The sequence below is a fragment of the Peromyscus californicus genome, unplaced genomic scaffold (assembly GCF_007827085.1).
Source record: "Peromyscus californicus insignis strain IS unplaced genomic scaffold, ASM782708v3 Scaffold_20__1_contigs__length_68692818, whole genome shotgun sequence".
In the NCBI taxonomy this organism is placed as follows: Eukaryota; Metazoa; Chordata; class Mammalia; order Rodentia; family Cricetidae; genus Peromyscus; species Peromyscus californicus.
In genome coordinates this window covers 64799557-65038043 of record NW_026294503.1, presented here as the reverse complement: position 1 = coordinate 65038043, position 238487 = coordinate 64799557, and the positions used below count along the sequence as shown (strand labels likewise).

General features: G+C 46.4%; 2 protein-coding genes across 7 annotated transcripts; one reads left to right on the top strand and one right to left on the bottom strand.

Annotated features, from left to right (window-relative positions):
* Positions 1-10252: 10252 nt before the first annotated feature.
* Dip2b (disco interacting protein 2 homolog B) lies at positions 10253-216173 on the bottom strand. Of its 6 annotated transcripts, none has more exons than XM_052748954.1 (39): positions 215925-216173; positions 131057-131128; positions 112446-112571; positions 103197-103322; positions 90691-90903; positions 87282-87434; positions 86551-86673; positions 83468-83665; positions 82657-82748; positions 80119-80229; positions 77770-77893; positions 76956-77065; positions 72520-72622; positions 71165-71229; positions 68992-69085; positions 68473-68592; positions 66877-66991; positions 63372-63511; positions 62614-62750; positions 56936-57016; positions 54525-54652; positions 53255-53389; positions 52752-52866; positions 49782-49983; positions 42254-42363; positions 42056-42136; positions 40836-40959; positions 35281-35402; positions 33326-33437; positions 29636-29745; positions 29076-29206; positions 26730-26898; positions 25592-25762; positions 24449-24510; positions 23348-23405; positions 21862-21936; positions 20214-20391; positions 17111-17234; positions 10253-14460 (listed from the first exon to the last, which is right to left on the bottom strand). In XM_052748954.1, exons 1-39 carry the CDS (start codon positions 216022-216024, stop codon positions 14208-14210), a joined length of 4863 nt encoding a protein of 1620 aa, XP_052604914.1. In that variant the 5' UTR covers positions 216025-216173; the 3' UTR covers positions 10253-14207. The 6 variants fall into 6 exon arrangements, with proteins under 6 accessions (XP_052604914.1, XP_052604915.1, XP_052604916.1 ...); XM_052748955.1 differs by having other exon boundaries at positions 86554-86673; XM_052748956.1 differs by lacking the exon at positions 215925-216173 and adding an exon at positions 135058-135147.
* Positions 216174-223988: 7815 nt separating this feature from the next.
* Positions 223989-224630, top strand: LOC128116344 (high mobility group protein B1-like). The gene has a single exon (XM_052747521.1). The coding sequence runs from the start codon at positions 223989-223991 to the stop codon at positions 224628-224630; it is 642 nt and encodes a 213-aa protein (XP_052603481.1).
* The last annotated feature ends 13857 nt before the right edge of the window (positions 224631-238487 follow it).

Genomic DNA, 238487 nt, shown 5'->3' with positions numbered 1-238487 from the left:
GTGTCTGTATGCCACGTGTTTGCCTGGTATCCCAGGATGGCAGAAGAGGGTACTGGATTCCTGGGACTGGAGTTACAGATGGTTGTGAGCTCCATGTGGGTGCTGGGAATTAAACCAGTTGCTGGAAAGAGCTCTTAAACACCAACCCATCTCTCCAGTCTTAAAAACTTTAGTCACGGAGCTGGAGAGATGGCTCAGAGGTTTTTTGTATCTGTTAAATAACTGTCCTTTTCCTCCTTTCCTCCACGAGCCCTAGCAACTACTGTTCCTCTTAGTGACTACTACTCTAGACACTTCCACAGGAAAATCAGTGTGTCTTTACTCCATTTGGCACAAGGAGCCCAATCCATCCACACCTAGCTCATGTCAGGATTTTCACGGTTTCAATCTGGGTAACACTCCCTGGAATGTACACCCCACACTGTTTATCCCTCCATCTGCTGGTCAACACTTGGGTCGCTTTAGCCTCCTGACTGCTGTGAATAGCTCTGTTTTAAACATGAATTCACAACTACCTCTTTAAGACCTGCTTTGGCCAGGCATGGGCCTCAAAGGTGGATTCTAGAGTTTGAAGCTAGCCTGGTCTACATAGTAAGTTCCAGGACAGCCAAGACTACATAGAAACCCTGTCTTGGGCTGGAGAGATGACTCAGAGGTTAAGAGCACTGGCTGCTTTTCCAACAGGTCCTAAATTCAATTCCTAGCAACCACATGGTAGCTCACAACCATCTATAATGAGATATGGCGCCCTCTTCTGGCCTGCAGGTATACATGCAGGCAGAACACTGTACAAATAAGAAGTAAATAAATCTTTAAAAAAACAAAAAACAAAACAAAACAAAACCCTGTCTTGAAAGAACAAAACAAAACGCGCTTTTCACTCTTGTTATGTGTTCCACAAGGGAACACTAGATCACTTGGCTGTTCTGTTGACACCCTGGGTACTGTAGCAACACTGATTTTTTTTTTTCCTTCTTCACAACAGGGTTTCTCCGTGTAGCTCTGGCTTCTTGGAACTAGCTCTGTAGACCAGGCTGGCCTCAAACTCAGAAACCCTCCTGCCTCTGCCTCCCAAGTGCTGGGATTAAAGGTGTGCACTACCACTTCCCAGCTTGGCAACACAAATCATAATCATTCCTACCAGAACATTAGAACTTAAGCTACAGTAATAACAAGGTGGTCTCTTACTGTGTTTTGGTTTTCATCTCTCACTGATTAATGATGTTGAACATCTCTCCATATTCATGCTAGCCAGCTTTTTTTTTTTTTTTTTGGTCTCTAACCTGGCCCTAGTGTGCTGAGTGCTGCGATTAAAGAAATGTACCACCATGCCTGTCTCAGAAAACAAATTCATGCTTACTCTCTAGGTGTAAACTATTGTTAGTCATTGAAAAACCTCCTATTTGAATGATTTTAATTTTTTTCTCCTCTTAAGTACGACATTAGCTCCTTTCCCCCCACAGCACCAAAAATATATAAGGAAGCAAAAGGTTAAGAAATCTTAACCACAGGCTAAAGGGATGACTCAGTGGGTTAAGAACACTGGCAGCTCTTCCAGAGGACCTGAGTTCAATTCCCAACACCCATTCACAACCATGTGAAAACTCCAGTCCCAGGGCATCTGAGGCTCTCTTCTGGTCTCCACAGGCACACATGCAGGCAGAACATCCACGTTTTTGTTAAAAGAGAAAAGGCCAGGCATGGTGGTGTCTACCTTTAGTCAAGGCAGAGGCAATCAGATCTTTTAGTTCGAGGCCACCCACTGAGTTCCAGGCCAGCTAGGCCTGCGTAGTAAGACCCTGTCTCAACAGACAATAAAAGGAAACATACATGCAGGAAATACACTCATAAATTAAAAATAAAATTAAAATTTTTTAAATAAGTTTATAGTTTGTAACTATAAGCAGTAAGTAACTATAAACATTGTAAGCCATAATCAGTACCTGCTCTGTTTTAATGACATTATCAACTGCAAATACACTAAAAAAAAAAAAGATTTATTTTCTGTGCATTGGTGTTTTTGCCTGCATGTATATCTGTGCGAGGGTGTTAGATCCCCTGGAACTAGAGTTACAGATGGTTGTGAGCTGCCATGTGGGCTCTGGGAACTGAACCGAGTCCTCTGGAAGAGCAGTCAGTGCTCTGAACTGCTGAGCCATCCCTCCAGGCCCAGCAATATTCTTTGTTCACCTTTTCTTGGCTGTTCCTAAAAATTAAGTCTGGTTGGCTTTGTTGTGGTATCTTTGTTTTTGAGGCAAGTCCTAAAGCCCAGGCTGGCTAAAAAGCAATCCTTCTACCATGATTGGCTCAAATTCTGCTTTCTAAAATAACATTTTAAAACACGATAAATGTTATATATACATTTTGTATAAAAATAAATTAAGCTCCAAGCAGCAGCTGTCATGAGATAATAGCAAGTAGGGCACAATCACAAAGGATCTATGAAAAGTAGTTTCAAACGCATCATCAATAAGAAAAAACACGATAAGGAACACGCACATCATACTTCTGGGAACTGAGAGGTCACAGCAGGCTATGAATTGCTGGCACGGAAAAGGCAAGGTACTTTCCCTTATGACAGGATCTCCTGTAGCCCAGGTTGGCCTCAAACTTGCTATCTAAGAGAGGATGACCTTTCTGGAGCTTCTGATCATCCCGTCTCCACCCCGCCCCCAGCAGCTTTATACAGAAATTGCCATCACACCCAGGGCCTTGAAGGAGTAGGGAACTATCTAAGCTACACCCCTAGCCCAAGGCAAGGTGGGTTAACAAAATCTGCAGAGACTTCCTAAGTGAGATTCCAAGATAAGAACTTTGGTTTTTTGTGGTGCTGCTGGAGGCCACAGCTAGGGTCATCCAAGCACCGTACAACTGAGCTCCCCCCAGCTCCTAAGAGCACGTCACATGCCACCTCATGGATGCCCTATTTTACTTAGACTGTTATTTACTGTGGCTCTTACAGTACTATTCGAAAGACCTGAAGCTAGGGCTGTTTTAACCAAAGCCTTGTTCTTTTATTTCACATGCCTCTGTTCCAACAACACCCTCCTGTTACCATCCCTATCTATCTTAATAGGGTTCCCTTGTCTGGCACATCTCTCTAGATTATTTAACAATGAGCTGTGTTTACCAGCCTGCCTGTTTCTCCCAGTTTTAAGCTTAGGCTAATGTGTGCTCAGTGGCCAGCAGAGACTGACCGTCATGAGTGAACAGTAACTATGTGGTGAGTTTGGGGTCAGGGAGCCCCCTTACCCATCATTTCCACAACTGTCAGTCACACTGAATCTTCCAGATCCTCAGATGTGGCTGGCTTGCTTCACCTCAGCTTGAGGCTTGCATACATGCTATTTCCTATGCTACAAACACTATTTCCCCTTCCTCCTCCTAGACTGGCTTCTATAATTTCCTCTCCAGGCAAACCTACATGAAGACCTCCCCTAGACTAGTCGAGAGGCTGACTGTGCACCCCAGTAGTTTTTTCCTTTTTTCAAGACAGGATTTCTGTGTAGCTTTGGTTGTCCTAGAACTCGCTCTATAGATCAAGCTGGCCTTCTTGCAACACCTACCACAGTAATGTAATTGCTGTTTTTCTGTCTTTCCACCAGAACGTAAGTCCCAGGAAGTCCAGCACATCCCTTCCCTACACAGGGCCATGTCTTCACATTTAACACTGTAACAAAACCACCTGCTTATTTAGATGTATCTAATTAGAACTGATGAAATAATGGCTAAAGAAATACCCTCAGAGAATCACTCCACCTCAGCTACAGAAACAGGGTTAACAGGGGCACAGGAAAACTGGAGGTATCATCCTATGTGAGAATTGGAAATTCACTGACATCATGCCAGGGTTTTTGTTTTGTTTTCTGACTTGACTACCATCTGCTGGTGATATGTACTATCACAGTCCTGTAGACCAAGCAATCAAGAACTGCAAACACTATTCAGGAGCTGTCACATTCAACTTTGGGATGTCCAGTTGTTTCCAAGAGCTGAGTATGAAGCATGCTAGGCAAACACTCTCCCACTTAGCTACATTATAATGGAGATAAAATGGTAAGTGTACGCTGTAAAGCAGGGGAGGGGGCAACTGGCATTTTAAACAAAATATCTATTGGCAACAAAATCTTGGGATAAACGAATTTTGTGAACATAAATAGTATACAAACTCTTATCACAGGTGAGGCCAGTTTTACAAAGATTCCTACCACATCTATGCTGAAATGGCCTGAGATGTCAAGTGGCCCTTGAAGACTTGTGGCTCAATTGTTTTCAAGGCTACAGTACTGCTGATTCTAGGCCAAACTGAACCACATACAGTTTAAGACCAGTTGGGAATAAAGTATGAGCCTTTCTCAAACAAGCAAACACCCTCAAAAGCTAACGCTAGGCTGGAGAGATGGCTGAGCGGTTAAGAGCCCCTCCGGCTCTTTCATAGGACACAGGGCCAGTTCCTGGCACCCGCAACAGCCTCTAACTGCAGTTCCAGATCTGACCCCTCTGGCCTCTTCAAGCACCTGCACGCAGATGGTGAACATAACCTTCCAGAGGCACACATACATAAATAAAAACAATAATGTCTCACTATTGGGACTTGCTGGCCGGGAACTCGCTGTGTAGATAGCAGAGAGAGATCGACCTGCTTCTGCCTCCCGAGAGAGTAGCTGGGATTAAAGGTGTGTAACTACCATACCCCGCAATCAATAGGTCTTTTTGTTCGTTTTTTTTTTTTTTTCTCCCTCGAGACAGGGTTTTTCTTTGAGTAGCCTTGGCTGTCCTGGAACTCGCTCTGGCCTTGAATTCAGAGATCCACCTGCCTCTGCCGCCCAAGCGCTGGGCTCAAATGCGTGCCCCTCCACCGCATGGCGAACAGACCAAACAACCAACACCAAGTTCCTGGACAGCCAAGGCTATGCAGAGAAATCCTGTCTCGAAAAACCAAACCACACAGAAAAAGGCCACTAACACAAGCCGTGTTCGAAGCCAGCCTCGACCATAAAGGCCAGGTTGGGAGGCCCTGTCTCGGGCAAAACTAAGGCGGCCAGCACGCAGGCGACCACGTCTAGAAGCCCTGCCACCAGAAACCTGCCTCCTTAACAAACGCCGCCTGAAAAAGCAAGCGCGACTACCGAAGACACTGGGTTTTCTACTCTAACGCAAGCGGCCGGCTGGGAGACACCCGGAAGAAGAGCAAAGCACCGACCGCCGCGCCGCACGGCGGGGTTGCCTTGGTTTCCCCCGCCCCGTCCCCGGGGCGGGCGGGAGCCTGAGGACCCGGTGCCTGCAGCCTGGTGGCGGGCCGTCCCGGGCTCTTCCCGCTCCGCCGCCGCCGCCGCCGCCGCCGCGCGCCTCGCCTCGCCTCCCCTCCCGCCTGCAGGCCCCAAGCCGCGGCGTGGGCCGAGGGAGCGAGCGCGCCCGCAGGACCGGAGCCCAACAACGCCCCGGGGGCGCTCGGGGAGGCGCGCGCGCGGCCGGAAGCGCGCGCGGCCGGCCCCACCCCCGCGCCCCTCCCCCACCGCCGCGCCGCGCGCGAACCCCCCCACCCGCCCCGCTCGGGCCGGCGCGTGCCCGCCACGGCGTCCCCGCCGCACTCCCGCCCGGGCCGCCCCGAAACCGTGGTCCCCCCGCCGCCGCCGCCGCCCCCACTTACCCGCGGCGGGAGCCGCCTGGCCGCTGCCCGGGGCGGGAACTTCCACTCCCCCGTCCCAGGCGGCGCCGACGTCGCTGCTCACTTCCCAGCCGCAGGCCGCGCGGGGCGGGGAGGCGCTCCTGCCTGGGGCGGGCGGGCGGGCGGGCGGGGACGGGCAGAAGCGGCGTGACTCGGGCGCCAACCGTCCCGGGCTACCGTCTCCCCGCCGCGAGGGGCGTCTCTGGCGGCATGACCCGCCGCCGCCGCCACCGCAGGCCGGGGGCTGGGGAGGGGCGGGGCCTGCGCCGGCCGGCCGGCCTGCGTGCTGCGTCACCGCGTGCTCACGTGGCGCGCCGCCATCTTGGCGAGCCCCGGCGCGCGCGGGGAGGTGGGCCCGCCGCGGGCTTGCTCGGCTCGCCCGGTGCGCTCTGGCTGCCTGCCTGCCTGCCTGCCTGCCTGCCTGCCGTCCAGCGCGGGGCGGGCCTCCTCCTGCTCCCCGGTGTGGAGCTCGGCCGCGCTGAGGTCCCTGACCTTGACCGGCACCGCTCGGTGCGCTGCGAGACGAACGGGTGTTGGGAGGCTTTCTTTTAATTCCTTTTTTTTTTCAGTGTCCCGCCTCGGGATAGCATCTGAGGAGCGGGGTGTTAGCTACAATCCCGGGACGGGGAGGCAGAGGGGTCAAGGGAAGGGGGTCAAGGGAAGGGTTGGGCCTGGGAAGGTCAATAGCAAAGCGCTTACCTAGTGTGGACCAGGGCCTGGGTTTGGTTCCCTAACAGTTGAAAGCTGTCCTCCTAAGACACGGTCAGGCTGGGCGGTAGTGCACTGCTCACGGAGGATCTGGGCTCAGTTCCCAGCACTCAGCACGGAAGGTGGCTTACTCCAGCTCCAGGGAATCTGACATCTTTGGCCTCCAGAGGTACCTTGTAACTCACATGCACGTAGCACCCCCCCCCCCACACACACACACACTTAGAAACAATAAAATAGATTTTAAAAAATAGTCTGGCCTAAGTGAATGGACTTACAGAAGGAACTTTCCAGACTCTCGCACCTGTAAACAATGTGATCCAGTAAAAGTCCCACACTAGGAACCTGCTGTAAACACACTTGGCCACGGCCTACACTGCCCTCAACTGTCATAGTAGTGACTAGGTCCCCAATGCCACTACTACCGCTCCCAGCCTTTTATTAGACAGGGTTTCACTATGTTACCAGGACTAGATTCGAACTCCTGGTCTCAGGTGATTGTCCGGCTTCAGTCTTCCAGGTGACAGTGGATAAAAGCCATGTGCTACCATGCGCAGCTGGAGTAGTTAGCTCCTTTCTGTTGAAGCTAGCTTACTTTGGTTGTCGGGATATAGGGAAAACAATTTCTGCTTGTGACTCCCCTTTTTTTTTTATAATTTTTTTTAAGTTTTATGTGCACTGGTGTTTTGTCTGCATGTCTGTCTGTGTGAGGGTGTCGGATCCCCTGGAATTGACAGTGTGAGCTGCCATGTGGGTCTGGGAACTGGACCCGGGTCCTCTGGAAGAGTCTCTCCAGCCCCATGACTCCCTCTTCTCTATACACCAAGCCATCATCCTCTCTCACACTGTAATCTTAGCTTCCTTTCTGGCTCCATTAATGCCTCCTAATGGAGGACAATTATTGATTATTGTGTTTGTGAATTATATAAGTATCACATGCCCACAAAAGCTCCCAGGACAGAAGAGTCAAATGCTCACATCCAGAACAGGTGTTTACATGAGTATTGGCCTTTCTAGGGTTACCATTGCCACCTGGCTACCAAGTGGCTGATAAATCTGGAGGAACACAACCTCAGGAACTTACTGTTGGAGTCCTTCAATGACTAAAATCAGCCTATAGGTGGGAATCCATGCCACTGGCCACTCCAGTGTTCACGAGACAATCCTGAGATGGTCAGTACATACAAAATTTAAAGGTTCACATATCCACATCATAGTAATTTTCTAAAAAGATTTGGTTGTTTGCCTGCATGTCTGTGTGAGGGTGTTGGATCCCATGGAGGTAGAGTTATAGACAATTGTGAGCTGCCATGTGGATGCTGGAAACTGAACCCAGTCTTTTGCAAGAACAGCCAGTGCTCTTAACCACTGAGCCATCTCTCTAGTCCCACATCATAGCAATTCTAATGACTCGGTTCCCAAAATATATCTTGTTGAGACAGGATCCCATGTAGCCCAGGCTGGCTTTGAACTGGATATGTAGCTGAGGACAAACTTGAACTCCTGACCCTCCTGCTTCTGCTTCCCTGGCACTGGATGACAAGTCTGCCTCACCATGCCTGCTGCTTTCCCTACTTGTTTTTCTTACCTGTGTCATCTTCCAAAACTCAAGTTCAGGTCAGACATGGTAACTCTCATCCTCTAATCCCAGAACTCCAAAGGCTGAGGCAGGAGGATTATGATGGGTTTTGAGACCAGCCTGAGCTAGAGACCATGACTTAAAAAAGCAAAAAATCAACCACTGTTCCGATGCCATCCTCCAGCTAGTCCTTCCCGTCCTCCTTGCCTGTCTCGGTGGCTCTCACCTGCTCCTAACTGTCCTTACATGTCATGACTGCTCCCTGCATTTCCCTGAAGGCACAGACTTCTTCGTATTTTCCTTGACCATCAGCTCTTTTTTTTTTTTTTTTTTTTTTTTTTTAAAGATTTATTTATTATGTATACAGTGCTCTGCTTGCATGAATCCCTGCAGGCCAGAAGAGGGCACTAGATCTCATTACAGATGGCTGTGAGCCACCATGTGGTTGCTGGGAATTGAACTCAGGACCTCTGGAAGAGCAGCCAGTGATCTTAACCGCTGAGCCATCTCTCCAGTCCGACCATCAGCTCTTAACACAATGTCTGTACTTGGTGGGCAGCATTTGATAACTGTTAAGCCGGGGAGGGGGGTCCTCAATGCCAAAATAGCTTGGACCATACTGCAAAGACGAGCTTCAATGTCTGCGAACAATCTGAAGGGCTCCCTTCACGTTTCCTGAGACCAGGACGTGCTAGAGCAAACGAATCCTCACATCCAAAAGGCTGGAACTCAGCCCAGCTCAAGGCAGAAGACACTGCAATCCAGGTGTTACAACCACACATGCTGCAGGCTCAGAGGGAAGAAATCCTGACAGCTGGGCCAAGTGGTCAAGGGTGCTTGCAGCCAAGCCTGAGGGCCTGTGTGCAAAGACTCCTGTAAGTTATCCTCTGGCATCCACACAGGTACCATAGCAAGCTCCCCTTACCCCCAACAAAATGAATACAAATGTAGTAACATTCAGGGGGAAAAAAAAAAAGCAAGGGGCTAGAGGCAGATGGCTTGTCAGCTAGGAACACTGTTGCTCTTACAGAGGACTCGGGTTTGGTTCCCAGTACCCACAGGGTGGCTCACAGTCATCTTTAACTCCACTTTCCATGGGATTCAGTGTCTGCCTTCTGGCCGCCTCAGGCATGCACTCAGTGCACATACATCAGGCAAACACTCACACAAAGATAAAAAAAAAATAGTGAAAAAAACATTTAAGAAAAAAAATACAAGGGCTAGAGAGATGGCTCAGAGGTTAAGAGCACTGGCTGCTCTTGTAGAGGTCCTCAGTTCAGTTCCCAGCACCCACATGGTGGTTCACAACCATCTATGAGATCTGGTGCCCTCTTCTGACCTGCAGGCATACATGTAGGCAGAACAGTGTATACATAATAAATGAATCTTTTTTTTTTTTTTTTTTTTTTTTTTTTTTGGTTTTTCGAGACAGGGTTTCTCTGTGTAGCTTTGCGCCTTTCCTGGAACTCGCTTTGGAGACCAGGCTGGCCTCGAACTCACAGAGATCCGCCTGGCTCTGCCTCCCGAGTGCTGGGATTAAAGGCGTGCGCCACCACCGCCCGGCTATAAATGAATCTTAAAAAAAAGAAAGCCGGGCGGTGGTGGCGCACGCCTTTGATCCCAGCACTTGGGAGGCAGAGCCAGGCGGATCTCTGTGAGTTCGAGGCCAGCCTGGTCTACAGAGCGAGATCCAGGACAGGCACCAAAACTACACAAAGAAACCTTGTCTCGAAAAACCAAAAAAAAGAAAAAAAGAAAGAAAGAAAAAGAAAGTCCAAGCTGGGCTGGTGGTGGCGCATGCCTTTGAACCCAGCACTCAGGAGGCAGAGGCAGGTGGATCTCTGAGTTGGTGGTCTGCCTGGTCTACAAAGAGAGTTCCAAGACTGCCAGAAGGAAGAGGGAGGGAGGGAAGGAAGGAAGGTAGGAAGGAAAAAAGGGAGAGAAAGAAAGAAACCCAATTATTTTTTAAAAGCAATGAAATTTGGAAAAAGATTCCCAAGTTTAAAAAGAAAATGTCTGCCCGCCGCCTTCTTGGTTTGCAGAGTGACAGTGCTGTCCTCTCCCCTGCCTCCGTGAACGGTGGCAGTGGCACAGCGATCTCCTTGAACCACTGCAGCCACCTCCCCATCTTACTGTCAGAAGCCCTGGAAAGGGGGTGTGGCTGAGTGCTGGAGTGAATGCTCGCTCAGCCTGCAGGAGACCTGGGGTTCAATCCCACCACACACACACACACACACACACACACACACACACACACACACACACACACCACCCAATATGTGAAGGATTAAACACAATCAAGCATCAAAATTTATTAACACAAGACAAAGGAAACACATTCAATGAGTTAATAGAACACTGTCCAGCCAGATGTTAAATTTAAAAATGTATACCTAATCTAATTTCAAATAAATAAAAAAAACCTTTATACATAATTACACAGTACGATAGTTTGAATTTGACAGGGGTAAATATCATCTTGACAGAAAGTAAACAAAACAGCACTTAGGACTAAAAACTTCATGTGTCTTTAAGTCTCTTCCTCGGGGCAAATCTCATGGTTCATCTACGCATGCCTAAGTCAGGACTGCTGAGTGACAGCAAAGGCCTGCCGCGGCCTCTGGCTCCAGACACTCTGGGTTTGACATCAAAGCAGAGGACGCAGGGAACACTAAGGCAGTCAGCTATACTGGAGTTCCAGGGTAAGGTGACTAGTCTCCACTGCTTTAGTTTAAAATTCCTGGATATTCAAGGAAAGTAACTTATTTGGCCGAGATATTGAGCACCATGCCTGGGGCAGAGACCGTAGCAGAGCCTAAGGCCTCAGGCCCTTGGGATTCCAGGAGAGCATTAAGCAAGCACGGCCCAGGACTAAAGTGAGGAGACAGGCTATGGTCCCCAGCAGCCCAGCCAACACAACCGCACACTGAGAGGACTGGTACTGGGAGAACAGGGCCTCTGTGTGCACGGTGGGCATTCTGAGGGCTCAGGTGCATGGGATGGCATGTGTGCAGCTAGAACTCCCTGATCCACCTCAGTCCCTCTCCTGAGGGCCAAAGGTTCACAGATTTCCAGATTAGAAGATTTCTCTTGCCAGGTGCGGCTGGTTGCACAAACCTGTAATTTCAGCACTGGAAGGCTGAGCAAGAGCATCAAGTTTGAGGCCAGCACAGGCTATACAGTAAGACCCTACTACACACACAACACACAAAATTAAAAAAAAAAAAGAGGAGTTTTGTGTAACTAGATAGTTTACTGGGCCCTGCCTCCCTGTTCAGTGGTCAGGAAGGGCTGCAGGCCGATTCTGGTTTTTGTTTTGGTAATGATGGACTTCACTTGAGGGCGGCTTTCACCGTCAGTTCAACCAGGAAGTTTCCATTGAATGTGGAAAGGGCCAGAGTGACGCCATCAACAGAAACTCTTCTTAAGAAAAAAGTTGGAGATTAAGGTCTGCTTCAGGGGTCTATCACAAACCCTGTCAAGGAGGGAGCCTGGACTGATGAGGCTCTCCAGGGACAGCGCTCAGCTTTTGTCCTACCAGTATAATCTGGTTTTAGGGGATGGACCCAAAGCAAAGCCATGGGGGTGGGGGTGGGAGAAGTAATCATTGTCAGGAAGGGGTAAAAGGCCAGAGGCCTGAGGCCAGGTGTGGAGGCATCTGCTACAAACTCAGCACTGACCGAAGAAGGAAGAAAGCAGAGGTTCTGGGCCAGCCTGGGCTACGTGGGATGAGCTCAGTGGCAGAGTGTTCTACCCCAGTATTGTTTTAAAACAGAGGACCCGGGAATGACAACTAGATCATTGCCCTAAGCGCTGGGAGCTGGCCACAGTGAGATGACCTGGCTACAGTTCTGTGCTTGAAGGAGTGGCAGGGCGGCACTCTCCAACATGACAACTGAAACCTGAAGTGGCCAGTCTGAACTAAACGTGTTTAATATGCACATAGGTTTTCCAAAACTTTAAAAAAAATCAATAATTTTATATCAAAGTAATAGTACTTTTGGCAAATATATTAAAATCAATATCATATGCTTTAAAAATGTTTAAAAGATGTGTTCAGCTGGGTACAGTGCACACATTTGATCCCAGCACTCAGGAGGCAGAGGCAGGAAGATCTGTGAGTTTATCACCAGCCTGGTCTACAGAGAGAGTAAGCAGCTAGGGTTACACAATGAAACCTCTTTTTAAAAAGTGGTTATTAGGAAAGTTTAAATTACAGATGTGGCTCACATTATTCAGACAATGTGTCCCTGGCTGGTGAAAACAAGTTAATAATTTGCATTCATAAGAGTTACCATTCAAGATGGATTGGTCTACAGTTTTTTTCTTAGACCTTGCAGATTGTTGACATAGAATGTTTAATACCCAGGCACCTGCTTTGCTTGGTAAAGAATCACAAACTGTTTTAAGAGTTTACATATGCCTGTAATCTCAGCAATGGGGTGGTGGAGTTCCAGGCCAGCTTGGGCTACGTGGAAAGACCCTGTCTCAAAATACAAAGGAAACAAAACTAAACAAAAAAATAAAGAAACAAAGCAAAACAGTTTTAAGACTTCTAAAATAAGCAGGCTGTTTCCTTTGTAGATGAAGCGATCCCTGGATGGGATGTTACTCTGCCCAGGAGGCAGCACCCCTTTCCTGTACACCCCAACCTCCCTCATCACATGCAAACCAATCCTACCCAAAACACAAATGAAGTGGAGGCTCTGGAGGGCTTCCTTCTGGGGAACAGGAGCTGGGAGGGGGACGATATGGAGAAGGGGCCATAGAGGCTGAGTCATGAGATTGAAGGTGGCCCAGGAGCGCTGCCTGGTGAAGAGTCTGGTCTTTGCTTAATAAACCATATTTTTAGGGTAATTACAAGTCTTACAAATTGCTTAAAAACACATTTAGTTTACAGGATGTTACAGTGGGGTAAATAATATGTATTATCAAAATAGTCTAAATAAATATTTACACAATAGACCAGAACAGGTCAAAGAGAACCATTCTGATTTAACAGGTTAATTCTTTTTCACTTGAAGTTTTCTTTAATTTTTAAAAATATTTCTGTAAGAAAAAAATAATAAAATTTAACTATATTCAAATACATGAAGTTTCAGACCAAAGAAAGGAAACTGAGCCAGAGGCCAAACTCAGTCCCACACTGAGTGTGGCCCAGGCACCAGTTATTTCAAAAGAGTTTCTTGCATACATCAGACTTCCCTGTTTCCTAGGAGCCTGGCTATCCTGGCAGCCCGGGCTGGTTAGTGTCGGGATGTGCGCATGTGGCCTACAGTTCAAGAGCTGGCTGACCTCACTGCCTCCCAGCCCGGCGATCGCCCTCAGACTTCGGAGGACAGAGCGTACTCCTCAGTTTTCAGGGGTGGGGGAAGCTCTACACCTGCAGACACAGAGCATGGAAAAAGCGGAACTTCGCAATTCTCTGCGGTCACTCTAAATGCGAAAACAGTTTCAACACTGGCCCGAGTGAACTACTGCAGTTCCGCAGCGGGTTAGGAATCTTAGCTACCTCGAAAATTCCGACATGAGATTTTTTTTTCAGCTCAGAGGAATGGGTTGAAGAATCCTTAGAAGCTCAAGCTAATTCTGGGGATACAAGCTTTAAAAACAGACACAGGCAGCTCTAGTGCACCTCCACACGCCCACCGACAGGAGGCGCTGCGCTGCTGCCGGGCAAGCTGGTCTCGCCACACCAGGTCCTCGGCGGGAGCCCAGCTACGCCAGCTGCAGCTAGGCAAGCTGATTGCTCGATTCCTTAGCTAAGTTAGTTATGCGCACTCTTATTTACACGATTAAACACTGGTCAGGTGTTTATAATTGAGAATTAGACATATAAAGCGGCTCTCACACGGGTTATTTGATTTGCTTATGGGCCGACTCAAGCTTGGTAGTTTCATATTAAGAAACCCCGCAGAACACCTGACTACGGGAAAATGGCAAAATACAGTACAGAGCGGGGAACTGTGGGACTCAGATACCCCTTCATGTGAATTCATTGAACTCCCTTACAAAAGTCTAAACATTCGGTAAAAATACAGGTATGTATACCAGATGGGGAAAATGCAACATGCATGGAACTGTGTTAGTACGCGCTGTGGCAGAATTCCCCTTTCCTGGGTGTTCTGGGACTGCAGAATTGCACAGGATGAGATGAAGGCTACTCTGGAGCCATCTTCATGTCAGCTGCAAGCCTGCCCTAGCCTCGGGTCTTGGGTCTCTCTGAGCCTTAGGATGGCCCCACAGGCCCGGCTACATGTTATAGGCCACATAGATAGGGTCTAACTGATCAGCCAGGAAACTGTCTCGGAGGTGCATCCTCTGCTTTTCTCCTCTGGAGTTGATGGGGATGACCCCCGGGTCCACCACAACCACAACACCAACGATGAGGTAATGCTCTTCTAGAACCACATTGGTCACCAGAGGAACCAGGTCCAGGGCCTCCTGCTCAGAGCCACACAGCTCCACAACCACCACCAGCAAGTTGGTCCATGTGAACACGGCACTGAAATCCAAAGACACTCAGTTAATATTCATCCTTTAAAAGTACTTATTATTTTAATTTTATGATTATGGGTGCTCACCTGCACGTATGTAAGTGCACCACATGCATGCAGGGCCCGAGGAGGCCAGAGGTCAGAATAGAATGTTGGGTCCCCCGGAACTAGAGTTCCAGCTGGTTGTAAGTGACCACGTGGGTGCTGAGAACAGAACCTGCATCCTCTGCAGGAGCAGCAAATGCTCCTAATAAGCCCTCTCTCCAGCATCCTCATCTTTAAAACATTTCTTTCTAATTCATGGTGGGGAGGATAACTCGGGTGTCAGTTCTCGCCTTCCCCATTTGGGTTCTGGGGATTCCACTCGGGTCATCAGGCTTGGCACCAAGTGCCCGGCCCTGGTCTTTTGTGCTACCTTCTGAGATGCACGCCCCCCCCCCCCCCCCCCCCCCCCAGAATAGTCTTTTCTGCTAGATGTCGGCCGGAGGTCAGCAGCCATGTCTGTGACCAGCTGGCTAGCTGAACCTTCCAGCATTTTCTGAGCATCTGAGGGTGGGCCTGCCTGAACTGAGGACACACATGTCTGAGAGTTTGGGACTGGGTGGAAGGGCAAGGCAGCTGTTCAGGGAAGAAGGACTGCATACAGGTGCTCACGCTGTAGAGATAGGAGAGGCAGTGACTCCTGATTGTCCGTCCACCTGTCCCTTTTTCTGAGACTCAGAGTCTTTACAGAAGGGCAGCCAGCCAGGTGTTCTTCCCATTTACTCTTCAACTCAAGTGTTGTTTATTTGTCTGAGATGGTCTCTCTCGCTCAGGAGAGCCAATATGTCTGACTTCACTTACGCTCCCCTGCCCCATGAGACAGGGTTTCTTTGTGTACCCCTGGGCTGTCGTGGAACTACCTCTGTAGACCAGGCTGGCCTCAAACTCACAGAGATCCGCCTGCCTCTGCCTCCTGAGTGCTGGGATTGAAGGTGTGCGCCACCACACCCGGCCACTTAAACTTTCTTGAACACAATTTCTGTCGCTCGCAAGGTGTCACACATTGTGTGAAAGTACTGTGAGGCCGACACACTTTCCACTGGGCAGTTACTGTATCAGAAGGTATGAGCTGGCTTTCGATATACAACGCTAATGGATTTTTAAAATGATTCCAAATATTAAAGGTAGATACAAGTAATATTTGGTTATACTAAAGTCGAATATTTAAAATCAGTTATGGCACCAACTTCCCTACATGCTTTTATACAAGTTTCTTCATGTAAAGATGTTCTTGCCTTGATCAATACGGTTTTAGGTCTGGAGAGAGATTCTGACCCAGGCAGTACAGAAGACTCCTTTTGTGTGTGTGTGTTTTGAGGCAGGCTTTCTTCCTTGGACAGCCCCGGCTCGTCTGCAACTCCAGATGTTCCTGTGTCTGTCCCTCAGTGCTGGCATACAGGTAAACATGTGCAGCGAGGACATCTTAGACAAAGGGGTATTTGGAAAGCACGAGCAGCTATCACAGAACTGTGGTCATGCAACAAGGGGCAAGCTGGAGAAGGACGCAGGAGCTAAACAGAGAGGGAACCGCAGGCACTGAGAACCCAGAACAACACTCAGGAGGCAGAGGCAGGCGGATCTCTGTGATTTTGAGACTAGCCTGATCTACAAAGGCAAGTCCAGGACAGTTAGGGCTACAGAGGGAGAGACCCCATCTCAAAACAAACCAACAAACAAAACCAAGAATGAAGTGCTGGAGATGGCTCATCAGTTAAGAGCACTGGCTGCTCTTACAGAAGATAGGAGCTCTGATTCCAGTATCTATGTCGCGCAGCTTATAACCACATGTAACTCCAGCTGTAGGTGGACCCAGCATCCTCTTCTGGATTCCATGGGTACTCTTATACATGTGGCATATACTCACACAAACACACAAGTTAAAAACAAACAAACAAACAAACAAAAAACCCCAGAATGAAAACCAGTAGGTGAAACTCAGTTTTAATTTTAGTGAACTTCCCATCAGTATGAGGTTGGCTAATCCCTGGATGAGGGAAATGCAGGCAAGTTCCTGCGATGCGCAAACCAGCTGAAATGGTAACCCTATCCTTTCCACCTGCTTCCCACTGACACTTTAAAAAGCACATGCTGATTTGATCAGCACAAGAAAGTATGGCAAGGCAAGCCTTTATCATCAGCCATCTTTTTATCATCTATTTGTCATCCCCGGGAGAGGGAGCGTCTGTGTGCACTACAGCCATACAGGGAGGTCAGAGGACACCTGTGGGCGTTGGTTCTTGCCTTCTACCAAGTGAGTTCTGGAAACCAGGCCACCTACCAGGCCCAAGGTGAGCCTCTAAATGAGTGTTTTGAGTCTACAGACAGTCGTTAATATCACATTATACTGACTTCTTAGAGGCAGGTGACCTGCTAATTCTTCTACCTATGAGAGTCTGCTCTTACAAAGTGACTCAGTCCATAGTGTCCCACCATGTTCCGTGGTGGCTCCAAGACCTTTTTGGCTCTGGTGAACAGGCTTTGATGGCCACAGTGGACCATGCAACCAAGATGGAAAGTGATCTACATATTCCTTAGCTTGGGACAAATGACTGATTAGCCAGATCAATTTTCCTCATTACTAAAGCTAAAGTGGGAATAGTTGTATGGGGAAATTACCATTCAGCAATGCTCCTGTGGACTCGGGACACGGAGGTCTCTATGTCAATCGGATGGTATCGTAGTCCTCTCAGCTCCAGTGTCTCATCCAGCGCACCCACCACATACAAGGCATCGTGACGCTCTGAAAGAAGGAAGAGAAGTGTGTTTCAGACGCCACCAAGTACCATTCATGCTGGCATTAAGAGCGCAGGGTTGACGTTGCCAGTCATCGGACTGTGACTCGGCCAATTCCATAAGGTCTTGAGTCCTGCTACTTGCTCTGTGAGACAGAAATAAGGTTAAAACGCTGCTGTGAGGAACATATTTAGTTTGGATTGGAGAGATGGCTCGGTAGGTGTGTGCCACATAAAAGTGGAAAGAAAGAACTGACTCAGAGTTTCCCTCTGACCTCCACATCTGTGTGGTGGTGTGCACGAACACACACAATTTTTTTTTAAGATTTTTTTTTTTTGAGGGTTTTTTTGAGACAGGGTTTCTCTGTGTAGCCCTGGCTGCCCTGGAACTTGCTTTGTAGACCGGGCTGGCCTCGAACTCATAGAGATCCATCTGCCTCTGCCTCCCCTGGGATTAAAGTCATGAGCCATCACCACTCAGCAAGATTTTACTTTTTAATTGCGTGTATATGTGTATCTGTATGTCTGTACATGCCCTAAGGGTCCAGAAGAAGGTTCTGGATCCCCAGAGCTGGAGCTACAGGCTAAGCCATTTCACCAGTCCCAAATTAAAAAAATAAATTAGGGCTGGAGAGATGGCTCAGAGGTTAAGAGCACTGACTGCTCTTCCAGAGGTCCTGAGTTCAATTCCCAGCAACCACATGGTGGCTCACAACCATCTGTAATGAGATCTGGTGCCCTCTTCTGTATACATAATAAATAAATAAATTTAAAAAAAATAAAATAAATTAAGGGGCTGGAGAGATGGCTCAGAGGTTAAGAGCACTGGCTGCTCTTCCAAAGGTTCTGAGTTCAGTTCCCAGCAACCACATGGTGGCTCACAACCATCTAATGAGATCTGGTGCCCTCTTCTGGACTGTAGGCACACATGCAGGCAGAACATTGTATACATAATAAATAAATCCTTAAAAACAAACAAGCAAACAAATAAATAAAATGATTTTGTAAGGTAGTTGACATGGTGCATGGTACATTGTTCCGTGCTCAAATGTAGCCATTCTTATTACTGTTAGTGACAGGAATTGTGCTAAGTGCTAGAGAGCCACAAATGACAACAGGTGGGTTTTGCTCTGAAGCCCTAAACAGGGGCTGGTGAGGCGGCTGAGCAGATGGGGGACTGTCAATAGGACACACACAGTGGAAGGAGTCCCCAATCCTGTAAACTGTCCTCTAGTCTATACACACACTCTCTCCCCCTCCCCCATCTTATGCCTGAGCATATACACATACAGTAATTAGGTTAATAATTGAAAATATCCTCTTTAAAAAGACCTAGCTGGGGGAGACACAAACAGGAATTCTCCTGTAGCAAGTTAAGAGAAAGACAGGCATGGGTAGGCATGAACTCTGAGGAGTTGGGGATACAAATGAGCTCTAATCAAGGATTTGAAGAGAGCTTCTAGAAATAAATGTTGATGCCATGGCTGAGCTTTGACAAATGAACAAGAATTAGTCAGATACGGCTGGAGGAGGGGAGAGGGAGGAAAGGACCTGAGACTGGGGCAGCGGTCATGCACCAGTTTACAGACTGCGGAGCATGGAGATCAGTCCACCAGGTTCAACCCAGCAAGCACACAGAAGGAAGGTGGCTTTTGCAGTATTTTTCTGGTAAGAGTAGATTTCTTTTCTTTTCTTTTTTAAGATTTATTTATTTATTATGAATACAGTGTTCTGCCTGCATGTATCCCTGCACACCAGAAGAGAGCACCAGATCTCATTACAGATGGTTGTGAGCCACCATGTGGGTGCTTGGAATCGAACTCAGGACCTCTGGAAGAGCAGACAATGCTCTCAACCCCTGAGCCACCTCTCCAGCCTGGTAAGAGTAAATTTCTGATGATGAAATAATAGCAGAAACACGGCAGCAATGGAGTAATAATGTTTCCTATGTGACAGCACTGGATGTACCACATCACTTAATCACACATCATTTCCGATGCTCTGGACACCGTGCTCTGACTCTTGAGTAGAGCAGGTAGAATGTCTGCTCTCAGTCACCTGACTAGGGACCACATCCCTCATCTCCCTGGTGACAGCGGCTTCCCCATGAAATATGGAGAAATGGGGTTGGGGATTTAGCTCAGTGGTAGAGTGTTTGCCTAGCAAGTGCAAAGCCCTGGGTTCGGTCTTCAGTTCAGGAAAAAAAAAAAAAAAAGAAATATGGAGAAATGACACACACTGCTTGGCTAGGGAGAAATGCTCTCACTGAGGCCTTTCAGCCCATGGTGTTTTCAGGATCAGTCCTTCTGTGTGCAAATGAAGCTGGTGTTGAGAAGTCTGCAGTGGCTGCCAATGCCAGTGAGCAGGGAAGTGTGAGGGGGCAGCAGAGGAGCTGTGATGATCGGCTGGGCAGAGATGATGTTAGGGAACCCTCCGAGACAGCACTGTCAAAAAGCGGGTTTGGGTCCACTTCAGAAACAATTCCCAGGCCAAGCATGGAAGCACACACCTTTAACCCCAGCACTACAGAGGCAGAGGCAGGTGGTTCTCTGTGAGTTTGAGGCCAGCCTGGGCTATGTAGTAACACCATTAGAAACAAAAACAAAGAACCAACTCCCCCTCAGTGATAGAGGATGTTTGTTTCTCCTGGATTCAGAACAGCGTGCCAGGGCAGAGGAGAGGAAGGAGGAAGGGTTGTCGTCCCACTTGCTCAGCGCTGGTGTCAGCTCTGAGAGAGCTCTACTCTGCCTGGAGTAGCCATTCCAGGAGCATTGCTAGGGTTACAAGCTGCTTCAACACCCTGTTCCTGAGGGCTTCTGTTCCAGACAGTCCTCAGAGGGCAAAGGTTCCTACTTCAAGTGAATGTGACTCCATTACGTGTTTGAAGGGTGCAGAGGGGATTCTATACTCCTCCGCAGGTGGGTGCAATAGGCTAGCCAGTGTTACGTAAACAAGGCAGCTGGGAAGAGAACAGGGGTGGAAGATACCTCCAGTGGCTGCCGTGAGCTCGGTCCTGCGGACGAACCCAAGGTACCCTGTCCGGGCCCAGAGAGTCTGAGCAGCATCTCCGAAGCTCAGGCGGGTGTTGAAATGATCAGCTTGAAGAGTCTCGCTATCGTAGATGGTGTAGTAGCCACTGGCTGTATGGGGGCTATTTACCCAGATCTACAAGAAAAGAAAGACGACGACAGCAGTTTATGATGTTTTTAAAGTCTCATTTTCCGATGAACAGCACAACCACAACAGTGTGTAGCTGACACTGACCTCATCGGCTCTGACACACGGACACCCACAGAGCCGCATCATTGTTATTCTCACTCTACAGGTAGAAAGAAAAGTCTAAAAAGTCTCTAAGATGCAGGACTAGAAAGAAGCCCCACCCCGGTGGTTAGCACCAGAGGCTGTGCTCTTAACCACTAGGCTGCACTGCCTCCCTGGGTTCATTTCTCACAGACTTCCAGATTCCCACAAAAGCACCAAGGCACAATTACTACACTTGTGTGTAACCAAGGCACAAGGCTCTTGAGTTTACAATGTAAACAGGGCAAGAGCTGACAACCGATAGTATCAGCCACCCCTTGATCTGTTGACAACTTGACAGACGGCCTGTTGTTGTGCATCGCAGATACAGGTATAGTGCACACGACTACGAGACTACGACAAAGTCTCTGTTCCTTCTGTGAGGAGATGTCATCGTTATCAGAGCCGAGGACACATGTCTGGTGAGGAGGGCAGCCTGCCCATCCTGGACAGCTGGTAACTGGCTGTGGTGGTGTGAATGAGAACGGCCCCCACAGGCTCACACATTTGAACTCTTATCACCAGGGAACGGCACTATTTAAAAGGATTACAAGGATTAGGAGGTGTGGCTTTGTTGGAGGAAGTGTGTCACTGGGGGTGGACTCTGCCAAGCCCAGAGTCTGTGACTGACTGTCTGTCTGTCTGTCTCTGCCTACAGATCAGGCAGCTCCTGTTCCAGTGCCTGCCTGTATGTCTCCATACGCCTATCACGACAATAATGGACTAAACTTCTAAAACTGTAAGCCAGGCCCGATTAAATGTTTTTTCTTATAATATATAGTTGCTGTGGTCACGGTGTCTCTGCACAGGAAGAGAACAATGACTAAGATGGTGGCAGAGGCTGCTCTCTGGCCCACACTGCCAAGACTCCTCCCACTAAGCTGTGGGTCCATCAGCAGTCCTCAGAGATCTGGGGGAAGGGAGAATAGAGGAAAGCCTGAAGAGGATTTTCATATTAAAGCAAATACATACATAAATAAATTTTGGGCTATAACACTCATGTGAGTTGAAAAATGTAGACATGTGGCTCCTCCTGGTTCCAGCTCTTCACACCTGGCTGGCTTGCTTTCAGCTAAGGGGAAGGCAGTGAACTACTCTGAGAAAATTTCTACCCAGTCTTGATTTCACTATCAGCCTCCTCCCTTTCCATAACAGCTTTCCAGAAAGAAACAGATATTCCCAATGGAGGGAATGGAGTTCAGTCTAGTTCTGTTGGCTTGTTAGTGTGTGGTCCTTAAAATCTTGGCTAGTGATTTCAGAGTGAACATGAGATTCATGCCTCTCTCACCCAGATGAGAGTCCTGATTTCAGAGTGAGCGTGAGATTCACACCTACCTCACCCAGGTGAGAGTCTCCCACAGGCCCTTTGGTCTCAGGATTAACGATAACCACTTTTACTCCAGGTAAGATCTAAGGATCAAAAGGGAAATACAAATGTTCAGCTCAGTCAAAGCTCCTGGCTCTGGCTTTAGCTTTGCTTACTGGCAGAGGCCTATTTAGCATGCTGGAGGCCTGGCTTCAAACCCCAACCCTGCAAAACAACCAATGAACTCTAGGAACTGGACTTTCACTGCTAGGGACTAGAAATGGCAGGAGCTGCTTCACTCAGGGCCCTGACGCACTTTTCTGTTTGTTCCTGGTCTACCTTTCTCTTCTTGGTTGAGACCCAACGACCAGTAAGTTCCAACTAAAGCAGACTCGGGATGCCATCTCTTCAGAGGATGAGAAACTTCTGCCCAGGGCCACAACAGTGAGACTCTGGTACCCTTTTGGGTAAACTCTTTCCAAAGTCACAACAGCAGGGGAGAGCACCGGAGACCACACCATAGGCTGTAACTGGGGAACTGCAGCAGTGAGAACAGAGGGAGACATCATGGCCCTGGCGTCTCGAGAGACTCACACTTCCATCTTCAGGAGAGGAAAGAAATCGGGTGCTGGCTGAGCGGAAGATCTATCCTGGGCCAGGAGTGTAGCTCAGCAGTTAGCTGCCTGCCCAATATGTGCAAGGACCTTTCTGGGCAAAAAGACAGGTGGGCTGGCCAGTCATTCTGGTCACCTGTCATGCCCTGTTGAAATTGTTGGCTTGGGTCTCTAAAGCTGAGACCTACCGACTATCAGGGCTTAAATAGCTAAAACCTGGACGAAGGGAATGAAAGATAGTTCCCTGGAGCCTCAGCTTGCCCTCATGACATGGCATTCCTGAGCCCGTGTGCACCCAAGTGCAGACATGAGGCAGTTAATGCACAGTCCACACAACAAAAACAGTCGGCTCCCTCTGGGTGACATCTGCTGGATAGATTAAGTGAGATTCCTTTGATTTTCTCTTCTCTGTGCCTCAGGATTCCTAGAGGAACTGAAATATCGTCACAATCCTGTCCTCTGTCTGGCCAGTGCAGGGAGGAGGGACAGTACGGGTTGGGGAGATGCTGAGGATGGAGGGATGGGGATGAAGTGATGCTCAGAGCAGCGGCTCCCTGCACAGGCACAGCTGCTCTGCTCCCCGGGGTGCTAGCTCCCCCATACCCAGCCAGCACCTCTTCTCCATCAGTGTTTAGACAGAACCAACTGGCCCTTTTGAGGTGCTGCTTATCTACGCACTTGTGTGCACTGAATATTACATTCTGCTGGTTTCTCAGTAAGAATGGCATGCCATGGGGTTTAAATAATATGGAAATAAGTCCACATCTATCTTTATCCTTAGTGAGACCATCCACTAGGGTGAGACTGTGAAGTTAACCTTAGGGTTCACTGAACTTCCAACCTCAGGCTCCGGCCTCTTCCTCCAGCCTACCCTCCCCCAGCAGCTGGCAGAAGAGAGTACCTTTCCAGACTCAGAGAGGAGGAGGCTCTGGGGGGCACCCCGTTCCACAAGACGGACCCTGCAGAGGAACAGCAGTTAATGCATACAGTCTTTCTAAAACTGGGTTCACCACTACACCTGTCTCTCCAAGGCCTCTAACTGGTATCTTCTGTTCCTGCAGAGCAAGGCTCTTTTACACTCTGCACTCTTGATGCCATAGGTCAGACAGATTTTGTGGAAGGTGTTAGCAACATCTTTGCCCTATTTGCTAGATTTCATTTTGGTGACAACCAAAAATGTTCCAGGCATGGTGAAATCTTTGGGGAAGAGAGGCAAATCTCTCCAGGGCAGGAGGATACAAGGACCATCCTCAGCATCATGTCAGAAGCCAACTGGGCTGGCACACGCCTATGGTCCCAGTGCCGGGAGGTGGAGACCAGTGCGTCCACGAAACTAGCCAGCTCAGCAGAACTGGTAAGCCACAGGTCTCACAGAGAGAGCTTTGTCTCACAAAACAAGGTGCATGGTTCCTGAGGAACTGAGTAACAAAACCTGGGGTTGTCTTCTGGCCTACAAAACACACACACACACACACACACACACACACACACACACACACACACACACATACACACACACACAAAAGAAACCAACCACCACCACGGTGCAGCCTGGAGTCTATGTGGGTACACTAGGGACTAGCCACCAGCCTGGTGTGCAGAGGGCTCAGTATCTCAGCAGTGCACACTGTGGGGCAGGCGGCTTCACAAACTCTGGAGTAGATAACGGTGCTGTTTCAAAGACCCTGTCCTGCCTCATTTATCTTGACTGTCACAGAGCAAAGAAACCATTCTTTTTCTTTGTTTTAAGACAAGGACTTCCTGTATAGCTCTGGCTTTCCTGGAACTCGCCACGTAGACCAGGCTGGACTGAAACTCACAGAGATCCACCTGCCTCTGCCTCCCGAGTGCTGGGATTAAAGGTGTGCACCACCACCACCTGGCTAAGCTTTCTTTTTATAAGCAAAACTTCTATCACTTTTAATAATGGACATGAATCCTTCCCTTCCTGTATCTCCCCTCAAAATCTAAACACGAAGAGGATGAGGGGTGCTCACTGTACCTGTCATGTCTCAGCGACTTCAGGTCTACATACACAGTCGTGGGATCAGGCCCCGAGGTTCCCTGAAGAAGAAGAAAGCAGCACAGTGTTTATTTCAAATGGACCGCCCCTGTGGACCACATCCACAGATGCAAATGGACCGCCCCTGTGGACCACATCCACAGATGCAGGCGTCCACTGAAATCTTCACTCTCGCTTTCTCTTCTACTAAGGGAGACGGCAAAGCCAGCAGGTAGGGAGCCCTGGGCCTGGTGTCTTCTTAGATGTCTCTGAAGCAATGAAGCAGTACCAAATGCAGGGCCTTTCCTGCACAGGGCTCAGAGCAGGGACGAGAGAAGCTACCATGCCAAAACGGATGAGAGCAAGGGGCACAATGAGACTTCACAGGGAAGTATCACAACACTTCCTGCAAGCCATGTGACCACGGTCATAGGAGACCCAATGTCTTGGCCACCTTTCACTCTTGCCCATGTACTCATGAGCCTTCAAGCAGCATAAAATCAGACTGTTCTAGACCCACCAAGAACAACATGGCAAAAAAGGAGAGGTACAGGTGTATTTTAAAAAGGCAAAAATAAGTAGGAGATAGGAAAAAAAGAAGGCTGTATATTAGCCAGGTGGTGGTGGCACACACCTTTAATCCAGCACTCGGGAGGCAGAGGCAGGTGGATCTCTGTGAGTTCAAGTCCAGCCTGGGCTACAGAGTGAGATGCAGGACAGCCAGGTCAATACAGAGAAACCCTGTCTAAGAGAGAGAAAAAAAAAAAGAGGAGTCTGTCTATTGTATATTGATTAATAAAATGCAAGCAGGTCTCAGCGAGGAGGAAGCATTCCACTGGAGGCACTGGCTTGCCTCTGTCTCAGGGCTTCCCTAGTAACTGCAGGCCTGCAGCCAGCCCTGGGGCAAGCAGAAGCATCACGGTGTAGACTACATAAGGAGACACAGAGAAGCCAAATGAAAAGCCTAAATCCCACAGGAAGTAAGCAGAGCAGTGTGGCCTTCAAGTCCCCACTGCAGAAGCTCACAGTCCACTGTGGCTCTCAGAAGACCAAGGCAGGAAGACTGCCTTGAGTTTGAGGTCAGGAAACACAAGGAGACTGTCTCAAAGAACCACTAACGCAAGGACCATCTCTTGGTGTTACCTGTAAACAGATTGCCACATTGACTCTGGATCCGAACGTGGTGCTGACAGCACGAGGGGACAGACCAATGTCTTTAAAGAGCTTGGAGAAGGACTGCTGGAGGGTGATGCGGGGCCGCTCCTCTGCTACCACCACACAGGTCCTGATGCAGGAGAGGTTGATCCCTCGGGTCTGGAAGACATTCGTGCCAGAGACGTAGTTAGGAAGACCCCTTCTTGTTCAGGAAAAGCCAAGAGCTACTTTCTCCGTCCAGACACGGAGCAAAGCAGCTTCAGAAAGGAAATGCTCAGACCTGTCAGTACAATCGCCCACGGGGAGATCTTCTCTGCTCTGTGTCTTCCTTGTTTAATCTAAATTCTTAAGGTATGGCTGTGGCTGTGGCTGTGTCTGGTCTGGTCTGTGTCTGTGTCTGGTCTGGTCTGTGACTGTGTCTGGTCTGGTCTGTGACTGTGTCTGGTCTGGTCTGTGACTGTGGCTGGTCTGGTCTGTGACTGTGGCTGGTCTGTGGCTGGTCTGTGACTGTGGCTGGTCTGGTCTGTGGCTGTAGCTGGTCTGTGACTGTGGCTGGTCTGTGGCTGGTCTGTGACTGTGGCTGGTCTGGTCTGTGGCTGGTCTGTGGCTGTAGCTGGTCTGGTCTGTGGCTGGGCTGTGACTAGATGGGAAAGCACTAGTCTAGGATGCACAGGGCCCTGGGTTTCATTGCCACCACCACAAAGAGTTCACCCTAAACTCTGAACTCTTTGGCTTTTCTTTCTTCGGCAATGTATTTCTGTTCCTGCCCACTTTCCCTCAGATTTCTCCTCATTTATTAGGACTAGTAGAAAAACAAGCCCAGAATGTGGGCAGCTAACTTTCCACCTTTTGTTTTGGTTGGCCCTACTTCTCTGTTGAAGAGAATTCAGTACTTGACATCTTCATATGTAGACACTGGATACACGCCTAAGTGAGGACCTTTTCTTTAGGGGTGTTCTGAGGTCTTCATTTACTGGGGAATGCACTAAATTAGGAAGAGCAAGTTAAACTCTCCGATCGAGGGCAGACAAGCACGTCTACCACCCCCTGCTCCAGCTTCCTCAAGTCCTGGCCATGTCGTCGAACCTCTTAGGATGGTCACTTGCTGTGACCTTTAGCTCCTCACCTTCAGCACCTCCACCTGGCTCCCCAGGCCTTTAGTGCAGAGTTCCATCACTGAGTAGGAGCAGAAGGTGTCCCTTATCTTGTACTGGTTGACGGTGGCCAGCCAGAGGAAGAGGTTGTTCTCCAGCTCCAGAGGAGGAATCAAGACGGACTGGTGACCGGAATAGACGCTGCAAAGAAGAAGAGGAGGCTGACACTCGCTGACTCAGCATCTTAGAGCACAGCAGGGGAGGGCGGCAGGGGCCACGGAGGTCCAAGGCTGCCCATTCATCCTACTGCTGCAGGACTCACAAGACACATGACCACAAAACAAAGCAGGCCCTGGTAGGTGTGGTAACAAACTCACAGAACCAGCCAAGAGCACAGGAGAAAGACAATCCACTCAAACTGAGAAAGTGGGGGTGGGGGTGCTTCACTAAGTGGGGAGCACTCCAGAAGAGTGTCTAGAAGTCGGGGGAGGGAGGGAAGGCAGAGAGCAGCATACAGGCAGAGAAGTATGGAGCGTGCACAACATTCCTGGAACAGAGTGCAGAGGGAGTGAGGCCAGGGGCTGGGGCAACTGTGGAAGGTGTCGGCTGTCACATGAAGTGTGGCCGTAGGTTGTCATAAACCACCATGGAGCAGGAACTGGAGCTGGAGCCACTGATGGCTGGGAGATGGTCAGAAGGAACTACAGAGTTCGGGTGAGGGGTGGTGAGGGTTGGGTTCCAGCAGTGCAGGAGGACAAAACTGAAGGAATGTGGAGTCACCTAGAAGATCTACAGCCACGAAGTCTAACCCTCTAAACCCAGGAGTCCAGTAACACTGGAGCCGGGGTTTCGGTCCATCCAGTCCAGAGAAGGCCTCATTAGCTTTTTTTTTGTTTTGGTTTTCCGAGACAGGGTTTCTCTGTGTAAGCTTTGTGCCTGTCCTGGACTCACTCTGTAGCCCAGGCTGGCCTCAAACTCACAGAGATCCACCTGCCTCTGCCTCCCGAGTTCTGGGATTAAAGGTGTGCGCCACCACTGCCCGGCCTCATTAGCTTTGTTCTTTCATGTAAAATGGAAGGGTATAAAAATTCAATAATCCCACTAGCGCACAGCGGGAGACTTGGACTCATGGTCAACCTTCCGTTGTAGTCTCCCAAGCACTGGCTCAGGGACGAGCGGTCACCCGTTCTGTTGCTTTGTTTTCCTTTTAAAGAAGACTTTGTTTGTTTATTTATTTCAGTTTTTTGGGACAGTTTCTCTGTTTAACAGGCTGTCCTGGAACTTGATTTGCAGACCAGGCCAGGCTGGCCTCGAACTCACAGAGATCTGCCTGCTTCTGCCTCCTGAGTGCTGGGATTAAAGGTGTGCGCCACTGCTACCTGACTACTTGTATTTTATGTATATGAGTATTTTGCTTGATGTATGTAAGTGTATCACGTGTGTGCTTGTGGAAGTCAGAAGGGAGCATCAGGTCTCTTGGAACTGGAGCCACAGACAGCTGTGGTGCCATGTGGGTGCTGGGAACTGGACATGAGTTCTTCACAAGAGTAGCAAGTGCTCTTAGCCACTGAACCATCTTCCCAGCCACTCCTTTCCCTCTTTGAGAGGTGGTCTTGTTATACAACCATGCTTGCCTATCCTCTCAGATTTCTAGGATTACAGGTACACATTTCCATTCTTGGTCTTGTTTAATTTTTTCCAAGACCCAGAAGTGTCTTTAACACATAGGCAGGTAATGGGAACAACGGAACCAGTGAACACTGCATGTAACTGGCATAGGGTGTTGAAGATAACAGTTACATTCTACTTTGGACTCCGTGGACAGCCCTACCCCAGTGAAGACAGGGACACAGAAGGAAGATGCTGGAGGAGCCGCAGGGACTTGTGAAACCTTCATAGCGTTTGTACAGGAAGTGAAAGTTCAGGCCTGAGATACCATTTCCTGGCAGGCAGTGGAAAGAGCAGGGACTTGCCAGTCCTCAGGAAGCAATCTGGTCAGGGCAGACTGCTGCGTTCCAGCCTCATGATGTCACTCCATCCCACCATGCCTTCCTGCCAAGCCTAGGGGGACATCCTGGCTGTCAAACATGCCAGACTTCACCTGAGAATCATCCTTCTACTTGGCTCTGCTTCTAAAACTAGGATTACAGGATGGAAGAGAAAGCAGGTAACAGGAACAGTGCCACGTTATAGGAGGCATAAAACTAAGTGAGGAGAATAAGAAAAGCAATACACATAAAACTAAACAAACATCAGAAAGACATAAAGTGCTTATATTTGGGGAACAGCAGGGCTTTACTAAAGTTAACCAAACCAAGAAAGCAAAGGGGAGGATGATGGCCACAGCCCCAAACCCCAGTCGGGTGTCTCCATCCTACCTGCAGAGACACCAGAGTGCAAAGCCAAGACCACAGTACGGGTCCAGGCAGATGGCGATCTGCCGCGAGGAGTACAGCTCACACTGGAGCTTGATGGCTCTGCAGAGCGCATTGACCGCAGAGTGGGACATCTGCAAAGCAAGGGACACACAGGATGGAGCTGGCACAGTACAGACACTGCTCTGACAGGCTCCGGCCCCCCGACGTTCTGTATGACATATGCATTTCACTGCTTCACAGCCTGGCCTAAGCGTAAACTAAGCAGACAGGCTTCCCCCTGCAGCTGACTGTCTCACAGGGTCTGAGCTGATGGCTGCACACTGACCTGACCTAGAGCTCTTACTATGGGGAGCACGTGTATGAGGCCACAGCACTTCACAGTGCAAATCCTTTGGGATAACTTTCTCCGGAAGAGCCAGTGCTCAGATTTAAATATAGCTAGGACACTTGACCCTTCCACCCACTGGCCTCTGGTACAGCCAGCTGGCCTCCTTGGAACAGCGGGCATGTCTGTTCACTGCGGCCTGGCATCTCACCAGAACAGAGTGAGATGGCTTTACCTTCACCCCTGTAAGCATGCCGGTTGTGGAGACACTAAAATCAAGATACGCCAGCATCTCAGGAGTGGGCGGTTTATACAGCTGAGGTAACCGTTTCCTGGGTAAATCATCTGCAATGCAAAGAAGAGACTCGATGTAAAGCTGAAACATGCTGGAACACAGAAACCACTGATGGTTCACTGCCTCCACGGCTGTGCTACAGTCAAACCCAGCTCTGGGACGTGTGAAGGCCTGAGCTTCTCGTGTCCCACCCCGCAGCTCACCACTGTCATCCTCAAATGCAAGGTAGGGCTGTGACGCCGCTAGGCAAAGGATACCTGCAACGCCATACCAGATGGATTCATTTGCAAACGGCTCGATGGATAACATCTTGGTGAAAAGCAAAATGCTGGCGTCAATCCCAGAGGTAAACTGTGTCACCAGCTCTGTGGTCGATATATTGTGCACCCCAATAAACTTATCTGGGGGTCAGAGACAGAACAGCCACTAGATATAGAGGCCAGAAAATGGTGACACACACACCTTTAATCCTAGCATTCCAGAGGCAGAGATCCATCCGGATCTCTGTGAGTTCAAAGCCACACTGGAAAGAGCCAGGCATGGTGACACATGCCTTTAATCCCAGGAAGTGAAGGCAGGAAGCAGAAAGGTATATAAGGCGTGAGGACCAGGAACTAGGGTCAGTTAAGCTTTTTTAGGCTTTTAGCAGCAGTTCAGCTGAGATCCATTCCGGATGAGAACTCAGAGGCTTCCAGTTTGAGGAAATAGGATCAGCTGAGAAGTTTGCGAGGTGAGGTTAGCTGTGGCCTGTTCTCTCTGATCTTTCAGTGTACACCCCAATAACTGGCTCCAGGATTGTTTTTATTAATAAGACCTTTTAAGATTTGTGCTACAGCTCTGTGTCCTGGAATTACTTTTCCTCGACATTTCTTTCACTTTATTCTAAAACACATCTCTAAAATACCTACCTTCCTAGGGTTACTGGAAAGTTAGTTCACATGAAACACTTAAAACTGTATTTGCTATTTTACTTTATGTGTGAGCCTAAGTGTATGTATGTGCAACACACGCATGCAGGAGCCTCTTGAAGAAGTCAGAAGAGGCCCGGATCCCATTGGAACAGGTGGCTATGAGCTGCCATGTGAGTGCTAGGAACTGAACCTGTGTTCTCTGCAAGAGCAGCCAGTACTCTTAACCTCTAAGCCATCTCTCTAGCTCCCACATGAAGCACTTTTAAAATAACAATTGTGTATATGCTCAAAATGCATTAATTATTGTTATGCTGTTTCTCATTAAAGCACATCATTTACAGAGTAGTATGCTGTATTAATGACACATGGTATGACAGTGTTGACTTTTAATCTGACAGGATCTGGAATCCCCTGGGGGACAGCCTCCAGGCAAATGTATGGGGGCATTATTTGGATCACGTTAGCTTCTGGCCATACTTATGAGGGATAATCTTGATTAGGGTATTTGAGCTCAGATATAATACCTAGTGGAGCATGGCACCGTACCGTGAGCTTGGTTCCTGAACCACATAAAAACGAAAAGGCTAGACACACAAGAGCATTGGATGCTCTCTTCCTCCTGACTGCAGTCAGTGTGAGCAGCTGCAGCTCCAAGCCTCTGCTGCCTTGGCTCTCCCATGATGCACTGCACCTTCAACTGTGAGCAGAACCAACCTGTCCTTCCTTGCTTTCGAACATTTTACCACAGCTACTTTAAAGTTAGACAGCTCCCTCCTCTAGAATTTGGAATTACTTTCTTTCACTCATTTAAAATAGTCTTTCTGTGCTGGGGACACAGAGTGATTGCCTAACATGCACCGAGTCCTGAGTAGGGCTCACTTCTGGCCCTGCAGAGAACTGGACAAGGTAGGATAGTTTGCCCTTATCCCAGATTTTCTTCTTAAGTCAAAACAAAGACTATCAAGATGTCTCTAGCCCAACCATGCCCTATGACGGTCCTTTGGTTTCTGAGTTCAGAAACAACTGTGGTTAAGATCTCCCTGTCACTGGGTGGCCACTGCTGGTTGTGTGGCACCCCGAGGCAGCACACTCCAGTGGTACATTCTGCTGGTTGTGTGGCACCCCGAGGCAGCACACTCCGGTGGTACATTCTGCTGGTTGTGTGGCACCCCGAGGCAGCACACTCCAGTGGTACATTCTGCTGGTTGTGTGGCACCCCGAGGCAGCACACTCCAGTGGTACATTCTGCTGGTTGTGTGGCACCCCGAGGCAGCACACTCCAGTGGTACATTCTGCTGGTTGTGTGGCACCCCGAGGCAGCACACTCCAGTGGTACATTCTGCTGGTTGTGTGGCACCCCGAGGCAGCACACTCCAGTGGTACATTCTGCTGGTTGTGTGGCACCCCGAGGCAGCACACTCCGGTGGTACATTCTACCGAGCTCTACAAGCCTCACTTTACACACAGTTTCATCCACGCTAGGGAGGATACTCAGGAGCAGCAGAGGTGTCAGGATTTAGGTCCCAAGTGCAGAACCCCAAAGCTTCCTGTTCCCCCAATCCTCCAGCTAGTCCCATGTCTGAATATCACCTAAAATTCATATACATCCTGGTTCGTTCTTTCTTTCTCTCTCTCTCTCTTTCTCTCTCTCTTCTTTTTTTTTGTTTTTCAAGACAGGTTTTTTTCTGTGTAACAGTCCTGGCTGTGTAGACCAATCTGGTCTGGAACTCACAGAAATCCACCTGACTCTGTCCCCCACCCCCCTATTAAAGGCGTGCGCCACTACCACCCAGTTAAATAAATCTTTTTTTTTTTTTTATATTTTGGTCTTCATATGGCATCACATTTGATAATTTAGTATTTGGAGTACAGCAACAGTATTTTAGGGGGTTACATAGCAGTTAATGAATCTCAAGCTATCACACCTACAAGTCAAGGGTCAGATATTGTGTGTGTGTGTGTGTGTGTGTGTGTGTGTGTGTGTGTGTGTGTGTGTGTGTGTATACATGTTTAGGTGTAACTAGGTGCATGTGTATCTGCAGGTCTGCATGTATGTGTGTATGTGTCTATGTGCCAGTGGAGGCCAGAGGTCAACTTAGGGTGTCGTTTCTCAGGAGTCATCCACCTTGTTTTTTTGAGACAGGATCTCTCACTGGGACCTGGGGCTCACCAGTTAGGCTAGATTGGCCAGCAAGCTCGAGGGACCCATCACCACACCTCCAGGTCCAGCTGTTTATGTGCTTCCTGGAGATCAAAGGGAGCTCCTCACTCTTTCTTACACAGCTACCAACTGAGCTACCTCTCCAGCCCCGTCTCAGTATTTTATATGGACCTACATGTATCTGGCCATAAAACATAAGCACCTTGGGGATGATGCTAAAAGCATCACCAAAACACTATTTGCCTTTTTTTTCCTTTTCTGAGACAGGGTCTCACACTATGGCTTGAACTAACAATCCTCCTGCCTCAGACTCTAGAGTCCTGAGATTATAGATGTGAGCAATCACATCCAGCAAGATACTCCATTTAAAGAGCACTTGGCGTATTACGGCCGGCTCTTGGACGCGGCTTTACTGTGCCAGCAGGTTGGTAGCACACTTTGGGTGTCTGGCAAGTCGGCAGACAGTGAAAGGTGTCAGAATACAAAGCTGTGCAGACGTGAGACTCCAGGAAACCTCTGGTAGCGAACGGTGGCAGCTCCGGGGCAATCCCCCTTCACCTGTGTCAATGATGGTTGGCCAGGTTTTCACATCCACAGCTGCCGCCGCCTCTCGAGACTTGAGCAACCTCATGAGCGTCTGGGTGGTGAGAATGCACGCTGCTTTACTGACCTAGAAACACAGGGACGCAGCAAACATCAGAGGACAGCACTGGCCGCTGCTAAAAGTAGCTTGCTCACCATGCTGGCCAGGATTGTTTCATTCTCGTCCCCTTTCGTTTTATTTCTGAAAATGTGTCATGCTTAATTCTCCAGGATATCAGACACTTTAACACTGGGGCTGCTGCTTACAATGGTGATACTCTCAGGAAGGGCCCTGTGATCCTAATCTTTGGAAAGACCTAATAAACCAAGACATGGATTCTGTAGTGAGAAGGGAAAGGGAGGAGGTGGTGGGCACGGCCAGAATTGGTGTGTGCAATCCAGACCTACAATGCACACCACTCTGAGACCAGGGAGCCAGACAGAAGCGCCCACACAATGGGCTGCTCAGCTCTGCAGGGAAAGGCAAGGTGACCTACTTTCACACACAGAGTGCGTCAACAGAAATAAACTCTCAGTGCTTCCCCAGGCCTCTCCGTAGGAGCTAACAAGGACATTTTTGCTAAATTAAACTGTAATGAAGTCATCTGTGATGAGCATGGCTTTATGCTGCAGCCAAAGCTGCTGACACAGCAGCAGCCCTTGGAGAAACAAATGTCCCATCACCTAGAAGTGTGTAGCCCAACATGCACTGGCCCAGGCTGATCTTCTGTCCCAGGTCTCAGGATATGATACAATATAGATTCATTCAATTTCAATTCTCACATACTGTAAAAACTTCGATCTCTCCCAGGACAAAATTCAGGGGCCGTGTTTGTTTTGGCATTGCTGAGGATAAACAAGTGCTCAGACACTGAGCCATATCCCAGCCCTGCACAGGTTTTCTAAAAGGTTTAATTGTATTTCTTCTTTGAAAACTTCATCTACATGTGCAATGTATCACGATTATATTCACCCCCACCACCTCCTCCAAGTCCCTTCATCTCATCTCCCTCTTTGCTTCATGTCCCTCTTTTATAATTTTGAATTCATTTATTTTTAAGCTACTGAGTCCAGCTAGTGCTGCCCATCAGCACACAGGCATGGGCTCAACCACTGGGACATGGGGACTCTCAGTCACCACCCTCCTAAAGAAAGTAACTTCCATTCCTCTGGTAGCCATCAACTTCTCAGCTGGGGATGGGGGTCTAAGGAGTCCCTCCCCCTACACACCTTTTTTTTTTTTTTTTTTTTGGTTTTTCGAGACAGGGTTTCTCTGTGTAGCTTTGTGCCTTTTCCTGGAACTCACTTGGTAGCCCAGGCTGGCCTCGAACTCACAGAGATCCGCCTGGCTCTGCCTCCCGAGTGCTGGGATTAAAGGCGTGTGCCACCACCGCCCGGCCTCCTACACACCTTTTAATGCTAAATATACAAAATTAACCTAAACGAAAGTGGCCTGACTGGAGAACTTGACGTGAAAAATTATACTGGTTCTTGTGCAGGAAAAAAAGTCAGACAGGTTTTAAGAACAGACAGGGGCCAGCTTTATGGAAAATTACTAAGCACAGCTCTACTCTCAGTGTTTGGGATTAACATGTACGGTCCCTGCCTCTCCAATCATCGTCCTCCTATTCACTGGATGATGATTGCCACGATGGCCAGATAAGAGGAGACAACTGTTTGTCTGTGTTTGTTTGCCTGTTTGTTTTTGACACAGACTCTTTCTACATATCCCAGGCTGGCCTCGAACTCACAGTTGTGCATCTGCCTCCTGAGTGCTGGGGTCACAGGCACACACCACCACACCAAACTGGGAGAGTTTTTAGGAGAAAAATGTGAGACTTGGCACTACAGAACCGGGAAGTTATTAGGGTTCTTAGTTGTCTGATGTGATTCTGTGAAATGGATCAGACACAGATAGGGAAGGTACTTACGTCAACGATCATGCGCACCGTGGGCAATGTGGCTGTGAGGTTCTGAGCATGGGGGGGCCTCACAGTCACAGGTATACACCCTGCATACAGGCAGCCATAGAATGCAGCGATTAACTCGATGCCTGCAAGACAGAGGGCACTGTCAGGGGAGTCATTTGGCCGCTGCTACCACAAGGAACTGAACTCAGAGCCTCCAATCATGTGACTGACAGGTGGGCTACTTATTCATTTGGTGTTGATTTTGTTTTGGTTTTGTGAGACAGGGTTTCTCTGTGAAACAGTCCTGGCTGTCCTGTAACTCTCTATGTAGACCACTGAGATCTGCCTGCCTCTTTCCCAAGTGCTGGGATTAAAGGTATGAGCCACCACTGCCCGGCTTCATTTGATGTTGAGACAGAGTCTCTCAAGTATTGGGATTACAAGTGTGCATCACCATACCTGGCTCCTATGGATTATCTGACCACAATTCAAAGAAGACACTGACAGAATAAATGTTAACAACTAATAAGGATAGAAAGTCTGGCATGGTGGCTCACACTTGGTAACCAAGGGTTCAAGATCAGCCTGGACTACATAGTGATAGTTAAAGGCCAGCCTGACCATCTTTAAAACAAAACAAAAACAAATACATAAAAAATTAAGAAGGAAGATTATGAAACAATTTAAAATATACAAAGAGGCCCAGGAAACTAGGAAGGAATATGTGTGTGTGTTTATGTGCATATATATATATATATATATATATATATATATATATATATATATATATATATATATATATATTCCTATGTGTATTATGTGTATGTGTGCATGCGCGCGCGCGCACACACACACACACACACACACACACACACACACACACACACACACAATTTGGGTGGTACCAGCGATTGAACCCAGAGCTTTGTGTATGGCTAGCAAGTGTCATGTCTCTGAGCTATATCCTCAAGCCTAGAAGTGAGCTCTTGAAAAATGCTTGAAGGCAGGTTGCTGTTATTTTGATGACTTGGGAAAAATAACTGCAGGAATCAAGGGTATTTAACTAAGGCAATAAGGACAGGGAGGGGAACAAGGCCTGCTGTGCTTTCCTTGCACAAGGGCTGCTGCAGGAAAAGCAATGGACTTCTCGGATGCTGTGGGTCAATGAGTGCAGCTCAGGGCCTCAGCTCTGCTGTCGACAGCCACTACCTTCCTGACAGACGGAAGACAACTTCATGCAAACACACAGGACACATCCCTCCTGGAGCAGGCGACCGTCTAGGCAGTCTCTGTGTTCACAGATGAACAGCAGAGAAAGCAGAGCAGAGAGAGTGGAGGAGAGGGCTAAGACCAGGAGAGAGTGAAACGGAGCACCGGGGACAGTACCAGAGACAAGTCTAGGCACACCAGTCAGGGGACAGGAGGGAATGCAAATGGCTTTGTTCTTCTTGTGCTTGTCTTTTTTATTTTTATTTTTATTTTAAGTATATGAGTACTCTGTCTTCTCGTACGCCAGAAGAGGGCATCAGATCCCATTACAGATGGTTGTGAGCCACCATGTGGTTGCTGGGAATTGAACTCAGGACCTCTGGAAGAGCAGTCAGTGCACTTAACCTCTGAACCATCACTCCAGTCCCATGCTTGTCTTTCAATTCAAATGTTTCAGTAGAATCCTGAACACTGGGCTAGTGAGATGACTCAGCAGGTAGAAGCACATGCTGTGCACACCTCTGACCTGAGTTTAACTTCTGGATCCCACAGTGGAAAGAGAGAACCAATTCCAATTCCTAAACGTTGTCTTCCGATCTTCCATGTGCCCCCCTCCCCATACCACATAATAAAGAATAAATAAATTCTAAGAATGACTATTTACAAAAGACCTTCTTTCTTCTTCTTTTTTTTTTTTTGAGACAGGGTTTCTCTGTGTAGTTTTGGTGCCTGTCCTGGATCTCACTCTGTAGACCAGGCTGGCCTCGAACTCACAGAGATCTACCTGGCTCTGCCTCCTGAGTGCTAGGATTAAAGGCGTGTGCCACCACCACCTGGCACAAAACTTTCACAAAATAAACTCTACATTCCTCTTCTTGCGCAGAGAAGGTTGTATCTGAGCTGAGTCCATGAAAGAGGAAAGCAGCAGCCGAGATCCAAACGCCACTCATGCTAGGAGCGGTGTCAAGCCGACAGAGCCCATAAAGTAAGTATTCTTTGGGAGACACTGGGGAAAAGGGTTCTACTCCTGAACACTCTACAAACCAATCCTCTTTTTGGTTTTCATGCTGAACTGAACCCAGAGCCTCGGCATGGGCTTCATCTCCAGTCCCTTCACCCCTTTTTTAAAGGATGGGGTCTCACTATGTTGCCCAGGTTGACCTTGGCTCTCAGGGATCTGGAAAAGCAGGTGAACACCAACATGCCTTACTTAGAGGATTTCCAAAAGTCAAGTAGTCAAAGTCTTTCCTCACACTTTAATTAATGTACTGTGTGTGTGTGCGCGCGCATGTGTGTGTGCACATGTGCACCAGTGTGTGCATACACAAGTGGAGGTCAGAGATTGGTGTTGGGTGTCTTCCTCCATGGTGCTCTACCTTTTAAATATTTGTATGTATGCGTGTGTGTTGGTTAAGAGCCGTATGTGCTGATTGCTCCGAGACCACCAATAGAGCCTGACCTCTGTTTGCAGAGCAGAGTCCACATTCATCTGGCTGAGATGGACCAAAGAGTTTCCTGGAGGACTCAGAGGGAGATAGGAGGACATGGGGGAGGAAGGAGCTGAGGGGTTGCACGGCCCTTCCAGGAAGTGGAGAGGGGGAGAATCGTGTTTCAGCTACTCTGTGGATCTCTCAGGTTTACTCCCTAATGTTTATCCCCAAGTTTTATTTTTTAATAAAATAATAAAAAGAATCCCAAAATCGCTGGGTGGTGGTGGCGCACACCTTTAATTCCAGCACTCGGGAGGCAGAGCCAGGCAGATCTCTGCTGTGGGATGTTCTGTATGGCAAATGTGTTGCTAATTAGTCAATAAATAAAACACTGATTGGCCACTGGCTAGGCAGGAAGTATAGGCGGGACAAGGAGGAGAATGAAGCTGGGAAGTGGAAGGCTGAGTCAGAGAGACACTGCCAGCCGCCATGATGAGAAACAGCATGTGAAGATGCCGGTAAGCTACGAGCCATGTGGCAAGGTATAGATTAATGGAAATGAATTAATTTAAGCTGTAAGAACAGTCAGCAAGAAGCCTGCCTTGGCCATACAGTTTGTAACCAATATAAGTCTCTGTGTTTACTTGGTTGGGTCTGACGGCTGTGGGAGAGAGATTTGTCCTGACTGTGGGCCAGACAGGAAAACTCGAGCTACAGATCTCTGTGAGTTCGAGGCCAGCCTGGTCTACAGAGCGAGATCTAGGACAGGCACCAAAACTACACGGAGAACCCTGCCTCGAAAAACCAACCAACCAACCAAACAAACAAAACAACAAAAAAAGAACTCCCCACCAAAAATCTGGTGTCCCACGTTGGGCGCCATATGTAGTAGGCTTTCTTGGACTGCCAGCCCCCAAATCACAACACAGAGACTCACTATTATTTATGAAAGCTGAGCCTTAGTGTAGGCTTGTTTCTAACTAGCTCTTATAACTTAAATTAATCCATTTCCATTAATCTATGTACTGCCACGTGGCTTGTGGCTTTTACTTATCCTCCTGCATGTCCTGCTTCCTCTCTGTGTCCTCTGGATTCATCTCCTCTTCTTTTCTCTCTGTCTGGAAGTCCCACCTAACCTCTTCCTGCCTAGCTATTGGTCATTCAGCTCTTTATTAAAACAATCAGAGGGCCTTTTGGCAAAGATACATCTTCACAGTGTACAAAAAGATTATTCTACAACACACGAGTCTGTGTCTAAGCATGTACCTATGTATATGTGTGTCTGTGCCTAAGCATGTACCTGTGTGTGTGTGCCTAAGCATGTACTTGTGCATGTGTGTGTGTGTGCCTAAGCATGTACCTGTGTGTGTGTGTGCCTAAGCATGTACTTGTGTATGTGTGTGTGTGTGTGCCTAAGCATGTACTTGTGTGTGTGGGTATCTGTGTCTAAGTAGGTATCTGTGTATGTGTGTATCAGTGTCTAAGCACATACTTGTATATGTGTGTGTCTAAGCAGGTACCCATGTATGTGTGTGTGTTTTAGCATGTACTTGTGTATGTGGATGTCTACAGAAGCCAGAACAGAGCACCAGACCTGGAGTAACGGGTGGCTGTTGGATTCTGGTCCCCTGGAAAAGTAGCAAGAACTCAATTCTGACCCACTCTCCTGCCTCATCACCTTGTTGTGTGAGATGGGTTCTCTCACTGAACCTGGAACTCACCAATCTGCCTAGACCAGCTGGCCACCTGTCTGCCTCTGCAGCACCAGGACTGCTGGTGCACACCATCGTGCTGGCGTGTGTGTGTGTGTGTGTGTGTGTGTGTGTGTGTGTGTGTGTGTTATGCATGTGTACATGTAGAGGTCAGAGAACTTTAGGAAGTTGGTTTTCTCCTTTTCCTGTGAGTTCCTGGGGTCAACATCACTTTTACCCACAAGCTCTTCATGCCCAAAGCCTCGCCTTGTATGTGGTGCTGGATCCAAACTCAGGTCCTCGTGCTTCCGTAGCAACCGCTTAACCGGCTGAGCTTTCTCCTCAGTTAGTTTTGTCTTTAGCTGAGGCTGGCCATGAACTCCTGATCCTTTTGCCGCTACTTCCCAAGGGTGGGATTAGTAGGTGTGTGCTCCCTCACCTGGCTATCTTGTGTTGTTGTTTGGCTCTGGCTGTCCTGGAACTCACTCTGTAGACTAGGCTGGCCTTGACTCACAGAGATCGATTTACATCAACCTCCTGAGTACTGGGATTAAAGGTGTGAGTTACCACAGCTGGCTACTTATAAGTCTTGTTATATAGCTCAGACTGGATATGTAACTTGTTACATAACTTTTTTTTTTTTTTAATGTGTGTGTGTGTGGTGTATGTGTCTGTGATCACATGTACACGTGCATGCAGAGGCCAGATATCAACACTGGGTGTATTCCTCTAGCACTTTTAAAGATTTAATTATTTATGTGTGTGAGTGTTCTGTCTTCCTGTACATCTTCATGACAGAAGAGGGCACCAGATCTCATTACAGATGGTTGTGAGCCACCATGTGGTTGCTGGGAATTGAACTCAGAACCTCTGGAAGAGCAACCAGTGCTCTTAACCACTGAGCCATCTCTCCAACCCTGTTACATAACTCTTACTGGCCTTGAATATCTAATTCTCCTGCTACCACACGAGGACTGGAATTACAGCCGTGTGCTGCCATGTGTGGCTTTTATTAAGTAGGCACTGATGGAAACAGAGGGAATGCAAAACAGACAGAGCTCATTCACACCGCTCAACTCAGGGATGCAGCCTGGATCACACCTTAGCAAGTGTGCCTGAAGTGCCTTGGGGTTGGGAAGCACCAGGCCTCTGTGGTTGTAGATGGTGGCCCTGAGTTCCCATCTTCTCCTGGTATGTGTGACCTAATAACACAGTTCAGAGTCCAGTTTACCAATGCAACCCTTACCAGGAGGGTAGAGCAACACCACATTGTCCCCTGCATTTAGATGTCCCTTGTCACCAAGCACTGATGCGATCCTCTCTGCTCGCTTATGAAGCTGAAGGCAGCTGGCTGTGCACACAGTGGTTCCCTTTCAACAGAAGGAGGAAAAGTGGTTGCAGCTCAGTACAGTTGTGAGACAAGCACAAACAAGCAGACGTTACCCTCCACAGGCCTCTGGACATCACCTTGGGTGAATTATCAACTGGAGAACACTGCCCCCCCAACCCCCGTAACAAAAGACAGGTGTGGGATTTCTTTTCTTTCCCAATGTCCTAGGTACTCAGGGTTGTTAGCACTGACGTAAACCAAACATACAGTCTTTCTTAATTCCTACAGTCTTTCTTTCTTAATTCCTTCCTTCCCTTTTTTTTCAAGACAGGTTTCTCTGTGTAACAGCCTTGGCTGTCCTGGAACTCGCTCTGTAGACTAGACCTGCCTCTGCCTCCCAAGTGCTGGGATTAAAGGTGTGCGCCACCACCGCCCGGCCCGGCCTAATTTCTTAATGTTTCTTTCTTAGTGCACATTCTGTTCATGTGTTTGTTTGTTCTGAGACAGTATCTTATGTAACCTAGGCTGGTCTGTAGTAGTTTGAGGATGATCTTTAACTCCAAATTTTTCTACTTCTAAGTGCAGTGGATATCTATATGCTACGAATGTGTTGCTCTGATTAGTTAATAAATGAAGTTCTGATTGGCCAGTAGCCAGGCAGGAAGTCTAGGTGGGACAAAGAGTGAGGAGAATTCTGGGAACAGGAAGGCTGAGTGAGGAGACGCTGCCAGCTGCCGCCATGAGAAGTAAGATGTAAAGTACCAGTAAGCCACAAGCCACGTGGCAACTTACAGATTAATAGAAATGGGTTAATTTAAGATATAAGAACTAAATAGCAAGAAGTCTGAGCCATTAGGCCAAACAGTTTAAATAATAAATATTTATTTCCAAAAGCATCTGTGTATTTATTTGGGTCTGAGTGGCTGCAGGCTGGGCAGAACTGGAGGTAACTCCAGTTAAACTATGCTATGTAGTTTGAGGATGATCTTTAACTCCAAATTCTTCTACTTCTGCCTCCCAGGGCTGGGATTATAGGCATGCATCATCATGCCCAGGTATGTAGTATTGGGGATTGAATCCAGGGCCTTGTCCATGCTAGGCAAACACTCCCCAACCCTGCAGTGATATTTTAATACCTTGGCATTTAATAGCATGAAGAGCACATGGTCAGGAGTTGCCTGGGCTCGCCACTGCAGAATCTCTGCCAGGAACTGGTGCTAAAGTCACAAAGGAGAGAAAAGGACTTGATGTCAGCAAGTTCCGAAGACTCCTGAAGCAAGCCCACACCTGCACTCTGGCCTGAGCTGACAGAAGCTGGACACATCTGAACTTACCTTCCTCACCAGATCGTTCTCTTCAATCTGCCCCAGGTCCCTTCCGGCAGCTTGTGCTATACGTTTGCCGGCAACCAGATTCCCGACCATCACAGAGGCGGGGCCGACACCTGTGGACAGAAGCAAAACCAACCCTGAAGACAGCAACTCAAGTCACACGCTCCCAAACCATTTCGAGACTGGCCCAAGTTCACGCAGCAGTGTAGGGGAAGCACATGGTCTTTCAGGCATGGGGCAAAGAGCCTGCATTCCAGTGAAAACGGCAACCAAAAGTATACACAGTATGGACATGGCTGGCAGTGGGAAGTGCTGAAGATGATAAAACAGACCCAGGAGACCCAGGGAGATGGGACAAGGGGCACAGGTGGCTCCTGAGTTAGGTCCACAGGGAGAATTTTACTCCAGAGTCCGCAGTTCCACTGGTTCCCACAAACAGTCCTAAAAAGAGTGCTTACAGTAACTGCTATCAGGTCTGCAAAAACCCTGTCACCTCTCAGGATATGGACTAAGATCACTAGAAATATGACCAGTGCTGGGCCAGCTAGATGGCTTAGTGGGCAAAGGTGTTTGCCACCAAGTCCGATGGTATGAGTTCCACCTCTAGAACCATATGGCAGAAGAAGAAAACCAAGGCCTGCATCTTGTCCTCTGATTTTCATATGTATGCAAAATGCACACACACATACACATTCTCTCTCTCTCTGTATATATATAAACATCTATATAAAACTTTTATATAAAAAATTCTCGTATTTCCTATTTAAAAAATTATATATAGAATAAAAATTATATATAGAGAGAATAAAATTATATAAAATAATTAAAAAGGGAATATGAGAATTTTTTTTATTAAAAGTAAATGATGAAATGCAAATTGCAGGCCTCAAACTCATGGTTCTCCTCTCTCAGCTTCCTGTCTATGGGTACCATCATACCCAGAATCATCTATGAGTTAAAGACAAAATAAGGCAGTCAAATGCACAACCTTGACATACTACTGGATTGAAAAAAATCAGCTAAAATAAACAAGTGGAGAGTTCTGTGCTGTAGGATGGTCTTTCTGTACGCTGTGAATATGTGTTGCTACGATTGGTTAATAAAGAAGCTGTTCTTGCCTATGGTAAGGCAGGATAAGAGCCAGGTGGGATATCCAGGCAAAGACACGGGATGAAGGAGGGCAGAGTCAGAGCAGATGCCAGCCTGCTGCCCAAGGAGCAATAAGATGCCAGCAGACCAGTAATGCCATGGCCACGTGGCAATATATAAATAGATATATAAATAGAAATGGGTTAATTTAATTTGAAAGAGCTAGCTAGCAAGAAGCCTGAGCCATAGACCAAACAGTCTGTAATTAATATAAGCATTTGTGTGTTTACTTAGGACAGAGCAGCTGTGGGACACAGGAAAACTTCTGGCTACAGTTCTGTGCTTCTTTGGAAAAAGTGTCAAATAGTACAGGTAGAGAGGATCATGATGTCTGCAATCTACTTTAGAGTCAATGGGGAACAAGCCCCCACGAAGCCACCACTGCCAGCTAGGTTCTGAACAATGATGATGCCTAACATGCAATGTCTTTTATTCTCAGCATTTATATGCTCTTAAATATACTGAAATAGGTGATAAAAACATGTAACTCAGCTCACCTTTTAAAAAGTAAATATCCAGGCATGGTGGCACAGACCTCTGTGGTTAACATGGAGGTTAGCTGGGCTATATAGTGAGACCTCCAGGAAAAAAAAAGTTATGTGTGTGTGTGTAAATATTTAGGGAACTTGCATAAGGAACATCCAGTAACATTTTTTTGTAAGTCTGCAATTACTTCTGAAGTTAAAAAAAAAAATGAAAGGGGGCCAGCAAGAAGGCTCAACAAGCCCCTACCACCAAGCCTGAAGACCTGAGTTCAACCCCCAGGATCAACATGGTGCAAGGAAAAAACTGACTCCTACAAGTCGTCCTTTGATGAGTGCGTGCTCCTCAAATCACACACAATGTAATTCTAAACTGTTTTTCATGAAATATAAAAAATTGAGAATGGGAGGTTGTTCCTACACTCTGATGTCAGAATAGCTTGTCTGCAAAGTGTCCAAAGCAATTTGAGAATAAGGACCATCCTTTCCTATGATAAATGATACGCATTCTCAAAACAGTTCTTCACATAGGAAGGACCCAGAGTGCACCTGTGAAAATGATCTGAATTAGCTTTACAGTTTACAATGAACAGATTTTCTAAAGATTTATTTTATTATTTATGTGTATGCATATGTGTGTGCATATTCTTGCAGAAGCCAGAAGAGGGGGTCAGATCCCCTGGAACTAAAGTTATAGGTGATTGTGAGCCCCCCAATGTGGGTGCAGGAAACTGAACTCGATTTTTCTTGTAAGAGCACCACGTGCCCTCAACCTCTGAGCATCTCTCTAGCCCCAGAAGCGACATTTTAAAAAGTAGACGCTGCTCAGCAGTAACATCTGGAGGACTGTGGTGGAGGACTGTGGTGGAATAGCAACTTTGGCCTTACAGACTCGTGTGTCTGAATGCTTGGCACATAGGAAGTGGCAATAATAGGAGTTGAAGCCTTGTTGGAGGAAGTATGTCACTGTGGGGGTACACCCATTGTGGGACAGAGTTCACTTCTTGTTGCCTGAGGATCAAAATGTAGAACTCTCAGCTACCTCTCCAGCACCATGTCTGCCTGCATGCTGCCATGCTTCCTGCCATGATGACAATGGACTAAACCTCTGAACTGTAAGCCAGCCCAATTAAATGTTTCCTTTATAACTCTTCACAGCAATAGAACACTGACTAATTCAAGGGTCTTCTGGGTGCAGTTCTTGAGTGTACAGGTCAGAGTGAACAGAGAAGTGGGAGGCAGTTCCTGGGAGCTACTGTACACAGCTCTACCTGGAAATCCCTCCCCTTTCCCATGAAGTCCTGAAAGTTTCCTGAGGCCAACGCCATGCTTTATTACTATTCCCTTCCTCAATAACACATCCCAGTTTTCTTTTCTGTTTCTTCTTTTTCTTAGACAGGTTTCCACTGTACCAACCCAGCTGGCCTGGAACTCTCTGTAGACCATGCTGGCCTGGAACTCAGACACCTGCCACTACTGTCTACAAGCTGATAACCAGTTTATCTGTAAACATCCCTGGAACAAAGGCTGCATCCTTTAGTTTGAGACAAGGGAGAGCAGGTCACATGTGATTTCCACACACCTGTTTGGAGAAGGAATTCTCCTCTCTACAGCTTTCTCCTCTCCGCTAGCTGGGGTGTAGAACCACTGGCCAGAGGTCAGGCAGTCCACGGATCCAAGACAATCTGTTACAGAGGCGCGTGGCCACAGTCTCATTTTGTCAGAACCTCCCTTCCTGTGTTAGCTCACTCACACTGGACTCTACTCGGCCACACTGACTTGCGGGCTTGGTCTGACTTGCTCTGGACAAGAAACAGTAGCAGGTGGTAACAAAGAGAGACACCCTAACCACACTTGTGTGGGGGGCTGGACATCCTGCTTCAGTCATGTTTCCTGAGAAAAGGACAGCCATACTGGGCATGGTGGCTCACACCGGCAAATCCAGTAGTAAGGAGGCTGAGGCTGGGGTTTGAGGCCAAAGCCCATTCCAGAGAGGAGAACATGGGCAAACTCTGAATAGGACCTGCAGCTTATGCATACTCCATGAGTGAAAAGCAAATGTCTGCTATCTGAAGGCACTGAGTTTTAGGGTTATTGTCATGTAGCACACCTATAACAATAGCGCAGTGACAAGTCACCAGAGCAAAAAGATTCTGAAGGAATGGCTGTTCCTGCAGGGACCAGGTTCAGTTCTCAGCACCTATACAGCCATCTAACAACCACCTATAACCCAGCTCCAGGGACTCTGACGCCCTCTTCTGGCCTCTGCACACACACAGCACACAGGCATAAATGCAGGAAAACACCCATACACATTAAAAAATAGTAAGTCCTAAAAAAAAAAAAGACAGGAGGCAGAAGCAGCAGAGCACACCTGAAGAACGATCATCCTCGTCAGGCCTGCCTTGCTCTGACTCTTTCACCTGAAGAGAAACAGACTTGACTCTGCTTCCAGGTTTCTGACTTGAGCCAGGACCACACTGACACACTTCCACATGCCAACAGCATCTCAGTGAGACTCACTCTACATCCATCATCTTTCTCTTCTCAATTCCCTACTTTTCTGAATTAAATATTTATCAATCTGGATTTTTAGTGTATGGGTGTTCTGTCTGTCTGTACATGATGTCTGTACATCTTACCTGAGGGGGTAAGAAGAGGGAGTCAGATCCCCTGGAACTGGAGTTACAGATGTGTGAGCTGTCACATAGGGGCTAGGAATTGAACCCAGGTCCTCTGAGAGAGGCCAGTGTTCTAAACTGCTGAGCCATCTCCCCAGCTGCTACTTTTCTGAATTTTTACCAAGTCTCAAACTCCCACACTATTCCCTCACCACCTCCACTCCTCAGTGCCAGATTCTCAAACTCCACTGGTCTTCTTCACAGCCGTGTATGTGGCCGTAGAAGGTGGTCATAGTAAAAGCAGATTTGGAGGCTGGAGAGCTGGCTCAGTGGCTGTACCCACACGGTGGCTCACAACCATATGTAACCCAGTTCCAGGGGATCCTACACACTCTTCTGGCTGCCTTGGGCACTGTACTCATGTGACACACAGTCATACATGCAGACAAAATACTGATACACGCCGGGCGGTGGTGGCGCACGCCTTTAATCCCAGCACTCGGGAGGCAGAGGCAGGCGGATCTCTGTGAGTTCGAGGCCAGCCTGGTCTACAGCGCGAGATCCAGGAAAGGCGCAAAGCTACACAGAGAAACCCTGTCTCGAAAAACCGAAAAAAAAAAAAAATACTGATACACATAAATATAAATTCAAAAGGCTGGGCAGTGTTGGCACATGCCTTTGATCCCAGCACTCAGAAGGCAGAGGCAGGTGGATCTCTGTGAGTTTGAGGCCAGCCTGGTCTACAGAGTGAGTTCTAGGACAGCCAGGACTACTACACAGAGAAACCCTGTCTTGAAAAACCAAAAAAAGAAAAAAGAAAGAAAGATTTAACGACTACTGTACCTCCAAGAATATTTTAAAAGCATCTACTCTAACATGAATGTTTTCATTAAAAACTCCTGTGCTTACCAGGGGAATGGTGGCGCACATATGAAATCCAGCACCTGGGAGGCTGAAGCAGGGCGATCGTGAATTTAAGGCCCCCCAAGGTGACATAGCTAGATCCTGTCTCAAAAAACAAAACATCCTCTATGTTACTTAAAATAGGATTTTATTCACAAAAGGTAACAAGATTTAAGACGGAGAAGCACTTGCACCTGTCTGTTTCTTCAGTGCTGGGGACCAAAGGAATCCAGGAGTTTGCACACACTAACCACACACTCTCCCAGTTAGCCCCACTGCTGCATGAGGTGCATCGGTCGTAGCTGCCATGTGTCTATGTGTAGCTAGAGTTTTCCTGCCTGGTCCACAGTCAGGACAAATCTCTCTCACCCGCCAGTCCCACAGCCCCTCAGACCCAACCAAGTAAACACAGAGACCTACACTGGCCGCAAACTGTATGGCTGTGGCAGGCTTCTTGCTAACTGCTCTTACAGCTTAAATTAATCCATTTCCATCAATCCACACCTTGCCACGTGGCTCGTGGCTTACCGGCATCTTCACATGCTGTTTCTCATCGTGGCGGCTGGCAGTGTCTCTCTGACTCAGCCTTCCACTTCCCAGCTTCATTCTCCTCCTTGTCCCGCCTATACTTCCTGCCTAGCCAATGGCCAATCAGTGTTCCATTCATCGACCAATCAGCAACACATTCGCCATACAGAACGTCCCACAGCATCTATGCAGGACTGTTTGAAGACACTCCTTTTGTGTTCTGTTTCATGTGTGTGTGTGTGTGTGTGTGTGTGTGTGTGTGTGTGTGTGTTTGTGTGTGTGTGTGCATGCATGTGCCGTGTGTGTGTGAGTACCTAACAGAGGCCCGAAGAGGGTGTCTGATCCTCTAGGGCTGGAGTTACAGACGGTTGTGAGCCACCTGGTCTGGATGGACTCTCAGACCTGAACTCAGATCCTCCAGCAGAGCAGCACAGACTCCTAAGCGCTCAGCCATCTCCCAGTTCCCTTTAACATTTTCTGAGTAATCACATGGACGGCTTGATTCAGACTTTCTCACTACAGGACAGCAGCCTCAACAACGAAGCCCAACGAGCAAACACACACAGTAGAGTGCTAGCCTCCACAAACCCTTCATTCCCCTCGCAGAACCACTGTCATGAACGCACGCTAGTTCCAACAGTCTGGCCAAGGGCATGATAGGACCACAGCGAGCTTCACACCAGCAACAGTGTGGGGTCCCGGGGACACCCCTACTTCACTGTGAGCGCACATGCTGCTCACCTTCCAGCACAGGTCACACAAAGTCCATTCAGATGCCACTCTGCTTCTGACCCTTCCATTTCCATCTCCTTTTCCTCGGCTCGGGGTGTGGGGGTGGGGTGTGGGGGTGGGTGGGGTGGGGGGGATAGGGCCAGGGGTAACTGGAGAGGCCCGGTTTCTGCTTTGATGTTTCCAGGACGACAGGAAGCTCATTGGGCTTCTCACCCTTCTTTTCTAACACAGAGGGGTTGGTACAATGTAGTAAGGCCGTGCCAGTTTAAGTCCCTCCTCATCTCTCATTGAGACAAGACTCACTGTGCAGCCCTAGATGGCCTGGAACTGACCATGTAGACCAGACTCGTCTTGAACTCAGAGATTGCCTGTCTCAGTGTATGCCACCACACCCTGCCATCTTTCCTTTTGTGAGACAGGCTCTCAACTGGACTTGACACATGTCTGAAGAGACTGCCTGTCAATCAGTCACAAGCAGTGCCTTAGCTTTCTACCTGGGCCTGTGACATTTCTCTGCTCAGAAATCAGGCAAGAAGGTGGAACTGGTTTGTGTTTTTTCTCTTCTCCATGTGGCAATTCATATTCTTTTGGTTTGTACCTTGAAAATGGCCAACAATGCTGTTTATCTTCTACTTATAATTCAGAAAATGCCTGTAACCCAGAGGTAGGATAGGCCCGCACCCAACTTCAGCAGCTAGGAGGAGGGAGAGGTCATTCCAGGCATGAGACTCCCACGGAAAGCCAGTATGCCGCAATGACACTACGAGTGATTCTCAGCTCGGCACTAACAAGCCACGTGACTTTACGGACTCACATTTACGATCACACATGTAACATGCATAGCCAGCACGTGGCATTTAGTGAGTACTCACTGAATACCAGCTGCTCTTATCAACAGGGGATGAGCTTTACCCTTTCTCCCTCTCTCAATCACTGTGGCAAACTCAGCCAAGAGAAGCAGCAGCATGTCCCGCAGGGCAGCAGTCTTCCTGGCTGGTGGTCAGCACATGCGGTCCTTATGTTATCTCTGGAGAGTCTAAGCCCATGCAGCACTGCGCTGAAAGTCTAGCTTCTAGAAGCTGCCTGTAATGTCATGGCTAGAAGCCAGATTATTACCTGGTTGCTTTTGTCGGGGTTTGGGCAAGTTCGTCACACACGTATGTGGGCACATGAGGATATTACATGGGTGCAGAGATCCCTCCAGAAAGAGCTGTTTCGTCTGAGATATATGGATCCCTCCTAGTGGAGTTTTTGGTAATGTGTTGGCAGGCACCAGAGCAAGACAGTAAACGCCTACTTGATGGATGCTATCGATTGCCTGGAAAAACACAAAGGAAAACATTCAGGGAGATGACTCGGATGCCATGGGATACATCCTGAGAGAGCGCACTATTTCACTGCAGGGTGTTCCTCCATCCATCCCAGGATGGAAGTCTGGTAGATCATTAAGTTCCTGAACATGCCTAGCCACACCTCCACTCTCCATGTCCCTGTGACCTGGAAGTTATACCTTCTTCCCACAATCCTTTGAGCCCTTCCTTTCCAACTTGGACCTGGCAGAACGGCTCCAGTAAAGGAAAGCGGCAAGAAGAAGGGCAGTTCCGCCATCAACAAAGAGGTGATCTGAGAATACACCATCAACATTCATTGGAACACCGTGGAGTGGGCTTCAGAAGCATGCCCCTCAGGCCCTCCAAGAAATCCAGAAATGTGTGATGAAGCAGAGGGACTTCAGGTGTGCACACCAACACCAAGCTCAAGAAACCATCCGGTCCAAAGGAACAAAGAGCGTCCCATACTATATCCTGCATGCTTGTTGGAAAAACGGAACGAGGACTCGGACTCACCAGACAAGCTCTTGACGTTGGCGGCTTGTGTCCTGTTACCACGTTAAAAACTCTACAATCAATTTGGATGAGAACTAACTCGATGAATAGCAAATAAAGTTACAAAATTGGAAAAAATGAAAAAAACCAAGATCTCATATGTGGGTGAGTATGGTGGTGCCACTACAATTGTGTGTGTGTGCGCGCGCGCGCGTGCACGCACACACATGCATGCTGCAGTGTTCCTGTGGAGGTCAGAGGGCAGCCTTGTGGGGTCCGTTCTCTCTCCACCTTCAGATGGGTCCCACGGACTGAAATGAGGTCATCAGACTTGCACTGCAGGCGCCTTTATCAGCAGAGCCGTCTTGTCAGACCCTTATTACTCTTTTGTATTTAATTAACTTCATTTTATGGCATGAATGTTTGCCTGTATGCATGCCTGTGCACCAAGTAGATGACTGGTGCCCACAGGAGCATGGGGGTTACAGACAGTTGTCAGCGTGGGGCCTGGGAATCCGACCCAGGTCTCTGGAAGAGCAGCCTCTTACCCATGAGCCCCTCTCCAGCCCTTCCTATTGTTTCTTTGTGACGGGTTTTACTCTGCGCTCCACAGTGCTCGTTTGGACTCTAATTCTCCAGCCTCTGCCTTCCAAGTGCTGGGTTTACAGCACGTACTGCCACACCGACTAAAATGAATCTTTGCATGTCTGCCCCTTAGCTATCTTTCAGATAAACAGGTATCAGCCCATTCCTACAGTCTTCACCGTATTTTCAGCCTCGTTTATATTCAGATTATGTCCTGTGATTTTTTTTTTTTCTTTTTGAGACAGGGTCTCTTTATGTAGCCCTCCCTGTCCTGGAACTCAGCTCTCAGAGATCCTCCTGTCTCTGCCTCCAGAGTGCATCGATGAAAGGCGTGCGCCATCACACCTAGTCCCTTTCTTTCCTTCTTTTTTGAGACTGCTGTTCTGGAACTCTGCAGCCCAGGCTGTTCTGGAACTCTGTAGACCAGGCTGGCCTCGAACTCACAGAGATCCACTTGGCTCTGCCTCCCGAGTGCTGGGATTAAAGGTGTGCACCACCACACCTGGCAGTCCCTTTCAGTTTCGTTCTACAAACAGTCCACCTGTGGACTAGCTAATAATTCAGAATAATGTGTTCTGAGAACAGAAAGAAATCTGAAGTCACCTGGTGCTGTCTCTCACGTTGTGTCTACGTCATTTCTGTTACTAAGTGACTGTTACAAAGGCCAAGTGCCCTGGGCAGAGAAGTCACAGGCCCTGGAAACACTTCCGGTAACGTGAGTTATCACTGGGAAGGCAGGCCAGCTTGCTCTGGACCGTGCATTTACTTTTGGGTCCTACTATGCGGCATGCGAGTACAGCTCTCAGGCTCTGGAGGTGAGTGGAGAACAATAAGGGCTGAGAAGTCCCAGCCTGCATGGGACTCACAGTGGGTGATGTCATTCTATATTGATCAGGTCACCGCTGTCTACTGAGTGCAGACCTCACGCATCGACTCATTCTGGAGAGACTCTGTCTCCCTTTCACAGGTCTGGAACAAGCTCTGAAGTCTAGTCACCTGCTTACATTCATGGTGCTGGTAAAGAGACTGACAGTCGTGACTCTAGATGGAGCCTTGGCGGCTTCCCCCTTTAGCCAGTTTCCACCAGAGACACAGTCTCAGCACCGAGCCCTAGTCTTCCTCCTGCCCTCCCAGCTCCCCTCCCGGCTCCTCTGACTCCCCAGAACAGCTCCCTTGCATAAGGAGGAAAGTTCTTGGACCCTCCAAGAGGTATGGTAAGACCGAGGCTAACCTCTGACACATGGTTACCTTCAGAGATGCATGCCACACATAGGCAGTCAAAACCTTCATGGGTAGCCAACACTTGGGCATGAAAGAAATAAGGTATCTGGGGAGATACGGAGAAAGTGGGAGGCCGGGGAAAGGAGAGTGGGTAGGAACATATTGCACTGTCTATGTGTATGAAATTCTTAAACATCATTTTTTGGTTTTGGTTGTTTTTTGTTTTTGTTTTTGTTTTTGTGTTTTGAGACAGGGTTTCTCTGTGAGGCCCTGGCTGCCCTAGAACTGGTTCTGTAGACCAGGCTGGCTTTGAACGCACAGAGACCCACCCGCCTCTGCCTTCCGAGTGCGCCACCATACCCGGCTCAAACATGATCTTTAAAGACAGCGTATCTGGCAGGCAGGCAGGCAGGCAGCAGTCCCCGCCTCTGCCCCGGCATGGCCCAGCGCTCACCTGCAGCACGCGGCTCATCCATTGGAAGCTGTCTTCCTCGGAGGCATCAGGCCTTTGCTCTGCTACCACCACAATGCGCTCGTCATAAAACACAGACACAGAAAACACAGCAATTCTAAGAGAGACAGATCAGACACGTCAGTCGCCCTCCAGAACCATCCTATTTGCTTCTCTGAGTTGGAATCACAGAGGAGCCATCCCGACACACCACCCAGACACGAGCAGTAGAGAGAAATGTGCCATCATCACCAAACCAGCGTCGAGTGGTTCACTTACAACGTAACGAAAACAGCGTGGATTAAGCACCACAGAGTGTGACAAGACACAATCCCTGTCTTTGTGGTGCTTACGTGTCCGAGACAGAACCAATCAACACACAGATAACGAAGCCATGTTGTGATGCACCAGGAAGAGCCTGGGGCAGCAGAGTGGGGTGCCCAGTGGAGTGGGATATGGGTGCTTGGGGGAGCGCCTCCCTGGGGAGCGGACACTGGAGCAGAGACCTGAATGAGGTGAGGACGCGAGCCACGCGAAGATCTGGAGGAAGAGGATTCCGGGCAGAAGGAACGGAAAGCGGAAAGGTGCTGAGGTAGGCACGAGCTTGGCAGGTTTGAGGAACAGCAAGAAGGCCAGTGTGCCTGGAGCAGAGTAGTGAAGCAGAGAGTGGAGCGAAGGTCAGACACAGGCGAGGGAGACCGAGGGAGACCGAGGGAGACCGAGGCTGAGAGGGGAGGGAGGATGGAGTTAGATCTAAGGAGGTCTCCGCTCAAATGTCCCCTTACTAGTGAGGCGTTCCCAGATCACCTTGTGTTCACACCACAGCACTCACGGCCCTCTCACGTGACATCTATGCTGCCATTTGCCTGGCTCCTGTGTTTGTCATGAGCATGTGTGGGCACACACCCAGAAAAGCAGCGTGTAGTTGGCACCCGGTGAGGATTTGTTGAAGCGTGCAGGGAGGATGGGAAGTGACTGGAGAGCCAATGACGCCGGCTGATCTGCCCGAATCCCTTCCTTCCACCCTCGGCAGGGATGGAGTGCTAACTATGTGTCAGGAACACAACTGTGACCACAGACAGTGGGTCCAGGGCCCAGGAAGTTCCATTCCTAAGAGCCACACTTACAGAAAACCATACAGTTCAGGACTGGTTCTTTTTCGATGTGGTCAAATTTTCTTACTTCTTATGTAAGGAAGGCTAGGAGGAATAAGGAGGCACATGCTCCAAGCATACCATACATGTGTACATGTGTATGGAAATGTTTTTGTGTAAAAACAAAACAAAAATAACCCTAACAGATACCTGTCTGAGACTGTGAACTGCTGGAATACCTCTTCTTGCATTAGTAAGCAAAAGAAAAGGCCTGACTTTGTCCACAGAACTTGGAATTCTCAACACTAAACTGACATGTCAATCTCCACATGGAAAACACCACAATTGGGTTAGAAACGAGAGGAAGAATTCTCAGGTGTGTATTTGTACAGAGTGGCACCTCGCTACACTAGCCTGGACAGCACCATCTTGGCACTGAAGAACTATGGAACATGCAGTGTTTTGTCTTCAATTCTCCTCAGTCTTCAGAACTCAACAAGGAGTAACAGACTCTGAGACACGCCTCATTCCTCTCCGTCACTCAGAGCCGAATAGGGTGGGATACACACCTAAAGCCAGGCTTCTGTTACTTTAACCCAAGCCAACCTAGTAATTTGGAAAAGCATCTACAGAATGCAGTTCAGACCGCCCCAACGCGGTGACACTGCCCTGCAGCACTCACCGTCCTCGATAGACAGTCTTGATGGACTCCACCGCCAGGCCAGTAGCCACAATGTCGTCAGCGTTATGTCTGCGACCACTAACCATGAGCAAGCCATCCATCTTTCCAACCACGAACACCAAGCTCCCCTGAAAGTTAACAATGATTTATCTACCTTCATTTCCATGGTTAAAAGGGTAAAGACAGATACTGTACATTTCCTACTCTGAAGTAAATCTCATAAAAAAAAAAGCTAAGAAAAATACCTGTAAGGCATGTACACAGTTCAATCCCCAACACTGTGTGTGTTTATATCAAAGAAAGCAATGTCATAGTTTATGGATTTATTTTTATTTTATTTTAGTTTTGCTTTTTTTCAAGACAGGGTTTCTCTGTGTAGCCCTGGCCGTACTGGAACTCAGTCTGTAGACCAGGCTGGCTTCGAACTCACAGAGATCTGCCTGCCTCTGCCTCCTGAGTGCTGGGATTAAACATGTGTACCACCACTGCCCCCACTCGAATTTTTTTTTTCTCCAAAGAATCCCTCTGGAATTAGTGAGAAACTAGTACCTAGAGTCAATGAGGTCTTTTTGAAAACCACATTAGTTATCTTGTGAGGGTGTATGTGTGGGTGGGCACAGGCATGCCACTGCATGCTTGTGGAGGTGGAGGACAACCTGAAGGAGCCAGTTCTCTCCTCCATGTGTGTCCTAGGGACTGAACTCAGGTCATTAGGTTTGGCTGAACCACTAACCAGCACCCACTGAGGTCTTACTGAATTCATTCATATTCCTAGGGGGAAATTTCAAAGGGAAAAGATTATGACCACATATCGTTTACTTTCTCCGCCACGGATATGTGTTAGTTCATGTTAATTCATTTACTACTGAATTAGAGGGAAGTCAAACAGCTTTAATATGTAAATAGTTGCCTAGAGCATGTAAGGGTAACACCGTTTCCATTAGGCAGGAGCAGAAACAGATAATAGAAAAAAGTCTAAGAATGCTGGAGATTTTCTTCCCAGGACAACAAGCACAGGCAGCTGGGACCCAGGCCCTAAAGCATTACTCCCTGCAGTAAGTCAGTGCCAGGTTCTGGCCTACTTTCATGCACTCAATGAGCCAGTGGTTTTCTCCATGTAAATGTCACTCATTAACTTTCTGAGCACAGTGTTGGGCCAACACAGTGACTGGGCTAAGACAGAAAAGCAGAATCCCTGCATAGGAAGCTATTGGTTCACCCACAATGCCAGAGGGGAGCCAGCCATTTCCAACTGTGTTAAGAGCTGTGTGAGTCAGAGAAGAAGGGCTAGAGATGCGGCTCAGTGGTTAGGGGAGGCACTGGTCTTCCAGAGGACTTGAGTGTGATTTGCAGCACCCATGTCACAGGCTCACAACTCCTGTAACTCCAACATATAATTAAAATCATAAAAACAATCTTAAAGAAAAATAGAGATGCCTGCTTCTCCAAATCTTTCAGAGTGAGGCTGTTTGGCTGGCATCGCCTTTCTGGCTTCATCCTTCTTACAGCTAGGTCTGACCATGGGACCAGTTCAGACCAGACATAACCTAGTCTCCCTACAGAGCAGGACTATAGTCTGTCCATTTCAGAGACCGCTGAAGCTCCATCCCAGACCCCAACAGCAGAGCAGCAAGCAGAGTTGGGCACCTGAGACTTCTCTGGTGCTGGCAAGAGGTCAATAGAGCCAAGGCTACACTTAGTGTGTACGGTTTCTAAGAGGGCGACCCCTGCCGCACCCAAACCCCAGAGGTGGGAAGGAGAAGCAGGAGAGGGGGAGGAGGAAGCTAGTGATCGGTAAGTTTACAGGATAGTGACCACCCATCACTGCGCACGGCCCTCTGCCATCCTCACGGATTCCTGAAGCTCACCATGAGCTCTTTGAGAATAGGCTTTTCGGGTCCTAGTCATCTCTAGACCCAGTACCTGTAAATACCATTTGCTAAGTAACAAGTTCTTTTCTTTCTTTTTCTCTCCCCCCCCCCCCCCCCCCCTCTCTCTTGAGACATGGTTTCTATGTAGTCCTGGCTGTCCTGGAACTCACTTTGGACACCAGGCTGGCCTCGAACTCACAGAAATCCACCCGCCTCTGCCTCCCAAGTGCTGGGATTAAAGGTGTGGGCCACCACTGCCTGGCTCCTATGACATTCTTACACAATCTTCTAATAGAACTGAAGTGCCTGGGGTGCACATTTTTAACCCCAGCACTTGGGAGGCAGAGGCAGGGTCTCTGTGAGTTCCAGGTCAGCAGGACTATGTAGTGAGACGCTGTCTGAAGACAGGAAAAGGAGGAACTGTGACTGTTAATAAGAGGCACTGTGACACCTTCAATACTCAGAATTTGTTCAGTTCTGTGAATTAAGTTCAAATGTTTAGATCATATGGAGAAAAATCAACAGGAAACCGTCACCTACCGGCCCTACAAAGCCCAGCAGCCCTGATCGGATGAAGGGCACGTCTCCCACAGGAGAGCCTGAAGAGGCCACTGGAATAACCTAAAAGACAAAAGGGAAAGGTGAACAGCTAGCTAGTCTCCCTAAAATTTATCTGATTTTTACAGTCTTACTTAAGAGAAAAATCACAAGTAGTATGTGCTAACTGAGCAGGCGTGATGGCTCGCACCCGTAACCCTGGCACTCAGGAGACAGAGGCAACATCTCAGCGAGTGATCTCCAGGCTGGCCAAGGCTGCATAGTGAGACCCTGTCTCTAAAAACAAACAAACAACACCCCAAATGTGTGTGTGTGTAATATGCTTACTGGAAGCCATATGCAGCGACAAAGTTCTTCTCCCTGGAGTTTTAAGAAAGACACATATACACACTTAAATGTTTTATTACGTTGATTTATTTTCCGTGTTTGTGCACACACCCACGTGTCACTGCATGCATATGTGGGTCAGAGGACAACTGCAGGAGTTCAGCCTGTCCTCTCCTTGTGTGGACTGTGGCACACGACCCATCGGGCAGCATGAGCATGCCCATGCCCACTGTGCCGTCTCACAGACCCACAGCTCAGGACGTCAGAACGGGCCATGGGGTAGGGAGGCAGCTCACTGGGTAAAGTGCAGCTGTGCAGACACAAGGACCACAGTTCGGATCCCTGTGCCATGCGGAGAGCTGGGGGAGGGTGTGAGCAAGGAGCTCCAGGTTTCCTAGCCAGTACTAAAACCTAAACGACAAACCATCACGAACGACATGGAGTAGGGCAGAGGAAGATGCCCAGGGGAACTGTTCCACATGAACACACACACACACACACACACACACACACACACACACACACAGGCATATATCACATATACATAAATTAAGGAAAATATTAAAAAATAAGGATATATACATATATGTATATATATGCAACACACATACACACACAATTGCTAACAGACCTTTCACAATATATCTTAGATATACTATGTGTTAGCATTGTGTGCTGGGATGTATTGTGTACCATATGTATGTCAATGCCCGCAGAGGCCAAAAGAGGGCACTGGATCTGCTGGAACTCAAGTTACAGGTGACAGAGAGCTGCTATGGGGCATTGGGAACCAAACTCATATCTTCTACAAGTGCAGCCAGTGTTCTTAACCACCAAGCCATCTCCACCACCACCGCCAGCACCGCCAGCACCGCCAGCACCACCACCAGCAACAGCAGCAGCAGCAGCAGCAGCAGCAGCAGCAGCAGCAGCAGCAGCAGCGAGCTTCTCTGTGTAGCCCTGGCTGCCCTGAAACTCAGAGAGATTCACCTGCCTCTGCCTCATGAGTACTGGGATCAAAGGTGTGCGCCACCACTGCCTGACTCTTAGTTTATTTATTTGTTTCTTTATTTTGTGGTTTTTCGAGACAGGGTTTTGCTGTGGGATGTTCTGTATGGCAAATGTGTTGCTCTGATTGGTCAATAAATAAAACACTGATTGGCCGGTGGCTAGGCAGGAAGTATAGGCGGGACTAACAGAGAGGAGAAAAGAAAGAACAGGAAGGCAGAAGGAGACACTGCCAGCCGCCACGATGACAAACAGCATGTGAAGATGCCGGTAAGCCACAAGCCATGTGGCAAGGTATAGATTTATAGAAATAGATTAATTTAAGCTGTAAGAACAGTTAGCAAGAAGCCTGCCACGGCCATACAGTTTGTAACCAATGTAAGTCTCTGTGTTTACTTGGTTGGGTCTGAGCGGCTGTGGGACTGGCGGGTGAGAGAGATTTGTCCTGACTGTGGGCCAGGCAGGAAAACTCTAGCTACAGGGTTTCTCAGTATAGCCTTGGCTGTCCCAGAATTTGCTCTATACACCAGGCTGGCCTCGAACCCACAAAGATCTGCCTGCCTCTCCTTCCTGAGTGTCATGATTAAAGGTGTGTGCTAACACTGTCTGGCTCAGTGTATTTTTTAAATACATTCATTAATTTTCTGGTTTATCATTACCATAGTCTTGTCCTAGTAAAATGTTAACTATGGAAAATTCTCAGAATTTAAATATCTGACTTTAGTAAAATACTAATTACATTTACAAAACAAAGGAAGTAGTTTTTACCCTTTAGAAATATTTTTATTACTTTATTGTGAGTATATGTGTACATGTGTGTATGGGTGCATGTGTGCAACAGTACTCCTATAAAGGTTGGAAGACAACTTGTGAGAGGTTCTCTTCATCCACTGTGATTTCTAGGGATTGAAGTCTGTTCATCAGGGTTGGCAGCAGGTACCTTTATCTGCTAAGCCATCTCACCTGCCTACTGGCCCCCTCCCCCTTTTGTTTTTGAGACAGGGTTTCTCCTTGTAGCCTTGGCTATCCTGGATCTTGCTCTGTAAACCAGGCTGGCCTCGAACTCACAGAGATCCGCCTGCCTCTGCCTCCGGAGTGCTGGGATTAAAGGCGTGCACCGCCGCCACCACTATTTTCTCGTTTTTCAGGTGAGGATTCATTCTACTTTGCTATCACTCTATTTAGACTGGAGATCAAAACGTGTTCATGGGCTGGGGATGCATCTCAGCAGTACTGCACTTGGCCGGTCCTGCACGCACCACCAAAAGCGTGTAAGAACTCTAGGCACACAGCTGCCTGTACTATCTCCAAACACTGCCGGAAGGCCTGCACGATGGCTCAGGAGGCCAAGGTACTGCAAGCCTGACAACCTGAGTCTGTCTCGGACCCTACATCAAGAGCCAGATGCAGCCTTACACATCTGTAATTCCAGAGCTGCTGCAGGAAGGTAGGAGAGTGAGGCAGGGCCACAGAGTCCACGTGGCCAGCTAGCCTGAAATACACATTGCAGCAGGAACAAGAGAGGCCCTGCTACGCAAAGGGGAGCAGGGGCTGGTTAAGAGCACTGGTTCATCCTGCAGAGGACCTGGGCTTGACTCCCCGCACCTACATGGTAGCTCCCAGGAACTCCAGTCCTGAGGTTCCAACTCTCTCTTCCGGCCTCCAAAGGCACCAAACATGTACCTGGTACATGGACACACATTCAGGCAAAATACCTATACACGTATACATAATTTTTTAAATTAACAACAACATGGAAGGAGAGAACTGACCGCCAAGTTGTCTGTCCTCTAACCTCCACACACACGCAGCTGTAGCAATCTCTTATGCCCCCATTTCTCTCCCTTTCTCTCATATACATACAATAATACAATTCTGCTTGAAGCAGAGGCATGTGCCTATAACGCCAGCTTCTCAAGAGACTGAGGCAGGGGGATGACAAGTCTGAGGCTAGTCAGACTACTCATGAGACACCGTCTCAAACAGCAAGGATCTTATTTTCCGTGAGAAAGAGTCAATGACAAGCCACGCAAGCACGAGACAGATCTAGTCAAGCACTTAAGAACAAGCCAGGCTGGCGAGGGTTCAGTGGGTTGACCCGAGTCAAGCAGTGGGTCTGATGACCTGAGCTGGGTCCCCAGAACCCACATGGTAGAAGAGAACAAACTACTGCAAGCTGTCTTCTGACCTCCACACGCACACACGTGCTCCTGCACACAGACACACAACAAACAAACAAGCAAACGTTTTTAAAAACTCTTTAGAAACAGAATCTGGGTATGGTGGGTCACACCTATAATCCCAGCAACTCAGAAGGCTGAGGCAGGAGAATCTCCAAGAGTTTGGGGCCAATCTGGGATACAAGGGGAGATACTGTCTAAAAACAAATTTTAAAGAAGGAAAAACTGGGACTGAGAAGGCAGCTCAGTAGCAGAGTGTGTGCTTAGCACGCACAAGGACTTGTGCTGAATGCCCGACCTGGGAAGAAGGGGAAGAATGAATGGAGAGACTTAGGAAAAGAAAACGTACATATACTGAAGACGACAGTGAGTAACCGAGGGACTGGTGCTGAACACACCCGGGAACCTACCAGCTTCCACTCCTGCGGAGTGAATGGGGACACCTCTGAGGGCACAAGAGCGAAGGTGCTGGGGACAGTGACAGGTCTACACTGTGCTGCTCCAGGCCTGTGAACACGATGGTCAGCCCTGTTCTCAACCCCCATCCGGCAGCACATGACAGACAGCACAGATGCACTGTCACACGGGAGAAGGCACGCTCACCAGTGACAGCTAGTGTACAATCGTATGCACCCGTTTCCAGATAGTGTGGAAATGCAGCTTCCGATGTTTGCAGACTCCCTACCAAAGGGAGGCTGTTACAGAACGGGCAATTCAGAGCTGGCAGTCAGCAGGACTCCTGCTTGTGGTGACATATTGTGTACCCTAATAAACTTCCCTGAGGATCAGAGGACAGAGCCAGCCACTGGGGGCGGGAGGGGGGGGGGGCAGAGATCCTCTGGATCTCTGTGAGTTCAAAGCCACACTGGAAACAGAGCCAGGCAATGGTGGTACACACCTTTAATTCCAGTACTGGGAAGCACACACGCCTTTAATCCCAGGAAGTAATGTCTGGGCAGAGAAAGGTATATAAGGTGTGAGGAAACTAGAACTCACTCTCTTTAGGCTGAGGATTTTTTAGAGGTAGGAACTAGTGGCTGGCTGTTCTGCTTCTCTGATCTTTCAGCTTTCACCCTGATATCTGGCTCTGGGCTTTTTTTATTAAAGACCATTTAAGATTTGAACAATACCTGCTGGCCCTGACTAGTATAAGGGAGCCACAATCCATCAACAAAATTTCTCCGGTCCCTAAAAGGTATCCCAGACAATTAACCACTTGTTCTAATGTGCAGGCTCACCAGGGCAACTTCTCATTACAACTTAGCCCTGCAGGCAGAGTGCCTACAGGAAGGCCATGAACTGTCTCCTTGGAAAATGCCGCCTCCTCTAGAGGCACTGCATTTTCCAGCAGCTCCACTTGTCCTGATAGAGCCCCAGCACCCAGAGCAGTGCAGGTACAAGAGAGGAATCAGTAAGCAGCTGCTTGAGGAGCGGTGACCCTGTAACAAGTCAAGTCTTTCTGTATGTGCACAAGTGCACACACATGTGACCGTCTTCCTCACTCAGGTACATTTTCTGCTGAATGCACACCGCCGAGACTGCCAGTCTGGCTGAGCAGCTTGCCTGGGGATTAGGGCAGCTGCCACGCATGCGGGGCTTCTGGGGATCTCAACCTGGGCTCTCGTGCTTCCATGGCAGGTGCTCTCAGTGATGTGACGCAGCAAGTACAATTGTCACAGCACTCTCAGAGTCAAAATCTTGAACTCACAGACACACCACACCACTGCCTCTGTGCCAGAAGCTGACCCAATCCATGAGTAAATATCAATTCATTTAGTGTTCCAAACAGGTGACTCTGTGACTATTCACATTTTGTTCTGCTTTTGCGTGTTTTGAAACAAGGTCCCGTTATACAGTCCAGGTTGGTCTTGACAGTCCCCTGACCCCAGGTTCCCAAGTGCTGTGACTGCAAGTGCTAGCCACCATGTCTGGTTGTCACTCATATCTTAAGATAAAGGAACAGGGCACTCAGAAGGCTAAGTGCCTCCCAAAGCAGCAGTGAGTGGTGGAGACAACCTGACCTTAGGCACTGGGCCCCAGAAGACTTGATCTCAACCACTAAACCATTCTGTGCCGTCAGCTAGCAGGGCTCCCCAGTAACAGCTGACCTCACCCAACATCTCCCCGTGAAATAACATCATGTACCTCAAATGTATTTTTGGTCACACCAGCAAGTCCAAAGTACATCATTCCTCCAGTCCTGGAGCTGACACAAATCTCCCCAATTTCATCGGTCTTGCAGAGCTGAGGAAGTCCGTCTGGTTTCACAATGCACATCATGCCTAATGCACAGAAAACACAAAAACCATAGAGTCTAGAAACCTGCAAAGTAACAACTTTGTTTTCAAACCCAGGAGTGGCACACTCACTGAAGTAGCATTAAGAAGTGCCACAGAGAACCATAAACCTGCGAAGTCGACCTGGTACCGACAGCCCTGAGTCACTGGTACACCGAGGAGGGACTGCAGCAGCCTCGTGATGAAGTGGGTGCTGGCCTTCCGAAGGGTTGGTGTGGCACCCACCAGGGCAGCACGCTCTGCCTTCCTGGGTTGGCAACTGAGTGGCATCCCTTTCCACGTGAAGAGCGTAATCAGGCGTGTTTGAGACTGGAAACTCACACAGCATCAGTGCAGGGCCGGCATAACGACCCCCTCCCCCGCTGCGGAGGCTCGAGGAGGAGAGGGTGTGACTAAGCAGCGAACTGGGACTTCCAGATTTGGCCTCTCATTCATCTGTCTCTCCTCTAGTTCTCCCTCGTTACGTGGTGCTGGGCACGGAAGCCAGGGCTCTGGGCGTACGTGCCAGGCAGGCATCCCACCACAAGCTGCCTTCCTTCCTGGTGCAGCGCCACTATTTCTGATGACAAATCTTAGGAAATCCCAATGACGCCCCTCACAACTCACCCCCAGGCATCACATGTCCCACATCCTGGACTGTCAGTGCTGAATTTTTATCTTCAGTGTTGACCCGTATGACCCCATAGCTCAATCCATTCATTGAGAGAATGGCTCTTCCTGGTAAGGGAGCCCCCGGAACTCCAGGCCTAAATGTGAACAAAGCAACAATAAACTATCGAGCCAGGTGTACACACACACACACACACACACACACACACACACCAGCAAACAGGAAAGAACACGAGGGGCTGACCAGATAGCTCAGTGGGTAGAGACACCTGCTATGCATGCTTGATGACTGGAGTTTGATCCCCAGGTCCACATGTAGAAGGAGAGAATCGACTCCACCAGGTTGTCCTCTGACCACACACACCTGCTGTGGTATGTGTGCACAAACACGTGCATATACACGCACACATGCACACAGGTAAATAAATAATTTTTGAGGAAATTAAAAACAAAAAGCCAGGCATGGTGGCTCATGCTGCAGTTCAGTACTTGAGAGGCTGAGGCAGGTGGATCACTGCAAGTTCTAGGACAGCCTGGGCTACACAGTGAGAGTCTGTCTCCAAAAAAAAAGAAAAAAAAAAAGGAAGAGAAAAGGGTGGAGAGAGAGATGGAGAGGTGATCTGCTGTGGGATGTTCTGTATGGCAAATGTGTTGCTAATTAGTCAATAAATAAAACACTGATTGGCCAGTGGCTAGGCAGGAAGTGTAGGCGGGACAAGGAGGAGACTAAAGCTGGGAAGTGGAAGGCTGAGTCAGAGAGACACTGCCAGCCACCACGATGACAAACAGCATGTGAAGATGCCGGTAAGCCACGAGCCATGTGGCAAGGTATAGATTTATAGAAATGGATTAATTTAAGCTGTAAGAACAGTTAGCAAGAAGCCTGCCATGGCCATACAGTTTGTAACCAATATAAGTCTCTGTGTTTACTTGATCGGATTTGAGCGGCTTGGGACTGGCAGGTGAGAGAGATTTGTCCTGAGTGTGGGCCAGGCAGGAAAACTCTAGCTACAAATGGCGTCCAACGTGGGGCAAGAGTTTCCACCTAAAAACTGAGAAAAAAGATTCTAAAACGGAGCTAAAAACAGTTCCTAATTGTCTCTCTCAAATGAGTGGCAGCTGCTGGTTTGAGATCCTTGTGGGTTTCTGGTGTGCATGCTTGACCTGCAGTATGGCGGGAATGAGGCCTCTGCAAGTGGCACATTAAGCTGCATGGTGGATTTAGCCTTTGCTGGTACAAAACAAAAAAAGAGGTTTCTGGACTACATGCTGCTTGGATAAAAGCATAGACCCACGATAGCTCCCAGAGCTCGTGGTAAACCACCGCCGTGCTGGGAAGCTGAGGTGGGCGGAGCCAGCAGCCACAGCTGCTGCAGTTTAAAGCAATAGATTCACAATAAGACAGATTCAGATGTAATAGTTTACAATGTGTGTAAAATATACGTAGGCTTGAAAGAGACAAAAACGGTGATATATAAAGTTATATAAACAAATACATAGCTTTAAAAAATAAAGTCTTTAAAGAGACAGTAAAATTAATATAAAAAATAAGCCACGTAAAGATGAGTATTACACAGAGAATCTGGATTGTGTTGTCTTTGGGATTTTTAACTGCAGAAAAACATTTGATTGTAAAAGCTGTTGAGTTATGCCAAAATGTACATTTTAAAGATACCTTGACTTCAAAATTTGGATATAAGGATATGTTGCTTTGGAAAAGAGCCTCTTTTGTTCCCACAGAAAGTGAGAGGCTATGGATTTGTTCAAGATTAAGATACATCAGGTTTGACCAGCCAAGACCCCCTGAAAGGTCTCCGATGACACCATGGCCCAGATGATCCAACATCCAGAATGGTTTCAAGGCAACTGGCTCAGACGATACAGCCTCATGGACTATTCCATAATCCTAAAATTTTCTTTGTATCCCCATAAGATACAGCGCCCCCCTCCAGCAGGAAGTAGTAAGAGAGGCTACGCCCAAATTCCCAAATTATATGTAATTTTACTTTGTTAAGGTTAAAACCTTCCTTTCGGGAAAAAAAAGGGGGGGGGGAAGTGCTGTGGGATGTTCTGTATGGCAAATGTGTTGCTCTGATTGGTCAATAAATAAAACACTGATTGGCCATTGGCTAGGCAGGAAGTGTAGGCGGGACAAGGAGGAGAATAAAGCTGGGAAGTAGAAGGCTGAGTCAGAGAGACACTGCCAGCCGCCACGATGAGAAACAGCATGTGAAGATGCCGGTAAGCCACGAGCCATGTGGCAAGGTATAGATTTATAGAAATGGATTAATTTAAGCTGTAAGAACAGTTAGCAAGAAGCCTGCCACGGCCATACAGTTTGTAAGCAATATAAGTCTCTGTGTTTACTTGGTTGGGTCTGAGTGGCTGTGGGACTGGCAGGTGAGAGAGACTTGTCCTGACTGTGGGCCAGGCAGGAAAACTCTAGCTACAGTATAGATTAATGGAAATGGATTAATTTAAGCTATAAGAACAGTTAGCAAGAAGCCTGCCACGGCCATACAGTTTGTAAGCAATATAAGTCTTTGTTTTTACTTGGTTGGGTCTGAGCGGCTGTGGGACTTGCGGGTATCAGAGATTTGTCCTGACTGTGGGCCAGGCAGGAAAACTCTAGCTATAGTGATCAGCATGAGGAGAGCAGAGTTTGGGTCCCAGCATGCCATGTAACAAGCCGGGATCCCCAAACGCCTACAAACCCAGGTCAAGGGCGCAAAGGCCAGAGGGTCACTGGGGCCTGTCAGCTGGCAGCCTAGCCAAGATGCGAGCCTCAGGGGGACCCCGCCCAGGAGGAACAGGCAGGGAGTGATCGGACCCTGACACCTTCTTCTGGTATCTGCTCATAAGCACCCTGCCCACCTCGATTCAGGTGTCTGCAGATACACACACACACACACACACACACTTTTCTTTAAAGAGAAAAGACTATGCTGGTGTGGAATGTATATACTATAAGGCATATTTCCCATGTCTGAGGTACAATCAGAACAAGAACAGACTACTTCTACTTACTACTCAAGGGATTCTGAAGAGTAAACAACACAGAAAAATAACTCACAAATATGACATAGAATAATTAAAATAAAATTTCAGCTTCTAGGTATACTTCTGGCAAGAAGAAAAAAATAATGAGATGTCTGAAATGACTTTACTAGGGAAATTTTACTTTTAGGTATTTTTTTAATAATTTATTTTTATTTTATGTTCACTGGTGTTTTGCCTGCATGTATGTCTGTGTGACGGGGTCAGAAGCCCTGGAACTGGAGTTACAGACAGGTGTGAGCTGCCATGTGGGTACTGGGAATTGAACCCAGGTCCCCTGGAACAGTAGACAGTGCTCTTAAACTGCTGAGCCATCTCTCCAGCCCCAACTTTTAGGTTTATGAAGCAGAAAATCATTTAACTCCTTTCTCATCATCTGGAAAAAAGCACACATCTCATACAGGCTGTGCCAGACACCAAGAGCACCCGACCTCATGAACGGTACCTGCGGATGGCTACAGTCATGGCCTCGGCAGACGTGGCACATGGGCAGATGGCCTCAGGTCTCAGTCCGTGGCTTTGGAACAGACTCAGGAAAGCATCACAAGATGACACAGACCCTAAGGCGTGGGAAAGGATCAGTTTAATAGCTGAAACCACCATTCCCTTGCTTCAGGAATCTAATGGGTGTGTGAGACACAAACTAATGGGTGTGTGAGACACACAAACCAACGGTGTGTGGGTGTGTGTGACACACGGACTAACGGGTGTGTGTGGCACACAGACTAACGGGTGTGTGAGACACATGGACTAATGGGTGTGTGTGGCACAGCTGTCTGTCAGAACTCACACTGTACGTCACTCATCGTGTGCAAAAGGTTTACTGTGCCTGTGAGGGGCTTGAGACACATTCATCCAACACATGACAGGTCCCTGACAGTACTTAGAGTCAGTCTGGAAAGACTACACCCACCAACGTGACAGGGCAAGCTCAGAGAAAACGCTGTGGCTGACATGCAGCCAGGCGGGCTCTAGCCACCCTCCTAAGTATCTACTGCAGCCAGAGCAACGCAGCCGTGCGGCCCCATCCGCTCTCGGTGATGTTCTCTGACTCTTCCTGTATACATTCTCCATGTGCTTGAGGGCAGGATGACGAGTAAATTCACTTAGGAGAAAGAGTTCAGCTTCCAGTGCTCCCTCAAGTACCCAGTGGAGGACCAGCTTATCCAGAAAAACAGATAGCACACTAAGGTCTCTACAAGTTCTTGCAAATTCCCTTTATTTGCTGCATGGAAGAATTTACACCAAGTTCATATACATATCAAGTCAAGTCCAAACCTCTCCTTTCACCTAAGAGCCTCCCATGGAGGATTCAAATGAGTAAGGCGTGGTTTCAAAGAGCTTATAAGTCCATCAAGAGATGAATGGATAAACAAATGTGGTGTGTCTATGATGCTCTACATGCTAATGTAAAGGATTCTGACAAATGCAAAACACACCACTGAGAGAAGCCTCTCGCCACACACGAGGCCGCCTCACACCGAGTGTGTAGAGCAGGCGGACTACAGACCGTGTGGGGGCTGGAGGTGTGAGAGCAGCTCAAGAGCGCTTGCTGCTCTTCCTCAGGACCCAAGTCCTGCTGCCAGCCCCAGTGTCACAACCAGAGGGTCGGACACCCTCTTCTGGGCTCTGAAGGAACCTGAACACATGGGGCATGTGCGCATACACACACACACACACACACACACACACACACACACACACACAAACATACACAATCATTTTTTAAATCTGTTTTTTTTTTTTTCCTTAGAGGAAGGAAATTCATGACTGTCTGTGGCTGAAGGACACTGGAGAGGATGAACAGCAACAGTGAGTGTGTGGTTTCTCTTAGGTTAACACAAGTATTTGAAACTTCAGTCATGGTGATAACCGCACAGCCACAAACACACCGCACCACTGAATCAGACCCTTGAAACGGACAAGTGCCGTCACTTGTAAATGACATCTCAACACAGATGCTGAAAACAGAAAAGCTTATAGAAAAGGAGCAGATCATGCTGCTTGTCAGATGTTCTGGGACTTCTACCCCAGCACTCACAGGGATTGGCGCCATCGGTGACAATCAGCATCCGGAGAGAGCTCAGGCTCACGTCCCTCTGGTCCCGATGGGCCATCATGGCCCAGTGTAAGTCCCGACACTTCACGAGAGCCACTTTGGCTATAGATCAAAGGGGAAGAGTTACGACACACAGACACGCTAAGTGTGGGCACAGAATCAATATGTTACAGTAAGAACATTTTTACTTATTTAGTAATAGTTCTCAGTTGGAGAAAATTTTTAAAGTTTAAAAAAGACTGTGTGAACCTCTGGGTAAGCAAGCATCATATTCAGCCACTGCACAGTCAAGGAAACTCGGACAACACAGCATTCAATAGAGCTAACTATGGCTCAAATTCCAGAGAATTCAATTTGTAAGAAAGAATACAGGGAGATAAAGCAAACAGCTTACCTACAATAACAACTCCAAAATTTGGAGAGCCACCAAGGCAAAGAACTGTTTCTCTACAGGGGCATACTTCCACCAGTCTCAATTAGCATGTGGATGTGTGTGATTACCTTTGTGGGCATGGACTCTTTGGACCCAAGAGAGAGGACAGGTCTTCATAACCGAGTAGGGCACACTAATTGTATGCATCTTATTCATTACATTCTGAAAAGCAAAGAGACATCGAAGCGGTTAACACAAAACATGTGTTTAGCACCTTTTGTTGTGCTGACATTCTGCTAACAATGTTATAGAGGTATTACTCAAGTCCACCCTTTCCAAAACGACGAGATACCAGCAATAGTGCTAAAGCACCTCTAAGAGCTGCTCTAACCCTGGTTCTCTCCTCTCTCTCCCAGGGCATCACAATGATGATACCTATCCCTCCAGTCCTTTGTCCACGCATGTGCATACACAAGTGACTTTAGAAACACAAAGTATTTAAATGCAAGCCACCACAAGATACATGTATTAACCACTTGCTGCTTTTCACTTCTACTGTTTCATATATAAGTCTATGCACCTCAGAATCAGGGGGCTACCAGTTCCCTTTGTACGGCTGCACATGTCATAACCAGTGTGGAATCAAGGCATCTGGATTCACATCCACTAGCATGTGCACAACTGTTTCCTTAAGGTAGACATAGAAGAGAAGCCCTGCTGGGTCACAAAGTTGCTGCTTTCAGAGAGTTAGCAGGCACTACCCGGTGCTCTATGGCAGTCCTGCTTACCACACACCACAGGCTGAGGGAAGGACTGACAATGGAGCAGCACTATAAAGCACAAGATTAGCTCCCCAGTTCCTAACAGGTCAAGTGTTTGTACAGAGAAAGCTGACAGAACTGAGGGTCAGGCAGGTCGCTGTCCTCCTGCCCATCCACATCAAGGATGTGAGATCCCCAGAGACGTAGTGCAACAGAGTAATCAAGCCAGTGTTGGTAATGGATGCGGTGTGTGTGTGTGCGTCTGTGTGTGCATGTGCGTGTGTGTTTAAGATGGTTCTACCTGGCTTGGAATTGGAGTATCCCAGACTAGCTTTGAACTCCTGGCGATTCTTCTGCTCAGTCACCCAAGTGCTAGGATTATAAATATCAGCCACCATCCCCAACTAAGCCTGAGATCAACCACACTGCCACCACTTACATGCCCTTCCATACAAGGTACCATCCCCTGCCCTCAAGTCCTAGTGCTGGCACAGACTCAGTGTCAGGAAAACAATGTTCTATCTGCACTGGATTACAGAAGATCCCTTCTCAGAACATAGTTTTTATTTGTTTTGTTAACTTCTAATTAAAAACAAAAAAAAGAGTAAACAGACTGAAGTCCTTTTCAACTTCATGGTCCCATACTTTTCTTTCCACCTAAATGGCATCTTATATATGTAGTTTTCCCAAAGAAATAAACCCTTCCAATTCTACCCACCAAAAATCTCTACCTAGGTCAACTTAGCTATTTCCAAAGTCCACCTTGGCTGTCACCTCCTCATGGACACTCCCGGATGACGGGATGAGAAAGACGCCATCCTTCTGACACCCACAGCGCGCTCCCTCCTCCTATTACAGGAAGCACCCCCCCTTGTTACTCTCTTCCGTGCTCGAAGCATGTAGTTTTGTCTTTTTTCTTACTGTGTGTATACATGATGTGTGTCCATGAGTGTTCATGTATGGCTGTGGACCCGTGTGCCATGCTGTGAGTGTGAAGGTCAGATGACAACCTTGGGCATTGGTCCTTGAATCCGGCAGGGCCTCTTTTATTCAATTTAAATTAATTTACCCCCGCTTCTCCTTCTCTGGAATCACAGGTGGTTGTAATCGACCTGATGTAGGTACAAGAAACTGAATTCAGGTCCTCTGCAAGAGCACCCAGTGCTCTTAACCACTGAGCCACCTCTCCAGCCCAAGGCAGGGTCTCTTGCTATTCACCACTCACTACTACATCAGACTCCTGGGATAAGTTTTAGGGGATTCTCCTGCCTCTGCCTCCAATCATCTCACACTGGAATCACAGATGTGCACTACTGTATCCTCTGCCTCCAATCATCTCACACTGGAATCACAGATGTGCACTACTGTACCTGTTTTTCATGGATCCTGGGGATCTAAGCTCAGGTCCCCACGCTTACGTGTCCTCTAGAAAATGTCACTGACATTTATGAGCTTCAGTTGCAACCCCAAGAGATGCACTTGTCACAGAGCCTCGGCCTCAGGCACATCTTAATATAAAGGCCCCACCCCTACAGCTTACCGCAAACATGCCATGCCACAGCCCAGCATCCTTCTTGAAGTCTAAAACATTTACTACGGCCTCTCCTAGAAAAGAGAAGATGGAGGGAAACAAGAGGAGGTCATGCTGAGCAGGAAATGACAACCACATTCATGCTCCTTTTGAAAAACAATTAGGAGATCAGAGTCTCTGGTTGCTGAGACCCCTACAAACTGGCTGGAGGAAGGTGACAGGGTGATGTGGCCATTACAGAGACACTAAGGCAGAAACTCTTTAGCATTTAGGGGCATCATTCAAGAGTTTTTTCCTAGTGAAATAAGGAACAAGTATTGGCTTAAGAAACTTGAATTTTCACAAATATATGTAAAAATTATACTTCTTTGAAAAACATGAAATATTGTTCTATATAAAACCCCATGTATACAGATGCCCATTTCTAGGTGTATCTATAGATAGGTTAACAACAAAATAAAACAGGTACACATAAGGCTGCATTTAATTGTTTTCACTCTAGGATAAATTTCTCTATATTTCTAATACTCAGGAGCTTGAGTCTCAGTACCCCAGGGCAGACCCTTTGAATGAACGTACTGGAACTGGACCCTGTCTGTGGCATTATGATTCTTCTCATACATGCATATGCACATACTTAAAATCAGATAAAAATGTTGCTTTGAAATGCACACAGTCACCCTTCACTCTACAAAGGGAAATAAAATACTGAAAAATGAATGTTACCAAGAACATCTGGAAGTACATGCTGAAGCCAGATCTGGCAGCCCAGGCCCATGATTTGGGCACAAAGGGGCTTGAGGTGGAGGCCAGCCTGCTTTGACTGTAATTACGCAATATATATTTATATACCAAAAGGTTTACACTCTTTTTTCTTTTTGAGACAGGGTCTCATCTCATACCATAGCTCAGGCTGGCCTGGAACTCACTATGTATCCCAGGTTGGCCTCAAACTGACACTGTTCCTGCCTGTGTCAGTGTGTCGGGACTACAGCTGTGGACCACATCATCTAGTTCAGAAGGTTTTCTGTTTTAATTTGCACCTTTGGACCAATACTTAGTTGGAAGCTCCACATGGGAAGATGGCGACATCTAAGCCCCACAGAACAAAACACATGGTTAATGGAGGTTTTCTATTTCTGCACTTCAGAAATCAGACTTCATAGATCTGGTTTGTCCAGAAGTTTATTTAAATTACAGATTTTTTTTTTTTTTCTTAAAGAAGGCAAAAGCAAGCCAAGAATGTGTTCTGGAACATTTCCACCTGAATTTGGTCATTAAATGGAGTCCAGTCACCAAGTGGGCGCTCACAGGCACACGAATGTGGAGCTAACAATGAGAGCAGTCACGGGCTGAGGTCTGACCTTCCGAGTAATTGCAGGCCTGGGACAGAGCTTGGCAGTGAGACAGCATGGCGAGCCGGGACACTGTGACCCCCATCACACTCCCCTCCTTGCTTGTTTTATACTAGAGAGAGAGAAAACAAACTTAGAAGCACGGTAAGATGGGTTGTCATAACCGACAAAACTCAGAGCCGAACCGAAACCCACATAAACCAAGACGGTGGGCTTAACTTTACATGCTGAATAGGAACATTTAAGGCTTTGCACTTGGATCCCAAACTCCAGCTAAACAGCCAAGACTGGGGGACAATGAAGCCTGGCTGGAGCGTGCACAAAATGACTCCAAAGTTTAGTTGTTCATCAATATGACGTAGTCACCAAAACCACTGAGGCCAAGTGACTGAGCTGTGTGAACAGAAGCATGATGCCCAGTACAGCTGTTCCTCGGGGGCTGCTCAGTGGTAGAGTGCCCACCGAGCTGTGTAAGACACTGGTTTGATCCCCTAGTCCCACAGGAATACCAAACCAAGAAGACATGGGACCTCAGCTGGCAGCAGGCCCCCCCTCACTCCTGTAGACGGTGTCCCTGCTTTTGTCATCAGTGCCATCCAGGCTGCAGCCTTCGGACGTCACATCACAGAGGTGGCTGTACAAGTTACCCGACAGGTCTTTGCCCATCTAACTTCCTTCGCTCCCGTGGCTCCTGGTCTCTCCTTCTCATCACTCTGACCATCTCGGAGTTGTTTTTCTCTCCCTTTCTCAGACAAGGTGTCTCACAATGTAGCCCAGGCTTGCCTGCAACTTGTGGCAATGCTCCTGTCTCAGACTCTCGGGAGCTATCTTACCCACAATCATCTCTGACTATGCCTTCAATGCTGGCACTCGTGAGAATCCCCCTCCTTCCTCTCCTCATGCCATCAGGTGTTTCATCTCGGCTTGACTCCTGGCTCTGTGTCCACCCAGCCTCTCCTTCAGAGACCCGGACCCCAGCACCCTGCTGGAGTGCCTCCTGTCACTGGGAAGCATGCTGCCACCAACGCTCCATCCCATCCCCCACCTCCACCCAGGAGAACTCTCTCTGTGTTTTCTTCCTTTCTTTCTGAGACAGGGTCTCACTAGGAAGCCCTAGCTATCCTAGAACTCACTAGGTAGACCAGGCTGTCCTGGAACTCACAGAGATTTGCTTTCCTCTACTTCCTGAGTGCTGGGATTAAAGGCGTGCACCACACACTGCCTGACTCTTCCTGTATTTTCTATTTAACTGAAGGATTCGGTTTCATCCGGTGCCCCAATTCATCCAGGTGCCCAAATCAGGAATCTAAGTGTTTCTTGCCTTCTCTCTCTTCGGGATCAGTAGCTAAATCTGGCGTATTCAACTCCCCTATGGTGTTCTAACCCTACCCATCTCCATGAGCTCTGGCTCACTCCAATAACTTTTTAAAAAAAGATTTATTTTTATTTTATGTGCATTGGTGTTTTGCCTGCATGTATGTCTGTGTGAGGGTGCCAGATCACCTAGAACTGGAGTTAGACCGTTGTGAGCCACCATGTGAATTAAGACTGTTCATCGGCCGGGCGGTGGTGGCGCACGCCTTTAATCCCAGCACTCGGGAGGCAGAGCCAGGTGGATCTCTGTGAGTTCGAGGCCAGCCTGGGCTACCAAGTGAGTTCCAGGAAAGGTGCAAAGCTACACAGAGAAACCCTGTCTCAAGAAAACCAAAAAAAAAACAACAAAAAAAAAACAAACAAAAAAACAAAACAAAACAAAAAAAAAAAACCAACAACAACTTGAACTCTTCCTCTGGAAGAGCAGCTAGTGTTCTTAACCACTGAGCCATCTCTCCAGCTCAGAAGCTTTTGTTTAAGCAGGTCAGGGCTGGGGAGATGGCTCATCAGAGCACTGGCTGCTCTTACAGAGGACCCAGTTCAGTGCCCAGCACCTCCATAGCAGTTCACAACTGTCTAGAACTTCGGTTCCGGGGATCTAATGCCCTCTTCTGGACTCTGTAGGAACTGCATGCACACGGTCCACTTAGGGACACTGGTGAAACATTCACACATAAAATTTAGAGGAAAAAACAACAAAACCCTAAAACCTACTGCTCCCTTTATAACCCAGCCAGTCGACATAAATCTGCGTTTTTAACGCTATTATGTTTGTATGGTGTGGGGGAGCACACATACATGCCGCAGCACACGTGTAAGGTTGGGGGACAGCGCTGTGGCGTTGGTTCTCTCCTCCCGACTTTATGCGAATGTTGTGGTCAAACTTGTCAGGCCCCAGCGGCGAGGTCTTACCTGCCGAGCCGTCCAGCTGCCCCATAAACCTTTTTATATAATAAAGCCGTTCTTACTTCCCGCCTACTGACAGCCCTTTAATCGTTTCCAACACAATCGGAGAATCTGTGGGAACACGGGGCTCTCACGCAAGTGGATCCTACATGAGGCCAGGGTGCTACGGAGGGCTGCGTGGTAAAGGGCCGACCTCGGCCGGCAGCTCCAGTGTCCGGAGGGGAGTGAGGTGAGAAGCCTCACCAGTGAACGGTCTCTCTCCTCTCGACTGTCTTTCAGACACACTCCGCTCTCTCCTCTCTGCAGTCAACAGTTTCTCCACCCTGTTCTTTCGTGGCCAAAGCTATCTCAAATTTTATTCATACTTGTTATTACAAAAGATTTCAGTATTACCATACCCCAAGCCTTTTAAAAAGTTTAATGGATGTGCTTACTAATTAATCTAGCAAATAGCTGGTGAGCAAGTCTTAAGAGGCCACAGAGGTGAAGGGCACAGCATCAGTCACAGGATTTCAGTCATGTGACCTTTGGACAGTTACCGAAGGTTGTAGTTCCGTCTCCTTGTCCATAGAGCAGGGTTTTTTTTTTATATTATTTATTTATTGGAGGGGCACCTCCATGATATGTCATGATACACATGTGGGGTTAGAGGACAACTTGTGGAAATCAGTTCTCTCCTATCTCGAAAGTTTTGGGAACAGAACTCAGGTCCTTGGGCTTGGTGGCAAGCACCTTTACCGACTAAGCCAACTCCCTGACCCCGTAGGGCAGGTTTACAAGTTGAAATCTAGTAACTTATTGTCACATTCACAGCTTCTCATCGCAGCACATGGGGATTAACACAAAGATTCACACAAAATTGTCAAGGTGCAGAGAAGGGGAGACGCAGAATACTCAGCCTAACCGGCACCTCCTCCCAAGCCTCAGGGTCATGCCGAAGAGGAGGTGGGTGCGAAGACAGTAAGAATCAGAGCTAGTGGGTGACAATGTGGAAACTGTTTTCTGGACACACAGGGCAGTTGCCCACGTGAACTTACAGTGTGAGCAAGATCTGCTCAAGCTCAAGCCCGACAAAATCCCAGCATGGAGAGGCAAGGTGGGCATCAAGTCCCACGCCCAGCTCAGGAGCTATTGGCAATTGATGGTTCGGTGAAAGGGAGTGTCTTCTTAAAGGTGTGCCCCCAACTCCCCATAGGTTGGCCACATTCCAGTGGAAGGCCACACATCCAAGAGTATGTGCATGTACTTTTTGAGTTTTTTAAAAAAAGACACAAATTTGGGTGGGTAGGGAAGTGGGTACATCTGGGAAGACAGGGGAGATGATGAACGTGAATCAAAAATACTGTACAGAACTGACAACGCTAATTTTATAATAAAAGTAAATCACTAATAAAAGTATAAGAAAGGGCCGGGCGGTGGTGGCGCACGCCTTTAATCCCAGCACTCGGGAGGCAGAGCCAGGCGGATCTCTGTGAGTTCGAGGCCAGCCTGGGCTACCAAGTGAGTTCCAGGAGAGGCGCAAAGCTACACAGAGAAACTCTGTCTCGAAAAAAAAAAAAAAAAAAAGTATAAGAAAGGAAAATAAATAAATAATAAATTAACAAAAAAGCTGAGATCTCCCTGGGCATTGACAGGAATGAAGAAATGACTGGGAAGTCCTTAGCCCCGAGAGCTATGCAAGCAGACAGGAGTCCCGCTGTCAGCCAGGCACGGTCCCCTAACCTCCAAGCCCTCAGTTATCTGTGTTTCAGAACTTTCCTTTCTGTCTGCTGAACTCATTGCTTCCCCTCATTTCTCCACTTCTTTGCCTCTGCCAGTCGGCCACCTCTCACATCTGTGCTTCTCCCAAGACTTCTGCAGCTCCCTTCTCCTGACTGAGCGGTTAGGATGACAGTGACCAGCACAGGGGACAGACCACGCCCACGCCCTTGGTTGTGTCTTAACTTTCTTCCTGGATACCTCTTTTCCTCTTAACTCTTATGCTTCAAATCTTTACTAAAATCTCTCTTAATAAACTCCGACTCTGCCTCAAAAGTTAATGGCAACAGAAGGTCCACTATAAGGCGTTTACAAGGCTACAAAATGGAAATGTCTCTCTTAGCATTCATTAACATGTATCTGAAACTAAAGGAAAGTCAGGAAACACACACAGCCCCCAGACTTACCTCAATGTACGCTGGTTCTGTACCAGCGGGGGCGATGTGGGGCTGCCAGTCTTTGGGAGGCTTTGAAAGGTACTTGGAATCTGTTACAACCCACTTGAGGCGAGGCCAACCTAAATCAAACCCAGAGTGAAAATTGAGTTGCCTAAGCCACGAATGAAAGACTTCACACTGAACTAGTCATCTTAAATGTCTAGAGCATATTAAGATCATTTCATCATCAATAAAATACTTAATTTTTATTAGGTGTTAGTGAAAAATCACCAATTATAGCTTCTTTCAAGAGAGCACTTGTTACACATGACAAACGCAGGCCTTGGCGCTCCTCAACAATGGGGAGACTAGTCTGTCAACAGAAGCCTGCGGAGCCTTGGGTCCTGCTGTCCCGGCTTTAACATACACACTGGAGTAGCCAGTCTTTCCGGCCAGTAGCCCAAAGGTTATGAGTGTGGCTACAGAATCAGACAGACTGGTTCAATCCACTGCTTGGCCATTTATTAGCTGGGATTTGAGGATTCTGTTTCTCAATTTCCTACCTGAAAAACAGGGTAATTACTGTACCTATTTCTAATGACTAAGAACTAAAAACAAACAAAAAACCACACAGGAAGCCCTTAGCTGTTACTCTATTAAAATCCTAACTAGTTGGGACTCAGGAGGCAGAGGCAGGTGAATGTCTGTGGGTTCGCGGACAGATTGGGTTACACAGAGAAACCCTGTCTTGAAAAAAGCAGTAAAAAAGAAAGAAAAAGAAAAAGAAAACTAAAGTATTTAGGTTTGACTTTCAGTTGGTAATTTGGGTATGCATATTACTCACCTTTAAACTGAACAATTTCTCCATTCTGAGTTTTTGGCAGGCCCTTCAGACAAATCTCACTGGTGAGAGCTAAGGCAATCCCACAGCTCCCTAGCAAGAAGCCAATCTGTTGACCTCCGGCATCCTGTGGAGGAAAATGAGCGAGCACAGTGAGAGTGTGAGCATGAGTGAGCATGAATGAGCACAGTGAGGGTGTGAGCGTGAGTGAGCATGAATGAGCACAGTGAGGATGCGAGCATGAATGAGCAAGAGCACACCATGCTTAGCAACAGCACCCAGAGATGCTCCAGCATAGCCACTGTGCCGTGGAGCCCAGGCAGCCCAGACAACACGCTCCACATAATTTCTGGGGTGGTTTCCTGAGTACGAGCAGACACTGCTCTGACCTGACATTGTAGAGTACACACCTAAGCCACTGTACCTGCTCTGGCTCTCAGCAAGGGGGACAAACTCTACCACTTTTCTTCTCCCAGTCCTACCCTCGGATCTAAGAGGACAGCTACCCAGGCCGGAACAACATGAATAACGCAGATGGATATCAAAGGCCTATTTCCAGACAATTACACCAAATCTTATCTTCCTTTATTCTTCTACTTTAAAGGAAATAGATTTAACTTTAAATAGCAGCAAAAGCAACCAAAGGCAAAGTCTGAAGTGTTCACACACCACCTTCGAAGTAACATTAGGAAACTATACAAGTACTCTCAACTTAAGAAGAACCTTATGACTTCCTCAGTAATAAAACAACAGACTCTATTCATCAACTAAAACTTTAGCAATGCCACCAAGTTGTTGATTACTTAAAAAAAAATTGCTTTCTTATAAATCAACATTCTCCATCGTATTAGCTTCTAACATCAATTCTCAGTAACAAACAGCTCAGGGAGAAACCAACCTAAGTGGAAATCTGCACTGTCATTTTTACTATCAGGGCTGACATGGTCCGAACAAAACTCTCCATTCCGGATCAGTCACCTCTACCACTGCACCATCACCTTCCCTCACCTCTACCACTGCACCATCACCTTCCCTCACCTCCACCACTGCACCATCACCTTCCCTCACCTCCACCACTGCACCATCTTCCCTCACCTCCACCACTGCGTCATCACCTTCCCTCACCTCCACCACTGCACCATCTTCCCTCACCTCCACCACTGCGTCATCACCTTCCCTCACCTCTACCACTGCACCATCTTCCCTCACCTCCACCACTGCACCATCACCTTCCCTCACCTCCACCACTGCACCATCTTCCCTCACCTCCAACACTGCGTCATCACCTTCCCTCACCTCCACCACTGCACCATCTTCCCTCACCTCCAACACTGCACCATCTTCCCTCACCTCCACCACTGCACCATCACCTTCCCTCACCTCCACCACTGCATCATCACCTTCCCTCACCTCCACCACTGCACCATCACCTTCCCTCACCTCCACCACTGCACCATCACCTTCCCTCACCTCCACCACTGCACCATCACCTTCCCTCACCTCCACCACTGCACCATCACCTTCCCTCACCTCCACCACTGCACCATCTTCCCTCACCTCCACCACTGCATCAGCACCTTCCCTCACCTCCACCACTGCGTCATCACCTTCCCTCACCTCCACCACTGCACCATCTTCCCTCACCTCCACCACTGCACCATCTTCCCTCACCTCCACCACTGCATCATCACCTTCCCTCACCTCCACCACTGCGTCATCACCTTCCCTCACCTCCACCACTGCACCATCTTCCCTCACCTCCAACACTGCATCAGCACCTTCCCTCACCTCCACCACTGTGTCATCACCTACCCTCACCTCCACCACTGCGTCATGACCTTTCCACTCAGCCATTCTGGGTTATGTGAAATGGTTAAAGGAAATTCCTTGATAAAATGAGTCTGAAGGAATGGTACACCCTATGAATGGTAACCACTGTACACTCAATATATGCCTCCTATGGTTTTTAAAATGGTAACGTTATAAAAATTCTTTCATAGATGAAATGTGTTATCTACCTGACACTCTTATTTACATAATTTTTGACGACTTTCATGTTTTTGGAAAGTAGAGTATTTAAAAATATGATCATGTTGCTTCTTTTTTCTTTCTTTCTTTCTTTTTTTTTTTTTTTTGAGACAGTATCTATCTGTGTAGCTCTGGCTGTCCTGGATCTCGCTCTGTAGACCAGGCTGGCCTCGAACTCACAGAGATCCACCTGCCTCTGCCTCCTGAGTGCTGGGATTAAAGGTGTGCACCACCATAGCCCAGCAATCACATTGCTTCTAGTGTCACTGAGTCAGTCCAGTGCCTACTGTATCACAGCAAAGGACATTAACACAGTGATATTACCTTTCTGGTCAGTGGTACTTCTATGGGTACTGGAATCACCTCTGCCAGGAGACATCCATAAAAAGCCACCATAAACATTACTGGATCATTGTTGGGGTAAACCAAGGCAACCTAAAATCCCAAAAGACATTCAACAACAGTGGAGAACAGACTGGTTAACTCTATGCACATAGAACATCTCCCATGAACACAATAAGTCAAATATTTAATAGTCATTCCTTCTGAAGGAAATTAAGGGACTGAGAAGGACAAAAGCATCTGATGGAGCACCAGCATCCCCATGGTTATACCATATATTCCGGGGGTTGGTGAGGTAGCTCAGAGAATATTTGCCCCACATAGGTCCCATTTGCAATTCCTAGCAACACCAAAAAGCAAAGCCAAATCATAAAACTTACACATTTTGAGAAATAAAAATGCAATTCACTATCATTACAGTAAAATGTTTCATTTAATCTTAGTTGTGACTTAGTAGCAAACAGCTTGCCTAATATGTTAGTTACTCAGGCAGTCTGAGGCAATTTACATTAGCGCAGGGTTAAAGGCATAAACGTGGTGGCTATCTCAAGACAGAGCAGCCTCTACTTTAAAGCTATGCATCTCCCAGGGATGCACATTGGGACCACAGAGGCCTGCTCTTAACTACTTAATCCCATCACTCCCTAGTCACTCAACATGCAGTGTTTCAGCATGATGGCATCTGGTAACATGAACAACTGTAAATACAGTCGACCCACTACCAAGAGGTGAGCAAGGAAAACACTGAAAGCCCTGTGTGTTCAGGTCTGCAGTTTCTTCTGCTAAGTCACAGGGATAACTCACCTCCCTACTTTACTCAAGGATGCAAAAACATACATTTCACTATACTTCGACGCTTGTTTTGTGCTTGGATATTCACAGATTACCATTTGAGATCTAATCATACCACTGGATTCTTTTTAATTTTTAAAAATTTCCTTTTATTTAGTATTACTGTTTGTGTATGGTGTGTATGTGAGCACAGGGTGTATGTCATGGTGCATGTGTGCTTAGAGGTCAACTTCCAGGTCTCCCTCCACAGCGAGGTTTGGACAGCAAGCCCTTCAGCCAGTGAGCCTTTCCTCCGGCCCCTCAGTCACTAGATTCCTGCTTCTTCTCCATTTGCAATCAAGTCTTTAAACTCACTCCAAAGGTGAGTTCAGTCTACACCTTTAAACTGCCCTAGAGGTCTAAAAATGACTAATTCCACAGAACCATTTCTTTACTGCTCACAAATGGCCATCTTGACACTTGGGTAGACACAACATCACCTGCTTAAGATTTAGTGAGCCATGGAAAATCCCCAGTGTCCATTTGTATAAGTAAAAGCCATACTTTAAGTACTTCTGACATCTTGCAAAAGCATGTTTAAAGAGTTACTTGAGGGTCCAGGAGATAGTCTAAAAGTGCTTGCCACCAAGCCCGATGACCTGAGTTTAATCCCTAGGATTTACGTAGTGGAAGGAGAGAGCCAGCTCCCACAAGCTATCCTCTGACCTCCACATGAACACTCATGTTCACACACATACACATACACACACACACACACACACACACACACACACACACACACACACACACACACACAAATAAATGTAAAAAAGTTAGTTTAAGAGATTCTGTGATCGTTAGCCTACTGAAAAGAAAGCTGGGGCCAGTGAGGTGGCTGAGTGGACAAGGGGCTTGCCGTGCGGTCTGGATAGTCTGAGTCAATAGAAATCCAGAACCAATTCCCAAGAGTCATCTCAAGACCTCCTTAAGACCCCACCCCCGACAAGTCAACAGATGTAAGTAAGTTAATTCATAAAAACTGCTGTGGAGTAGCTGGTTTTTCATTCTACAAATAAACAGTAATGTTGAATGGTAGGGAGTAATCATACTCAGTACATTACTAACAGGAAAAGAAAAAAATTGAAAATTAAACAGCTCTAATGTCACTTCCAATTAAGAACTAAACGAACAGTGTCAACTTGCCTTTAACAATTTTAAGAGCCAGTTTTATAAAGACAAAGATTGGATTCAACATCAAAGTATTTACCTTCAGAAAGACTTAATTTCCCTTTTTATTACCTCAGTTTACCAATAAGCAGCTCCAGAAAGGGGCCCGAAGCCTCTCAACCACAAACCAGCGCCTAGCACTGAGCTAGACCACTGGGACTCTGAATTAAACTGTTTTTTTTTATTTTCTCAGGGTAAGAGCGACACTAGGGCCGCCAAGATGCTCAGGGCTAAACGCACTGGCTGGCCTTCCAGAGGACCCTTCCAGCACACGTGGGCGCTCACAAGCACTTTGTAACTCTAGTTCTAGGCAATCTGATGCCCTCTTCTGACATCCTTAGGCACCAGCACATGGTACAGATAGATGTACATGCAGGCAGCAGCACACCCACACACATAACACAAACAAATCAGCATCTTAAAAAGAAGTTATGTAAATCTTACTATTGTACAACAAAAGCCCAGAGTGCATGTATCAGAAACAAAAGAACATCACCTTCTAAACAAAAGAAAACAAATTACCCTGTCTCCAGGTTTTAACACAGGTTCATTTTTGGTCCCCAATTTATTAAGCAGCGTGTAGGCCAACTTTAAACTTCTGCTCCACAACTTTCCTGGGAAAAGAAAACAATCAGACAGAAAATAATTATAAGCCTATTCCAGCGAGCGAGCGCGCTAAGACAAAGGCCAGTCAGGAGCGGTTGCGGTGGTCAGTACCACCCTCCCCACCACAGCAAGCAGCCTCTCATGAACCACTCTTGTCCCGGGACAAAGAGAACGTCACCCTGCCTGACTTAATATTTCAGGTCTTTTCTGTGGCTTTTTTTTTTTTCCTTTCTCTTTTTGAGACAGGGTCTCACCATGTAGTCCTGGCTGTCCTGGAACTTTCTATGTAGACCAGACCGGCCTCAAACTCACAGACATCTGTCCACCTCTGCCTCCCAAGTGCTGAGAATAAGGGTGAGTGCCACCGATACATGGTTCATCTCAAAATATTATTTTATGATGTAACAAGAGTATCCTTAAGTATCCCTTTAAAGAGAGGGCACCATTTTTTGTTTGTTTTACAACACAAGACTCAAAAGCAGGAGGCTGAGAGCATCAAGAGTTCAAGGCCATCCTTGGCTACAAGTTTGAGGCCATCCTGGGCTACATGGACTTTGTCTCAAAAACACAACACGAAACAAAAACAAATCCTCTCTAAAGAAAATGTTTAGCAATAGCTCCACTTGGAACATAGGGTCTAATTAATAACTGAGACATATCCAACTGCGAAACACCAAGAGAAACACTGCCCCCAATCCCTGAGAATGCTTAGCGCAGTGGGACCCACCGTATGTGAGGGTGTAGACTGGTTTCCCGGACATGTCCAGCCCGGTCAGGCAGGGGCACTTGGCTTGGGTAGAGCCCCAGCGCTGCAGGGCGGATTCCAGTGCAGGCGGCCAGTTACAGATGACTCCGAGGGGCTCGCCCTTCACTGGCGTCATCTGCCGGCCCTCAGGCTTCGGCTGGTTGGGATCTGGCTGAGGTACTGTAGCAAACAGGCAAGAAGACGAAGTAAGTTCATGTGCCTCTAACACAACTCTAACCTCAAACACATTTCCTCCTCTGCGTCTCTGGCTTATTCTTGAACAGAAAGGAAGACCTTAGGGCTTCCATCATCCTCCAGAGGAGTCACGGCGTCCAGGGCAGGGGTGGCTCTTACTCCCATCACGGCTTACAGTGCCCCCAATGCAGGGGCTGCTTAGCAGTGTTAGCTGAGCAGAGCTGTGAGCGACAGAGAAGAACACCTGCGCCAAGACGCAGAGGGACTGTTAATACTCATTTATACACCGTAGGGTTTGCTACAGTGAACGAGGATTATTCACATCATTCTTTAACTCCTATATTTTTTTTGTTTGTTTATTGTTGGTTTTGGTTGTTTGTTTTTGTTTTAAGACAGGGTCTCCCTAAGTAGGCTTGGTTGGCTTGGATCTCCATCTGTAGACCAGGCTGGCCTTGAACTCATAGAGAGTCACCTGCCTCTGTCTCCCACTGTGCTCAGGCTTAAATTATACATTCTCATAGAAGGAAAGATGATTTACATATAGACTAAACAGTCACGTATTTACTGTGTGCATTATGTGCACAGACTATGGTAAACTGAGAAGGTGAACAAGCAGGGGGGAGCCTTTGCCCACAGTCTCTGAGTTCAGGAGGCTGAAGCAAGGACAAGTACAAACTGAAGGCCTGCCAAGGAACACCGTAGCCAAGGCTCTTGTCTCCACAAGCACCTGGAGAGAACAAACACCGCACAGACAGCTACAGGGCGCACTAGGGGCACACAGACAGCAGTGAGGATAATCCTTCAACTCAGGTGTGACTCGCCCGGGGGTGATGCTCTCGCTCCTCTCCCCAAGTCTGTAGTCACCCACTGCCCAGCTTGTCCTGCTTTTGCTGTGTGCATGCTCCTAGTGCATGCTGTAGCTGTATGTGAGCCAGGGAGATGGCTCCACAGTTAGGAGCACTGGCAGCTCTGCCAGAGGACCCAGGTTCAATTCCCAGCACCTACATGTCAGCTCACAACTGTCTGTAACTCCAGTACCAGGGGATCTGATGCCCTCGTCTGACCTCTGTGGGCACTAAGAATGAAAGTATTACACATACATGCACGAGGGAAAATACCCATCCATGCAAAATAAATCAGTATAGACAACTAAAAATAAGAAGAAAGCTGTTCTTTGTAACTCCCTATTATGATAGATTTGTAGGAATTTGTTTTGACTCCTTCTTTTTCCGGAGTTAGTATATAAAGTGACGGGTTTCCTAACAGCATTTTTGTATGTCTGATTCATGACACTTCCTTCTTGCTCATCCCCACTCCCAGCTCTCCTACCCCCTCCTGCTGGCCTCCCTCTCCCTAGACAGTTCTCATTTCTGCCTCTTAGGCCCACCTCTGCTAAGACTTCCTTCTCCTCTCTCACAGTCCCCCCTTTTCAGGACCTGCACACACACATTTAAATCTAGGTTCTGCAAGAAAAAACATGCTGTCTTTATGTTTCTGAGTCTGGCTTATTTACTTAGTGTAATGATCTCTACTTGCATCCATTTCTTAGAATTCATTCTTCTACTGACAAAATATTCATTTCACTCCTTATTTTGCATAATTTTCAGACCATTACAGACCCTTAAAGGTAGTCTACATTTAACAGGACTACCCAGGAGTGACTGCTAATAAACTGTCTCGTCTCTACAGAGACTTTACACCTGGTAGGCACAGTTTTCCACTAGGGCTTCATGCACACTTTTTCATGCTTCCAAAAGATACTGGTGTTTTCTTTTCCAAAAATGACTATTAGTCAAAGAAATCTATTTACAATTAGTAAAACGTTGTTAGAACCTGACAAAGATCAAAACTAGTCTCCAATATGCCAAATTCCATTACTATTCTGATATTATACTCTACATTTAGACTCAGGACAAATAAACAAACAAACCCCACAAAAACAAGCACAAACTGGTAGGGCTTACTGGTAGCTCCTTACACAGTAAGAGTCAGCCCGTCTGCCCCCCCCCCCCCACCTCACCTTTTTTATGGAGGTCTATCCATCAGCTTCAGTCATAGAGAATGGCTGCCCTTTACCCACACTCACACCCATTCCATTCCCTTTTCAAGTTTTCTGATGAAATCCAGGATATCATGATTTCATCAGTGAATGTATTTAACTGTTGCACAAATAAATTCTGATGATTGATGGACTGATGACCTGTCTTCAACCTCACACACAGAACCAACCTCTTACCTCCCTACTGGCTAACCTGTCTCCCTGCTGACTCATTTTAGAACCGACTGGTCTAAGTCACACAGCATGAGGAAGGAAGTGCGTCTGCATGTCTTTACCATCCACCACTCTGTCCTCTAGAAAGTCGAGTGTGTGCACTGATTAGCAGATCCAGTGAAAGGCCCATCTGTATTATAAGAAAGAGTAGGCAAAGCCTTGAGGCTGGATTTGTTACCTACACTCTCAGAAAATACAAAGTGCAAATAACTTTACGAATGATGTATTTCTAGGTCAATGAGATGGTTCATCAAATAAAGGTGTTTGCCATCAAGGCTGCTGACCTGAGTTTGGTCCCGACATAGTGAGAGAGAAGGAACTTTCAGAAGTGACTTCTGACCTCCACACATGCGCGTGTACTCCCCCCCACCACCACCACCACACACACTGCATTATGCACTTGTGACTCGTGACCAAGTTCAGACTACACTAACAAGGACAACTCTAAGCTCCTGGTCCTCCTTGACCATCTCCCGACACCTAACACACAAAAGCTCCTTAGGGAAGAGCACAGCCTTGAGTAAAAGCCATGCCACGTTCAGCCCTGACCGTACACACCCAGCTGCTAGTGAGTGTGTGCTTCTGGCACTTTTACTACTACCTTCCACAATTTCTTCAGAGTCGTCCACAAAAAATTCCTTTAAGGGGGGCCTTTTGGGTCGTTTCAGAGTGCTGAGAAGCTGCTGGATTTTTGTAGATACTCTGCTATTGACAGGAACACCTGTAAGGGGAAAAAAATGGTAAATTCAGTTAAAATCATTGAGTTTAATAAATATATTTTATTTCCTCAACTACCTCAAAAGACTTCTTCTTTTGAAAAACTTAACTATTAAGTTTTTTATTACCAATGAGACTTCTAAGGAATTAAATGCCTTGTTTATTAACACTTTGTGCTTTCTCTTTCTTACTCTTCTTCCCCTTCCTCTTTCCTCCCAGATTTGACTTCTAATGATGTTTGGCCCTGGCCCATCTTCTTCTATTCGGAAGGGACCAAACTTTCTGACAACAGGAGACCCATGCAGCGCCGCCGCCGCCATGCCGAGCACACGGCTGAGCACACGGCTGAGCACACGGCTGAGCACACGGCTGAGCACACGGCTGAGCACACGGCTGGCAGGTCCCCAGGCTTCCTCTTCTCCTGTACAGCTCTTTCTCTTCCGCACTTGGTTCTCAGTTCCTTTTACAGACACCAAGTGTGAAAAAGTGACAAGGGGGACTCTGCATGGTGACTGTGAGTGAGCCAGTGGCAGTGTGTCTCTGCAGCTAGGACAACGGGGAGGAGCTGCCAGGCAGATCTGAATCTTCCCAGTTTAACGGAGGGACTCATACCATCAGCCGTATCCATAAGGCTGGACCTGTTGGATCCTTTGTGCATGCCTTTAACTATGCCGGAAGGGGGCAGGTCAATGTTTGCTGGGCGAAGTGAGGAGGAGGAGGAGGAAGAGGTAGTTGCAGTGACGTCAGGAGGAGCTGAGACATTCTCTGAGAGGAAAAGACAAAACTTAGAATCATATTGTATTAACAGTCTTTTACTTTAGAAGGAATAAAAATCATTAGCTCCTTTAAAACAAACTTTAAGAAATATTTACTTATTTATTTCTTATTATTATCGTGCATTGTGAGTTAGTCCTCTCCTTCCGTTGCAGTGCCAAGGATGATGGAACGTGTGTCGTGAGGCTTGCCTCCAAGCGCTCTTACCTGCTAAACCATCTCACCAGCCCTAAAACAAACTCTTTAATCAAAGTCTACTAGCAACTTACTGGAGGAAAATTAAGGTAAACCAGAGTTTATCAGCTTTCCAAAATGGTAATTTTCAAGATTTGAGTAGCTTTAGTTATTAGGTCAAATCACATAGCCAATGTTTCTCAAAAACATTATTTTCTATACAGAGAGGATACTAGGAATCCAATGTTGTAAAAGTCACTTCAAAGCAGAACCAACGTGAGTAAATGCCCAACTTGCCGCTAGTTCTCTAGTTCCGTGGACATTTCCTTATGTCATGCTGTATCTAGGACGTTTCCCCTTCTACCAAAGCCCAAACAGTGCCTTAGAGTGGCTCAGAGACCCACGTTCTCAAAGGAAAGAAAACGAGACAAAGTCTACTTCTACTTTTGATAAAATGACCCACAGTTAAGTTGGATCCACTTTCAGGCAAGGCTCTTTCTTGCTCTAAGCAGAGATTAACCCACATATGCTATTTCACGGAAAAGTTCTTTTGAATTTTATTTTTTGAGACAGGATCTCATCAGCCAGGTCAGCTGATCCTCCTGCTTCTACCTTCCAAGCGCTGGGATCACAGTGTGCACCATCTTGCTCAGTGCCGACAGACAGTGAACTGATGTGAGAAAGTGAGTGACATCATGGGGAGAAAGCTACGCCACACCAAAAAATAAAATAAAATAAAATAAATCAGAAAATATCTTCTGAAGAAGGCAATTCGAGGATGCAAACCATATGACAGAAAATTAATGAAAACCCACCAAAAGGCATTAAAGGGGGAGATGTAATTTCCAAGATCAATTTAAGAGAAAGGTTTCTGCACCTCGAAGGTCTATGAATATTACTTTTATAAGTAATACTTTTTGAAGTTTGAAAAATAACTGGTATGAGTCCAATGTGGTAAAATGTGGCAAAAAAAAAAAGCATTAAGTGTTTTCTTTTTCTGATTTTCCTGTTCGGGCCTCGTGGGACGTCAGGTGTGTACCAGCACACTCAGCTGTTTCCTGTGTCGTTTTGTTTTCAAGAAAGGATCCTGCTATGTCGCTCAGGTTGACCTTAATTCTGTCTCAACCTTCCACACGCGGGGTTACAGGTGTGTGCCACCACACCCAATTAGAAACGTATATTTTATTTGATCCAGTATGTCCACCTGAGCCATTTTGTAAGAGGACAGCACTGGACACTATTTCATTGTCCAAACTCAGGGAGTGGCGATGTAAACTAAGGCACAGAAAAGCAGTGGTGTACTTTAAAATCACAATAATAGCATAATCGTAAATATACAAAAGATGTTCAGGATAAACTGCTAAGAAAAGCAGCTAGGGGCTGGAGATGGCTCAGAGGTTAAGAACACTGACTGTTCTTCCAGAGGTCCTGAGTTCAATTCCCAGCAACCACATGGTGGCTCACAACCTTCTGTAATGAGATCTGGCTCCCTCTTCTGGCCTGCAGGGACACATGCAAACCGAACACTGTAAATGTAATAAATAAATAAATCTTTAAAAAAAGAAAGAAAGAAAAGAAAAGCAGCTAGTGACTTAATTACATCTAGGACAGTTTACTCTTTACAAAATCCAAGTCGAATCTCTACGTGCTCCTAACTAGATCTAGGCTGCACATCAAGATGCGATACCAACATGGGATCCATACGACTAGTGTCTTCTCCTTCTTTTGAGGCAGGGTCTCTCTGCATAGCCCTGGCTATCCCGGAACTCATTATGGGACCAGGCTGGCCTTGAACTCACAGAGAACTGCTTTCCTCTGCCTCCTGAATGCTGGGATTAAAGGCCTGAGCCACCACACCCTGTAGATTACAGTCTCTTCTAAAGAACAGGAATTACTTCCATAGGAGCTAATATCCAAAAGCAATATTACTGTAACTCAACTAAAAAAAGTAACAGAAAAATAGGAAGTCACATGAAATCATCTTAATAAAATCCAGACAATGTAAAGTGGGTATCTGGATTTCTTTCTCAAGTGGAACAGCGTTGTTTGTTTGTAAAGACATACTCATCAATAAATCCTCCCGGCCACAGCTCAGCTGCTTGTTCTCTGGGACAGAGTGGTGGGAAACACGCCGGCCTGTGTACGGCTGCGCTGGGAGGCTCAGTGACACCGAGTAGAGCAAAGCGTGCAGGGAGGGTCACCATGGTGACGTGTGGCTTTGAATGTGGAACTTTATCCACAAGGTAGCTAGCTTCTGAAAAGTATAACCCTACACTGTAATCTTCCCATCTTTTCTTTTCAGAAATCCAATTGAGATATCATCTAAAGCGATACAGGAGTTACTGAGACGACAATTAGACAAGGGAAGGTGACTGGTGGTCAAGAAGGAAGAGTAAGACACCAGACATGGCTCGAGGGCACGGCTCAGTGCGATCGGTGCCGCCAAGTAAGGAAGTCAGAGACCTGAGAAAAAACAAAAACAAACTCACAAATACATAAAGCAGAGCCAAGCGACAGCTGTACACACAACAGCAGCAGCAGCAGCCGCAGCAGCCAGAGCTCGGGGTGCCAACCCTCGGCCGCACACTTCTCATGCAGCAACATTACCGCAGCAAGCAACATAAACCCAGTCTTTAGGCAGGACCAGAAGGCCTTGCTGACCACGGCTTAGTGTAGAATTTGCTCAGATTAAGTATGTTGTGTTTTATGCAATATAGATGATATTCCTGGGAAATCTGAGGTGCTACATATTTTAGTAGCTCTTGATATAGGGACTACTTCTTTTCTGGGATAAACCCATACTCAGACTGGTTTTATATTTTGCAGCTTCAGTATTGCTTATGGAAATAGACATGGCTTCAGGTGAGCAACATTTCACTCAATAATGCTGAGGATACCTATTACTCCTGCAACAGACATACTGCTGGTGTTTCCTCCTCTGCCTCATGAACTCTTCTCTGTGATCATATTTTTTAGGCCCCATTGAAAACCTAATACAACCATAAACTGTTTCCAGGATACTAGGTGCCAAATGGAACATGAGGTGGGCTTCTTGGGTAGATCCAACTCCTACCTATTCGGGTATTGGCAAATACATCAGCTAGAGACCCACTGGTTCCTTTGACCTCTCCGTGGGACAGCGTGGAAGATGCAGATGAAGAGGTGGACGATCCCTGAATGGAGCGGTTGATCCAGGACTCGGCATTCTGCAAGCTCTGTTGCAAGGCAGCAGAGAGCGCGGCCTGGCGTCTCAGAGAGCCCTCATCCTCAGAGGCCGAAGACGTGTCTGTGTGGAATTAGAAAAAAAGAAGTCTCGATCCTGCCTTGAGCACAGACTGTCCAGTTCTTGCTCACGGACTGCACACCCAATGTTGACGAACCCAGCAAAACACTAGCATTCTCAGGTTAGATTAACAGGGGACATTTCTTAAGACGTTGAGGAGAGATCTGTGGGCCGTAACTCGGAAAACAGAATGCTGACCTTAGAAGACCATGTTAAACTTTGAGAAAATCTTTTAAGAATTTAACTATTTTCCTATCCTGAGATTGACTGATGTCTAAATTCTTCTGGTTTGCCTGCTTATTAGAGACCTTGTGACAGGCGGTCATACGGGATTATGGGTATTTGTCTCTGGAATCTACTTCTGTTGAGAGAAGTTAGCTGAGAGCAGGGTGATGGGAACTCAAGTGTGGTGAGAAACTGTCTTAGCCTGGAGGCGCTGCGCTCTACGGGACGGGACGAGCTAGCTGGTTGGTCACAGGGCACAGGGGAGGTTCCCAAATGTGACAGAGTCAGTCACAGAAGACTAAGAATTGCCTGGTGCCTTGACTGAGCCTGGCTCTGACTTTAGGAAGTAGGCCTAAATTAGAACAGCTTGCTGAAAAAATGAAAGTGCACACAGGAGGTCAAAGCTGGGGAGAAGCTAGAGTTATCTCAGGCTAGAGTCTACAAGGCATTCAAGAGTCAGCGGGATGACCTGAGAAAAACTTCTAAATGACACTGGCTGGCTCGAATTAGTGATCTGGGGGTTGAATGAATTTCTTGACTTTGTTCGTGTTTGTGTAGTGCTAGGAATGGCGGCCAGGGCCTCACACGTGCTGTAAAGGTAACCACCAGATTCTGCCCAGTCCCATTCAGTTTGTTTTTTAATGAAAAATGTCACGCTCAGTTCTGCAGAAATTTTTTGCCTAATTCAGATGAATTAGTAGGCCCAAGACATGGAGTGGTTTAAAGAGCCAGAGAAATAAACAAGAGGGCAGGAAAATTGCTAACACTCCACAATAGGAAATTGAACTACAAACAACACAAATAAAAACCCTATGGTCATTCAGAACCCAGAAGTCTAATCTATAAACAATGGTCACAACCCTTGTTTCTTGTTCAGGATGACCAGCAAGGCGTCACCTCACATTAAAGGAGACCCACAGCCCAAGAACTGTGATGGTTTCTAATGCACTAATGCTGGAAACTGTGTCAGGTCCTAGGGATGCTGAGACACACGCATGCCTATGAGATAGTATATACCACTAAAAAGCCATACGGTATGGTACCATCGATATACAACCCCGCACAAGAACACAACATGCCGTGAGAAATGGTACAAGCCGAGACTCTGGGAGGAGGACTGAGCTCAGCAGGGTTAAGTACTGCAGTGTAAGGAGAGCACCTTATAAGGAGGTGTGAGATGGGGATGTGGGGTGTGGATAGACAGAGACAGACAGATGGAGACCCGAGACTTCAGTGATACAGCAATAAGGCTCCCTAAAGGAAAGAGTGCACAGTATAGCAGGGAAGAGCCGAAGGAGAACACAAAGAGAGCGGTACTTAACAGAAGTAAGTACCACTCTAGTTTTCTATAATTTCTAGAAAAAACTCTAAAATGTCAATCCTGTAACAAGCAGAAAGTAGGGAGCAGGGAGGCAATGCGATGTGTGACCCTCGCCGTGAAAATCAAGTATCTCTGGGTGACATCTCATAATCCCACAAAGTCCTCTGGATTTACAAGCTGCCTCCACGGTGTCACTTTAATTTGTGTAAGTCTAAAACTCGAATAAATCAGTTTTTACAGAGAGTAACACCAGTATTGTCATTATTGGATTTATGGAAAACTGACTGTATTATGTTCCTGTATTTGCTCAATGATGTACTTAGGTGTAGCGTTTCAATTCAATTACCTGCTTTGCCTGCCAGCCCTCCCCTGGGTGTTTAACGGCTTACAGCTGGGGAACTGTTCAGGCCAGGGGAAAACACGGATGGCTTTGGTGTCCCTCTTCCATCTGAACTCTGAGGCCTACCACTTTATTTGTAACTTGGGGTTAAAATGACTCATTGTGAAGCCTGTTTATCCATTCGACAAATATGCCTGTGCACTGTACCAGTGGGTGGGAATGAGATGCCGAGAAGACACAGCCCTGCTTTCACAGGCCTTGAAGCCCTGTGAGTTCATGCTCCTCTGCCCTGCCGGGTAACCGGGAACAAGCTGAGAGGTGCAGGGCAGCATCAGGTACAGCAAGTGAGCAAGGGCAGCAGGGACAGAGAACAAGGCATTTGAAGGTACTGACCAGACGGAACGCAGCTGAGGCACACAGAGCAAAGCAGACAGCAATGAGGGAACAATCTGGAGCACAGGCATGCAGGAACCACGCCTTCCGAAGGCCGCTGTGGGGCGGGCCAGCAGGCTGCTCACAGCTACCGGTCGAGATCAGTCCCCTCTCATGCCCCGGAGTACTGATAAAAAGGTGTTTCTGTCTTTCTGATCTGCTGTGGTGTCTGGTGTTTTCCTTAGTAACAACTTAAATAAGGCACTGAAGAGATGGCTCAGCAGTTAAGAGCACTTACTTCTGTGTCAGAGGACCCGAGTTTGGATCCCAGCACCCTGTCAGTGGATCACAAACACCTGCAACTCTAACTCCACAGGATCTGACAGCACTTTCTGGACTCTGTGGGCATGGCACACACAAATAAACAAAAGGAATCTGTTTTTAGAAAGACAGAATAACTTAAATAGCCTACTCCTTCCTTTACACTGAAAGCAGGGAGCAGAGAGACAGCTCAGCAGTTAGGAGCATTTTGCTCTCAACTCTTCCAGGAGACCCGGGTTTGATTCCCAGCACTGATCTGCCAGCTCACAAATGCGGCTAACTCCAGTTCCTGGAGCTCCGGTGCCCTTTTCTGGCTTCCATCAATGCTGAACATATATGGTGCATACATATACATGCAGACAAAACATCCATATACATAAAAATAATAAATGAGAGCAAAGAGAACGGAAACCTGAAAGTTGGTAGAAAAAGAGAAAAACATCTGCTCTGACCCTCACACAACCCAAGGAATGTGGCTGCTACAGGTCACAATTCCTGTAGAATTCTCAGGAAATGTGCGCTGCTCAGCGCTGCTCTGGGCCTGCTGCGCTTTTTCTTTTCTGTTCTCTTTTTTGAGAGCAAGTTTTGCTATGCAGCTGAGGCTCACATGTACTAGTGGTCTTCCCGATCCTGTCTCCTGGGGAATGGGTTTACAGGCATGGGCCACAATACTTGCCTGAGCCTACAACTTTAAAAAAACAAAATAAAAATGAGCTCTTTTTAATATTATTATTTTGTAGCATAATAAAAAATTGTCAACTAGGAATATCTGTAGAAATTTGGGCAAGATTAAAATATTTCTTTGGTTTTTATTTGGTTGCTGGGGAGTGTGTACTTATGGAGATTGGAGGACAATGTGCAGGAGCTGGTTGGTTCCTCCTCCCATCGTGAGTCCTGGATGTCAAACTCAGGTCGTCAGGCTTGGCAGCCAGCGCCGTTACCTGCTGAGCCATTTCGCTGACTCAGGTTTTTTGAGACAGGGTCATGTTATGTAGTCCTGGATAGCTTGGCCTTGAACTCATGACCATCAGTCCTCCTGCCGCTACCTCCTGAGTGCTGTGATTAGTCATGAGTCCCACATAGCGCTCCCGACATTTGCTTTGGTTGGTGGTTGGGTCTAGGGGTTGCACCGAAGACTTCACGTATGCTAAGCAAACACATTGCTACTGAGCTATGTCCCCAGTCCAGGAACAATTTCCACAGCATGGTTTGCTCTTTGTGCTGTGATGTGATTTAACAGAACACCATTTGATACTGTGCATCAGAAGCCTAGCATCTATTTCAGTGGTTCTCAACCCGGGGGTCATGCCCCTAACAGTGCATATCAGATATTTACATTACGATTCATAACAGTAGCAAAATTACAGTTATGAAGTAACAACAAAATAATTTTTTTTTTCCAAGACAAGGTCTCTCTGTGTAAACAGTCCTGGCTGTCTTGGATCTCACTCTGTAGACTAGGCTGGCCTGAACTCACAGAGATCCACCTGCCTCTGCCTCCCAAGGGTTGGGATTAAAGGCGTGCCTGCCACCACTGCCCCACAAAACAAAATAATTTTATGGTTTGGGGAGTCACCACCAAATGAAGAACTGTATTAAGAGGTCTCAGCATTGGGAAGGTTGAGAATCACTGCTCTATTTGGGTTTTTTGTTTTGTTTGGTTTGGTTTGGTTTTGGTTTTTCGAGACAGGGTTTCTCTGTGTAGTCCTTGCTATCCTGGAACTAACTCTGTAGACCAGGATGGCCTGGAACTCACAGAGATCTGCCTGCCTCTGCCTCCTGAATGCTGGGATTAAAGGCGTGTGTCACCTCCACTGATCTATTTGTAACCAATCAGAACACATATAAATGATTAGCTTATTGTTTTTAAGGGGAAAAAATGTCCAAAGTTTACTGTTCTTAACTGCTATGACTTTAGTCATGTGTGAACATTATATTTAAAATGTTTATCTAAAAAATAAACACTTGGAGCTGAAGAGTTGGCTCAACAGTTAAGGGCACTGGCTGTTCTTCCAAAGGACCAGGTTGGACTCTCAGCACCCACATGGCGGACCACAGCTGTTTGTAACTCCAAGCTCCAGGCATCCACATGACCACACAGGAAAAACATCCACACACACAAAAATTCTGAACATGTGTTGCATTGGCTATTCATCGCACTCCTGGGTACTTTTCCAAGAAAAGCCAAAGCATGTATTTATACAAAGACTTATACATGAATGTTTCTTGTAATAGCTTAAAATGGGAAACACCCCAAACGTACAAATACAGATAGGTAAACTAGTCTCCCCATGTCATGGAGTCTGACTCAGCCAAGAGTGATTTGCTGATTGTAACATTGAAGAATCTCAAAATACCTAGGCTGAAAAAAAAAAAAAAAAGCCAGTCCTTTCCTCTAGCTGTGAAAAAGAAAACAGAGCTGTATGGCTGTTATATAAGCATCAAGAAAAACGCAAATTAATGTATAGAGATGGAGAGTAATCAGTGGTTATCAGGGGCAGGGAGGATCATGAGGAATTCAGGAGAATGCAGAGATGGTTATAATCTTAACTGTGTTTCTATGTCAAAACATGGCAAAGTTCACTCCCTAAATTATGTGCTGTCAGGCTGTAGCTATTTCATAAAGACAGAGTGCATGCTGGGGGTGTGCAGGGATCTGGGCTCAAACCCTCGCACTAACCCCCACCCCAGCTATTTATTTTGTAAACAATTCAATAAAACTGTTTTCTAAAAAAACTAATTTTAAAAGACTTACAAGGATGAAAATGATACGCGAAATACATAACACCTGAAAGTCAGTGACATACTGAGGGACAATATAAATAAGCCAGACAGTTCCTGGAAATAGTTCCTCTCAGAGCTGGAGAGATGGTTCAGCAGTTAAGAGCACTTGCTGCTCTCTCAGAGGACCCAGGTTCAGTTCTCAGCACCCATATGGCAGCTCACAACTGTCTGTAACACCAGTTCTAGATCACATCGTGTGTGTGTGTGCGCGCGCACGCGCGCGCGCACACACATACACACACACACAGGTAAAACCTTCAGGTGCACAAAATAAAAAAGATTTTAAAAAGAAGAAGAAGAAAGAAAATACATCCTGCCATTCAGCACATTCATAGATGCCAAAATTAGGTCTAGACCCGGGCTCAGGTGAGCGGTAACAACAGTTCACCAAGATGACAGGTGACGTGTACCACCCTAACAACAACTCAAGATAACATGTCATCTAGACTGGGCACGGAACAGGCGACTTCAAGCAAGCGCTTCAGAGAACAGATGAGCAAACCCATCAAGGGAACAGTTAAGGCTTGATCTTCTGGAGAAGGAGAAAGGGTGGACAGGGTTCCGGCACACAGAAGGGTCCAGGGACTTCAGCTCTTCCAGAAAGACTCTGAGGAGAGATGGTTTTTACATAGGCAAGGGAAAATTTAAAACTTACAGGGTAAAAGGGGGATCTAGTAGAAAGCATATGCATATAAGGAAGACTACTTAGTTCTGGGCAGCCTGAGAGCTCAGAGCTGAAGGTGATTGCTGCTCACCGGACAAGCTGAGAGTTTGATTCCCAGGACTCACACGGTGCACGGAGAGAACTGACTCCTGCAGGTGGTCCTCAGACCTCACCACATCCCTTCCCTGTGCGCACACAAATAAACAAATAAACACTTTTATTTTTCAAAAAGGTTTATTCTGGAGGTAGGGGCTGAGTCTACTTTAGGCTACAAACTCTGAGCCATTTAAACTAACACTAAACCCACAACCGTGGACACTCATTCGTCATGCAGGTCTTAGGGAGAACAAAAACTACCAAGAGGACTTTCAGACTCCACAACAATCCTTGTGTGCAGAAGGCTGGCTAGGGAGTGAAAAACTGGTCAGAGACTCGAAGGGCAGGACCGTGAGCTGCCTGACAAAGCGGAAAAAAGGAATATTCACGAATTACTCAGGGTCTCTAATCTCTATGTATCACGAGCAGTTTTTCCTGGGTACTGCTGTGGGATGTCTTTCTGTAGGCTCTGAACATATGCTGCTCTGATTGGTTGATAAATACAGCTGCACTGGCCTATGGCAGAGCAGGATAAAGTTAGGCGGTGCATTCAAACTAAAGACGAGAGGAAGGAGGGTGGAGTGGGGGAAGACGTCAGCCCACTGCCCAAGGAGCAACAAGATTTCAGCAGACCATACTTCCTGCGTCTATTGAAAATCTGCTCAGAAAAAGAAATGCTATGAATATACTGGGAGACAAGACAGCATTTATGTTGTTTGTTTTGGTTCTTTTAAGACAGGGCTCATGCAGGCCAGGCTGGCTCAGTGACTCAGGGGGACCCTCAACTCCTCTGGTGCCCCTGCCTCCACTTCCCAGGTGATGAGTTACAGGCCTGCACTGTGACACCTAGGTTACTGCCCATTTGAATGCCAGACTGAATACATAACAACCCTTAGTGCTCGTCACTTTCTTTTTTTTTTTTTTTCTGGAGCTGAGGACCGAACCCAGGGCCTTGTGCTTGCTAGGCAAGCGCTCTACTACTGAGCTAAATCCCCAACCCCGTGTTCGTCACTTTCAAGAAAGCACATACTCAACATAAAACCGTCCAGAATGAGAGGCAAAGGTGCTAACTGGCTTCAGGTGTGACTTTCTGGATCAGTCCACTCTGGGAACTGCTCTATGGCTTAGTGGGTAAAGGTGCTTGTTACCAAGGCTGGCAACTCAGATTGAATTCCTGGGGCCCACATGATAGAAGGAGAGAACCAAACACCTCTCTCTCTCTCTCTCTCTCTCTCTCTCTCTCTCTCTCTCTCTCTCTCACCCACATTCACACTCACTAGTTAACTAGTCAACTAGTCACGACTGCTCTGGACTTGGGTCTTAGTTCTGACACAACAATCAGATCTTAGGCATCTTCATCCTCTCTGTTGTTTTCTTTGTATTCATCTGTGTGCGAAGGATACTAGGGATCCATGCCAGGGCCTTGTGCAAGCTACACACACATGCATCCCGGGACTGAAGGACATTCTAGCCCTGCGCCCTGCTAGAGTTGGTTAATGTTCCTCCAGTGTCTTCTTTACTAGCTCCCAAAGGTGATTTACCTTGATATCATCTCTGGACAAGTGAATTTTCTCTAGTTCAGCCCTGTGCCTGCAGTCCTCCGTCCCTACTTTCCTCTGAGTAGTATATGAAATGTATGCAATAATGTTAAGTATGAGATTACTTTCATTAGCAAACCTTAAATTTTACAAAAAGCTATTGAAAAACACAAATTTGACCTGATGACATGGTGGGTTGTGTATTATCCACTGTCCTAAAGAACACTGAATATTCATGAATTACTCCTCAAGTCTACAGCTCATAACCCCTTTGAACAATGAAAGTACGCTGCCTAAACAACCCAGACCCAACCCTCACGACCCACTGGGGTCTAGTCTATCCACTGCTTACTTTGTGGTTCTAAATAAACTGCAATCCTTAGGGAATTCTGCCAGCTGGTAGTCGATCAGATTTCTCTTTTACCAATCTTTTTCATGGGGGGGGGGGCAGGATCTATGTACCCTAAGCTGGCCTTATACTTAGAATGTAACTAAGGAGGACCTTGCACCTTCTTCGTGTGCTACCAAACCTGTCATGTGGTGCTAGGGATTGAACCCAGGAATTCCAGCATGCTGAGCCTCATTCCCAGCCCAGGTACTCCCTTTCAAGAAACATTTAACTGACTGAACAGTGTTTTGGTCTGTAGATCTCAGGAGGCAATGGCTATTTAATGTACACTATTCTAGTACTGTACATACACAGGCAGCTGTTAGGTAAAAGAATTTCCTACCTGTGACAGTTGGTAGATTGATGCACTCGGGAAGAAGACTGAATCTGACCGCTACGATTTTACAATGAGCAAGTCACTCGGTGACCGTGAACATGTTGTTGTCTTGTGTCTACAGAAGGTCTGCTCTTCCTACTTTCCAAAGCACTTATGAGAAACACAAGTTTGGCAGGGCAGTCTTTGTTATGTGAAAGTCCTTGGCACAGTGCAAGGAGCCATAATTCTGCAAGGCATCCTTGAGGTAGATGAAAAACTAACAATATCCCAATGTGTACCAGGACATCAATTTAATATACAGAAATATAGAGAATGAGGTAAATAGTGTAGTAAAAGTTTAAAAACAAACTATGGAGAGGAAAGTTTATCCTTGTCTTCCATCCGCAAGAATAACCATAGCCACTGACAAACAAGCCCCTGCATGGGACTCCCACACATCCACACCCAGCTTCCCTCCACTAGCGCCAGTCTTGAGGTCACGGTGCTGGAGGTCATCTGGTCACCTGCCCACTCTTGCAGAAGGAAACAATAAAAGCCCACACAGCTGCAGAAAGAGCTCAGAAGCAGAGATAAGTAAATAAATGCTGTGGGTTTGCATTGTTTTTCTGTGTGAATGAGCAATGGTGCTACACAAAGACTCTACAGAGAAAGCTGAGGTAACTGCCTCATGACATCAGTAAATGATCTCAGCACATAGGAGAACTGGGCGATAGGAATTCAAGCAGTCTAAAAGATGGGGAAAGGCTACAGGCATTAAAACTAGAAATCACTATACACTTAGAGAACGTAAATTTTCAAATCCATGGCAGTTTAGTGTAGGCACCAATAGTCACATTTTACACTGACTGGTATCTTATTTGAAAGTTATGAAAAAAAGACAAATCATTTCCCATGCCAACTATTCACCATTCTTCCAAACTGCGTGATGTCATAAGTGAAGCCAAAGTTTCTGGGGTTTTCTGCCTTACACCCTTTTCATCAGGTTAGGAATCCAGGTGGCTGTACATCTCCCAAAGGGAAAGCAGCTCAGTGGTCAGTGCTCCGGAAGTGAGGTTCCCACAACACAACACAAAGAGGAAGAGCCTTCAAACCTGATGTGTGGAGTGACAGCTCAGTGCACAAAGAACAAGGTTAAAATATTGTAAAATGTGCAAATGTGGCCCATGGTTTTTGGGTTATTTGTGTGTATGCGTGAGGTAGGATGTGTGTGGGTGCACCTGCAGGGTGAGCCTATGGAGGCCAGAGGCTGACTCAAGGTGTCTTCCTCAATAGATTTCTACCATATTTTTCAGACAGGGTTTACCCCTGAACAAGGGCATGCCATTTCCGCTAGGCTGACTGGCTGGCTGGTGAACCCCAGGAATCCATCTGCATCCTCCCCGTGTAGTGCTGGAGTTAGAGAAGACAGTGTGGGCATCCAGAGCCCACCGAGACTTCTCTCCAGCTGTCCACCTTTTGATCATTTTTATAACTGGCCAGACGCTGATTTTAAAAACATTCAATGATGAGCAATCATGTCATTTCTCTTCCTCCTTCTCACCTCTATGACACAGCCTCTTAACTTGGGTACTTGGGGCTAGCAAAAGTAGATGAGCCAGATAAAACGGTAATATCTGAGTTAGTGGTCACAGGTCCTGGGACAGACACTTAGTGTCTTAAATTGCAACATGGCAGGCATAGTCATGCTCTTTTGTCTTGTTTTCTGAGACAGGGTTTCCCTGTGTAGCCCTGGCCATCCTGGAACTCACTCTGGAGCAGGTTGGCCTTGGACTCAGAGATCTGCCTGCCTCTGCTCCACTCCCCCCCCCACACCCTGCTACCCCTCCACCCTCCACCCCTCCACCCCTCCCCCAGCCCCAAGTGCTGGGATTAAAGGTATGTGCTATCACCACCCAAGAATGGCAAATTCTACTGCTAACATGAAAGGTGCTAGCAGACCCCCAAGGACACAGGCCCCCCACCTGCCCTCTCTGCAGCAAAATCCTCATGCTTGGTGTGTGCTGAACTGTTGGGTGAGAGCAGGAAGATCCACCTCCCTGGGACTGTGTGAGGCTGCTGTGCCGAGGCCTCAACATCTTCTCTTGGGAAACACAGATGTCCTAAATAGCATATGGAGGTGTCTCAATTCCTATTCAGAAACTTCTAGAATGGAAGATAAATGAACAGGAAGCCTAATCACCCTGTTCTACTGAACTTGGGCCTTAGGAGAGAGGACTATGTCTTTGTTACGAAATTATCAACATGTGTAATGTGATCAAGAACATTACGCTACATCTTGAAGATCCTACACAGAACAGAGCATGCAGACTTAGAAATTCAGAGGCTTGCAGTAGACGGCGGACAACTGTGCTTCCATTCATCAGGGACAGCTGTGACTAAGTTCCCCTCTGGCAGTGATTCTTATGAAAAGACTGATAAAAAGGGTTCCACTCCTTGTGAATCCTTTCCCAATCTTTGGGGCACTCTCACTTTTAACCCAGAGCATGAGAGCAGCCATTTACTCTGAACCCGCACTGCCTTGACAGAGGCCAGGAGAGGGCTGCTTCTGAGAACTGCATGTCACGTTGTTCCCTACCCTTTGCCATTTACTGAAACTGAACCTTCAGCCATGCTGCAGGGGATCTGCCAACATGGACGGCTACTGGACTGAGAGCCCCCTTTGTGCCCAACTTGTATACTCTACGAATGTGGAAGGGAACCCATCCAAGATTCTGAATGAGTGGGACTGAAGTATGCACCATTATGGACACAAAATGCCTCATTGTGTTAGTCTGCTAGAGGTATCCTGTGTTCCATTTTGAGAAACACTTGAAGCCACAGAGCTATTTCTCTTTCAAACATATTGACACCACAAATGTGAAGGGAGAAAAGCACACACAGCTAAGGAGCCCAAGCAAACCCAAGTGCTCTGAGAAGTTAGTTCAAACCTAGAAGAAAACTGTTAACAAGAGCCTGGATCCATAAGCACAGCTCAGCACGGCGGCTGTGAATGAAAACCAAGCCCACAGTGCAGCCCTTCAGGGAAGCTCTGCAAAGCCATGGCAAGGTCGGGGTGGGGGTGGGGCTGAGAGCACTGGCTGCTCCTGCAGGACCCAGGTTCAGTTCCCAGCACTGTAACAGTGTGTAACTCTGGTTCTAGGGGACCTGTTACCTTCTTATGGCCTCCGAGGGCACCAGGCACATACACAGTACACATACACACATGCAAGCAAGACATTCGTACACATAAAATAAAAATAAACAAATCATTAAAAATATTATCTGGCATTTGATCTAAGAAAAAAATAAGGTTTTTATAAGTTTGGTGAAACGTTCTGAACAGGAAAGAAATTTGAGATCTGTCTAGTCGGTCCCAGGATATGAAGTTCTAACTCCTAAATTCACACTGGAAGGAATAAAGGATGGAAGGGATATATCTATTTCCCACTTATCTCTGGAACTCACAATAAAAAGGAAAACTTTAAAGATATAAAAATATATTAACAAATGTCTACTTTTTCCAGATCTATTTCAAATTTGTACTAATGTACTCCTAAAATCTTTAATGATTTTACACACAAAACTCCATCCCAAGTCTACCCACTCCTAGGACGGCTGTTGAACTGAGAAGAAGCATCAATTGAGGAGACTAATGGGTTAAATCGATGGCTACGGATCTCATCTGGAGAGACAGCAAACAGCCCTGTCCTCACAGAAGGGCCTGGCCTGTGTTCACAGATGACATGAGTATGGAGAGTCAGAAGGAAGCTGTCTGTCTGTCCAGGTCTGAGAATGCCCTGTTACATGCTGTGCACAAAGTGGCAACATCCACCACCTTCAGAGTGCACGCCGTAAGTTCATCTGATGATGTGCGAAGGCTTCCAGGTCTCACCTCAGTAACTGTCAGGGAGAGGAGTTCGGAGAGACCTACCTGGAGGAGTGCAAGCGTCCGCAGGAGACTGGACAAACGTGGACCGTCGTTTGGTGGGCATGGGCAAAGCCATCTTCTGCTCCTTGTGCTTTGCCAGGGCAGCCTGAACCGCTTCTGTGTGGATATCTGAAAAGTTAAGCGGACAGAGTTATTTGCACTTGTGCTGGATGGTAACCTCTGAAGGATGAACTATTGGTACTTAGGTTGTCAAAAACACCGGGGGGGCTGGGCGGTGGTGTCACACACCTGTAATCCTAGCACTTGGGAGGCAGAGGCAGGCAGATCTCTGTGAGTTCGAGGCCAACCTGGTCTACAAAGCAAGTTCCAGGACAGCCAGAGCTACACAGAGAAACCCTGTCTCGAAAAACCATACACACACAAAAAATAAATTAAATTAAAAAAAATAGGCAAGGGAGAGGTTTAGGTGGTTTTATTTATCTTTTGAGTCAGATCAATTAAGATAAAAAGCAAAGATAGAAAGAGAAGAAGTCAAGAACAATGTCACAGAGAACAGTGAAGACTGATTACCCAACTGTGGGACACAGGTAAGGGGCCAGGGGGCGGGAGTCTAGTGAGCACCTGTGCCCGAGGGAGCCCTCCTTTAAGTGAACTGAAGTCAATTCTAGGGAAATGTTTACTGGGTCCTAATCTGAAAATGTTGATCAGAACATGTCCAACCAAGTAGTTTAGGGTGTACTTGGCTATCAGGAAGAACTCAGCTGAGACCCTTCGGGTCTGTGCCACAGGAACAGAAGGGATGATTCTGGTCTAGAAAGTCACAGGGGCACATGTTACTCCTTTTCCAGTCTGCACACAGCTCTGCCCTCTTGCACACATCCTAGGAACCTGAAAATTAACATATTCCAAACAGAACTCTGGCCTCTCCACCCCACTACAACCCCCTACCTCCCACCACTCTGCATACAGTACGACGCATTCTGCCGCTGCTCTGTGAATGACCCTCTTACAAGACATTCAACTTGGACTTCCAGCCTGCACACACACGCACACACGAGTACACAGCCAGTCACACCAACACAAACGTGCATACACAAACATGTACACCTGCCCCTTCACACACAAAGACTAAAGGGAAGTAAGGGGGCTCTTACAGATCCTACTGAGGTAGAGCAAACCCAGGGTACTTCCCACTTGATGGTCTCTCCTCACCCAGCAATGGCTCCAGCCACATCCGTCCAGGCTTCTCTGCTCTTAAGTGTGACCTCACATGAGCTCGTCCAGGCAGACCCTTCTTTGGGGGGATTTAAACTCTGAACCAGAAAGCGTAGGTCCTAGAGCACATGGAGCTAATGACAACGACCCAGAAAGGAGAGATTCTGAACTTCAAGTGAGATCCCCGGAGTTCTCTCCCATTCTAGGGGTTTCTCGGCCATTTCCTTCTGTGACCTACACCAGCTATTTAAGGTAGCCCAAGTCGGCAGCTGCTAGTGCTCCCCAACAGTGCTGCTAACACAAATAAAACTCTAACCTATAAACAGCTCCACAGCGGAAGTTCAAGGGCTCCAGAGTGTTTCACTGAGTTAACAGAGCCCAACTTAAGCAACCCTCTAATATCAAATATTAAGTTGTTTATATTTTTCTTACTACTGTCCACAATAAGAGTAATTTTCACTTAGGACACATCTAATTATTTCCTTAGCATTAACTCCAAGGAAAGGGGTGAAATCAATGAGTATGCACTTCTTACTAATGCTTCCTTAGAGTAAGAATTTTTCTCTTATATAACCACTGTTGAGTTGTGAAATCTGGAAATCTAGCCAGGTGTGCTCTAGCAAGCACTCAGGAGGCAGGGACAAGTGGATCTCTGTGAAGTAGAAGCCACTCAAGGCTACACAGTGAGATCTTGTTTTTTTAATCTGGAACCTCAACACTGATGCACTCATCCTACATCGGATTCACAATCCACATTTCAGTTCAGTTAGCTGTCCCAATAATGCCATGGTTTCCTGCGAGCTTCTCCTGATCTGGACACACGTTTCCTTTAGTCATCCTGATTCTTTATCCTCTTATAATCTGGGACAGTGTCTTAGTCTTCCTGTCCTGTATTACTGTGACATTGTTGTATAGCCTATTTTCAGAAAATATCCCCTAATGTTGGCAGCTTTGATATATTCTTATAACTAGATTCAGGTTATATATTCTGACAGGGATACCAAAAGAACGTGCCATTCTAAAATGATGACAGTAATTTTGAATATTCTGTTAGATAGCGTCTGTTAAATTAATCCATGTGGTGATGGTGGAGGTGCTGCTTCCTCCTCCTCCTCCTCCTTCTCCTTCTCCTCCTCCTTTTTTTTTCCCCCCGGAGACAGGGTTTCTCTCTGTAGTCCTGGCTGTCCTGGAACTCCCTCTGTAGCCCAGGCTGGCCTCGAACTCACAGAGATCCACCTGCCTCTTCCTCCCGAGTGCTGGGATTAAAGGTGTGCGCCACCTCCGCCCGGCTGGTTTGTCTGTTCTGAGACAGGGTCTTACTATGTAGCCCTGGTTGTCTGGAATTCATAATGTAGATCAAGGCGGACCTTCACTCAGAGATCCGCCTGTCTCTGTCTCCTGAGTGCTGGGATTAAAGGTGTGTGCCACTGCACCTGGCATGTTTTGTGTGAGGTTTTGTTTTGGTTAAAACAACAACAACAACAAACAGCCGGCTCTCCTGATAAATGTTTTCTTGTACAAGTTCCCTTGGTCATGGCCTCTCATCACAGTACTAAGACAGTACTGGTGGCCAGGTGCTCATGTAGAGGTCAGAGCCCGTTCATTTCTTCCGCTATGTGAGTTCCAAGAAGTGAACTAAGTCATCAGGCTTGGCAGCAAGTGCCTGTGCCGCTGAGGTAAAACAAACGTTCATGTCATCGGACCATTTTCCCCACCAACTTCTGGCTTTGTCTTCCCTTAATTTCTCTTCCTGTGTTAGAGATACTAGATACAAACTGCCAAGAGGTAAACTTCTGCTGTTTTCCCACCACCATAAACAATTTTATGTGGCCTTTACTGCATCAGAAAGTCTTTCTATATATAAAGTCCAAGTGATAGAAGAATCCACTGGGGGTTGGAGACTTAGCTCAGTGGTGCGCAAGGCCCTGGGTTTGGTCCTCAGCTCCAAAAAGGAAAAAAAAAAAAAAAGAAGACTCCACTGGTTTCCTTTGGTACGTGTATCCTTGTATCATTCAGATCTCTAACCCAGAGAGGTGAAGTGGGAGACAGGTGTGCTCTCCACCGTCTTCCACCTGTGTGAAGTGAACACCAGTATTTCAACAGTACCTGTGTGCCCTGGTGATCTGCAATGCCAGCTACAGATCCCACAGTAAAGACTCTCAGAAGTACACTGGTCTACAGCTGAACTCGCTACTCTATCTTAATAGTGTGTGCGCCACACAAACCGTCCTAACTATGAGTCACTGTGACAGAGCTGATTTCTGGCTATTCCTCACCCTTCTCTGTGTTTTCTAAGCCATTCTTCATTTCTCCAAACGAACCTCAAAAGTAAGTTCTCTGGCCCTGCAAATTCTTTGACAACCCAGTTCTATGTACTAAGTAGGGCGGGAAGATAGAATTTCAACCCCATATTTCACATTATCTGCTTTGATAAATCATGTTCTTTTACACAGAGTAAACAAGCTATTTATCCTTCAGAATGGCTAAGACAGCACCAGCATGCAGCCTGCCCTGGGCAGCACACCCTGCCCAGCCCCGCCCCTCCTTTAGATGGACAGCACCAGCATGCAGCCTGCCCTGGGCAGCACACCCTGCCCGGCCCCACCCCTCCTTTAGATGGACAACACCAGCATGCAGCCTGCCCTGGGCAGCACACCCCGCCCCTCCTTTAGATGGACAGCACCAGCAATGCAGCCTGCCCTGGGCAGCACACCCCGCCCGGCCCCGCCCCTCCTTTAGATGCTGCCTTTGTACCCTGGACTGTGTGAAGGATTTGTGTGTTTTCATCTGTGTTTCCCCAGAACGTCATGCTGTGCTCAGACCACAGGAAGAGCTCACAGGAAGTGCTCCATTACTGCTGGCTAAACTCAAGTCCATACCTTCTGTAGTATGAAATGTATTAATACAGAAAGACATGACCTGGACCACCTGCGGCAGCCGCCTTCCACAAACAGAACAGATTTGGACAAAGACAAGAGAAGCTCTCATCCAGATGAAAGAGGGAGGTATTGCAGCATTCCCCAACACAAACTCGGAAGACTCCAAACTAACGGTGAGCGTGTGTAGTAAGACATGGAGTGACTCACATGGACTGTCATAGGCCAGTTTGCTGTCCTGCTTGCAAATACACCCCAGGGAGGCTTTTATGGGTCATTTTGTCAACAATAAGAAAAATGAGCAGTGGGGAGCATGCAGTGGCCAAGCACTTGACTGGAGTGTGTGAGGCCCTAGTCCAATCCTACTTCAATCCCTAGAACCACCAAAAAGAAAAAAATTAGCAATTCTATGTCATGAAAACAATCTGAACACAGACAACACTAAGTAAGAACTTTGCAAGATCCACCAGCTCATTAGGAGGGTATGTTTTCCTCTCATGTCTCTGTGCCTATGAACGTTAACTAATGTTCAGACCCCTGCGTGCTGGGATTATAGGTGTACACTAACTACCACGTCCAGTTCCAGCTATTACTTTTAAAACCATAGCACCAAATTACTTTACTTTGGGTTCTCAAATGAAATAATTTTACGTGCATTTATATCTATCATACTATTTTAGTGTTCCCTAAGTCTACTCAAATCCAGATTGCCATATCTTATTGAAATCTTGACACTGTCTTATAAAATAGACATATTAAAATGTTTTTAAAGCCGGGCGGTGGTGGCACACACCTTTAATCCCAGCACTTGGGAGGCAGAGGCAAGTGGATCTCTATGAGTTCGAGGCCAGCCTAGTCTACAGAGCGAGATCTAGGAAAGGCGCAAAGCTACACAGAAAAACCCTGTCTCGAAAAAATAAAAAAATAAAATAAAATAAAATAAAAAAATAAATAAATAAAATGTTTTTTAAAAAGGGTCCTTGTATTAGAAGAAATACGGTTTGCCACTGTCTTGGAAAATAAGAAAGCATTTCCAATGAGATAAAGTCCTTTCTCAATGACAGAACAGGAGCAAGCCAGTGCTCTCTCACTGGTTCTTTATCTCCCCAAGTATGTCTACAAGTGATAGGAAATGTGAGAGCAATGCGCTAAAGACAGGCATCGTCCCTGCTGATAAGTCTTTGGGAGGCCTAAACCATCTGTGTCACTAAGAACCGCACGGTAGGAGTCAGAGCATCAGGTCCAAGAATACCGGGCCACCCTACTGTCCCTGCAGGAAAACCCTGGCCCAGACTCTGTGTCAAAGGAGGCAGACCAGTTATTCTAGCCAAGCTTCCCGCTGATGAGAACGCAGCAGCCGTCCTAACAGACTGTGACGGTTCAACGGTGCAGGATTCATCTTGATCGCTGATAAGGAAATCACTTCCGATGTTCAGTCCCTGGACAAAGCTGACTTTGGATTTCTCTGCCAGAAGCCATGGAAGCTGAGGATTGTTCTCCAGCTTAACAGGGTGATGCTAACACACCTTGAATGTCCTTTCTCATTTTATTGTTTTATTAGGGGTGGCTAATTTCTCAAAAGATCAACATCAAAGGTGTTGTTAGATGGACTCACTTTCTGCTATAAGCATTAACTGTGTGTTTTCTACACTTGGAAACAAACCACACTGTGTAGAAAGCTGTACCACTCCTAACAGTCAGGAAGAAGAGGTACTAACTACATCAGCAGCATATTCAAGGTCCTCTGGCTAAGCACCAATAGCAGGTCACAGGAGCTAAACTAACTCCTAAAAGCAGGGGCTGGAGAGACGGCTCACCAAATAAGGGCACTGGCTGCTCTTCCAGGGGACCCAGGTTCCATTTCCAGCACCCACATGTCGACTCACAAAAGTCTGTAACTCCAGTTCCAGGGGATCCAACAGCCTCTTCTGACCTCCATGGACACTCGGCACACACATGATACACAGACATACACGCAGGCAAAACAGCCACACACATAAAATAAACAAACTCTGAAAACATAAGCTCTTACAATTATATCTGAAACATTAAGCACAAAGGCTATTTAGAGTCAACTGTGACTGAAACGTCACAGGTGCCGATAAACAAGAGTTTTTTTCAGTCGCACTTACCAGCATTAAAGTACCAAGCCTTTCTGTGTACATACCACCTCACTCTGAATTGCAAGTTTTACTAAACATCCCTTATGCTCTTGAGCTACTTTGTGTGTGGCATCTTGTACAGCCCTCCTCATGACTAGAGATCCAGAGGTGGAAGCTCCCTTCCCTCATCTCTGCAGTTGCTACTGATTTCAGGAATGCCAGAACTCTGAGACCATTACATTCTCCAATGTGCTGAGAGTCTCCGTGGCTATTCAACTGAACAGGTCCCAGTACACTGAAAGCCACAGTGTTTGTCTATCTATACTTACCTGACTTTTATGTTCCCCTTATGACAACGCTGCAATTCTCATAGCTCTTCATATGTTTGGAGATTTCTTTTTAATGTCAGGGAGGTGCTTTTTAAAGAGTCATATCATTATTTATTTTATGTGTATGGGTATTTTGCCACATTCTCGTGTGTGTGTGTGTGTGTGTGTGTGTGTGTATACATGTGCTCACGCCACTGGATGCCAGATGAGGGCATTAGATGCCCTGGAACTGGAGTTACAGACAGATGCATATGGGTGCTGGGGATTGAAACTGGATCCTCTGGAAGAGCAACAAGTACTCTTTTTGTTTGTTTGTTTGTTTTTTCGAGACAGGGTTTCTCTGTGTTTTTTGGAGCCTGTCCTAGAACTCACTCTGTAGACCAGGCTGGCCTCGAACTCACAGAGATCCGCCTGGCTCTGCCTCCCAAATGCTGGGATTAAAGGCGTGCGCCACCACTGACCAGCGATACAAGTACTTTTAACCACTGAGCCATCTCTCCATCCCTTCAGAGATTAAAAAAAAAAAAGGATTTATTTTATTTTCATTTTTGTTTCTGTGTTGTGTGTTTGCATACATACTTGTGGGTGCCCTTGGAGGCCAGTAAATGATATCAGATCCTCTGAAGCTAGACTTAGAGACTGTTGTGAGCCACTCGATGTGAGTGCTGAGACCCAAACGAGATCCTCTGCCAGAGCAGCAAGTACTCTCAGCCACTGAGCCGCAGAGATGATTTTTGTGACTCACCCTTTCTTCCCTACTTACTGCTCCCTCCTGGCCTGTCTCTGGCTGGTTTCCTCCCTCCCACAAATTCCAGAAAGATAAATACCACCCTGACCACCACTGAAGTCTTATCACTGTCCTTGTACTTACCAAACACCTGGCTCACAGACTACACTTCCTATCAGCTGGGGAATTCTAAAAGTGGTTCAAAATGGCAGGGGCTCGAGATCACAACTAGGTTTCTGGAAGAGAGCATCACAAACTTCACATCAGCCAGTGAGCTCACAAAGCCTTTTTGATCTACAATCGTTTTGGACACAGAATTCAGGAAATAATTTTCTTGGTCCCTTAAATTAAGTCTTTTATCATAATCCATTAACACATCAAGAAAGAAAGATAAACCAGGGGAGAAATCAAAATCTCCCAGAAGGCTCAAAATGAGAATTCTAAGTGCCCAATCCCTTCTTCTCTGGTTAGAGCACACCACTGACTGTGAGTCGGCCTCCAAAGGTGACAGTGGTACCTAGGAAACCAGGTTGGATGCTTGGCAACAAAAAAGAAGTCTGGATATGCTCTACTGCTTCCAGAGTAAGTTACCTCCTTCTGATCCACCCTTAAATGCAGCTGCGTTTAACTGGGAGTGGTGGTGTACACCTGTAATCCTAGCACTTGGGAGGCTGAGGAAGGAGGACTCGTGCATCGAAGGGCAGTCTGGGCCATATCATAATCCAGTAGCCAAACAAGCAATCCTACTTTACTTGCTTCGTGTCCCCAAAGGACCTCTTCAGCACTGGAGTACAGCTGTGTACAGCAGTGTGCACTGGAGTGAGCTGCCAGAACAAATAAAATCGGAACAGATTTCCGCTCTGCTAATCTCTTAGTACACTTACGAATGCTCAAGATTCGGCCTCTGGAAACCTCCCCTAGCCTGTCTTCACTCCTGCTGGTCCCTGCACTCTAAGTTCCAGCTAAAATGAACTACTTTTGGGCCTACCATCTGGTGCCACTTCCCTGACTAATTCTTGTCTCTCTGCCATGACTCTCCTATTACCTGACTCCTCAGGACAAGTAAGTTTCGAGGGAAATTGGTCTGATGTGAAGTAGTTTTGTGGTGGTGACTGAATATCTCTCATCTTCATCATCCCATATTTAAAAATATGTGTCTAATAAAATCCATTCACAGAAGGGATTGGTGGGCTCTGTAAGCATGTCCTTTTAAATGCTGTTTCCGAGAGGATATTTTTCAATTCGAGAAAAGGTCATGGGAACTTTGGCTGGTAAAAGGGGGCAAAATCTAGAGTTCAGTTTTCCAGCCTAGTTCTGTTCCCTAAGTCGCAGGATGTGCTGCACAGCGGACAGACAGCACACGGGTGTCACAGAGACGTGCTGGGATTTGCTCTTCTGCGCACCACTGCCCCGCAGAGCACAGTGCTCTGTCCTGCTCCCTGCCTGTAGCACCTTCTGGTTAGAGGATGTCAAGCTGGAGCTCACTCTGGGAAGTTCCACTGCGCTTTGTCAGGCCTGAGAGCCGTGGACTGTTCAGCAACTCTGCACGCACCGAAGAGCGGCCTCCTCCTCCCACGGGACTGAACTCCCTCCCACCTTCTTTCGACTTATTTACTCACAGTGATGTTGTGCTTGTCTGGATCCTTTTCTGAAACTGAAATTTCTTGAGGGCAGAAATGGTCTCATTTGCTGCTGTCTGGTCAGAAAACTTGAGAATCTATAGCTGACACTCAGTACATGCTGGACACACCACTGAGTGAAGGAACACAACCTCCTAGCTCACGTGCTCAGGACACAGTTCACACTGCCCGGGACACACAGTTCACACTGCCCAGGACACACAGTTCACACTGCCCCGGACACACAGTTCACACTGCCCGGGACACACAGTTCACACTGCCCAGGACACACAGTTCACACTGCCTGGGAAACATAGTTCACATTACTCGGTACAAACAGTTCACATTGCTCAGAACACAGTTCATACAGCTCGAGACACAGTTCACACTACAGGCAGGAAAACTACTGCAATTCCTTTTCACCTGATCGGTAGCGCTCATCTCTGGCCCCTCCAGATCGAGTTCGATGGTACTTGGAAGGAGCGGAAGTCTGAGCCGCAGTGGGAGCAGGAGTCTGGTTTCTGTCTTTTTGTCCTGTTGAATCAGTTTCTAAAAGGAAGTTTGAAGATGGTTACCCAATGGCAACGGGGGAAGTGGTGTCTTCTGAGCACTCGGCTCAGTCCTGCAGCAGCGGCAGGCAGTTAGCCTCCATCTACAGTAAAGGGCTAACAGTTAAGGTAGGCCTCAAGCTAAAAACTTACCTGACAGCTGTGACCGTCATGGTCTGATGGGAAAGGAATAGCCGGACAATAAACGCTGTGTGAAAGGCATCCTAAGACTGGCCTGTAAACGGCTAAATCACAAGGTCACGGCTGTTACCACTTGGTTTGTGTTTTCTGCAGTGATGAGGAACAACCCAGGCCTCATGGGAGACAGGGATGGCTTCACCCCTGAGTGACACCCCGCGTCTAGAGTATCTTTTTTTTTTTTTTTTTTTTTTTTTTTTTGGTTTTTCGAGACAGGGTTTCTCTGTGTAGCTTTGCGCCTTTCCTGGAACTCACTTGGTAGTCCAGGCTGGCCTCGAACTCACAGAGATCCGCCTGGCTCTGCCTCCCGAGTGCTGGGATTAAAGGCGTGCGCCACCACCGCCCGGCTTAGAGTATCTTTTAATATACTGTATTTGAGAGAACAAGGAGAGATGTGTTTGAGGATGCTCTCCATCTGTATGAGTCCATAGATCTAGAGATGTTCTTCACGGCTCCTATTGCTGGAATTTTCACTTAAGTTTGTTAACTGAGCAGAGTATGACAGCGGTGGAGCTTTTAAACCTGTCCTGTCTCATATGATGTGAGTGTCGCATCACACGGCACTGGGGAGGTCATAACAAGACAGCCCTCAGTCCAGTTCAGGTGAGCTGGAACCTCATGCCGGCTCACTCTGGTCTCCCCGCCCTGACTCCAGTTGTCCCCTCTACTCCCTTTAACATGTCGTCAGACACAGACTTTAATGTCTGAGTTTGCAGACCAGCCTTTAAGTCACCCTCAGTTCTCAACAGTCCACTTCAAGTAAGAGCTGCACAGAATTCACTTTACTCTCTGTCTCTTCTTCATTTGTTACTTTTATTAGTCTTAGACAACGGTCAACAGACTATGGCCCATCTCCTGGATTTTTGTTTCATTTTGAGACAGGGTCTTTATGTAGCCCAGACTCGCCTAGAACCTGGAACCCTCCTGTCTCAGCCTCTTCAGTGCTGAGATTACAAGTGTGTACCACCAAACCAAGCTACATGATTTTACGTTTCTTTTGCTTTTGCTTGAGACAGGGTCTCACATCTTCCGAGCCAGCTGGGAACTTGGTATGCAGGTGAAGCTGGCCTTGAACTCCTGATCCTCCTGAGTGCTAGGATTACAAGTGTGCCATCATGTTGAAAGGCTTAAGTCTGTTTTTACAAACAAATGTATTGGGACATAGCCAGGAACAGTCACGTCCAGTGTCTGTGGCTGCGTCCATGCCGTCTGGGCAGAAGTGAGTAGCTATGACAAGCACCTTTCAAACCTAAAATACCATCTGGCCCTTTACAGAAAGCCGTTACCAACCGACCCACAATAATCACATCCTCCTAGTTTCCATTCTGCACAATAAGCCTGCAAAGTCGGGCCCCCGCCACCCTTAGTAGGAAGAGAGACAGGGCTGGCTGGCTGGAAGCTGCAGAGCCAGCGCACAGATCCAGGCTTGTCTAGCCCTGCCGCCTCCCAAACAAAAGGCTCTAAAGAGGGCGAAGGAAATCTCCAGGACTTTAAAAAGGAAAGTGATGGGGATTAATGACTCAGGCTGGGAGCATCAGTGCTTTGGGATTTAGGAGTTAGGTAAAGAGGGAGAAGCATCCGACCAACCAACCAAAACCCCACAACACCACACCACTGTAGGCCACAGAAAAGATTCTGCAGAAAGCCACTTGTTAGAGAAAGTACTTGAAGTCCAGTCCAACTAACTTTAAATAGAGAACAAAACCAGAAAGGAGCTATTTTTATTTCTACAGTCAGATGACATATACAGGAAGGAAACCACATTAGCACACATGAGCTACTTTGTAAATATGCACAGGGAAAATGGTTTGAGATGGCACACTCATCCTCAAAACATGTTCCTATTGGTTTGGAAGATTTTTTTGTTTATTTAAGTAGGTTTTTTGAGGGGGTGGAGGGGCCATAAAAAACTACAATTGTTATTATCTACCACTGGTTATTTTGCTAATCAAACAACATAGCAAATTACTCTAAGAATCAATCCAGATTGTATAGTTAATAATTTAAATGTTAAAAAGAATGAACGTAAATTCTTAAAGGGGGAGACACAAAGATTTAAGTATTTTTACTATCTTTCTCAGACATGCTTCTGCTTTATGTTTTTCAACATAAAAATAGAGAAAGATAATGTAAGCTAAAGAATGAAAACCACCACGGAGACACGACAGGTACACATCTGGGAACGACGTGGAGCGAGCACACGTTTCCACTCAGGATGAGCTACAGGTTATCACAGGTCAAGCAAGGGCATATGCACAGAGAAAGTCTTCTAATGAAAATGGGGTCAGCTGACGCACAGCCAAGCGACAGCCGAATGGACACCAAAACAAAGCCCACACAGATCTCTACCAAGTAACCAAGTAATGGGAGCTCTGTGGCGTCTGTCTCTGTTTCCTCAGAAATCCATTCATCTAAGCCAACCCGTTTTCTCTGGGGTCTAAAACCATGACAATAAACTTGGCTCAATTGTGTAACACATCTGCTTCAACTTGACAAGAGGCTATCTTCAAAGGATGTAAAAACAGCCAGACAAGTTGGCCCACACCCATCACTTCAGCATTCCGGAGGCTGAGGCAGGAGAACTACTCAGAGTTTGAGATCATCCTGGGTTACTCAGTGAGACTCTGTTGCAAAGACAACAAACAAAGCCAGCAAGATGGCTCTGTGGCCAAAAGTGCTGTAACCAAGTCTCCCAATCTCACAACCAGAGCTCAATCCCCAAGACCCACACGGCAGAGGAGAGAACTGACTCCTGCAAGTTGTCCTCTGACCTCCACATACTCCACAGTGCAGACGTTCAGGGACACACACACACACACACACACACACACACACACACACACACACACACACACACTGAATGAATGAATGAACGAACGAACAAGTAAACATAAAAAGAAATTGTGAAATAAAAACAGAGTCGCACAGAAGCGCGGAGTCCACCAGGAGAACATCACAGCTCGGTGGCTCATCTTCTTGAAACAGAACAGTCACTCTCTATGAACTTTTACTTCTAGCTACTGCTTTGAGACAGGCTGGTTCCAGAGAGCTGTGTATACCTGTGTACCGCTAAAGAGCTTTTGCTGAACATAAAACCAGATGTTCAAGACAGAACATTTAGGGAATACCTAAGTGTAAAGAAGAAAATAAAAGTGATACTGAGAGCTGGGCGGTGGTGGCACATGCTTTTAATCCCAGCACTCAGGAGGCAGAGCCAGGTGGATCTCTGTGAGTTCGAGGCCAGCCTGGGCTACAGAGTGAGTTCCAGGAAAGGCGCCAAAGCTACACAGAGAAACCCTGTCTCGAAAAACCAAGGGGGGCGGGGGGAGTGATACTGATTCTCTTAAACTAAAAGTTATGACCTTTTGAAATAAAACAATATTCAGTTTTCATGTTCCTAGATAAAAAGTGACTCTTTGAGCAGACTTCTCCAACACTAAGCTTAGTTATCTTTCCGGGAACTGGCAGATCAGTGTGTACTTCAGAGACAGAGGGTAGCACAGTGTCCTGGGTAGGTTGCAGAGATGCTGGAGGGTTAGTACACCCTACTTGCAAACGCACTGGTTTATGGATGAAACTGGAAACAATACACTCCAGGCCTCATCAAGGATGGAGGTTTCTGAGGGCACAGGAGGACACTGAGGGCACAGGAGGGCAGAGACCATTATCTAACACTCTACAAGCCACTGATGTGCAGGTAAGATGTTGACCAAAGGTGAATCATCCCTGTCCAGTCAGATCTCAGAAATTACTTGGGGAGCTACAACACAAGTTTCCATGTTTGGGATAAGTGTGTAACTTTACTGCCATGGTAAGGAAAAGTTAAAAGCAAAGGGGGGATTCAGTATATGTTGCAACATAATCAGATAATCTATGAATTAAAATGAAAAAATTCAGACCCTTCAGTCTGAAAAATATCACTTTATATATAAGGATTAGATGAGACTTACAAGTCCCCTGTGTAATGGAATGAAGCACTGATGAGATACACCAGAATTCTTTACCCTTTCACTGTTTAGTTTATAGAAATAAAGGTATCCATAAAGTCAAAGTACTCTGAAAGGCATTAAGTCTATATAAGAGCTGGGACAGAAGCCTCAGCCTCACAGTGAAGTCTCCAATCCCAGTGTGAACTCAACAGAAATCACAACAGGACTATGCTTCAGCCCTTCAGTCACAGTCAGCTATGCGGAGCAGCCACTAGGGGTCACCAACACGTTTAAAGGTGATGGTAGGTTTGGTTATGGGTTTGTTTGTGTTGTTGCTGTTGTTTTTAAATAGGTTTTAAATTCTTCAAAACATTCCTTTTCAACAATCAACATGTATATAACTTATTACTCTTTTCAGAAAGGTGGTGTGTCTCCTGTCTGCTGCTTGAACATAGTGGCAATGACAGGTCATAAAGGAACAGGTATATTTACTGGTGGAAAACAGTACACAGCTTTCCCACCCAGGAAAACTGGGGAAAGCCAATTCGGTTCTTACCCTCTGGCTTGGCCTATGATTTTGGAGAGAGTCATGTGTATAGGAGTAATAGAGTGAAACAAGAGAGCTCTGAGGAACCATGGAATCAAACACTTGCATTTTTAAAGGTGATTAGAGTGGACGTGCTCTCCAGTCTTGTGGTGCTAGTGTCCATACAGGAGCGCCAGCTAATGATCATTAATGTTTCATGTTTTCAACTGGCATATTTCCTATTAACTTCATACATGTACACAATGCATGTATTCTGGCTACTGTCTCCTCTTACCCTCACTGACCTCCCTCCCACCCCCACAACCCCACCTCGAGTCTTCACATTGTGGTGTGAGCTATAAAGCTCTCTGGGTCCACAGAACAGGGAATTACACTTGCATGAGTTTCCGGAAAGACGTGTGACAATTAAAGGGGTACTGAGGCAGGACCCGGCTGGGCACAGAGAAGGGAAAGTCACCTCATTCCCCAGTGTGACGTTTGCGGCAGCCAGGGAGGGACAAGGGAGCCTGGCGGAGCCAGCACAGCTCTGCACAGGAAACGAAACGCTCTGGGAAAGGAAGGCAGGCTCAGGCCGGCTGCTCGAAGTCCACCGAAGTCCACTGGTGCCGTGAAAGGTTCAAACGGGAATGACGGGGAACAGCGAAGTTAACAGTGCAACTCTTCAACTTCCTCTTCTCTCCTTCTCCTTCCCTCATCTCCGCCTCCTCCGTACGAGACAAGATCGAGGCTATACACAGAAGAGGCTAGCCTTGGTCACTACACAGCCCTCCAACTCAGGGTCCCGTCTCAGCCTTCCAAGTGCAGGCGTCACAGGCTCCTTAACACGCAGCACTGTATCCCACAGAAACAGCATCTGGCAGATGTGTTAGCAAAGCAGGAGGTCCATACAGAGCTGCCTTCGGAACAACAACTGTCACCCAAGCCTTACGAGGGCCACTGCCCTCTTTCTCACCCTGTTCAAGGATGGATGAAGGTGCAGAGGAGCTAAGGCACTGGCACTGGCTGAGATCCTTCCATCTGGGGAAAAGCCTGTGATGGTGGGTTCCAAGCCTGGGAAGCAGGTGGATTCTGGGAAGGAAGGGGATCAGCAGTCCTTCTACAGAGAGTTAGTGTCTGGACTGACCCCGACCCACAGATGTTCTGGGCCACAGGACACCAGGAAAGAGGCTGTGCCAGAGACTAAGGGGACCCTTCTGGGAACTCCAGCCTGGGAATTCAAGAGGAGCATGTCAGTCAAGAGGAATGGGCTCCACCTTCAGGATGCATCATGGACCGCACAATCAGACTGGCTTTCAGTAACACCCAGTGAGGCTCTTCGCTTTCGGATGCGGAGGCTGGACCGCTTCTACTGCTGTTCAAGTCCCTCTTTCGGATGCGGAGGCTGGACCGCTTCTACTGCTGTCCAAGTCCCTCTTTCGGATGCGGAGGCTGGACCGCTTCTACTGCTATCCAAGTCCCCGGGGCTCCTGGACAATTCAGGGGAAAAGAAGCCCCAAGAGGAAGGGTCTGGACTTCCTTCTGATAAGATATATGGGGCAGATACAATGACATGTGCCCCAGCCATGGCAACTCCCAACCTACCCACACCCACACAAAGAGCACAGGCCTGGGGCTGGACCTGAAGCTGCAGTCTCTCCCTGATACAGGAAGCCTTCCCTGCAAAGGAGCTTCTAAAACAAAATGAGATAGACAGAATGATTCCACAGCAGGTAGCTCTCACCTCTCAGAGGCACACACGGGCCTACTTAACCACACTCCAAAACATTGCTCCTGTCCAGTAACTGGAGTCAACTGGCCCCTCTGGGTTTCTCCAGGACTCTGTTAGGAACTCTCACACAGTGCTTGTTTTGATCTTTGGCACCCTGTCCCTGTAACAGCCTTCCCGTGCCCTCAACGGTCAGAGTCTGTGGTGGGAGCGGCTCCCCTCCTGTGCTCCTGAAGTGACTGGCTTGGGTCGCTTACACCAAGGCTCCTAACAATTTGATCTCACTGGTCTCCTCACATCTACCGATGACAGTGGGTAGCATTTAAAGATCAGAACATTGATGGAAGGTCATGACTAAAACTCCTGCTTAGCGGGGCTGGGGTGTGTCAACGAGTGAAGCTCCTGTGGATGATCCCAGTGCAGTCCTACAGAGAGATGGGCAGTGGAGGGTGCCGGGTGGGGTCCTTAGACACCGTGGGCCAGCTAGCTCGGTGGGAGCGGTGGCAAAAAGACAGCAAAGGGAGATCAGATCCTGTCTGGAGGTGGAAGGGGACACCCAAGGCTGTCCTCTGATCTTATGTGGGCACCCATTCACACACACGTGTGCGTGCGTGCGTGTGTGCATGCATGTGTGTGTTTCACATATACTCCAATCTACCAATATATACAAAGTTACATGTTTTATAAAAAATAAACAGTGATTCTGCTTTCCTATTCTTACAAGAAACTGTTGAGGAAAATAGTATTCCAGACTCGTCTGGGGCGGTGGGGGCTAAACCACAAGCTTTTCCTTTGTTCCTTTAACACAGCCTTGAGGCAGGATGGAATGTAGAAGACCTGTGATGAAAGGATGGAGAGCCAGAGCACAACAGCCTGTGGACGGGGCACTCGAGAGCAACTCAACACCCCAACCACCCAACAGAACCCACCCAAGCTGGACAAAGAACTTTGCTCCTATGACTTCTTACTGGTATATGTTAGAGAACATCATCGCACAACCACATTCACAATTATGTCTTATCCCTAAGAAGGTGGGGTGTGTGTGTGTGTGTGTGTGTGTGTGTGTGTGTGTGTGTGTGTTGATCTACAGGCCGAGGAGTGTGTAAAAAGTGAGCTCAGTCTGATCCACACAGTGAGTTCCAGGCCAGCCACAGCTATCTAGTGAGACCCTGTCTCAAGGGGGGGAGGGGGGGACTAGGACACAGACACAATGAAATGGAGTTGACAGGAGAAGAAATCAAATGAAGGAAAAACAAATACCTAGCGGTCGGAAACAACATCAGCACAGAACAGCAGAGGAAGCCCTCGTCCAAAGCCGTCCAAAGCAGCTATGGAGACACTTGAACACAAAAGGTCTGGGATCCGCGGGAAGGAACCACAGGAGGACTTCAAGAGCAGTTTCTAATTGATTAACTTTGACAGTGCTGGGAACTGAACTTACGGCCCCATACATATGAAGCAAGCAAGCACTCTACTACTAACCCACACCCTTTTATTTCAAGGCAAAGCTGCCTTAAGTTGCCCAGGCTGATCTTGAAGTTACGCTAATGCCCAAGGAGGCTTTCAATTCACCATCCTCCTGCCTCAAGCTCTCAGGTAGGAATAACAAGGCTGTTTCACCAGGCTAGACTTGGTCTCAGGGGCCATTTTAAACAGCAATGAGCTGCCAAAGCAAGGAGGCAGCAGACAGCTCTTCTCAGGCCTGAGGGAGGCTGTCAGCTTGCTGGTGAACAGCTAAGCTGAGGAACTAAGCGAGGAGACCATGTCTTCTGCTGTAAGGACCTCTCACTCACTATGTGGATGATGACCACCTCAAACTCCTGGTCTACCTGCCTTTACCTCCCATGTTGGGGTTACAGGCATGTGCCAAAATATCCCCAGCTCTGAGATCTTTTAAATCAATACAAGTATCTTTGTGAAAAGCTAGAACAATCCTAACGGAAGTGCTGGGGTGAGAGGCTGGAGATGACTTAGTGGTTAAGAGTCCGGTGCTGCACTTGACCTCTGACCTAAGTTTGATTCCCAACAACCATGTCTAGTGGTTTTACCACTGACTGTGACTCCAGTTCTAGGGGACCTGATTTCTTTTTCTCGCCTTTCTGGACGGACACACACACACACACACACACACACACACACTAAAAATTAAATGCGTTTTTAAAAGAAAGAAAAAATGTTGGGATGAAGAATTCAGATACAACACGGCAGAACGAACACTCCCATTTATGCCCACTCCTTTCCAAAATGCCTACTACAGGACAAGGGATCAACCTAGTTCAGAAGACAGAAAGAGCAGACAAGAGCTGACTACAAAAAATACAAACAGGACTGATGTATTAACCTGAACAAAAGCAAAAAGTTGTCTAAGAAGGGGCATGTAATCACAGTAAACCACACGCTTAGCTGTGCTGGCTACATTATTTACAAACACCTCGCTAACACACGCACGCACGCACGCGCGCACACACACACACACACGCACACACGCACACACGCCCCTCCCTAACACTAAGCATAGCCTAGGGTATGTGTAGAGGGAGATGTCTACGGGAAGGGAAGGGGTGTGGTAAGTCTGTGGTCAGAGAGGGAAGGGGACAGACACGATCTTTGTTTCCCTGCACAGAAGACTGACCTTGGCTTGGCTCTATCACTGAGCTGTATCTCTAGCTCACGGTTTTTGTTTTTGTTTTTTTTTAACACTTTATTTTTGAAACAGGGTCTTGGTAAACTGCCCAACTATGTACTGTATAGACCTTGAACTTGTAATCCTCCTGCCTCAGCCTCCTGGGTATCTGGAATTCCAGGTTTGTATCACCAGACTGAAACTAATCTTTTACAGAAGGAAATGAATAAATAATACTTCAAGTTGTTTAAAGTTGAGGAAAAGTAAAACAACAATAACAACAACTATTTAGAATACAGAGTAATTATCAAAAACAATAAAAAAGACTGAAAGACATTTGTCCCTACAGAAGAAGAGGCGGGGCACTGTGCATCTTGCTGGAAGCCTGTAATATCCAACTATTTAAAAGAGATACGTTAATTTCATTTAAAATAAAACTTGATGGGTATGCATCTCAGTACAGGGCACTTGTGTGGCATGTCCCATGACTTCAGTTTCACCCTTAGCATTATCATGGAGAAAAGGAGGAGGAAGGAGGGCATTCAGCACTCAGGACTGAAGGAGGACGGTGAGTGGGAGACAAGCCTGGGACACAGCAAGACCCTGTGCCAACAAGTGACCAGAAAAATTAACTGAAAACCGAAGTGCTCCAGACTCAGGTGAGAGTGAGCACACTCTGGACAGTGTCAGCAGATCTGAATGACAAGGTCACTAAGCATGGAGACAAGCTGCCAGGAGATCTAGAAAAGATCCCTCCAGTGTATAGAACAACCACTGATTCTGATCCAACAATTTTTGCTGAGGAAACGCTTTCTGTTCAGCTCTGCCGATATCTGTACATGTACTCAATGTGAGGCACAAAAGCAGTAAGAGTGTTCCTGAGAGACCTTCAGAGCCAGAAGTTCAATCAGACACAAAGAGACCAACAAGCTAAGGACAGCACAGCGAACTTCCTTAAAATGCAGCTCGGGAGCTGGAGAGACGGTAAAGGTGTCTATCTATCTGCTGTACAGACCTGGAGAGACGGCTCCGTGGTAAAGGTGTCTGTCTATCTGCTGTATAGACCTGGAGAGATGGCTCCGTGTTAAAGGTGTCTGTCTATCTGCTGTATAGACCTGGAGAGACGGCTCCATGGTAAAGGTGTCTGTCTATCTGCTGTACAGACCTGGAGAGACGGCTCCATGGTAAAGGTGTCTGTCTATCTACTGTATAGACCTGGAGAGATGGCTCCGTGGTAAAGGTGTCTATCTGCTATGTAGACCTGGTGACCTGGGTTTGGGCTTTGAAACCCATATAAAGGCAGAAGGAGAGAACCAACTCCATGAAGCTGACCTCTGACCTCCATATGTGTGCTGAGGAATATGCATCCACTCATATACAAATAGTAACAATAAATTACGTCTAGAAGAATGCAATCCAGACAAGGGAAATGGACTGTCTAGAACTTCTGTCATTCAGCAAACTCCTGTGGAGAGTGAGAGTACAAGCCACAGCAAGTCGGTGGGCTCTAGGCAGAAGCAACAGAGACTCACGAAGGCGGGCCACACAGGTTGGCTTTGTCCAGCGCTGCCACCATGGTGTCCCAACAGCTCTTAGAACACTGCCATTCCTCAATAAACATGTGCTGTTGGTCTGTCAGCAACACCTGTGTATTTAAAATCAACTCTTTTCTCTTAAAGCTATCTATCTGAACTATTAGATATCTGTGTAGAGCTCAAAGATGAGAGACAGGATGGGCAGAGTGAAGTGTCCCACACCAAACCTCCCATTTTCTTGTCACTCCAAAGACAGTCACACTTGGCCAAGAGAGAACGATTTAGAGGAGTCAGAATACATGCAGTTTGAAAAATCAGTTCTTTGGGCCATGTCAGAAGGAGAGTTAAGCTGCTGGTCCCTCCTGGAAGTGTGCTAACTGAGGCACGAGGGAAGCTTTGTTCTGGACTTCAGATACTTTTCAGCATGGCTCAGTAAGCCACTGGTGGCCAGAGCACACGGCTCTCTCTGGGTAGGAGCTGAGAGCTACCAGGGACCATGCCCTCATTTCTTACGCTGTTGAAAGTGAAAGTGTTCAGGACTCTTCATCAAGATGGGTCTGCCTCTTTCAGACACCCTGACATTCAATATATGGTAGTTTGGGTTTTATTCCTTAAATGACACTGTAATCTTCATCAAGATGTAGCCGCCTCTTTAAAGAAAGCATGACACTTAATATCAGGGAGAGTTTGGGTTTTATTTAAAGGAGCAGCAGTTAGCTTGAATGTTGGGGTTTAAAAGTGATTTTCCAGGATAATTTGGACAGGTCACCTTCCTGCCATATAGTGACTGTACAAATTTATCCCCAAGATGCTACTGAAGTAAATCAAATTAACCCAAATTGTCAGCACTTGATTTCCATGACTTATCTTCTGAACATGTTCTTTAGTCTTCTGTTATCTGCTATATTTAGACTGCTGAATTTTCCAATTTTAAAGATCATGTAGCATTTGAGAAAAGACACACGCACACGCACACCACACACACGCACACACACACACACACACGACTAGGGGTGTAACTTGCTGGTAAAGTGTGTAGAAAGGGTGGATGAGAGCCTGGGAACTGAACTCAGGTAATGAGTACATGCATGGAAGTTCTCACAATACGATGTTGCAGTATTAACTTCTTATTCTAAAAGGTATTAGTGGCAGACGTTGTTTCCACTTGCACTGAAGCAGTCACCTTCATAAGAAGCCTCTTGGCATGGAGAGACGGCTCAGTGGTTAAGAGCACTGGCTACTCTCTCAGATTTGGTTTGATTTGTGCTGGGTTTGATTCCCAGCACCCAAAAGCCAGCTCACAACCATCTGTAACTTCCAACTTCCAGTTTATATGCACAGACATATAAACACAGGCAAAACTCACATAAACATAGAAAAAATAAATTTAACAGCAACAACAAAAGCAGCAGCAGCAGCATCTTCTAGGAGTAAAGGGGAGGCAAAAAAAGAGTCTGGGAGAAGTGGACACATTTGGAAGGAGGAGGAGGCGCCTACCAAGATCCTTACAATGCCACTTTAGTGCTAATATGTCATTTTCAAAATCTACAGCTCTATGGGGTAAAATTCACAAAGAGGTAATGTCTTCTTTTGATACAGAATTTATATTACATAGTCCGTCCAACTCTCAACCTATTCCTTCTGAGAAAGACAGATTCAAGAACAAAGGAGGACACACAGAAACTGAGAGAAAGTACTAGCACTTTCCTTACCGAGCACCCGATGCTAACAATGTACCCAAGAAGAAAGTTGATCCGAGAGGGTAAGTACTGAAAGGACCAGTGAATAAAGATCAGTAAGTTCACAAAATGGTAACAGCAGATACTAAAATGTAAGATGGGAGTTGGTGGTAACCAACACCAAAGTACTCTAAAGTTCTTAGATGAGGAAAATTAAGATACTTAAAAATTAAGTTTGTATGTATTTTCAAACTCCCTTCGTTAGGTCTTGCTGAGGCAGGGAAGTGCTCTAACAGGAGCTCCCTCCGAGCCCTAGAAGACAGTAACAGCTTTTAAAGACAGAAAATCAAAGCTTGACGGAATGACAGCGAAGTGATGCTGCCAAAGTGACTGGTGCTTCCTCACATGTGCCACGAGACGCAGGTCCCTGAACACACTTCCTGCCAACACTGACAGTCCAGTGGACAGAGGAGAGCGAAAACCAGACCTGCACACAATACGGCGTGTGAGCCAAGGGGCCATCACAGCACTGAACACCAACACGAGTTAGAGAGCGACGGAGTTCTAGGCACGTCTTTGCAGCTTCCCTTGGTACAGGCATGTTCTCTGAGCACAGTGAAGTTAAGAACCACTTACCTTAGGAAATAAGGCAGACAATCCGGGTGTACAACCCAGGAAATTCTGTCAAAGTTCATGAACCAACTTAACATAAACAAAAAAATTACAAAAGGAACCTGCAAACAATAAACCAGAAAATAAGCGAGTTCTTTAAAGAGACAAACACAGGGGAAGACCGGTGGGGGTGACAATGGCAACAAGACAGACAGACAGACAGACAGACAAGCAGAGACTTCAGAGAATGCTGTGATAGCGCAATAAATCTGAAAACTTAAATACAAGTAGTTTCCTAGAAAAAGTAAGCATACCAATTGGCTCACAAGGAAACTGGAAACCGATGACGTGGTAACTTAAGGTGGAGATGGAGGCCGGAGGACAACATGCAAGAACCAGTTTTCTTCTTCCAGGATTTGGGTGCAGGGACTCAAACTCAGGTTGCCAGCCCTGAGGGTAAGCACCTCTGCTCCCTGGGCCATCCTGACAACCCTAGGTGAAGCTTCTAAGGATGAGCTGCTGGACGCTGTTGTACTCGGGACTTGAGGGAAGGGGGACCTAGATTTGTTGTCTGTCTGTCCTGTGATACAACACCCTGACAAGCTCAGAGAGCAGGTTATTGAAGCTCACAGCTCCAGGGTATAGTCCATCATTGTGGGGAAGGAAATGAAGGAAGGAATGTGAGATAGCTAATCACGTCCACAGTCAACAGCAGAGAGAGAATGAACGCATGAAAGTGTCTAACATTTAGCTCAAGTTTCCTACCCTTGTATAGCCAGGACCAAACACAAGGAATGGTGTCGTCCACAGGGGTTGGCTCCTCCCTCATCAATGAACACAATCAAGATAATCCCCACAGACTTGCCCACACGGCCAACCTGATGCAGACAATTTGTCAAATTAACAAAACCAGTGTATGTGTGTGGGGGGGGGGGGTTGAATTGGTGGTATTGTAAGGGTAATATTCGGAAGTCATCAATTTAATTAATTTGAAAAAGTTGAAATAGAAGTGACTTTAAGTGGATTATATATATAAAGAGACAGAGGCAGGGGAATCTCTATGAGTTCGAGGCTGGCCTGGTCTACATAGTGAATTCCAGTCTCAAAAAGAGGAGGAAGAGGAACACAAGAGTACACAGTTGGGTCTATGGACCAGGGCTACTGGAAGGCTCTGGGTTGTAGATCTGCATGTAGGAGTTGCCAGTATTCCAATGATGAAGCCACAGTAAGAGTCCATTGTTCTCAAAATCTGGTTGCTGGACCAGCAACCTAAGCATTAGCTGGAAATCTAATGCAAACTTTCAGATTCCATCCTAAACCTATTAAATCAGAAATCCAGACTGGGCCTGCAATTTATGTACCTCCAACCTACTGACTGGAAGAAGTTAAGGTGTGGGGCCTTATTGTAAGTATCCAACGTTTGCCAGCTGTGACGGTATACAACTTTAATCCCAGCACTGGGGAGGCAGAGGCATCCTGTGAGTTTAGGCCAGCTTGGTCTACATATCAAGTTCCAGAACAGCCAGAGCTACCCAGAGAGACCTTGTCTCAAAAAGGAGGGAAAAAACAATATTTAATGCAAGATTAAGTTAGCAAGAATATCAATGAGGAGCAACAAGAAATTAGTATTTTTAAGTAGTCAATCCTCCACAGACATGCCCACAGGCCAGCCTGATCTAGACAATCCCTCGAGACCTTCTTTCTAGGTGAGTCTAGACTGTCAACAAGAAGAGTTTAGAGCCGGGTGGTGGTGGCGCACGCCTTTAATCCCAGCACTCGGGAGGCAGAGTCAGGCGGATCTCCGTGAGTTCGAGGCCAGCCTGGGCTACCAAGTGAGTCCCAGGAGAGGCACAAAGCTACACAGAGAAACCCTGTCTCGAAAAACCAAAAAAAAAAAAAAAAGAAGAGTTTAGAAGACTGCAGGCACACCTTCAGTCCCAGAGCTCCAGACACAGGTGGATCTCTCTGAGTTCCAGGCTAGCCTGTCTACAGAGCTACACAGAGAGACTCAGGAGAGGAGAGGAGAGAGAGACTGAGAAGTGAGTGCGAACACTAATCAGTTTGGTGGTGGGAGCTTCAGGTGCTGGTGTGGGCTGAGGAGTGCCCTGAGGGCAGAGGGGGGGAGGTGGGTGTGGCTAGTGCAAAGGGAAGGCGGCTGCTGCCTTTTTTTTTTGGTTTTTCAAGACAGGGTTTCTCTGTGCAGCTTTGCGCCTTTCCTGGATCTCGCTTTGGAGACCAGGCTGGCCTCGAACTCACAGAGATCCGCCTGGCTCTGCCTCCCAAGTGCTGGGATTAAAGGCGTGTGCCACCACTGCCCGGCCAGCAGGGCTGCTTTTTAACAGGACAGCAGTGTGCATGATGAAGGGCTCCAGAAGAACCGGCTGGGAGGGAGGCGCCTGCAGAGGTGCTTGGGCAGCACAGCTGTCAGCCTCTGCAGGGGCAGCACTGTGCCACCGTCAGTCAGAACTGCTCCACAAGGTGGTAGGAAGAAGCGGGCCCACTTTCTCTCAGTGTTACTGCTTTGTCAACTTTTCTTCTCTTTAAAATTAATTTTTGTGTGTGTAGAGGTGTTTTGCCTGCTTGTATGTTTGTACACCATGTCCATTCAGCGCCCACAGAGGCCAGAAGAGGGTGTTGGATACCCTGGCACTGGAGTTACAGAGCACTGTGAGCTGTCATGTGGGTGCTGGGAATCGAACCTGGGTCCTATGAAAGAGCGGCCACTTAACTGCTGAGCCACCTCCCCCATACTCTAAAACTTCCACAGACACTGCACCCTCCCTGTATGGACTCAGCACGCACCACTCACAGTGCCTCGTCCCCAGTTTCAGAAAGGGGAGGAGCATTTGGGATCCAGAGCACTTCTACCTGGACAGATAACTAACTCTGTTCAGCAAAATGAAGGACTAAAAGTGAGTGGGCACAGATGGAGGAAATTGAAATCTTTAGGCAGGAAGCTAACAGAGGTGTAATGGAATGGCTCCTAGCTCCTTCATGGGGTCATCTGCACGGGCAATTCTACTGGAAGATGTGCACACTGTCTTGGTCTACTGAAAATAAACACTCACTAAGCAGTCATCCACTTAGGATTTGGGTCCCCATATAGGTCTGCCCACAGGGCAAGAAGGTGCTGACAATACAGGGCTCTCACCGTGAACTCACAGACTGGATTTCAAAAACTATGACTCGGGGGACCTCATCTCGGCATCACAGTCCCTGGACTCAGTGGACGCTGGAGGGAAACTAAACTCCTGCCCTGAAGCTTGAATGCCAAGCACTCTGTCCACTGAGCTGCTCCCCAGTCTCTCTTTCTATTGTTAGGTTTCTGGGCTTTCAGGTTATAGGCCAGGTTCTCAACTAAATAACAAATCACAATAACATTCCCACCTTCCTACTCCATCATACATCAGAGCAAACGATGGCTTTTCATTAGCTGCCATTGATCAATTCCTACTCTTCTCTCTCAATTTATTTCTACACCCATCTGTTCATAAGTTATTTTTAAATCGACTAGCTTTTGTAGGAAGAGTACCATTGGGCCTCTGTTTCTGTACATTCCACATCCATGGATTCATCTAGACTTGGACGGCAAATATTTTGGGGAAGAGGCTGTCCGCACAAATATGTGCAGACTCTTCCCTCCTGCCATGACTCTAAGCAACACGGTACAGCAACGATTTAGCCAGCACGCACATCATGGTCAGCATCAGAAGTAAGCGAGAGATGATTGAAAACATATGGCAAGATGTGTACAGATTACAGTCAGACACAAACAGAAGGAATACGGCATTTTCTGGGAGAACCTTGAGCAGATGCAGATTTGGTAACTACAAGGGATCCTAGAACCAGCTCCCTGCAGATGCTGTGGGACAATGAAGAAAATGTTTATTTATTCTATTATTCATTCAACAAATATTCACAAACCCTGTGCCACATTTAGTCTGACATGAGAGAGACAAAACTTCATGGTATTTATAACTGAGCAATTGGCTTTATAAAGAACAGACTTACAGAAACAGATTTTGATTATAAAGGGAAATTAAAAATAAAAAATGTTTTTAGTAATTATGATTAAGGCAGCACCTAGCTATCAAAAGAAATGCTGAGGGGAATGGGTGGTTGGTATGTAAAATGAACAAAATTTCTTTACAAAAGAAGAAGAAGAAGGAGAAGGAGAAGGAGAAGGAGAAGGAGAAGGAGAAGGAGAAGGAGAAGGAAAAAGAAGAAGAAGAAGAAGAAGAAGAAGAAGAAGAAGAAGAAGAAGAAGAAGAAGAAGAAGAAGAAGAAGAAGAAGAAGAAGTAGTAGTAGTAGTAGTAGTAGTAGTAGTAGTAGTAGTAGTAGTGGTGGTGCCCAGGCCAGCCAAGGCCACTTAGTGAGTCCTTGACTTAAAAAAAAAAAAAACAACAACCACCTCTTGGGGCTGGAGGGCTGGATCTGAGGCTAAGGGAGCATGTGGATCTTGCACTCTTACAGAGGACCTGGATGTGATTTCCAGCACCCACATGGTGGCTCGCAAGAGTTTGTAACTCAGGGGATCTGAAGCCCTCTGCTGACTTCCCTGGGCACCAGGCACATGTGGTGGTGCACACACACTCAAGCACACAAAACATTCATGCACACAGAATGACTGAATGAGTAAACTGCTTTGGAAAAATCAAATATAAACCTGATGCTGGGATGGCATGACGGCCGCCAAGTGAAAGCGCTCGCCATCCACACTGACAGCCGAGTTCAACCCTCAGGAAGGAGGGCACCAGCTCCCACCAGCTGCTCTCCGACCATAATATACAGACAGACATCTGACACCTCGGAGGCAAGGACAGGCAGCCGGAGGGAAGCTCAAAGGGGCTCTGAACTTTCTGATGGTAAGGAACCTGGCAGTTTCTTACAGAAGTAGAAACGAGGAAGACTGACCTCAGGAGTTTGGGGTCGTGCCTCCACATCTTCTGTCCCCCAGCAGTGGCACACCCTGTAATAGGCATCTGTCTTCTCTCCCTGCCTTGCTTTCCGTGTCCTTCTCTATCACTACCAAAATCTGCATCTGCTCAAACTGCTTTTATATACACATACATCCGTATGTGTGCATATATAAAATGCAGTTTTCCACAGCCTGGAATTTCCTGTCATTGAATCGTCTCAGTCACTCACACCCCACCATCCAAACTCTAAGCCGTGGTGATATTTTGTTTGTGCTCTAACAAAACAAAGCTTGCCTGGAGATCAGAGTTCAGAGCTAGTAGCCACTAGAGGCCAGGCAGTGGTGGCACACACCTTTAATCCCAGCACTTGGGAGGAGGAAACAGGAAGTGATATGGCTGGGCGGAGAGAGGAAGTGATAAGGCGGGGTAGAGACAGGAGCTTGGCCCTTTCTAGAGGTAAGAAGTCTCTAGTGGCTGCTGCTCTGCTTCTCTGATCTTTCAGCCTTCACCCTGATATCTGACTCTGGGTTTTCATTATTAAGACCAATTAGAATTTGCACTACACTAGGCAAATTATGTAGTGACCTCAGGTGTCTTTAAAGTGCCCAGCTGAGAAGCTTTCCTCTGCTCCTGCCTGTTTCTCTTCCCTCACGAGAAGGCGGAGGCAGGGCAAACAGATGACAGCCATCTCCTACGACAGTATGTCTTTGGCATAAGAATACTGAAAGCACTTCTCACCTTGGGTCTGTGGGCTGTACGGAGATAGGAGTCTGGCCCTCTTCTTTTCATATCCTTTCTGGGTGATGTCCCCTAAAACAGCAAGAAACAGAAATAGGTTATGCATTCTCCTTATTTTGTGGTTGTTCTCTGTAAAAAGAAAATTAATTACAGAGTGCTGCAGAGTCCCACATACAGAATGGAGTTTAAAACCTCTGGTTCTTTGACAAGCCTTTGTAAAATGTGACTTCCCACAGGCTTGTCCCTCGTCAGCCTTGCACAGCACCTTGCTACGTACAGTGACAGAGACTCCTGGCATCCCTCAGCACCCTCACTCCAAATGGAATGGCACACAGGCACCTGACATGCAAAAGGGGATTTACAAGGCCCTTCTGCTAACACTTGGGTCGGAACCTGCGGCTGGAACTCCCACACACCCTCTCCTTGGTTCACTAATTTGTTATTTATATACATGGTTGTTCTTTTCTACAAGGTTAAATAAAACATACAAATGAAGTACACACACATACAGATACAATAGAAGGAGCTGATAAATACAAATACTGCTTGCACTCCAAAGAACAGGAGGATGGGCAGTGAGCAGGCTGAGAGGGAGAGGGACCACACAGGCCCCAAAGGCATTCCAGGGAAGATAAATGCTTAAAAGCTGTGGCAAGAAATACAGGTAGTGAAAACACACAGCACAAGAGAGTTTTCTAAAAAAATTAATACAGTGAATTTTTTAATCAGAGAAAGATTTATTTAAAATGAAGTTTTACATATAACTCAATGCATAAAAACAGAAAGAAGTCTTTAAGTAGCATAAAAGGTAATTTGAGCATACAACTTTCTAGTATTTTTCTAAAGACTTATATTTTATTCGTGTGTGCACACAGAAGCCAGGAAGCTGTTGGATCCCGAAGGCTCTGGGCATTTACAGGAATGAGCATCAGGATAGGACCCCAGTTCCCATGTTGCATAGCCAGAGCTCCTAACCACAGAGCATTCTCTCCAGCCCTGGGTTGTTTTCAACTTTGAGACAGACGCTTGCTATATGACATGGGCTAGCTTCAAATTCACAATCTTCCTGCCTCAGCCTCCTGAGTGCTCACATACTAGATGGGCACCACCACACGTGGCTCTAAGCATTCGTGTTTTTAACATTTACTGTTTATACACCAACGGATGAGGGAGAGATTGATGACAGAAAGCTGAAATCCAGGGTGATGCACGTCTGCTGCAGCTGGCTAGCGTCAGTGTACTAGACTGGACAAATGGGGAGGGGAAGGAAGCTTCCTGAAGACCGACAGCAAGGCTAGCTGCCCCAGCCCACTACAGGGATAAAGGTTTGAAAAGAAACAAATGGATTAGAGAGAATGTGAGGATGAGCCACGAGAGAGGAGGAAGACTGGGTTAGATTCCTTAGCAACCAGATGAATACCTGCTGACAGTGAAATAGTAGCTACATTTCTGACGGGACAAAGACACAGGAGCTGAATCGTGCGTGTCTGTGGGACACACGGAGATGCCCATCAACAGGGTGCATACAGACCTAGAATTCAAAACCATGGATTTGGAATGATCAGGATACTGATAAAACTAAGTTACATTTTCTAAGTTATCTGACAACTTCTATAAAAATTCTGATTTAACAACTTCACTTCTATGAATGTATCCAATATTGTATTTATATGTGTACAAACAAAAAAAAAACAGGGAAAGAGTGCCCCATTCTTGTGGTGAGAAACCTGCAAACAAGCCAGCTGCTTCTCAGTGACTTTCAGTCAGCAGCAGCGAGGCCCTGAGGTGGAGGTGGGGCGTTTTTGTCTCAGGTGGAGAATGAGAAGCTGTGAGCACGTGGGAACAAGCGACTGGTACACACGCATGGACAGGACAGCCACACAACACAGGCCTCTCTAGACAACTGGTATACTCTGCATGAACAGGCCTCTCTAGACAACTGGTATACTCTGCAATGAACAGGACAGCCACACAACACAGGCCTCTCTAGACAACTGGTATACTCTGCAATGGACAGGATTTTGATTTATACCATCTCATTTCCCCCATAAGCCAGATACAGCAGTGCACACCTATCATCTAAGTACTGGGAGGCAGAGGTAGAGGATTACTGCAAGTTCAAAGCCAGCCTGATCTACTTGCTGAGTTTTAAGCTGGCAAGGGCTATATATCAAGTTCCCATCTCAAAAACAAACAAATCTTTTTTCCACTAATAAAGAATGAGGCGGGCTGGAGAGACAGCTCAATCATTAAGTTTTCTACTCTTGTAGATAACTGTAGAGCTCTCAAAATCCATATGCATGTAACTCCAGCTCCAGGGGAATCCTATGCCCCTGGGGTATGTGCACACATGTGTGCACACCCACACAGACACAGAATTTTAAAATCTTGATTTATTTATATTTTGAAGATGGAGTGAGGACTAGTGAGATAGCTCAGGGGATAAAGCACCTGCTGTCAAACTGATGACCCCAATTCAATCCCTGGTGCTCACAGGAGGAGGACAAACACCCGCATGCTGCCCTCTGACCTGCGCGCGCGCGCGCACACACACACACACACACACACACACACACACACCATTTTTTAAATGACAAAAACAGGAACAACCATATATGTATATTTGCTAGTATGAAACAGCCAAATTATCTAATGGGAAAAGAACAAGCTGTATTACACTTTGCACAGTGTAGTCAACTGTTGGAACAACAATGTCTTTAAGCACACATGTGTATACTGAAACTGTGACTGTCTCTCTTCTGTGTTCATCTCTGCAGAGCTGGGACTGGACCCCAGGGCCTCATGCACACTGCCAGTGCTCTGCCTCAAACTAACGCAGCAGTTTCATGTCCTAATCTTCTACAACAAACCCATTATTTCAAGAAATTTTAAATTTTCATTTGAAGTACACACTGAACTGTGCAAACTAAATCACAAGATTCATCCACTTCTCTAATAAAACAGTAAAAGTCAAAACCAAAAACCAAGACTCTTCCCATTGGCCAATTCAAGAATTCAGGTAAGCTCAAAGAATTCGCACAGTGAACAGAGGAAGAGGATCCTGCTACACAGGAAACCTTCACTGCAAACAGGAAACTGTTTTCACTGTAAAGTAAGAGACCACTCAGTTCCTTCCCACTCACAACCTCCTCTGGTGTAGGGGTGGGGCACTGCCAACAGCCATCCCTGCTAGTGACTGGCCTCTAAAGGGCTTTCTTCCATACTCACAGTCTCCATCACTCATGGTCAGTAAATAATCTGGGACAAACTTGGATTCGGCAGCTGGACATCCATCAACACTGATTGTCTCAGGTTTTGAAAGGGTCAATCAAGAGAGTCTAATGCTGCCATGCCAATGAGCTCTGTTAGATTTAGAATTGAGCAAAGACATTAAGGAGACCCGGAAGAAACAAGAGTGGCCATAAGCATGTGAAGACTGTGATGTTGGCTCCTAAAAATCTCTTTTCTGACTGTAAAGTTCTTTACAACCGGCTCCTCTGAGGCTTGTCTTCTACCACGGTTCCTGTTCCTCCTCGGGCTCATCTCCTGCAACCCTGTGCACACTTGTGTGGGAGCACTTAGCACACACTGGTGTTTCAATGACCTGTTTACACCTCTGGCTCCCACTAGACTGCACTTGAAGGCAGGGATTGTCTTGTTCAACAAGTGGCCCGCCCGCAGCCTGGTACAATGCGCACTTGCTGAACCAGAGACTGGAGGAATTGGTGAAACAGAAGCAGCGAGGACAATAAATCAGAGACATGTGCAGTTGGGTGGAGAGCTGGAAGGGAAGAGAAAGAAGTCTTTACTTCAGCAGGAGCTGAAAGGCCTCAGGAAAGGAACCCAAAGAAGTTTACAGCCACGCCTGTAATCCCAGCACTCAGGAGGCAGAGGCAGGCGGGCCTCTGTGAGTTCAAGGCCAGCCTGGTCTACAGAGTGAGACTTTGTCTAAAACAACAAAACAACAACAATAAAAGTGACCAGAAAAGCACTTGTACAACCTGGGGAGGAAGGGACAGACGCACACCATGGAGCCTCGGCTGTGGAGGAAGCCAGGGAGATGCAGACGCACATGCCACTCCATCATGCCCGTCCTTCCACGTCTGTGTCCTGCCCAGCAGGCTCAGAACTCTCCCCTCACTCTCCCCTGACGAGGTGCTCAGACTGCGCTGCTGCCGCACTACAGGAGCGCTTTTTTCCTACAGCAGCGGCAGGCTTTTCCTACAGCAGCGGCAGGCTTTTCCGACTTGACCGCCTTTCACTGCCCGCTGCACAGTTGTCCCTCAGGCCGCTGCAGGTGCCGCAGACCAGTGAAGGGCTCCACGCATGCTAGGCAAACACTCTACCACTGCCCTACAATCCCAGCCTTGATGATTTGTTTTCTTAAAGATTTATTCTCTTTTTAATCCTCTCTCTGCCCCTCCCCTGTGTGTGTGGTGGGAGGGAGAGAAACCAGCTTTGTGGAATCATTCTCCCCACCCTCATGCTGGGTTCCAGGGATGGAGCTCAGGCCATCAGGCTTGGGGCGAGCACCTTTACTCACTGAGCCGTCTCTCCAGCGTGGAGTTTTTGAGAACTAAGCAAATACAGAGATGGGCTTCTCCCTGCCACTAAGATAACGCGTTTTCCACCCACACGTATGCTTATCAGAGAACACCTGTCCAAAGGTCTGCAGCAGCTGGCTACGGAAGGAAGTCCAGGGTCATAAAAACAACCAGTCGGCCAGGAGCAGGCTGAGACCCATGTAACTTAAACAGTCTAGTCACCTTCAAAATTCTGCCTCAGCGAGGTGGAGAAGACACTCTGATGCTGCTGTGAAGTTGAGTTGACACCCTCACACAGACATGCATGCAGACAAGACACCAATGCACACTAAATTAAAAAAAATCATTAAAAATAAATAAAAATGAAAAATTGCTAGAGGTGGTAGCAAGATGGCAGCAGCCACTTCAAGTTCAGCATTGGGGCAAAACTCAGCCTGTGTTAGTTTCATGCCCACTTACTGCCAAACCTAAAAAAAGAAAAGTTATAAGAAAAAAAAGTTATCTTCAAACTGATACCTTTTCCCCACTTATTCAACCCGTTACAGGGAGATTTTAGGTCGGGAAGGACTTTAGGACGTTAGGACGGCTGCGGAGTCCAACATAAGTTGTAACAATTCAGACACAAAGAAATGTTCACAAATCCACACAGAGGAAAAGAGAGAAATACCACTGAGAATGCCAATGAGGCCCATCCGGAAGCTGACCTGAAAAAGGCAGAAAAGCTACGTGATACCTAAGAAATTATTTTTATTAAGTTTTATGTTTCCTTCGAATGAAGATTCTTTAGTTAACTGTACATGCATTTAGTGTGTGTGTGCTTGTGTGTGGCATACGCACATGTGAGAGCTTATAAGGGAGTATGCACACCATGGCATGCACCTAAAGATAGGGGACAGCTCTCCCTCTTACCCTGTGGGTCCCGGGAATCAAACTTAGGTCATCAAGTATTGTGGCAGTTACCCACCCAGCCATCTCACAGTCCTAAAATGAAAACAGATACTCAGTGTATTCCGTACAGCAGCCAAACATCTTCAAACATCCTCTGTCCTGAGACAGGCTCACGAGAATACAAACCAACTTTGGCTTTGCCCCTCAAACCTAAAGCCTTTCCCTGCTGTTTCTTGGTGCATATGAACTGTGAATGTCTATGAGGATTCTAATGAACTAAATACACTGTTTGGGGCAGCACAGTGGCTCACCAGGCCAGGCATTGCTGTGGAAGCCTGAGTTAGTGCCCAGGAACCCAGATAAAGGTGGAGGGCAGAAGTGACCGTGCTCACAATACACACAATTGTTTTAAAACCTTAAAATTACTGATTTACTTCTAACACTTTTTGTGTCTCTTTCTACATGTAAGTGAAATAAATTTGTGTTGAAAAGGCAAAGTTTTCATAATTAAGAAAGAAATGAAGTTCTTTCTTAATTATGAAGCTATTATAATCTGTAGTGAATTCCAAGCCAGCTTGAGCTAGCGTGAGATCTTGTCTAACAAAAGTTAGAAGATGAGAATCTTCACTTATCTAATAATTTTCAAATCAGTTTGTTTTTTTGTTGTTATTGTTTTTTGGGTTTCTGTTTGGTTGGGTGGTTGGTTGTTGGTTGGTTTTTTGAGAGAGGGTTTCTTTGTGCACCATTGATGGCTGTCCTTAGAACTTATTATGGTAACTAATTTCTTTTTTTTAAATCAACCTTGTTAACTTTACACAACAATTTTTGAAAGAAATGAAGATGTTCAACTTTCCATTCTCAGTGGATGTCCTCTCACCTCATTAGAAGAGGGACTAGACATTTCTGTGTAAGAACTAGAAGTAAGCCCCACTGCACTCTCCTAAAACTCCAATCATAGGACAGTTTTGGCTCCACAGCTCAGCTTTCTAGGTCAAATATATGACTTCTTACAAATGGTATTTTACTAAAGGCATCATACAAGTTCAAACAAATGAAAGGCAACCAAGTGAAACACTTAAGACACTGAGAAGCTGAACTAACTCTACGTGTGATTACATCATTATGCAGCTGGCTAAATTAATCTCGCTGATGCAAAGGGTATGTATGTTCCTTTGTCCACTTAGACAAACTGCCTGCACAGAATTGTGCTCTACAAATGGCCGACTGTGAAAAGGAGCAGGAGGAATGGCGGGCAGAGGAGAAAGCACAGGCTGTGGAGAAGCAGCCCCCCCCACACACACACACCCCTTAGACTCTTGCCATTCACCTGCTCCTAAGGCCACTGAGCAAACAGGCTGCAGAGGGAGTAAAACCGAATAGCTCCTCCCCGGGTGCTTCTGGTGGGACTTTAAGAGAATGATACGAAAGTCACTGGCACTTAGCATACACTCAATTAGTTTTAGTTGACACACCCCAGCCCTACCCCACCCAGAAGTCCTAATATACCTTTATATTTAAAGGTTCATTTAGAAAATTCTAGGTTGACTGGATCTTTTTAGGCACCTGCTCTACAGTTGAGCATTGTGGCTCCACAGTTCTCTGGCTCCATCTTTTTGAAAGAAGAGGGGCTGGTGAGAACGCTTAGCAGGTAACAGTACCTCATGCACAAGCCTGCAACATGAGTTCCATCCCTGCAATCCAGTGTAGAAGGAGAGATCGGACTTCTGAACATGACCTCTGACCTCCAAGTGCTGCTGTTGGCACACCCATCCCCCCAATGACTATAGTAAAACGTTTGAAAACAATATTAGGCCGGGCGGTGGTGGCGCACGCCTTTAATCCCAGCACCCAGGAGGCAGAGGCAGGCGGATCTCTGTGAATTCAAGGCCAGCCTGGCCTACAGAGTGAGTTCCAGGACAGCCAGGACTGTTTCACAGAGAAACCCTGTCTTGAAAAACCAAACCAAACCAAACCAACAAAAAAAGAAAAAAGAAAGAAAAGAAAACATTAGAAGAGGAAAGAGGGTGCCTGGTGTCTGCGAGGTGCTACTCTGGCCACTGAAAGTCAACAAAATCAGTAGCTTCAGATGCTGGCAGACGACGAGAGGAAACCAGCTTCTCACAGAAGAGGGAAGTGAGGGAGATCTGTCAGCATGTGCACATGTGAATGTACACGGTGCCATCATACACGGCACAGAGGACTCGATGCACATAACTGTGGATGTCAAGATAAAGGGTCATTTTCTCTATGGCTGCCTCATCTCTCAGACAGTCATCTTTAATTTTCTCAGAAAGTGGGAAAACCATTTCACTGCAGTGATCCATGCAGTGTAGGCGAGTGCTCTGCTTTTACTCCCCATCCACTGGCACAGTTTTTAAAGATCTGTAACAACCAACAAAGCCACACTAAGCAATGCATGCATCAACAGGCATGCTGCATCAACAGGCGAGATGAAATGAGCTGATCAAAACCAAGCATGTCCTCTGAAGTACAGACACAAAGGAGGAGCTTCTGTAAAGAGCTGAAGAACGTCGCCAACTCACACCTCTGAAGACCAAGGTGCAGAGAGAGGGAAGACACCACCGGAGGAGAGCACCGCACGCACCGCACGCACCGCCAGCACATGCGAGAGCGGAGATAAGGGCCGTCTCAGGGCGGGAAAGGCTTGCCAATGCCACAGGAAGCCCATTTCAGTGTTTGGCAGGGTTTGTAGTGTGGGGATCCACGCATCAGGAGACTTAGGTTTTCATTTCAGTTCTGATATAAACTAGTTCTTTTGATCCTAGGCTATACTCTGCCTCAGTTCCCTCATTGGAAGGGAGGAAGATCACATGATCATTGTCTGGCATTGCTAGCATGTAGCAAGTCAAAGGCAAAAGAGGATATCCAGTGGGCAGCAGATGAGAGCCAGCATGAATATAGAGATTTTAGCAACCATCAGCGTAGGAGGTGGCAGCTGAAGTGTGGTGTGAATGATATCACCCAGAAAGAATTCTGTGTGAGAGGAGAGGAGGGAAGAAATCCTGGGGTAAACTGGAGTGGGGGAAGATGGACTCAGAAGCAAGGAAGCCAGGAAAGGACAGAAGGAAAGGAGAGGAGAAAGAATGACGGATGCAGCCCCAAGTGTAAAGCAAGTGCTGAAATATGAACGTTGCCAGCTCCATCGCCAGTGGCCCAGTTAACAGTTTACAGGAAGAGTGCGGGCAGAGGCAGGCTGTCAGAAGGGAAGAATGAGTCTCCTCAGTCCTTCAGTAAGTCTCCACAGGAATGAGGAGTCTATGGGCTACGGGGGGTGGGGTGTCCCCTAAAGATGGACAAATGCATATCTTAACTAGAAAGCACTATGAAATAGAGGTTGAAACGCTGACTAATACAGCCTGCAAATACTAAGAACCTCCTAAGTGCCAAGTATTACTTTAGCTGGGGACATTGCCCCAGAATTTAATCACACTCACGAAGTTTACAGTCTCTTCCAGAATAGAGACATCAAGAAATTCTATAATTAATGATGTAATAACACACTGGATGAGGTGCGCTAAGAACTTTGAGACTCCGATAGGGTCATCCCAATGAAGCACGTGGTTCAATGGTTAGTCCAGGGGCCTCCCAGCCTCTGCTGGATTGGTGGTATATACCCTAGATCTGTGAGTCCTTAATGGCGTGTAAATGTCCTAAGGGAGCTGGCAGCCTTGGGCCAGTCACCTCTGAGAAGCCACAGTCTTTTTAGCTCACTGTATGAAACAAATGTAGTACTTTCTGTGTTTGTCCAGGCGTTTAAAAGGCTGAAACACTGGGGGACTTTAATGGTACTTCTTCCTCTGACGAGCAACAAAGAGCGGGTAGAGAGAACAGCACAGGTCATGCAGATGACCTGTTACCTGTACATGGACTGTAAGAGAGCTGACAGCCACTGGGGTCTAAATCGACAACCACTGTCTAATATTCTGCTAAGAGGACAGGACAAGAAGGGGGGCATTTTGTTTGGTTTTGAATTGTGTGTGCATGTGTATGTGAGAATACAGGAGTGCAGGTGTACACACATGCCATGTCTTGTGTGTGGGTCTCTGCCTCTCTAAGCTTCAGTTTCTCCAGCTGCAAAATGTGTTAAGAGAATCCACACACTATTAAAAGAGCTAATTCATATAGAGGGCCTTCCTTCATGGATTCCTAGCACAGAGTAAACACACTAAAGGCAAAAGAAGTTAACTCAAGAAATGCACTGAGTAGGGTGTGATGCCGGTACTAAACATTTGGGAGCTGCACATGTACAATCAGGATCAAATCCAATAACAAGGGCAGCATCATGGGACTTAACATGGCTGTGGCAGCTACTGCATTTCTTACAAGGAACTCAAACATGGGTGGCGATTTAAGTGCTACTGAAGAGGGTCAGTATGAAGGACACTGCATGTATGAGCATAAATGCCTACCCAGCTCCAACTCAGGAAGAATTTGCCTATATCTGAATCTTCATACCCTACGAATCAATGTCCAATAAAAGGTGAATGGCTTATATAAAAAATATGAAAGAGAAAAAAAGAAATATAACTAAGCTGTCTTGGAATTATAACAAATGACTCATAATTTAGATACTTATGTGCCATCATTAAGCAAATACAATTTTGGATTAGCTGCTAGATCAGTAGTTCTCAACCTTACTAATGCTGCAACCATTTTGTTGTGGAATATTAGTTGAAGATGTGTTACATTCATTTATGCTGTGGAATATTTGTTTAATGGTACAAAGATGTGTTGCATTTGTTTAACTCTGTGAAGCTGTTACTTTGCCTGCCCAAAGCACCTGTGCTGTGGGATAATGCTTTTGTGCACCGGTTTAATAAAACACTGATTGGCCAGTTGCCAGGCAGGAAGTATAGGCGGGATAAGCAGACAAGGAGAATTCTGGGAATAGGAAGGCTGAGTCAGGAGATGCCAGCCTGCCGTCCAGGGAGCAGCATGTAATGGCACGGAACACGTGGCGACATACAGATTATCAGAAATGGGCTGAGTTTAAGTGTAAGAGCTAGTCAGTAGTGAGCCTGAGCTAATGGCCAAGCAGTTTTAATCAATATAAGCCTCTGTGTGTTCACTTGGGGGACGAGAGTGGAAAAGACTTGTCCCAAACACAGGCCAGGAGGGACCTGAGAAATTCCTGACTACACACCTGATTGGTCTAATAAAGAGCTGAATGGCAAATAGCTAGGCAGGAGAGGAGTAGACGAGGCTGCCAGGCAGAGAGAATAAATAGAAGGAGAAAAAGAAGAGACAGAGAGGAGCGAGAAGAGGAGGAGAAGAGGACACCAGGGGCCAGCCACTCAGCCACACAACCAGCTATGGAGTAAGAAGTAAAGAAAAATATACAGAATAGAGAAAGATAAAAGCCCAGAGGCAAGAGGTAGATGGGATAATTTAAGAAAAGCTGGCTAGAAATAAGCCAAGCTAAGGTCAGGCATTCATGAGAGAGAATAAGTCTCTGTGTAGTTATTTGGGAGCTGGGTGGCAGGCCCCCAAAGAGCAAAGAGAAAAAAAAAATACACCCTTAAATACAGTACCTCATGTTGTGGTGACCTCCAACCATAAAATTATTTTGCTACTAGTTCCTAAATGTAATTTTATTACTGTTATGAATCATAATGTAAGTATCTGATGTGCAGGATATCTGATATGTGACCCCTGTGAAAGGGTTGTTCAGTCCCCCAAAGAGTCGCAACCCCCAGGCTGAGAACCACTGTGCTAGAGGGCGTTCTGCATATTTCTACAACTGGAATGCCTACTGTCACCTGCAGGGGTTCAAATCTCTAATAACCAGAGACATCTACTGCTTTCCTACAATTTCACTTGAGGGAACACACACGCACACATATAAACACACACGTGCGCGCGTGTGCACACACACACACACACACACACACACACACACACACACACACACACACTCCTTATCCTACAATAGCAAAGATAACAATGCAAGCAACAACTCTGAGGTTCTGACGGGTGTTTCCTGTACTTCATTCAGGTGCTGATCATAACCAAGCCAAAGATGCGAAGGAAAATATTACGACTCACACAGTGACCAGGCTCCTGCCAACAGCCCCACCTGTAACACACCACCAACAGAAGCTCCTGCCGACTTCCCCACACATGACACAATATACTACTCATGTGATAATGGAAAAGTATGCTTTCAAGACTACTGACACGGAACTGTGAATATTAAGCAATCTAAGTATTCCACATAACAACTGTGATGCTGACAGTTAAGATCACCATTCTAGAATAAACACTGACATAATCAAATGCTAAGTCTGTTAAAAACAACTTAGATTTTATAGCTATGTTCTTGAAAATCTCAAAATTATTAAAATTATTACATGAAAAATACTATTGTTGCTGGGCATGGTAATACTTAATCTCAGCACTTGGGAGATAGGCAGGCATATCTCAGTGAGTTAGAGGCTAGCCTGAGACTCCCCACAACCCCTTTTTTTTTTCTTCCTGCCACTGCCTCCTGCATGCTGAGGTTAAAGGGTGGTGGCACATGCCTTTAGTCCGAGCACTTGGGAGGCAGAAGCAGGTGAATTTGAAGCCAACCTAGTCTACAAAACAAGTTCCAGAACAGCCAAGGCTACACAAAGAAACCCTGTCTCCAAAAATGGACAAACAGAATGTATCATCATACCCAGTTTTTTTTCTTTCCTCATTTGAAACGAATACTATTTCACATATCACTTTTTTCCAGAACAAAACTTGTTTTGTTAAGGCAGAGTCTCCTGTACAGCCCAGGCTGGCCTCTAATTCATGATTCTCCTGCCTTAGTGTAGGGTGAAAAGTTCCCCCAATTATGTATATATGGGATGAGAGGCCTACAAAGGCCAGAGGTGATGGAGCCCCTCTGAGTTGGAGTTAACAGGCAGTGTGAGCCACCTGATGTGGGTGCTGGGAACGTAAGTCAGGTCCTCTGCAAGAGCAGCATGAACTCCTTAACTGCTGAGCCGTCTCTCCAGCCCCACTATTGTGTGTTTTGTTTGTGTTCTGACAAATAAGCTTGCCTGGAGATCAGAGGGCGGAGCCAGCCATTAGTTAACCATAGAGGCCAAGAAGTGGTGGCATACACCTTTAATCCCAGCACTTGGGAGGAGGAAGCAGGAAGATCAGGAGTTCAAGGTCAGCCTGGGCTACACGAGATTGATCCAGTCTCAAAGAGAAACAGACGGGCAGTGGAGGCTCAAACCTTTGCTCCCAGCACTTGGGAGTCACACATCTTTAATCTCAGCACTAGGTAGGTGGAGACAGGAATATAAGGCAGGGATAGACAGGAGCTCATGCCCATTCAGTGTGAGGATTCACATAGGTAAGAAGTCTCTGGTGACTGACTGCTCTGCTTCTCTGATCTATCAGCTTTCACCCTAACATCTGACTCCAGGTTTTTACTGTTAGGATCATGCTTCACCCCACACATTTTTTAAGAATGTAATCATGGGGCCAGTGAAATGGCTTGTCAGGTTGAGAGGTCCCTGCCTCCATACCCGATGACCCAAGTTCAATCATCAGAACCCACACAGTGGAAGGAGAGGACTGACTCCCACAGGCTGACCTCTTACCTCCACACATGCATGCACAGCACACACAAGAGCAACACATATATACTAAGTAAACAAATGTAAAAAAAAATTAAAGGCAATCATAATATTTTAATATAATATGAAAAAGGAGACATCATTATAATCACCAAAGGACAAACATCTAAAAACCTGCCAAATAAGCACAGACTGTGAGTGGCAGCCCAGTGACTGTAGCAGCCCAGCGACTGTCTGTCTTCCATGGAGCAACTGTAGCAGCCCAGTGACTGTCTCTGTCTTCCATAGAGCAACTGTAGCAGACCAGCAACTGTCTCTGTCCTTCATAGGGCAACTGTAGCAGCCCAGCAACTGTCTGTCTTCCATAGAACAACTGTAGAAGCCCAGTGACTGTCTCTGTCTTCCATAGAGCAACTGTAGAAGCCCAGTGACTGTCTCTGTCTTCCATAGAGCAACTGTAGAAGCCCAGTGACTGTCTCTGTCTTCCATAGAGCAACTGTAGAAGCCCAGCGACTGTCTCTGTCTTTCATAGAGCAACTATAGCAGCCCAATGACTTCTCTGTTTTTCATAGAGACTGTAGCAGCCCAGTGACTTCTCCGTCTTCCACAGAGAGACTGTAGCAGCCCAGTGACTGTGTCTGTCTTCCATATCAGTGTTCTTAGCTGGGTAAACAACCACCCAGAAACACCCAGATCACCTTTCCCACTGAGGTCATAACAGTGTGCTCATAACAGACATTCTTGCTGTGGATATCGATCACTCTGTATGCTGTGAATGTGTTGCTCTGATTTGGTTGATAAATAAAATGCTGCCAGTAGCCAGGTAGGAAGTATAGTATAGGCGGGACAAGCAGAGAGGAGAATTCTGGGGACAGGAAGGCTGAGTCAGGAGACACTGTCAGCCGCCACCACCATGAGAAGTAAGATAGTAAGATGTAAAGTACTGGTAAGCCACAAGGCACATGGCAATTTATAGGTTAATAGAAATGGGTTAATTTAAGATATAAGAACTAGACAGCAAGAAGCCTGCCACAGCCATACAGTTTATAAGTAATATAAGTGTCTGTTTGTTTACTTGGGTCTGAGCAGCTGCGGGCCCGGGCAGGACTGGAGAAAACTCTAGCTACACAATCTGTCCATCTTTCAGGTACTGGACCTAAATGGAAAGTTCGTGTCCTCCGTTCCTCTCCTCTCCTGTTGATGTCTGAAACAGGGCTGTGGTGAACAACCATCTTGGACCACCAGTTGTGAGCCAGATGCAAGGACTGGGAAGGAACATGCCAGCCAAGAGCCTAGCATTTGCACTTCATGAAGGACAGCTATACTAGTTCAGACCATCTTAAATGCCTGTTGTCTGCCACATGAACCCATAATGTAGGAACTATTCGGTAAATAAGATATTTTCAGTCAGTGGCAAATAACTGCTGCTACAGGGTTCTCCAGCAGAGCCACAAACTGTTACTGAGACATTTAAAAGCTATTTTAACTGTTATTTAGGTAAGACACATCTCTAACAAACTTCACAGCTAATCAGTTTATACAAATGGAATCATGAACTGGGCTGAAATTTTACAAGGCAAATATGGTTTACTTACCTGTAATTAGAGCATGGGGAGGGGCGGAGCACACAACACATGCTTAACTCCACACACATTAAGAGGACCAGTGAAACGTTCAGAAGGTAAAGGCACTTGTTGCCAAGCTGATGACCTGGGTTCAGTCTTCAGGATCTCCATGGTAGAAGGCGAGACCTTCCACAGGATCCCACAACATGTGCATGCATGCATGCATACAAACACACGCACACACACACACACACACACACGCATGCACACGCACACACGCGCACACACACACGCCCTCTAAATAAATAAACATGTAGTAAAGATTTTTCAAAAGTCTTTGAGTTAGTGGATCAATAAAGTATGTTGCTAATATTTCTGATCAATGCTATTTCTAGAGAGACTGACAAGCACATGGGCCACGGCAGGCACGTAGAGGTGAGAAGACAATTTTGTGGAGCTGGTTCCCTCCTTCCACCTTTACTTGGGTTCTAAGACTCAAAGTCGGGTTGTCAGGCTTGCGAGGCACCTGCTCAGCCACCTCACAACCCACCAAATGGCTTTTCTAAACTGCACTTGTGTTACTTTTCACTATTAGAGTAAAACCAGCAAGCATGTGATATGCTGCTCTTGTCTCAAATATCATCAAAACAAACGATAGTAAAAACAGACGCGTGACACAATTTCTAACTTCTGATAGTAACATGCTGAAGGGTGCAGCCTGAAAAAAAGCAAAGTGTGTGAGTGAAGAACCATGCTTTCCCCGGGTTCAGATTAAGAGCCTGCCATACCAGAACAATCGGGAATTCCCAGAAATGCCCCAAATGTGAGCCAAATTAACTCTGATAGTAAAGGCATATGCTTAGTCACACTTCAGTACGAGGCTTTTCCTTAAAACTACTAAGGTAGGGCTGGGCTGACAGCTCACTGGTTAAGAGCACCGTCTGCTCCTGGAGAGGACCTGGGTTTGATTCCTGGCAGCTAACACCCTTCTCACTCCTCCTTCAAAAGCTATTCTGCATTTAGCACAGTATTCAAGGCACATCACTGGCTGGGAAAAAACAATCCATCAGGAGTCTACCTGACATTCAAAACAATGCAAAGAAAAGAATTTAGTGGTCGAGTCAGTGCCAAGGTCAGTATCTCCCCATTGTTCTAAATCAGCAAGCCAAGGTCTGGAATCAGGCCAGGCTTAATCATCAGTTTGAATTTATCCTTGAGCAGCAGGTCCTCAGGAAAAAACCTCCAATAGATCTAGTAGCATCAAAAAGTGAATTTAAATTGCCTACGGCAACCAAAGAGCTTAAAATTCCAAGAGACAAGGGCTGGGGCTGTAGCTCAAATGACAGGGTGCCCGTCTAGCTCACACGTCTAGCTTGGTCTCCAGCACCACACAGAATTGGGCCTGGTGACACACACCTGTAATTCCATGCTTAGGAGGCAGAGGCAGGAGAATCCGAAGTTCAAGATCACTCTGAATTACACAAGTCCAGTCTAGGCTGACGTGAAAGTCTGAAAAAGTGGAAAAAAAAAAAAAAAACAACGGAACAGCCAATCATTTTCCCCACTACTAAAGCTGCACATCAGCCACTACCTCTCCCCTACTTCCCGGGGTAAGCGTGGTGAAATGATCCAAACCTTTTCTAAAGGATGCAATCCCAAATACCTGGCCGGTGAGTGGCGACAGTTCACTGTTTTCTCCACTGCCAACTGTCCCTTCCCACGTGCCCCAGCCCTGCGGAGCACTCTTCCCAGACGCCATCCAAGTCTTTGCTAACTTACAGCAAGGCCTGGCCTGGCCTAGTTTTTTCTTTTAAACGGACAACCCTTTATTTGCTTGAGAAAAAGTTATGTGCCAATACTAAATGTTGTTTTAAATTAGACGCTGGTTACATTGCTGAGATGCACGCCTGTGTGGCAGAGGGAGAGGGCTGAAGGGAGGAGAAGAGAGAGAAACCCAGAGTGAGAGAGAGAATCTGAACTAGAATGTTCACACACCCATGTCAGTGTCTTCAGCGCTGCTTCACACAAGCACTGTGGGGTTTCTGCCACACTTCTCTCCACTAACAGACTCATAAAGAGAACCTGGGAGGACTCCCTCAGCACACTAACACACACCCCAGCTTGAGAGTTCAAACCCGTGAATCCACTCAAGGCTAACAACAGGGATTCCCACAATTCCAAGCGCTCCTTTGTGATCCAGCCATGAGTGGCTAATAACGAGAGGACTTTTGCTCTCTGGTTACAGGGTCAGAATGTTGAACTACATCAAGAATGTGTGACAAGCACAGCATACCAGGACAGGACAGAGCAGGAACATGGGCGTGAAAACGGTGCCTATCACCCAAATCACATGCAAACAGCCTGGGATCTTCAGAGAAGGGACTTCAGCCAGATAACCTGAAGTAAACATGACAGGTAACTACAAAGAGGCGTCAAGGCAGCAGATGAACACTGGGAAGGCCACCAAGAGTAAGTTAAAGGGGGAGAAGCGGCCACTGGGCTGGCTAAACTATGATGGAAATCATAAAATACTTTATTCTTGCAGAAATATTTCAGGGAAGAGATGGACAAAGAACTATAGGTATAATAGGTAAAGTGTAGAATGAAGGTGGAGAGTGTTAAGAAAAAGGAGGGAAGTGGGGTACAAGGCACAGGGCTCTGCATCGGAGAGCCAGGCTAGAGCCAGGGAAAGCTAGGCTGGAGCACCGAGGAGGAGCTGGGCTGGAGCACGGAAGGGAATGAGGTAGAACTCTTTTGAGAATGAGAGATACAAAATCTGAAGGCATCAGTCATACAGAAGAAGAGGAATTGGCTATACAAATCAGTGAATTAAGAAACACAATTGGGTCCAGCCTAGATCATGCCAGGCAAATGCCAGCTGCTCCCACACTCCTTGTCTTTGAAAAATAATTTTCAGATGAACAAATTATAAACAAGAGTGTCTGGGTTATACAGAAATATTTCTAAAAACAGGCCATCTGTTTACAAACTAATCAATTAAAATGGTTATCTGGGTGAGGCTGATACGTTCTCTGAACCCCCAGCAGGAGGCGGCTAACCTTGGCCATGTTGGCAGGGCCCAGCCTCCTGCCTGGAAGGCCTGCTCCAACATGCAGTTCCACAGTGTCCCCCAGTGCTACACAGCAAGTACAGCTACCTGGAGGGAGACTGGCTTTTCTCATTTGTAAAGTGGTATTTAACTCACAACCATGCACACTACAAAAACGACACTTCTGTGAAGAATAGCAGCCAACTAATTCTAGAGTCAACCAATACTGTTAATAATTAAAACACTAAATTCGCAGAAAATATTTTCTCTTCATCTGCTACCAACTGATAGGAGCCAAGGACAGGTTTTGGAAATCATTTGAGACATCAAAAGATGTCTGATTTTAACTTTATTTATAAAATTGAGGGACAGAGGTGTATTTATTCAAACATGCAATTCCTGAATTGACTTGCCTAGTGCCCTGAATGAACATTTGTTAATCCCCAATCATCATGAAAACAGCACTTTCTGGTTCTTCTCTGAGGACACTTCCCAGATACCAGAGTTAGCATCTCCTTCTCCTGTCAGCTGGGATGCAGGAAGTGGGAGCAGCGGGGTGTGGTATGGACTCTCCTTCCAGGACAGCCGTCACGGACAGACTACAGAAGTCTGTACTCTCAAACCTCCTGCCATCACTGAAGACAGACCATCACTGTAGAGACGGTGTTGGCCAGAACTGTCACACTAATGAAGAAGCCCAGCAGCTCCATCTCCTGAGGGAAGGAGACAGCTATACCTCATACTCTATGTGAACATCTCGTGAAATGAAGAAGAAATCAAATCAGAACACGCCCTCAGGGCAAGCAGCTGTGCACTGCCCAAGAATCTTTAAAATATTTATATGTGTTTAGGTTTTGGTTTTTTGTTTGTTTGATTTTTCTCGATGTTATTTGAGGTCATCTTTCTACACTGTACATACCTGGACATTGAAGAAAATTTGGAAATATGCAGCTCAGTGGCAGGGCACTTGGCCAGCATGTTCAAGGTTGAGGAGAGGGGAAAGGCAGAAGGAGTCAGAGGGAAGGAGGGAAAGAAAGGCTCATGAGAAATCACTTGAGTGAAGCCATTTTCTGTAAGAACACTCCCTTCATGCCATCCATGGGGAGGCAGAGAGCCACCCCTGCCCAATGGGAAGCAGCAGAATGGTGGACTCAAGGACAGGCTGGGCTGCAACAGTTCCAAGGCCCTGAGATGGATTCACAGCAAGACTCAAAAAACTAAAACAAAACAGAACAGAAAGGAAGCTGAAATACCAAAACCAGTGAACTCACTGGCTAAAACTATCCAAAGGACTTCCTGCTCAGTGAATGGAACAGTGAGATACGAGGAGGAGGAGGAGGAGGACACGACCACTCCTCAAGTGTGGAGGAGACTTTTATCTCAGTTATTAAGGAGAAAGCAGGCAGAGGGAAGAGTCCAGGCTGAACATGGCTGGCAGACTATGAGAAGAGAGAGGCTGGAGGGAGAGCAAGAGAGGAGCCACGGACCAAGAGAGGAGCCACGAACCAAGAGAGGAGCCACGGACCAAGAGAGGAGCCACGGACGAAGAGACCAAGGCAAAAATGGCTGAGTTATATAGGGATGGGGGGGGGGGACCAGAAGGCCAGCCCCTGGGAGGGAGAGGTTTAGGGTAGGGGTAGGGTGAGGAGTGCCAAGAGGAGCCACAGGTACTCAGAAAGATTGTCCTGGGTTTCTTTGAGACCTAACATGCAGTTTCCAAAATTTTCCTTATGACGATTCATTTTTCTCTACCACAGACTTAAAAAGATAATTATAAAAGAGCTCTAATATTAAAACATTCCATCGTTTAGACAAAATTAGAGTCAGCTCTCATTACACACATGCCAGCCTGTGCTGTCCGTGACTCAGCCAAGGACAGAGCAGGACAGGTATGGGAGTCACCTCACCGCCTGCGGGGAAGGGGGGGCTGGTTTCTCACAATACCCTCCCTGAAGCTCCAGCAGATCCCTCAGACAGCACAGAAAGCACCATGCCAACGCCACCTCTGATTCACTGGGTAACACTCTACTGCATAGGAGGGCTACAGCACTACCCGATACACTCATTTTTAACCTTTTCCTTGGTAATCTGAACACTGGAGTGCCGTCTGTACATTCTAATTATGAGCACAATGGATAAATCAAGAGAATCATTTACATGAAACATCATAATGCTGACCAAAGAATCCAAACACTTCAATATTAGACATCAGACTTTCAAATACCTTTGCTTAAACTCAAAGACTATTTTAAGTGAAGTATGTTCCCATTAAATGGTGGGGGCAGTACTCTTTGTTTAGACACCAATACACAGGACTTGAAGAGAAAGAAAAAAGTAGGGGTTGGGAGTATAGCTCAGAAGAAATAACAGGACTCACAAGAAAATTAGAGAAATGGGTATGTTTTTAACCACCAATGTAGTTAGTGAAAAGCTAGCTTAACTTAAAAACTACGTCAGTAAGCTGGGCAGTGGTGCATGCCTTTAATCCAGCACTTGGGAGGCAGAGCCAGGCGGATCTCTGTGAGTTCGAGGCCAGCCTGGTCTACAGAGTGAGTTCCAGGACAGTCAGGGCTACACAGAGAGACCCTGCCTCAAAATAATGACTAAACAAAAAATGAATGAATGAATAAAACTGTACTTGACCAGCATGTACACAGAAGGAAGCAGTCTCTCCAATGACCACACTGAGTACAACCTTGACATCAGAAGCTTGCAGCTCAGGAACCACTTACCTCATCCATTTTAAACAGATTCACCAGCGCACACACAGGGCCAGAGACCCCACCAGCCCCGCGTACCACTGACATACAACACCAGAGTCTGTCTGTTTTCTCTCATCAGAGGCAGAGCTACGAAACCTCTATCTATTCCTCTCTGTACTCGGTGGAACCTACAGGGACACTTTAACGAACGGTAATATGAAAATCACTGTGTGTGTGTGTGTGTGTGTGTGTGTGTGTGTGTGTGTGTGTGTGTGTACATGTGTGTATACGCCTGTGAGGGATAATCTTGACTGGGTTCATCAAGGTGGGAAGACCCAACCTAAAGGTGGGTAGCTCCACTCCCCAGGCTTCAGTCCTGAAGTACATAAGGAGGGAGCTGAGCAAGAACACTCGCTCTTGAACTCTGCTTCTGCCGGCAGGTGCGGTGTTGCCTTGACTTCCCCGGGATGCACCTGAGCCAAGAGAACCTTTCCTCCTTAAGGTGCTCGTCAGGCATTTCATGGCAGCATCAGAAAGAGAAGTAGGGACTATCTAAGCTGATGTCTAACAAAGCTGGGGAAGTCCATAGTGTCAGGTGCCAAACTCAAACAATACATTTTGTAAATACTTTTAATGACTTTCCCAGCCTGACAAGTGATGTTGAGCTCTCTACATTATAAACAGCATCAGGTGACTAAGAATATGTCATATCAGCCTACATCTTTACAAGATAATACATGTATCACTTTACTTGGTGACTTCACTTTCTAAAACTAAAGAAAGCTCCGCTAAGTTCTAAGTTTGGCCTAAACATGAGCCATGAGAAGGGAAGAATTTGCTTCCCAGTCTACCACGCCATTAATCCCAGCACTTGGGAGGCAGAGGCAGGAGGATCTCTATGAATTCAAGGCCAACCTGGTTTACAAAGTGAGTTGCAGGACAGCCAAGGCTACACAGATAAATCCTGTCTCGAAGAAAAACAAAACAACAGAGGCGCCATTTAAGCTGCATCCTCAAGAACACAGACAGAAGCCGGGCACAGAACAGTCCACAAAAGCGCAAGTACTGGGGCCTAGGACATGAAAGATGTTGGTGTGAAGGGCCCACTAGAGCCCAGCACATTGAGGGACAGGGAGTGGGACGGAGGGGAGCAAGTAGGATTCTCCATCCAACAGTCATGACGGACTAAGCCAGCAGCTCCAACGGTCAAAGGCTCCAGCAGAGCACTCCGCCTGCTGTGAGAACAGTGCACAAAAGACAAAAATGGAAGCAAGGAGACCATTTCGGAAAGCCCAGTTTCCAGCTGAGGAATGATGATCAACAGTGGAATACACACGCACACGCACACGCACACGCGTGGGTGTGAGAGACACACAGAGGGAGCTGCAGCGTGCTCCGGTGCTGCAGAAACAGGGGCGATGGAAGGCTACCCTCAGGTTCTGACTTCACCAACCCGAAGCATTAGGGTCTGTTGACTCAAGTGACAACTCTCCACCACAGGCCACTGTCATCCACGTGGAACTCAGACAACAACAACATAAAGACAGTGTGAAGGCCACAGGGTCTGGAAAGAGAGGAAAGAATAGAGCCAATCCAGTCTGGGACAGGCAAGACAGTGAGGAAGGTTCCGTGAGACGGAAAGACAACGCAGGATTTCATCATGTCGGTACTGTGAGCGGGGGATGGAATGGACCCAGAGTCAAGTGGCTGAAAAAGTGAGAGCATCGGCACAGCTTGGCAGCAGAGCCCGGGCTTGGCCAGGAGGCCCAGGCTCCCGCCCAGCACAGTCCAAGACTGGACAGAGCAGTCTGTGGAAGACTTTTCCTGTGAAGAGAAGAGAGTGGGCCATCACTACAGGAAGAGGCTGACCGAACAAGGACGATGTCCTCTTAAAGAAGGTGCCCCAGAACATATCAACAGACTCCACCGACAAACAGCAAGAGCGAGCAGACACAGGAAACAGAAGCGGGACAAAGTGACAGCAGAATCCTGGGAAGGGGTGAAGGAACTGAGGCACGGTGTGAGGATGGACAAGCACTCCTACCCTATAACCAGCACCATAATGGATGAGGACACGATAAGGTCTGGCTGCCTAAGGGAACGTGATACTGTGGTGGGAAGAAGCCAAGATGTTCTGGACTAACCGCTATTTTTTCAGAACAAAGCTTAGCTACTGGGAGGCGAGCAGAGAAGGAAGCAGTCTGATAAGGAGCTAAGACACCGTTCTCAGAACACAAGAAGACGATCATCACCGTGGCTCTAAAGGTGTGATTCTAGTTACAACTACACAGACTTCTAGGAATAACCGTGTACAGTCTTTGCTTCAGTTTTATTAGACAAACTCATATCGAGAACGAGATGTTGTGTGTTTATGCATCTAGAATGTATATACATGTATATGGGTAGTCAGTCATATGTGTGGACACAGGTACATGAGAGTACACGTGTGTGCATATGTGCATTAAGCCATAGATTGAGACCTGTGTTTTCCTTGGTCACTTTATGTACTGAGGCAAGGTCTCTTGCTGAACCTGAAGCCTGTCCCGGAACCCATCTCCCTCTCCAGAGCTATAGGATTACAGATGGGCTGCCATGCCCACCTGGGGATGCAAACGCAAGTCCTTATGGTCACACAACAAGTACTTTATCCACTGAGCAATCTCCCTAGGTCCAGTAATTATGCCTTTTAATACCATCTTTGGAACTCTAATCAAGTAAACAACCCTCTCCCAAATAGACTAGTATACACTCTACGCATTCTCAGGTTCCTTTGCCTAATTATCAGTCATCTTTTCAAAAGAAAACTGACCCCCAAAAAAAGCCAGGCAGTGGTGGCACACACCTTTAATCTCAGCACTCAGGAGGCAGAGGCAGGTGGATCTCTGTGAGTTCGAGGCCAGCCTGGGCTACAAAGAGAGTTTCAGGACAGGCTCCAAAGCTACACAGAGAAACCCTGTCTCGAAAAAACAAAAAACAAAAAACAAAAAAAAACAAAAGAACAAAAAACAAAAAACAAAAAAAAGAAAAGAAAAAAGAAACTGACAACTAACTAAGAAGGAGGTATGAGAAGAAAGAAATGTGACCACTAACGTTCTCCATTTCTGAGTGAAATAACAGATGGGTGCTTATGCTTTACTGATTCAATGGTTAAGGATTAAGAGCACCCAGGTTGGTTCCCAGCACCCACATCTGACAGCTCACAACCACTTGTTACTTAGTTCCAGGGAATCTAATGTCCTTTCCTGGCCTCCATAGCACGTGGCACACATGTGGTGCATATATATAGTTAGATAGATATAACTATCATACTATATACATATTTAGGCACTCATATATACATATAAAATTAAAATATTTTAAAAATATATAAAATTGGTAGAGATGAAGTTACATGGTTACATGGGTGAGGGATAGATGAAACTAGATTGGTCCTGTGTATACTTGTAATTATCACTACTGAGCAATGGTCACGTGGAGTCTTGGTACTCTACTCTTTCTATATTTGAAAATGTTCAGAATACAGAGATAAACAATATTAATCCAGAAGGCTAAAATGGAGCCAGTATTTACCTTATGCTTCCTAAAAGATGACACTATAGTTTCATAAATTCTACCTTGCATCCTTAACAGCAACTCAGGGAAAAGTTGCTATCACAACAAAATCCACATCATTTCAAAACTGAGTGCCCTTCTCTCCTCCTTCAGGATCCACCCTGGTCAATCATGGTGTGTGAGTCACACAGTACCTGAGAAGAGAGACACTCCTACCTAACTGGGGAGGCTCTCCTGGCTCTCAACTAAGCCCTGCCCCAATCAGTGTCAAAAGAGGTGACATTTCAGCTACAAAGAAAAATAAAAGGTTCCATCTTTCTTTCCTTCCTAGATAGATTTCTATAACCTCCACAGCTCACGAAACCCCGCAACGAAACAGCTCGCCTGCATTAACTTTCCTTTCTGCCAACAAGAAGCCGGGGCGGACAGGAGAGAGGAACGGAGTGCCCAGCCTTGGCGCCTTGGGCAGGTGAATACGCAGCAGGGCGCTCAGCTCTGTGGTGAGTGTGGGCTGCAGCAGACACTCAGGAAAAAAGTCAGCACTGAGTAATTCCCCTCCTGAGCGTAAGAGTGGTAGGTAGGGCACAGATCCACTGACCAGTCCTCATCCCTCCCACGTCCTCATCCCTCCCTACTGCAGCTGGTGGCTAACCAGATGAACTTCCCAGCACAGGGCCCTGAGAGCCCAGCTGGTGCAGCCCAGGGTGGTCTGACTGGTTTTACTGACAGGACTGGTTGTCCCAGGGGTGAACAGTACTTCTGAGAGCTACAAAGAACGTTTTCTTCACACACAACCAGTCTTCAGAACACATCCGATTTTTAGCTCATGAACACCTATCAGTTTCAGGGGTTCTCAAGCTGACGAATTTATAGGCATTCCTAAAGAAGTGTTTTAAAGACTCAGCTGGGATCTGTATTTTTATGACATCAGATACTTGTGATTGTTAGGTTAGAAACTAATAACCCAGCATGACCTAAGGCACAAATGTGAGTCTTAATTCCTAAGAGGGACCTATCACTTTTAAAATCAACTTAATTATACTGAACATAATTAAAACATTTTCTCCAAAATAAGACTACAATTATAGATAAAAATAAGTAAAAACAAAAAGCTTAAAATTATTTATTTTTATTTTATGTTTATATTTGTCTGTCTGTATGTAAAGTGCACCATACATGTTCCTGGTGTCCAAGGAAGCCAGAAGAGGGTATTGGATCCCCTAGAACTAGAGTTAATGATAGTTGTGAGCCATCATGTGGATACTGGGAATTGAACCCAGGTCCTCTGGAAGAATAGCAAGTGCTCATAACTGCCATTTCTCCAGTCCCAAATTAAAACTTTAATTAAAAAAAAGTTTTTAAAGGGCTAACAGCCAGGTGTGATGGTGTGTACTTTTAATCCCAGCACTTGGGAGGCAGAGGTAGGTGGAGCCTGATCTACATAGTGAGTCCCAGTCTCTAAATAAATAAATCTAACAAATTATGAGACATAACTAAAATAAAACCGATTTTTCGAGGCTGGCACCACTGACATTTAGGCCTCTCTGTACACTTTTGTTGGAGAGAGCTACCTTGTGTACCATGGGCTATCCCTCTCCCATCTTACTGTAACAACACAATTAGTAATTTTGCAAAAAATGAAATCAGGATCCCTGACCTCTCTACCCACTAGATGTCAGAACAGAAACCCCAGTTTGTAAAAAGCAATGAATGTTTCTAGCCCATCGGGACAAAGGCAGCCCAGCGCAGAGCACCTGACTAAAGGAACCATGTTGAACAGAGACGAAAGGACACTGGAGTGGCCTGGGAGAAAAGTCACAGGAAAGGAGCCTGCCTTTGGATATACCAAAGTCACAGGGGCACCGTTCTTAGACATCTGTGTTAAAACACAGAGAGGAAACAGGCACCAGTCACAAACGTAGGCATCCACAGAACTCCTAAGGGAGAAATCTCTTGGTGGTGACGCTTGCTATGGCCAGGGTCTGAGACCTTTTCCTGGGAAGGGTGAGCTCAAACAAAAGTGCTGTGACTCAGAAGCTCTGGAGCTAGCCTGTGTAGCCTGAGAGCTCCGGAGGCCCTAGGTGGCCTGAGTTGCTCCACCCTGGGATCACACATGACTCACAGCTGGACTCCTGTACGACAGGAGCACTTTCCGGATGAACACAAAGGCAACCAACGGGGTGAGCAGGTTTGTGGCCCTCCCTGCTCCCTTTGCCCCTAAAGCCTGAGGTGAGGCTCTGGACCGGTTTTTCTCTCTGTGCCCTAGGATATTCCCAGCATTTGCCTGGTACCTGTCTGAGGCTGCCCGTAGGAGTGGAGATCTGACCCAGAGTGGCACTCAACCATGATCAGCATCCCACAGGGCTTCAGGAAGGCAGAGCGAGAGTCAGAGAGGAGAGGACGAAACAGGAAAACACCAGGAATGCCTCCACAGTAAATCACAGTCCTCTAAAATGGCATCCTCGGCTCTCTGCCACCCCACCCCCCGAACCGAGGGAAGGCTTTAGAGTAAAAGATATTTGAATCACGACATGAAGGCATTACTTGCCTTTTTTACTATGTGAAAGGCTATCTGAAACGTTTGTTTTACAAACCAGCGAGGAGCTGAGTCAGCTGCTCTTTCCTCTTTAAGCCCACTTCTCCTCAGAAGACTGGGAAGAAATGCATGTCTGAAAGCCATTCTCCCAGAAATAAATGAAGTGACCCTCAGAGTCAATGAACTGAAAGTGATTTCAAGAAAAACCCACAAGTTTTTGAACCGCTGAGCTTGACAAACTCCTACTATTTGGGAGGCACTGGGGTACACAGGTGCCCCACGTGGGTGTGGAGCCAAAGCCTGGGCTTGAGCCATCCGCCCTGGCTGGCGTTGACACGGGTCTCTCACCAGGACCTGGGTGATCACTGAAAAGCAACACTGGAGGTCAGGGGGCTTCAGGGACCCGCCTATCTCGAGTCCAAGCACGCCAGGCTGACTTCTCACACACAGTTTAGAGACAGAACTCAGTCATCATGCAGCAAACGCTTCACCGACAACTATCTCCGGTCCCCAATGATTTTGATATCGTTTAATGAAACGTTCTAAATTTGGAAGCTATGCATAACTCAATAAATTTAGGATTTTCCAGCCGGGCGGTGGTGGCACACGCCTTTAATCCCAGCACTCGGGAGGCAGAGCCAGGCGGATCTCTGTGAGTTCGAGGCCAGCCTGGGCTACCAAGTGAGTTCCAGGAAAGGTGCAAAGCTACACAGAGAAACCCTGTCTCGAAAAACAAAAACAAACAAACAAAAAAATTAGGATTTTCCAAATAACTATATATATATTTTTTTAAATAAAGTAGGCATTGAAACTGTGTATGGTGGCACAAACCTGTAATCCCAACACTCAGGAGGTAGTGGTGAAAGGTTCAGGAATTCAAGGCCAGCCTTGGCTACACAGGGGAGGAGGGAAGGAGGGAGGGAAGGAGGAAGGAGAGGGGGAGAGGGGGAGAGGGGGAGAAGGGAGGTAGAATCTATTCTAAGTACCATAGAGATCAAAAAAATTTAATGTAACAGTTTTCAAAGTTAATTAGGCAGAAGCAAGCAAGTCTCTGTGAGTCTGAGGCCAGCCTGATCTGCATAGCAGGTTCCAGGCCCGCCAGAGCTACACAGTGAGACCTTGTCTCAAAAAAACCAAAAAAACCCAAACCACACAACTGAAAGGCAGAAAAGACGGCTCACCAGTTGAGTGCATTCTGCTGCTTAGTTCCCAGCATCTGTATCGAGTGGTTCATAATCACCTCTAACTCCGGCTCCAGGGGATCCTATGCTCTAGTCTGGCCTCTGAGGGCACTGCTGTGGGCATTACACTCACATGCACAAACACTACATACACACACACCACATATACACATAATTAAAATTTTTAATAAAATATTTGATAAAGGTAGCTGATACGATTTCATATTCAACAATAACTCATCATTAAAAAAACACTACTTGCTGAGCAGTGATGGTGCATGCCTTTAATCCCAGCACTCAGGAGGCAGAAGCAGGTGGATTGCCTGGTCTACAGAGTGAGTTCCAGGACAACCAGGGCTGTTACACAGAGAAACCCTGTTTTGACCCCCCTCCAAAAAAAGAAAAATTTTAAATCTATGAAACAGGAATTAAGAAAATGAAATATGATTATCTCAACAACCAAAGGCACTAAGTCCTGCTCACCACTTGACTCCGTGAGCTTGACATGGTCTACAAAGCGAGTTGTGAGTCTACATAGGAGGACAGTGAGTGTCAGAACAAAACGTAAACAAACACTCGTTCCCAAAGCACTCATGAGGACCAATCCTTGGAATCCTTCCTCCAGCACATGAGACAGGATGCTAGGTAACGGAGAATTGAAAGACGGACATGGAACTTGCTCTAGATACGCAGTATAGAATCGTGGCTGAACAATACGCAAGTCCGACCCTGCCTGGACTGTCCAAAGGGTGGAAAAGGAACCTAGCTCCATGGGAGACAGAAAAGGTTAACTGAAAAGGTGACAACTAAACTAAATAGTCCCACGGGATACGGGATACGGAAGCTCGGACAGACAGAAAGGGTTAAGTAGGCACAGTGCTGTGCTCACACCTATCCCCGAAGAGAAGCCTGGGAGCAGTGCAAGGGGAGAGGCAGCAGTTGTGGGGTACTGTGTTGATCTAACAGAACACACAGGCAGGGTGGGATGGAAGGACAACCCAGGAGCTCAGGAAGAACTAACAGGACCTGACAGGGGAGAGGCAGCCAACCTTCTCTCTAAAGAGTCAGAGAGGAAACACTGAGCTTTAGAGACCCCCCCCCTCTCTCTCTCTCACACACACACACACACACACACACACACACACACACACACACACACTCACACACGTTTGTCTTAAAAATGTAAAGGTCGATTTGGCTCAGGCATCTGGGCCCCCTGTGGCTACTAGCCAGACCGGATTCAGTAGCTGTGCTTCACAGATCCCTGACCTAAGAGGCAAGTGACAGGAAGGAGGACCAACCAGAGATGACGCTCAGGATTCTGGCCTAACTTAAGGGACAGACTGTGGGTGCTGCACACAAAGATTGTGAAAACAAAATAAAGACAGGCCTAGTGAGCTCCTGCTGGTGAGAGAGTGGATACAAAGACGAACCGGTTCCTGGGGGGGATGGAATGGCTAACTACAGTGTTGGATGTAAACAGGGAGCTCAAAACTGAGACAAGTGTGGGACTCTCAGGACAGCTAGCAATAAAGCTGTTTACTGACTTGAGTCCAGCAAGGACACAGGTGAGAAACACGGCTTTGGCCGAAGGAAACATCAGGGAAGGAAGGAAGGGAGGGAGGGAGGGAGGGAGGGAGGGAGGGAGGGAGGGAGGGAGGGAGGAAGGAAGGAAGGAAGGAAGGAAGGAAGGACCAAGTGAGTTTGTAAAGAAAGCCTTAAGAAGAAAAAGAAGAGCTAGGCGGTGGTGGTGCACGCCTTTAATCCCAGCACTCCAGAGGCAGAGGCAGGCGGATCTCTGGTCTACAAAGCGAGTTCCAGGATAGCCACGGCTGCACAGAGAAACTTTGTCTGGAAAAACCAAAATGAGGAAGAGCCAGTTGTACACACTTGTAATTTCAGCACTTGAGAGGATGAGGCAGGAGAATCAAGTTCAAAACTAGCCTAGACAATATAGCAAGACCCTGTCTCCCCAGCCAATCACAGTGGTGAATGCCTGTAATCCCTGCACTTGGGAGGCTGCAATTTTGAGGCTAGCCTGGGCTATATAACGAGGTCCTGTTTTAAAAAGAGAAGACAGGAGGGGAGGGAAGGGCAAGGGAGGTGGGAGGGGAGGTATATTTTAAAATGTTACTGAACAGCAGAAAACAAATTATGAACCTTGCCTCATTATTCAGAAAGGAACACTAAATCACATGTTTGAGAAGGGCAGAGAAGCCGGGCGGTGGTGGCACACACCTTTAATCCCAGCACTTGGGAGGCAGAGGCAGGCGGATCTCTTGAGTTCCAGGCCAGCCTGGTCTACAGAGTGAGTTCCAGGACAGTCAGGGCTTCACAGAGAAACCCTGTCTCAAACCCAACCCCCCCCCCCCAAACAAAAAGAAAAGAAAAAGAAAGGTAGAGGAAGCTACTGAAGGGCCAACCATTGGCACGCCCCATAGACAAATGCTCGCTATGAACTTCCAGGAGACCAGATACGGTTCTTTTCCAAACAAGGTTTGCTCACTGGCTTACTTACACTGCCATTTCCTACCTCAGGACCATCCCACCCTCACATAAACCATACATGGCAAAAGGAAGCACTTGAAGAGAGGTCCTTCATTCCTTGTTGGTTTCTAAAGCCTTCCTCTACCAGGAATCCAAGCCTGCCAGGAGTAACATCTCCAGCATCTCTGAGGATTCAGTGGCCTTGCCCTAGATAGCGAAGGGTTGATCTGGCTAGAAAATAAACAGCGGTTCCTACCTCATGGGTGTGAGCTGTGTGCTGGAGTTAGATTGGGGGTTTACACAGCTTACACCTCCATTCCTGCAGAGCTGGACCAGGGGACACTGCCAATCACAGAGTTCAGTTAGGAAGCCAAACGATGATGACACTGAATGGCTTCCTTGGCCATGACCAGTAGCAGTAGTAGTAGTTGTAGTGGAATCATTATTATGGAGGAGGAGGAGGAGGAGGAGGAGGAGGAGGAGGAGGAGGAGGAGGAGGAGCACGCAGAGGAGCCAGGCATGGTGAGCTGTGAGAGCAGCCCCCACCCAGGCCCAGCAAGTCCCGGAGTGTGACGACTAAAGAGGGGCTGCAGGAGGGCTGGGAAGGACTCCGTCTGTCACAGGTCCACTGCTGCATTTACGCACTTGGTCAACAACACCCAAGGGCTCATCAACCGCCACAAGAAATGTCTTTGGCAAGTTCCACTTGACATTGCATTCCCTACCAGATGAACACTTCTAAGGTATTTTGAGACAGAATGCTACCCTTCATATTTGTTATAAAATGAAACTGGCCAGGAGTGCCAAGATGCCAGACTGAAGTTAATTCTGCATGCTGCATCCATTTTCAGATTGTAAGATGTGGGGAAAGAGCGCCAAGAATTCTTATGATCATTAAACACAAGGAAACAGTCATAAGAAAAATACATCTTCAAAATGCCCTCCAGTTACTGAAATATGACCCATAAATATTTACCTTTGGTTGCTTTAAAAACACTTGAGATGCCATTTTATTTGAAAGAATGAATTTTATGCCTTTATGTAAAATACTTCCATACTGCCACCATAAATTAGACTTCGCCATTTTTAACCTGACGAAGGGAAAGTACATATTCTGGAGAAGAAATTTTCCAAAACTGTCTCCTGTCTGACTGCCTGTTCATCTGTGGCAAGTGTGGGATCCCCCAGGGAAAATAAAACTTCCTGCACAGCTCCTTGAGCGATGGTGCTACTTCCCAGTCCCTAAGAGCACTGTCTAGGACAGCGTTCTCACCTGGCCTGATGCTGGACCCTTCAATACAGTCCTCATGTTGTGGTGACCCCCCAACCATAAAATTATTTTCTCTGCTAAATCATAACTATAATTTTGCTACTGTTATGAATCATAATGTAAATATCTGGGTTTTCTGATGGTCTTAGGTGACCCCTGTGAAAGAGTTGTTTGACCCCAACAGGTTGACCCTGTCATGACCCACAGGTTGAGAATCACTGGTCTAGGGCTCCAGCACATCTCTGCTACATCTCCAATACGTAGAGTACACCAAGGCTAAGGTCATGCTGCAAGGACACCGAGTGTCCCCACACTGAGTTGTGAGCAACAGGAAGAAATGGGACTAAGATAGGCTAAAGCAATTGACAAGGCTTACTTTTACTGATCTCTTGACTCTCTAAAACGCTCAACGCAGAGCTTTCGATGGGCATTCCAGCAGTTATCTGCCTAAGGGGACGGAGGCTGCAGTGTCTGAGTAAGCGGCTGAGATCTGCTTCACTGTGGTGATGTGCCAAGAGTCTGCACTAGACTTCGTTGGACGCCTACAAGGATATTAACTATTTAATTCGGCCGGAATGACAGCACACAAGACCCTAAGTAGCATTATTTATGAGCACTCACATGCAGAATGGTACATAACTATCAGTTTCTGAATGCCAAAGAGCATCCTTTGTTTTAACCTTCCTCCTAACCAAGATGCTGACTCGGGCATATTCTCAAGCTCTCAACTGTCTCTTGGAGCTGCTCAGATATGATTTAATACTCTCCGTGAAGACTCACAGCACGAGAGGGGCTGGATCACTGTGCTCCACAAAAAGCAGGCACTCTGGGAATGTTCATTTATGGAAACAAGCACCAAGACATCAACATGTTTGCTGTTACTCTCAATTTCATTAGCATAATGGAGAATCTGTAAGCCATATTTTAAGCAAACGAATTTAATAGGCTTTTCATCTTACATGACTGACACATTAGAACTTCCCTCTCATTATCTGGGAATGGCCAAGATGGGATGGAAGGGAGGTGATCTAAGAGTCAGCACAGTGCTCTTCCAAACACAGCCTGCCTCCTGCTCACTCTGACCCATCAGATCTACTAGGCGTCCCTTGCCCACAGCACTCAGGAAATGTTTGCCTGAGTCAAATGTTACAAAACTATTCCCACACAGCATGAGTCCAGGGAATCACAAATTTAGCAACCTCTACTCCCTCCCTGGCAAATTCTTTCAGTTCCTCTTCTTGCAAAGAATTTTTCTAGGAAATAGATCTCAACTAACTTCGCAATGTAAACGTAAAAAACCAAAATCTCCTTTGTACAAACACAATTTTTAATTTTTATTTACTAGTGCATGCGCTCGAGAGAATGTGAGGTGACAGAGCAGGATCGAGCAAGGGCATATGTGGAGGTCAAAGGCATCTTCTGGGAGTCAGTCGGTCCTCTCTCCCACTGTGGGCTCCAAGGATCAGAAAGGCCTAGGGCATCATCGGGTCGTCTGGCAAGCGCTGTACTTGGTGAACTGTCTCACTGGCCCAAGCACAGTCTTTCAAAGGAGGAGGACACATTCAGTGAGGTTTTAAAAGGCTACAGCCCTTGTTTTGGTTTGTTTGTTTTTCTTCTTGTTGTTGTTGGTTCCCCACCCCCAACCCCCAAAACAGGGTCTCTGTGTAGCCCTGGCTGTCCTGGAACTCGCTCTGTAGACCTGGAACAGCTCAGGCTGGCCTCGAACTCAGAGATCTGCCTGTCTCTGCCTCTGTGCTGGGATTAAAGGCGTGCGCCACCACTGCCCGACTCAAAGTTGCAGTTTTAAATAAATTCTAAGTCCTGGATATGTTAAAGTTACACAAACAAACAGCGTAGGTTTCGAAGGTCACAGATTTTGACTCCTGCCTACACCAACCAATTGTTCAAGAAGCTGCCAACACTAATCTATCCTCTGTGGGGCCTTTCCCGGCAGCAGCCGGCCTTCCTGATCCCTCCCTACACGGTCACTGCACTTCTTCTCATGTCCCTGTGACCACTTAGCCCGGCACACAACCACACTTGAACTTCCTTTTCATTACGAATCACTCCCTGACTACACCTTCTTTATAGACAGGGGCTAAGTCACAGTCATTTTGCTACAGCTCACTGCCTACTAAATAGTTTAATTAGTCAAAAAAGTTTGGTTGAGAAGCTGAAGGCAACACTTCTAAGAATCTTTCATCAAAAAATTCTACTCAGCAGCCGGGCTGTGGTGGCGCACGCCTTTAATCCCAGCACTCGGGAGGCAGAGGCAGGTGGATCTCTGTGAGTTTGAGGCCAGCCTGGTCTACAGAGCGAGATCCAGGACAGGCTCCAAAACTACACAGAGAAATCCTGTCTCGAAAATACAAAACAAAAGGCTACTGTTAAACCTGGATGGAGGTGGTGGCACACGCCTTTTGCCCCAGCACTCAGGAGTCAGAAGCAGGCAGATCTCTGTGAGTTCAAGGACAGCCTGATCTACAAAGAGTTCCAAAGACAGCCAGAGCTATAAAGTCAGACCCTGTTTTTAACTGAAAAACAAACTTTTTCATTAATTTTTTCTACATATATTTGCTTGTTTCTTTTTTGTTTTGTTTTGTTTTTGTTTTTTTGTTTTTCGAGACAGGGTTTCTCTGTGTAACAGTCCTAGCTGTCCTGGAACTCAGTCTGTAGACCAGGCTGCCCTCGAACTCATAGAGATCTGCCTGGCTCTACCTCCTGAGTGCTGGGATTAGAGGCGTGCGCCACCACCGCCCGGCTGTTTCTTATTTCTTTATGTGCACGTGTGTACACACATCAGCATGCCATGGCACACGTGGTAGTCAGAGGACAACTTGTGGGAATTGTTCTCTCCTTGCACCATGGATCAGATGCTGGTCACCAGGCTTGGCAGTGAGTGCCTTCCACCTGCTGAGTCAGCTCACCAACCCCTCAAAAGCTAGTCTTGGAAAAGGAGGCTTCAAGCAACGTGAAGTACTGCAGGGAGCTATTTGTGGGCGTGGCCGTATCATTATACTTTGTCTGCAGTGTCCCGTGCAGAACTACGCTTGAACTTGGGGCCCAAACACTACTGAGCCAGACACTGCTCCTAGAACACTCGTGATGCATGTGTTATGAGAGACAGCCAAATACAGATGCATAGATAAACACACATATGAGAACGCAACATGACAAGATACAAGAACCACGACTTTTAAGTAACATATAAAGGAAATTTTTCAACTGAAATGAGGAATTAGAAAATCAGAAGGGTAAGGGAGTCATGCCACCAAAAAACAACTGACGTGCTCATAAGGAACGGGTGTGACATGTCACCACAACCAAACTGCAGAAGACTTCAGGCTTTAAGGACAGCAGCAGATGTCCACACAGAATTGGTTTACTTTTTCTCCTCCTTGGAAATGAGAAGACTTTAAAACTTACTTTTTCATAGTAAATAAATACAAATATATGTTTTTTAAAAAAGCACATAAAATAAATTTTTTAAAAATTAAGGCAGCCATGGCAGTGGCAATACCTGCAATACCTGCAATCCCAGCACTTGGGAGGCAATGGAACAGGGTCAGAAGTCCACAGCCAGACTAGGCTTCCTGACTGGCTACCCTCTGCCTCAAAAACAAACAAAATGGGGCCATGAGATGACTCGGAGGGTAAAATCATTTGCCACGCAAGCCCAATGACCTGAGTTCCCTCCCAGAACCTCGAGGACAACATTGCCTGGAGCACACACTGCATAAATAGAGGCCCATCTCAGCAAGGTGAGAGAAAGGAGCTGACTCTTGAACACATGCACACACGCACCATGGCATGAGTGTGTTCACACACACACACACACACACACAGCACACACGCTCAGATACACTCATTTTTAAATGAGTGAATAATTAAGAAACTAGTTGTCTTCTATTCATATGACTAACTGGATAGCAATGAAAACCAGCAGAGACAAGCTTGGAAGTGCACGTCTGAAGCCCCAGCATTTGGGAAGTCAAAGCAGGAGGATCGTGGGTTTAAGTCTATCCTATACATAAAACTGGCAGTGCACACCTGTCATCCCAGCACTCGGGAGGCAGAGGCAGGTGGATCTCTGTGAGTTTGAGGCCAACCTGGGCTACAGAGTGAGGTCCAGGACTACACAGAAAAAGTCCATCTTGGAAATCTGGGGGGGTGGGGGGGATTGATTTATCTGACACTTAAATAGTTCCTAAAAATGACAGTTTATCTAAAATGGAGCATGTTTTATTTAAAAAAAAAAAAAAGAAAGAAAGACTACCCTTAACTTGGTAAACGGTACTAATGGCCAACAGTAAGGCTAGGCAACCTCCAGCTGCCACCTAGGAAGGGGCTGAAGCCCCACTTCTCAAGGAGTCTCAACCCTAGCCAAACTCCTGAAATAACTGTAGAAGGGAACCGCCTTCAGGGATGGCAGCGTCCACATGAACATCCCCTTTGATCTGAAAATGCCTGTCAGGCTAACAAGGGTAGGACCAACCTTTGGTTTTCCATGAACAAAGTCACTTATCACATTGCAGTGAAACAACCTAGTGTTTCTAGAAAGGCCCATCCCTAGCCTAACCCCGGCCACTAACTAGTTCTCTGTTTATTGACCTAAAATTAACAAGTTACACTAAAAGGAAACAGTACCATGCAACTTAGGGACCTCTTCAGATTTCGAGGATAAGGGGATACTACCCAACTGCCACCGCCTCCACCACCCACACACGCACCACATGCCCACCACTGCACACTGCAGCATCCTGCTCACATGGGGGATGGAAATTCTTTGACCTAGAAATGGACACAGAAAGCAAGGCTTATCAGCATTGTGCTGATACAGGAGATGCAAGCAGTGTCTGAGGAGGTCATTCACCAAGGCTTAATTAACTCCCTGCTATTTGGAAGGAATTTATTTTATTTTATTTACTATTGTGCATGGTGTACTTTGTGTGTGCGTGCATGTAAGAATACATGCTATGGCATGTATGTGGCCGACAGAGAACAACTTCCAGGACTCAGTTCTCTCCTTTCACAGTGGGTCCCAGGGACTGAACTCAGGCCATCGGGTCTTTCTGACAAGCACTTTTAGCCACTGGACCATCCTGCAGGCCCTAGAATTAATATTTTATCAGAGTTCTACATGCTAAAAAAATCGCGGATACAAAAGTATATTTCTGGTGTTAAGCAAGATAAGAAGAGGCTCTCAGTTGACTCTCTCCCCTCTGACTGCTACAAAAGTTCTGAATTAAACACAGCAATCAAGTTTTCTTAGAGAACGACGAAACAGCGAGGCACGCACGAGTGTGAACTGGGGCTCACAGTGCTGTGTACTTCCTGCGGCTACATTCAAAACAAAACTCCTTCAGTTCCTGGCTTTGACCCAAGAATGGCCTCGTCCTTGTGCCCCAATTCACAAAACAGCACAGTGGACACAAACTAAAACTGCTGCAATGACCTCATCCTGGCCAGAGGCCTGAGAGACCCGAGCAGCCAAGCCCCACGCACGAGGTAAATGGCTTTCTGTCATTTTTCCACTCTCGGCTCAGCGCCCCCAGACTCCTAGGTCTGACTTAGTCGTGCAACGAGGGAGAAGTGACTCTGAAACCTCCAGGCCGGTCTCCATGTGGACAGGCCCTGGCTGACCCTCAAGCTCACACGTGTAGACATGTTCCAGAGAAGAGCAGCGAAGAGCCAAGACCTGAACTAGAGACAGACTCTGCCCTGACCCCAGACAACGCATGCGCACAGTACTCCAGCAAAGGCGCCAGATGGACTCTCCTCAGAAACACCACCCCTGACACGGGCCTCACCGAAGGGCTCTAGGTAGCCAAACGGCCACCGACCTGAGAGGGAGGGACGGCAGTGCCCGCACCTCAGTGGTAGGATGTTTGTCTGACCCACGGGAAGCACTCCCCTGCCCCAGTCTATCCCCAGCATGGAAGGCGGAAGAGGTTATATACAAGTGCAAAATAATATTTTAAGTTTGTGTTTATTTATACGTATGTGAGTATTTTGCCTGCATGCATGCCTGTGCATCATGTGCACGTCTGGTACCCACAGAGACCCAAAAAAGGTGCTGGGTCTCCTAGAACTGGAGACTGGGAGGGGCTCGATGTGGGCTGGGAATGAGGTGGCTGTGAGCCGCCTGATGAGCGGTGGGCCGCGAATGGGACTCAGGTTCTCGACAAGAACAACACATGCTCTTAGCCATTAAGCCATTTCTCCAGTCCCTAAAACAGTATTTTTAAAGCATCGATCACTATTTAGTCCAAATTATTACCTTTAATCTTTTAAACTTAATTGTATCACATTATTTTCTATTAAGATTAACTTCCAAATTACAGTTTTTAAAATGTGATTATTTACTCATGGGAGAATAATAAGAGATATGTCCCTTGAGAGAAGGTGAGGGAGGACATCTGATCACCCCATTTACAGTGAACTAAATCAGCCCTGATATATGATGCGAGGAATGTAAAAAATTATACACAAGCTAGAAGAGGCTGACCAAATGTACTCTGGTCCTCTACTCAGCCTGTTGTACCTAGTCTAGACACTCTGCATTTCTGCCTTTCTAAAAAGTAAATATGGGGACTGAAGAGATGGCTCAGTGGCTGCTCTTCCAGAGGACTTGAATTCAGTTCCCAGCACCCACAAGGTGGTTGTCTGTAATTCCAGTTCAAGGGGATCTGATGCCCTCTTCTCAACTCCATGGCTACTACACACACACACACACACACACACACACACACACACACACACACACACACACAAACACACACACGATGCACAGATATACAGAGGCAAACCATTCATTCACATAAAATAAAATTAATAAACTAAAAGAAGCTATAGTAGTAGTCATAATATAAATCTGGAGTTGGGCCTGGCGGTGCATTATGTATTACTTTTAGTATACACAATGTATGAGTCCCAGCTGTCTCGAGGTACAGGAGGGTTTCTGTGAGTTAAAGACCAGCCTGGTCTATGTAGCAAGTAGCCAGGGCTGCACAGTGAGACCCTGCCAATGAATAAATACACATAAAGAAATCTGGACTGGCATAGTATCCCAGCATTCAGGAGCCTGAGGCAGGGGGCTGCCAAGATCACAGCAGGTGGGGAGGACGAGAAGAAAGGAGGGAGGAGGGAGGAAGGAGGAAGAAAGAGAATATGAAAATATCAATCCGCAATTTCCTACTAACCTGAGAGAAAGATATTTTCTTGGATAAGTGTAGGAGGAAGAGGATCTAAGAGTCTTTTCTCAACTCTACTTTTGCCCACCATGGACTCCAACAGATCCTTCAGGGACTACCTCCCTCAGGCAAGCTGCTAGCCACAGTTTGGCAGGTATTAGCCATGGACCACACTCTCCTTACAGATGCCATATATCTAGGAAGCCCTGGTCATTGCAAACATCAAGGTCAATGCTTCGGTACATCGGGTCCAGAGGGCAGAGCAGGGATGGCAGTCACCCAAGAATGGAACTCGTGCAGGAGGTGGGGCCTCATCCTGCTGCACAGTTGTCAGACAGGACAGCGCCCACACCTCAGCCTGGACATCCGCAGAGTCAAATGACACACAGGTGACAGGTAACTTCTGAGCTTCCCAAATGCTTTCCCTAATCTTCTGCCTTTGCGTCTGCGTTCCTATAAAGGAGGAAGAGATTACTGGCCCCGCGTGACAGGCAAAGCACCAAATCTAAGCCATTAAGAAAGTTTAACATTGCCGGGCGGTGGTGGCGCACGCCTTTAGTCCCAGCACTCGGGAGGCAGAGCCAGGTGGATCTCTGTGAGTTCGAGGCCAGCCTGGACTACCAAGTGAGTTCCAGGAAAGGCGCAAAGCCGCAAAGCTACACAGAGAAACCCTGTCTCGAAAAACCAAAAAAAAAAAAAAAAAAAAAAGAAAGTTTAACATGTGTCATTTACCCTTCCACCTCAGCCTTTCCAATTCTGAATAAAAAGACTATTCTACTCACAATGTTTATTTTACTTTTAAAAAGCAAATACTTGTTTCCATAGTGGCAAAACCCTGTTAAGAAAAAGACATGCACCTGAAGAGTAGTTAGTAAAAAGACAGAAGCGAAGTCCGAACATGCTGTGAGCCAACACAGCATCCCTTCCAAGGACTCACCTCCTGCTTCGCATTGTCAGTCTCCTGAGCAGCTGACCAAACACAGCTAGAACCTGCCCTTCGGCAGTGTGCTTTGTCTTTGGGGAGCAAAGAAGCACAGACAACCAGGCAAACCAACAATAAGCGATGGGAAGACTAGTCTGATGGTCTAAACTCCAAGAAGTGAGAACACGAGGCTCCAGACGAGTAGGACAGAGGGCAACATGCCGTGCAAAGGCCTAGTGACTGGAAATGCAGGTACTGAAGAGGGCTGGGACTGGAGCAAAGGAGGGTAAAGGTAGAAGCCAGAGGGGACCGCAGATAGGTGACCAGAAGAGGAAGAGAGGAGATAAAGGGCCGCTGGGGCCTTCAAGGCAGAGTGTGCTCAGACTGCTGTTTCTCAGATCACACACACACACACACACACACACACACACACACACACACACACACACACACACGCACTGAAGGAACCGCAGCTGCACAATCCTGAAATCTGCAAGGCAGATAATTATGAGATAAACGTCTCCCAGACGACCCAAGAAAGCCAATTCCTAAGTGCAAAGAGTGATTTACACTACGAAAACCCATGGGAATGGGAGGCCAGATCCCTCAGCAAATGGGGTTGCAATGGACAGACTCAGTGGAAGTTTGTTTAAGAGAAGCCAGCTTCCCAGATTCTCCCTTCTCCTCCATGCAGCCAAGAGAACACGCCTCCTTACTCTGGCAGAAGAGAGAATTGGTCTCTAGAGGACAAACAGATCGTCTCTGGAATGGGGGACCCAGGCACAGCTGAGAGCAGGGACAGCACACTGGAAACATAAGACACACACATATCTTTCAGAGATCACCAAGCTGAAGCGATCAAGGGAGCTCACAAGTGGAGACATTGGCCTGAACAAAATACGATGCAACAGAGGACACAGAGGACATCTCTAGGAAACTGGAGAAATGTGATTTGGTCTATTGTTGTGCCTCTCACCCAGTGACCAGCCATGTAAGACTCCAGGATGGGACCCAGAGGTGGTAGAGGTAGCACATGCTTTAATCCCAGCACTCTGGAGGCAGGCAGATCTCTGTGAGTTTGAGGCCAACCTGGTCTACAAAGTGAGTTCCAGGACAGCCAGGGATATACAGTGAAACTCTGTCTCAAAAACAAAACAAAACAAAAGTTCAAACTGAACAAAGCCATGGCATGATGGTCACACAGGAAGAATCATGAACTAGAAGAGTCCGGATACCCATCAATGAGCAATATAGAAAATAAAATCTAACAATTCCCAGGACACTCATTGAAGGAAAGAGAAAAAGAAATCATGGTACACCACATAACTTAGTTGTAAACAATATTTACAATCATAATATAAACACTGAATATCAATCCAGCAGTTAATAAAGGTTGCAACTATGTGAAAAGAAAGGTGAGTGGAAACTGTAAAAGAACTGAAAACCCGGAATACACTCACCCATTTAAAGGTGTGAAGGTAAAGCCCAAATGAGCAGCCAGAAAAGCAGAAACCTGACCTCCAGGGAGCAGGAAGCCGGGAAAGAGCTGAGGAGGGGAGCTGCTCACGCATATCCTACAAAACTAAATTGTTTAAGTATGTGTACACAAAATTTTACTTCATAAAATATGATCAAATTATTTATTTATTTGTAAAATAAATAAAATTTCAATTAAAACAAGGAGTGGGGAAAAAACAGCAATAAGTCCTCTTTGATGGAGACACTCTATATTGGCTATCGGAATAACAAAACCATTTATGCACTCTTTAATTCAGCCCTACCTACCTCACCCTGCAATAGCTCTCAAACAGATCTACCACACGCAGGCTGCCTGTTACATTCAGCATTGCTTAATGCACTTCCCCAGTAATGATGAGGAATGAGGCTGTAAAGGGCCAGGCCTTGCTTGAGGGGCTGTATACATGAGCATGCAGAACAAATGTAATTCCTCCTCATAGTACTTCATTATAGAGGCAGAAAGAATCAAGTAATCACACACTAAAATGAGTTTTTTAAACGCTCATGAAAAAATGCACAACCATTTAATGGAGGGTCTTTGACAATCAGTGCTGGGAAAATTAGATACATTCACACGAAGAAATGTGCACCACATAAAAAATTAACTCAGAATGGAGTCAGGACCTAAACATGAGACTGGAACTTCTAGAAGAAATAAGGGAGCCTCCTCATCAAAGGAAGCAGCCGTGATCCCCTGAATGAAGTCTGATGTGGTGCTGTATAACTGAACCTTTAAGGGATGAGGTAAGAGGATGTGAGTTCAAGGACAGCCTGAGTTAAACAGAAAGGCCCTATTTTATTTTATTTTATTTTGAGACAGGGTCTCCCTATGTAGCCTTGACTGTCCTGGAACTCTCTATGTAGACCAGGCTAGCCTCAAGTTCACAGAGATCTATCTGCCTCTGCCTCGCCAATGCTAGGATTAAAGGTGTGCTCCACTACACCTGGCTGAAAGGCTCTATTTCTAAATGAGATGGGAGATAGATAGATAGATAGATAGATAGATAGATAGATAGATGATAGATGGATGGATGGATGGATGGATGGATGGATGGATGGATGGATAGGCAGACAGACAGACAGACAGACAGACAGATAGATAAAAGAATGAGACAAATGGGCCTGTAGCAAACTTAAGAATGCTGGGGTGGAAAGAAGACTCACAAGTTAAAGAGCACTCACTGGCTGCTCTTCCAGAGGACCTGGGTTCAATCCCTAGCAGCCACATGGTAGCTTACAACTGTCTGTAACTACAGTCTTAGGAGATCCAATGCCCTTCTCTAGCTTCTGTGGGCACCAGGCCACCCATGGTACACAAACATCCATGCAGGAAAATACCCATATACATTACAAAGAGAAGGGGTGGGGACATGTCCACCAAAGGCCACACCAACACAGAGAAAAACTACGCACGTGTGTCACTTAAGGTAAGAGAGTAAGCCCCAGGATGCAAATGAGCAACAAAAACCACCCTAGGTAAAAGCAGGCAGGGAACCAAGGGAGGGAGGGAGCAGAGAGCTCTCCTGGTGGATAAGCAAATGCAAAGGTGAGTGCTCACCTCACTCACCAGCAGAGAAATGCCAAGGGACCCAGCAGGAGAGCTGCCAAGAACCCCAAACAGTGCTGGCATAGCTTCAGAAAAGTTAGAACACTCCACACAGGTGGAGGGGTGGTAAAATGATGTGGCCGCTAAGGAAAACAGCTTGAATTCCTCACAAGGTGAAGAGGAGAACCATCCTATGACCCAGTAATCACTTCTGGATACAGACCCAAAACCACTGCAAGGGAAGACGTGAACAGCATGTGCATTCATGTTTCCAACCATCAGCTATACAAGCAATTCAAACGTCAGTGGACAGGAATCAATACACCAATGTGACAGAGTGCACTGGAAAAGCATTTAGCCTCTTAAAAGGAAGGAGCCCACAAAGCATGGAAGCACAGGCATGTACTCTCAGTCCAAAGCAGAAGGTTATAAGTTCAAGGTCATCCTGACCTACACAGAAAGACCAATCTCCAAATTAACTAACTAAAACAATATAAAAGGGAAGGAATCCTGCCACATGCTTGCTATATACCATGAGCTAATGGGATGGGGCTTCAGAACATTATGCTAAGTGCACCACTGAGAAGCAAAATAAGAAATATGGTGTCAATCCACTCATGTGCAGTATCTAACATGGTCAGACCCATAGAGACAGAAAGTTGCTGGGGAAGAGGGAAGAAGATTGTCCAAAGGGTTCAGGGTTGTAGGAACTCATGGAAAGTTCTGAAGTGTGGGTTCACTGAATGTACATACTGCTACTGAACCAAACAGTATGGGAAAACGATAGGATGTAACTTTGTGTTACGTATTTTTATCACAAAACATTTTTTAAACAATCAGATAACGTGCAAAACAAACTTATAAAGCAGTTGAGTGGGAAGAGAGGGACCAGGAATAACTTGGGTTCAGTCAGGGACACATACATCAACTCCATGCAAACGTCTACGGACAGTCCACAGCACTGCCCTCCATTCTGGATTTCCGCTATAAGAAACAACACTCACAGCCGGGCGGTGGTGGCGCACGCCTTTAATCCCAGCACTCGGGAGGCAGAGCCAGGCGGATCTCTGTGAGTTTGAGGCCAGCCTGGGCTACCAAGTGAGTCCCAGAAAGGCGCAAAGCTACACAGAGAAACCCTGTCTCGAAAAACCAAAAAAAAAAAAAGTCTAAGAATTTAAATAATGTATTTTCACACCTCTTTAAAAAAAAAAAAAGGCTAATCCCAGCACTCGGGAGGCAAAGGCAGGCGGATCTCTGTGAGTTCTAGGCCGCCTGGTCTACAGAGCGAGTTCCAGGACAGGCTCCAAAAGCCACAAATAAACCCTGTCTCATATATATATGCAAGTCATTAGGCTTAACCCCCACGGGGCCTCTCACAGGCACCCCCGAGCTGGGGATCACTGGGGCCTTTGTCAGAGTCTGGCTACCGGGGGCAAAGGCAACAGCTTGCTGTTTGATTCCAGCTCTTTCCCTCCTGCTCCCTGTGTCTAGAATCTCTTCTCTCTAGTCCATTTGTTGGGTCTCAGTCCTAAAGGCCAGAGTCTGACACTGCACCGGGAAGCTGAGGCAGGGAAACTGTGAGAGTAGGCAATCCCGGGCTTCTCACGGGCTCCAAAAACAAAATAAATAAATCAGACCAGGCGGCTCATCCCTGTAATCTCAGCACTTAGGGAGTAGATGTAGGAGACGGAAGTTCAAAGTCATCTTTGGCTACATAGTGAGTTTGAGGTCAGCCTGGTGTACAAAAGACAGTCTCAAGAAAACCCCTACAACAAACTTGATCAACCCATCAATAAATCAATAAAGGTCATTCCTCCCCCTCTCAAAAAAAAAAAAAAAAAAAAGGGAAGGGAAGGGAAGGGAAGAATTAATAACAGAAACAGAGCCAGTGGCAGTGGTGGCGCATGCCTTTAATCCCAGCACTCAGGAGGCAGAGGCAGGCGGATCTGTGAGTTCAAGGCCAGCCTGGTCTGCAGAATGAGTTCTAGGACAGCTAAGGTTACACAGAGAAACCCTGTCTTTAAAAAAAAAATAAATAAAAAACACAAACAGAAATCACAAAATGTCTAAAACTAAAGATTAAATGCTTTTTTTAAGAAGAAAGAAAGGAGGGTTGGAGAGATGTCTCAGTGACTAGAAACCCTGACTGCTCTTCAGTTCCCAGTTCCCTGCCTGGTTCAGTTCCCAGCACCCACATAGTCTCTCCAGTTCCAGGGGGTCCAGTACCCTCTTCTGGATCCTTGGGCACCAGGTATACACGCGGTATACATACCAACATGAAGGCAAAACACTCCTACAAAAAAATTAACAAGCAAGGCTCCAGCCCACCACAACTGATGAGCTACTTTCCATCCCTGGAGCCTATATGGTGGAAAAACCAATTCCCACAGGTTGTCCTCTGACTTCCATACGTGTGCATGGCATGCAAGCACACACATACACATGCACACAACAAAAAATAAATAAAATGTTTAAAAAAAAAAAAACAGGCCAGATGGCGGTGATGCACGCCTTTAAATCCAGCACTCAGGAGGCAGAGGCAGGCAGATCTCTGCAAGTTCGAGGCCAGCCTGGTCTACAGAGTGAGTTTCAGTACAGCCAGAGCTACACAGAAAAACCCTCTCTCAAAAAACCACCGCCACCAAAAAAAAAAAAAAAAAAAAAAAAAAAAAAAAAGTCTTTGAGAGCATTGCCTGTGGAGAATGGTCACCATGGCAGGAGCTTCACTGTGGCAGAGTAGTTGGGGGCCTAGTTCTATCAGGTCTATTCACTTCCTTCTGATTAACAAATCCCTCCCTAACCCCTTCTTTCTCCTCTCTCCCTCCCTTATTGAGATGGGGTCTCACTTTACAAGCCCAAGCTGGCATCAACCTCAAATCCTCCTGCCCCAGTCTCCCAAGTTCTAAGGTTGCAGGTATGTACAGACATTTGGCTTTAATAATTTCCAATAATGAACAAAGAGGTACAGAAGAGCCTGTCAGGACCAGGCATGGTAGCACACGCAGTAATCCCAGGATTTGGGAGGCAGAGGCTGGAGGGTCTTTTGGCGACACGAAGGTTCCCAGGTCAGGCTGGGATATATAAGATCCTGTCTCAGAATGTAAAACAACAGCAGCCAGCCTGTTAGGTTCCCAGATGGCCCCCAGGGGCCCCATTATAGGAGAAACCTTTATGTAGCTATTAGTAAAGTAACGGCTATAAGTGATAGCTTCATTCTTTTATGATGGGTTTTTTCATGAATATTCATAATTAGATTCTGAGCAGCCGAATATTTCAATGCACTTGAGAATGCACTAGTTGCATGATGAAGAAGATGGGTGGGTAAAAAATTAATAAGGAAACTGCTCAAAAAAATCAGAAGGAATGGCCAGGGGTGGTGGTACACGCCTTTAATCCCAGCACTTAGGAGACAGAGACAGGCGGATCTAAGTTCCAGACCAGCCTGGTCTATATAGTGAGACCCTGTCTCAAACAAACAAACAGAATAGAATAAATGCACAAATAGTAAAAATAACGAAAACTAGCCAGGTGTAGTGGCTTTGATCCCAACACTCAGGAGGTAGAAGCAGAAGGATGTCTTCCAGTTCAAGGCCAGCCTGATCTACATAGTGAGTTCCAGGACAGCCAGGGCTACACAGTGAAACCCTATCTCTCAAAAACAAACAAACAAAAATTAAAACTAAAAAACCCAACAGGAATTCTCAATTTCCAAAAATAACCCAATAAACTCTGCTAAGGGCTGTACTGCACAGCAGGAATGAAAGCAGGCTCCTTCTTTGCCAGGCATGGTAGCATCAATCTATAACCCTAGTACTCAAGAGGCAAGAGAACCAGAGTTCAAGGCCCACCTCAGCTGCACAGAGTTCAGAGGTCAGCCTACGGAGGAGGAGGAGGAGGAGGAGGAGGAGGAGGAGGAGGAGGAGGAGGAGGAGGAGGAAACAACCTGGGAGCCAGGCATGACACACACCTGTAATCCAGGCAGAGGCAGGGGAATAGCAGCAAATTCAAGGCCAGTAGCTATAAAGCAAGTCCAAGAGCATCCTGGAGCTCACACACTATTATTTTTTTTTTTTTTTTAAAGATTTATTTATTATGTATACAGCATGTGTGCCTGCATGCCAGAAGAGGGCACCAGATCTCGCCACAGATGGTTGTGAGCCACCACGTGGTTGCCGGGAATTGAACTCAGGACCTCTGGAAGAGCAGTCAGTGCTCTTAACCTCTGAGCCATCTCTCCAGCCCCTCACACACTATTATAAACCTTAAACTTAAAACAAGAGAGCACATGTGGGTTCTAGAACTTAATGCCATGCATTACAGACAAAGTAAGTCAGATCTGAAAATTAAACTCTAGATACCTCTTTTTTAATTAATTTTTTAGATTTTTGTGTGTGTGAGCATGTGTAATACATGTGAAATATTTTGTATATTACAACAAATATAGTTCTGTATTTGTATCAATATACAAATTATCTTAAATAGGAATATAAAAAGTTTACATTTGTATCAATACACAAGAATCCATAACAGTGCAAATTATCTAAGGCTGATATTTTACTAATTACTTTACTAGTATATACAATAATCTACCTTACCCAGCTAACTCAGTCAATAGAGCATCAGACTTAATCTCAGGGTCATGGGTTCATGACCCACATTGGGTGCCAAATAATGTGATTAAATTGCTAGCAATCCACGAATCAGCTTAATCAAAGGAATTTATTTGGAGGTAAACACACAACCATGGGAGATTTATCGTAGGGTCTTGGAAAGCTGAGCTATGTCCCACACTGAACGGCTTGGCCCCAAATCTCAGCATCTAAAACCAAGAAGTAGCCAAGAGAGGGGGCATATGTGCACCCCAGGATTTAAGGTCCCCCAGTGGGGCGTGCACCAAAGTACAAGTGTGAAGGTCAGAGGACGACTTGCAGAGATGGTTCTCTCCTTCTACCATGTAGGTCTCTGGGATCCAACTCACGTCAACAGCTTTGGCAGCAAGCAGCTGTACCCACTGACCATTCTACTGACCCACCTCATTCTCTTTCACTGAGCAAAGAACACAAAACAAAATGGCAGATATTCCACCAGTTAAGGAAAAAGACATGAGGCCAACATAACCTGCAAACTGGAAATTTCTAGAAAATTTAACATTGTATCACTGACTGTTATCTAAAAAAGGAACAAGTCATAATATTCAGTCCTTTAAAAATTATTCAAATCATTTCTCAGCCTTGGCTAAGATTAAGAATAAAAATTACTCAAAACAAGAGCTGGAGGTGCATGTCTGTGGACTGGAGGTGTACCTCTGTGGTCTGGAGGTGTACGTCTGTGGTCTGGAGGTGTGCTTCTGTGGTCTAGAGGTATACGTCTGTGGACTGGAGGTATACATCTGTGGACTGGAGGTGTACATCTGTGGTCTGGAGGTGTACGTCTGTGGACTGGAGGTGTACCTCTGTGGACTGGAGGTGTACGTCTGTGGTCTGGAGGTGTACGTCTGTGGTCTGGAGGTGTACGTCTGTGGTCTAGAGGTATATGTCTGTGAACTGGAGGTATACATCTGTGGACTGGAGGTGTACATCTGTGGTCTGGAGGTGTACGTCTGTGGTCTGGAGGTGTACGTCTGTGGACTGGAGGTATACATCTGTGGACTGGAGGTGTACATCTGTGGTCTGGAGGTGTACGTCTGTGGACTGGAGGTGTACCTCTGTGGACTGGAGGTGTACATCTGTGGTCTGGAGGTGTACGTCTGTGGACTGGAGGTGTACGTCTGTGGACTGGAGGTGTACGTCTGTGGTCTGGAGGTGTACGTCTGTGGACTGGAGGTGTACCTCTGTGGACTGGAGGTGTACCTCTGTGGTCTGGAGGTGTACCTCTGTGGACTGGAGGTGTACCTCTGTGGTCTGGAGGTGTACCTCTGTGGTCTGGAGGTGTACGTCTGTGGTCTGGAGGTGTACGTCTGTGGTCTGGAGGTGTACGTCTGTGGTCTAGAGGTATATGTCTGTGAACTGGAGGTGTACATCTGTGGTCTGGAGGTGTACCTCTGTGGACTGGAGGTATACCTCTGTGGACTGGAGGTGTACCTCTGTGGACTGGAGGTGTACCTCTGTGATCTGGAGGTGTACCTCTGTGGACTGGAGGTGTACCTCTGTGGACTGGAGGTGTACGTCTGTGGACTGGAGGTATATGTCTGTGGACTGGAGGTGTAGGTGTACCTCTGTGGACTGGAGGTGTACATCTGTGTTCTGGAGGTGTGCTTCTGTAGTAGGGCAGTTGCTTAGCCTAGGTGAGACCTGGTTCAGTGTCCAGCACTGCCCATTCACTGTGTGTAGACACATGAGACATAAAAGCCTTCAGACATGAGCTGCATATTATAAGTGATAGTCATAAAGGAGTTTCAATGGGCTCCCAGTTAACACAAAGCTCAGAGATCACTAACGCCCCAGCAGACTATTTTTTAACCCAGCCTGCACTGTCATCCATGACTTGTTCAATGAAGGCAATTCAAATTCACAGTCTAACCCTGAAGCAGCTGTACTCAGAGCTTCCCTGGTCTGAAACACTTTCTATTTTTAGTTTTCAATGATCATGCAGTTAGCTAATTACCATGAAATTTAAACTTTAACTCAAAGACATGAACAAGCTGCAACCCGTACCACAGAAAGCTCACACACGATGCTGTAACACTCAAGAATGACTAAAACCCTGTGGCTTCTTAAAGAACTTCAGTTCTTAATGAACTTATTGCACACTGGGACGTGGGAGAGAAAAATGCAAGCCAATGCAAACAGAGCTGCAGCTCGGTCGAGTACCTGTGTAGCATACCGAGGCTTTGGACTCAGTCCCCAGCACAGAGGTGGAGAAAAGCACGCCAACAAGATGTACTTTATAGGTTTGCTGTGAGCACACTGGCCGCAGGTGTGTTTTTATATAAACTGCAAATACATTCAGACACACAAAACACACTCACATTTGTAAAGAATGTCCCTTCCTGCTCTCTGTTTGTTTTTCCTTGAGTCTGTTCTATTTGAAAAGGAATCCCATAAACACAGACACAAAATACACATCACCTCCAGTTGTCACCGTTGGGGAGGACATGTAGTAAGAAGTGAACTTGTTACCCTGCTCTTCTAAATTCACTGCTGGAGGAAATCAGCATTAAGATAAATGTGTTTTGTTCGAAGCCAACCTGGTCTACAGTAAGTTCCAGAACAGCCAGGACTACTCAAAGAAATAATGTCTCAAAAAACAAAAAAAGACAAATGTGTCTTTCCTATGATTATCCTAAATATACACACTTTTTAAAAATGCATGTGAGTGAGCATTTTTTTGTCCATAGAGGACAAAAAAGGATGTCAGATCCCCCAGGACTAGAGTTACAGATGGTTGTGAGCTGCCATGTGGGTGCTATGAATCAAACCTGGTCCTCTGGAAAAACAGCCAGGCTCTTAACCACTGAACCATCTCTCCAGCCACTACCTATATTTTTAAACAAAAATGAAATCCTGCCAGGCGGTGGTGGTGCACACCTTTAATTCCAGCAATTGGAAGGCAGAGGCAGGTGGAGCTCTGTGAGTTCAAGGACAGCCAGGGCTATTACACAGAGAAACCCTGTCTGGGGAGAAAAAAAAAGAAAGAAACCCTTTATACATTATCATATCCTTTCATTTAATAAAATATTACAGGTTTTGGTTTGGTTTTTGTCTTGTTGGTTTGAGACAAGGTCTCATACTACTATGTAGCCCAGGCTGGCCTAGAACTCAAAATCCTCCTGCCTCAGCCTCCATACCTGGCAAGGGCAGCGTATTTTTTCAATTGCTATGTAAATAATGTGTTCTTAAATTATCTATGCATAAACCAGATATAACTTCAGAGAGACATACCTCACTTATTTACCTTTTTCTACTGTCTCTAATCTCCAAATTTCTAATATATGAACTTGAGACACGAGACCACAATGCAAGCATTCCAAGACTTGAAAGTATTCAAGTTTTGAGAACAAACACCCATACGGGCAGGCCCTGTATCTGCACAGAACTGGAAATGCACTCCGTTTAAGTGCTTCAGGTATATAGGGGAAGTCTTACTGGCCGATTTTCTACATAAGCTCTATCAAGAGTAAATATGGAAGTTCAGGGAGACGTGGCTTGTGTTTATAATTCCAGCACTCAGGAGACTGAGGCAGGAGGCTGAGGAAAGAGTTCGAGGCCAGCCTGGGCTACATAGCAAGACTCTTCTCAAAACAACAAAAAATTCTGTAAGTATATTCTATAGGTATATTTCAATGTACAAAGAGATTCTGAAATCTACTTAATTCATACTTGTACACACAACATTGAAAAAAACAAGTTTTATAAAAGTAATGAAATCTAATTTAGAAACCTCTTTGGCTGAGGTCGGTCCAGGCTCATCCCTCAGCCACATGTCATCCTGACAGTGGCGTGTGGCTGGGCTGTCCTCCAGGGACATCAGCTCTGTGGGAAGGCACTGCAAACAGGTACTCCGGGTATGAAGACCTACTAACACTACTCGACCCGCCATGCCTCACCATCTGCAGCTAAGAATGACCAAGATTTGAACTCGTAGATCAAGCAGGTGAGGTGCCTACAGCATGAAGACGCCAGCTTGCCAACCTCAGTTCAGTCCTTGGAGCCTAAGGTAGAGAGAACAGGCTGCACAAAGTTGTCCTCTGATTCTCACACAAGTGCAGAGGCCACTGTGTGTGTGTGTGTGTGTGTGTGTGTGTGTGTGTGTGTGTGTGTGCGCGCGCGCGCGCGCAAGTGAGCGTCCGCGCCTGAGCACTGTGTGTGTGTGTGTGTGTGTGTGTGTGTGTATGTGTGTGTGTGCGTGAGTGAGCGTCCGCACCTGAGCATGCACCTATATCACTGTGTGTGGAGGTCAGAGGTCAGTTCTCTCCTTCCTCCAGGCAGGAAGTATAGGCGGGACAAGGAGGAGAATAAAGCTGGGAAGTGGAAGGCTGAGTCAGAGACACTGCCAGTTGCCACGATGAGAAACAGCATGTGAAGATGCCGGTAAGCCACAAGTCACGTGGCAAGGTATAGATTTATAGAAATGGATTAATTTAAGCTGTAAGAACAGTTAGCAAGAAGCCTGCCACGGCCATACAGTTTGTAACCAATATAAGTCTCTGTGTTTACTTGGTCGGGTCTGAGCAGCTGTGGGACTGGCATGTGAGAGAGATTTGTCCTGACTGTGGGCCAGGCAGGAAAACTCTAGCTACAGGTACTTAAGGAAGACACTGCTATAGGTCATCAGGGGGTTAAAAAAAACCATCCATTTCTCCTACATTAAGGAGCACACACACTTTTAACTAAGCACATGGCTGGGAGTGGAGTCACATAATAAGCTTACCAAAAGAATGTGAGCTCTTTATTCTCTGCCATCCTAGTGCTTAAACCAAGATGCGACCCACACAAATGGAGCAAGTACACGGGCACTCCAATACCTCACACCCCATCAACCCCAGCCCACCTACACTATATAAGAGAAACAAACTTCTATGTCACTTACACCAAGGCCAGCGTTCTCCCTATCAGAAGCCAGCAGAGCTCTCCACTTGGAACTGCTTTGTCCCCTCTGCTCCTTGGGGACACCCTCACAAAGGCCTGCAGGCTGTTGTGCTGTGGCCTGGACACACCCACAAGCCACCTGACCTATCAGTGGGTGTTCAAGTGACACATATTTGAGTTTAACCATATTACTGACCAAAGTAGCAGTCATTAACTCCAGCTACCTCCCTTTCCTCCAAAGTGCAGAGTGAACAGGCCTCAGTACTTACCCCCAGCTCTGTCCCAAACGGCCAGCGGAGCTTGCTGATGTTTTCACTTCTGATCAGTGTCAGTCACAAAATCTAGACTAAGTTACACTATGCTGGCATCTCAGTCAGTAACTATAAAAGACTAGAATGAAATCCACCACTGCCCAACACTGCCTGTGCTGCCTAGCCACTGTGCCCACTGTGTGCAGCGCTGGGAAGGAGGCTCATTAAGGTTCCAGGTTCCCAGAGTGCTCTGGCACTCTATTTGGTCTGATGTTTCTTCTGACCATCCTCCGTGAGCCCAGCAGGAAAGATCAAACAGCCTGTGCTAAGGAAAACTGCTGGATGAGCTCTGCAGTCTGACCCTGAGGACTCCCAGGGCATACTGATATATGTCAGCCTGAGATGCACGCACAGCAGTAGTTTTTATCTAAGTTATTCTATTCACCAATAGAGACTTGGAAGTCAGATGTTGGTGTGAAAACCTGCTAGATCACAGAAGACGAGATGCAATCAGCTGACCCTCCTTTTCAGCCAGAGCCCCAGCAAGAGAGTGTCTCTTCATCCATCACAAACCAAAAAGACCGGGAATTTCTAAGATCCTCCCTACTCCTTCCTGTGTGTCTCTCTATGACTAATTCTTGTCAACTAATCGCTGGCTCCGCCCCATCCAAGGTTAATTTTATTAACACATTCTCAGAGTTTCACAGTGCAATCAAATATCCCAAACACCTAACCTTTAAATTAATGTTCTATATACATCCTACACATAAAGATGAAGGCAATTCTATATTCTCTGTGTTTCTGCACTTTGAATGTCATCTATCACACTAAGGCCAGGTGAGGAATTTTCCATTTGCAGCATACTGTCAGTACTCACAAAGTACAAATGTCTTAGCATTTCAGATTTTAGATTTTCAGATTAGAGATGTGCATCTTATATAAACACTTCAAAAAAGCCAGGTATGGTGTTGCAGAGGCAGGCGGGTCTACATGAGTTTGAGGCCAGCCTAGTCTACAAAGTAAGTTCCAGGACAGCTAGGGCTGTTACACAGAGAAACCCTGTCTCAAAAATAAAAAAAATGAATATATAAATAAAATACTGAAGAAAAAACTGAAAAATCAAACCAACAAACAAAAATCCACCCTGTGCCCAAACAACTCCATTACTGACTATAGCCAACATATAAGCACCAAGAAAGATAAGAAAATTCATGAGTCAAAACTATAAACAAATCTATGTGTCCATCAACAACAAATGAATTATCAGAACTATAAATCTAAGTGTTATGTACAATGAAAAGGAACGCACTCCTGTAACAACTGGCATGAAACAGAACAAATGTCCTGCAAGGGAAGCCAGAACAAAAGAAAACATTCCTAAGATACCACTTAAGTAAATGCAAAACGGGGCAAAACCAGTCAGTGTCACAGAAATCGGTACCTAATGTTGGGGAAACGCTCCTGGGGAGGGACAGCTCTAGATAATGAAGGTTTGGTTTGTTTTGTGACAGGGTCTCCATGTAGGCCAGGCTGGTCCCAACTCACTATGTAGTTGAAGATAACTTTAAACTTCCGGTCTTCCTGTTTCCACCTCAGGTGCATACTAACACATGCAGTTTTATGGGGTGTTGGGGGTCCTAGGTTTCCTGCGAGATAGATGGGCACCCTCCACACTAAGCCACATCCCTAGCCAATGCTTTCCTTCTAGACCACCAGAGCAGGTTCCCAGTCACACTCCTTTTGTAAAAATGCCATGCAAATTCACTGAACTACAGAACTCAGTTTTATGAGCTTTGAGAAAACTATTCTGGCAGGCAGTGGTGGCGCACACCTTTAATCCCAGCACTCAGGAGGCAGAGCCAGGCAGATCTCTGTGAGTCTGAGGCCAGCCTGGTCTACAGAGTGAGTTCTAGGAAAGGCTCCAAAGCTACACAGAGAAACCCTGTCTCAAAAAACCAAACCAAACCAAAACAACAATAACAAAAAAAAAAAAAAAAAATTCTGAGGACTAAAGAGGTGGCTCAGTGGTTAGAGTACTGGTTGCTCTTTCCGAGGGCCCAGGTTCAGTTCTCAGCACCCACATCAGGAGCTTACAAACCTGTAACTCCAGTTCTAGGCTAGTCAGGGCTATAAGATCCTGTCTCAAAAAATAAATAATGCACAAACAAACCTGAATTCCCTATGGCTCTTTTTTTTCCACTTGGTTGTTTTGTTCTTGTTGGTTGATTGGTTGGTTTACTGAGGCAGGATCTCAGCATGGCTTCTAACTCTATATTCTGGCCTCCTTCGCTGCATCACCGCCGCTACCTATACTGTATTCACACTTCCTCTTAGCCAAAGGCCAAGAAGGAACTTCCCCCAGTTTCTGTTGTTGTTTTCAAGTAAACACCTAAGCAGAGAAGTAACTGGAAGGAACATACAGGATTAATGTTTACAGTTCGGTGCCGGAACGAAGGGATGTGCATTTTCATCCTCAGTGTCTCTTTATCACTAAGCATGTGGTATTCTACAGCAGAGGAAGACACCAGGAGCTTGCCTTCCCCTTAATTAACTTTCCATCTCAATCCACCTGGTGGAGGGAGAGCACTGAAACCATTAACCACAATCATCACCACAAGAAACAACGAAAATTTGTTCTGGCTATTGTGGTTCTTTTCCTTTGTAAGGCCAAAGCCAGAAGAGTGTCGTCATGAGTCTGATTAAAGCTTTGGAATGTTCTAGCACCTGCTCAGTTCTGCTGATGAACCCCACATGTACAGCATGGTAAAATCCAGACAGGACTTAACAAGTGAGGTGTATCAAACACAGGCCCTGTTACTGTCAGGGTTTCTAGGCGTGGTTGCTGCTCAAGGGTCAGAAGATCATGCACCTGAGTCAGCCATCCACCCATCCACCCATCCACCCTGCTGTCTGCGTCCCCTCCGCACCATAGGTGGCACAGGTCTGGGTAAGACAGAAGATGTTAGAAGGTGGTAACTAAGCCATTGTGAGCTTTTCCCTCTTAGAGGGGGAAATGAAGACAGGAAAACTAGTACCAAAATACACATCAACACAAATAAAGACTTTGGGAACAACTTCTAAGTCCCGAGATAAACACAGCACCTGGCCATGGCTTACGATGTTCCAGCTTGCTCTCACTGCATGTGTGTGACACTTCCTTTTGTGAGGTACAGAGTCAAGAGGAGGAGGTTCCAGGAAGTCCCAGATCTAGAAAGGTGTGAGACAGTCTGCAGTCACACACCCTCCAGACTTAGAGATTTCTCAGGATGGTCTGGTCCACAGGAAATGAGATACCACTATAAGCCATGTCAGAGTTAAGCCTTCCCAAATTGGATAGTTTATTTGTAGTCCTCTATTCACCAAACAGGAGCTGTTAGTGACCACAGAACCCTCCCCTCAGCATGGGAAATTGAATCCAGGGCCCAGCACTCAAGTATATTCACAAGCCATTATCACCAGTTAGTAGGTGTAAAAGCCCTCTTCAAGTTCAAGGAGTTCAGTTCTTCTATTGTAAGTATGCAGATTTTAATCCAAATCAAAACCTCTACATCACTCTGCTGCGAGATTTTGATTCTAATTCAAACCAAGCACATTAGTACCCCTTCACTTATTAATTTAGCTTTAAAATAGTAAGGACTAGACATAACACTTTGGTCAGTTTTGTCTCCATTTTAATCTTTTAATTCCATATATTTGGACAGACCACTGTGTTCTAAATAGGTGGAAAAGCTAACAGTTCTCTATAACAAACTTACAAATATTTCTCTATCAGCCAAGACTGAAATCTATCTTCTCACAAGCTCTTCCATGGTAGGGCACAGAAGACAGCATTGTCATTTTTCATATAAAACATGAAAAATTTTCACAGAAAGGAAATGCTCACAGTTTAGAAGTTACTATGGACACTAAGCATTTTACTGCCTCTGTCTCAATTTCTATTTTCTAATCTCTTGAGCCGTTCTAAGCCTGAGTTATTACCATGTAACTTTCTTCATCCACCCTAACTCTGAAACTTGACTTTCCTGAACTAGTCTGGCATCGCGGCCAAACTGTTTTCACATCTGCGCAGTGCATGTTGCTGCAAGGAGACAGCGCAAGTGCGGAGGACACCTGGGATCCCTCCAAACCAAGGCTTAGGCTCTTTCATAAGCCCAGCCGTGGAAAACTACGTGCAGCTTCTCGTGTTCAAGCAAGTTCCACTCTCCAAATGTAACTGCACAGTGATCATCAGAAAATCTCCAACCGGTTCTTATCTCACGTCTAAATGAATGCACGCCTACAATTAAGCTTCAGAAACACTCCAGAGGCTGGCAGGTGACAGTTATCAGAGGGTGTACACCTTTAGAGACAACCCAGTCAAACTGCTCCCTGTAGCTCACAAACAGTTAACTTTTAAAATTTTATTCATGATTGTGTGTGACAGGGAGAGGGGAGAGTGTGCGTGTCATGGCTTGTATGTGGAGGTCAGAGGTCATAGTGTGCACGTGGAGGAATCAGTTCTCTCCTTCCATTACACAGGTCCTGGAGAGATGGAACCCAGGTCTGCAGGCTTGTTGGCAGGCACTTTACCCAGAGCCATGTACTCCTGAGTTAAAAGTATTTAAAACAGATTTCTCTGAGTGCCATAGTTTATCAGCCTATCATCACTGATCAAAACTGAGAACAATTGTTCGGAGCCATGTCCCGTTGCTTCAGATGCCTCTGTCTGCTCACTACCTTAACCCAAAGTGGTATAGGAAAACTATTATCCCAAGCAGAGAATACCAAAACTCCACAACCTAGCCCTAGCAGGGGTAGAACATAACTAAATGGCAGAGTACTGTCTAGTGTGCTAAGGCCCTGGGGTCAATCCCAAACATCAACAGAAAGAAAAAAAAAAGTAGCACATGCTTCAGGCTGGAATCCTTTGGCACTAAAACAAAACAGATTCACAGTCTGGATGCTTCACTATTCTTCAGGAGATCACCTAAGGCTTGTTTTATTTTGTTTTCTTAAGATCAGGTCTTACTATTTTGTGGTGTTATTTTACTTGTACTGAAATGTGATTTTAATTGTATGTTAATAAATAAAGTTGCCTGGGGGTCAGAGCTATTAGAGCCATAGCAAGTGCGTGGCGGCGGTGGTGCACGCCTTTAAGGACCTGGAGGGTGGTACATACAGGCAGTGACGAGGCAGTCACATGTTTGGGTTTACAACCAATGAGAAGGCAGAACAGCTAGAGTATATAAAGACACACAGGAAGTAGGTCCCTTTCGGAGAGCTCTCTTGACTGAAGAGGATCGCTGAATCAGGAAGGGTGAGGCTCTTAGCTCTGACCTCTAGGGTTTCTTCTCTGAATCGGCTCTGTGTTTCTTATTTAATAAGACAGTTGGATACATCTACACTATTTAGCCCAGGACGGCTCAGAACTCACAGAGACCCACCTGCTTCTGCCCCTGCCCATACCCCAGTGTTGGGATTAAAAGCCATACCACCACTTCCATTTAAAGTTTTGACTTTTAAATGCTTTATGATAGTGTTTTTCTTCTTTTGTTTTTCTAATGCAGCTGCAGGATATTTGTTTACACTGACACTCTGAGACTGCCAATAAAGTTTACCTTGAATGGGAGGGCAGAGTTAGCAACTAGTTGACCAGAATTAACCATAAAGGTTTCGGAAGACTCAGAATATTGATGGGTGATATCGATCTGTATGCTGTGAATGTGTTGCTCTGATTGGTTGATAAATAAAATGCTGATTGGCCAGTAGCCAGGAAGGAGGTATAGGTGGGGCAAGCAGACAAGGAGAATTCTGGGAACAGGAAGGCTGAGACAAGCTACATAGAGAAACCCTGTCTCAAAAAAAAAGAAAAGAAGAAAGAAAGAAAGAAAGAAAGAAAGAAAGAAAGAAAGAAAGAAAAAAGAAAAAAAAAAGAGTCAGAAGATGACAGCCCGCTGTCCAGGGAGAAGCATGTAATGGCACACAGGTAAAGTCATGGAACATGTGGCAACATATAGATTAACAGAAATGGGCTGAGTTTAAGTGTAAGAGCTAGTCAGTGGAAAGTCTGAGCTAACGACAGAGCAGTTTTAATTAATATAAGCCTCTGTGGGTTTACTTGGTGATGGGGGATTTTCTTTGTACACTGTGAATATGTGTTTCTCTGACTGGTTGATAAATAAAGCTGTTTGGCCTATGGCAAGGCAGCTTAGAGGCAGGTGGGAAATTCAAACAGAGAGCCAGGAAGAAGGTAGGGAGAGAGGCCATCAAACCACCCAAGAAGCAACATGTAATGGGACGCAGGTAAAGCCACAGAACATGTGGTGATTAATACATAGATTAATAGTTATGGGCTAATTTAAGATATAAGAGCTAGGGCTGGAGATATGGCTCAGAGGTTAAGAGCACCGACTGCTCTTCCAGAGGTCCTGAGTTCAATTCCCAGCAACCACATGGTGGCTCACAACCATCTATAATGAGATCTAGTGACCTCTTCTGTGTACATAATAAATAAATAAATCTTTTTTTAAAAAAAAGATATAAGAGCTAACAAAAAAGCTTGAGCCATGGCCATGCAGTTATAATTAATATAAGTCTCTGTGTGTTTACTTGGGTCTGAGAGGCTGCGGACCAGGTGGGACACAGGAAAACTTCAGCTACAAATGGCGCCCAACGGCTCTATCTGAAACCTGAGAATACTTAATAAGCGATTCTAAACAGAGCCAAAAACAGGTTCCTGCTTCATGTCTCATGCGGGCGGCAAGAAACCATAACGTGTGGTATTGACCTACTCTATGGCAGGTTCACAGCATGTAGGCTGGAGCTACAACATGGCAGATTCCTGACAAGTTACACAGAGGTTTCTGAAAGCCACGCAACATGGTGCGTGGTGGATACAGCTTTTGCTACACTTAAAAAAAAAGGGAGATTTCTGGGCTATAATCTACAATCAAATGCCATTACCAGCAGGATGTAACCCAAAGGGTACTCAGAGGAATGAAATCTGGCAGATGGACATGTTTCACTTTGCAGAATTTGGAAAATTGAAATATGTATACCATACCATCGATACTTATTCAGGATTTCAATGGGCAACTGCTTTGAGTTCTGAAAAAGCTGATTCTGTAATCACTCATTTGCTAGAAGTTATGGCCATCATGGGTATACCTGCACAAATTAAAATTGACAATGCTCCAGCATATGTCTCTGTTAAAATGAAACAGTTTTTTGCTTTTTACAATATAAAGCATATTACAGGCATACCACATAATCCTACAGGTCAAGCAGTTATAGAAAGATCAAACAGAACTCTAAAGGATATGCTAAATAAACAGAAAGGGGTAACAAAAAACCCCAGAAATAGACTGCGTAATGCTCTATTAACTTTGAATTTTCTCAATGCCAATGAGAAAGGAACAACAGCTGCAGAGAGACACTGGATAATAGAAAAAACTACAGAATTAAATCAGCCTATATACTTTAAGGATGTGCTGACCTCAGAATGGAAACCAGGATATGTGTTACATTGGGGACGAGGTTTTGCTTTTGTTTCTACAGGAGAAGATAAGTTGTGGGTACCATCAAAATTGATAAAGGTTCGATTTGAACAAGAGAGACCTCTTAATTAGAGGAGGTGATAGTTTATCAACCAGCATGAACATCCAATTTAAACTAACTTATACCAGTAACACATGCCTTTTCATTTAATCAGATAATAATTTGCCAAAAAGGAACATCCCCAAAATTAGTCTTGGGGAAAGGTTTTTGTTTTTGTCTTTAGGAGAATGAAGGCTAAGGAATCTGAAGAACACTGGACAAATGAGACAACTGAAGAAAAAGGACAAATCATCTATCCCAGGAAACAGAGTGAAATGGCCTATTGGTATATCATCTATAAAATTTTATAAGTCTTCCTAAATGTTTGTTTCTGCTCTTCTCTAAAGAAATTTAACACTATTGGTTTTCTTGTAGTCCCAGTTCAATTAAAATTTAAGCTGACTTGAGTTGGAGAATGGCTCTCTCCTTCTTTAAACTCAAGCATGTTGTTAAAAGGAAAATGCAAACTCCCTGAATCATGCCAGAAGAAAAGAGCCATCTTCTGCTATGGGACAGGAGAAAAACCAAATTAATTAAGGGACTATTCTATTACTAATCTCAACTCTTTGATTCTATTCTGATTCTTTAAACTATTCTTAAAGTATGAATTTTATATCAAAATTTACAAGATTAATATATATATATATATATATATATATATATATACACACACACATTTTAAACTTTGTTAAGATATGAATGGTCATATAGAATACTAACTAATTCTAGAAAAAAGGCTTCAATTAGCTGCATATATATGTCTTTGTGTTCGAGTCTCTTATCAGTTTTCTGCAGGAAATCACAGCCAGGCCTAACATCAACTGAAGTCTCCAGGAAGAAGATGGGGCCCCACAACAACAACAATTCCACGTGGACAATAATAACATCACTAAGCTGACAAACATCATCTACAGATCAGCTTTGGACTACAAACTGTTCAGAGCAATTTTGAGAGGGCTAGCTGAGATGATCCAGTCTCAAAGACTACTTGAATAAGGACTTAAGATAAACCCTGAACTTTGGCATTATACACAGACTGGATAACAAAGAATATAGTTACCTTTCCTAGAATTTGACAATAAAACTAAAATTTTTCTTTTCAGGATAAAGATACCTTTGCCCATACCCAGCAGGAAGCAATTTTAAGAATATGACGCCCACATTCCCAAAGAGGTAGTGTGGGGCGGGTTTTGTCTTTTAATGGGTTTTGGGTCTGGGATAATTTTCATTGTTTGGGGGGTTGGTTACAAGTTGTTGTCAAGGGTTAGGAAAAGGGCTAAGCAAAGGAGATTAGATTTAAGGTTCATGTTTTTTAAAAAAAAAAAGAAAGAAAGAAAAGAAAAAGAAAAAGACAATTACTAGTTTTAAATACTTTACATTGAATTGAATTGGTTTATATTGTATACAAATTATATATATTGAAATTGATATTGTTAGAAAATGCTATATGTATATTTCTAATTGTACTTATACCGTTCATTTAACAATGTAATGCAATTTTCTGATCCTTGAATGTTATTATTACCAACTATTAGGATATAAAGAAATGAAAGTTAGTAGTTAAACATTATAATAGAACTTGTAGTCATATTAGGTATGTTTTCAAAATTGAGCAGATATATTTTAGATAGACAGGTCATCTTCAAATTCTTCATAGATCTACAGAATATGGCATTTAAAATGTTTTAATAACTTAGAAAATTTTTCTTTTTGTTATGACTATGAGACATGTCGGCTCCTGGCAGTACCAATCTACTTCAGAGAAAATATGGGCATTGAAGAAACTGCATATGGAGTTAACTTTCATTGTGGCAAAAGTTAGCCACTGGACAACAAAGTATCCTCGAATCAACTGCTGACAAACAGGACAGACAGGACACGAAACAAAGGACTACTGATTGTTGCCAAAACAAGTGTGGTTATGGCTTTATCAAAAGGCATCTTCTGAGGCCAGGACAATATGGCACCATCCCTGAAGTGGCCTTCACAATCCAAAAAGGTACAGTGCCCTTTTCTTCGAAGGCAGCTGAACAGGCAGTGGGCCGATGGCTTCTGATGTGCAGTGGAACAGCAGCTGAAACAGTTATTCTTGAAGAGTAACTAAGCTCACATCTCTCAATAGTAGACTGGCATTTAATAGAGGGATATGGAGAACGGGATGCTGAGATGAAGCCACATATACACAGCCAAGAAGAATGGACAGCTGAATTCAAAAAACATCAACAATTTCCAGAATTTAAAATCCTGAATCATGACATGACACTAGTGGAATTCAGGTGTTTCTGGTACATGGACTGCTCTCACCCAATGTGAGGTTGAACTGTTGACCTTGTGTACATCCTACTTTACAAATGAGTCTGTCAGATACACTAAGCCTATAGGCTGAAGATGATGCCCCAATACTGTGGAGAAACCTCAGGTGACTGTCCAGACAGCTAGCTGTTTCTGTCAACTCACAATTTTTTTGAAAGTTGCTTGCATGCACTTCCTGTTTTTATTTTTGTTAGGTAATATTATTTCCTTCTTGGGTCTCTGAGGGAGTTGAAGATTAGTTAATTATAGTTGAAGATCAGTTAGTTATAGTTGAAGATTAGTTAGTTATAGTTGAAGATTAGTTAAGATAGAAAGTGAATTAGGTACATTTTGGACTTACCAAAATAGGATAGATAATGGAATTATTTTCTCTGAATTTGTCAAATACAAATGGACTAGACATTGTTTAGGTATTTATTACTTGTATATATTGTATATAGTTATTGTACTTTTGTATATAGTTTTTCTTATGTTAGTTATAAGCTTAGATACAAGATTGTAAAACATCAATAGCAAACTTCTGCCCTCCAGAGTTCTCCCATTGTGCTGTAAGCCTGTATTTAAGACCTCCTCCCAGGCGGCAGTGGTGGCACACGCCTTTAATCCCAGCACTCGGGAGGCAGAGGCAGGTGGATCTCTGTGAGTTCGAGGCCAGCCTGGGCTACAGAGTGAGTTCCAGGAAAGGCGCAAAGCTACACAGCGAAACCCTGCCTCGAAAAAACCAAAAATAAATAAATTAAAAAAAAAAAAAAAAGAAGAGTCCCAGAGATCAGGAAAATACAGATGCTACATATATGACTTACAAAGGATCAGAAATCACGAGGTATGGGGCTTCTGGGTATCTCTTTTCCCAGCATACTAGGTCACTCCTGCTTTTCAGAAAACCTTTCAAATGTTTGATTGCATTTGTGTGTGGAGTTGGAAGGAGGGACATACATGGTGAATGTGCCATGTTACACGTGTGGAGGTCACAGGGCATCTTACGGACTTCAGTTCTTTCTTCCATCATGTAGGTCCCAGGGATGGAACTGAAGTCTCGGGGGCACTCAGCGGCCTTGAGCCCACTGAGCTACGGTGCCGACAACTTTTCATTTCTCAATAAATTGCCTCTATTTCTATCACCAAAAAAAGGAGATTTCTGGGCTATACAATGCTGGGTGGAAGCACAGACCCATGGCTTCCCAGAGTCGGTGGTGAGCATGGTACCCAGAGCTGGCTGTAAATATAGTTCCGCCATGTTTGGGAGCTGAAGTAGGCGGAGCCAGCAGCCAAAGCTGCCATTTCAGTCCTAGTAATGCTTCAGTTTAAAGCAATAGATTCACAATAAGGCAGATTCAGACTAAATAAACCTCTAAATGGTTTACAATGTGTGCAAAAATGTATGTAGGCTTAAAAGAGAAAAAAAGAAATATATGCAGTTATATAAAGAAATAGAAAGTTTTAAAAAATAAAGCCTTTAAGAGAAAAGTAATATATAATATTAAAAGTAAAAGTAATATAAAATAAGCTGCATAAAGATGGATATTACACAAAGAATCTGGATTGTGTTGTCTTTGGGATTTTTTTTTTTTTTTTGGTTTTTCGAGACAGGGTTTCTCTGTGTATCTTTGGTGCCTTTCCTGGAACTCACTTGGTAGCCCAGGCTGGCCTCGAACTCACAGAGATCCGCCTGTCTCTGCCTCCCGAGAGCTGGGATTAAAGGCGTGCGCCACCACCGCCCGGCTGTCTTTGGGATTTTTAACTGCAGAAAGACATTTGATTGTAAAGGCTGCTCAGTTAAACCAATATGTATATTTTAAAGGTACCTTGACTTCAAAATTTGGATCTAAGGATATGTTGCTTTGGAAAGGAGGCTCTGCCTTTGTTTCCACAGGAAGCAAGAGGCTATGGATTTGTTCCAGATTAAGATACATCAGGTTTGACCAGCCAAGACCCCCTGAAAGTCTCTGATGACACCATGGCTCAAATGATCCAACATCCAGAATGGTTTCAAGGCAACTGGCTCAGACAATGCAGCCTCACAGACTATTTCAGTCAGGACATGACCATAATTCTTAATTTTCTCAGGACCCCCATAAGAATACAGCGCCCTTTATCAGCAGGAAGTAGCCTAGAAAACTACGTCCACATTCCCAAAAAATGGATTATAGATGTTTGTCTTTGTTTAGATTGTTGGTTACAAATTGTTATTGGTCATAGTCAATCTTTCTAAAAGAAAAAAGGGGGATATGGTATAGAAATGTTGAATATAGATATGATAGAATGAAAGGGTAGATTAATGAACCTACTTTTAAAGAACAACAACATGTTTAAAAATGTTTTACACTGCTATGGATTTTAGTTTCTTGATACAAATTTAGAGCTGATTTTGTTATATATTATATATAGACATGGATATAGATATATCTATATACATATATTTCTACTATCGTTTAAGGTATTATGTTTATGTACCTCATTTAAACTGTAAAGGATAATTAAGAAATACAGATTAATAATTAGTTTTCTATGATACTCAAACTTATAGTCATGTTAATTTTTCTAGGTATACACAGATATACTTCAATTAAGTAGGCAATTTTCAAACACTTCAAAGACCTACAGAATATGGCATTTAAAATGTTTTAAAAACTTAGACTTTCCTGGACAATGAGACACATCTGCTCCTGGTAGGGCTGATTTACTTCAGAGAGGAGGATGGGCATCAAGGACACTCCATGTGGAGTTTATCTTCTTGGCAAAATAAAATGTTATATTGACTAGACATGCAGGACCCATAGGAAGGTGACCATTAAACTTTACAAGGCAAGATGGTCCTTCAGGTTCCTGCTTTGCAGAAGAAACTGCCAGACATTCTACAGGACATAGAAAAAAGTGACTGAGAGACTCTAAGCCTGTAGGCTGAAGATGGATGCCCCAACACTGCAGACAAACTTTGGGTGACTGTCCAGGTGGCCAGCTATCTCTGTCATTCTAGATTTTTAGAAGTTGCTTGCAATGCTCTTCCTGCTTACTTAGATAATACTGTATCCTTCTGCAGTCTTTGATGTAGTTGAAGACTAGAGAGTTACAATTATGATTTTCCTTGGTTATAATAAAAGATAAATTAGATATGAAACCTTAGACTCACAAATATAGGATAGATAAAATATTTTCTTTAATTTTACAAAATACAAACAGACTAGATATTGTAACTGTAATTCTTGCTTGATAACTGTTTGTTATATGTAATTTTACTATGTTGAAGTTAAAACCTTCCTTTTAAATAGAAAGAAAAGGGGAAATGATAGGTGATATTGCTTGGTATGCTGTGAATGTGTTGGCTCTGATTGGTTGAAAAATAAAATGCTGATTGGCCAGTAGCCAGGCAGCAAGTATAGGTGGGGCAAGCAGACAAGGAGAATTCTGGGAATAGGAAGGCTGAGTCAGGAGACGACAGCCCGCCGTCCAGGAAACAGCATGTAACGGCACATAGGTAAAGTCACAGAACACGTGGCGACATATAGATTAACAGAAATGGGCTGAGTTTAAGTGTAAGAGCTAGTCAGTAGGAAACCTGAGCTAATGGCCAAGCAGTTTTAATTAATATAAGTCTCTGTGGGTTTACTTGGGTCTGAGCAGCTGCAGACTGGGCGGGACATAGGAAAACTTCAGCTACAGAATATAGAGACACAGGAAGTAGCAAGGAAGGGCATAGCTATTGGCCATTCAGTTCTTCATTAAACCAATCGGGTGCCTTAGGCTGGTGAGGCAAAACACAGACACATATTCATGCATCCAGTGTACAACTTTCTCAAACTGTGAACACACATTATCCATGACCTTTTATATGAACTATTGTACAATAATACTTTAAACATCTAGTAAAAATCTACTCAATTCCAGAAGAAAAGCACACCAGCTACAAGTGCCAATAGGCAAATCACTCACACTGACCTGGAAGAACCACATTTTACATGGTGTATGAAGAAGCAACAAACCAAGATGGCTGTCAAAACCTTCCCCAAAAGAAATATGAGCTACTTCAGAAATTCGAAGAAAACCTCTTTAAAAACCTAATTAAACATGCTTAGAGAAGCTGGAAAGAATGCTGATAAAAACCAGGAGCAGGAGTTGCTGAGGACAGAGTGACAGTCACCCTGCTGTCTAACGCCAAGGGCCTGCCTGGGTTTTGAAGTCTCTCAGGCAGTGATTGATCCTCAGGCCAAAGCAGCTCCAGAAAATCCCCAAAGCAAAAGGCTGTAATGCTCCAGCACTGTCACCTTCCAGGCAGGGCAGCAAATGAGTTGGGTTAGGACCCAGGGAACTCAAGCCCAGAGCAAGAGGACCAGTGAGAGAGAATACAGCAAAAAAAATAAAAAAAAAAACCTGCTGTTCCGAGGCAGCCATGGTGGCTCATGCCCATAATCCCAGAGAGAGAAGGCAGGAGGATCACAACTTACTTCAAGGCCAGCCTAGGCTAGTGAGTCCTGGGCCCTCATCCTAGAACCATTGAGACCCTGTCTAAAAATGCCTGAACTGTTTCAACTCTTCCAGTGTGGATCTTTATAATGATTTTTGTTTCTAATGTACATTTGTATTGGAGAATATCAGAGAACAATTTATAAATGAATAGATTTCTGTTTTGTTTTGTTTTAGAGAACTCAGAATCAGCCAGGCGGTGGTGGTGCACGCCTTTAATCCCAGCACTCAAGAGGCAGAGGCAGGCGGATCTCTGTGAGTTCGAGGCCAGCCTGGTCTAAAAAAGCAAGTTCCAGGAAAGGCACAAAGCTACACAGAGAAACCCTGTCTCGGGGAAAAAAAAAAAAAAAAAAGAGAACTCAGAATCAAATCCAGGACTTTGTGCATGTGTAGCTACTGAACTATATTCCCTGTTAATGGACTAGACATTGTTAAAGTAATTCTTGACTGTATATATTATTGGATATAGTTTTTCTTGTATTAGCTACAAGCTTTTCTAAATTTTAGACAAAAGGGGGAAATGCGGCAATATTGTGTCCCCTAATATATTGTGCATCCTAATAAACTTATTTGGGGTCAAAGAACAGAACAGCCACTAGATATAGAGGCCAGAAAATGGTGGCACACACACCTTTAATCCTAGCATTCCAGAGGAAGAGATCCATCCGGATCTCTGTGAGTTCAAAGTCACACTGGAAACAGCCAGGCATGGTGACACACGCCTTTAATCCCAGGAAGTGATGGCAGGAAGCAGAAAGGTATATAAGACGTGAGGACCAGGAACTAGAGTCTTTTAAGCTTTTAGGCTTTTGAGCAGCAGTTCAGCTGAGATTTATTCTGGATGAGGACTCAGAGGCTTCCAGTATGAGGCAACAGGATCAGCTGAGAAGACTGGCGAGGTGCGGTAGCTGTGGCTTTGTTCTGTCTCTCTGATCTTCCAGCATTCACCCCAATATCTGGCTCCTGGGTTTGTTTTATTAATAAGACCTTTTAAGATTCGTGTTACAATTCCCAGCCAAAAGGAGCACTTTTAAAAATAGACATATTAAAGACTTTCTGATCAGCCAGGCAGTGGTGGTGCACATCTTTAACCCCAGCACTCAGAAGGGCTGAATCAGGAGAATCTGAGTTCAAGGTCAGCCTGGTCTACTCAGTACCAGGACAGCCAAGGATACACAGAGAAACCCCGTCTCAAAAAACCAAAAGAATAAGACTTTCTGGGATAAGTCAGTTGTCAACTTTATTAAAGACTATAGTCTGACCACCACCTGGTGTAAAATAAAATCAAGCAACTACAATACTAAAGAGAGAAACCCAGGTGTGATAGCACACACCTGTAATCCCACAACTTGAGAGACTGAAACAAGAGAATCCAGAGTTGATACCAGCCTTGGCTACATAGTGAGACTATACAAAAGACAGATGGGGGCTAGACTCAGCAGTTAAAACACTTGCTGATCTTCCAAAGGACCCAGGTTTGATTCCCAGCACCCACACAAAGGCCCACCCCATCCATAACTCCAGTTCTGGGGAATCCAATGCCCTCTTCCAGCTCCAATCAGCACCAGCATTGTATGTGGTGCACAAACACGCAGGCAAAACGCTTATACACATAAGCTTAAATTAAATAAAAGTATTTTTTTTAATTTATTTATTTATATGTATACAACATTCTGCCTCCATATATGCCTGCAGGCCAGGAGAGGGTACTAGATCCCATTACAGATGGCTGTGAGCCACCATGTGGTTGCTGGGAATTGAACTCAGGACCTCTGGAAGAGCAGCCGGTGCTCTAACCTCTGAGCCGTCTCTCCAGCCCCGAATAAAAGCACTTCTTAAAGGGGGAGGAAAAGAATTTTCTGAAAGGCACGTCCTTTACATTTCAGCACACATGCTCTTCATGTCATACCCACCCCGGTTTGGGGTTGTTGGCAATAGGTTGCATGAGCCAGTCCCACTCCGTGGCCCTGGCTAGCCTAGGCTCACTAGGTAGACTGGACTGGCTTAAACTCAGAGATCTGCTTGCTTCTGCCTCCCATATGCTGGGATTGATGTATTGTGTCACTGCCCAGAATAATTTCCAATTTAAAAAATAATAAGAAAGTAACAATTTAACTGTAAGAAACATCATCAGTTGAATAAGCTCTACAAAGAAAAGTTAGCAGACCCTGAAGTCAGAACTGTTCTCACTGAGTAGTGTAGGTGTGGGTGAGAGAGATTATACTCCTTCTTCTAGGAACCCAACAGTAGTTCTAGGTTCCAAAAGCAATATTTACTTAATAATGACATTACAAAAGCTGTGGAGTCTAAACATTTAGGCATAATTTGCACATGTAGCAACAGGACTAATTAACACACAAAATAAACACAAACATTGTTTCCTTTGATGACTTAAGAACAGAGTAGCGGGGCTGGAGAGATGGCTCAGAGGTTAAGAGCACTGCTTGCTCTTCCAAAGGTCCTGAGTTCAATTCCCAGCACCCACATGGTGGCTCACAACCATCTGTAATGAGACCTGGCGCCCTCTTCTGACCTGCAGGGATATATGCAGACAGAACACTGTATACATAATAAATAAATAAATCTTAAAAAAAAAAAAAAGAAGAACAGAACAGCACAGGTAGGATGTAACGAGGTCCAGGACTAGGATGTGACAAAGTGGCACAGCATTTGCTGAGCATGTGCAAGGCCCTGAGCTCAACCTCAGCTTTTGTTAAAGCCAGGAGTGGTGGAGCATACCAACCCCAGCAATGGGGAGGATACTGAGACCCCTCAAAAAGACAAAGAAAAAACAGAGGGGTGGAGACTGGAGAGATGCTCAGTGGTTAACAGCACTTGCTGCTCTTGCAAAGGACCCACATCAGGTAGCTCACAACGGCCTGTAACTCCAGCTCCAGAGGATCCAACATTCTCTGGCCTCAGAGGATGTATTTGTGGTACATATATACACACAAACACATAAATAAGAGCAAATAAACAAATCCTTAAAAAAAAGCTACCAGGGGAAAAAACAATTATAGAACTGCAAAACCTCAGGGGAAAAAAAGAGTACATGTAGGGTTAATTCTCACTGTTCCTAACAGGGAACCAAAGGATACCTCCTGAAGTTGCTACAACGTGTGTATGTGTGTGAGTGTGTATGTATACTGTGCAGCCCTGGCCAGCATAAACTCACTATGTAGACCAGGCTAACTCTGAAATCAGATATCTACCTGCCTCTGCCTCCCCAGTTCTGGGATTAAAGGTATGTACCAGCACACCTAGCTCCTACAATGTGTTTTTGTAATTTAGTCTATTAACTATCAGAACCACAAAAGGGAGTTTAGAAAATGGTGACATTTTGGGACTTGTGAATGGAGCATGGAGGTTGACGGAAGGCTATTTTTCTCTTCACACTTCTGCATTTCTCCAAATGTTCCTATGCCTTTTTATGAAAAGGAAAAAAAAAAGATGGCGTGTTCTTACAAACATTTTCTTGCCTCATCTGCACCTCAATAGCCCTAAAATAAGACGACTGTTTTCTTTACTCGGAACACATATGCACAGACATGTGTAGGGACAGACACGCTAGCCCGTGAAGTTGAGCTCAACAGCACTGTGGTCCTGACCACAGGCCTTAGGCGCATTCCCACTGACAGCCTGGCTCTTGCCCCAGGCCCAGAGGTCTGCCTTATCCTCAGACCATCAAGCCCACCACACCGACCTGTGTGACCTCCTGATGCCATGGGCGCTCCACATCCATGCTGACCATACTGATGGGCAGGCTGGCCACAGCGCCGAGGCTGCTCTGGCTGGTCACCCTCCTCAACCCTCGTCCCTCTTGCCTCCACTTTGCTTACTCCCACACCAACTCCATTCCAAGTACTCTTAACTTAGGGTGAGCAGCCTCCTCTAGCCAAGCCACCAGCATTTCTTTGCCTGGTCTCCCCGCCCCCACTACACCCCAGTATCCTCCAGTACTGGTCCCACAGCCTTTGAATCTGCCTTTGTTCTCCATTCGGACAGAAGCCTACACCCATTGTTTCCATCCTGACCATCATTTCCAACCCAGCCTCTTACTCAGCCACAGGACTGACAAATGCACTCCGCTCCCCACCTCATTCTCCCAGTATCTCTACAGCTTCGAATCTGAGCATTTCTCTCCACACAGCACCACACCACCCACCGGAGTGCCACTTCTGTGCCCACCCCGGCACCTCAGGAGTCATCTGTCCCCTCCAGCCCTCCCCAGGCAGGAGAAGACAAGCCTTCCAGCCTGCAGGGCACCTGCTACATCCTGCACTTCCCAGAAACTCATCTGTCGACAAGAGTCTCCCCATGCGCTCCACTTTCTCTCCTGAATGATCACCCTCCTCCCTTCAAGTGCTCTAACCCCCTGTCCATGAATATGCTCACACCTCCACTATGGAAATAAAACCTTCACTCTACCCACTAGCTACTGGGTGTCTGTCTAGCCACAGCACACTGGGCAGCGCTGCCTGTATCTCCTCCTCAATGTCACTGCCTAACACATCAACCATCAATTCCCTCCCAAGTATAAAAGCAGGGAGTGTGGCTCAGTGGTGGAGCACCTGCACAGCATGCACAAGGCCGTGGAGTCAATCCCTAGTACCAAGAAAAAATACTGTTTAACTTTTTTACTGTTTAACGCAGTCTGAGTATAAAGCAGGTGCCTGTTCATCCACCCTCTGGATTTCCTTCCAAAAGTCACTGTCCTAAGGGACTGGAGCAAGGCCTCCTTGCTGTGCATTTTCACAGACAGCCAATCATAAGCTCTCTTAGCAGCACAAAATTAAGGGCTGGAACAGAACAGGTTCTCAGTCAACAGGACAGCTCAGCACGCTGTACAGGCCTGACAACCTAAGTTCAGTCCCTGGAACCCACATTTAAAACACCAAAGCTGGGGTGCTCTCATCTGGGAGAGGGAAGGCAGGGAACCCCACTGAGCCATCATCTCTCCAGTCCAGATGCAAAAGTACTAAAAGATGTTTTTAGATAGAAACATATTACAACTCTCAGTAAAACAAGGATTTAGCTGCACCTTAGTTTCCTGTGAAAGTGAGAAATGGGTCCCCAGCTTTTTGATGCCAAAGTGACCACATGACTTGTTGCCCAAGTTCTCCTCAAAGCACTGACAAAGTCTTTTCTTCTTCTGCAAAATGAGTGCCCAGCTGTGGTGCTGCTTAACTAACAGCTAAACGCTTAACTTGTAGGGTGGTGGAGACAGTTTCCTCCACCGCTATGTACCGATACAAATCATGACCATGCCAAGTTCCAACTGGGACATCTTAGTCACTCTGTCTGAAGGAAATGTCCTTCCATCTCTGAAAAGCAGCAGGCACTTTTCACACCCGCAGCTGCCTTCCCTCACAGAATTCAACAGTGTGTCGAATCTGTAGCTTGCTTTCAGTAAATCACCCGTAGACCCTGTCTTTTCTGATGGACGCTCTCCTTCACAGGGAACATGTTCTAACAAAGGAGAAGAGCCTCAGCCCAGCCCCGCTGTCCTGCCTTGTAGAGATCACCTCTCAGAAGCCTGTCTCCAGTGCCAGTCGATTCAATGAGAGAAAAGAAAAACACACAGCTTGGTTGGGTTCTTTTATTTCAGCCCAAGTCTAAAGGACTGTAACCTCCTTCCTACTCTGTTCCCTTCCAGAAAGATCCTGAGAAATAAGAAGTCTTTAACTTGACTAACAAAACAGAGCATTGTAACCAAATACGTGTGTAACAGTCCCTAATTCTAGATAAAGCCTGACAGACAAATACAGCCATGTCTCTTATGACTCCCTGTGACAACACACATCCTCTTTCTCACTGTTACCTGCACTTCTACATTACTGGAGGAACAGGTTGGCTACAGGTGGGGAGTCGTTTCCTGTTGAATGAATCAGAAACAGATCACAGGAAAGAGTCTGATGAGGACCTGAGCTCACTCAGAACTCAGGTTTCTGATGGTTTTCTCAAGGAGGGACAGTGAGGAGGAGCTGGACTCCCTCCCTTCCCCCAACTTCCTAAGAAGCCAAGGGCCGTCTGCTGCTTGTGGGGCAGAAAGAGCCAGCATGCACACAGGTGTGCTGAGCCCCTCTGGAGCTCACAGCCACACCCGACCTGCAGGTCTGAGACTCTCATCTCACCTACTCTTAGTCACCCTGTCTGGCATGGCCTTCCTCAGCTGCCTTCCGTCCAGGATGTGTCCTTGTACGTGCCTCCTGAGTGCCGCCATTTAAGAAGGGGTGGGTGGTTTCTGGGTTTAGTTGGTTGGTTTGTTGCTGTTTGGGGGTTTTGTCTTCTTTTTTTTTTAATGTCTTCACAAAGTTTTTCCCAAAAATATATACACTCACTTTTTATTCTTTATTTCTGACTGACAAAGTAATCACAAGGCCATCAAGAGAGACCTCTCAACTTCCTTCTCTACCACTCACAACGATCTGCCCTTCCCTGTCCTTCCCTCATCCCCTGATGAGGTCGCTCCAGCCTGGATGATCACTCCAGCCGTGCTTGGGAATCTCCACTTCACTGACTCACAGGACCATGGTCCTCCTCCAAGTCTCCAAGCGCTCCACTCTCTCCTCTTTGGCCATCGGAAGCGGGCCAGTGCCTACCACACCAGCAGGTCTTTCCGTCCTTGTGGTGCTTGGGACAAGGGTCCTCCTCTCGAGTGGGACAGCCAAGGAGTAGACACAACCTACTACTGCAGCTCCTCCCAGCAGGCTGTGACCCCGCCTGCCTCCACTTCCGCTTCTCTCTGCTCTGCACACTTCACCAGGAGGAACCCAACGTGATGCAGCCTCCCCCACACAACACCTGTCCCCAGGGCCACGAGAACTGCCTGTCACTCCAGCAGGAAGACCGCTCTGAGGTTGAGCCGGCTTACACTACCAAGGGAGTGCCAGGCCAGCCAGGGCTGCGCAGTGAGACCCTGTCTCTCAAAAAAGAAGCACGACAAACAAGAAGCTCAGACAACGGCTGGAGACACTGCCGTCTCCTCCGCCTGTAAGCTGGGTGGCATTTTCGGAGTCCCTTCAGTCAGGCTCCCTCAGCAGCTGACTTGGAGGACACCAACCCCACTGCTCTGCCCTTCTCTCACGGGCACCTTCTTTCCCAGGTTCCTTTTCTGCAGGTCCAATGTGGTACTTCCCAGAGCTCGGTTTTCTTCCTCCCCCGCCCGCAAGCTCTCCAAGGACAACCTCCGGCGCACACCCCTTACGGCACACCCCTTACGGAGGGTATACTGAGGAGCACTGAGCGCGCCTGCCGGTCAGAACGGCCAGGCCTTCCTGAAGCATCCACACCCCCAGAGCCTACGACCACTACAGACCTTCAGCTGCATGTCCACACAGTCGGTGAACCTGACTCTGTCTCCCCTCTGCCCACAGCTAGGCCCCTCCCTAAGTCAGGAGCAGGACCAGCAAGGCCAGCTCTCTCTCTAGAAGCCTTGGAGCCTAGCAGTCCACTAGATTCCTCCACCAAATCTCTGATCCGCAGCCCTCCTGCTTCTCCAGAGTCACCAACTGCCTCCTTGTCACCTGTTTCCACCCACCTTCCCGACCCACTGCAGAGGAAGTGGCTTGAGCCACTGCCTGAGTGAGTGAGTGAGTGAGTGGTGACTCTTGTACGCTGTTGCTCTCCGGCCCCAGTCCTCACCAGTGAGGGCCACCGCACACCGTATCCTATGTGAATGGTGCCCTTTGTCACATGACATGGGGACCTAAATCTACCCCTCTCTAGGGAAACACTCATCTGTAACTCTGCATAGTCTTTAAAGTCTTTCCTCAGAAGAAAGGGGTTTGGGGCCAACTGCCACAGCACACACCAAGTGGCCAGCCACTAAAGCAAACTGTATCCATTATAAACCTTAAAGATTCCATTTTATCTTAGATTTTCTGTTTTTTTTCTTCCAACTTGTGCGTGTGTGATGCATGTGTGTAGGTGTACATGTTTGCACGTGTTTGGCACCCATGTGTAGGGTTGCACATGCATGTGGGCACACTTGATGTTGGGAATCATTCTCAATTGGTTGGTTCTTCCACCCTTATTCAACGAGGCAGGGTCTCTCAATCAAACCCAGAGCTCACTGATGCTATGGCTAGTCTCACTAGCCAGCTTGGTCTGGGGATCCCCATGTCTTTGCTTTCTGAGGCTAGACTGGGCTGCCACACCCACCCAGTATTTACCAGGCTCTAGGGTGCAAATGCCAGTCCTCATGTTTGAGGCTAAATTACTGAGTCATCCCCCTAGCCTTGACCTTAGGTTTCCAAGTCTTTATTAAAATAGTAATATATTCCACCAAACTTTAACTAGATCAACATTCCAAATTGTACCATGTACCACAGAACTGAGCATCTGTAGTATATCAACACAGATCCCCAAGAAGAAGTCATGATCACCTGCATCCTGCTGAGACTATACGGTCCACAAGGTAGCCCCGACCCCAGTCATGCCTTCAGCCTTGACCATGTATACAGACAAACTAGATGTACTGAACTCTAGTCACAACATCATCATAATTCTGAGTCACAAATCTAGTCTTCTCTTCCCCTGGCCAACTCCTCCTGAGCCCCAATGACACCATTTCCCATAATACTACAGAGCCACCAATAGCCTTCATCTTAGCATCTTAAAGTGTCTGTGTCTCCTTTTGGCACTTACTATGCAATAAAGATACTACTTGCAACCAACATGGTAGCGCACACCTGTAATCCCAGCATTTGGGAGGCGGAGGCAGGTAGATCCCTCCAAATTCCAGTCCAGCCAGAACTACAAAGCCAGGCCCTATCTCAAAAACAATAAATAAATAGAAATGTGTAAAAATAGGGACTGGAGTGATGGCTCAATGGTTAAAAGCACTGGCTGTTCTTCAAGGGGACCTAATTTCGGCTGGGTATGGTGGCGCACGCCTTTGATCCCAGCACTCGGGAGGCAGAGTCAGGTGGACCTCTGTAAGTTCGAGGCCAGCCTGGTCTACAGATCGAGTTCCAGGAAAGGCGCCAAAACTACACGGAGAAACCCTGTCTCGAAAAACAAAAAAAAAAAAAAAAAAAGATTTTGGTTTATTTCAAAACGATCACAAGAGGATAGAGCAGGGTGGACCAGGAGGAGAAAAGACGAGCAGTGGGTGCTCCGGGGAAGTGACAGACACAAGAGTCAAGGACACAGGGCTCCATCTGAAGCCCCATTTTAAAGTGGGTGAGCTGCTATGGTGAGAACAGTGGTGAACCCCCACCCCACTCCTGTGCTGGAGCTTCATTCCCAGTGTGGCTGTGGGGAGAGGCAGGGCTTTCCACAGGGGACCAGGAGCACTCATGAACAGGAGTAGTGCCCGTCCTTACACAATGCTTTAGGAAAGCCTGTTCACCCCTATCTGAGGACAGAGCTAGAAGGCAGCATCTCTGAAGCAGAGCACAGCCCTCACAAGAATGCAGGAGCTGGCTACCTGGAGCTCCGGCTTCTTGACGTGTAAATGATAAACAATCGTTTTCTATTCTATACCTATCATCCGGCCTACAGAACTCTGTGAAAGAGATGTGTGAACTTGGGTCTGCTTGTTTTCTTTCCCTCCATTTTGATCCAGCCAGGACCCCAGCCCGTGAGATGTGCTACCTACACTGAGAGCAATCTTCCTACTTTCCCCTCAGCTAATCCTCTCCGGAAGAGCCTTTGAAGATACAACCAAAGGTCCATTTCATTAATACACTGATGTTTCTTGATCCAGTCATGTGTGGTAGTTTGAATTTAACTGGCCCCCATAAGCTCACAGGGAGTGGCACTATTAGGAGGTGTGGCTTTGTTGAAGGAAGTATGTCACTGTGGGGGCAGGCTTTGAAGTCTCTTTTGCTTAAGGTTCCCTCAGTGTGACACTCAGTCAACTTCCAGTTGCCTGCAAGCTGTAGGACTCTCAGCTCCTTCTCCAGCACCACGTCTGCCTGCATGCCACCATGTCTCCAACATGATGATAATGGACTAAACCTCTGAAACTGTAAGCCAGACCCCTCAACTAAATATTTTCCTTTATAAGAGTTGCTATGTGGTCATGGTGTCTCTTCACGGCAATAGAAACCCTAACTAAGACACTAGTTGACAATGGAAATCGACCATCCCAGACAGAAAGTCAGCATTATGAAATAATGGCCATCGTTGGAGAGAGGAAGGAGATATAGAAGAGGAGTCAGGACAGGGGAAGCATTGGAGCTACTAAATAAGTGGTGTCTGGGAGAACACCAGTGGTGTGCTCACAGCAGAGGACGTCAGTGCTGGAGAGTAATAGCCGGGGGTTAACTGAGGGCCACCGACAGCTGACGCCCTGGGCATGTGTGAGACTGTCTGTAAGTGTATGTAAGTAAGATGACAAAGAATGACAAGTTACTGAAGACACCTGCATCAGAAGAAAGATGGAGTAAGAAGCCAGGACAGAGCATGAGAACAGCCTGGGAACCAGAAGGATCCATGCTATCAAGTTAAGAAAAGAGAAAACGTCATTGAGATCATGATCCACACAGCCAGGGATGGTATTCACACTTGTAATCCCAGAGTTCAGGAGGTCAAGGCAAAAAGATTACCACAGGCTCAAAGACACCCTGGGCTAGAGACCTGTCTCAAAAAGATTAAAAAATTAAAAACAACAAGCAAAGGGCTGTGTCCAGCGCTACAGAGAAATCCAGAGGCACTCAGTCTGATATGAGACTAACCAGTAGCCATGGCAACAGCTGTTTCAGTGGCTTGATGAGGCAGACACAGTGGACCGAGCAGTGAGCAAAGGCAAAACAGAAAAAGACACAGCTGGTGTCTCCTCTGCTCTAGACACAGGAGAATGCTGACACGTGACAGCAAGCAGTCACTCATGCAGAATCTGGGAAGGGTCTGTTGTGTTTTCTCCCGTCTTCCCAGAAAACACTGGACAACTGTAAATGCTGACAAGAAGAGCCGAGAGTCAAGAAGTTACATGAGGAGCTGAGCCAAAAAGATTAGAAATGAAGAGACAGAAGGGTCCCAGATCCCACAGAGGAGGACCGATGGGCGGGTGACATTGAGAACGCAACAGAGGTGTGCACTTCAGAACAGGAAGGGAGGAAGTAGTTCTTCTTCTGGGCAATGAGGGAAAGGGGAGTAAGGGTGGGAACTGGAGAGACAATCAGGAGTTAAGAGCACTGTGTGCTCTTGCAGAGTATCTGAGTTCAATTCCCAGCACCCACATGCTAACTCCAGTTCCAGGAGATCCAAAGGCCTCTTCTGGCCTCCATGGTACACAACAATAAAATGGGCTACTGATGTGTTCGGAAGCATTAGCACTGACCCCAAGGTAAGCAACATGCAAGCTTATCTGTTCCGTCAGGAAACTTATAATGCAAAGACAATGAATGTCAGACCCTTGGACTCAGCAAAGGCTTCAAATGTAAGCTTTAGCTTCAAAAAAGACCAAAGATCATCCGAGAGGTCAGGCCAGCCAGGCCTGGACTATGGGGCTCAACAAGAGTGGCTGCAGGTCAACTCAAAGGAGAAGCTCCCAGAAAATAACTGGAAGAGGAAGCAAAAGAAGGTGCTCCCTGGGCACGAATGGGGGTCGGGGGGAGCTTAGGCTCAGCCTGCTGAGGGCTGAAGTGCTCACACCAGCCTTCCATGGCTACAGAAGCCTGAGACTCAGAAACCACACTCAAGCCATGTGCCTGGTCCTTCAGGCTCAGGCAGGCATCTCGTGCATACAGCAGATGTCTACAGGAAACAAACCAACAGCTCTTCTGCTCCAGGCGGCCGTCCGTGGAACTAGCGTGTGTGAGACCAGGGATCTAGGCTGTCAGCAGAACAACTGATGGTAGAGTGGAAATGTTTAAAACACATCTTCACAAACTGACTGACTCCACTCATCACTTCACAGGGGACCTCTTCTGTTCAGTAGTACAGGTGTTAGAAAGAGCCCCGTCACTGAGCATCTGTTCACTATGGGCCAAATAAAGGTGAACACGTGTTAAATGCCTTCTGTGCCATATTATACCCAGCTCATAGTAAATTTCCTTACAACTCCAATGAGGGATTCAGTCTTTCAATAGGAGAAACCCAAATAGGGGGCTCAGGCAGTTTGTCCAAGGTCACACGGCTAGCTAAGGGATGGAGCCAGGACTTGGACCAAGATACCTACCAGACACCAACACATACTTCTCAAATGATTATACAATCCCATCTCATGCCAAGATCAAGTCATCAAGAGAGAGACTTGATTTTTTTTTCCATTCAAATCAAACTGAACCAAGCAAAAATTCATTGCAATCCTAAAGCCACACCAAGAAAGAAGCGAGGCAGAAGGTGGGAGAGACTGCTCAGTGTTCAAGGGCACACACACTCTTGTGAGAACACCAGTGTGGTTCCCAGGACCCACATCCCTCACTAACAACCACCTGTAACTCCAGCTACAGGGGATCCAATGGCCTCTTCTGGCCTCCAAGGACACCTGCACTCACGTCATGTGTGAACATACACACACACTCACAATCAAACAACAATAAGCCAGGCATGGTGGCGCACGCCTTTAATCTCAGCACTCAGGAGGCAGAGGCAGGTGGATCTCTGTGAGTTCAAGGACACCTTGGTCCGCATAGCAAATTCCAGACCCTGTCTCAAAAATAATAATAATAATAAATTAATAAAATTAAATTAAAAGACAAAAAATAATTATAAAAAATAAAAATAAGGGGCTGAAGAGATGGGTCAGCAGTTAAGAGTACTGTCTGATCTTAAAGAGGACCTGGGTTCAATTCCCAGCCCCCACATGGCAGCTCACAACAGTCAGTAATTTAAGGGGCTCCATGCCTCTTCCTGTCTCCAAGGGCACTGCACACACATGGTGCACATACATACATGCAGGCAGAAAGAACACTTATGCACATAATACACACACACGCACACACACACACACACACACACACACACACACACACACACACGCACGCGCGTATGTATGTATGTATATATAAAAGAAAGAAAAAAAGGAAGACAGAAGGGGAAAAACACAAGCCGCATGTGGTGGTGCATGCTTATAATCCCAGCACTTGGAAGGATGAAGCAAGAGGATGGAGAATTCCAGGCCAGCCTGAGCTACACAGTAAGACCCTGTTTGGGTTGATTTAAAAGAAAACAGGAGTTGGAGAGATGGCTCAGCAGTTAAGAGCACTGGCTGCTCTTCCAGAGGAGCCGGGTTCAATTCTTAGCACCCACATGGCGGGCAGCTCAACTGTCTGTCCTTCCCACCGTCTGTGGGCACCAGCCACCCAGTGCGGTGCAAACACATACTGCAGACAAAACAGCCACACATATTTTTAAGGAGGAAGAAGAGGAGCCAGACACAGGGGCACAGCATTTAGTCCCAGCACTTGGGAGGAAGAGGCAGTCAGATCCCTGTGAGTTCAAGGCCAGCTTGGCCTACATATTTGAGACACTGTTTCAAAAAAAAAAAAAAAAAAAAAAACCACCAACTTAAAAAGAAAGAAAATATAGATGGCTTCTGTAATTTATATTAAATGGAAAGCAGTTTAATTAGAAAACATATAACTGAAAAAATAGAAACTGGTAGTAAAGAATTACAACAACTACAGGCAAGAAGGGGCATTATTCCACCTTTGGCATGAGCGCAATGGAGAACTGTAGTACTCATGGCACAAACTCTGGGGAAAAGCCTTTTAAATTATTTAAATAAACAATCCAGGTGCAGTGGCGCACGCCTTTAATCCCAGCACTCGGGAGGCAGAGGCAGGAGGATCTCTGTGAGTTGGAGGCCAGCCTGGTTTATACAGTGAGTTCCAGGACAACAAGGACTACATAGAGAGACGCTATCTCAAAAAGAAATCAATCTATGGGGGCCAGGTGTGGTGACTTCTGAGCCTGCCTAGACTCTCTTTCCAAAGAGAGAAAAAATAAATAAACAAATAAGTAAACACTACAGAGCCGGGCGACGGTGATACAGTACAATGACAGAGCGTTCACCTACCATGTGGGAGGCCCTGACTCAATCCCCAACAGTCCAATACAAAAATAATGCGGGCGGTGGGGGCGCACGCCTTTGATCCCAGCACTCGGGAGGCAGAGCCAGGCGGATCTCTGTGAGTTCGAGGCCAGCCTGAGCTACAGAGTAAGTTCCAGGAAAGGCGCAAAAATACAGAGAGAAACCCTGTCTTGAAAAAAAAATAAAACAAAACAATAATAATAATAATACATTTTAAAAACATGAAACTGGGGCTGACCCAGAGGCTCATCACAACAGCACCAGCCAACAAGCCTAACAACCTTAGTTCACCATTCAGGATCTGTAGCTGGGACGGAGAAAACTGATCCCACAGTTCTCCCGACTTCCATTCATGCACCATGACACATATGCGTGCGTGCGTGCGTGCGTGCGTGCAAGCACACACACACTCACATGCAAGCTAATGTGCATACACAGAATGTAATTAATAATTAATGTAATTTAATAAAAGTCTATAGGACTGAGTAAGAGTGGAAATCAGTGGTAGAGTGCTTGCTTAGCATGCAGCAATATAAATAAAAACAACAATCTATATTCTAGATTGAAATTTCTTAGCACCAGCTATTTCAGCTGCCTAGCTGTGGCTCCGGGGTATGTGCGTAGCCTGCAACTCCATGAGTAAGTGACATCTGGAGGGAAGTGACCAGGGTCCCCACTACAGGTAAACAGAAAGACTTTACAAATTTTCTGCCGGCAAAAGTCGACCTGCCCATTTCTGAGATTAAAACACAGTCTGCCCATCACCTCCCCTTCCTTTTCAACTCTCCTACAACTCCTAAGAAGGTGCCCTCTACGTCTCCGCCTTCAAGGTGGACTCAGAGATAGGGACTGAAACATGTAGAGACAGAGAGGATGTGTTGCCGCTCCTGCCCAGAGAAGTGTTCAAACAAGAAAAGGGAGGCTCCCTTCCGGTAAGTGTTATTTTATCTTAAATACCTTTCCAGTCGCCGCCGCCGCCGTCTCTGGGCTGTTCTCAGACACGGAAAGACTTGCTCACCTTCAGCCTGCAGCAGCAGAGCTGGTCTAACACCCTTCTTCCCTCACGACTTGTGTGCCCCAGCCAAATCACAGCCCGAGCTATCAACCCCATAAACCTTGTGTTTACAGCTCTCTGCCGCTTTTCACAACGGAAAAGCTTCCTTTCTTAGAAGGCAGCCCCTGCACACGGTGTATCATGGTCTCGTGTGACGTTTTGTTGACATTTTTAAGAGATGTCCTCTAGCAGGCTTGAAAGCTGGCACAGCATCCTGCTCACCTCTGTATCCTCTGCACAGAGAGGCACAAAATACAGCAGCTGAGCAGCATGCAGACACCATGAATCTGAGAACCAACAAGGCTATTCAGAACTGTGGCATAAACACTGAATGCAGTGTTTCCTGAGAGGGGAAAAAAACTATTGTGCAATCACAACTCAGATATTTAAATCGTTCAGATCCTATAATTATATCACAGCTTGAGATAATGGCACCCGCTAGCTGTGCAGCTTTAAACAAAACACTTAACCTTTCTGAGTCCAAATTTTCCCTTCTGTTAAACCGAAGTGGGGAAGGGGATGAAGTATACCTGCTTCACCCGGTCAAGAAGGTTAGTGGTGCTCAAAGGACGGTGTGTAAGAGCAGCATTACACTCCAGAGGGTCGGACAGATTCAAGCAAACAATTCTAATTGAGCCCCATTACAGCTCGGGGGTGAAGTCCAACAGGGCTCACTGTCAACAGACGACACAGATAGAGATTGAGAGAACACTGAAACTGGGACTGTGTTAAAAATCCTACCGACTCATGTATCAAATTCATGTGTAAATTCAGTGTCTAAATGGTTCTCCGGACAGTTTCAGGCTGTTAGTGCAGAAGTGGTCCACCGGGAGCAGCCTGGAGCAGCTGACCCATCACACAGGCTCTCTGCACTGAGCTCTGCGGCAAACAGCCCAAAGGAGGCACCGACCTGCATCTCAGCAGACCGGCTCATCTATGACCAAAGCCTGCAGCAGGACACACACACAAAGAACATCCTCCACCGTAGTTCGCTCAGATGCTCCCTATCTTTAGGACCAACTTCAGTCTGAACCTAAGGAAAACGGCATGGAAAGACAGAATGCACCAATGTCAACAAGTCGTGACAAACACAGACAGAAGCCTTAAAAAAAAAAAAAAAAAAAGCCAAGTCTTTTTGTCTGAACAGTAATTATAGAGAAAATGTTTTTTAAAAAGGAAAGGTTAGTTCAAAATATGCTGCAGATGTCACAGACACCACCACAGATTTGGGGACCCCTGCTGATGTCACAAACACCACCCACAGATTTGGGGACCCCTTGCTTATTTTAACTTCACTTCAACTCCAAATAGCACCAACCATCTGTGTACTTGAAGCAAGACAGACAGACAGCCAATACGCTGACATTGCAGGTTCAAGGTTTCTCAACTGTTATTTCCTCCTGGAGCGCAGAGAAGTAAAATGCAGCCTAGTGCAGTACAAATCCTTAAGAAACAAATTTAAACTAAGTCATGTGCCAATCAAAACATCCTGCACGGATCCCCTTGACCTTAAGATGTTTAAAGTCTGACATTCCCAGTTTCTAAGACTTTCACACCTTTCTCAGAGAGTGGGGTGAGCTCATCAGTAGTGGATCCTAGAAATAGTTCCTCAGAATAGTTCTTTCTAAAGATGTCTAGAAAACACCCAGAGCTGTAAACAATAATCATTCGGAGCAGATCCACACCAAGAGGAGCACTCAGGACTTCCCTTCCCTGGTGAAAGCAATCAGACCCATTTTTAATCTCCCTCTCATGCCAACATCCAGCCAAACCTCTCTTTCTGGCTAACGAAAGCGACAGCTGATTTGTTATTTTTAAAAAAATAATAACTGTTTTAAAAGACCTGGATGGAATTCATCAGACTTAATGACAACACTTTCACAAAAGGATGATGAGGAAAAAGAAAACCGTAAGGGAAACTTACCATTTAACAAACTACTTCAACTGATTTTTTTTACTTGGTGAATATTTTGACCCAAAGTATCACTGGGCAACCAGCCCAAAGGATTCCTATCTTCCTAAACACTTCCCAAATGATTAATTGAAAAATAATATGTTGGTAATTACGCACAGGTGAAAACAGCACCACCCTATACATTGGGAAAGCCTTAAAGTGTTATTAAAATTAATTATTTCCTTCCATTGCTTAACACTCAAATTCACTCCTGGTTTTTCCACTGTAAGTGATTTTTAAAGGGGAACACCCCGCAATGCCATGATAAGTTAACAAAAGTCAGAACTGAAACTCTCCTGGGAACTTGGTCACATTCTCTCTTTTTTTCCAATCAACAGTTTTTAATGCACTTGAAAAATACTAGTGAAGGCCTTTGGGAAGGGATTCAACAATATGCAACTCTGGAGACATCAGCAAAGTACTGACACCCAGAGCGGAGAAAATGCTGCTTTTGTTCAGAGGCCGCCTGCGATAAAAACAGGAACTTTACAGAGAGCTGATCGCAACAGCACATTCGCCTGATCACATGCCCACAGCCGGCATTGAGCGCCTCATTGTTGTCCAAGGGACTTTTCTAGTAACAGTGCCTAGATTTAGTCCGTGTTTGAAATTATCTAAATAAACCCAACCCTCCCTGTACTAATCCATTGTCAAAATAAAGAGGGTGCTGGCCAGGATTTGCACGTAACCGGTAGCCACCTCTTCAAAGACTCCGAAAGGTGACCAGATGCGGAAACCCAGCCTGAACACAGGTGCCAAGAAAAAGCCCCGCGGCCCCCCACGACAGAGATGGTCTAAAAGCAGCAGCACCGGGGGTGTCTCTCTGGGTTAGCGCCACTGCCTCCAGCCTCCCTCGGACCCTCAATGGCTCCCCCGCTCCTTTCTCACGCCTGTCACTGGCGAGGCACCTCGCATTGTTAGAGGAGCAGGAAGAAATGCAGCTGCGGCGTTCCCCTGGGTCTCCTTCTGAAGGCAGGAGACAGGGTGCAGGCTTGCGGCCCTTCAGGAGAAAGGCAGGGCAGCGGGGCAAGGTGTCAGCCTGAGGGCGCAGCTTTGTCTCCAGCTGACCCGTCCCCAAGTCCTGCGGGGGCCCCCCCCGGGACAACAATGAAAGCGCAGCCACGCTTGGCGGCTGGGGAGCGGCGAGCCCCGCCGGCCCAGCCTCCCCGCAGGCCGCCGCCCGCCCGCCCGCCGGCCCGGCCCGCCGCGCGCCTACCCTCCGACAGCTCCAGCTCCAGCTCCGCCAGCTGCGCCCGCACCTCGGGGGGCAGCGCGGCCACCGCGGCCGGCGACGGCTCCAGGCCTCGCTCCGCCATCGCGGCTCCGCCAGCCACACTCCGGAAGACGAGAGGGGGCCGAAGGAGGGACGGACTGACGCGGGCCCACACCCCGGCTACAGGATCCGGCTCCAGCCGCCGAGAGCCGCCGGCGCTGCCGCTGCCGCCGCCGCCGCCGCCGCCATGAGCTAGGGTCACGTGAGCGCGCGGCCCCGCCCCCGGCCCCGAGGACGGCCCCGCCCCGGAGGAGCAGGACGGGCGTGGCTAGGGCGCCCTCTGCCGCGGAGCTCCGGGAGCGCAGGCTGGAGTCGCCTCCTCGGCTCTCCCAGGGCAGTCCACCGGAGATGTGGCACCTGCCTGCCGGGGACACACAGCGCTTATCTTCCACAGACTCTCAAGCAAGGAGTCCATTCATCCGGTCGAGCGTGCCTCTGTCTTGTCCTTTCCCTTGTCATTTTCCCTAGTGGACGACGCTCTCTCAAAGGACCTGCACGAGCCACGTCCTTCACCCACCAGTTTCTGGATTCCGCCTGCCAAGAACTTTTTTTTTTCCTTTTTCAGTTACAACTTTTAAGACAGGAGAAAGCTGGGTGTCTGGCGCATGTAATCCCAGCACTCCGGAGGTGGAAACCACCAGATCTGGAGTTCAAGGTCATTCTTTCCAGCCTGGGCTGCATGAGACGTGTCTGAAAACACAAGAAAAAGGATTACAGTAAAACTTGCTAAATCTTGCCTTGATTCATAAAGACTTATAAAAGAACTTAGTTGGGGAGTAGGGCGGTGGAGACATGGTTCCGTTGGTAGGATTGCTGGCTGCTTTTGCAGAGGACCCAAGCTCAGTTCTCAGCACCCATGTACTGCCTGTAACCCCAGCTAGAGGACCTGAAGCCTTCTGTGACCTCTGCAGACATCCACACATTCACACATAAACAAAACTCTATTTATTTGTTTGTTTACTTATTTACTTTTATTTTAGTTTTTCGAGACAGGGATTCCCTGTGTAGCCTTGGCTGTTCTGGATCTCCCTCTGTAGACTAGGCTGGCCTTGAACTCAGAAATCCACTTGCTTCTACCTCCTGAGTGAGTGCTGGGTCTCAAGGTATGCACCACCACCACTCCATCAAAATAATTTTTCATCCCAGCACTCGGGAGGCAGAGCCAGGCGGATCTCTGTGAGTTCGAGGCCAGCCTGAGCTACCAAGTGAGTTCCAGGAAAGGCGCAAAGCTACACAGAGAAACCCTGTCTCGAAAAACCAAAAAAAAAAAAAAAAATTTTTCAAAGACATCATGTTGGGTGTAATGGTGCAAGCTAGTTTTAGGCCAGCCTGATCTACATAGTGTGTACCCAGCCAGCCAGGGCTACACCACGAAACTCTATCTTGCTATGGCAGTCTTGGCTGCCCTGGAACTCTCAACTGACAGAGATCCACTTTTCTCTGCCTCCTTCCTGTATGCTGGGATCAAAGACATGCCCGAGCTTGACTGGGGGGGGTGGGGTGTTAGTTTTTGCTTTACCTTTTTAGCCTCCTTAGTATGTAACCTGATATGTAGCCCAAAAGTATTAATTTTAATTTAGAATAAAGAGGGCCCAAACTTTGCTGTATTCTTACCAAGAACTATTAGGATCTTTGTTTTACATTGTAATTTCGTCTTCTGTTGATAGTATTGAAATTTTGCCACATGGAAACAATGGATGCAGGATCTGTTTTTTCTCACATTCTGAGGGGCTCCTAGTGTTTCTCTCTCTTTCCCTGTTGCTCAAAAATGGGAGTTGGGGATGTAGCTGAACTGGTGGACTGTTTGCCTAGCATGCAGGAAACCCCGGGATCAATCACCAACATGACAGAAACTGGGAGTGAGTACCGGCTCGTGTCTATAATCCCAGCACTCAGGAGGTTGAGTTCAAAGTCAGTCTGGTCTACTTAGTAAGTTCCAGGCCAGACAAGACTGCATTGTAAGATGTTATTGAAAAAGCACTGTAAAGGGGCTGGAGAGATGGCTCAGCAGTTAATAGCACTGACTGCTCTTCCAGAGGGCCAGAGTTCAGTTCCCAGCACCCACAAGGCAGCTCACAACTGTCTATAATTCCAGTTCGAGGGGATCCAACACCCTTACACAGATGCACCAATGCAAATAAATAAATCATTTAAAAAGAAAGAAAGAAAAAGAAAAAGCACCATAAAGGAAGAAGGGAGAGAAAGAAATGTGAGCTCATGGCTGTTTAGGAGTGAATGTTGAGATTTCCTTTTCACTAAAATACATGGGCCTGAGTAGAGTACTTGCCTGGATAACACCGCCAGCCAGGCCCCAAGACTCACCAGCTTGCTCAGTTGTCCCTATTACTGCTTATTTATTTATTGCGCTTAGGTCTTTATTGTATGTGCCACAATGCCCATGTGGAAAGCGGAGAACAACTTGTGGGGATCAGCTCTCTCCTCCCACATGGGCCAGGTGGTGAGTCTTGGAGGAAGCGCCTTTACTTCGGAATCCTCTCACCAACTTCAGTTCAGTGGAAAACCGCTAATTCACTGACACCTTCCCTCAGGAAGTGAGACCCAGGGCTGATGAGATGGCTCAGTGGGATCCACACGATAGGAAGAGAAAACCAACTCCCACAAATTGACTTCTGACCTCCACATGCACACACATGAAATAAATATGTAAGAAAAAAATTAAGAATGGGGTTGAGGGGGTTGGGGATTTAGCTCAGTGGTAGAACACTTGTCTAGCAAGAGTTTAGTCCTAGCACTCACATCAAGCAGCTCACAAACACCTGTAACTGCAGCTCTAAGGGATCTCTGGTACTTCCTCGGCCTCCAAGGGCATCCACATGTGGCATGAACACACAGACACAAACATAGACCTATAAATAAAAACAAATCTTCAAGCCCGGTGGTGGTGGTGCATGCCTTTAATCCTAGCACTTGGGAGGTAGAGGCAGCAGGCTCTACAGAGTGAGTCCCAGGACAACCTGGTCTATAGAGTGAATTCCAGGACAGCCTGGTCTATAGAGTGAATTCCAGGACAGCCTGATCTATAGAGTGAGTTCCAGGACAGCCAGTGCTACACAGAGAAACCCTGTCTCAAAAAACAAACAAACAAATCTTCAAAAGGAAAAGAAATGAGACCCAAGAGCAGCATAGCAGTAATCTGACCACTTGGAAGGCTGAGGCAGAAGGATCATTGCAGTGAGCTTTTGGCCAATTGGAACTATATAGTGAGTTCCTGAATATGAAATCTCACTGAGCATGGCATGTGACTGCTTTGACCAACAGGATATAGTAATAATGACCTGGGGTGATGTACTTGGGAGTCAGTCATGGAAGCAATGATGCTTTCATTAGTGTTTAGCTGGGCCCCAACGCTCTCTTTCTCCAGACCCTGCCCTCAGAAAACCTGCCAAACTGTGGCTCCTCTCCCGGAACTACTCAAGACTATGCCTACAAGGTATTTAAACTGCCTCCTGGAGAATGGCCCTATGGTTTTTTTTCCTGGTCTCTTCTCCTGATCACATCTCTGGGGACTGGGAAGATCACCTGGGAATATTTTGCCCAATAAACTTGGTCTTTTATTCTTGATTCAGCTTGATTTGGATTACAGCATCGGCAGAGAGACTTAATATCATGTTATGGAAACCTTTCATCTTGGTGCATTGGCTGGGAAGGAGCTGAGGCTCCCTCCCCGTCCCCCACATTGGCCTCTGGCCCCATGGTGGAAAAACCACTCCTCTCCTTAAACCCGCACTCCACCAGACTAGATTGGCTTTTGGCCCAGTAAATTGCCCATTCCAAGTCACTGCCTCTAGGGGTTCAGGACCCTTCCCGGTTTTGGGGTTGCCATGCCAGGGGCAACCCCAACCCATTGCGGTAGCAAAGACCACCCTTGTTCCATGGGACCCTTTGCTCAGAAGACACTCTGTGCAAAGGCACAGCCCACATGACCCTCAAGCCTGCAGCAGTGGATGCATTGCTTTAGACTTTGAGTTCCGGCACAGGCTTCTGAAAGGGGCAACTGCGGGTCTAAGGCAAATCCCCAAATACCCTTGGGGTGTCTTTTACAAAATCTATTCAAATGGGGGCTATCTGACACCATATGTCATGAGTGCCTGGTTTCTCTGTGCGCTAAGGCCTGGCCACAACACGCTCTTGATAACCAGTCAAGAAGGCCACTGGAGGGAACTTTTGAATTTACCATCTTCCGCGATCATGAAAATTTTTGCCAGCATGGAGATAAGTGGTCAAAACTGTCCTACATCCACAATTTTGGGGTTCTGCATTCCCGCCCTTACTTCAGCAGCCAGTGAGTGCCCCGTGGCCTGGGTCTTATTGACTAGGGTAAGGGCACCTCCAGATTCCCATTCATCTGGAAACAAGGACCCTGAACATTCCACCCTGACCGTGCTGCCAGAGACACTGGCCCCTCTCCCAACCCTGCCTACCCATCGCCCTCCTACACTGCCACATGTTCCACTCAGTGGCCAGCATTCCTCACCTGATACACCCTTCCCCCCTCTGCAGGGAGCAGAGAGCAGAAGGAGCGTGGGGTCTGCATCCAGCTTTTAAGGCACAGATTGTGTGACCATGCCACACATACGTAGTTGCCAGCGACCCCTCTTGACATAAGACACAAGACCCCAAACTGCACATGTGTGGTCACGTAGCTGGAGTGGCGCAGGATCCTAACATTCCAGGATTTTTGCTTATTATAAAAAACTGAGTGAATAGAAATAGAGGCGTCGTTTCTCCCAGAAAAAACTGCTTCCAGCTGACTTGGTGGGCATCAGTTGGCTCTTGGGGTGGGTAGGGAAGGTGGCCTTCCAAGGTAGACAGGCGTCCTGGGATGGTGGGCTGTTCTGCTGCCCTGGAGCCGTCCATCCCTCTTGGCTTGGCACTCTGGCCGTTTCTGTGTCTGACAGGATGATGGTGAGACAGAAGAAGCCTGAAGTAGATCCACCCTGTCCAGATGGATTTAAGCTGGTTTCTGGAGCTTTTAGCTATCACAGTTTCTTACTTGATGATCCCTGGACTACAGTAGGGGAAAGAGGACAGCCAGGTCTGGAGAGAGAGAAAGATGGTGGGGCGGGGGAGGTAGGAGCAGAGCAGAGCAGAGAGAGAGCAGAGAGAGAGTGTGGGGTCTGCATCCGGCTTTTAAGGCACATACATAGTTGTCAGCGCACACTGATGATGTAAGACGCAAGACCCCAAACTGCGCATGTGCAGTCCTGTAGCTGGAGTGGTGCAGAATCCTAACACTTTGAACTGGGAGAGGACAGGAGGAGAAGGGACAGAGAGGAACTAAGTATGAGAACAGAATTGAAGCTGTGTAGATAGAGCTTTGTCTTAGAAGAATAAAGTGAATGGACTAAAGAGTTTCACGTAAGTAGATTCATTTGATATCCCTCAGATCAGTACCCCCGCTGCTCATAGGATCTTCCCGAGGACTCTGGGAGAAATCTCAGGGTAAGCACCTGAGGGGGTTTCAACATACCACTCCCACTGCACCTCCCTATCCTTCCATGCCACAATCTGTACCCTGGTCCCCATCCACACACTGGCCTAACTCCCCTGAATCCTCTCCAGTCTCTTCACATGCCCAGTCTCAGCAGACTCCTGCCCTCTTCTGCCTCCTCTAAGAGGTGGCTGGAACTGACAAAACTGTTTGAGTCCACGTCCCCTTCTCCTTCAGGACCTCTCACAGAGAGAGAAGCTGTTGGTTTGCTTCTCTGCTCACCCTGTTTGTATCAAGGAGTTCCGTCATCTTTCCCAAGCCTGTGATTTGACCCGGCATGACCTCTAAGTCATCCATGCCTCCATCCTCACTCCTGAGAAGCAATGTCAGGTTCAGGCAACAGGGAGAGATAGTACGCAGACCAAACCCATCTGGTGGAAAATATGGTCCCTGTGGGTAATGTGGTGGTGCCAGCTACAGAGCCCTCCTGGGACTACCAACCAGGTGACCTCACGATGAGCTGCCTCCTTCAGGGTATGGAAATAGTCTCAGACAAAGTTGTTAATTTTGATAAGCTCCGAGAGATTATGCAGTGAGTAGATGAAATTCCAGTTATTTATCTAAATCCATTACAAGAGAACATGGTTCAATATACTTGTCTTGACCCAGCCTCCCCACCAGGAGTCAAACAAGTCCTGACCACCCATTTAATTTCTCAGTCAGCACCAGATATTAGAAAGAAATTAAAAAGGAGGGTCCACACACACTCATACGGAAATTGGTGAAATGGCTGTTGCTGTGGGATGGTCTGTATGTCAAGTGTGTTGCTGATTGGTCAATAAATAAAACACTGATTGGCCAGTGGCCAGGCAGGAAGTATAGGCAGGACAAGGAGGAGAATAAAGCTGGGAAGTGGAAGGCTGAGTCAGAGAGACACTGCCAGCCGCCACGATGACAAACAGCATGTGAAGATGCCGGTAAGCCACAAGCCATGTGACAAGGTATAGATTAATGGAAATGGATTAATTTAAGCTGTAAGAACAGTTAGCAAGAAGCCTGCCACGGTCATACAGTTTGTAACCAATATAAGTCTCTGTGTTTACTTGGTTGGGTCTGAGCGGCTGTGGGACTGGCGGGTGAGAGAGATTTGTCCTGACTGTGGGCCAGGCAGGAAAACAGAGCTACAGGCTTTAAAGGTTTTTAACACCCAAGAGGAGGCAGCTGAGTCTTCCCGACAGGCTTGCTTGCAACAGAAGGCTATGCTCCAGGCCCACGCTTTGCCAGCTGCCCTGAGGCCACTGGCGCCCCACAAGGAAGACAAGGAAAGTTATCACACAAAAAAAAAATCCACAATGTCAGGGAGAACTAAACTTGTTCTATCTGAGGGGTAGGAAAGGAGTACATGTATTCTGATGGTGACTTTCCTTATTACTGCATCTTGAAATCTCTTATTTGTCTTTACACACACACACATACATATATATATGTGTATATATATGTATGTTCCCAACAGAAATCTCTAGACAATATATGAGTTACACTTAGAGGGCCACATTGGATTTCTTTCTTCTTCTTTTTTTTTTTGGTTTTTCGAGACAGGGTTTCTCTGTGTAGCTTTGCGCCTTTCCTGGAACTCACTCTGTAGCCCAGGCTGGCCTCGAACTCACAGAGATCTGCCTGCCTCTGCCTCCCGAGTGCTAGGATTAAAGGCCTGCGTCACCACTGCCTGGCTATTCTTGAAAAATTTTAAAGATTTTTCAAAGAAACTTCCTGTGGCCCAGCCACATTGCATTTCTTGAGTAAATGATAAGAAGCAGTGCTGTTCTGAAAACATACATGAAAAAAACTTGTTATCTTTCTAATTAATGGGGCAGCTGCAGCTGTGAAGGAGGATCCAGCTATTTTACTGTCTTGCTAAGGAGATACCCTTACACTTTTTTTTTTTTTTTTTTTTTTGGTTTTTCGAGACAGGATTTCTCTGTGTAGCTTTGTGCCTTTCCTGGAACTCGCTTTGGAGACCAGGCTGGCCTCGAACTCACAGAGATCCGCCTGGCTCTGCCTCCCGAGTGCTGGGATTAAAGGCATGCGCCACCACCGCCCGGCCCCTTACACTTTTAAAGGGGTTAAGAACTTGATTTTCCTCTGTGAGGCACAGAGTCGCCCAGTGCCTGTCCGGCTCTTGCTTGCCCCGGCGCTGGTAATATGGAGCTCAATGTAATGCAATGGCTGTGAGAACGGGTTGAAACCTATTTTTTCTTTCTTTTTTTTTTTTTTTTTTGAGAGAGAGAAGTGAAAGCTTTATTTTAGTCTTCATTGGAATATTTTTTAGGAGCAGTATCTAGTTTGTTTTAAGTAAGCGTTAAAGAGTCACAGAGGTTCTGATAAACACACATGTATACTGGGAGGAGACAGACGATAGCTGAATCTTTGTGTACTAGCCTTACATGTAAAGTAATTCAAAATTGTGACTTTGATGATTTGGGGATCCCATATAGTCTAAAATATGTTCATAGGTACATAAGAAAGAGTGTGTCGTGGAGAAAAATCAACTAAACATGGGCAAAGGAGATCCTAAGAAGCCAAGAGGCAAAATGTCCTCACACGCATTCTTTGTGCAAACTTGCCGAGAGGAACACAAGGAGAAGCACCCGGATGCTTCTGTCAACTTCTCAGAGTTCTCGAAGAAGTGCTCAGAAAGGTGGAAGACCATGTCTGCTAAAGAAAAGGGGAAATTTGAAGACATGGCAAAGGCTACCAAGGCTTGTTATGAGAGAGAAATGAAAACCTACATCCCCCCCAAAGGGGAGACCAAAAAGAACTTCAAGGACCCCAACATACCCAAGAGGCCTCCTTCGGCCTTCTTCTTGTTCTGTTTTGAGTATTGTCCCAAAATCAAAGGAGAGCACCCTGGCTTGTCCATCGGGGATGTTGTGAAGAAGCTGGGGGAGATGTGGAACAACACCACTGCAGATGAAAAGCAGCCCTATGAGAAGAAGGCGGCCAAGCTGAAGGAGAAGCACGAGAAGGATATCGCTGCCTACAGAGCTAAAGGAAAACCCAATGTGGCAAAGAAGGGGGTCGTCAAGGCTGAAAAGAGCAAGAAAAAGAAGGAAGAGGAAGATGAGGAGAATGAAGAGGATGAGGAAGAGGAGGAAGAAGAGGAAGACAAAGATGAAGATGATGATGATGATGAATAAGTTGGTTCTAGTGCAGTTTTTTTCTTGTCTATACAGCATTTAACCCTCGTGTACACAAACTCACTCCTTTTAAAGAAAAAAAATTGAAATATTAAAAAAAAAACTTAAACTTTTGGGGAGCCTAGAAAATACAGAAATTGTGTATTATATTCTGTATTTCCAAGTGTGATAAACATTCTAAGGTATCATTTTTATTCTCAGACTTGGATTATTGTGCTGTCTGGCAGCTGATGTGGCTGAGAGTGAGTAACCATGGCACTGCTCGGCCATCAGCCAGGCTCCCTAGTGTGCAGGCTATAAATCAAAGGCAGGAGGCAGTGCTCGAGTGCTTCACACTTTCTCAAGGGACAGTGACCTTAGAAGCATCCCAGGACCAACCATAAACAGTTAGTTGGCTGAACTTGGAGTCCTGTATCATAAAACTGAGATTAGAAGTTTGTGCAGAGAGAATTTTTGTAGGCAGCTATGTCTTTAATATTATCAGCCAGAGTTTTAGCAAGGGAGAAACTGGCACCAAAGTTGCTTTATGCCTGGCCTTGGTTCAACAACCAGACAACTATGAATCTGTCCTTGTACGAATTCATTTGCAGGGGCAACTAGTTTACTTTGAATTTGCTCTCAGGTTTTTTTTTTTTTTTTTTTTTTTTTTTTTTTTTTTTTTGGTTTTTCAAGACAGGGTTTCTCTGTGTAGCTTTGCGCCTTTCCTGGTACTCGCTTTGGAGACCAGGCTGGCCTCGAACTCACAGAGATCCACCTGGCTCTGCCTCCCGAGTGCTGGGATTAAAGGCGTGCGCCACCACCGCCCGGCCTGCTCTCAGGTTTTAAATCAGCTAATTGTATGTAGCTTGTCTTGTCAGCTTGAGCCAATGATATAAAACAGATTTCTCTCTCTCTCTCTCTCTCTCTCTCTCTCTCTCTCTCTCTCTCTCTCTCGTTTTTTTTGTTTTTGTATTTTTTTTTTTTTGAGACAGGGTTTCTCTGTGTAGTTTTGGTGCCTGTCCTGGATCTCACTCTGTAGACCAGGCTGGCCTCGAACTCACATAGATCCACCTGGCTCTGCCTCCCAAGTGCTGGGATTAAAGGTGTGCACCACCACTGCCCAGCTATAAAACAGATTTCTAAGATTCTCACAGTTTCCATGGAACAAAAACTTAGCTATGAAAAATATCCTAGCACTACTTCTATTCATCAAAATTATACAGCTTAAGAAGAAATAATCTTACTGACCATCCACAGGTAAATGTGCCCACAGGTATATTCATGGAGAGAAAACACATTACCAATCCAGGCAGTGGGAAAATCCCATAGCTATATGAGGAAGAATTGTAGTAGTGCCATGAGAAAATTACTGGCAGAAGCAAACAGTATTCACGGTCTGTGGCCCTGTAAACCATGCTTGACGAGGTTCTTCCATCAGAGAATTATTCTTTTGGTGGGTTGACCTTATGAATATCAAGTGTCATCTGCTGCATATTCTTATGACCTCTAGCAGAAAGTCCATGCAGCTCCATCCTGCCAGAGCTCAGCCCAAGTCAACTGATAGTCAAGGACAGGTAAGAGCTTGTTTTGCAAGCCAACCTAAGACAGGCACAGTCCTGTTGCTGAGTCCTGCTGAGGTGGGGTCAACAAGACTGGAGCAAAGAACTCCGACTCCTGCTGAGCAACCATGTAATAAAACAAAAAGGGGGATATGTAGTAGGACAGGCCAATAGGATTATGGAAATTGGCTCAGACCAGTTGCCAAGGCATGCACATAACGTACTCCTTAAGAGCCAACCTGGAGTCTGCCTGAGGGCCTAGCAACAGGCACTATCAGAGTTCCTGGTTGTGCCCAGCCAATGAGGGACGACCACACAATGCCACCAAATTGCAACACAAACTGGGTGCTGGGAGGAGGGTATATAAAGTCTTCCCCATTATTAAATAAAGGGGTTCGTTATTTGCCTTCAACTGACTCCTGGTGTCTGTGCTGTTGATGCTGTACCTTCTCACCCCTTCCCCCGGGGGAGCCATTAGAATCCAGCAACAGAGCACCACAGTCACACCATGCAACAGAGCTCATGTGGGAGGTTTATTGGAGGAGGTGCAGAGGTGGCCTCTGAGTGAGAGCAGAAGGAAGGTGAGATGGATGAGAAGGGCTTGCGTTTTATAAGGGGATATAGCACCTGTGCATAGGGAGAGCGCTCTACTTGGTGGCTGCTGTAGCTACAGTATCACATCTTGGCTGCTGCCGCTGACATGTCCTGCTAGGTCCCTGACAGCAGACCAGTGTAAATGCCTGAATGCTAACATTCACTCACAGCCTGGGTGTGTACTGGGGCTTGAATCCAGGGCCTAATCTACTAGCTGTCCTGGTTAGCTTTTGGAACTCGTCTAAAACTAGTTATTAAAAAGTTTAAATCAAGCCGGGCGGTGGTGGCGCACGCCTTTAATCCTAGCACTCGGGAGGCAGAGCCAGGCGGATCTCTGTGAGTTCGAGGCCAGCCTGGTCTCCAAAGCGAGTTCCAGGAAAGGCGCAAAGCTACACAGAGAAACCCTGTCTCGAAAAACCAAAAAAAAAAAAAAAAAGTTTAAATCCCCCGGTAGTGAGTAATGCTGCCAATGTAATAAGTCAGAGCAGGCCAAGTTAATATGTCCAGGTTTAATCTGAGCAGAGCAAAACAACTCCTAGGTGACTCTGAGGAAGGCAGGAGAGAGCATGTGGCAGGTCTGGTGACCAGGTCTTCAATAGCCTGTAGGCGTGGTCTTGAGCAGCCCCTGGGTAGGGGCTGACCGTTGGTTGGCTTTCTGAGGGCAGGGTCTGGAGAAGGAGGAATGAGACTGGAGCATGGAATGGGGCCCTGAGCTAGAGATCCCCAACATTCTAATCTTTTGGGGTATATATGGACACCAGTTCAAGTCTGGCTACTTCCTGTTGGCAAGGGACGACTTGGGGAGGGGGAGTCGAGAGTCAGTGGGTCACGCTCAGCAGGAGGTGTGGGTGAAGAAGCATTTGATTAACTGCCATTCTGGAGACCTCAGGCATCTGTTTCTTTTTTTTTTTTTGGTTTTTCGAGACAGGGTTTCTCTGTGTAGCTTTGCGCCTTTCCTGGAACTCACTTGGTAGTCCAGGCTGGCCTCGAACTCACAGAGATCCGCCTGGCTCTGCCTCCCGAGTGCTGGGAGTAAAGGCGTGCGCCACCGCCGCCCGGCAGGCATCTGTTTCTTGAGGAGAGAGAAAAGGCAGGTTGCTAGGAGAAAAATCAGATTATTAACACCTGCCCTATGAATGGGGCTAGCCATGGGAAAAAGAATGAAATGGAGATGTGCCCTGGTTGTACAGAAGAGGCAAAGGTAGATGAGCCAGATGAAAGAGCAGGTATGCCCTTCAGTCTGGAGACGTGGTACCAGCACGGATGTCCCAGGAGCTTGGGGGGATGGCACACAGCCAAATCGAGAGATGATGTGTCCCAGGAGTACCAGAACTACCGCACCTGCTGCTTCCCTGGAGATTGGGAATGCTTCCATCCTGTAAAGGTGTCAATAAGAATGAAGAGACAACAGAATCTTTTTATGATCAGGCATGTGGGTGAAGTCAACCTGTTAGTCCTTGCCCAGTGGGTATCCTAGGTTGGTAGAGGGGCTGGTGTATCTGGACAGCCCCTTGCAGGTTGGCCTTGGCAAAAGTCTGGCAGGAGGGGTGGACCTGTCTAGGGACTGATTCCTAGATACAGTATCAAAACTAATCCCACACATGCAGGTGTCTGTAAAACAACTGGAACAGATTTACATCTTTGTGTCAAAGTAAAAGGCTATGACTTTTTCATTAGAAGGTATGAAGAGGAATGTCAATTGAGAAAATGCTTTAATCTGATTGTAGGCAGGCAAGACTGTAGAACATTTTCTTGATTATTGATTGATGTGGGAGGGCCCAGCCCACTGGGGGATGGTGACACCTCTGAGCTGGTGGTCTTGGTTGCATAAGAAAGCAGGTTGAAGCCGGGCGGTGGTGGCGCACGCCTTTAATCCCAGCACTCGGGAGGCAGAGCCAGGCGGATCTCTGTGAGTTCGAGGCCAGCCTGGACTACCAAGTGAGTTCCAGGAAAGGCGCAAAGCTACACAGAGAAACCCTGTCTCGAAAAACAAAAAAAAAAAAACAAAAAAAAAAAACAAAAAAAAAAAAAGAAAGCAGGTTGAAGCCAGGCAGTGGTGGTGCACGCCTTTAATTCCAGCACTCAGGAGGCAGAACCAGGCGGATCTCTTGTGAGTTTGAGACCAGCCTGGTCTACAGAGCTAGTTCCAGGACAGGCTCCAAAGTTGCACAGAGAAACCCTATCTCAAAAAACAAACAAACAAGCCGGGCGGTGGTGGCGCACGCCTTTAATCCCAGCACTCGGGAGGCAGAGCCAGGCGGTCTCTGTGAGTTCGAGGCCAGCCTGGGCTACCAAGTGAGTTCCAGGAAAGGTGCAAAGCTACACAGAGAAACCCTGTCTCGAAAAACCAAAAAAAAAAAAAAAAAAAACCAAACCCCAAAACAAAAAAATATATAAAAAGCAAGCAGGGCGAGCAAGCCATGGAGAGCAGCAGCGCACTCTATGACCTCTGCTTCAGTTTCTGCCTCCAGGTTCCTGCCCTGGCTTCCCTGGATGATGGACCACAACTGTGAGCTGAATTAAACCCTTTCCTCCCCACATTGCTTCGTTCATGGTGTTATTACAGCAAGTGAAAACAAAGTAAACTATCAACTAAGCTACAGTCCCAGTGAAGAGCTCTTTTCTACTTGGATATGAATGTGTAAGAAAACTTGGTTTTCTCTTTTGATTCCTACCTGTCAGTAAACGCGTTTGAAATCCTGTGTTATATATCTAAGTAATTATACATTAGAAAGTGATTCATTTTTAGACAGTCTCTTATATCCCAGGTGGGACAATAGTACTCTGGCTAATTCCTGCTGGTTGGTGGAGCGGGGGAGAGGCAACGGAGTGGAGTAGAGGGAGTGCTTGAAGTACTGGTCCAAAGTAGGGGCTCAAGTTCTCAGGCCTGACCATTGGGTTATTTCACTAATTCTCTCCTCCAGGACAAGGAGCAACCAATATGAGAGGATAGAGACCAGAGTGCTGAGGAGGGGTAGAAGCCTGTGTCCTAGAGAGAACTCTACCAGGAATTTCACCTCGGGGTTGGCCTCTAGAGGCTGGAGTTGGGAAGCCACAGCGTGATCCACAGTTCTGTGTGGCCGGACAGGTCCACATAATAGCAACACCCTTCACCGAGGAAAATATCCGCACCCTTCGGTGGCTAGCCGGTTCAGGGCTTCCTGGCTCTGTAGGACCACTCAGGCTAAAACGGTGAGCTGGTTTCAGAGAAGTTGAAGGGCTGATGTTGACTGATTCCTGGATAGTATCTGCTGGCTGGGTGGAAACCTGCTGGAACGAGATAGACTAGGGTCAAAAAATAAAGCTGAGGAAGCTAAGGGGATCTTTATTTGGGCCTGTCACACTGCCTGGGACATTGGGAAGACAAAGAGAGCTCCCAGCAGGAAGGAGAAGAAACTTGACAAAAAGACTAAGTCTTATATATCAACAGGACCACTATTTGTAATCTACACTGAAATCCTCATTGTAGAGAAAGCAGTTAATAATGAGTGTCTGCAGCCAGAGAACACTCATGTCTTGGAGGCACAACAAAAACAATGCCTGAAAAGCTGTCTACATGATAGAAGCATGAACTTCATTTGCAGTAAGTCAGAGGTTTCCTAGCAGGAAAGATAATGGGAAAGAGCTTGAGGATCTGGAGGACGATTCTGAGACCGGAGCATGAGCACTGGGCAGCATGTGCTTATATCTCACTGAGAGCGGCAACAGCCAGTGCTTAGAACTGCTACCAAGACTAGATTAATACCTTACAACAACTCTATTAATATATTAAGTTTTGAACACTGAAGTTTTAATATATATGTATTATATCTATCTATCTCTCTATATAAAATCTTTAAGTCTAATTCTTCACATATCTTAAATCACTTTCTCAGATCCTCACAACTTGCATAATCCTTCTGGAAATATCAACCCTTTTTTTTGTTTATTTTTGTTTTTGCTTTTTTGAGACAGGGTTTCTCTGTGTTAACAGCTCTGGCTGTCCTGGAACTCACTCTGAAGACCAGAAGGTTAGAGAGATCCAACTGCCTGTACTGACATCAGCCATCTTAATCTCAAACTTTTACCTTCTTTCCATCTGGAAACACCTATCTCGTTTACCGTGAGACACAGGGACTTGACCACTGAGAGCAGCCACTGGACAGTGAAGTCTTCTTGAAATTATCACTGGAGTTTAAAGGAATGGTGAAGAGCAATTCCTAAATCAGTAACAGCAGTAGGGTGGCTTTGAGTTTGCTTTTTCAGGAAGCCTGACCTGTTAGCTCCAGGAAAAGGCAAGGCCTGGCTTTTACACTTGAAACCAAGTTAGGCTGGCAGGTAATTGAACCTGTTTCTAAGCTTATTTCTTTAAGAGACTCAGGTAACTTCAGTGTTCCTTTAAGGCTCTTACATTTGTACCATCAGCAAGCCACATGCAACATGTCCATCTTTGCACCCCAAGTTTTCCTATAAAGCCAGAACTGAGCAGGCTCCTCTGGGGAGGAGCTGGGAGGCCTCATTGCTTCTGGAAGAGCAGGCTGCCAGCTTGTCTAATGAGGGGAGGGCCTGCCGCTGGGACTCCAGTAGGCATAAGTCAGGCGTGGAGGAGCCAAGAGGAGCATAGAGGAAGGAGGATGGCGGTGTGGGCTGGCCTGTCAGTGACAGCATCTCACAAAGCGCTATCTTTAGTAGGGTCTGGTGGTCAAGGGGCAGGCTCTATAACCCAGTTAGAGACTATGGCACAGTCCTCTCATGGGGAGCCAGCGCACTGAGAGATGAGCTTCCATCTGTGAATCAAGCAGAGTCAGGACGTGACAGAGGGAAACAGTTGTGGACTTTCAAGCGGTTCTAGGCAGGAATGGGTGAGGTTGGGGCCTTGGGGAGGAGTGTGAAAGGTTAAGAGGGTAACTAAATGATACCAGGATTTTCTAGGGAGGTGACATGGAAAAGTTGAAATGTACAAGGGGACAAAGTAGTGAGTTGTGTAGTCCTTGAACTGCTGTGGTGGGAACAGAGAGTGACTAAAGGTGAGCTTACAGGCCTCCTGGGCTAACTGCTGCTAGCGCCCGAAGGCAAGGCTGTCATCTCCCATCTGTTGTATCCAGCAGTTGTTTGGATTGACAGATGCCCTTGAAAGGTAGTTGACCTTTGGGGGCAGATTAGGGAGGTTCCTGGTAAACAGACACCCACCTTAGGAGAGCCACTTTTCTGGTAAACAGACACCCACCTTTAGGTGCTCATGGGGGCAGGGTGTCTCTGCAAACTTCACAGGCAACCGAGTGACAAGCTGTGGGAGGCAAGAAGGCAGTTCCGAGCAACACAGCTGAGCAGCCAGTGTGGGTTCCAACGTCCGGAGTCTGACCCCAAGTGGATTAGTTTATGCTTATTTAAGCTCAGCAATCTGGTGAAAACTATTCTTGTCAAGTTTTATCTCAATCCTACATGTGCAACACCACATACCTAAATCTCTGAGGTACAAAGCTAAATACAGATCAGATGTGACCACACCAAAACTCTCTGTAAAGTACACGTGACGCCTTCCAAAAAGATAGGTTCTGTAGATTGACTGAGAAAAACAAGTTTACTAGAAGGTCCTGGAGTATGGTTCAGTCCTGAAAGTCCCTGGCCACACAGACTGCAAAGGTCACAGGCTAGAGAGCAAGTTCATTCCAGCCTCCTGGGCGGAAAAACGGGTTTTGCGACCCCTCTCTTGAAGGAAACACCGTGTGTGCTTAGTGCTTGTCTGAGTATAAAGACCTCTGTGCTTCCTACATTTAGGATTCGGTGACCTGGCCTAGGACCTGTTTAGGACACTGTCACCAGCACTGCCGTTTTAGGGGCCTGTGCTTTGTGCCTGTACCAGGCTTTGTCACCACGGCTGACAAAGTTTCTTCAGAACTGCTTTCGTTCTCTTCGGACTTGCTCCTCCATGTGAATTTCGGGATTGTTCTGTCTGGGGAATGCTCATGGACTTTAAAAGGATTTGTATTGAGTCTGTCCATTACCTTCAGTAGTCGTTTTTTTTCTTCTTACTGTTAACGTTCACTCACTCTTCACCATGTGTGAGGCCAAGTCTCAAACCTGGAGCTCCAAATCTGTAGCCAATCTGACCGGGCAGCAAATCTCATGGACGCTCCTGTCTCCCAGGGCTGGGATTATAGTGCACACACTGCAGCTGGGGTGCTTCTGGGGCTCAAACTCACGCTTGCACAGTAGGCATCTCACCAACTGCTCCATCTTCCTGGTCTCCCTATTGCTTTCACTTACTGTGTGTGGGTATGTGTGCACTCGTGCGTGTGCCAGGAGGCATGTGTGGAAGTCAGAAGGCCTTGGGAGGGTTAGCTCTCTACTTCCACCGTGTGGGTCTATGTAGCTGGAGTTTTCCTGCCTGGCCCACAGTCAGGACAAATCTCTCTCACCTGCCAGTCCCACAGCCGCTCAAACCCGACCAAATAAACACAGAGACTTATATTGGTTACAAACTGTATGGCCATGGCAGGCTTCTTGCTAACTGTTCCTACAGCTTAAATTAATCCATTTCCATTAATCTATGCCTTGCCACGTGGCTCGTGGCTTACCGGCATCTTCACATGCTGTTTATCATCGTGGCAGCTGGCAGTGTCTCTCTGACTCAGCCTTCCACTTCCCAGCTTTATTCTCCTTCTTGTCCCGCCTACACTTCCTGCCTAGCCAATGGCCAATCAGTGTTTTATTTATTGACTAATTAGCAACACATTTGCCATACAGAACATCCCACAGCACTTCCCCCATTCTTTTTTCAAGAAGGAAGGTTTTAACCTTAACAAAGTAAAATTACATATAATTTGGGAATTTGGGCATAGCTTCTCTTACTACTTCCTGCTGGAGGGGGGCGCTGTATCTTATGGGGAAACAAAGAAAATTTTAGGATTATGGAATAGTCCATGAGGCTGTATTGTCTGAGCCAGATGCCTTCAAACTGTTCTGGATGTTGGATCATCTGGGCCATGGTGTCATCAAAGACCTTTCAGGGGGTCTTGGCTGGTCAAACCTGATGTATCTTAATCTGGAACAAATCCAAAGCCTCTGGCTTTCTGTGGAAACAAAAGCAGAGTCTCCTTTCCAAAGTAACATATCCTTATATTCAAATTTTGAAGGCAAGGTACCTTTAAAATATACATTTTGGCATAACTCAACAGCTTTTACAATCAAATGTTTTTCTGCAGTTAAAAATCCCAAAGACAACACAATGCAGATTCTCTGTGTAATATCCATTTTTACGTGGCTTATTTTTTATACTACCTTTACTGTCTTTTTAAAGACTTTATTTTTTAAAACTATGTATTTGTTTCTATAACTCTATATATCACCTTTTTTGTCTCTTTCAAGCCTACATATCTTTTACACACATTGTAAACTATTACATCTGAATCTGTCTTATTGTGAATCTATTGCTTTAAACTGCAGCAGCTGTGGCTGCTGGCTCCACCCACCTCAGCGTCCCAGCATGATGGTGGTTTACCACGAGCTCTGGGAGCTACCGGGGGTCTATGCTTTTAGCCAAGCAGCAAGTAGCCCAGAAACCCTTTTTTGTTTTGCACTAGCAAAGGCTAAATCCACCATGTAGCTTAATGTGCCACTTGCAGAGGCCTCATTCCCGCCATACTGCAGGTCGAGCACGCACTCTAGGGACCCACCAGTAGCTCAAACAGGCAGCTGCTGCTCCTTTGAGAGAGACAATTAGGAAGCTGTTTTTAGCTCCGTTTTAGAATCTTTTTTTCTCAGTTTTTAGGTGGAAACTCTTGCCACCACGTTGGACGCCATTTGTAGCTGGAGTTTTCCTGCCTGGCCCACAGTCAGGACAAATCTCTCTCACCTGCCAGTCCCACAGCCGCTCAAACCCGACCAAATAAACACAGAGACTTATATTGGTTACAAACTGTATGGCCATGGCAGGCTTCTTGCTAACTGTTCCTACAGCTTAAATTAATCCATTTCCATTAATCTATGCCTTGCCACGTGGCTCGTGGCTTACCGGCATCTTCACATGCTGTTTATCATCGTGGCAGCTGGCAGTGTCTCTCTGACTCAGCCTTCCACTTCCCAGCTTTATTCTCCTTCTTGTCCCGCCTACACTTCCTGCCTAGCCAATGGCCAATCAGTGTTTTATTTATTGACTAATTAGCAACACATTTGCCATACAGAACATCCCACAGCAGGTCTAGGGTTGGCAGTAGGTCCCTCCCTCCACTTATCCTTGTCACCCCACTCTCTCCTTCGGAACTAACTATGAGCAGGATTTTGTTGCTGAGTTCTTTCTTTTGGCAAGTTTTCTTGATTTTGCTATCTTTTAGCAAGATACAAAAATCTCGTTAGAAACTAGTGTTTTACCATCATGGTTACGATCCATTTTTCTTCCTTAAGGGCAATCTCTTACTGGCCTGGGACTCAGTTAAGGCCTCAGTGCAGGCATTCTGCCACCCCTCATGGCTAGACACACTCTTATGAATTAGAAAATTACGGGGCTGAAGAGCTGCATCAGTGGTTAAGGGCACCTGTTGCTCTTGCAGAGGACCCAGGTTCAACCACCAGCACCCACGTGACAGCTCACCACTATCTGTAACTGCATTTCCAGGGCATCAGATATGCCCTCTTCTGAACTCTTCAGGTACCAAGCAGGAACACGGCACACATACATATGAGCAGGAAAACACTAACACACATAATTATAAAATATGTATGAAAAGACATATACATACTTGAAAATTAACATAATGATACTGGCAATTGTCCTCTGGCCTTGACATGCAGATTGTAGTATGCAAGCATGCATTCACACCTGCTTGTGTACTCATAAATAAGCTGTTGGGATTGAAAGTGTAGCTGTTTGCCGGGTGGTGGTGGTGCACACCTTTAATCCCAGCACTTGGGAGGCAGAGGTAGGCAGATTTCTGTGAGTTTGAGGCCAGCCTGGGCTGCAGAGCAAGATCCAGGACAGCCAGGGCTACACAGAGAAAACATATCTTAAAAAAAAAAAAAAGGTGTAGCTGTTTGACAGTTCTTACTTAGCAGTCTCTGGGGTCTAGATTCCCCAGTACCCTAAAAACTAGAGACCTTAACAAAAGAGAGACACATGTCAGCAACAGCTCTAATTAGTCTTGCGAAGGACCTGGGTTTGGTTCTCAGCATTCACATCAGACTCAAAACTGTTTTTTCCAGGGCCTTCAGGCATATGTGGGCACTGCATTCACATGATGCATATAAACTCACGCAGCCTAACAATACACATAAATGAAAATAACTATAAATGCTGGGGTGGCTGAGGCAGGAGGACCACAAATTCAAAGATGGCATGGTCAACAGTGAAATACTGTTTCAAGATAAACATATACTCCTGGGCAGTGGTGTACACCTTTAATCCCAGCACTAGAGAGTTCGAGGCCAGCCTGGTCTGTGGAGTGAGATTCAGGACAGGAACCGAAACTACACCGAAACCATGTCTCGAAATAACAAAACAAAACAACATTGACACAACTCCAAAACAATGACTAAATCTTCCGTGCAGAAGTTACTAAAAATGAACCTTAGTTTAACAATTAGAGGCTGGAGAAATGGCTCAATGATTAAGAACCCTTACTGTTCTTGCAGAGGACAAGCATCAATTACCAGCACCTTGTTCCTAGCACCCACAAGGTACTTTATAACCATTAGTAACACCTGTTCTAGAGGATGTGACACCTTATTCTGGCTTCCTATGGAGGCACATGGAACACAGAGACAAGCAAAACACTAATACACATAAAATAAAAATCTAAAAAAAACCCATTTAATTACATTTATTATTTATGGTGGATAAATGGTGCTTGCTTCCAAGCCAGATGGCGTTCAATCGCTGGAATCCACATGGTAGGAGAAAACTGACTCCTCCAAGTTGTCCTCTGATCTCCACATGCACCATGGACCTGATGCACCTCGTCCCCAAATAAATATACACACAAAAACTGAATGAAAGAGGAGGTATAGTATTTCGGTTAATGTTTGCCGGTCAGTTTCTAGTACAACCCAGATGACAAATGTGAGGTTACTAACTGGGCTGCGTTCACTAAAAAAAACCACCCACTTTACTTACAGGCTGGGGAGGTGGCACTGTTGGGAGAGTGTTTGCCAGGAACGCACAAAGCTCATCCTAGAACCAAAGAAATTAAGAATGGTGGTACATGCCTCCGATCCTAGCACTTAGGAGTGGGTCTCAACCTTCCTGACGCCAGAATTCTTGGTTTGATACATCCTCAAGGAAGGCTATAATCTGTCCCAAGACAAAATCCTTAAACTGCAAACTGCCCTATCATTTTATAATTGACACACAGGGGAAATAGAAAATCCCAGAATCATAGAGCTGAACTACTGGTTCTCTGCTATTGTTTTACAAATAAAATGCCCTCCCCCTCCCCCCCAAGAGAGCTTCTGTTCCAGTTCTGATGGCCAAACTAGAGTGGGCAGCAGATAAAATACTGAGAAGTACAAACAGCAACAGATACACACCACCTGGAGAAAAGGAAACCAGTACTGCTTTTTGATAATTTTATTTTTTTCTAATTTTGTGATTTTAATTTCCCATAGCACCTTGGCAATGTTGAAAACAAATACAAATACAAAGATGTTCATTTTAACAGATTATGCATGAGTATGTGCCACACCATTTTTGGGAGGGGTGAGGAGATAGTTTTAACAGGGACAAGTCTAAGCTACAGACAAAACAGAAGCCAGATAACTGGTTCTGACACCTCACTCCCCCAACATTTAAGAGATGTCACTCAAGGGACACCTGAATCAGCTGAAAAAACAAAAATAGAACATCAATGTGGATGTCTCTTTACATTACTAATCAGTGTTCTGTGCTATAGAACTGAAAACACAATACTTGGCCCACAGCTCACAGACATCTGAGCCTCACCTTTAGGACTGTCTAATAAGACATAACAAATTGTTAGTTTAAAAATAAACATTAAGTTATTTAGTAATCAGGTCACTTTGAAAAGAGAATTCTAAACATCCTCATTCAGCTAATAAAAACTGAAATGTCCATGCATCTTGAAAGCCCAGACTAGCTACGTAGTATATGCCAAAGAGTCTAAAGTTAGATTAATACCCACCAAATTGTAAGGAAATATAAAAAATTAGAAAAAATTCATCATATATTATATTTATATATATTTACGTATTAAAAAAAACCCTCAAAAGGAATATACTGTTTGATTTTTATCTTTTCCATAAAAAGCCAGAATTGATACTCTTAAAATATGGTTAATATATATTGCCAACACAAACATCAGGAACTGAATCCCAGTGCTGTTCAACTGTGTCAAAGTAAAACCAGCAAACATTTAAGCCAAGAGACTGATTATTAAGGCCATACATAACTAACAAAACTAGAGAAAGTGCTCCTAACTCTTAAATAAGATTTTCTGGTTCTCTTTATCCTAAGGAAAGCTACTAACTTAATTCCAACCCTAGGTCTTTGCAAAGCAAAATCTGGTTATTTAAAAAGAAAAAGGAATGTGAAATATTGAAGCTACCTTAACTTTAGGAACTAAAAATAAATTAAAATTCTGCATATCATAGATTATATGCAAAATATGCAGGTAAGACAACAACAAACCCTTTATCATTGAAAGGTCTCATCTGTCTCCAAAATACGGCGGGGTAAAAATTTAGATGGATCTCTATTTTAAATGCCATTGACTATATTTGGCAAAATTGAGATTCC

Bases quoted from the DNA above. Each gene is read 5' to 3' on its own strand.
- Dip2b (XM_052748954.1), bottom strand. From the start codon at position 216,024: ATGGCGGAGCGAGGCCTGGAGCCGTCGCCGGCCGCGGTGGCCGCGCTG. The intron at 62,751-63,371 runs GTGAGTTGTGAG...TCTGTGCATTAG, and splicing joins GGGACATGTGATGCCTGGGG to GCATGATGTGCATTGTGAAA. The intron at 24,511-25,591 runs GTAACACCAAGA...CTTCTTCTTCAG, and splicing joins ATGTGGCAATCTGTTTACAG to GGAACCTCGGGGCCTGATCC.
- LOC128116344 (XM_052747521.1), top strand. From the start codon at position 223,989: ATGGGCAAAGGAGATCCTAAGAAGCCAAGAGGCAAAATGTCCTCACAC.